Below are 232,492 nucleotides of genomic sequence, written 5' to 3'. Positions count from 1 at the left end.
GATTCCCTTTGTGAAAAATTCGGTCGGTTTTGCCGCAATCCACGAATCGATCCATTTTTTGACTTCATCGTAATTACGGAAGTGCTGGTCAGCCAGGCCATGTTGCATCGATCGGAAGAGATAGTAATCGGATGGCGCAAGGTCTGGACTATACGGCGGGTGGGGTAGGACATCCCATTTGAGCGTTTCTAAGTATGTTTTGACCACTTGTGCAACATGTGGCCGAGCATTGTCATGTTGCAAAATAACTTTGTCGTGTCTATCGGCGTATTGCGGCCGTTTCTCTCGCAGTGCTCGGCTCAAACGCATCAATTGTCGTCGGTAGACATCCCCCGTAATCGTTTCATTCGGTTTCAGTAGCTCATAATACACAACACCCAGCTGGTCCCACCAGATACACAGCATAACCTTCAGGCCATGAATATTCTGCGCCGACGTCGATGTTGAAGCATGGCCAGGGTATCCATACGTTGCCCGACGTTTTGGATTGTCGTAATGGACCCACTTTTCATCGCCAGTCACAATTCGATGCAAAAAACCCTTTCTTTTGTGCCGTTGAAGCAGTTGTTCGCATGCCATAAAACGGCGTTCAACGTCTCTTGGCTTCAATTCATACGGCACCCAATGGCCTACCTTTCGGATCATTCCCATGGCTTTTAAACGTTTGGAAATCGTTGATTGATCAACTCCCAAAGTTTTTGCAACCTCTTCTTGCGTTTGAGCCGGATCTTGATCGAGCAATTCCTCCAATTCGGTATCCATGAACTTTGGCGGCGCACCCTCGCGTTCTTCGTCTTCCAAGCCAAAATCACCACTTTTAAAGCGTGCAAACCACTTCTGGCACGTTCGCTCAGCTAGAGCATGCTCACCATAAACTTCCACCAAGATACGATGACTTTCGGCTGCTTTTTTCTTCATATTAAAGAATTCCCCGCAAAAACACATTATTTGGCACGAAATTCGACATTTTCAAGTGTGGTAAAAATATTGTTGTTTACGCTTCAAATAAAAAACTTATACTGACGTTTGTGCCTTACGACAGTAGCTCTCCAATGAATGTTTGGAAATGTGGATCGATGGAATAATAATCAAGTTACGCCATCTGTTGTAAAACCGCACGAACTTATTCATAGTCCTATTAATATTTTCAAGATAAACGCCTGCTCTACTTGTCATTTATAGTCCTAACAAATCCGGTTTATGCTTCTACTGTTAGCGTACACGCATAAATGTAACTTGATCAACTCCATTGCGATTCCATTTACCTCCTTCTCTATATCCATACAAAATATCTATCAAACAAATAAAATTAAAAGTTTGTTTTGAAAATTGCAACCAGTACATCAGTATTTTCTTATGACGTTGTCACGTTAAACTATCGTCAGTAAACCGACTTTACAGACAACCTCTTTTTTTTTTAAGTAACTTTTTTTACACGGGAGCTCTAAAATTTAGGGTATTTTCAGGAATTTTTTTCCAATAAAAAAAATGAAAAATGATATTTAAATTTTTTAAACTTTTTATTTAACTTCTTTTACATACATTTTTTTTTAATTTTAAAATTGGCGCTGAAGTTGACCCTCCCGTAAAATTAGACCTGGACGGTGTTGTCCATTTTCGTTCTTCTATTTATCTGAATTACCAAAAAAATTATTAATCAGTGGCTATGTCTCGTACTAGAATAAAAAAATATTGAAAAAATGGCGCTGGTTTCGATTTGACACTCTAAAAATCGTTCCTTTACAATTTTTCAATAATAAAAAACGAAATAATTGAAATAATAATACGATTCTAGTACGGGCGACACCCATTGATGTTGTGCACAACATATTAAAATTTCAGACGATTCGGTTGAATAGTTTTAGTTTGACAACACCAGGCCGAAAAAAGTAGTTTGGAGATAAATGAGTTGAAAGTTTGATGTACAGGAACGCGCGAACCGCTCTCTACCTAAGTAGTGGGCTGTAGAAACTATAATATTGAGAATTTCCGCATGAAAATTTCACATTATTCTTCAGATACTATATTTTCGAAATATCGAAAAAAACAAAAAATCGATTTTTTTTTTTTAATTTCTAGACCTCCGGGTCCCCTTAATAAAAAAAAATTATTCCGAGTGATGGAAATCTTTATTTTGATCTTTACGCGTTTCATTGCTTGCCGTCTAGCTGAGCTGTTTAGTTCACACGTGTCAAATGTGGTTGACGATAGGATGATTAATTTTGCGCCACCTTGTATTATGAAATTGAGTTCTTTTCCTTTTAGAAAACTTTTAAACAAAATATATTTGCCATTCACTTTCTGCAAATCCCTTTTTCAATACATTTTTAAAATGAAAGGCAGGACTGCAGAAAAAATGTTACGCATAAAAACCACTATGCACAATCACAACTAATTTGGAACTAAATACATACATACTTAGACAAAAATAGTATGACAAATAGACATAAATAAATTGTGTTTCGTTGACTTTTGAACAAATTGCATGTGAACGTTCATACGAAATGTACTTGAAAAATAATTGATCCCCATACACAAATTATGTGACAGAGCTATCTTTTAAGCAAACTTTATTTACATACATACATCCTTATATAATATAAACTAAACGCTCCTCTTTAGCTGGTTCCATAGTTCCAAAAAAATTCACCAGCAAATTGAGCCACAAGATAAATATAGTAAAATCCCCAAACCAAGGTATGTATATACATATATCAAAATGGTTTGAAATTTTTGGAAAACTTAAGTTTTATACAAAATACAACAACTCTAACCTATATTTGATGCAATTTATTCCTTTTTATTTACATTCCTATTTATGTATACACACTTATATTTATGAACATCCATGCATACATATTACAGAATTGTGCTGGTGCTAGCACACCGCCCATGTGCTCGACTCGTGCTTTCAACTGTCATGTAATTAAAAATTCAACATGACAGTGGGTGAACAAATAACGAGTACTTAATGAATTCCAAAACGAGCATTTATGTATGTATTTATGTGCTTGGATACTTTTCATTAGTGAAGTGTTAATATTGTTTATAAAATTGGTAGCAGATATGAAGTTTGTAATTGTGCACGTGTGTAATAGATGGGGATGTAGCTCAGTGGTAGAGCGTTCGCTTTGCATGTGAAAGGCCCCGGGTTCGATCCCCGGCATCTCCAAGTCGAATTTTTTGGATTTTTGAAAAAAAAAAATTATTTTTAAATCTTATTCCTTAAAATTGATGGTACTAACCAAAAAAATGTATATTATTTAAAATGTTCAACTAAGAACAAGGAAATGTTTACTAAAGAGTCCCTATTAGCAAGCGTGCCACGAAATTTTTTTCGGAAAGGGTTTTGTACAAAATCCTCTTAATGTAAAAAAAAAAATTAAATCCAAAACACAATGGCACAAATAAGTATTTGCACGCATGAAAAAAAACAATAACTCGATTTCACTTGTTTTCAGCAAATTTTTCGAAAATTCTTTTTCAATCTCTATAGATAGATATACATATGAGCTGACCCATTCTCAATTACTTTTGTGGCTCTGTACTTTTTCGATTAGGGCCAAATATTTTCCATTTGTTTTTATGTCAAATTTAAAATGTAATTTTTTTTTTACTAATAATTAAATTATGTTCTAAGAAAAGTGATTGCTAAAAAAATTATATTCTCTCAATGGTAGTTGGAAATTAAAATCTACTTTGCCTGGACAAATGTTAATTTTTAATTCCCCTGCTTAAGGCCGCAGAGGAAAATGTTAAGAAAACGGACGGCTTGTTCGTAAACTATTGTTTGTTTTATTTAATAATGTGTATAGTTGTTTAGAATTACATAAAAAGGCGATTTTGTATAGAGTTATTTAGTGATTTAAGGTAGTTTAAAGACATCGGGCTCCAGTCTTCTTGAATCGTATGAATATATCCTTACCTTCAAATTGTTTTCGACTCTGAATTTAAACCCCAATTCGCCACTAAGCCCTTGGTTGCACGCATATCCATTAGAATTATCTTCTCCCACTTTCATTAAAATTTAAAAGATTGAAAACCCCATAAAATTATAAATTTAAAAAAAAATATATATATATATATTTTTAATATTTTATGTTATATTTTTTTTATTAAATATTTTCATATGGAATCTAAATTCAAAGATTTTCAATTTCTTTTTAACACCTCATAATTGTCAAACAATTTTTTTTTCAGAAATTTGCTAAACATTTTTTCCTAAAATAAAATAAAAAAATAAAAAGTTTTCAGATAAAATCTAACATTTCTCTTTTTTTAATAATTAAAACAATACATAACTTTTTTTTTGTATTTTTTGCACTTTTTAACCCTTTCAATACTAACGGGACACATATAATATGTCACAATGAGTGTTTTCGTTTTACTAAATGCCAAATATTTCTTTGCATCGCTGTGTATTTTCTTCCCATCAGTTTTTTACGAGATATACCATCAATTATGCTCCGTATGACCCGTTATACTTTGTATTTTTCTCTACACATGTTTTGCAGTCGTAGTTAAATCGTAGCACGTGCTAGGTCAGTAAGTGGAAAAACGACAATTATAGATTTACTGAGTGTTCATTACGCGTGGGACAATGTTTTCCCAGGACATTTTCTCAATTCCTAGAAATAATTTCTTTATTTATACAAGAGGACATCCTATTTAGATCACTAGTAATAACTTTTCATGGTTAAATATTTTTTCCCCTTAAAAAAAATCAGTATTGAAAGGGTTAAACAGCGTTTTTTAAATTCTCGTATGCAAATTTGTTTCATTAAAACTTTCCACTTTATTCAAAGATTTTCTATTTTTTTTTACCACATAATTCTCAAACAATTTTTTTACGCTTTTTAGTTAATTTTTTTACAAAAGAAATTTTCTGAATTTTTTTACATGTTTATTAAAAAGTTTGCAGATAAAATGTAACAGTTCTCCTTTCTTTTAATAAATTTAAGTAATACATACGTTTTTTTTTGTCTTTTTTTGTTTTTAAAACAGTGTTTTTTAAATTCAGGTATAAAAATTTGTTTCATTAAAATTTTCAACAAACACTTTAACTCACACAATTTTTTCAAATTTCTTATAGAATTTTTCGCTTTACTATTGCCTCCTAAGTAGAAATAAATATTGTACGCATGCCCTAAGGCAGGTAGTAGCAGTAGAACAAAAACAACAAGATCAATGAATTTTGTTTTTAATTTGGTCCCTAGATGGTTAAAATCTATAAACAAATTTTGACAGTTTAGAGTATTTTAAACAAAATTTGATCATTTAGGGACCAAACAAATACAAAAAAACGAGTTAATTTTAATAGATACCGTTATGCATTTTTGACACAACTTCTACTTCAATTCCCAGACATTAACAAATCGAAAACCATTATTCTCAATGCAGCCACTTTCTGTTAATTCATATTTAGCTAAACGTCTCATAAGTCGTCGTCTGTCCGCAGTCAAGCCATGCCGCCCTGGATCCCCAACGAGTATTTGTTTTCCCGCATTGCGTAGACTTTTCAACCAAGGCTGCAAAACGGCGGCAAATTCTTCATCGTAGAAAACATCTCCCAATAAAATCAAGTCTTCTTTTATCAGATGCGGAGCAGTAGATGTCGACGTCGCTATTAAATTGTCCGTGCAAATGTGCAGAAGTGTGGAGTTTGCCTCATTCAATTGAGCGTTTAGTACAGCAGCATAACCAGCGACTAAAAAATTGAAATGTGTTAAAGAGAGAAAATATAAAGAAGAGAAATGCGCACTTGGACAAAGTATTAATATAGGGGATGTAGCTCAGTGGTAGAGCGTTCGCTTTGCATGTGAAAGGCCCCGGGTTCGATCCCCGGCATCTCCAAGTCGAATTTTTTGCATTCAAATTTATTTTTTATTAATAAAAAAATAATAAATAATTTTAGTTTACAACAATTACCTTCGTCAATGTCATTTGCTACAACATATTTTGCATTGTGCATCAACGCAGCCACGGCACTTGCGCCACAACCACTGCCCACGTCTAGCACCGATTTGCCAGTTACTAACGATGGATTGTCCAGAATGAAACTGTAAGTAAATACGAGAGTGTACGATACCATTGAAACGCTAAATATAAGAAGGGTAAACAAACCGACTAATTGCCTGACCACCGGGCCAATAAAACGCCCAAAAAGGATCACCTTTAAATAATTTCGCGCTGTCAACTGCGGGAACAGGTTCGTGAAAGAGACGACATTCGGGAGTTATGAGATGGAGTGCAATCTCCGGTGTTAAATGGTCACGTGAAATTTTAGTCTCTTTGATAATTATGCGCTCGATGTCGTTTCTATTTATTCTATAAAACGGACAGAGAAATTAAACGAATGCCTGTGTATATTTGCATATATGTGTACGTGGTTATGTATAACAATTTCGAAAATCTAAAATTTTTTTTTGTATTTTTATGTAGAATCATGAATCACCTGCGGTTATAAGGAAGTCACAAATACCAAATGCAATAAAAAGGGAAGCAAATCATCGCATAAAATGTTTAAGCTATTCGTTATATTTTCCGAAGGATACTTAACATTCTTTATGTACAGATATATAGAAATTATTTTTAAAATGAGTGCACAGTAGTGAAGAAATGACCAAAGAATTTCACGTTACTTGAATATACCATAAGAACACAAGAAATTAATTGCGCTGGTCTTATTTGGAGTAAAGACGCGGCAAACTAGTTCTACGGCACTCGTGTTCATCTTGCTTTTTCTGAATTTTACAAACTGGTACGGCACAAAAATATTAAATAAAAAAAAAAATTTAATTTTAATTTAATTTTATTTGAATCAAAAAACCCAAACTAAAAAAAACAATGAAAATGGGAGTGTGAAACGTAACTAAGACGCAACCGCCAAAAAAGCTAAAAGTACCTCTCAGCGGTAATTCCATACACTTATGTAGATATATATTTTTATCATGGTGCTATGCCAGCAAAAAATGCTAAGGGATTTTCGCAATTTTTCTTATTATTGAAATCCTTTTTAGTGCCATTGCCTTTTAGAAAATATTTTCGCTACAAGATATAATATAAATATCTTTGATTTCAGAAATATAAAGCGTTTCCACAGAAATAACTTGAAATACTGTTTTATGTTTATAGTTGAGCAGTGACCGTATACAATATTTTTGTAATTTCATTTATTGCTTTGAAATTTAAATTATAATATATTTTGGGTGTTTATTTATTTGTTAGATTCTAAAATAAAATGAAGTTCAGAGTTTTATTTTTTTGCTAGTTATTTTAATACTTTTTCTTTGCTTTTACAAAAAATTTATATATCAATATGAGCAACGATTAGTAATTCATTATTAAAGTAAAGAAAAATATTTTTATTTTCCTAACAAAACAGAAACCTAAAAAATTAACTTTTAATTTCCAAGTAAAAAATAAAACTTAAATATATATTTTTTTATAGTAGAGTTTTTTAACATAACTTAAATAAATTAAAATTATTAGCACCATTTTTCCTTCGGTATGATGTTTTTAGTTGAAATTTGAAAAATAATCAGATTGCGTGAGTGTTGGCCTCAGACCGCTGGTCAAAATTCATTGACAAATTTTGAGTTAATTCAATATGGTATAAGTCCACAGAAATCTGTCTTACAAAATTAGATTTTCATTTTGTACTTTTTTTCGCGCCTATTTCTGAAAAGCCTTTTTTAACTTTGTTGGAGTATACATTTTATAGAAAGAACACAAAATTGCGATATCTTTTGACAATTCTGCATTAACGAAAGTGTATTGGAATTGGTTTTATTTGACAATAATTATTATAACTTCTATATCAAGTGGATATTCTAATAGATTACACCGCTCTGTACATTTGATATTATTAACCTCAAATATCTCTCCTTACACATCCGAAGAGCTTCGACTTCGCACGAAGTGCATTTTAAGTAATGTAAAGGCACTTGCACACATAAAGTTTGCTGCTTAAGTCTTTGTTAAACGTGCACGCTAAAATAGTGTACATACACCTGTGATAATGGCATCAATTATTGTTAATAAATCTTATACTAATAGACGAGAATTGCAAATAAACTGAAAAAATATTTGGATAGATAGAACCCAAAATTATTTCCGAACCCTGAAAAGAACAAATCTTTGCGTTTGGCATTGTTTTTGACCTACAAAGTGCAGGGATTTATATTAGAATTGAATTTCCTATATGTTTTTAGATATGAAGTGCCAGATTCAATTTTTCTTTAGATCAAAATGCCTTATTGAAAATCCTTCTGTAAAATAAATTGCAAATGTATATATGTATGTCATGTACATTGGGGAAGCCGACACACTGAGCTGTTCATTAAGTGGAGAAACCTTAAAAATATCACTTTTAACTCTCTACCGCACCGGCAGTGCGCAATTGACTCACACCGATGAAGAGTTTTCTACTCATTTTAATTAGTTTTACAGTTTAAACATAAAAAATAGTTTTTTGTCCGGTTAACTTGTATGGGTAGCACCACCACTGTGCGCGGTTATCATAAACCATGTAATTGTTTTTCTTTTTTAGAATTTGTCATTTCCAGATAATTACTTGCAGAAATGATGTATTTTTGTTAAATTAAAGGAAAAAGTATTATAATTGTCTGCACTAAAATTGTACCATACAAAACTTGATTGCATAGTTACAGTTCAGTTGTGCCTAAAAGTAATTTACAAAAAAAATTTACATTTGTAAAACGGCTATCACTGCTAAATAACATTTTCTGCTGGGCTCGCAAAGATGAGTTAACTACTTCCTAAAAGTGAGTTAGAGCGCTTCGATGCAAAAACATTTTCAAAAGAACTTATTCGTTTAAAGAATTATAGTTAGTTTTACTCAGAAATTATAATTCTCCCCTGAAAAAAAAAAATACAAAAAAATTTACATATTTAAAATTTCATAAAAAATATCTTCACGCATATAAACTAAAACTAATGAACCTCAAACTACGCATTATGGCAATAATGATGATGTAAACTTGGGTTTAATGAAATTTTTCGAGTGACACATATTAATCAAAGATATTTTGTGGATGACTGCGTGCTTGACAAACGCAACTCTAATTTGTACCTTATTTATATTTAACTCCTAGTTTCTGTCAATAGAGTTTAGTGATAGCCGATAATCTTTACTTATTTGTTATAATATAATAGCTGTATGGTTTTACGCGCATCTGTATCTGCGCTTTCAGAGATCAGCAATACGTTTTCAAATATGCTTTTTTCCAATAATTATGACAAAAATGAAAAATGTGTATGTGAAATAGTTTTCAGCAAGGGTTGAATTCAATGTAAATTGAAAGAAATTCTGCTTCAAATATATTTGTCGAATTTGCTCAAACAGGTGGGCGTGGCAATTTGAAATTTTGTGCATACACTTCTGAAATAAATATAATACGATTAGAAGAGAGAAAAAAAATTGCGAATCAAAACAAAAGAAAAAAAATTGGAGCCAAAGGGATAAAATTTCTGCGTGGGCAGACGAACTTTTTTTAATATGGATATGTTTAAGTACATACACATGCTTTGCTTTTCGTAATTTTTCGCTAGATGGTTCCAGTACTAAGCACTAGACAAAGTTTTTTGCTAAAAATAGACAGATTTATAATACACCAATAATGGATTTTTGAGCATATACATAATATAACCACAGCGCTTCACTGGTGAATTGGGAATTCTTCATAAATTTTTTCTCGATAAAAAATATCAGGTTTTATGCTAAGTTCTCCTCATTTCTGGTAAGTTATGCTTTCATTCGAATATAATTGCGGCTAATACTCATCGAATGTTCTTAAAAGCTTACGGTGAGATTGTAATTAGTGAAAGAACGCGTCGAAAGTGAGATGAACGCGTTATTGTTGTTTTTTTTTTGTGCAGCAGTATAAACATTCCCCATACATATACGCTGTTAAAGTGACAGTCCTTGGCGGGCTATAAATCCGAGTCGTTCCGGATACGTAGAACTGACTGCTTTGGAAACGCATGGCCGGATGAATGCGTCAAGGGTAGTGATTTCATGACGCAGACCAGTATAAAGGTGGTGAAAATTAGTGGGAAACAATGCATGATAATTCGAAACCTGAATATGTCATTACATTTTCAAAATAACGATTTTCTTTCAAATAAATTTTGAAATGTTTTAATTTAAACAAAGTAAGTACGTAGTACATTGTTTGAAAAAATAAAGTCAATTAGAAAATATGTAAGTAATCTGTCCGCCGAGTTTGAAAATGGGACTTGAGAAAACACCTTTAAAGTTTCAAGTGCGGCTCCGAGACGTGGAGGCAAAATCGAGAATTGAAACTATTGAGGAACTTTTTCCACTATAGGATCACCATATAACTATGGGGCTTAAGCCCAAGTATTGTTTAAGCAAAAAAAAAATTACTTCTTCAAAATCCTTAAGGGGGTATTCTAGTCTAGAAATTTGAAAAAATTGAATATTTTTTTTTTCAAAATTCTATAGTTTAAGTATTCTTAAATGTCTCCCTAAAAGGATTTTTCAAAATTCGAATTATTTTCGAAGTTGCAACTATTTTAGTGACGCGACAGCTAGATTGGTTTGAGCGGACGGCGAACTTCAAACGTGTTTTTCTCGAAACTACTTCTTTCGATACGGTCGGCACGATATCTCAAGTTCTAATCAACCGATTTGCTTGAAGTTTATCATGAATATTCTTTAAATATATCTTTATCGCATGACGCCCGAAAAACTTGAAATTTCAATTTTTTAATATGTGTAAACAATTTGAGAAAGCTTAAAAATTAGGGATAAATCGACTTCAATTTTTGAGTAGCCGCCATTTTATGAAAAAAAATGTGTTCCCCTTTTTTTCTGCGTCATATGATAAAGACATTCATATTAATTAAGAATTTGTCATCTTTTTTTTCAATGACCACAAAGGCAGACTTTCGACCTTCGACTTCAAGTACGCATAATTCCATGAAAAATTATTTTTTTATTAATTCATTTTGTGTGCTCTTAATATATAAATAAATAAATGATAAAAAATGGATAGCAAAAATATCAATAGATTTTTTTTTTTTAAACACCGTCAAAAAATGCTCTAAGTTCGGTCCTCTAGACTAGAATACCCCCTTAATACATTTTGTAACTTTCAATGTTTCTTAATTATACACCCGTTATTAGTTATGTAGCAAAAATTAACTTTATTTCGGATTAAATATTTAGTAATATATTCTATTTTTTTCTATTTCCAATTTAGAGTCAGTAACAACTTTTACGCCCCTGCCCACTCACACCAGAGCACTCAGCTTTTAAATATGCCAATAAGTTCGCACTTTTCGGTCACTTCCAAAATCATTATTGAAAAAACACTCACGCACTGAAATTATGCTATTAATAAGTTTTATGATAGTTAAAAATACCATTTATAAAAATACACACACCTACATAAAAATAAAAACAAAGCTGAGTATAGTAATTGATATACCATATGACCGCCCACATACATCCATATGTATATATGTATAATCTACAAAACAAATATATTTAATAATTGTAAATTATATGCCATTTGTATTTATGTTTACAAATTTTAAGATTAAAATTTTTTACTGTGAAACTAGTATGCCAGACACGTGTCCAGCGGCCAGTTGCGATAATTTGGCTTTAACCGAATTGTTGTAGTTCGTTAGATTTATTGATGTTTTTCGATTATTAATAACAAAGCATCATACTATTGGATAACAATGAAATAATAATATATGTAAAAAATGGAAAAAACTGTTAATTTATTCAATTAAACTGTTAACAAAATATTTTCTTTATTTTCTCGCCGCAGAGTTTTTTCGTTGGAATATCCAACTGTTTAATATTTTGGAGGCAAATTATGTGCAAATATTTTTCAAAAGAATTTTATAGAAAATCAAAACAAAATTTACATGCATATATGCATATACTTATATAAAAAATATATTTAAAAAGTGAATTAAAATAAATACATAACAACTGACTGCTAATTTTTCGCTTCCACCAAAGTCGGCTTTATTATCCGTGACTTCCGCGTAAAGCCCAGCGAGTATGCTTCGATTGTTGTGAAGTGTTTGGCACTCGAAAATCGTGGTCATACTCGTAGCTAGTATTTATGCACCACAATAATATTTATGTAACCACAAACAAGTAACTAAAAAAAAAGGAAAAATTGTTTTGCATGCACATCTAAGTACGTAGACTCCTCAAGTGAATTAGCACAATTGACATACATATGTATCGGGTGTATGTATGTATGTATGTATGTATGTATAGACAACTTTAGTAGAGGTGTTTAGATGTTTTGATATCGCCTTCAAAATATTCGTAAACACATAAAAATGCACAAATTTAGCTGTCAGAAATTTTGTTTATTTGTTTGCTCATTATACGCACTTACGAGTAATTGGCTTTAATTTTTTATTTATTATAACTTTTGGCTTCCTCAAGTTCTGTGAATTTAATTGTGTGTGAAGGCATACCTGTAGTAATTACGTGCTTTGATTAACTTGTTCTCGAATTTAATGTAATTTGTGCGGGAGTATAGAATGTTTTTTTTATTATGTGTTGTTTTTACTGAGATGAAAAAAGCCGCATTGCAATTTTTTGCCGAAATACATGCAGTGGCGAGCATAGTTGAGTGCGTCATGATTTTTTTTTTAATATCTACAATATTGTTCGAGTTAGAATTTGTTTGTTATTTTATTTTAAAATACTGTAAATTTTTTAATCAATTATCAAATCATCATATAAATCAAATTTTCAAACTTTGTACAAAATTAAAAAAAAAAACATATCATTTTAAACTTTTTAATCAAAATTTTTATACAAATGTCTATTATGCAATTTTTTTAGCCCAATCAATTTTGGTAGTTACTTGGAGTCTGGTAGAGCTGCATTTTGTCCCCACTACTATTTAACATTGTTCTCGAGATGGTTTCTGACGAATGCAATGCGCGGAGAAAGAGGTGTAGCCTACACGGCAGTATTAGCGACCTTGATTATGCAGGCGCTATCTGTCTCCTTACACAAAGCTTTACTGAGATGGCCGCAAAAATTCAACATACTATGGGAAATAACGTAACAAGATATTATTAACTTTCAAGTTAGAAGAAGGAAATGGCGATGAATTGGATTGGCCACGTCCTGCGTCGATCAATGCGCCACGTTACGAAAATGGCCATCGAATGGAGTCAGCACGATAACCGTAGGCCAGGACACCCTGCACATACCTGGATAAGGCAGACCGAGCTCAAAATTGCAGCCCAAAATAAGAGTTGGAGAGATGAATCCCTAGCTTTAGATGGAGAATATTGGAATATTTTTATTAACAGCCTATGTTCCTTGTAGGAATAATGGGAATATATATAAATTATGCCAGTTTAAAGTGGTTACAATTTTGAACATTTTTTTGTGGCGGACTAGTGATTTTCTCCATATAAAAAATATTTGCGCAATTTTTATATGGAAGTAAATGCATGAAACCGACAAAAGAAAAAATTATCAAAAATTAATGCGAGTTTTGAGCCACCAATGAACTATAACAATATTTTAACAAAATTTAATGAGCTACAAAACTTTGTACCCAAAGAAAGTTTGAAGTTTTTATAGCATATTTTTTTAATTTTGAACAAAGTCTGAAGTTTTACGTTACATGGTTTTTGTTGTAGTATAAGCTATATTTAAAAAAAGAATATGTAATAGCGGCCGCCTTAGTCGAATGGTTGGTGCGTTACTACTAATCGGGAGTGCGTGGATTCGAATATTCGTGCACGAAACACCAAAAATGAAAAACTTTTTCTAATAGCGATCGCCCCTCGGGAGACATTGGCAAATCTCCAAGTGTATTTCTGCCAAAGCTCCGCATAAAAAAATATCTGCCATTCGGAGTCGGCTTAAAATTGTGTAGGTCCCTCTATTTGTTGAACAACATCAAGACGCATACCACATATACGATGAGGAAATCGACGAAACATCCAATAAAGGGTGTAAGCTAGACATACATGCATGTATATAAAAAAATATTTTATTTATGTATACAAAATAAAAATTAAATTCTTATAAATAAATAGTTAAAACTTTGCAATATGTCGAGCTGCTATTATTGCGAACACATGTTTAAATATGCATATACTAATGTACATGTTCATCACCCCTTTTCTGGCTATAAGCGATACGGTTGAGGCGGGGAAAAAGCATGATTTACTTTGTTGACTCGGCTATTTTAATCAATTCGTAGAACCGATTTTTGCTTAATCTATAAGCATATATTCATTGAATCCGATTTGTCTAAAATGTTACGAAGTTCGTTTGCCCCGCTTTTAATCCATTTGCGGTGTTTGCAGTCACAAATGCGCAAAGGTTTAAAATGTTTCGACAAAACCTTCACCTTGGACGCTGATTTTTAATTTTCGGCCGAACTTCCCCTACTTTGGTGTATGTCTGGATTTTTTTCCAAATACAGGGCTTTATATCATTGTTCTAAGTCTCATGCAAGATGTTAGGAATGCATTCGAAGGTTTGTCAAATCCTGCCGATTGGTCGTAGCCAATTATTATTTTTATTATTCTTTTATTTAGAAATTACTTGAATTTATACAAATGCCTACATGTAAATATATTTTCACAAAATAAAAAATAATATTTTCACAAATTAATAAAACAAAACGTCCGCAAAAATACCTTTGCCTGTGATGAATGAATGACCCGATTGTGTTAATAAATCCGTATGACCGATTGAAGCACATCCACTAAATAAAACACTTCAATTGAAAATTATTTTTAGCACAATAATCGACCTAAAATAATTCATGCAACTTCAATTAAGGTCTTTGGGGAAATCCGTCATCGCAGTATATGCATACAAACACATACGTATGTATGTATATATGTGCGTTCGCACGTCTGACCATACATTACAACTTCATTGTGCGAACTTTTGCGGTTAAGTGCATACAAAAAACGAATGACAAAGGAGTTGAAAAAAAAACTAGTTTCTTTGATTGATTGACGCAAGCGGAAAAGGGTAACAACAACTAAGGCTAATAAACGTGCAAAAATGTACAAAGGAACCATAAAAGAAGCCTAAAATAAGCGTAAAAATGGGATAAGAAATGTATAAGTAGATACATAATCGTACATACCTACATACGTACGTATATTTTATTTATTTACTTAAAGCCACCTAAAGGTAAACAATGTGTTCAAGGTCAAGTTGAATACCATAATAATAAACACTTTAGCAGCTTAAAAGCAACGAAAAGATTCTTGTGAATTATGACGAGCTTGGTGAAAACCGGCAATAATTGGCGGCTACATATGTATGTTAATTCTTCGTATATTCGTTTTATACTAGTCCCAATACTATTTTATGTCAGCATTGGTATTTTGAATTTGGCGCCCGCTAATGTTGGGGAATTCCATCAACGCTCAATTCTGCTGCTTACTAGATGCACAATTTCATTAAACATGCCGAACAGCTTTTCTTAACACTCTTTTAACATAACACATTAATAGCTTTGCAATTTGAACGAGTTTTCAAAGCGAAACCGAAATGGAAAATCGTAAAATTTGGAAGTTCCAAGCGAAACCAGCAAACCAAACTAGGCTAATGAGCTTATCACTTACCACTGCTTTTTCCACTTGATTATCTTTATGTGATTCTGGTAACTTAATTCATTTTAAGTTTTGTTTACTCGTACTCTGCACACTAGTGCACCTAGTTACTGCAACGTAGGAAACTCCGTAGGTGCGGACTGTTTTAAGGACAATTTGAATTTAAGCTCCTGGGAGTTTTAGCAGTAGTTCGCTAACGGAAATAATTTAAGGTGAGTTTATTTAGCATTAAAATAGCGATCTGTAACTCAAATATATTTCACGAATTCATCACTGCTCTAATACATATGCATATAACACGTTAAATAACTCTATCACTAATAGCCTAGACAGAGGGCGGCGTTAATCGGAATTACCGGCGCAATTAATTCTGATTAAAATTGTAGTGTGACAGACGATATGTTGTTTCGGCAATGTTGCTATCTAAAATTCCCCTAATACGCTAAAATTATGAGAATTAAGTCTAGTTGTCAATCCGCATTAGTTGCTCTTACATTAGTTGCTCTTACATTAAGACGTTAATCCAGATTAATGCCACCATCTGTCTAGGCTATATGACTTATTGGCAAGTTTGGGCAATTTATTTGATTTTCAATTAATTTTAATGATTGTTTCAATGAAAATATGGTTTAGTTTCTTAAAAAATCATGAAAATCGAATTTTCAGATTTTTGTGCAAATTAAAGAAAGTCAACAGCTTTCATCAAAATTTGAGAATTTTTCTTAAGAATTTTTAGAAAAATTTCAAGTATGTAGTTTTAACGCCCATTGTAAAATTTAATGTATACAGTGTGTTAAATAATTATAGCACTGGGACTTATTGACAAGTTTTGGCAATTCATTTCTTTTTTATTTAATTTTAATAATTTTTTCTTTAAATACAGTTCGTTCTCCTTGAAAAATCATATAAATATGAGTTTCACATTTTGTGCATATAAAAAAAATTTACAGATTTTTATCGAAATTTCAAAATGTTTATTCAGAATTTTCAGAGAAATTCCGAGTATGCAGTTTTATAGCCCATTGAATTTTGGTGTAATGAAGTGTAAGTTTTAAATGATTCAAAAATCGCGTTGATTTTTGAGAATTTTTTTGCGGTCTTGTTCATTTGTTCCATATACCTAACGAATGCTCAAATTTTTCTTATATGGAAGAAAACACCACTTAATTATTAAGAAACTAACTACTAAAAACCCAAAACGAGACTATTAGAAACTTTACATATACATGTACAATGTACATATGTATATCGTGCCCATTATGGTGCCCATCGAAAAAAAAAAGAATTAATGAGATTTCAAACCGTACCACCTATTTTTTCCTTCTTTAAGAGAAATAATGTTGCTTATTTTTATAAACCAAAGAAAGTATATAGTTAGCAGATGTGTAAATTTATTATTTTTTAGTTTATACAACAAAATACATTTTTTTTTTGAAAAATCGATTAACTCTCTTGATATGATACTATTTCCTAGTGCAAAAAAATGTTTGTCGACAGCATCGCTTCATTTGATGTGAATTTGTTATATTTTTCCAGCGACGTATGCATGTTAAAATAAAGCGTTAAACTAGCCCAAATTAATTCTTATGAAAAATTAGCAAAATAATCAATCTGGGATTTTAGCTTAAGGTCGCTGCTAACAATTTCGTCAGGATACTTAGATCCGCGGTTGGTCCCTTTGCGATACTGCATCAATACAAAACTACTTCTTTTAAAACCGGTTCGTAAAGTCAAGGAACCGCAGCACTTGCCGTATTTTTAACTTTGCTACTGTGCTCGTATCACTTAAGAACCCTACACCGAAAATATACAGGAATGCGCTTACAGAATATAGACTTGGTGGTTTTTTCGTCATGACCTCATCTATAAAAGTCATCGTTATTGATTTGCTCTCAGTTTAAGTGATCTGCGGTACTTTGCCCCAGTTTTCAAATTATACGTGACGGAATCAAGTGCCTTAAAAGTAGCTCAACTTCCTGAGCAGTTTTACTATACTTAAATGATTAGTTGTTCGTTATTCTCGGAATTTCTCCGGTCAGTGATTCTTTACACGTTAAATGTATTACATCTTGGCACTCAGTAAAAGGAAACTTCATGCTGCCTAACTTTGCTTTAAGTGGAATTTTCTTTCCAAAGTTTATCTAGAACAGTCTCGAATGCCAATATTTTTCTTGCAAGAGAATACATTAAATATTACGTATTTTAGCGCTTTCATCACCCTTCACCAAATCCACGAAATTTCTGTTTAGCAGAACGTGCCCCAATTGATTTTTTTACAGCTCCTTTTCATGTAGTTGTATAGGTGGAACATTAACAAAAGCAAACAAAAAAATTGATAGCCAAATCATCCTCAAGTATTATGTTTGCTGGGTTGTTTGCATACTCATAAAACTGTCTGGCCAATACAATTATGACGACGTCACTACTACCACATATGCAATACTTCGCTTAATTGGCTACTGGCTTTAGGGCAATTTAATGAAATACCAAAAAAACCCCAAAGACGCGCAGCTAATAAATGAATCAAAGTCAACACAAAACTCGTTCTCTACATAAGCGACTGTCAGAAGCGCAAATCATGAAAAATTAAATTAAATAACAATAAGGCAAATAAAATAAGTTGTGGAAAAAAGTTTGATTGAGAGACAAAACAATTTAAAGAGTTATGCAAAAATGAATGAAAAACAAATGTGTGTATGTATGTACTTACAGTCTAGAATGTAGTAGTGCGCAGCGGCATTCCAGAAGATTTCGCGATCTATCAAATATTTTAATAATTTAAATATTCTGTTGAATAGATAAAAAAATTGTTTACCTGCAACGGAAGATTCTCTGAGATTTCTGTTTTTATTTACAAACACTTTACATTTTTAATCTAAGTTCATTGACTGACCATCAGCATTGAAATAAAGTTTACACGCCGTCGTAAGCTTGGCGTTTGGCCCTTAATATCGTGGCATGCCGCTGCGTAAGTATAATTGGCTTTAGGGCTATCAAAGCTTTCAACTTTTTAACTAGAATGTTTAGAATTTTTCTATGTACAAAACTATAATCCATTGAAATTTAGTAGTGAAGTGTCATTACTGCCATAAAAAGTACAAGCTCGATTTTTTTATAGACGGAAAAGCCCAGTGCCGTCAGTAAAAACAATTGTCAAAAATTAACGCAATTTTTTATATAAAACTCCGGACAGAGTCAGCAAAAAGATTTGTTAAGCATAAATGTGATTTTTGAGTGAATTAAAATTTTCACTTTATTATACAAAATTCAATAGGCTATAAAATAACATAACTAAAATTTTACTAAAAATTCTGATTAAAAAATATAAATCTGTGAGAAAACTTTTTTTATTTTTTTCAATTTTGCGCAAAGTTTTACACTTGGACTTATATGGTTTTTGTAAGAGACTAAACTATATTTTCTTAAAAAGTTATTGAAGTTAAATAAGGAAGAAATAAATTGCCAAACGTTTCAATAAGTCACGTTCTACAGCGTAAGTTTATTCATAGTCACACCTCATATTTAGAATAAAGTATAAGGTGTATTTTGATCCAAAAATAAATAGAAAAACAAAAAGTCGAAGCTTTTGTTTAGAGGTCGTGCACTAAAATGTTGAACTTAGAAATAAAGTCTGCAACTTCATTTCATAGAATGCGAGCGCATACGAGTATTTTGGCAAACATACATACATAAACATGAACATATTTAAATATTTTGTTACCAAAAAACGTTTACGCCTGCCAAATCACGCAACTTGAACCAAGCGCTTGAAATTCAAAGCCAACACTCAAAATTTTGTAAACTATGTATGTATCTGTTGCTATGCTGTGTTAGACGCGCGCTAATTTGCTCTGACGCCCGTCGCTTGCAGCACGTGAGTTGTCCACCGTCAGCGCGTTCGCACAAACAGCAATACCAGCCATGTGAAGTACCGCAGCAAAACATTTGATTTTTTTTTCTGTTTCAAATTTTTCGCTTTATTTTTTTGTTTTTCGATTTCACATAATATGTACGTACATATGTACTTAGTTCCGGACGAATTTTCACTTTATTTGTTTGTGGCGCGTGTGAGTGTGTGCGCGTACGCCAAACAAACTCAAGTTCGTTCACGGTCTTTGCGGTCAAATGCTTCAAGCCGGTTATTATTGGCCGTCTTTAATGTGCAGAAACAAAAGCAAAAAAAAAAAAAAAACAATGTATTGTTTGACGCCAGTCTCAAAAATTTCAGCTATTCGACATGTGCATACGTATACATATATGCATGAATTTTCGCATAATTAATAAGTGTGATTCATTTCAGCGCAAGCACGAGCGCGTGCTCAAGTTTTCGGAACTCCAAATGACTTAAATTTTGTGGTGTGGGTTTCTTTTCGTAAAAAAGTAAAACCTAATGAGTATTCGAATTACTGTTTTTTCTGTGATAGATGATAGATACAAAGGTGCACATGCATGCAGATATTGCCGACTTAAAATTTGTATGATTTTCCCGCTAAATATCAAAGAGCTAAAGTTCATGATGACAATGCAAGTTTTGGGCAAATATTGAGGTAAAATCCCCATTAATACCTTGAGATGTCTACGGTTATTTGAACTTTCTATGATTCAACACATCAGCGTAGGTAAATATAAAAAATGCACTGGTAGGGCTAAAAGATACGAATAATAATTAATTAGTAGCAAATTTCACATGCCTGGGCTAAACTCAATTTATTTACAAGAACTTCTCTATGAAATCCCTCTGTTCGGATCTGAATGAAGAATTATATTATATTATATTTATTTATCTAAGTTTAAAGTGCTCAACTGTTAGAAAGGATGAAGGAGGGTCTTATCAGTAGACTCTTCCATAGATCCGCTTAGTAGTGAAAAAACCTTCTTTTATACCTCCAGAATGAGTGAAGAAGAGCGAGGAAAACTGGTGCCAAAACTTACTTAATAGAAATTCTCTAGTAGATGATAGTTTTTTCAACCTAATGGGTTTTTCAACTTATAGAAAGATTTCAGCCCTGAAGTGTCGAAAACATAAGATTCGTTTTTCGATGCTATCACCATCCTCGCTGAGGATGGGAATGTGGCGTAGGAGTGGTTTCTCTACTATATTCCGAAGACGGACTGACTAGTACATCTCCCGTACTTCCCATCAATACATCGGGCGTTTTTTTAGCAGCATGAGAACTATCGATATGGATAACTTAAGTAAAAATTGGCAAGTCATGATGAATCGTTTAACGACGGAACAACGCTTCCAAATTGTGGAAATTAAAAAAAAAAAAAAAAATCTGTTCGTGAAGTTCATAGAGCGAAGTGCTGAAGAAGACACCGAAATGTTGATACCTCGTCGTTAGAGCGAAGTGCTGAAGAAGACACCGAAATGTTGATACCTCGTCGTTCTTTTTCGTCAACGAAGACTACGAGGAAAATTTTACATAAGAATCTTGGCTTTATACAAAACAACGACTTTATACAAAAATAGAGGAATTCCACAAACTTTCCATTTCAATTCCACGGTTTTAAATTTCAATTTCTAGAATTAGTTTTAGTAACAATTTCTAGACAAATTTATGGTACGCAGTTTTATAGCTTATTAAATTTTACTATAATAAAGTGCAAATTTAAGTTGCTAAAAAATCACGATGAAATATTTTTAATGTTTTGGCATACTAAAAATCTTTCCATTGAGCAATGCTATTAAGAACTATTTGTAAGCAATTAAGGTCAAGATGATATAGGTATATCTAGAAATTTCTTTAAACTCATATTGAATAAGTATCTGCAAAAATTAGTAAGCTGGTTTTTCCAAACCAGCGACTGAAATATAGCGAATGGATGGGTTAGTGGACATTGATGAAGCGAAGTACCTCTTGTCATTGAACAAACAGCAGCGCACTTACGTTTTGGCTTTTGCCCGTATACGTCACAGTTGACCGTGGGTGCTAGTGATAGTGAACAGTGTAACGACGATGAGCTGTATGAACTTATTGATGACATAGACAACTTTATTTCTGAAGATTCAGTCATTCTGTAGTTCATGCAGTCTAAGCGAATGCAGATGTCAAAGTCATGGCAATTGAATATGGGTGATGGGTGGAAGAGGACAACACTTCTTTTTCAACAATATGACTGGCGTCGGAATAACGTGTTTTGAATATCACGCAGGAAACAAGTGGCAAGAGGAAGGCATCGTGCTAGGCAAGAAGACGAAGACCAGGGCGAATTCATACAAAGAAGTAGCAGTAGTATAGAAACACAATTTACATGTGAGTGTGTATAGGGTGGGCCATGTAAAATTTGCTTTTTGAATCGGCTATAAAAAAAACTAATCAATATTATTTCAAACGTTTTTTTTTATTTTGAAGATTGAACATTGTCATTTATGAATGAAAAATAATATCGTTCAAATGACTGCCACGACTGGCTTTACAGTAGGCCATTCGATCAACCCAATTTTTAAGCACATTTTCGATTGTTTGGGCTCCAATTTCATAAATGGCAACTTCGATTTCGTGTTTTAAAGCATCAATCGAGCAATCGTCTCTGGATGGTTCGCATAGCATTTGTCCTTAACGGCTCGCCACAAAAAATAGTCCAACGGGCTTAAATCACAGCTCCGAGGCGGCCAATTGATATCGGAATTTCGGTTTTCAAAAACGGTAGCCAAAAGTTCGAGTGTAACTTTGGCAATGTGACAAGTTGCACCGTCCTGTTGAAACCAAATGTCGTCCATGTCATCCTCTTCAATTATTGGAAACAACTCGTTGAGCATGTCACGGTAATGCTCGCCATTTACTGTAACCGCGGCTCCTCGTTCATTTTCGAAAAAAAATGGCCCGATGATGCCGCCAGACCAAAAACCGCACCAAACAGTGACTCGTTGTGGATGCATTTGCTTCTCTGTAGTAACGTGTGGATTTTCTGAGCCCCCACTTTGGAAATAGGTTTTCAATATTTCCCAATTTTGTTCAAGGGAAAGCGCCCTATTTCGTAAATGTCAAACCTTTAAGTAAATTATAAACACATTTGACATGTCATTTGTGTTACCATTCTCAAAAAAATAGGTGGTTCAAAAAGCAAACGCTATATGGCCCACCCTTTCCATATGTATGTATTTTATTTTTGCAAATATAATTCAATTTTGATTTATTCAGTTTATGATTTCACTCTTTCGGATTAGATTACAGAAGACCATCGATAATTAAAAAAAAAATAAATAATATATAGTATAAAATAAATGTAATAAATAAAAAAATCGAGTTATAAAAAGAGTGAATTAATAGACAAAGAAAAATAAATGTTTCAACACTTTGAGTTTTTGTTAGATTTTGTAAGTGCTCGAAAAATCGGGTGGAAATAGTAAAAGTTAGCTTTATAAGCATTCAAGCAAAATACCAAAGATGAACGTACAGACTTACGAGACAAATTAAAGGATATCTTCTCAAAAAGTTCTGAACAATTCAAAAAATCAGCTATGAGGTCAAAAACAAATGCAAGCAACTTAAAAGTTCTTCTATAGTTACGAGAGCTTGTAAGTAGATAAGCTTGCAACAGGATAAAATACATATAAGGGTATAAATAAGGGTCAGCAAAATTAAGGGAACTTAAAGCAAATCGAACAAATTTTCTTCCACTGTTTCGATTCTGGTAACATGAAAACAATGATATGGGATCCACATGATGGAAGTTCACTCAAGTTTTGAGTTAACTATAAATAAATATAATTGGCGCTTACACCTTTTATTTGGCCGTGCTTTCTTTCATTTTAGTGGTGTGCGTCTTGATATTCTTTTCACAATTTTTTTCTCCTATAGTTGTACGTCGCTTGCGGAGTTTTTTCTTGGCATAAATACACTCAGAGGTTTGCCATTGCTTGCGAACTAGATTGCAGATTACTATAGACTTTTGGAAGCATGTACAGATATGATTAACAAAGAAAAACTTCGAATCAAAAACTATACCTAAATTACTAGTCAGTAACAGAGGTTAATTATCGATTTGAAATTTTATAGTAGATAGAGATAAGAATATTAGAAGATTTGTAGAAGGAAGGAAGAATTTGGAAAAACTTATTGATATGACGCCAATTGACAAGGCTATTCAAGTCCTTCTGCGGAAAGATATCATCTTATAATCCATAATCGGTTTGTGGTCATCGACAAAAAGTAAAAAATTGGAAAATCAGAAGCAAAGGCAAACAATAAGTAAAAATAAAAGTGAATCAAGTATGCTGCTCTGGAGAACACTTGACATTGCCCCAAAGAAGTGGGATTTACATTTTTCGATTTCAAATCAAGTCCTATTAGACAGATGTGAGTTTAGCAAGATTAAAAAATAAATTTTCCATGATTTCTACTAATTTCAATCAGAAGGAAAAAAGGGCAAATCAGCTTTTCTAGTAATACCATCTTGTATGGATTTGCCTTGGTGAAGAATGCTCGATTTTTTTATATGGAAGAAAACATACAAGCGCCTCCAGCAAAAAAAAAAATGTCAAAAATCAAAGCAATTTTTGAGCGAATTCAAACTTGCACTATGCTGAAATTCGATGGACTATAACACTGCGGTCGAATGGGTTGTTGCGTAACTACCATTCGGGTGTGTGCAGGTTCGAGTCTCCGTGCATGAACATTAAATAATAGACAACGTTTTTTCTATTAGCGGTGGTCCTCGACAGACAATGGCAAACCTACGAGGAGGCAATGAAAAAGCTCATCATAAAAATCATTTGCTGTTCGGAGTCGGCTTAAAACTGTAGTTCTCTCCATTTGTGGAATAACATCGAAACGCACACCACAAATAGGAGGAGGAGCTCGGCTAAACACCTAATAGAAGTGTATTTATTTTTTCAATTATTTATTTATTCATTTTATAAAACTGCATACCCAAAATTTTTCTAAAAATTCTTATTAATAACTGTGAAATTTAACTGTGATCAAAATTTTTAATTTTTTTTTATTAGAAAGAAGTTCGAAACTTCGACTCATATGGTTTTTGTAGGAGAAAGAACAATATTTTCATAAAAAAATTTATTAAAACTAAATAGGAAGGAAATAACTTGCCTAAACTCGTCACTAAGTTCATGCACTGTAGTTTTTTATGGTAGTGCATATAAAATCCTGTCGTTCTGTATTTGTTGTATTTCTTCAAAGGCAAGTCTCACGTTTCATGACAATTTCGCCGGAAAATCAAACGTGATGTATAATGAATGCCACATTTGCTATTGTTGTGTGTCAAATCAAACAAATCCAATGTTGCTTTCGTGCGTGATCGCAAAAACGCATTCCAATAAATTTATCAAAACTTTAATACGTGCATTAACTCAACTATACCAGAAAACTGATTTATTCAAAAAATCAAGAAGCCCAGTAAAGTTAGTTAATTTGCATTTTTTATTTGATTTAAATCGCGTAACATGCTGAATGCTATACAAGTAAATATGAATATCGGCAGGTGAGGACGTTGATGGACTTTGCACCGTACTTGCGTTGGACATCTAACACTTGGTTCGGTTTAATGAATGAATGTTCGCACATTTGAAGAGAGCGGTGACTGATGAAGCAAATGAACGATGGCGACCGTGATAATTAAGTCAACGCTGGCATACTGGTATATTGTATCAGTTAACTTCACGCTTAGCAACTACGGTACAATGAGTATCGGTAGGGTATGCAAACGGCTTCGAGTGTGTGCAAAGTGTTCGTTCTCGCTCGCACCTTTGAAATATTTTTATAATTTTCTAAGGAATTCCGTGTATTAACACACAAAAATGTGAAATTATTTGTTAATCTTGTGAAATTGATTCATCAGGTCATTAAACTGGTTAGGGGCATGTCTCAATTTGAAGTATGAATGCCTTCAAAGTACATTTTGCTCAAAATGCAAATTCAGATTTGTTAGTCTTAGCGGAATAAATTTATTTCAGCTAAACCTTAGCAACTCTAAATAAATAAAATCATTGACGAAACTTTCCGTAAACTTTTCTTTGACGTAATTTTCAGCAGCGTGTGGCTTTTGGTAAAGAGAAATGCTCATATTTCGCAAACCAACGGCCTGCGTGTAGCGTTTGGCGACCGATTGGCGTCGAATTTAATTTAACATGCCTTAAATTTAATTCAATTTAAGTATTTCTTAACACCCAAACAACGAAACTACAGCCGTAACCGGTTTGCGCAAATCCTGTTTCGCCATCTCATCATTGCAACACATCAAAAGCTGCAACAAAGGTATGCAGGCAGCCAATTGGAGATGAAGTTGGAGACGAAGTAGAATGAAAACATGTAACCCTTTTAGGTATGATCAACAGCTCAACTCGTGTTCTTGGCATTTCCATGGCGCTGACGACGAGGAAAGTAGTGACTAAATTTGTTTGTTTGTATATATGTATTTATGCATATCCATATGTATGTACGTATACGTGTGGGCATTTAGATATCTCTGGCTGTATGTATTCGCACAAGGTTTGCAAGTCTCGATGTCACCAGAAATGGAATTTAAATTGCCGCCTTGCATTGGCCCGAGACTGCGGCCATTCTGAGCTTCTGGAAGGTCTTTAATGCAATTCGCATATACTTAATATCCTATGGAAAGACTCGTTATTGCCACATAGGCAAAGAATTAAAATAATTGTTGGCGTTGCGTTTAAAAAGCGTGGAATGCTCACGTAGGCAGAAAACGGAAGTTTATTGGTCGCATATCGATTTTGAACAATGCACACAGAAACAGAACTTCTTTAGTGAGTATTAAGATGAACTGAGAAATGTCATTCAATAAGAAATAAGCACAAAATAATAATTTGGAAAGGTGCAATAAAAACAAAAACCTCTCTATTTATGTAATGGATGACACAAAAGTCCATACTTAGGCGAGTGAGTTTTGTGTGTGAGTGATTAGCATTTAGTGGGCCCCGGGTTTGATGTGCCCATGTGGTGTATAAGTGTCAGTGCCAGTAAGTTTTTACTAGCTAAGGTCGCCTCTTATCCCGCAATGGCAAATCTCTGATTTAATTCCTGCTTCTCAAGAAAACCAGTAGTCTCTCAAATGCAACATAAATAGTAGAGTCCTTCAAGAAGTAGATGAGAAATGGAAGGTCCAACTTGGTCAAATGCCAAAAAAAAGGATATATAAATATCAGGGTTGGGCATAGTACAGGAAGTAATTAGTGCAATAAGCGGATTTAGTGTTTTGAAGATTTGGTGATAATGAAATCTTTATTTTAACTACTACTAAAAAAATAGTGGTAGTGCGATTTAGTGGAAGTGCAAAATGTTCAAACCTGATAAATATATTTACATACCATTTACAAATCGGCGCAAAATTAATCACCCTATCGAAAGATTTGTATAATAAATACTATTTGGTGTCCGCGGTTTCCCTTCGAAACTCGGCTTCTTATATGAGACTCATAAAATTTGTACATAAAATTGCGTAATACCCAAATCATCTGCCTTGTTATTTACCATTTTTGTCCTAAGAGTGAGGCGGTAACATCATAAACACATAATTTTAATTAAAACTTTGTTCATCCTTTTGAACACATTGAAACCCATATTTTAACATCAGCTCAAAATATAATTTTTTAAAGCTCTTCAAAAGGCTTTCATTTGGAAATCCGAATACGAATCACTTTACCATACTGTGGTTTCAAAGTTTCATTTCACATACAAGACACCGAGAACAGTTACGAGGTGATGTGGTGTTAATATAATAGCATCAGGACTGTGTCCTAATACGAACAGCGGAATCACAAATGGCGCTAGGCGAGCTGAACTCTTTGGTCACAGGCTGTGCCCTAAGTTCAAAGCCGCATAAAACAGAACTTATGATTTTCACCACCAGATACAAGTTACCAATTTTTATCCTACCAAACATTAATGGACAAACACTCTTACTCTCATTAAACGTCGAAGAACGGGTATGGAAAGCAGATATTGCGTTATATGCTGTGTAAACGAATGCTAGAAAGAAGATAGGGTCTTCAACCTAAGTACAGTTTAAGGTTGTATAAGGCGGTTATGCGACCAATAGTATCAAAGTCTACTCCTGGAAAGGTGGGTTTGGAGTCAAATTTGTAAGGTCGATAGATTCCTCTGGCCTCGTTCGGGTCGGAAGTGCTCGAGGGAGCTTCTAAGGTTAACAAAGCCTCAGCTAACGACTTTCGTGGGTGCCCTTACAGGATCGTCTGCATGTTGCGAGACTCTGTTATCTCGAGTATGAGTTGGAGTCTTCTCAGCACTTTCTCCTTAGCTGTACTGCTCTCGTCGGGCTTGGATTTAGGCATTTTGGGTCTCACTCTTAGATCTCTTTGCTAGACCTAGATATTAGCTACCTTATGAGTTTCAACATTTGCTTGAAGAGATTAAAAGCACTGTAATTCAGCTATCGCTCGATCTCAGGGTGGCATACCATAACCGCGTGGATTTGATGGTATTTGGTTCAGTGTTTCTATGGACAATATATGTCTATGTTTCGGTGGACAATACCAAACTTTTGAATGTATTTCTGTCATGAAGAGGTCGCTATCAAAAATCAGCTGCCATAACGGCGACCCCTTAACGTGTTGATTTAAATACATTCATCGTCCTGAGTATCCGAGTAAATATTCGATGGAAATTATTCCAGTTGACTTCTAGATCGATCCAATGGTTTTAGTTCCTGCGTCAGTTGATCAGTTGTAGTGAGCAGAAATAGTTGGTTAAATAAACACCCGTTATATGCGCGTTTGGGCACATAAATTAATATGCCTGGCATGAAGTAGAACGAAAAAGAAATTGTTTTAATTTTGATTAAGCTAGCAATAAATATAATATAAAACACTCAGACCTGTACAGAACTGTAAAAAGAGCGATTAATTTGAAGTGTCGAAACAACCTTGAAGCCATAAAAAATCAATAAATTACCAACTGTTTTTGGACACGATAAACACACTCCTCGCAATGTCTTCAGATGACAACAACGTTTATAAAAACAAAAAAGTGAAGGGATAAATAAAGGGAGAAAATAAAAGGATGACAATGATGCACGAGCACAGCATGCGGTGTAAAGGAATTGTGTTACCGGATATTTAGTGCTATTTACAGTTTAACTGCAATCAAGCCAATTAAGTGCAGCTGCCACAAAACAAAATCTACAATAGTAAAGAAAACAGTAGAATGCATCTTTAAGTAAAATGAGCCCCTAGCCGAGGGCATGGCACAAGTGTCAAGTGTAAACTTGATATCGATGACCTGGGGCAATGCAAAATTTATTACCAGCAACCGTTGCAAAGCGGCGCATCGTGTGAATTGAGTCCATCCTGATCATATGCTGAGCCAGCTTACAACTAACTAAAAATAGCACGATGATAAGCGCTGCAAAAAGAAATAAGAAGATGAAGCATGCAAAAAGCTGCTCAAGGACACGCTAGAGCTCGAACTGCATTACTGGTTTTTGAGCATAACCGCAATGTCAGCGGTCACCATAGGCGGTATCGTATTTTGGCGCTTCTGCCGGACTAAATTTTAGTTCGTTTTATTTTGTTGCTTTTAGAATCCATTAAGAATGTCCAAAGTACAGTTGTCGTCGCCGTTGAAAGGCTATGTGGACACTGTTCGCAATTTGTATAAATAGGCCGGACTCGCCACTGTGAGCCGTCAGTTTTGTTTCAAGCAAGTAACGTACTAGGCTAGTTCCAACAACTCCGAGTGGAATATTTTAGCGGACATAGCAGTTGTACGGTACAGAGTGAATACTAAGTACAAGGCAGTCAACAATAAACTTTCGGATTATATTTAGGAGTAGACAAGCTCACATCGAATAAAGAAAATCTTCAGCAATGCGGTTGCTCATAGTGTCAGTGGTTAGTTTGCTGGCGGCTAGGAGTTGTGCGTATCCGGCCGCTGCCTCCGGATACCCCTACCGTGCTGAGTTGCTTGCTTATAGTCCAGCGCGTGGAGAATTTCCTGTGGTGAATGCATTAGCGTCCGGTTATGTAAGCTATCTCAATCCACAGGGTGCAGAGCATTTGATTGGCTACAAATACACTGAGCCAGTGCAAAGCAGGAGAATCACTAACGAAGAGTATTTAAATCAGCTCATCAAGGGGTCACTTAATAAAGATGAAGCTGAGATCACCAAAGCACGAGAGGAACATTTTCGTTTATGGTCAATTCAGCAGTATGACCAATATAGGCAAGAAACTGAGCGCCTTAAAATGGCTGGTCAGGAGCCCTCAGCTGATTTACTTTCAAAAATTAGAACTCTAGAGACTATCATTATTGCTGCAAGACGCGGCGCTAATCTCGAAAATCCACTAACGAAGCAAGTACGCGAAGAGCATTTACAGTTATGGAATGGGGCACGTCTGGCAGGGCTGCAGCTGGAAGCTGAAAAAACGAAACAACAAACAGGTGTTGCCGAGTCATCAGTGAAACCAAAAATTTATTTACGTTTCCAAGGCGCAGAGTTGTCTAAAGAGGCACCATCCCAAATTGCAGTTGTGGGTGAAACGGCTGAGCAGAAGAAGGCGCGGGAGGAACACTTGCGCATCTATCAGGAGCAATTGGAACGGGTGCAACAGCTGCAGGCAGAAGCGGGAAAAGTTAGCGTCAGCAGCGTGCATTTGCCGAAGGAGGCGCGTTCTGAGTACGAGGCCAAACAAGGAGAGCAGCAACAGCAGCAGCAACAACAAGAACAAGAAGTGAAAATTGTGGAACATTTGAGTTACTTGAAGGAGACGCCCGAAGTACAGCGCGCCAAAGCGGAACATTTGCGTTTGTGGAATGAAGCTAAATTGCGTGCACAAAACGAAGACTACAAACCGGAGATTAAACAATTCCAGAGTGAGCAGTATGCGAATGATGGACAATATGACACAAAGAATGTCGCATACAAGTCGGAAAATTATAATAGCCAGGCCAAGCAGGCACTAAAAGCGTCAAAAACAGAAAATCTCGAGAAGCAGAACAATAAATACGAAGGCGAACTAAAGAGTACATCTGCGCAGCAGACCAACGAGAAGTATCAGGAATCCAAATTGTACATTAACTCACAAACGCCCACAGCCGTTCAGGACACACCAGAAGTGCAACGCGCTAAGGCAGAGCACTTGAAGATCGTGGAAGAGTTACAAAAGAAAGCACAATTTATTGCAGAAACCGAGACTGACACCATTAACGGGGCTGAGCCAGCACCCACGTCTGCACAACCACTTCAACTGTATACACCAATCGCCGCCAATATGCAGACAGCCACTACAAAATCCATCTCCGATGCTGGTATTTACCAAAGTCAGCAACAGGCGTACGCTGCAGTGCAAGAAACAGCTGAAGTGCAACGTGCACGAGAGGAGCACCTGAAGCTGGTGAAAGAGGCACACTTGAAAGCCAGTCAATATCAATCACAGAACTCCCAAATTGCCAACGAGCCAAAACCTACGCTATACGCAGCAGTAGCTGTATTAGCAGATAAATCAGCTGAACAATTCAAAAACGAAGAGGTGCGTTTACGTGTCGAGGAGGCAAAACAGCGTGAAGCTGAAATTCTGGCTGAAGCTGAACGTATTAAGGAAGAGGAACGTTTGCAAGGTGAAGAGCTGCTACGCTTGCAGCAAGAAGAGCGGCGCCGCCAAGAGCAGGAACGTTTAGATCAGTCTAATGAAAATAAGGAAGCTGTGCACTATGCCGAAAAGCCGCAACTACCGGCTGTGGAGCAATCGAAAGAAACCCTCGAACAATTAATCCAAACACAAATCAAAACAGGCGGAGATCCCAGTGTAACATATGACATCCGTGAAAAGGAAAAATATGCTGCCAATCCATATTTACTGCGTTTTGCAACTACAGCTGCAAGTCAGATCGGTACACCCGTTGCCACCACTGCCTATTACATTGGTGCACAGAAGCCTGGACTTCAGCAACAGAACTATGCCAATCCCGGTTATTACTACCTGCGCGATGCCAGCGATAGTTACATTAAATTGGATAATCCCTACTTCTTGCAATACTTTACGAACCAACAGGGTGGTAAGGCAACCCTGGCAACTGCTGATGCAGCATCGCTTTCATCCGCACTTGCAGCTTTAAACCAAGGGCAAAAGATCGAACAACCTCCTGTTACATCGTTCGCTGAGAAACCCATTGTGCCCATCATACCGATTGCATCCATCGCTCCAATCACCCCAGCAGGAACAATTGCACCGGTCACGCCATTAGTTCCAATCGCGCCGATTGCTTCTAGCGCAGCTGCCACCATGAAAATCGACTATGGCAATGATCCTGCTTTAGCTGCTTTGGAAAAGGCGACACGCGACCATTTCCGCGCGCATGAAATCGCTTTGGAGCAATTGCGTTTGGCCAACCAAAAGCAACCGGCGCAAAAGGATTGCTACTGAAAGTAGAGTTTTAAGGCAGTTTTGGCTCTTTACACAATTTTATTAATACGAATGTATGCACAAAAATACAGATGATACTTTTTATTGATTCCCGGATTCGTGAAGTTGGTATACTCATGACCTGGGTTGTTCTATTTAGTTACTATAAGCCATAATTTTTAGTGTTTATTTAATGAAGCAAGTATTGAAAAACAATAAAAAAAGAGTTTGATTGAAAAGAGGAATTGATGTTTCTACGAAAAACCGAGTTTTGAAAATGTCAGAAATATTGTATTAAACAAAATATAACATATATATATAGGGTTATTCAATAGGTGCGCTTCAACTTTTTTCCGATAGGGAGGGCGAACGACGCAATATTTTTTATTTTTCACTTGTCATTTGTAAACTTCATTAGTATACATTTCATCATGGAACGCTACACACTTGAGCAACAATATATATTTGTGGGGAGGCAAAAAAATCAAAATAAGAAACTTTGCCGAAGGAACCATACCTCTAAAACGAATGCTGATGTCCCCCAATTTGGGTCGAACTTTTTAGTTTCTTTTCTATAACTCGCTTAAATTAATTTTTTCATTTACATATGTTCTGACTAAATGAATTTCTTAAGAGAAAAAGTAGATATTATTATAAATAAATAAAAATAAAGAAAAAACATAGCCATTTAGCTGATTTTTTCATGTAAAGGCCAAAAATGGTGATATTTTTAAATTGGGGGACATCAGAATTCGTTTTAGAGGTATGGTTCCTTCGGCAAAGTTTCTTATTTTGATCCCTAGAATACGATTTTCACAGAGCAATGAGCGATTTTTAAACCGACCCGGCGCGTAATTGGCACGTACACCCTTTCTGGGTGTTTGGCCGGCCTCCTCCTGTTATTTGTGGCGTGTGTCTTGATGTTGTTCCACAAAATATAATAGCAAGTATAATAATACGTCGGAGGACCCATAAAGATCCGATTCATTGGAAACTCTAATCTGAGTGGCCAAACTCCACTACATTGCGCTAAATAACTATATCACTACGACTTATTGACAAGGTTTTACAATTTATTTGTTCCTTTTTTATGAAAAGGTAGTTCATTCTCTTTCAAAATGCAAATGACAAAAAAAACCAGAATAAAATAAATTTCATCAAAACTACAGAAGCTTTAGCAGAATTTTTATAAATATTTCGAGTATGCGGTTTTATAGTCCGTTAAATTTTGGCATAATAAAGGGTAAAGTGCACCTTTCAAGTTGCTCGACCTTGTTTTATATGAAAGAACACATCCAACATATAAGTTTTGCAGGTAGGTGGTATATAAAACTATTTTACCATCTTAGATATCTTACAGACGTTAATGCGAAAAGGGCGCTTATAAACAACATTCAAAACAGTAGTACAATAATTATGTACACACAAACCCTTGGGGATACGCAAATCTCTCAAAGAATTACTAAGATCAAAAAGTATCAGCAAATTTTTGGAGCCAGTTCACATAGTTAAAATAAGCCATTCGCTATTGGATTCATAATATTGTTATTCCTAAATATAGAAGAGGAAGTCCACTAAACCAAAATAAAAGGTGATCTATTTAGAGGTGTCGGAGTTTAAACTGAAATAAAAAAACGAAAATTCAAATTGATTGGGCATTTATTATTATTTCTGTGTGGGACAATTCATGACATTTATTTTTTAAAGATAATCCCTTTCAAATGTTGACCGCAACTGAGCCGTAATCCGACCATTCATAAAAATCAATTTTAAATGACTCGCTGGAGGAATTCTGTCGGTATCTCTTAAATAACTTTCGAAATGTTGGCTTTCAATGCCTCAATCCAAGCTGGTTTATCCACAAAGCATTTAGACTTTACATACTCCCACAAATAAAAGTCCAAAGGAGTAATAACACACGATCTTGGTGGCCAATCCACGGGCTGTATGGTAAGTAGCGCCGCTTTGCTGGAACCATCACGGACATGATTGTGGAGATCAAGGGCTTCAATTTCTGGCATCAAAAAGTCGTTGATCATGGTGCGATGGTATTCGCCATTCATTGTTACATTGGCGCCACCCTCGTCTTTGAAGAAATATGACACAATGACTGTTTTTATTTGCTTCAGTAATGCCGAGAACCATAAGATCGCGAAGGAGTTGGTTGTTTCTAGCAACATAAGGCAAATTTACAATAATTTTGAGAATTTGTGTTTGGTTTTTTTTTGGAGTTTTTTGAGTTTGCTGCAGTGTCCCAGTGTCCAGCTACTGTGGGCATACCAAAGACCTTGATATTAGGGATAGGCAACTCAGCATATATTCAGGAGTTGACTTATTGACTTCAACTCATTTTAAGGAGTCAGGTCATTCAACTAACTTATTTGTGCACTTTGAGTGTTACGATAACGTCCATTTGTATCCTCATAAACTCTGTAAGTGACTGTAAGACCTTGACTAATATTTTGAAGCTTGCAATTTTTATCGTAAATCGACGTAAATTTATAAACATTTTCAAGGACTCCTCCATATTGCGTGAACAAATAATTTTTGAATATTATTGATATATATTTACAATCTTTAATGTACAAATGTTCCTGATCTCACGATAGACTACATATGTGTGCTCAACACTGTGGCAAAGTAAGAAGAGTTGTAGAGAATGAATCACTAGGCAACAACCGAGTTACATTTGGGTTTGAGATGGAGTCTGAGGTATCGATTCACTGAATGGAGTCAACCCAATTACCCAACTCTGAGCTGAGTGAGGTGAAAAGAATTGAGAAGGTGTGACCAATAATAGACCGTTATCTGCCTTTCAGCGCATTCAACAGATTTAGCTGATAGGCTGACATAACGGTCTGTTTACAAAAAAATAAGATTGTGTTAGTGATATATTATACTTATATAAAAAATCAACACAATGTCGCGTCATTGGCATATGAAAAAATACTGATTGGACTGTGTGAATACATGTGAAATGATCGTGCCGAGTCCACCGTCACGTGGTAGCCGAAGGAGAACTTCACAATTTTCTTTTTCATTTTCATCATAGTTTTGGCCAAGCCTTGTAAATCTATCATCCTTGGCCTATATCGGTTTCCATTTCCCGTGTTTCACATACATAATTGCAAATTATTTGTGTCCTTTTAGCGATTGATTTTAATATATTTTTTTGGAAGTTTAAAATTATGACACGTGTATTGAAAAAGTGCTTGCATTCATTTTATGCATAAGAATCTCAAGGTTAATTATGGAAAGTGGACCGCTATTTCAAAAACTTATTATTTAAAAGAAATAATTCGAAACTTGCCCCAAATTCATATTTTTTCAAACCAATGCCAATGGGTGAAATGAAATAAAGCAAAAACAAAGCGATACAGCATTCTGCAGTAAAATATGCGCAAATAGCGGTAAATTTATTTTTCACAACAAATTCAAGTACAGGTGTCCCTGGCTCGTTTGCAAGTGAATGCGATTGTCGTATAATTTAAACTGCTCAAAGTTAGTTGCATGAAAAGTTGAAAGATTTAAATTTTTTCTAGAATATAAATGAGATGAATGTGAAATCAAATAAACAAAGCACAGGCCGATAAGATAATTGAAAAACACCTGAGCGGCGCCAATCCAACGCACTCTGAGGTAATTCGTTTGATTGATTGTGAAGCGTTTGGTTGACCGTTATTCATTAGCATAATCGCTCACCGCCAGCGCCTGCCTATACATGCGGCTGTGTAGCCTTTTTTCAGTCCCTACGTATGAGATGTTTGCGCAGCCATTGGAATGGAAATTTCGTAAGTACCGCAATAGAGGTATTTAGGCCATAACTGTAATGAAGTGTAGTAAATACATACAAATATATGGGTATATTTTTATGTAGGTATATGTAGGTATCTATGTATTATAAAAAAAATTATTTTTAGTTTTTAGCAACAGGTTGGCGGGTGATATCTACAACTAAATGCGATGCGTTGCTATGATGTGTTGTTGTGATGCCATGCGCCGTTTATGAACAGCGGAGTTATCTACATCTGAGTGCTGATTGTAGATATTCAAATGCTTGCAGACAAACACATTTTCAATGCCAAAAATGATTTCAATAAAAAAAAATTATACTGCTGTTGCCATGTTCATTTCACTTTTCGCATTGCGGTTTGCTGAAATTAGCATTTTTTCTAGACATTTAAAATTGTACGCACACGGTAAATAGCACAGTCAAGCATATCATTTGACTTGTTTCTAACTCAGATGTATTTGTATTTGGCACAACAACAACAGCCAAAACAAATTTATTTGATTTCTTAATTTTATTTATTTTTTAAGGCATTTCTTGACCTACCTCAATCGAATTTTGTTAACTACTTAGCAGTTATCAGTTTCTAAGCGCGCTAAATTTGCTGAAAGACAAATGCTCAGCTCTTATATCGATTTAATGTGTGAAATAGCGTAGAAATTGTCGAAATCGTTTGCGATAAGATAAGCGATAGAGCGCTTCATGTGGTTTGTGACGCAGATGTATGCGTAGTATATGAAGGCATTCAATCCCGGAAAAATGTTTAAATTCCGGGATTTCGGGATTTCGGGATTTCGAAATAGCAATTCGGGATGACATTTAAATTTAATCTTAACTAATTTGGCATGAAAAATTAAAGTAATTAGTAATGCCGGTAATTAAAAACACTAAAAATATATTCAGGACGTTAGCAAATTTTGCAACAGCACTGAAAATTTATCTTTAAAATGTTTACTTTCATTTTCTTAAAGCAAATTTAAAAAAATGCAACTTGTTTTCTCATGCTATTCTTTCTCAAAACACATTTAACACACAAATGTTTCTCATGATAATGCTATTTTTTTCAATAAAAATAATGAAATGATTTTTGCAATAACGTCTAACATAAGTCTTCTAATTAATCAGGCATTAAAATGGGATTTGTCAGTCTTAATAAGAGTTAACCAGTTTTACAATGAAAAAGCATAGAAAAGCAAAAGTTGTACGATATCGTCACCTTGTGAAAGTGTAAGGAAAAAATAAATATTCACAAAGAGTTCTACGATGCTAAAAATAATATGCAGGATACCAAAACTTTTGAAAAGGATAATATAAAAAAAAATTTTTTTGATCGAATTTTACTAAATTTTTTCTGTATGAACCGACAACTTTAAATATATATAAAGAAAAGCAGATCTACAGTCTAAAAGTTCTTTTTGGATTTTATTAGGTGAGATGTGAACTTTCATTTGCTTTTGATTTCATTAAATACGGAGACATAAACCTCCATTGCGTATCACTGTGTAATCGCATTCAAAATAATTGATTTTGTTCTCAAATAATTAAACACAGTAACTTATAGTCATGGTCCAACTTTAAAACATATCTTAGTTAAAACCCAATTCCAGCCAAAAATTAGTTTTTAAAATTTGGTCAATCATAGATATGTTAAAATTAGTTTCTAGCTGCAATGAGAGGGAACAGAGTTGTCCATATGAAAGGAAAAAATTAACTAGGCAAAATAAGGAAATATGAGTACTTTAATTAGTTCACCCTGTGTTAGCTGATTATTATTTATATTTAGAAATGGAGAAGTAAAAAGTAACAAAGAAGAAACTTAGAACCTAATTTTAACAAATAAAATCGTGTTCTCCTCATTTTAAAGTTAAAACTGTTTTTGTGATAAAACACATTTTTAGTTGACTGCGACAGAAATAAAATGATGTTTTTTATAAAGTATAATTTTAATAGGTAAAACTATTTTTTTGCAATTTTTTTATGACTACGGGCTAGATACTAAACTAATCATTTTAATACAAAATTATATGTAGTTCCATTTTAATAAGAACAATTTTATTTTCGTTTCAAAATAAATTTGATACAGTTGGCATAATCTCAGAGGTGTCAGAAAGTTCGAGGTGTAGATCGGATCGAGGAAATCTCGGGATCCGTGATGAAGTGAGGTTGTGTTACAGGTTTCATATACCCTTGCCTTCGTGTAGAATTATAATAATGGATTCATTTTTCATAGGCACTGATGTATTAGTAGACGAGAAATTTTAATCAGTTATTCAAAAGTAAAAGGGAACTTCGCTGTGAAATCTTTCGGTCACAAATTTCCCTGCCTTTAAATTTTTCTGCAAGGTTTCTTTGTGTTTGTCATGGGCCAGGATGATCTTCTCTTCGAAAAAAAATTTCTGCAAGTACGCTCTATATAAACTTCTAATATAATACCATGTCTTTCTATAGAAGTTTTCTTCATAAAAATATTTTAATACAACTGCAATTTACATACTTTTTCTTACAAAAAAAAAAAACTATGCTCTTGTGAAAACTCAATTCGTTGTCAATATTGCTAGAAAATATCAAAACTTTCGAATGAATAAAACTTTTGTACGAATTGAATTACTTAAGGGGGTCCTCTAGTTTCTCGTCTGTTTTTTTCGGGTTTTTCAATAATTTTTAACGGGCAAACGATCAAAATAATAAATCTCATTGTGTTCACATAATCTTTAGTAACATTTAAATGAGCTTTACAAATTTTTTGAAGACAAAATATATAATAGAATAAAAGTTATAGTGGCCGACAAGAAGACATAAAGGAAAAGAGGTGCTTGACGGTGACCAAGATTGCGGCTGTTTGGCTTATCTGAAATCGAAAAACCAAACGACATTTTAATCTTCATATTTAAGACTAGCGATTGAACTAGAATGAATTTTTAATTACAAAAATTAATTTTTGTATACACTTTTGAAAATTAAATTCTATTTTTTACTTATTTTTTCTTAATTTTTTCGCTCACAGGAAAAAAACTATCGAAGCAATCATGATAATCCTAGTTCAATCGCTGGCTTATAATATATTAAAGATGAGGTATATATTTGAACAAGATCGGTTCAGTAGTTTTTGAAATATCGTGGTCACTATTTTGAAAAATAGTGTTTCGAGAAAAACGCGTTTCAAAGTTCGCGCAGCGTTGAGCGCGCTAAGTATACCTGCTCCGTTCAAGGCCGTAACTTGTGAGCCACTTCGAATATCGAAAAATCCTTCAGCACATACTTTTAACACGTGTTGTAAATGTTATTTATGAAAAAAAAAAATTCGATATTTTCGACCCAAGAAACTAGAGGACCCCCTTAAGGTACAAGTATGAGCAACTGTGTGTCGTAATTGCTCCCCGGATGACTGTGCAGAGAATCGTAATGAAACGCCCTCTCAGTGATCTTGTTCTACCTCACTTGAGGCGGAAGGCTTGAATGCTTTTTTATTTCATTCCCGCAGCTTCTGATGTAATCATTGTAAGCGCCATTCATCCTTCAGAGGTAAAAGTCAATAGGTTATTGCTCGTAAGAACAGCCACAGACATCGAAAAGGCGGACCTTTACCTAAGATGTCTTAACAAAACTTGGGGCAGCCGCAAATGCTATTCACTCTGCGCTCTTTAACCAGACTCGATTTGATTGTGAAAGCTGCTAAGGTCAGAATAGGAGCCTGGCTATCTGAGAAAAAACGTCGTGCTCTCTTTTATGCCTCAAAAGGCTCCTTACGTCAGAAAGCACTTCAGCTTTGAAAGAATTTGGAAAAGTAAAAGGGGCTCACATAACCCTGGTACACTTAAATTGCTTTTAAAGTTAAAAATAGTTTAACGGCTAGGTTATTAAAACTCACTTCACTGGGTAGATAAAAAAAGGCCATAAAAGTAAACATAGTAATTAATATCTTAAATAATCTTAAATAATCTATTGCAAACTATGGAAATAATCAATTTATATTGAACATTCAATTACGATTCTGGCAATGATTCAACTACTATTTAAAGTGACGCCAGATATTGATTTTCAATGGATTTTTCATTCGTAACTAATAGTACGCTTCTTCATTCATATTTCCTAATAAAATTACCTAAAGCATTATTAATATATGTTGAAACCTTATCGGACAAATTTCTAATTTTGATAGAATAGCTTCCATTGCTTTTCCATTGTATTTGTGCATATATTATATTTAAATGAATCATTGTTGGCGCATTATTCATAACGAGGCAAATTATTAGAACTTTTGAACGTTACGAGTTTCTCAAGCGAGCATTATTCACTATATAAATAAAAAATGAAAGTTAGAAATAAAAATGTCTAAGATACCACACATGCCTCGCAAATGACTAAGATAATGTTCGAATAGACGTTGTACACAAAATTGCGTTATACCTGAAGTATTTACTATGTAGAACTCGTAAATTACCTCCCTTCCGCAGTGATGTGAAGATACATTTTTTCAAAATTGTAATAGAGAATTGTAAGTGAAAACCTGACATATTTACATATTGTGCATACATACATATTAATTTATTGCGCACTATTTTGCGATTCAGTATCGCTTGGAAGTTTTATCTGCAGGGCGTATGAGCAACAAATCAGCTGTTAGTACAAGCAACCAGAGAACATCGTGAATTTTGCTTATCAAAGTTTCTTACTTTCTCGTGCTAACCCGTGTCAGTTGGATACATCAAGTTGAGTCAAGTTCTACTCCATCAAATCTTTTCAACGCAAAGAGGCCTTCATCTTCCTCTGCTACCTCCAGGCATCGAATACTTTCAGAGTTGGCGCGTTTGTACCCATTCGGAAGACATGACTTAACTGGATCTTTATTTGCTGTACTATGTTATGTCGCCGTAAAGCTAATACAGCTCATTGTCGCATCGGCTTCGGTTAAAAATCTTTTGCAGAATCCCTCTTTCGTACACTCCAAGAACCGCCTCATCGGATGCTGTCATTGTCCGAACTTCTGCGGCGTACAAATGTGCGTCGATGTTCGTGGGACTTGGTTACTCAATTGCATATCAAAGTAGCACCTCTTGGCAAGAGCGATACTCCGTTACAACTCAAGGCTGACATTCTTATCGGTGTTAATGTTGGTTCCCAAATAAACGAAGTCTTCTACCACCTAACTTTTATCAAGATTTACTATCGGATAATTGCGTTGTGAGTTAAATTGCATGGCTTTGACATTGTATATCTATTTTTATATATAAATACTTTTGCTTATTTTATTCAAAACTCGTTATACATACACACACACTATCACACGCGCTATCAATGGCTGATGTAAATGTACATACTAATTTGTTCAGCCCCCAGTGGGCTTATCAAAATGGGTTAGTCGCTTGGGCACAATAACATACAAACATACAGAAATACTTGTGGAATCTGTAGTAATTGTTTGACATTAATATCATTTGTTCATTTATTAGCAACCTGACATGTATGCGCACTTGAGTGGTCTAGACCGGCACACAAAGTCGATGACATTAGAAAAATCCAAAATTTGGTATCTAGTATATATATAATACAGGGCCCGCCATCTATCGTTACGGATTTGAACTAGGTATTATTTGAAGAATTGTAACACTTAGCTGTCATCTGATTTGACAGAAAATTAGTTTTATTCTTCCGCTGAATGAAAATGGTTGAGTATACGCTCAAAGAACGCTGGGAAACATTGCGACATTACTTTGAAAATCATGGTAATGTTGCAGAATGTGTACGAAAATTACGTACGGCAATGGGAAGAAGAAAAGCACCGAATGAAGCGTATGTGCGTTACTTTGCCTCGGAGCTGCGATTTGACGCCGTTGGATTATTATCTTTGGGTTGACGTCAAAGACCAGTGTTATGCCAACAAACCAGCAACAATTGATGCACTGAAGACCAACATACGCGATGTCACAGCTGAAATACAGCCGCATACAATCGAAAATGTGTTGAAAAATTGGACCGATCGTATGGAATGGTGCATGGCTAACCGAGGCAGCCATATGAATGAAGTTGTGTTCCATCATTAACCGGAAGGATTGTACTTCAAAATAAAAAAAAACAGTTTGGAAAATTATTGAGTAGTTTCTTTTTTAAAGCATTTTCGTAAAGTTATATGGCGGACCCTTTATATGTTGTGCATACCTATATGTACATGGAATGTAGTAGATATCAAGAATGTCTGCAAGTTGGGTGTTTGGATGCATTGGAGGAAAAATACCGACTGGTTGCATGCGCAGAGCGTGTGATCTTAATGGACCAAAAGTATAAGCTCACACATTATTTTATTACATTACTTATGGTAGTATTCCATTACTGGTAGTTATTAATTAAATATGTGCAAACATATATGAGTCCATTAAAAGCTCATCGATACCAGCATTTGAGCTGGTGAAGTGCATGTCGTCGCCTCGCGCAGTTTCTGGTTGGGAGTAGGCGCAATTGAATTGTAGCTAAGCATGTTGAAGTGGCGAGATAAAAGGGGATATTCCAGCGGTTGTACGCTTTAGCATTAGCATGTAAAGGTTATTTAAAAAATAGTTATTTTCAATGCTTCTGTTTCATAAAATGTGAAGGCGCGAAAATACCAAAGTAAAAATTGTATAGAATGAAAATCTCAAGAAATGGAAAACGCGGAATTTCCCAATTCGCGAGTATGAAAATATATGAATGGTTTCTATTCATTTGCCAAAAATTATAAAATCTGCTGGGAAAATTTTGTCGGCAACTTAGACAGTGCATTGAACGCAAAACAATTACAAGCAGTAAATAAAATTTATTTAGAAAAATGTAAGCACTGACAAGAGCAAAAAGGCACAACTTTAGTGTTGATTGGCATAAATGTGAACCATTTTAATCAATGAACAAATGTGCATCGCGCTATAAAAGATTTGAGAGGTATGAATTAATTTTTTGCTAAATTATTATTTTAAATGTTGGGGAATTTTTAGGCTCACTATAGCTTAGGTTAGGTTCGGTTGTAGCTGTTGTCCATCCTGGGACAAACGCAGGTTCATAGCCCATTGCGATGTCGCATGTAGGACTTGTCCTTATCTCTGCTAAAATCAATGCGATTATTTCAGAACCTTTAGGTTCGAATTTTCAGCGAGCTGAGATCTTGCAATGCATTGAGAAATGACCTATCTAAAATAGTAAGCAGGACAATGGCACAGAAGATGCAAAATCGTCTCTTCGCTTTCCTCATCTAGACAGCTCCTGCAGAAGTCAAGTGTTTTCACGCCCCACTTATGTGTGTTCCCTTCCGTATTAACGGGAATCAGTGTGCTAAGACTATGCTTATTTTGGCTTTTGTTCGCTGTAATAATTTTTTTAAACATAGGGTAAGTAGCTTTCTTGACTGTAAGAGTATGCCTATTGTCGCTGTCTGTGTAGTCATCAGACAGTTTGGTGCAAAGTCATTGTAGTTCATCTGATCAGTATAAAGTTTAGTTTCAAAATCAGCTTAAATAATTTTTTTCAATAAAGAAGAGAATAAATAATATCGATCTGCCGATATTTCATGCCAAAAATTTACGGAAATTTGAATTTTCTCCTATGCGAATTCAGCGGTAACTATTAAAGCGTTGGCGGTTGGGTATATATTGATAAATAAAGAACAAAAAAATAAGTGTCTCATTTGTAGACCCTAGAACAAATCGAGAGGGTATCATGAAGACGGCGGCCGTCGTAGCCAAATGGGTTGCTGCGTGACTACCATTCGGAAGTGCACCGATTTGAATTTCCGTGCATAAAATACCAAAGGATAGGAAAAGGCTTTTTCTAATAGCGGGCACCCCTCGGTAGACAATGGCGAACCTCTGAGTGTATTTCTGCCATAAAAAAACTATTGCATCGTTTGGAGTCGGTTTAAAACTGTAGGTTCCTCCAGTTATGAAGCAACATCTAGACGCATGCCGAAAATAAGAAGAGGAGCTGGTGTAAGTGCATATTATATAAAGGGGTTTCCAAGAAGAGATCTTATTTTGATATTCAAACAAAAAAATGCTATTTTTTAATATAAATGATCGGATGTTTATTTCGGTATGGAAGGAAGGTATGCCGTTAATAGTGGAAAATAACATCAGGCAAATGACCACCACGACTACGCTTACAGGAATATTTGAAATTCATGAAATTTTCCTATGCCCAATGTCCTCGATAGCCTCACGAATTCCATCTTTGAGGTTTAGAATCGAGACAGGGCTGTTGGCGTAGACCTTCTCTTTGACATGGCTCCAAAGAAAAAAGTCAAAAAAGTCACAAGGTGTTAAATCACAAGATCTCGGTGGCCAATTGTGATCACCTCTTCGAGAGATAACATGGTCCGGAAACACCTGTTATTGGAAAACCCTTTATATATAAGACAAAAAATCCATCCTAATACCTACACTTATGGTCGAAATAACATAATTCCGATATTTTGATCAGTTTTTGCCACTTATCTTTTGTTTTTCAATTTTCATTAATTTTTGATTAAAATATAACTCATTCTTTATCCGGAAACTGGGGTTGTGTGTGGGGTTTTGCTTGGAAAGATAGTTTAAGCAGACTGGATTGGAAGGAGAACAGAGTTTGCATGGACATAGGTACCTCTGTTTTCACCGACGGATCTACAATGGAATCTGGAGTTGGAGCGGCATTTTTTCTAGGTCAGCCAATATGTATTTCAGTCTCCTTCAAACTGCCGAAAACTAGTAGTTTTTTTAAACAGAGGTCGTGCTGGGGATCTCACGCCACAAAATTTCCAGTCTCATAGCGGGGTCACCGGTCATTGGGTGGTCAGAATTCGTGCGAAGAAGCTTGAACTTCCGTACAGCCCCCATCGCAGAAGCTGTGGGGATTCGACAGAGAAAGAGACTGTTGAATTTTTTTGGCAATAGGTCCGCGTCTGGCGGCTAGGCGCTTGAGTTTCTTTAGCATACCTTTCGGGGATAGCCTGAGGCAGTTTTCCAACCTAGATCCCGTTTCACTCCTCCACTATATCAACAGCACAAATACAAATATCTTACAAATTAAACTTTAAAACTTTGTAAAAGATTTATAACAACTCCACTAATAATTAGAAATTGACCACTATATTTTGAACAGAATTAAGAAAAAAAATTGATAATTTATAATATACATTATAATTTTGATAATTTTTTCCCCACATGGTTTGGCGGATTTTCTCTATATAAAAAAAATGCCACGCATTCGTCACTGCAATATACGAGTATGTATGTATGTATGTATGTAGTTTGCTCTCAATTCGTGCTGCGAAATTACTTTGACCTATTTTCTCAAAACAAGAACCATTCCATATAAGAATTAGGCCGTTCAAATAAAAATTGACTATTTCACTGGAAGACTTTCTTTGATCGCACCTTCCAAGTGCATAGAAAGCTTTCGAACACTCATTTAAGCAGTATACATTTACACATTAGCACAATAAATAACGAGTTCGATGAAAGTGAAAGCGCTCTTCCTCATAATCTTATATGAATCAAAATTTTCAAGGTGATTAAAAATTAGCAGAGAATGTTCGAGTTTACTCACCCATTTGGCCGGCAGGGCGCGTGATCTCCAGCATGACGCTTTCCTTGCGTCACAGACTGAAAGCTTCGATGTACCACTGGCCGCTGGCACGGAAGTGTAGGGGGAATGCTGATACAGCGTCGAAACATACCTCAATATGGTTCAAAATATTTAGGCTGAAAAGAAATTTGTTCCACTAAGTACATATGTATGTATGTATGAACGTTAATCTACAAAGATAAATAAAATGTAAAAATAAAGAATCGAAAGCAAAATGCTAAAATGTTTCGAAAGAATCATGCCTCAGTTCATGAGAACTTGTATGTATATTAGGGTGACCCAACAAAAAAAAAACCTTTTTTTCTTAATGGTACTTTCTAATTTTTTCTATAGCCGAAGAATTAGGCACCTATTTTTTATTTTAATGTTTTTTATGACAGTTATTTCTTATAGTCGAATTTGTTGACAATTATTTTATTTATTTATTTATTTTAATAATCCACAGTACAAATTACCTTACAGACTAGACAAAAATATAAAGAAAAAGAAGCCTAACCAATACAAATACAATATTTAGCAACTAAATTTTTTTACAAAGTTAGATCTGGATAAAGTAAAATTAAGCAGGTTGGAATTGAATAATGAATTATAGTTTCGAAGTGCGCGGGCAATAGGTGCATTTTTTTCCTTGTTAATTCCTCGGGTACACTCAGTCTTGCGTTGGTTTCGTTAATCTATTTTGATTTCTGACAGGGTACGTGAAAAGCTTGCCGCTATCAGTCCTAAATAGTGGGAATGCCCACCTGTCGTTTCTTAGGTACTTCGCCTTCTTACTGCTTGGAGTGCAATCTGTGTTTCATATTTTTCTGCCAGAAGGATCGCACAGATGGTTGAGCACTTCGCTAAATTTGGTGTGTTTGCGCTATTACCTCGGTCGCCCGCTTCCTCTTGCTGGCGCCACTGATGCAATGTGTAGCAGCCACGAAGCAAATAATGGGCTGACTATTATGCGGGAGTAAGGATATATAGGATAAGTTTTTGGGGTTGAGGAATGAGACTTTTTGTTTTGTTTTTTTAGAAACAGGGAAAGTAGGTAGATGTGTAAAAGTGCGAGGACCGTGCATTACGTGGGATTCGAACCCACAACCTCTAGGATGGTAGTGCATTTACGCTAGAATACCGAGGCCGACGAATAGGTACGTTACTCGTAAATTTAACATTTAATGTTTAATTTAAAAAGGGTAAAAATTGCCAAGACTTCTTTGTGCAACATTTAAGCTTATCCGCTCAAGTAGAGCTGGACAGTCGACGATGCCATTCTCAACACTGAAAGTAAACGAAAGTGAAAGGACTGTCCGCCCTTTTTTCCTTTTTGACACGCTATGAAAATTACAAAATGTTTTTAAAATGTTTAATCAATATTATTGTTTTATCAATATTATTTAATTTCTCTTCACAAATGTCATAAAAATTATATTAAAACTAAAAAATTAGATAAATAATTCTGTTTTTTTAATTTAATTTTTTTTTTAATTGAGGGGTGTTTTAGGGTCCTTAGAATTTTTTTTTCTAATAAAGCTTAATAAGTATAGTTCTTTCGATAATTGTGAGGTGGGCTTCATTAGCGATAAGGAAATACATTTTCTGGGTCACCCTAATGTATAATGATAATGTACATGCCTTCTTCTACAGAAAAGCATAAGCAAATCAGTATTTAGGTGAACTATTTAAATTTGCAGAAACAGATGAAAATAGCTAAACTAAATATAAACGCCTTGCAGACTGTGACGTCTAGTGCGAGTATGAGGGTGTATGGGGATCTAAATTTCGTATATTTTTTTCTGAGTGAAATCATTGGTTTTTTTTATGAAGTAATCGATTTGTAGAAATTTCTTTCGGCAATTCTCTTGAACTTTGCTACACATCATTACTCGTGTTTTGGTCAATCTTAACTTTACCTATCAATTAATTGATTAATTTTGGAAAATGTTTATTAGCCATTCACAAAAAAACCGCACTCTGATTACGCTTCATATCGGCAAAGCACTGACTGTTTGCAGTTTCGCGTATTCTCGGTCGTGTTGTGAATTTCGATTTAAAATTTTGTTTAATTATCTTATAAATTTTCGTATTTATGTACTACCAGTCGTCGCTTGTAAATTTTTATTTTCGTGAAATTATTTTGGGTTGTTTTCATTTATTAACTCATTTAATGTGCAAATTTGTGATCGTTTGGCAGTGGAGGCGAAGTTGTTTCATAAAAGTCTATAAATATTCAGGAATGTATATCGGAACTTGCTAATGGCAGGCACGCTTCTATTTACACCGCTTATCGCAGCCAATTTCAACGCAATGTGAAATTCACGTGCACTGATACGAAACTTCACTCAATGTAGCTACGAACTAGGAAAATATTCAAATATTTGGCGACATTGTGCTCGGAATTTTTGTATTTTCTTGGAAGTGATAATTCTATTTATGAGTGCTGGTAAATAACGTCTCACGGTATATGATAATATTTGTTTTTCTTATTTTTAGACAAGAAATGTAATTTTCATAGACATTAAGGATATTAATAGAATGAAGATGGACATAAGTAAACTAGCGTAACTTTAAGAATAGCATTGGAAGATAAAATTTCATGTCTGCACATTTTAAAGTTTTCATAATTAGACAATGATTTTCAGGTTATTCAAAACTTGCGTAAATGTTTACTTAAGACAAAGGCTGCGAACAAATTTTTCCTTTACTAAAAAAGCCATTGAATTTACGGGTATAAGAACACAAAATTATTTCCTATTTGTGGTAATGCATTGGGGAAGTACTGGTATGCATATTAGGGCGGGTCAAATTTTGTTTTTTTAAGATCAAATTGACATGCCCTAATGTACCTACACACAGCCCACGAACAAATTATAACACCTAACCATTTTGATAAATGTTGACTATTTATTTACTTATTTGCTCATTTTAATAGTTTTTTAATAGAAATAGATGCAGTTCTATGCACAACAAATCGCTTCAGGTTTCACAATTTTTGAAAGATTTACAAAAATTCGAAAATTTTCATCAAAATTTAAAAAATGTAAATCAGAATCTTAACTAAGAAATTGACTACACAGTTTTAAGCACTTTAAATTTTAGTACAACAAGGTGCAAATTTGAAATTCGAAATTCGAATTAAAAACCGCGAAATTATGAGAAAAAGTTTGTGGAATATTTCTAAGTTTTTTCTATAAAGCAGATCGGATTTATTTATTTCCGGTTAGATGACGAGCTATGCTTTTATAAAAATTAACTTTAAACTAAAATGAAAATTAATTACAACGCGCAGTACAACGCGCTTAAACATGTTGTAGTAGCATAAACATTGCTCATACATGCACGGGAAATGCTGCTAGAGTACACATCCCTTGCCAGTGTGGTGTGGTCACCGATCGCTATCGCTTAATTCATCTAAAGGTAGGCCCACGAAAAGTGATGCTTTGACAGGTTGGCTCAAGAGAAGACGAGAAAGAGGGTTGGGAGTGTGGGTTTGAGAGGCCATGTGAATAGTGGGTTAGTATTGTGCAGTGCGCCTGTCTAGTGCTGTAGTGCTTACCAGTCTTGCTTACACATCGTTATTGGTGGTGTAAAACAAACAGGAAAATTGCAAAATTTAATTGTGGCAGGTACCATTTCATGTTGGTTGGAGTATAACTTTGACTAATGATTGTCAGCGCGCATGGTCGTATTGTTCATTTGAAATATAACTTGGGAGCCTTAGGCGAAGAGTAAGTAAAGCGCCTGAGGACGTAAAAACAATGGAAAATAAATACCAAACGATGTGGAACTGTTATTGCTGGGAACTTATGCCCAATTCTGAAAAGATAATTTCTTATGAAGCCAGCTAAAACTTAGCAGCTTTTTTATGTGAAATGGATTTTTACTTTCTTTTCCATATAAGAATTCATCTAAAAAAAAACATCGCATTTGCGTAAATATTAAAATGTACAAAAAAAGAATGAAAAATGTGGTTTTAAATAAATAAATTTGCATATCAAAAAAGGGGGAAAAGCCACAATTACAATTAAACAAAAAGAAATGCGAAAAAATAATTGAAAGCGTCTCGTTTTAAGTGATTTGTTGATTTTGTAAATATGCACTGTATATTTTTAAACATAAATTGCTTTGTAAAATTTTCAATTGGTTTGTTTTTTAATTTTTTTGCTTTTTTTCTTTTTTCTTTGCACAACATCGTGTGACAACAAACGTCACAGCACACGCCCCTTCTTCAATAGCACATGCGGCCAGATAGCGTGACGTTGTCGTTTGTCGTTGTTGGTGCTCCGTTTTTGCTGAAAGCTTGCCAATTAAATAAATAAACGTAAAATCATAACAATACTTGCATTTTTTCGTTTTATTAAGTCATGGGAATTTGTTTTATGTAAACAAAAAATATTTTTCAATTATTTGTTGACGTGCCTTTCTAAAATAAGAAAAAACCAACAAAAAAAGATAACATTAAATACATCACATATTTATTATAGCGCGATGCGCATTTGTTCATTGATTAAAATGGTTCACTTTTATGGCAATCAACTCTAAAGTTGTGCCTTTTTGCTCTTGTCAGTGCTTACCTTTTTCTAAATAAATTCTATTTAATGCTTGCAATTGTTTTGCGTTCAATGCACTTTCTAAGTTGCCGACAAAATTTTCCCAGCAGATTTTATAAGTTTTTGCAAATAAATAGAAACCATTCATATTTTTTCGTACTCACGAATTGGGAAATTCCGCGTTTCCCATTTCTTGAGATTTTCATTCTACACAGACAATTTTTACTTTGGTATTTTCCCGCATTCATCTTTAGTAATCAGAAGCATTGAAAACTTTGGCGTGAAAAAATTAACATAAGAAATAAAATAAATCGTTGCTTTGCAAACGAGAGCTTTTGAGAGCCTCACGTATTTGTTAATACTCACTCTCGTAAGTCTATCGAAAAAAAGAAAAGAAAAACAATTAAAAGAAAAAGAAAAACAATTAAAAGTAAAAGGCAATGTTTTGCTGTAATTTAGCAATACTGTGAAATATTAGGAAATCCCCTGCTTGCTCTCGAAGTGAGATTTTGTAAAGCGGGAGATCACCAAGTAATAAAATAAAGTGCCAACTGAGTGTATGTATGTGTGTATACATATTTGGATCCAATTCAATTTATAACATTATACTTTCAAAATTGCGTTTTCTTCACATGCTCGAAATTTTTTTATAAGCAAGAAAACATTCAGCGCCGTCAGAACAACAAAAAAAATTACAATTTAAAAAATCAGCGCGATTATGAGACCCTTGAAACGTGCACCTTATTATATTACAATATAATGGGCTATAACCCAGCATACCCGAAAATTTTCTAAGGACTCCGATTAAAAAATGTGGAGTTTGTACGACTTTTTTTTTTAATTTGGAAAAATTTGGAAACTTGGATTTTGCATTCGAATGTACTATATTTTCATAAAATAATGTATTAAATGAAATGAGAAGCAAATAAATGGTCAAAATAACTATAGTTTTTAATGCAGTCGGTCGCCGGGTCCGAATGGGTAGTGCATCCGGAAGTGCAGAGGCTCGAAACTCCGCCCACGAACCACCAAATGATAGAAACATTTTTTTCTAATGGTAAACCTCTGGTTGTATTTCTGCCATGAAAAAACTTCTCATAAGAACCATTTGCCAGGTCCCTCCATTTGTGGAACAATATCAAGACGCACACCACAAATAGGAGGAGAAGCTTGGCCAAACACCTAACAAATTTTTTTTTTAATTTTATTATATATAATTGATTTATATGATATTTTTACTAGAATGAGCTATAGTTTTCTGAAAAATTTATGAAAATTTGAAAACAAAAGAAGACTAATTAAAACTGGTTAAAATATTGCAACCCCAGTATTTTGTTCCTGAATAAATATGTAAAGTTATTTTCATAAAAATCGAAATTCAATAAGTTGTTTTTGAGTTTAAATGATGCAATCCACAGAAATCGTGGAAATCTTACTATAAATCGCACTAAGATCTCTCGGAGAGGGACTGCAATAGTTCAAAATAAAATAAAATATTTTACAACAAAACAAAAAATTTCAAAATAAAACTAAAAGCTACAAAAATATATAAATAATTTAATGTAGACATTGTCATTATAAGCAATTATACTAAATAACAACAAAATGACTCGGCAGATTGCTGGACTTTTTTAATGTTGCTTATACGCCACACGTACAAGAAATCATTAATAGATTTGAATGATTTTGAGACATCCGAAAAGTCACTTTACTTACACAATAACTGCACAATGAAATGCATACTATAAATAATAATTGATATTTCAATGATTTAAGAGTTGGAACTGATAGTAAAATAATATTTCATTAAAATTATTGTAATATAATAATAGTAAAATATGGTAATGTATTAATAAAAAAATGTAATAATGAACAAAAACATATCGCTTATACCCGGATAAGTATGTACATACATACATATTGTTTACGAAAATATGCCTTCCACATAAACAAGGCATCCCAATCAATGCAAACAAAAGTGAATACTCGTATGCCATTTTTGGGCATTGTCGTTACGGCAATTATTTACAAACTTTAAACTCTCCAACCGGCATTTTATTTACAATTTTCCACCACCGCCTCATCGTACCTTGCCCTTGTGCTTTCTTACATACATATATAAGTTTAAGTTTGTGTTATGAAATTATGAAATATTTAATGCAAATTAACTTCATTGTGCAAGGTTCGTTGCTCTGAAATGCTAAAAAGTAAAAGCGGGTGGGCGGTATAAGAATACTTTCCATTCACAAAATATAAATAATGTGTGAAAGTTGTTATTTATTTTAAAATTGATAAACTGTTTTTCACAAAACAACCACGCCCACTCTACCACTGTATCTTTAACCAACCACTTTCAACGACATAGGGGCTTATAGTTGTTGACGGTGGTTTACTACATATTTTTCATTTGTAAATAAACAAGAAGTATGTAGGTACATACATATGCATGTGGGTACAAGTGTATGTACGTACATATTTCTGTTAAAAACCAGAAAGTTTGAGGGTGTGTTAAAAATACGAATTCTTAACGCGATTTGGAGTGATAACCCCTCGAGGTAGTATACACTGACGTACACAACCGTTAATCAAAACACACAAAAAATATTTAAAAAAAAAACACAAAAAACGTGGGCAGTCGGGCAAGTCAGGCGTATAACGGTATTATAATGCATTGTTTGGCCGAATTTGCGTCAGGCTTGTGTTCACGTCTCATTAATATGGGGTCTCGTGAAACATTACAGGTATTTTATTGGAAATTTAGAGATATTTGCAAGTGATACAATTGTACGCAAAATGTGTGCATGCAAGTTCAATCGTGTCACGAGTTCATATAAATCAGTGAATTTGCGTATGTTGTAACTAACTACGCGTCATTCAAATAAACCTGACAAAAGCCAAAGAACGCAGATGTATCGCTTTGATGATCACTCCAACTGGGTGAGCTCTAAAATATAAGAAAACCAATATACTTAATGAGTATTTATGTTTGTATGCATGTACGTACGTATTACAATTATCTCTATTCCCCACTGGCTTTGTTATTGTTCTCAAAGCGTGCTATACGCACACGCCAAAAGGCTTATCGCTGACAGTGTGGCGTCGCCATTTAAACGCCATGATAAATCACTTCAGCATTGTTACGTTTTGTATAATTAAACAACCACAGTGACCTACCCTCTTCTCCGATTTAAACACTTTCAGCAATCAGTGCACGATCGTATCACTATCACAAAACAGAGCAGCCAGCATGATTTGCGAGATTCTTCTGAAATTATTATACTTTACTTATATTTATATACAAAATGCACCGAAATGTACTCGTATAAGTATGTATGCATATAAATACATATTTTATATAAGTAGTTGTGATATCAGGTAAATTTTGATATGATTAAATTTTCTAACTCGCAACTGGTGCATTTGTGCTTATTGCGAACTAGCCACGAAATGACTACAATTTTACTAGTTGAAAAAGGCCAAAATAGTATTTTATTTTACAAAGTTAAATAAAAAATTAAAATGAAATTTTTTATAACCGTATATTTTTGCGCAAGGGTATTCTAATCGAATCGGGAATCGAGATACATATTGACATTTATGCATATATATTACATATACACAAAAATGGTCAGAATGATGAGACGAGTCGAGTTAGCCATGTCCGTTTGTCCGTCTCTCCGTTCGTGCGCACGATAACTCAAGTAACAATTAACATGAATGAAACTTGGTACAAATAAAGCCCCTTCCCCAAGGCAGTTCGATATTGAGAATTGGCGAAATCGGCCAATAATTACGCCCACCTGCCATACAACGATAATTTTCAAAAAAGGAAAAATTGTGATATTTGTTGTACATGAAGCAAAATCACTCGAATTTGGTAGACAAGATACTTGTATTTCCTTAACTTAGTAACACACGTTCAAACCTGGTACACATTTTACTACCAATTCCATTTAGGTTCTACTTAAATAACATATCATCGAGATCGGATAAAATATATATATATATATACATTATATGTTAAGACGAAATTTGCGTGTGTCCATCTGATTTTACAAGCAATAACTTTCATTGTGTATGAATTGGTTTAATTCCATAAAATAACATTTTCTTAAATCCGCGTGGATATATAAAGTTTGGGCGGATCGAATTTAGGTTGTAAAGGACTTCGTATATTTAGGAACCAACATTAACACCGACATCAATGTCAGCCTTGAAATCCAACGTAGAATCTCTCTTGCCAACAAGTGCTACTTTGGACTAAGTAGGCAACTGAGCAGTAAAGTCCTCTATCGACGAACAAAATTAACGCTCTACAAGGCTCTTATCATGCCTGTCCTAACGTATGGCGCAGAAGCTTGGACGATGACAACATCCGATGAAGCGACGCTTGGAGTGTTTGAGAGAAAGATTCTGAATGGATACAAACGCTCCGGCTCTGAAAGTATTCGATGCGGCACCAGCTGGTGGTAGTAGAGGACGAGGAAGGCCTCCTCTGCGTTGGAAAGAACAGGTGGAGAAGGACTTGGCTTCACTTGGTGTGTCCAATTGGCGCCGGTTAGCTTTGTTAAATTCGCCGCTTTCTTAAACTCGGCCAAAATCGCGTAAGCGGTTATCGCGCCAATTAAAAAGAAGAAGGATCGAATTTGTTTTGCTTACATTATGTTTGATATTCAAGGAAAGTAATTAATAGATTTTAACATTCAAGCCACCAAATTGCAAAAACAAATTACATAAGTATGTGTGTGTACGCACATTTTCATTTTGTACTGCTACAACACCCTTAAATGAATTTGCCTTGAAAATAAATTTTGATCATTATAAAAATGGAAAAATAGCAATTTCTGTCAGTTATAAAAAATACTTTAATATAAAAGAGAAGAAACAGCAAAGAAATCAAAGAGGAATTAGACGAAGGTCATGGCGCATTAGCAACAGCTCAACTAACCATTTGATTTTGGGTTAAATGATTTTAAATGCAAGCAGATCTGCACGCAGAATGAAACACATGCTAGTTACGCAATAGATGGAGAGATAGAATATATTTTCAAAATATTTTCTGGTTATATAATTCTTATCAATTTTCGTTTGATAGATGATAGAACTATTAGTTCATTATAATATGTACATATGTACACTAAGTAGCGTGTATTAGGTATCAGTTAAGAAAATTTGCATGGCTTATCGCTACTACGAGTATAAGTGCATGCATTGATTACTCAATGGTAACGTGATAAAAAAGTGCAAACGAACCGGCACCAAGGAGGGGAATACAGAAGATTATGAAAACTAATAAAAACGTGTTCGTACATGCTTCTCCAAACCGCAGCTTTTTACGAGCAAAAGTGTCTCTCAACGTCGCTCTTTAGTTTCACCTGTTGCCTACGCTCTATACGCTCTTTTGAGGGCCAAACAAAAAAAAAATCAAATAAAATGTGTTTGCTTTCAATTTACTCACTTATATGCCCTACAAGTGTATCGTTGTCGTCTGTGCTGTTGGAGAACGTCAATTAGAAGTTTATCTATTGGGGGATTTTTTCATTCCAATTTTATTTTCAATGGAAAGCTTTAAACACAACATTGTGAAACTAACTAAATTTTACACACTTTTTGTTTGATTTTGTACCCAACTACCTGCATATATATGTATGTATGTATGCACTTACATATACCATATATTGGTTTTAGTGGAAAATATTACTTAGTGTTTGTCGTTGAACTTGCCTGAGATCGTTTGGTATTTCCAGCGGCATTTCAAGTATGAATGAATGCGGGCAAGTAATGAAGATGTTTTGTAGTATTGAAGATTTATTTTTAATTGAGGGCAAAGCTCAATTCCTAGCATTGAGTGTGGAGTAGAGTTCGAGGTTTACGAATCGGAAGTGGCAAACTAATATGTACGTATGTATGTACTATGTAGAATAAAATAAAATTTGTTGTAGCTAATGATACAGCATGAAAATTGTGTGATAGGGTTTTTTATATAACTTAAGAAAAAATAGGTTCTGCGTAAGATTTTTGGACCTTGCACGTTGGCACGGCGAATATCGCAGACGATGGAACGATGAGCTGTATGAGCTTTATGACGACATAGACATAGCGCCGCGAATAAAGATCCAGTGGCTACGTTGGCTTGGTCATGTCATCCGAATGGATACAAACGCTCCGGCTTTGAAAGTATTCGATGCGGTACCAGCTGGTGGTACAGAGGAAGAGCAAGGCCTCCTCTGCGTTAGAAAGATCAGGTGGAAAAGGGCTTGGCTTCACTTGGTGTGCCCAATTGGCGCCGGTTAGCACGAGAAAGAAACGACTGGCTCGCTTTGTTAAACTCGACCAAACTCGCTTAAGCGGTTATCGCGCCAATTACGAAGAAGAAGAAGAAAAAATAGGTTAATAAATAGAAACAGGCCTTAAGGCCAGTTACACATACAAATTTTATTGTTATGTTTAGATTTAGGAGAAAAAGTTATTGATTTATGAAGCAAGAATTTTCAGCTGTTTACTTAGCAATGGTACCTTGAAAATGAGATCATCTATCAAATTGCTATCAATATACATATGTACATACATACATATGTAAGTGATGTTCGACTAGTGGCACGTGTGAGCAAATTTCAAGCCAAATCTTGAACACGTAAGGCAAATATTTGTATTTCAGCCAAGTTACAAACAAAAAAACTGTTTTAAATTGCAGAAATTTAAATATTTTAATTTATATAGATTATTAAACACATATTATATTTTGTTTTAATTATAAAATTTGTGAAACAAATAGTTAAAATAACTTTCACGATGTCAATATAATAATAATTACTCAAGAATAAACAGTTAAAACGAACTGAAATCCCAGTTAGTTACCTAGTAGCCTCGAGTTTATTGTATATTCAAATACAATTCCAACAATCATACACATGTGCAAACATTACTACTCTCAAAGCTTTATTTAATAGAGGGGAAAACGTGTCTAAAACAAGCATTTACTTTTGTAATGCAATACCACAACGCAGGCTAACATTAACTCCACTAATTTAACTTGGACTTGTATACTTTGCGCTTACATTCAACGCCGTCGTAATTTGCATAGTGTTTAGCATATTAGTAAATTTGTGTAAAAAGGACATACAAACAGGGGCAATAAAATAAATGTACGAAAATTTGATCAGTGTTTGCTATTTTGCTTTTGTTTATTTACGGCGCCTATTAATTTTTTAGAAAATTTGAATGCATTATAGAACAAAAACCATATAAATCTTTTTTTCAAACTTTGCGCAAAAATTATACAACTTCTGCAAAATTTCACCAACATTTCAAACTTTGTAATCAAAATTTGTGGAATAATTTTTGGTATGCGGTTTTATAGCTCATTCATTTTTATTATTTAACTTTGTTTATTTATTATACAGGGTGGGCCATATAGCGTTTGCTTTCTGAACCACCTTCTTTTTTGAGAATGGTACGAGTAACACAAATGACATGTCAAATGTGTTCATAATTTACTTAAAGGTTTGACATTTACGAAATGGGACGCTATATGCTTAAACAAAATTGGGAAATATTGAAAATCTATTTCCAAAGTGGTGAGTCTTCTTCTTCCGCAGTTACAGTAAATGGCGAGCATTACCGTGACATGTTCAACGAGTTGTTTCCAAAAATTGAAGAGGATGACATGGACGACATTTGGTTTCAACAGGACGGTGCAACTTGTCACACTGCCAAAGTTACACTCGAACTTTTTGCTACCGTTTTTGAAAACCGAATAATCAGCCGAAATTCCGATATCAATTGGCCGCCTCGGAGCTGTGATTTAAGCCCGTTGGACTATTTTTTGTGGGGAGCCGTTAAGGACAAATGCTATGCGAACCATCCAGAGACGATTGATGCCTTAAAACACGAAATCGAAGTTGCCATTCATGAAATTGTAGCCCAAACAATCGAAAATGTGCTTAAAAATTGGGTTGATCGAATGGCCTACTGTAAAGCCAGTCGTGGCAGTCATTTGAACGATATTATTTTTCACTCATAAATGACAATGTTCAATCTTCAAAATAAAAAAAAAAATTGAAAAAATATTGATAAGTTTTTTTTTTGCCGATTCAAAAAGGAAATTTTACATGGCCCATCCTATATTATTTATAATCAGTGGTACAGAGTAAGACTTAGGTCTTTTAATAGTACTTCAACATTATTACAGGCAATTAGAATGATTTTAACATGAAAATTTCCAATGAAAAGAGTCACAAGGTGTAAAATCACAAGATCTCGGTGGCTAATTCTGCACATCTCTTCGAGAGATACCACGGTCCGAAAACTTTTCTCGTAAAAGATCAATGATTTCGTTGCTTGTGTGGCACGTGGCGCCGTCTTGTTGAAAATAAACTTTGTCCAGATCAATAATATCCAATTCTAGCCATAAAAAATCGTTAATCATCTCTCGATAGGTGAATGGATTACCTGTAACAACTGCTATTGGAGAGTCCTAAAGATAGGCAGGTAACTTGAATGTTGTAAGTTTGCACCTAAATATGCGGTTCTTAGCAGACAGATAATTTTCAAGACTGCTCCCAGTATCTTTGTGCGACAGGCAGAGGTATGCTCATATCTACGAATCTCATATATCTAACGCATAATTAAATGCCACATTAAGTTTGTGTTTGTGGCATTATTTTAGTGTGTAACAGCGGGTGTACAGAATTATATAGAATTCACACCTTTCATTTATCTTTTTTCTTATAAATAGTTAGTTTACTCAAACATTTAATTTTTATGATTCTAGTTAATAAAGATTAACTTATCATCAGGCTTGTTTGTTACGTTGTTATTTGTTATGTTATTTTCACTTTCTGTTCTTTTCTGAGAAAGTCGACTTGCCTATTAACATATGTACATACATATTTTTTACGGTTTAAATATATGTATATCTATCACATTATCATATATCTATAACGTTATGTAATTCCGCATGCGTACATATTTAATAAATGCAACTAGAAAACTGGAGGGCGTCTTTTTTTTATTTAAAAATAGTAACAGGATATTTCATCTTTTTAATATAATTTTAATATATGTATTTAATTATTTATATACAAAATTGGAGTGAATTTGCTGTATACGACATGGGAATATCAACGCCTGCCACTCTTTTGAAGGGGAAGTCGTAGTTACTGCCCGTTTGCGTTAGTTACCAAATACTGCTCGGGTGAGGCCGAGTGCAGTGATATCACTGGTTGGGCTTGATGTACAGACGTATCTACGGGCTTTCGACACAACTATATACTTGCCTCGACCTACCATTTTCTATATTTTCTTTTATAAAGTACTAAAGTGCTGAGTTCTAATGCAACATTTAAGCTATTAACCAGTCATTGCTGTAGCTTAAAAAGAGATCTGAATAGAAGTTTAATTAAAATATAAAACTTTTCTGTGAAAGACCCGAATTCACTTCTCTAAAATGTATAAAAGCCAAACCAGCTAACGATAAATTGGTTGGTTTCTCAAAATCTCACAGATATGTATAAAAATAGAACACTAGTTATTTAATAAGCGCATAAGTCGGTAGTTTACAATTCATTTGAAATTATTAAAGTAGCTACTTGTAGTGGCTTAACAAAGATAACGTGTCTCACTTGAGATAAACCAAAATATTCCATTCACAAAATATTCCATTCAAGCTATAAATAATTAGAATAATGGCCCAGGCTAGCAAACTGCAGGTCAAAGAGAGTGAGTGACCGATATAAAATTTGCAACGAAGCAAAAAATAAAATATAGCCGTTAAACAAAAAAAAAAAAACAATAAAAAAGGTGCGGAAAGAAGATACCAAAATGTCTGAGTAATCTGAGTAATAAAATACCAGATGGGTAATAAAGGGGAATATTTTCTTATATGGGTGAGAATAATAAATTCTGAAAAAAAACGCCAACTGAGTAAATTACACTGAAAAACGCAATTAAATAACAACAAAAAACACAAACAAAAATGCAATCAAAAGCACAACACTCGAAGCGAGAAGGGGTGTGGCAAAAAGTTGATAAGAAATCAAAAACAAACAGTCGCCAGTTGAGCTTCTGCGAAGCCATGCAAAAAAAAAAAGTCCTACAGATTAGTGATTATAAAGCGCGGATATTTAAACATTTCCATTATAATAAATTCACATACATACATACACATTCTTGCATAAATTGATTAACATCTGTAAGAGCAATGAACGCTGTAAAGTTCAGTGCGTAAAATTGCCTAAATTCGTTGATACGTAATACTATACATACCTTTTGCTCAAATATGAAGGAGACGGTATCAATAAAACGGTCCGCGGATGACATATGGCAAAAATAAATTTTTTGTTTTTTGGTAGGACTGTTATAAGCTTACATGGCGAATTTCAGCGTGGTATGTCACATAGTTTATTTTCTGTGCTGCTGTAAACAAGTCAAGCTCGAGTGTGTTCTTCGAATTCTCTTTTATGACTTCAATTGTCTCAAAATGTTTTCCACGGAGCAGCAACTTGAGCTTTTGAAACAGGAAAAAGTCACATGGAGCCATATCAGGCGAATACGGTGCTTGCGGAACGATATTAACATTATTTTTGTTCAAATAATCGCGAACAAGACGTGATGTGTGAGCTGGTGCATTATTGTGATGCAAGAATCATGACTTGTTGTCCCACAATTCCTTCCTTTTAAGACGAATGTTCTCGCGCAAACGCTTTAAAACGTCTAAATAATATTCAGCTTTAACAGATTTTGCGATTTGTGCGATTTTCAAGCACAATTTCCTTTACTTTTCCGATTTTTTCGTCGTTTACTGATGTTGCTGGACGACGTTCATGAGGCAAGTTTTCAACCGATGTACGGCCCTCTTTGAACGATTTGTACCACTGGAAAACACGTGCACGCGATAGAGCAGAGTCCCCATAGGTTGTCTGCAACATTTTTAAGGCGTCTGAAGCCGAAATTTTGTTGGAATAACAAAATTTCAAACAATCCGCGTCATCCGCGGACCGTTTTATTGATACCGTCTCCTTCATATTTGAGCAGAAGGTACATATTTACATACATACAACTCATAGGTATGTATAATAGTACTTAGTAGATCGCTCTCAGTCGCGCACTGGAATCAAACTGTGCATATGATGAGCTCCGCGACAAACAGTTTATTTTATCATTCCGTAGGGTTACATATAAGAATGTATGTAACTTTTAATTGACTTGAAATCGCCATTTCATTCACGCAATAAGGTCAAGTGCTCGGCACATGCGAGAAACGGACTATCGCTTGCTGGTCGCGTGTGATGATTTTACTCATAACTCAGTACAGATGAAAAATTTATTTATTTATTTAAATATTTTTCCACGACAAATTGGCACACCTATGGAAATTTTATGAAATGCGATTGAAATCTTCCACGACAGCATCCACTATAGCGAATTAAGAAGTGTTTTGTGCACGCACCGCTTACGAGTAAACAACCAATGCATATTTGGTATGTACAGTAGCTCACCACGCAAGTTGGGGAAACGTTTGGAGAAATTTCCAGGGAAATTTTGAGTACACAAACAATTTTTTTTTTTCAAAAGTGTTACTGTTCTTAATTTGCTAGTTAAAGCTTTGCCGATAACAAAACTAAACTGGTGGGTTTAAATATAACAATTAAAAAGATTTTATTGAAATTATTGCCACACTTAAGGTCCGATAAAGTTGTACGTTGTTTGTTAAAATTTGTTTAACACTTTGTTCCGTATTCCGTTTATTTTTCAATGTAATACCGCCTTTTTGGAAAGAGTGGCTCGAATTTCGATGCACAGTTGAAGAAAGTTTATCCTATTCCTCCTTTAGTGTGCTCGTGAGCTCCTCTGCACTTTCATTCACTAAGCCAATGCTGCTTCTATAAATACTAATTGGCAAGCTAAAAGCAATGATAATCAATATTTGTTTTTTCAAATTAAGTTTAGTTTCCTACATAATCGTTTAATATGTCGATACTTTTAAGCCATTTCTTCTTTTCTGTAAAGTTTTTGTACCTGCGGAAGAATTCTTTCGCTTGGTGCTCGAAAATCGCTTCTACTACAGTAACTATCATCTCGTTATCGTCATCAAATTTTCAACCTCGGAATGTTTCTCTGAGGCGAGTAAAGGATAGGAGTGACGTCGTTTCCACAACAGTCGGATGAGGAATGTTTGTGCTGCTACAATAACAACAACATAGGAGTTACGTGGAGCTATATGGAGAATAGAGAGGTTTTCGAACAGGGTGTATGTCACTCATTTTCAGCCTTGTGAGCGGATGCGTTGTATCGAATTTTCTTCCAATTTCTGCATTCTCTTTTTTTGACGACCTTCCTTCGCCTATTTATTTGATTTGCGTAGTATGGGCCTATAACTTTCGCTTCCTTTCTAATCATAATTCCCTTTGCAGCCGACATAACCTTCTCTCAGAGCTGGAAGCCTTGAACTTTTTATAAGTCGTTGATCTCTTTCGTGTCATTGTTGTTGCTATTGAAACTGCGCAAACATTCCCTACACATATTTGAAGAATGCGTCTGAGGTGACGTTTTTTGGCCGGATTTACATAAATCTGGGTTCTTCCGGTAACTTAGAACCGGCTGTCTCTTCTATGGCATGGAGTCTTGCTTCATCTGAGGGTCGGAGTTTTGTATCCAGGATCCATCCATGACCAAAAATCGAATACAAAAACCTTCTAGATTATCTTGCAAGCTTTACTCTTGTAATGTGAAGACTTTTGTCTTTGTATTCTTCAGTTAACTTTTTAATCAAATTTTACTTGGGTTTCCGGGATCCCGGGCGGATTCTTTGGTTTTTAGTTCAGAAAACTTCGGGACTAGTCGAATTTTTTCATTTGGTGTTTCATGTTAGGAAATTCGAACCCGGGCACGTGGTAGTCACGCACCAATCCATTCGGCTACGGCGCCCACCACTTAAGGTAGTTGGTTACTCTTAAAAACCCTCTTTTCAATTGCCTCTCATACTCTATTAAGTTTATGTTGGGACTTTGCATTGAGGTGTTCATCATGTTACCATAACCATTACGGGAGATTGAAAGAGTGATTATATTCTAAAATATGTATATCCAAGGATGATAGATAACGTTTGGCCATCTGAAGCAAAATTGTGGGAGTAAATTCAGCTGTGACCTCATAGGGGACTCGACAGCAGAATTTTGCCCGCTCAATTCACACGTATTCTTATGCTCTTCCAACCACGAAGTAACATAGGAGGCGTGCGCAAAAGGAGACCTTCTCGCTATTTCAGAAGCAGGCCTTTGATAGATAGACTAACACGGATACCTGAAAAAAAACTAAACAAATGTGACCCAATTTCAACAAATCCAGAAATGACGAGTTGTCAAGAAAGCCACGAGTAGACATTTTCAGAATTGCATACGTCAACAATAATCGGCCACTGACCTTTTGGAGATACCAAGAAGATGGGGTGGCCGTACAACAATAAATGTAGAAGTTGCAATCAAGAAGAATCAAGAGAAAGAGTTCTTCACTATCTGTGGGAGTGCACAAGTCTGGGTGCTCTACGACATAGCACGCTGGGGGACTCCCGATGGTTAACTTGAAAGAAATTGCAGAAAAGAAAATTGACGACATAGGCAGATTCACTGTCAAATCAAGATGGCTCGACTAATAAAAAGCAGTGGTGCATCACGATGTCATCTTTTGTGCTAATTGAGTCTGGGCTGTGTCGCTTAGACAACACCTACACCAACCAACCAACATGGGTGAAGGTTACGTTAAGTTTTTCTGATATAACCAACCAATCTTAGTTTTTTCGTAAACAAACCGCTATCACATCCCCTGTTAACACAGCAAATCAGCTGCTTTCTTCAAATTCGCTGAGAGCCTTAAGCAAAAGAATTTTCGCATTAACATTGCTCTAAATCAAAGCTGGTATAGAGTTTTTATAGGCACGCCACCCTAATTTTTCTCTCCTGCATTTACACAAAAAAAATTGCACTGCTTTCACTGCTTTTCTACATGAGTGAAATCTATGACACGAGTACAGTGATGCCGATGCTGTGCAGACGACAATGAATCGTTTTTTCTTATATCACTAACACAATCATTACTTTTTTTGTATACAAACGTTACGCCAGCCCCTCAGCTGATTCTGCTCGGATAACGTTCTGTTATTGGCCACACCTTCTCAATTCTTTTTACCATGTTTCTATCTGTCAAGTTTGACCCAAAAACAAATCACGTCGATGGTTTTTAATTTTTTTTATGTGATTTATGAGGAAATGAAGAAAAAAGAAAAAAAAAACAAATCAATAAGAAAAAGGCTACACAACTTTCATTGCATTACACAACATATGCATATGTATTTGCAAGTCGCTTATAGTTAGACTGTGCGTTCAACACTCTTTTATGACGAAACTGATAAGAATTTCCAAATTCGTAGAATTTTTAATGGGAACGTAATTAAGTAGGAATTACTGATATTGACATAAGAAAATTAAAAGATCTGCGCGGGAAATATTGAATCCAATATACAGGGTGGGCCGAATAAGACCTACTAATGTTAAGCACAAATAACTTTTTTATTTTTTGACATATTTATTTTTCTCTTTTTGTAGGTTATAATTGAATTGTTGGAAATTTATTATGGAACCCTATCGCAAGATCACCAACAACAACTACAATACGCTATTCGTTTTACATAATTAGCCACACAAATTGATTTTTTAAATAATGTTTTGATGTCGGATGAAGCGCATTTCCATTTAAATGGTTCTGTCAACAAACAAAACTGTAGATTGTGGGGCTCTGAAAATCCAAGGGCAACACACCAACATCAGTTGCACCCATCTAAATGTACCGTTTGGTGCGGTGTTATGGGCACTAGAGTTATCGGTCCATATTTCTTCGAAAATGAGGTTGAAACGCCGGAATCGGTTTCAGGAGCTTCTTATAGAACATTGATTGAAAACTTTTTGCGGCCAATGGCGGAGCAGTATCCTAATTTGTGGTTTCAACAAGATGGAGCAACTGCGCATACTGCTAGGCAAACTATGGACCTGCTGCGTGACATTAGTAGATCTTATTTGGCCCACCCTGTACAAGTATGTATGTACATATGTAAACATAAGATTTTGCTTATTTAACTAAAAACACACCCACACAAACATTTGTATAAGCTGCATAATTCTGAGAAATTTTTACTTTTCTTGTGGTGAATAACACGCATTTGTAAGGTGCTATGAATCTATTGAGTAACTGCAGAAAGTGTGTAAATCGGGGTATGTAGATGTAGTCGAAAAGTAACACGATAGATACGAGTAACACGGAGGTAACGCTTGCATTCTCTGTTTCAAAGAACATTTTTTGGCAAGCAAATTCATTGGACATAGTGTAAGTTTTGTATCACGTATTTGGTTAGACTTATTTCGGTAGATTATAAATTATTTGAATAAAAAATGCTATGCACATACCATATAAAAGTACAAGTAACTTAGATACGACAGCCTTGAGGTAAAGGGCAGCTTATTATGGTATCTCGTACGGCTTACTTTCTCCTCTAACTTATCTGGTACTTATCTATTAGTAAAATCTTTAATAATTTTTGGTGCTCTCAGTTCACACAAATTCTAATGAATTTTGTCAAATTTCACAGAAGTTGCATTCGGAAGCGTTTGACATTATTCGATTGCAAAGTAACTTACATTTAGGAAGTTTACCAACTGTTATCAAATGTTCGAATCCTTACTCTGGCGAAGAGAGCAGGGTTAACGGCAGTTGATATGGCAGACAGTTTTCGCGCAGTGCCAAATGACAGTGGCCTATATAATTAATTCGACCCCGTGAAAAAATATGTAATGCCAGCTAAGGCTTAATCTTGTAAGATAATTTCACACCAGTCGATAAACGTAAGGTAGAAATCTTCTTTTAATTTTCCAGCAATGCAATTTTTTTTATGCATTAGTCTCTCGGCAGTCAAAGTAGCTAGCTTTAAAGTGGAAGAGTTGCTTCTTGAACAATTCAAGCAGAAGAATAGACTAAGATTCACTTTTATCGAATTTGTATCGCACATAACTCATCTGTGAAGCAATCTCGCGTAATTAAAACAACAACATATCTCTTACGAGTTTTATTGCTTTTTACTCTATAAAAGTTCCACAGGCCATGCCATACAAAGTTGTTTAGTTGTAAATTTTTTCCATTGCAGATTTCGTAATATACTTTAAAATGATCTTCCTATAAATGGTTGTTTCTTGATTATATTACACATGCGTATGTATGTTTGTATGTCAACAAAGCATTGCCCGGTCACTCAGCATGACATAGGCATCATTGTCTCATGATCACTAGCGGCAGTGGCAATCAACAGGTAAGGTCTAAAGTTCATAACGCGTTCAATTGAGGCAGTCGGCGAATGAGACACACGTCACCTGTTAGTCGTATGTTCGATATTTAATTAGCCACACAGCCAGACAGTGGAATAGTAAAGGGAAGGTTGAGAGTGGTTTGGTGCATGATCTTTTGTATTGTATATGCGTATGTATGTATGTATTTGCATACGTGTATTTAAAAAAAAAAAATGTGTGCATATTCACATACGAATAGACCAGAGTTATGATGACTATGCGAAAAGTGCAAGAAATTGGCACATGTCACAAGAAGTTATTAAATATACATACGTACATACATACTTATAAATTTTGGCAAAATCGCGCGCGACTGGTTATCTGCATTTATAATGTGTATGCATATATGTAACTAGATATTCTAGATCATCAAGGCAAAGACTTTTTGTGCAGATACAAATGCACATACTCGTAGTATATACTCCAATTGAGGAATAGTCAGACGGCTGTCACACGCAAGTCATGTTGATACTATACATATATTTTTGTACGTCCAGTTAGTAACATAAATAAGTATATGCGCCTTTATTTAGCTCTAATTTTAGGTACCGTTATCCACGCTTTGCTTTGTCTTTGATGTCAGCGAAATTTATGTGACAAAAGTTAGTATACAGCAAACGATTGTTCAGTTAGCATAACATTTATTTTTACGTATTGATTAAAAAAGTTAAAGCTATTAAAGGAAATAATTAAAGTGAGTATAAAAATTTAGGGAAGTACGTTTTGTATTAAAATTTGCGACATTTTTAGTAATGGCACCAAGAGGGAAAGAGCTTTCTGATGATTTAAAAAAACTGATTATAAAATATCACAAGGAACATAAATCATTGCGAGAAATCGGTCGCTTGATAGATAGGACTTTTGCTACAGTTCAAAAGTTTGTGAATAAATATAAAAGTGCGGGAAGCACCACTAATAAATAGCGTTGTGAGCGTCCGCCGCTCTTAAGTCCCAGAGAAAAAAGCTTAGTCGTAGTCAGGACAAACCCTAAAATAAGTGCCCCCAATTTGAAATCTGAAGTTGAAAATGAGACTGGAAAACCATTTAGCACCCAAACTATTCGCCGGGTTTTGCATAGTGCTGGTTATCATGGGCGCAATGTTAGGAAAAAGCCCTTCGTGACTAGTGTCAATCGGAGTAAACGGATTTTATTCGCAAAAGATCATGAAAAATATGACCAAACGTTTTGGAACCAAGCCATATTTTCTGATGAGTGTAAGTTCAGTATCTGTGCATCTAATGGCCGAGAAAAAGTTTGGAGAAAAGCTAACGCGGAATTGGATTCAAACAATATGACCGGCACTGTGAAGCATGGAGAGGGCTCTGTGATGGTTTCGGGATGTATGGCTGCGAACAGGGTTGAAAACTTGGTATTTATCGAAAATATTATGGACCGATATGGTTATTTAAATATTTTGAAAAATAATTTAAAAGAAAGTGCTACGAAATTGGGCCTTGAAGGAGCGTTTATCTTCCAGCAGGATAATGACCCCAAGCACACATCCAATATTGTACGAGAGTTGCTGTTATAAAATGTGCGAAAACAGCTGAAAACACCGCTACAGTCCCCGGATACCAACCCAATCGAACATTTATGGGACCATTTAAAGCGGCAAATACGTAAACACCCGATTAGAAATAAGGAACAACTGAAAAACGCCTTTCAAGAGGAATGGAATAAAATACCAGCAGCTGTAACTGAAAACTTGGCGAAATCAATGCCATCACGACTTAAAGCGATTGTAAAGTCTAATGGTTATCCTACCAAATACTAGGATTTGATTTTAATTACATATGTTTTGGATTTGACAAATTATAATATGATAAACTGTATACTTACTTTTGAGACATGAATTTTTATAAAGTTTACTATAAAAAGCTATACTTATTTAATCCCTTTTTAATTCCTTCTTAAAATTTTGTCATTATTTGGATTAAATATGACTTTTGTGTTTCATTTATGTAAATAAAACACAATTTTGTTATAACTTAGGTTGTTTGAAGGAGTCGATTGGGGGAAAATTGAAAACTTGTCCGGTGTATACTTACTTCTGTTACTAACTGTATGTATTGTACGTATATTAGGGTAAGCGGGAGTAAGGGAAAAATGTGGAATTACATTGCCGTGCCTTTGAATTCGTAGTGTAGTGGTAGTAGTAGTGGCAGAAATGCCAAAATTGCCCCCGTAGAAATTTTCAGTGTGACGTGAATTAATTTTGTTCTAATTATTTACGTGCCATGCCCCTTGATTAAGATAGAGAATGTTTTTGATAAGAAAATAAAATAGCCATCGCTAGGCCTACGTCAATCCCAGTGTTTCTAATTGTGGTGCTTTTATCAGTGTAAACATGATGTTATAAATACATATGTATGTATGTATGTAGGTGCATTCAATAATTTAGTAACATCCAGCAGAAATGTCAAGAGGTTGTAAGATAAAATAAAGATAACATTCTCTTCCGGTTTTGATCGTCAACCAAATTGACTGTGCTTCACTACTGCAAATTATCTGAAATATTACAGTAATCTATTACCGGGATGACCCGGATTGATATTAAGCACTCCAGTAATTATAAATGGTTGTTTCTTGATTATATTACACATGCGTATGTATGTTTGTATGTCAACAAAGCATTGCCCGGTCACTCAGCATGACATAGGCATCATTGTCTCATGATCACTAGCGGCAGTGGCAATCAACAGGTAAGGTCTAAAGTTCATAACGCGTTCAATTGAGGCAGTCGGCGAATGAGACACACGTCACCTGTTAGTCGTATGTTCGATATTTAATTAGCCACACAGCCAGACAGTGGAATAGTAAAGGGAAGGTTGAGAGTGGTTTGGTGCATGATCTTTTGTATTGTATATGCGTATGTATGTATGTATTTGCATACGTGTATTTAAAAAAAAAAATGTGTGCATATTCACATACGAATAGACCAGAGTTATGATGACTATGCGAAAAGTGCAAGAAATTGGCACATGTCACAAGAAGTTATTAAATATACATACGTACATACATACTTATAAATTTTGGCAAAATCGCGCGCGACTGGTTATCTGCATTTATAATGTGTATGCATATATGTAACTAGATATTCTAGATCATCAAGGCAAAGACTTTTTGTGCAGATACAAATGCACATACTCGTAGTATATACTCCAATTGAGGAATAGTCAGACGGCTGTCACACGCAAGTCATGTTGATACTATACATATATTTTTGTACGTCCAGTTAGTAACATAAATAAGTATATGCGCCTTTATTTAGCTCTAATTTTAGGTACCGTTATCCACGCTTTGCTTTGTCTTTGATGTCAGCGAAATTTATGTGACAAAAGTTAGTATACAGCAAACGATTGTTCAGTTAGCATAACATTTATTTTTACGTATTGATTAAAAAAGTTAAAGCTATTAAAGGAAATAATTAAAGTGAGTATAAAAATTTAGGGAAGTACGTTTTGTATTAAAATTTGCGACATTTTTAGTAATGGCACCAAGAGGGAAAGAGCTTTCTGATGATTTAAAAAAACTGATTATAAAATATCACAAGGAACATAAATCATTGCGAGAAATCGGTCGCTTGATAGATAGGACTTTTGCTACAGTTCAAAAGTTTGTGAATAAATATAAAAGTGCGGGAAGCACCACTAATAAATAGCGTTGTGAGCGTCCGCCGCTCTTAAGTCCCAGAGAAAAAAGCTTAGTCGTAGTCAGGACAAACCCTAAAATAAGTGCCCCCAATTTGAAATCTGAAGTTGAAAATGAGACTGGAAAACCATTTAGCACCCAAACTATTCGCCGGGTTTTGCATAGTGCTGGTTATCATGGGCGCAATGTTAGGAAAAAGCCCTTCGTGACTAGTGTCAATCGGAGTAAACGGATTTTATTCGCAAAAGATCATGAAAAATATGACCAAACGTTTTGGAACCAAGCCATATTTTCTGATGAGTGTAAGTTCAGTATCTGTGCATCTAATGGCCGAGAAAAAGTTTGGAGAAAAGCTAACGCGGAATTGGATTCAAACAATATGACCGGCACTGTGAAGCATGGAGAGGGCTCTGTGATGGTTTCGGGATGTATGGCTGCGAACAGGGTTGAAAACTTGGTATTTATCGAAAATATTATGGACCGATATGGTTATTTAAATATTTTGAAAAATAATTTAAAAGAAAGTGCTACGAAATTGGGCCTTGAAGGAGCGTTTATCTTCCAGCAGGATAATGACCCCAAGCACACATCCAATATTGTACGAGAGTTGCTGTTATAAAATGTGCGAAAACAGCTGAAAACACCGCTACAGTCCCCGGATACCAACCCAATCGAACATTTATGGGACCATTTAAAGCGGCAAATACGTAAACACCCGATTAGAAATAAGGAACAACTGAAAAACGCCTTTCAAGAGGAATGGAATAAAATACCAGCAGCTGTAACTGAAAACTTGGCGAAATCAATGCCATCACGACTTAAAGCGATTGTAAAGTCTAATGGTTATCCTACCAAATACTAGGATTTGATTTTAATTACATATGTTTTGGATTTGACAAATTATAATATGATAAACTGTATACTTACTTTTGAGACATGAATTTTTATAAAGTTTACTATAAAAAGCTATACTTATTTAATCCCTTTTTAATTCCTTCTTAAAATTTTGTCATTATTTGGATTAAATATGACTTTTGTGTTTCATTTATGTAAATAAAACACAATTTTGTTATAACTTAGGTTGTTTGAAGGAGTCGATTGGGGGAAAATTGAAAACTTGTCCGGTGTATACTTACTTCTGTTACTAACTGTATGTATTGTACGTATATTAGGGTAAGCGGGAGTAAGGGAAAAATGTGGAATTACATTGCCGTGCCTTTGAATTCGTAGTGTAGTGGTAGTAGTAGTGGCAGAAATGCCAAAATTGCCCCCGTAGAAATTTTCAGTGTGACGTGAATTAATTTTGTTCTAATTATTTACGTGCCATGCCCCTTGATTAAGATAGAGAATGTTTTTGATAAGAAAATAAAATAGCCATCGCTAGGCCTACGTCAATCCCAGTGTTTCTAATTGTGGTGCTTTTATCAGTGTAAACATGATGTTATAAATACATATGTATGTATGTATGTAGGTGCATTCAATAATTTAGTAACATCCAGCAGAAATGTCAAGAGGTTGTAAGATAAAATAAAGATAACATTCTCTTCCGGTTTTGATCGTCAACCAAATTGACTGTGCTTCACTACTGCAAATTATCTGAAATATTACAGTAATCTATTACCGGGATGACCCGGATTGATATTAAGCACTCCAGTAATATTTTCCTAACATTTAGGGGAATATTTATGCTGTAACTACAACAGCAAAGTTTCAAAAATGACTATACCGGCCTCGTTTTCCCACTCATCTTTAGCAAAATTTTGTACTTTAACCTCTTACAAAATGATGACAAATGGCACACAAATACAATTAACTACTGTATTTGTATACCAGTACATTTCTATAAATATAAACAATATAAACACGTATACCTATATATGTATAGCAATGTAAAAAATGCCTATTTATAGCCCCTTCAACACCTTCGCAATAGTAAACTCTTCACGACTGTAGCAGCAGACACGATAGAGCACCAGACATGGCTAGTTCATGTTGTGACATGCCTACTACCCCGCTTGAGGTGGAGCCGAAGGGGCATATCTGCACACAGTATACACGTCAGTGCTGCATGGATGGGTATTTCGCAAAGTGTTTTGCCGGTCAGATGGGGGTATGAATCAGCGAAATTGTGTCGTAATATCAGAACTATTAGCTATAAGCTGGTATGTACTACAAGTTTATGTACATATATGCATATGAAAGTGTGTATGTGTATTTATGAGACGCGACGCGTTTATTTGTACAAATCGTTGTTTGTTTTTGTTTTGTATTTGCATGAGACTGCCAATTTCCAGTTTAATGCTTATTTTTATTTGTTCTTCTTTTTTGGTTTTAGCGAAATCGAACGAGAGCCATTTCGCTGATAAAAATCCAAAATGAAACCGGGTTTTTCAAAGCGATTATAATACAATACATGCTTACATATGTATATATGTATGTACATAAATGTTATTTGTTAGCATTTGCTTGTTTTGTATTTTTGAGAATAACAGCTTCAATTTGGTTTTGCTTTTTTGTTAAAAAATTGTTTTGTTTTCGCGGCAGTGGTCTGCTTTGGATAAGGGACTTAATTGGAAGTTTAGCGTAGTGACGCATTTTTACCCCCAAGATGAAATTTAGGCGCGTAATACAGGCAGCAAAAGATCTGCTGCGAAGTTTGCGAGTGAAAACCGGGATTGTAAGATAAGAAGCAAGTAATGGACTTTTGGACAATCAGAAACTAAAAAATCAAAAAGAAATAAAACAGAGTGAATACCGTAACCTACGGGGAAATACAACATTGACGTTTACTAAACTTTTTATCTTGAAAAAAAATCATTTTAACTTAATTATCTTAAAGCAATTTATTTGTTTTTATTTTGATTTTAGCTGACGTTGTTTGAAAAGCTTAAACCCCCAACATCGGCTTGTGGCATGAGTTTACTTTTTAAATTTAAGTAAAATCTTTGTATTGTTTTGTTGTTATCCACATTCTTTTTATTGCTGTTAGTTAAAGCAAAAAATTTAGTACGTGGCATTCTATGTAGAAACAATTAATTAAATACTCGTATAATATTGCAAGTCTCTGTCTAATGAAAAAGTAAAAGCTGATATTTATTTCGAGTTTTTTAAGATAACTGACGACATCCGAACTCGTGCTTTATATCACATGCAAAACGAAACGGTGGCGATTTTTGAACGGCTTCAAACCTCTACGCATTAAGCTAAATTAGAACTGCATGCTCAGACATTTTCTAGAAATTCTTATTAAAAAATTTTAAAATTTTGAAGATAATTTTTGCAATTTGTTAATTTTTTTTTTTGTACAAAATTTGGACCTTTGACTTATAAAGTATGAATTTTTATAAAAAGCTAATGAAAAAAAGTTTAGCATGCAAATTTTCATCTTCTAAATATTGATAGGAAATAAAAATAAGAATGCATCTTAAAAATGAAAAGAGAAGATTTTAGAAATTTATTATTTTGTGATGAAATGGTAAAAAAAAATCATTTTCCTTGTTTTATTTAAACTTTCGTATTTCATTTTATTAATTGTCACACACAAACTGATGGCCTCAAAAGAAAGTGTAAATGATATATTGACAAGTTTTGACAATTTATTTATTAATTTTGTTTTTATGAAAAATATAGTTCTTACCACAGGGTTGGCCATATAGAGTTTGCTTTTTGAACCACCTATTTTTTTGAGAATGGTAACACAAATGACATGTCAAATGTTACTTTTACTTAAAGCTTTGACATTTACGAAATGGGACGCTATACGCTTGAACAAAATTGGGAAATATTGAAAACCTATTTCAAAAGTGGTGAGTCTTCTTCTTCTTCCGCAGTTACAGCAAATGACGAGGGTTACCGTGACATGTTCAACGAGTTTTTGTTTCCAAAAATTGAAGAGGATGACATGGACGACATTTGGTTTCAACAGGACGGTGAAACTTGTCACACTGCCAAAGTTGCACTCGAACTTTTGGCTACCGTTTTTGAATTCCGATATTAATTGGCCGCCTCGGAGCTGTGATTTAAGCCCGTTGGACTATTTTTTGTGGGGAGCCGTTAAGGACAAATGCTATGCGAACCATCCAGAGACGATTGATCGATTGATGCTTTAAAACACGAAATCGAAGTTGCCATTTATGAAATTGGAGCCCAAACAATCGAAAATGTGCTTAAAAATTGGCTTGATCGAATGGCCTACTGTAAAGGCAGTCGTGACAGTCATTTTAACGATATTATTTTTCATTCATAAATGACAATGTTCAATCTTCAAAATAAAAAAAAAGTTTGAAAAAAATATTGATTAGTTTTCTTTTTATAGCCGATTGAAAAAGCAAATTTTACATGGCCCACCCTATACAACGGAAATCCCATAAGGCAAAGAAGCAACCTTTGTATAAAATTTATAAAAACTTGGCAAATTTTCATCAAAATTCCAAACTTTTTTTTCTAACATTTTTTGATTTACAGTTTTATGACCAATTCCATTTTAGTGTTTTTAAAAGTTCTTGGTATACAGTTTTATGGCTCATTCCATTTTAGTAGGAAAGTGCAAGTTTCAGTTGGCTAGAAATTCGCGTTGATTTTCGAAATTTTATTTTTTTCGCTGAGGTGGCATGCAACAAATGCACGATATTTTTTTTATATAGAGAAAAAGGCTAAGGCAGGGGGAAAAATAATTAAATATCAACGGGATTTTTCAATAACTTTAAACCTAAATATGTTTTTATTTGTTTATGCAACATTTTTCTTATACATTCTTTTTTGGAAATTCCTATTAAAAATTATAGAATTTGGTTTATCGAAATTTATAAAAAATGTATTATAGTAGGACTATGAACAAGTTCGTGCGGTTTTTTTCGAAATTTGAAACTTTATTGACGTAAAATGGTTACAAATTTAATATTCATAGTATTGTCCATCGCTTGCTACTACTTTTTCCCATCTTTCTGGCAATTCACGGATTTCCTTTGTGAAAAATTCGGTCGGTTTTGCCGCAATCCACGAATCGATCCATTTTTTGACTTCATCGTAATTACGGAAGTGCTGGTCAGCCAGGCCATGTTGCATCGATCGGAAGAGATAGTAATCGGATGGCGCAAGGTCTGGACTATACGGCGGGTGGGGTAGGACATCCCATTTGAGCGTTTCTAAGTATGTTTTGACCACTTGTGCAACATGTGGCCGAGCATTGTCATGTTGCAAAATAACTTTGTCGTGTCTATCGGCGTATTGCGGCCGTTTTTCTCGCAGTGCTCGGCTCAAACGCATCAATTGTCGTCGGTAGACATCCCCCGTAATCGTTTCATTCGGTTTCAGTAGCTCATAATACACAACACCCAGCTGGTCCCACCAGATACACAGCATAACCTTCAGGCCATGAATATTCTGCGCCGACGTCGATGTTGAAGCATGGCCAGGGTATCCATACGTTGCCCGACGTTTTGGATTGTCGTAATGGACCCACTTTTCATCGCCAGTCACAATTCGATGCAAAAAACCCTTTCTTTTGTGCCGTTGAAGCAGTTGTTCGCATGCCATAAAACGGCGTTCAACGTCTCTTGGCTGCAATTCATACGGCACCCAATGGCCTACCTTTCGGATCATTCCCATGGCTTTTAAACGTTTGGAAATGGTTGATTGATCAACTCCCAAAGTTTTTGCAACCTCTTCTTGCGTTTGAGCCGGATCTTGATCGAGCAATTCCTCCAATTCGGTATCCATGAACTTTGGCGGCGCACCCTCGCGTTCTTCGTCTTCCAAGCCAAAATCACCACTTTTAAAGCGTGCAAACCACTTCTGGCACTTTCGCTCAGCTAGAGCATGCTCACCATAAACTTCCACCAAGATACGATGACTTTCGGCTGCTTTTTTCTTCATATTAAAATAATGAAGAAGAATTCCTCGCAAAAACACATTATTTGGCACGAAACTCGACATTTTCAAGTGTGGTAAAAATATTGTTGTTTACGCTTCAAATAAAAAATTTATACTGACGTTTGTGCCTTACGACAGTAGCTCTCCAATGAATGTTTGGAAATGTGGATCGATGGAATAATAATCAAGTTACGCCATCTGTTGTAAAACCGCACGAACTTATTCATAGTCCTACATAGTCCTTATACATTTTTATTTAAGAAATGCTACTTAAAAATCGTAGAATTGCAATAAAATTTTGTATAAAGTTTCTAATTTAATAATTAGAAAATGAATTATAAAAAAAATAATAAACTAAAAAAAAAAAAACACAGAAAAGTAGTCTAACTGGTAAAAATATTAAGGCGCTATTGTTTTGTCAAGGGCTATATTATTGGCGGTATACCTGACACCATTTGTCAGATATTTGCTTAAGGGGGTCTTCTGGTCTCGAGGCCCTGAAATGAAGGGTTTTTTTGGGGATTGATTGTGACAAATCCTGTGAATATTTAAAAAAAATTTTTTTTTTTATTTTAAAGGTACATGTCTTGGCTTTTAAAAAATGGTTTTGACTTTGAAAAAAATTAACACCCGCGACCTTGAAATGGCGCTGAAGACGTCCACCTCCAAACGAAACAGGTCTCCATTTTGGTCACGGTTTTTCCACCTGGGTAATCAGAAAGCAAAAATTAGATATGCGTTGTCTTCAAAGTTGCCCTGGTTAAGTTTTCCCGTGACAGATTTTTTTTTTTAATTTTTTTCAAAAGTTATGCAACAATTTGCAAAAAAAATTTTTTTTTGCTCATTTTTTGAACTTTAAAAGGTTATAAAAATGGAATGAAAAAAAATTTCAAAAATCATACACGGGGAAACTTAGCGGTAAGTTTTCCGAACCTTTTAAGACTAAAACCATTGAAATCGGAGTATAACTACTATGAAAAGTGTGACCAAAATGCTTAAAAAACACGATTTTCGGGGAAACGCGTTTAAAGATAAAGTTTATGATAAAACGGCCGGAGGAGGGTACACTTCGGTGCCCAGAAAAATGTGAAAAAATGCGATTTTCAAAAAATCCTTTCTGTGGCGTATTCTCGCATACACATACTACAACAAAATTATGCAAAAAAAAAATCGTTTTTTTTTCGCTGGAGACCAGAAGACCCCCTTAAGCTGTACAAGTCGATTCTGGGGCTGCCAGATAAACCTTTTAAGAACAGCTTTTCTAACTTGGCATCTCCACTAGTTTTTTGTCGAGACGATGTTTCAATTTTAAGTATTTTTGACGTATTCGACTTTTTTCAATCTATCAATTAGATATAAGGTATTATGCCGTAAAAATCATATGGTGAATTTCTTCACACACTTTTGTTGCATAATAACTTAAAATGTCTCGTATGTGGCCTCATAATCAAACAGAATACGCTGCAATACGAGATAAGATAACGCCAATACGTGAGAGATTCTTTTTATGTAACACTGCAATGCAAATAAAATATGTACGAGACATACAACCAAATAAAGTAATCGAGCGCAATTTCAATGGAATAGAATAATTTAGCGTCAGAAATCACGCTACTCCAGTCAAACGAAGGCGAAAAGTGAAGTCGAAAATCCAACAACCCAAAACCAAACCAAGTTCCCCATATAATTTAAAAGAGTGAATGCATTTTTGTTTTCAATTTATAAATTGTTTTATTAACAATACTTTTTCTTGCAACATTTTTGCTATTCTTCATTTTTTAGTCATTGTATTTTGTGTTAGTTTTTTCTCATTTTTTCTTTAACTTAGAATTAATTACATTTGATGATGCTATGGGTTCATTTATACATTTATTTAATATACATAATGCGTATTTTTCCCAAATTTTATAAAGCATGCAACAAAAAGCTAACATAACAAATAATTAACCAACATCTAAATATATGAATTTTTTTACAATTTTTTCCATATAAAAAATAAATTTCTAGCGCAACTGCTATTGAACAAATATTAGAAACAACTTCTTTGTTTTTGCTTGTTTTTTGCTCTTCTGATTGAAATAATTTAAAACAATTACTCAATTTAAGCTTTTAAGTTAAGGTCAACATCTTTCATTTTATGAAACTTTTTACGTAATATTCACTTTCTTCCCCTGTCTAAATTATGAGTTTGCATACATTTTTTCACTCATATTTTCTATTTTAATTAATGACCTATAAAGCGTTATTTCAGATACTTTTTTTCTGATCATACATACTAGAGGTATACATTTTTTTTAGTCTATAAAGTAGAATTAACAGTAAAGCCGTTCAGTTGCTGGTGTTGTCGCTTTCGTCATTGTTGTTGCTGATCTTAATCTGACTTCCTCGTCGCACGCGCTCAACACGCACGAACGCACTCGCACTACTGGTTGAATACTGACTAAGCTGTGCTGGTTGGTTGTGTACTGCAATTGTAAATCCGGCGCTCTTCCGTTGCATTATTTGTGACGACGGCGACAAGGTCGTTGCTGCTGGCGGGGGAGCTGACGACGGCTTGCATTGATTGAGGTTTTTGTTGTTGCTTCAGCTTTACTGTTTGCCCGCTTGGCTGCTGTTATGCGAGTACAGTTTGCTTGATTGCTGGGGGCGTACAGTGTGTGTGTCGTTGACTATTTGATTTCAAAATTAATTAACATTAATTTCTAATACTTATTAATTTGTTAAATTGACTGGAATGTCACAGGCGGATGGCCTCGAATCCATTGCTAGTATCGCTAGTATACAAAATTTGCATTCGAGGCAACAGCTCCGCATTCTTCAACTTCTTCTTCTTCTTTAATATTTTCATCTGCATTCACACCTTCTTCTTGTTCGTCTTCTTTTTTCGACTTGTGCTTCATAACAATCCAGTTTTAAGATTTTCGATTTTCGATTTGTTTTTTGGTTTTTCCCTTTTCGAACGTACCAATGTCGGCGTTATGTTCCAGACATCGTTCACGCTCTTTTTTGTAAGCCAAAAATGTTTTATTTTTCATAATTTCACCATCAGAGAAGTTATACCATAAACCGCTTCCATAGGTATGCATGTGCGTTATGTGTGCTTCTCGTTCAAAATTTTTTTTAAACTGTACATCCATGCACTCACACGACCGGCAAATCGACAATTGGATGTTGTGGTGCATCCCAAAATGCCTCGCAGTAGTCGACCAACATTGCTTCTTGCTTATTCAGCTGTTCCTCGTTGTCCTCATCGGCGGCACCGGTCCATGTCTTCTGTACCAGACAGCAAGATTCTACCTCGGTTTTGCCCAGAATGCGGCTCAGCTTGGTGGGGCAATCAACTTTGATGACATAGATGTCATTCTCGTAGCAGAAGGCTTCTAGCAGCACCTCATGCATGTGCGTGGCAGAGTCGCCAATTTGTGGCACGGCCATCAGGCAGAAGAGTGAACCCTCTGGTGACTTGGAAAGCACTTGAATGGCGGCACTGAGTCCTACAATGACACGGGACTCAGCTTGTGCCTTCAGCAGTGCTGTCTTAACGGTACGCCCAATTTTTGAATAATCCATTTGCTTGGTGGCTTTATCATTGATGGCCTCGAGATGTTGGCCCAGATTGATGTCGCTCATGACTTTGGTGTTTTGATAATGCTGAATGCGTGCTTCGTCTACAACCATTTTGTATGTGTGTGTTTGATAGATGGGTTGTTGCGCGTATGGCGGAATTTTCACGCTGTTGTTGGTACTAACGGTTGAAGTAGTGATTGTCGCTGGCGACGTTAATTGCTGCTTATGACCGCTTGGTAACAGTTCCGATTTCCACTCGAACACGATTGTCTTTGACTTTGGCAATGTTTTCACTTTTATCGGCACTTGTTGCTTGAGTTCTTTTTGTTGTTGTTGTTGTTTGTTAGTGTTCTTAAGCACTTTTTTGCTTTTAGTTTGATTTGAAAATGTGTACTTTTGACACTCTTTTAATGTTTGCCTTTTTGTGGGGTGTGTTTTTCTTTGCTGTTTTTTTCTATCACTGCAATTTTCTTTATAAAAATGTCTGTTTTGTTTTTGCTTTTGCTTTATCACAATTTGTTATGAAATTCTTTTCGCTATGCTTTCACTTGGCTAGTGTAGTAACGCGTATGCAATTTATTCCGTTCAAGCGCTCTTTTGACTTGCTTCAATTTTGATTTTTAATTTCACAATGAATGTTCCGTAGCTGTTGTGCAGCCGCTTTTATACCAGTGCTCTCGCCGTCGATTGCGCTTCCATTGAATTTCATCAGAAACCAAACAAAAAGCTTCACACTACGCTCAACAGCATGCCAGAGTAGGCTCTCTCGTCTTCGCAAAAGCAATTGATAAGCACCGTTGGGGAGCCACATTCGGCTCCAAGCTGACGGTGCTTTTTTGTGCTCACTCTCACATATCGAACATAGCACCAGTTGTTGGGGTTTTACGTATGCTCCCAATTCATTTTTTTTTTTAATTTTTTCTTCTTTTCTTTTTCCTCCACCTCTCTTGCCACAAGCAAATTCACATGAGATTTCCCAGAATTAGTGAACCAAATTTTATACGCTTCGCTCAAGCTGTTAAATGTGGGCAAAATTTTGTTGGTCACGCGTAAAAACCTACTTTAATTCTGAGTTGTTTTTTACTTTTTGATTTCTTACGGTTTACACCCCTACAGCGCAGGTAAGCCGTTCATTTCTGTTTGCTGCATCAAAACGCCGCTTGGATTCACATCTGTATGTGAAAGAAGATACTAACTACTATCGTGTGACTTAACAGTTTGCGTTAAACGATTCCAGAGCACATACTCACGCGCTTTAGTGTGAAATGCTGACTTATTCATTCATAGTTTTTGGGGTTTTTAGCATCTCGTTTGATTGGAGTTTACGTTGTAACTGAAAAGCACCTTTCCCAGACGACTTTTTTAATGAAATTTTTTTTTTCATAAAAAGCAGTTAGCAGCTGCGCGCGCAATTGCCGCCTTGATAAGGTTTTAACTCTTCTTTTTCCTTAACCTAATACCTCTCTTGACTCTCTGGATAGTGTTAAATAGCGAAATTACCTACGATTATTGAAAAGTAAAAATGTTAAATAAAGTTGAGTATAAGCAAGTGGATTTATCTATTATTTAAGAGAATGCCCTCTTATCGCTTTTAACTGGGAGATCCATTAGAAAGTGACGCCGTAATTTTTTATTAAAAGGGGAGTATTGTGTGCGTACCAAAAAAAGCGATATCGATGTACTTATGTATATAGCAAAGAAAAGAGAGTAATACGGGTCTCGAACAAAAACACAACATCTTTGACTTTGAAATTCAATTATCATCAGATAGATGATAGATAGATAGACTAAATGTGTTATTACACTCATTTGTAGATAGGGGTTTCTTCTTAAAACTTAATATTCAATATTTCTAACAATGTAATATTCTATGATATTATGTCGACCCAGAAAGTTTATTATGGAAAGCATTTTTGAGGAATGCTGAGGGCTTACCGCTATTAGAAAAAAAATCTCAAAATAAAAAACAAAAAATGGCAAGTGGTATTCCAAAAAGAACCTTATTTTTGTAAACAGTTTTTAAATTCTTACAACTTTTTGCGGAACAAGTAAAGAATACTGACCGTTTTGACAAAAATTTGAGTGCGGATACTAAAGATGGAGGAGATTTCAAAGGTCAAAGGTCAATTATTATTCAAATATTCGAATGAAAGGCAACATTCGAAATACCATAAGTGCACTTCACTTTGCTTTTACTTATACAAACAAGAAAATAACCTTCATTGAACCAACTCCCGCTCCGCTTTCTACAGCATTTCTTGCTTTTACTTTCTTATTTCCACTCCGTATTAAAAATTCAGGTAAGATTTAGTTAGAATAGATTTTGTTTTAGAATAGAAACATATTTTGAATTTTAAACCCATTTTTAAGCCGTTGGGATTTGCTACTTAAATTTATCTATGCAAAATAAAACAAAATAAAATAAATTAAGAATATTATGGACAGATATTTGTATCATATCAAAGTTTCAAATCAATATTCTGGATTTTTACATGTATGGGTTTGTCAAAAACATTTACAGTGCCCGCATATATTACAAACAAAATATAATTATAAAATTGCAATAATTTTTTTCTAGTTAAAAAGTTTTAAATTTATGGGTTTAATACTCAGAATGTTCCGTTTTTCTAGTGTCCGAAAGAGTAATTTATAATTCTAAAAAATTGGGTTAGTACATAAAAATAAAATTTACCTTCTTAGAAACAATATTCAGTACACGTAAAAGATAAAAATTTCAGAAGAACTGATTTTTCATTCATTCCGAAGAAGTCGAATATTTAAATCTGCTTCTTGAATGATCCACAGGTTACTTGGAAAAGCAACAAAGAGCGAGAACGAACTTAAGTATATACGCATGTATGTACATATTTAAGCATATGAATGTATTATCTTTGTTAATTTGTGGAAAATTTAAACCGAAAATGTGACATAAATTGTCGGTCATGTTAAAAATTTTGCATTTTCAGCAGTTGATATAGGCTAAAAAATAAACTAAGGTGAATAATTTGTTTCGTGTTTTTTTATTTACTCGCACCATCTCAAATAAAAACATATGTACATGTGCACATATTCATGCTATACAGTCTCGATTTTCCGAACCATCAAATTGTGTGAGCAATAGCACGCCGCCGTGGCTGTCTTATTGGCGCAATGCCAGCAGAACGACCGTGGTGGTGATGCTGCTGATGGTAATGGCACCAAAGAGGGCCAATTGTTTATGGGTTGTAAAACTGATTTTTTATACTTTGTGTGCCATTATCGCGCTACGTTTATATTACTTAATTTTATCATTCAAAGTAATGGATGCTATATTCGTAGACACACATATTGTTTTTTCTTAGAGGCCGATGTGCACCAGGAAAGAGACAGTCGTGTGACGTTGGAAAAAAAGAAAGCAAAAAAGTTTATTCATTTTTACTTTCAGCTGAGTTGTTTCGTTTTTAATTTGATTTTATTTTCGTTTCTTGAAAAGTGTCGGCTCAACAAATGTGTTGAAATTTCGTTGAAAAAGTTTGAATTGATTTTCTAGAGATTTGATGATCTGCACGCTGGGGGGTGAATCAGTTCTTGTTTTGGAAGAAAAAGCTGATATTAGCATTTTAAATTGGAATAGGGCCAACAAAGAGCGATTGATCACTTAAGTAAAATTTAGTTAAATAAATATAAGAACATAATCATACACACTCGTATATTTATAAAAGATGAAGATGAAGGAAAAAGATGAAATAAAAGAAAAAAATTAATAAAGTAAAAAAAATTTCTTAAAAAAAAATAAAACAACTAAAAATAAACAAATTGAAATGAAACTCAATTAGAATAAAAATGAATAAAAACGATGCAAAAAATTTTAAAAGTTAGGTAAAATAACAAAAATTAATTTATACAAAAAAATATAATAAAATAAAAAGGAAACCAAAAATAAGAGAAATAAAAAAAGTAAACAAATATAAAGTGTTAAAAATATTACAGAAATAAAATAAAAGAAAAACAAATTAATAAATCAATATTAACAAATTAAAATAAAATAAATTAAATCAAGTAAAATTAAATACAAGGAGATAAAATAAAAAAAAAAATGAAATACAAAAAAAAATTAAAAAGTTAAATAAAGTAACAAAAATTAAGTTGGCATAAAAAAATATTATAAAATAAACAGAGAAAAATGCAATGAAATAAAATTTTGTTTTCTTTTTCCAATAAAATAACTTAAGTTAAATTAATATATTATAAAAAAAGTAAATAAAAAGATTTAAAATAAATACAAATAAAGTAAAATAACATAAAATTAAATAAAAATAAAAAAGTTCAAAAAATTTAAAAAGTTAATAAATGAATAATAAAAATTAAATAAAACAAAAACAAATTTAAGAAAGATAAACAAATTAAAATTAAATTAATTTAAATCAAGTAAAATAAATAAGATTAACAAAAGACAAATTGAAGTAAAATTAAATTAATTCAAGTAAAATAAAAGGAGATGCAATAAAAAATAAAAAAAAATTTAAAAAGTTAAAAAGTTAAAAAAAATAACAAACATTAAATTAATATAAAAAATTGGAAAATAACAAATATAAAAAAGAGAGCAAAATCAAATAAATTGAAATGGAATAGAACAAAACGTAATAAAATAAAATGAAAAAATAAGAAGTAAACAAAAAAAAATTAAAAATTTAAAAAGTTAAATAAAAAAATTAAATAAAACAAAAGCAAATTAACACATTAAAATTATTATAAATTAAAATGTAGAGAAAAAAAATGAGATGAAATTTTGGTTAAATAAAATAACTAAAATCAAATTAATATAAAAAATGAAATAAAACAAAATACAGACAGAAGAAAACAAATACAAATAAATCAAAATAAAATAAAAGGAAGTTAATTGAAATGAAATAAAATAAAAGTAAAAGAAATGAAGTACATAAAGTAAAAGAAGTGAAGTATAAAATAAAATTAAATTAATTAAAATAAAATTAATCAAAATAAAGTAAAATGAGATAAAATAAAAAAATTCAAAAAATTTAAAATGTCAAAAAAAAAAGATTATTTAATCCATATAAAAACAAATTTGTAAATAAAATAAAGTAAAAGGAGATAAAATAAAAAAATCCCAAAAATTTAAAGTCAAATAAAAAAAAATTAATTCATATAAAACTAAATTTGTTTAAATAAAGTAAACAGAAAAGAAAATTAAATGAAATAGAATAGAATGAATAATATTCAAACGCTTTAATATAAAATTAAATAAACGCATTAAAATAAGATAAAATAATAAAATAACATAAAGGAAAATAAATTAAATTTTAAAATTTTAAAAAGTAAAATAATATCTAAACAAAAATATTTTAATAATATAATAATAAATTTAAGAAATAAGATAAAATAAAATAAACTGGTCCATAAATATAAATTAAGTAAAAATAAATGTATAGGTGTGCAACCAAGTTCTTGCTGTTTTTTTTTATGAGAATTCAACTTTATTTTGAAAAAAATGTTACAAGTGAATCATTGAAAGTATTGCCCAGCGCTGGCTACTACTTTTTTCCATCTTTCTGGTAGATCTCGTATACGGTCGCGGTAAAACTGTTCATCTTTTGAGGCTATCCACGGATCAAGCCATTTTTTGATGTCTTCATATGCATGGAACTGCTGTTCAGCTAGACCATGTGCCATCGATCGGAACAGGTGATAATCGGACGGCGGAGTATCTGGAGAATATGGCGGGTGGGGTAGGATTTCCCATTTCAGTGTTTCCAGGTAGGTTTTAACGGGTTTGGCAACGTGAGGCCGAGCGCTGTCATGCTGTAGAATCATTTTTTCATGCCTCTCCGCGTATTCCGGCCGCTTCGCGCGATCGATTGAAGTCGATACCGATCCCCAGTGATGGTTTCGCTTGGTCTTAACAGTTCATAATAAATAACACCAACTTCGCAGCGTGAATATTCGGGCGATGCGACGACGTAGAAGCATGACCGGGCAGTCCCCATGACTTTCTTTTCTTTGGATTGCTGTAATGAATCCATTTTTCAGCACCTGTCACGATGAGATGAAGAAAACCCTTCCTTTTTTCCGCTGGAGCAGTTGTTCACATGCGAAAAAACGACGTTCAACATCTCTTGGTTTTAACTCATAAGGAATCCGAACCCCTTGTTTCTGTATCATTCCCAAAGCATGCAATCGCTTGGAAATGGATTGGCGGGTAACTCCTAATACTGAAGCAAACTCTTCATGCGTTTGACATGAATCCTCATTGAGCAATGTCTCCAATTCAGTGTCTTCGAAGGCTTTTGGCATTCCTTCACGCGGACGGTCGTCAACATTAAAATCACCATCTTTGAAGCAACGGAACCAATCTCGGCACGTTGTTTCACTTAAAGCAGAAACTCCATAAATGAAAGAGGAAAATCAACACTTCTCGCAAATGACGATTATTCGGCACAAAATCAGACAAAATCAGAGCTTGGTTTATGACGTTTAGGTTATGTTAGAATCGACTAGCACTGATGGCGGCATCTATTGACAAAGAGCGGGAACTTAGTTGCACACCTAATAATTCACAAAGTTAATAAGCAACAAAATTAAATAAAAAAGAAATAAATAAAAAAAATTAAAAGATAAACTCAAACTAAATTAAATTAAATTTGCTATGGGCTGACTTCTATGAACAGAGGAAGAAAATATTAAGAAAATCTACGTGATGTTTGCTTCAGATAACCTCTGGTCACTCGATACTTTTGGCGATTGGATGTTTTATAGAATTGCCTTTACTTTATAAGTGGTATAATCATTTAAAATTATTACTCTGTTCAATAAATAAATATAAAGAAAAAATAGAAATCAGTTATTCTTTTCTTCTCCCTTCCCATCCCTATTCAGTTACACCTGCTTCAACATTTTCAAAGTTAAGCTGGTAACTCTTTTCGAAATTCAATGCAGTCTGCTTTAAATTCATAGAAAATTAATTTAGGAGATGTATTTTAGAAACCTATTTATACGTCTCTATAGGGGACAAACAGAGCCACACAAGTCAAGCGCTTTTAAAAGAAAGCTGAACGAAAATAGCAATTAGAGATGTGTCATATTTCATAGAGGCTGATTGCATAGTGAAACTATTAATTATGACAGGTGATCATGTCGATCTTATGATCATCGTAATTCAATGAAAAATATAAAAAAAATATTGTTTATCAAAATATGTAAATTTACGTGCAATGACTTGAAGCTAATTTCAAAATTCGCAAAATAATTTTTTAGACCAAAACATAACCATTTCACACTCTTACAATGTTTAAAATTTATTCACACAGCCATATAAAATAACACATTATCTAGATCGATCAACAAGCCACGCGCACATACCACAACAACAAATGCTATCGCGAAGAGTTCATTACCAGAAGTTATTGCCGAATATCTGTGTATTTTATTTGGAAGAGGTTATCGCTGATTTGTGTGAAACCTGCATATTTTCAAATACACGCCTTCCTTCCCACATTTCAAATATGTAAACACAATTTGCATATTATCACTCACTCACCTTTGCGCATTTAAAATTACATTTTTTTCTAACTTCGCTTATTTCTTGTTTGCTGATATTGTTGAATTGCATGAAATCGCACCTCAAGTTGCCGGCAGTTTGGGATATCGTAGCCTTGAGTTTACAAAATTGATATACAACCGCAACGAGATCGTCGGCCTCTTTTCGCTCCAAGGCAAAAGACAATTTTCAAAAGTGAATATGCATGTGAAAGCAAGAAGAAGAAGAACTTACAAGCACAATTTTACTATCTGTGCTGCATATCAACGCGCGATATATTGATGAATCGTAATGTCTAAACACATACAACTGTGTTCAAAATAATAGAAGCGCGATAAATTAACAAGTTTTAACTATTTTTTGTAGTTTTTATAACAGTATAGCGCAGCCCTATGTAACTCAAAGCAGCTAACTTTGTACAGAATACATAACAATTTAAAAATTTCGTTAAAAAAGTACAAATTAGCAACTTCTTATTCTGAATTAAAAAAAAATTCAGCGCACGCAGTTTCAAAGCCCATTCAATATTCGTAGTGGAAGTTTCAAGTCGCTCCGAATACTCGTTGATTTTAGACTTTTTTAGATTTTTTTTCGCTGAGGCGTTGAACATTTCTTCCATATACAAAAATATTCTTCCATATAAAATACTTCCGAATGTGAAAAATCCTATACAAAAACAAAAAAAAAAAATAGAAAATCAACGCGATTTTGAGCGACCTCAAACTAACGCTGGGCTATAAAACTGCATAGCTTGGAATTTTCTAAAAATACTGATTAAAAAGTTGAAAATTTTTACACTTTTTTAATTTCTAAAATTCTTGCGAAATGTTTACCAAGTTGGGAGCTTTGTTCGTTTTTGGTTGTACAATGCACTATACTTTTATAAAAACATAAATAATTGATATAATAAGAAAATAAATATATATAAAAATAGTTAAAACATGGTAATTCGTCGCGCTCCTATTATTTTGAACAAAGGTGTATGCGTGTGCGCGTAAAAAAAGCAATAGAAAGTAAGCGGAGTAGGAAGAGCAAAAGTTTGATATACTATAAATATAAAAACTATACACGAAGCCGAGCCGGAAATGCGGCGCGGTCAAAGTTCTAGCGTCGGTAATTTCGCACTTTGGCAGGAAAATCAGTGCATGAATAAATTTCAAAATGCTACAAACAATTGTGACTGCTAAATGGGCATTGCATGCACAAGTGAATCGAATGTGGGAGCATCGCATTGCAGGTAATTCACCTGCCAGACTGCAATTCGATGCCGAAGCCAAACACAACAAAAAACATAAATACCATCCAACCAACTTGAAGTCTATTCGGAAAACAAACGAAAAATGCTGCTTTACATTTTGCATTTATGTTAATTGTAATTTATAAATTTCAGCATATGTTGGTCATAATTTTTTTCCATAACTCGTTCTTAGTTTATATTTCGCCAGTTCAACTGGGTTCATTTCATTTAAACTCAATTCGCTTGAAGTAGCTCATTATTTGCCCGCATGTCGCTACACAGTCATGTGTGTATTTTTTGTGGGTCGTTCAACTGCTAAACAATTCCTTGCTTAAACAGTTGCAGTTTAATTCTATTTACATACACATACACATTCGTAATATTTAATAAAAATGACTATTAAAAAGAGAAGAGTTGAATCCCCTCAAATTATCAACTCTCCCGAGCTCATACATTTTCATGCATATTAGTGAAGCGCATGCAATGATGTGAAGATCTGAAGCAATAAGTGAGTTTTATCAGTAATTTTTAGGAATGTGGCGTTAGTTCACACATTGCTGCCATATGCGCAGATGAGTTGAGATGTGAAGAAATTAATTTGACAGTGTGATTGCACGAGCACTTGCTGAGATGCAATGAATTATTTTTTTAACCGATTAGCTAAACGTTTTGACATTCGCAGCAAGGTCACACCACTGGAATAGGTTTGAACTTTTAACTGACAGAATGCAGTTTTCGCTTAGCACTCAGCTGTTTCAAAATTATATGGGAATTATACTTCAAAAAAGGGAAGAAACATTCCTAAAATAATATCTTCTCTTTCTATTCTAACTTGTTAGCTGCATAATGAAGCGGGCGTGTTGTTTCTCTCGTGTAAAGTTACAGAAGACACAAATAAATGGAATATTACTCATACGACCTGTAGAACTGCTGCCGAAACGCACCGAATACATCTTATACTTCAATAATGCAACAATACAAAACAGAAAAAAAACAACATTGTTAGATTAGTATGTGCAAATGACCACCATATCTTATTTTAAGCTAAGCTAGAATTGCATGGCGACATATAATAAATTATGAAGAATATATTTACATATTTAATTTTACTTAGCAAGGCAGGGTAAATTGAAAACTTTGAAGCCGTTTTTCTCTACATTTTGATTTTTTGGTGGTTCGATTGTTTATTACATACGCAATTTATGAATGGCAAAACGCCACTATATCTTTGTATTTGGCTTATGACTGTCGCGTGGAACGGGGGGTGGGTCGATGTTTGCTCCGGGATGTGGATAATCCTTTCCATTTGCTTGCAGGATTATTACGGATAACTAACAGAGATTTCGACTGAAAAATAAGTAAATCTTATAATCTTCAAGCATATGTTTATTTTTATTTATTTACGTCCTACGAGGACGGTTCAATAAGTACCCGTGTTTGATGACAGAGGGCGTTCCTGAGGAAAGTTGGTGTTAGAATCGTGTCCTGCCATCTATCAAACGACGACAAAGCAATTTTTGGACTGATCGATAGGTTAGTTTGGATTTGGCAGCTATTCGAGTAAGACGTGTTTCGAGATTTTCGCTAAGATGGAAAAAGAACAGTATCGTTCGGTGGATGGGAAAAAATGTGAGGAGATAAAATCGAAGTTGGATACTGTCTATGTGGGCGCTTCGTCATCTATGACCATGGTTCAACGGATTTAAACGTGGACAAGCATCCGTTTTTGATGAGGAGCAACCAGGACGTCCAGAAGACGTGGTTACCGAGGAAATCATTCAAAAAGTCCACGACATGATTCTCGCTGATCGACGAACGAAAGTACGCGAAGTAACGGAGGCCATAGGTGTGGCGACCGGAACGGCAATTAATATTTTACATGATAATTTGGCGATGAGTGCCGCGATTGCTCACCTGTTAACTGCGTAGCAGTGTTTGGATTCATCATTACACACCAGAAACTAAGCAAAATCAAAACAATAGATTTCTGCTGGTGAATCTGTTCCAAAGAAAGCGAAGGCAGTCCCACCGGCCAGAAAGGTCATGCGACGATTTTTTGGGATGCGAACGACGTCATTTTCATGGATTTTTTAGAAAGAAGAAGAAAGAACAACCCCTAGACAAAAATACAGTGAGTTATTGGACCGCTTTCACAAAAAATTGAAGGAGACACGATCGCATGTGGCGAAAAAGAAGGTGCTGTTTCACCACGATAACGCACCAGAACGTTCATCCTGAGATGTCGCCGCCGAACTGCAAGAATTGCGTTATGAATTACTACAGTGCCCCCCGAATTCACCCGATCTGGCTCCATGCGACTTTTTCTTGTTCCCTAACAGGAAGAAACGGCTCGCGGGAAAAAAATTAGTTCAAACGAGAATGTCATCGCCGAGACAGAGACGTATTTTGGAGAGTTCGACAAACCCTTTTTTTTAAAGGAGTGTATCTTTCTAAAAGGGGCCTATGTTGAAAAAAAATGGTGTCTTTATTTTTAACACGGGTACTTATTGAACCCCTTCGTACATTCAGGAAATTCAAATTTTGGTATTTTTTCGGTATAATTATATTTATTTATATTATATTACACATTTTTATAACCTATTTATGTTATATATTACATAAACTGATGGATAACATTAAAAACCAAAAAAACAAAAAAAAAACAACACCAAGAGAAATTAAAAAAAATCGTAGAGATATGAGCCTGCGCAATGTTAATTGGGAGCAAATAACAAGACTAGGTAATAATAATAAAAAAGTGAGCTATGCACCAAAACTAAACTTATAAGTGAAGTTTTGAAAGTTACAAACCAAGAAAAGAGCAAGGGAGCGCATTATGCTGAAAGGTCTATCGCCCATTATTGTTAAGCCAAAAATAGAAAAAAAATTAAAATAAAATAAAAATAAAAAACAAAAAAAAAATAAAATAAAAAAATAAACAAGAAATAAAATCTGTTAGAAAGACTAGGCTTTATCTTCAAGAAACTACATATTAGTTGGGATTTCGCAGTGGTGGTATAGCCTACTTTTAAATTCTTTTTATCACTTTTAAATTCTTCTTATCACTTTTAAATTTTTTATTCATTTCTAAATTCTGCTTTTACAATACTAGGCTCTAGCTGCATTGCAATTTTTCGCAACTTGATTTTATCCCTCAGGTTGGCAATGAGGAATATCCAGCAGCCAGTCGTATGTTATTATGTAACAGACGCAACCACCTCTCCATGCTTTGAACCAAAGTGAAGTTTGCTATGACTCAGGTGGCGCGTCAAGTTTGCAAAAGAAATTTTCGATTGAGTTGCTTGGCTGTGGCGTGGCTTGTTTTAAGAACTGTCGATGCCATTCTAAAGCAATATATGTACGAAAAGTATTAAATAAACATTAATTTGAAACAAATAGTTATTTCATTTAACTTATTTTGCGTAAATATAATCAATTAAAGTACTCAAAGTTGACCTTAACAGCATGCGATAGCCGTTTGTCGCTCGTTTTGATATTTAATTTGGCGGAGATGCAACTTTTTATCAGTTTGAACAAATATAAGAAGACAGCTGTTTAGTGTTAGTTAACATAAGTGTGTGAATAGCGCAATCGTGTCGAATAGTTTGAAGTTAGTGAATTGCACTAGTGGATTATCACAGAGTGGATAATCACAACACAAAAAAACATCGATAAATAATAAGAAATCATATGCGCAATTCTTTGAAATGGAATTGGGAATTTCTCAGATAACCAAGTGTCGCATTCTAACTAAGTCTATAGGTCCTTGTACGCTCAATTCGCGATTTGTGCTACACAATCTGACAGACAACGACCACAAAAAATCGAGCTCATAAGAGTTCTGAGTGAATTTTTAAAAGAGGCAAATTATTATTTCACTACCTGATTTACCACCCTGCGACTATTACACAGGTCTACAAAATTCACTTTTTATTTTTATTTTTTGCTTATATGAGACTGGTTTGCGATGTTTTTTTGTGCGCTGAACACGGCGGTGAGAAAAGTGTATTTTTGAGTATTTTTAACTCTCCCTTTCTCAATACCTGATGTGGTAGAGACTTCAACTTATACATAAACTAATGCTTGACTATAATTATAGTAATTTTATGATTAATAATAATTTATAATGTAAAATAATATTTACACTTTAATAACCACATAAGCAAGTTAAAAAAATAAAGAGCTTTGAAAGAAAGAGAACGAGGTTAACCTTTTAAGGTTCAATGACAACGTTTGAATTGCAAATTATCTGGGCTAAGCTCAAAAAAATTACTACTCAAAGGCTATTGGATAGCCGAATACAAATCCGACGTCAGTTTTTCAAAATTCAAAATTTACACTGGTTTTTTCTATTTGAGAAAACTTCGGTTTGCTTGTAATAGCGGGTGTAAGCAATGAAAAAAATGACTTTTATAAAATCCTGGCCAGAATTTGTTTAAATCGCAGTACCGTTATCTTCGTGTTTTCATAGCGACACGAGGTTGGGCTTGAGAATTAGAACAAATGATGGCGTTATTCACATCGATTAGCTACGTTCGGGATACTACAGATATAGCAGGTTAAACTCCTACACATGTCTAGCATGTGAAGGCACTGCGCACGACACTAACCACCTATTCACATGCCCAATTAAACTAACCCTTTTCTCTCTAGATCGAACCTGTCGGAACAACAACAACAACCTTAGCTAAATGGGGATAAAGCAGAGCTGTAAGTAAAAATGGTATGGGTATGCAATTTTGTAGACCATTCAATATGTATTGCGTCAATTTACGGTGACTGAAAATACGCGTTGATTTTTGATAGTTGTTTTCTTCCTATAAGGCTTGCTTGAAATTTTTTATATGAAGAAAATGCACAAGACCGCCGCGAAATAAAATTTTCAAAAAAAAAACGCAATTTTGGGGCCATCTCAAGCTTGCACTTTTCGAGGGCTGGAAATTCTGATTAAAATGTTTAAAATTTTTATGAAAATATGTTGACTTTTTTTAACTTGTATACAAAGTTTGCAGCTTTAAGTTACATGGTTTTCGTGGTAATAGAAATTATATTTTTATAAAAACAAAATTTACAAAAAAAAAAAGAATAAAAAAAAATTTTAAAATTTTTAATAATAAAAATAAATAAAATACATAAAAAAGAAATGAAATCAAAACTTGCAATATGTCGCGTTGCTTTTATTGCGAACACTTAAGGCGAAGCACTTAAGTCATTCACTTCTTTCTATTCAAACTGCAATCAGTACGTATTTTGTTGTACTAAACATAAGAGAAGTCTCAAAAGCAAAAATAAAAAAATATCCTCCTATGGATAATATGTAAAATAAATCAGTGTTCATGCAGCAATAAACGGTTTTCTGAACAGTTTTGCTTACCCAGTTCAACGCCCGCTTTTCTAAATTGTAAACAGCTTCAATCCATAAGAATGACCCCAATTGAACTTACTCAATACATATATGATTGCATTTAAAGAAAAAAACATCCTTAGAATAACGATATTGCACAAACAAAAAACAAAACACACCAAAACAGTTCATTGGTCGCCTCAGACTTTTCGAAAAAAATGAGGTAGTACCTGCTAAAATTCTCACGTCTGCACATCTGCATATTTATAAACAACATTCGTAGTAAAATGAGTTGTTAATAACTGCAAGTCGACATTTTATGGCTTTCCCGCCAATCACTGACCTAAGTGAATGAATTTTTGTTGACATCGAATATTCGCTTCCTGCTTATGTGGGAAAGTATGAGAAATACGAATCCAATTATTTCTTACAAAATAATATAAACAATATTCGTAAATATGACTGTTTATACAAATATATACATACATATATATGTATGTAGTAGCGTAGTAAATATGAACATCAGTATAGGAACTAATTTGCGCGCCAATTTATTTCAAAATATTTTGATTAAAAAGTTGAATGAACTATATACTGCGGCTCACGGGATTGACTTATGCTAGTGTTATGTCAAGAAATGGTCTACGTGCTAAAAGTCATTATAGAATATATGAATGCTTATATGCAAATATGTATGTAGTTTATCAGAACTTGAAGGAAGTTAAGTGGATTAAGCAGTGAGGGGAAGAACTTCCCCACGGGGAAAACTTGAGCTGGGGAAAGCAATTTCTCGCTCAGAACAATTACCATTCTACCAACTGTAAACTATTTTGCTTGCTATTCATATTGCGAGTAGTCACATACACACGTACGCAGAATTGAACAGTGTCCAAGCAGAAATGTAAAAGATCATCCTTTTCTAACATGACGAGCTAGTCCAGTCAAAAGAGACGAAAAAAATAGCCAACTTCGTAATTTTAGGAGTATGCGAGTTTATGGTTTTATTATGTAAAACCCATCACTGTGAACTTAAATTTGAGTTTTCGGGGTCGGGGGTTGTGTCCCGCGGCCGCCATCTTGGAAATAAGGGTGCAACTGGTTTTTTGCGATTATCTCGTGAATTTCGAAAGTTACGAAAATTTTGTAAAATACTTTTTTGTAGATAATAATATTATCTATAACTTTCATTCAAAACGTTTTATTGTAATATATATTAAAATTAATAATAAAAAAGTTATAAACAAAATTACGCGAAAAATTAAGGGATGCATTGTTTTAAAGCGTAATAACTTTTTTTTTATTGATTTTATGGAAAATATACATCAGAGCTTTTTTATAGAGCATTCTTTTGTGAACATTTTTGTCTAAAAGTTTTTTCCGCTATCTTTATTTAGTCGTATGATTTTGAGCTGCTAAGCGGAGCAACCAATACATTAGCGAAGCGCGTGTAATATATAGTCTGGTTTCTGGGTCTGAATGTTGGTTAAATTTTGTCGGCCTGTGTAATCATGTACGCGACAAAAATGTTCACAAAAGAATGATCTATAAAAAAGCTCTGATGTATATTTTCCATAAAATCAATAAAAAAAAAGTTATTACGCTTTAAAACAATGCATCCCTTAATTTTTCGCGTAATTTTGTTTATAACTTTTTTATTATTAATTTTACAATAAAACGTTTTGAATGAAAGTTGTAGATAATATTATTATCTACAAAAAAGTACTTTACAAAATTTTCGTAACTTTCGAAATTCACGAGATAATCGCAAAAAACCAGTTGCACCCTTATTTCCAAGATGGCGGCCGCGGGACACAACCCCTGACCCCGAAAACTCAAACTTAAGTTCACAGTGATGGGCTTTACATAATAAAACCATAAACTCGCATACTCCTAAAATTACGAAGTTAAATCCTCTTTTGACTGGACTAAGCGTGCGACGACTATGTTTTCTGATGCAGCAACTTATTGGTTCGCGTCGAACTGGAGGATAATTTTCATATACAAAGAAAGTAAGCTATTGTGTCACAATCGAATTTTTAATAAAATGTTAATTATAATGTTATTAGTTCTCGTATTTCTCTTTTGTGAACTCAAGGTTGGGTTAACGGCTTTACAATAAAAGAACAAGTATGTAAAATTATTGCTTTTATTTAACTGTTGATATTTCGGCTTCAATTAGAAATCTTCTTCAGGAACTGTTGGGTTTGAATGGCTTAGTGTGACCATCATTCGCTTGGAGCCGGGTTCCAAACCTGCTTTATGACCTCCGAGGGTTTACTGTTATGAAAAATGCTGCTCACATCCCTACATTTATGTAACAACATCGAGATGTACATCAAAATTGGCCAACTCCCCCTTGGCCATACAACCAACAGAGAGAAAATTGCCGAACACTCAAAATACTTGCCTTATTTATGCCTCTCACTAACGAAACTAAACACGCTATATTGCTAAAACCGTGAACATATCATCGAGATGAGTGTATCAACATAAAAAAAATAATAATAATCGAAAGTCAAATGTACGTAGCCCGCGAAATTTGAAAATTCACCTTAGTTTTGGAACTTCGTATATCACGTTGAAAATTTATAAACACACCACTAATTTTTTATTTATTTTTAAATTTTTAACGAGAATTGTTGTGGGTATGCAGTTTTATAGCTCATTGAATTTTAGCATAACAAAGTGGAATTTCCAAGTGATGACAAAATACTGTTGATTGTATTGACTGTATTGAACATTTTTGGTCTTTCCTTTAGGGCAATGAATGAACGTCAAATCTGTCCCTTATTTCATATGGCGTGAGCAGCGGCAAGAGGAGTTAGTTATAATTCTCATGGATGTAATTCGTTGAATTTAAGAAAGCTTCGGAACTATCGAAAAATGGTTGCAAAGTATTCTACATCTCATCAGTAGAATTTAGCACTATTTTCGAATCGTCGATAAAGAGATGCAGTAGGGGCAATTGACACTTCCAACCGAAAACTAGCCGTGCAAAATTCACCAGCTGTTTATATGGGGAAAAGAAGGAAAACGAAACATATCTGTATTACAAGGTCCGGCTTCACTTTGTAAAATTATGAGGTTGGTTAGTCCCATACAACTATTTCGTACAGGGTCCGGCACTCCAACTTCATAATTTTTCTTCTAAAATAGCTGCATAATATTTTCTTGAGTTGCCTTATAATGAGTGCACAAACTATCGGGGGTTTCAAATTATTATATCTTTTGCTTCAAGGCCTGTTACGTTTGAGCGTTGCTTGAAATTTGAGTTTCTTGAAAGAAATAAATACTTATAATATAGTTTTTGTTGTGGCAATTGCGTGATACTTTTATACACATTTTAATATTAAAAAGATTCCCTAAGTTGTGTAGTTTCCATTAGCAAATAAATAATTTTAATGCGGGGAAAAAACTTTTTAGAACACTATGCCAAGAGTAACGCAACTATTTAACGAGGAGCTTGCTAGTATTCGAGCTTCGTGAGTTTCAGTTGGCAAGTAAATCGAAATAGATATACAATTCACAACTTTTTGTAAAATCCTAATGGATATGGAAAAAATTAAAGAAATGGTCCAAAGTCTACGATTGACGACAAGTGTATGAGCCGACAAAGTGTAATGAGATAAGACGCTAAAAACATAGGCCCTAATCAAATTAGGTGTGAATTTTTTCTCAATGTTGCGAAGAGAAGAATACAGCAAATGTTGAGTAGAGATTCGAATTTAAAATATCAAAATGGAGCTTCGATGTAGCCAAAAGCTTACACCACGCCACAAAGCAGCTATACTCAAATTCGCCAATAATCATAAGTTCTGGGATGATGAATGGCAATCTATTATTTTTAGCGATGAAAAAAAAAAATGTTATTTTCATAGGCTTGATGGTTATATTGGCACGATGGCTTTTTTATGACCTGGGGTGCTTTTAGCTGCCGTGGCAAGACCACAATTTGTTTTATTTCGCATAAGATGAACGCAGAAAATTACGCAGAGACCTTAGATAATGTTTTATGGAATTTCGCCGAAGTATTTCATGTTGAGTCTTGGACATATCCGTAACAGTGCTCCAATGTTCCAGCGTGAAGTGTACAAAGACATTTTTCGCGTCGAAAAATATTCCTGTGCTGAAGTGGCACGCCGTTAGTCCAGATTTAAATCTAATGGAGAGACTTTGGAGCATTGTTAGCAAGTAAGTTTATAAAGGCGGGCGCTAATTTAAGAGTCTATTGCACCTTAAAAAAACCTATTCGAGAAGAATTGGCAAAAATCGAACTTAGTGGCCTTCAGACACCCAAAAATACAATGCTACGATGACTAGTATCAGTTACAATAAATAACGGTATGCCCGCCGTGTTATTAAATATTATTTTATATAGTTTTCTTAAGATTTAATTTAATATTAGTTTGGTCCCATACATCTATTTCCTTTTACGCCCTTGAAAATTGTTTAATTTTTACAACAAGCTGAAATTAAGTTTTCAACATGTTTTATTCTTACGTTTGTTTTTCCCCTTAAGGCAAAAAGGTAAAAAGATTTTGATCTTTGGGTATTTTATTAGAAAAAAATGTCCCCTATAGCCATCTCGCTCAGTGCAAGTAGTAGTGGATTTCCCTGCAGGGGCGCAACACGCCGAGCTCACATGCAATTTACAATCAAGCGTATCGGTTGTAAGCTTGTAAGTGAGTAGGCGAGTAAGCCCAGTTCCGGGAAATGCATTGCCCTCTTGCATGAAAGGGTTTCAAAGGTGATCGTGCCTATGCTTGCATGATTTTATTTCGATTTTTCATTTGGTTGAATTAGCATTTTTCAGTTGTTTACAAAACAAAGTGTTTAAGTAAATACAATGAAATACTATTCATATATTACGTAAAAAGGCGACTGCCACTTCTCCATTGTTGAAAAATTTTAATGTCTCATCCAAAATTTTAGAAGTTTGTGATACAAGCACTTAAAAAACTCGCACGTTAGTGTGTTTCAAATAAGTCATTCCTCGTCAAAGTTATGAAATCAAAAAAATAGAAATTATTTCGATGTTGGTGGCTTGCGACTGAAGCCAATTCTAATTGCTTTTAAATCTAACTAATCGAAAAGCTCCAAATGCGCGGAAATAGCCAGAATTATAAAAAATTAACATAACGTAGAGCGTTCGCTTACAATTTTTTTTTTTTTAACTCGTGGTTGTGTTGACACTTACAGCTCTTTTCGCGGTTTCTGTATTTTTTGTTTGTTTTGCCAGTTAACCTCAGGCAAAAAGTCATTGGTGCATTGATCGAATTGAGAATGCGAATTTCGAATACTGAGTGATGAACTTTTCCTCCAAACAAACCACATCACAGCCAAGTCAAAATTTGTCTACGGATATGTACATATCTTTTTAATTCAGTGGACTTTGAGCACCGAAATTTTGTGAATGTTGCCGCTTAAAAGTTTATTCCACCTCTTAGCCAAATCGTCTCTTTAGAGCTATCAATATTGATAATTTCAAAAATGTATGAGCAGCATCTCAAAAATGGTAATTTATATACTAGAAAAAAGTTTTCTTGTAATAACTCAGTATGTCAAATCCCTTCCACTTTATTTGATTGTACGATATTGTACTGAATAACTATGGAAAATATTACAATATATTAATTTCTTTCCACATCGACTTAAACTTCTTCGTTAGAGCATCGACAATTGAATATAAAAACCGAAAATTCGATCAGGACGACACTGGCTTACAAATGATTTTAAAGCTTTTTTTTATTCTAGAACCAGATCATCTAACTCGTTTGTAAAATCAGTCGCCTGGTCCTAAAATTCACATAATTTCTTTCTCGGTCTTGCAGTTCTCGAGATATCGCCACGGATAACGGATTTTTAAAGGTAAAAAGGTAGATAAAAAAATGTGTGATATCTGGAGAGTCCGTCAAACGATCAAATCAAGTATCATAATACATCAAATTAAAGGATATTAATTAATTGCAAATGTTATTTAAAGGTGTACATTTTTTTTTTTTTTTAAGTATATCAAGAAACATCTAAGAAATCGAATGTCGATTTGAATTTTGATTTTTTGTCCCCATTTCCTTACGCGTAAATGTCAGATAAACAAGTTTTTCGCATAAGAATAAAAATACTCATTTTTGCATTGTACCATATTTCAATAATGTTTGACAAGCGGCTAACACAGAATTGAGTTTTGAGAGGGCGTTAGTTGCTTTTCCTGGTAACAAAACACTGAAGGTAGGTGAAATGGTTGAAGTACCACTCTGACACTTCCCAAGCAGCATTTTGTGACCTCCACCAAGGAGAGGTGATGTAATGGAGAACTTTGATGGGATTTAGGTTGCCACACTGCCCCAGGAGCATTCAGTGGCCTTAATTGTGCTCACCAGTCTCCTTCTTTGAAAAGTCTCTACAGCTTTTGCAATGGGGGTTAAATGGTAAACCCAGCTTTTCCGCGTGTATGCTGATCGTTCAATGACCGGTAATAAACACACCTACGAGTTCGGAAATTGAATGGCGTGGAGTCTCCAGGACTTTCAGAGTCTTGCGCCTATTGTTCTGGGGCCAATGGGTTTTCGGAATAGCACATGAAGGAATGGAGCTCCATCTATTCCGCGTTTTCTCGAGAAATAAGTTGTGCAATTTCCCTTTAAAAACAGTCAGGGGGATGTCGATGTCCGTGTAAGAGGTCCAAACACTTGAAGCGTTTCTTCCATTTATCACAACATGATTGATTTGGTTTCGCATTTTTCGATCAGGAGACAGCCAGGTAGCACGGTGTATCTTCTTATGCTGGAATCTGGTGCTGCGCCTAGCATGTTTCGGCCCCCGGCGAAATCGATCAGCTTCTGTCCGTTACCGGATGTTTCGTTTCGCAGACTGAATTTTCCGATTGTGGGACCAAAAATTCCCTCCTTGCCCACCCTGACGTTGAAATCGCCAAGCACGATTTTTATGTCGTAGAGGGGTCAGCGGAACGTTCCTATATCAGGTGCTCATAGAAGGATTCTTTGGTCGCATCGTCCTTCACTTCCGTCGGGGCGTGGGCGCAAATGAGCGAGATGTTGAAAACTTCCGCTTTGATGCGGATTATTGCGAGAGACGCTCATCCACCGGAGTGAACGACAGTACTTGGCGACGAAGTCTCTCTCCCACAACAAATCCAACAGCGAATTTGCGCTCCTTTACATGGCAGCTGTAGTAGACGTCGCAAAGTCCTAAGTGTTTCCTGCTTTGCCCCGTTCATCGTATCTCTTGAATAGCAGTGATGCCAGCCTTTACTCTCACGACGACATCAACCAGCCGGGCAGAGGTACCTTCCCCATTCCAGGTGCATACCCTCAAATCGTCATCCTTAGTTCGTTTGCAAAGGTCGTCATCAGTACAGGAAGTTCTCATCCGAGGCTTTGTTGCTGTTTCCATTGGGGGGGATTTTTACGTGGCGGGTTCCAAACCCAGCGCATAACCAGCTGCTTGCACCATATGTATGTAGAAGAATCGTCCTGGCCCCTCCCAAGTAAATGGCGATCAGTAACTTTCCCCACTTGCGTGAACTTCAACATATGGAACCATCCTCATATTTACACTACCTTTTAATTTTACGCAATCTTACAAATTTCATGTAATCTTTTTTTTTTTACTAGTAGTTACAGTTTACTAAACCATTATCACTGCTTTGCATTTTTTCAAATCAAGTCAAGTATAAATAATCGTCTCTGACGCACTTTTAACCTTAATCAATAGAACTAATATACTGACATGCAAACTCAACTGATTCACACGTTCCAGAGCTTCCCTTTATTTGAAATTTAATTAACATTTTTTTTTTAATTTTCTCTACTTTTCACTTCACGAGACGCCCACATATCGGTCAGCGCCATTAAGAAATTAATGAATGTAGGAAATGCGCAGTATGGAAATTTAGGAAGGGAGACAATGCCAATACTAATATTCATCCTATCAATTTACAGCAATTGTCAAAAGAAAGAAGGATCAAATTGAATACTAATTTTTTACATTTTTTATCAATTATCACTACATTTCCCAGTAACTATCGTCTATCGCCTTTTGATTATTTATAAGACTACAATGAACACTAAACGTTTCGCGAGTGAAAACCGCATTTATTTGCAAACAGTAGCAGTTGTCCTCCGATGTCTTAGCAAATTTTAAATGTACAAAAAAGCACGAAAAACGTGTGCATTAGTATTACGAGTGTACTGGGTTGTACTAAGCATTTATTTCAATAAAACGTATGCAAATATAGATCGAAAAGAGTGTAAAGTGAGAAGCGGCATACATTAGTAGAAGAGTCGGCGCTATGATCAAGTGGCTTCATTTCAGGAGTTAAATTGAAATTCTAAGGGAGTAGGGTGTATATTTAGGGTGAAATCTTTAAACAAAATTCGCCACTAAGTGGACACAGAGATTCGAAATTCCTTTGAACGGCATGAAATCGACTGATTTCGCTCATTTTGAATGGAATCACTTAAATTAAAGCTCCATATCAAGCATTCCAGGCGTTATGACTTTCGGCTGATAAATTCTATGTATAGTATGTGCATATATTAGAATGAAGCGCCGAAAGCGACGGGGTCTGGAATGCTTGAGGTGTGGCTTTACAGGGATGCAATATTATATTTTCGGTGATTGACTGATGGGACGGTTTTTATTTGATGGCGCAAAATTTAATTTCATATGAACATCAAAATGTTAAAAATGTTAACCTCACATGACTTGTTGAATTTGACAGACCATGAAAAAAAATTCACAGTGCTTGTGTATTTAAATACAAAATTGTTATAGCCCTATTTAAAAACCCTACACAAGCGCTGTAGTATAGAATTAGTTTAGGTTATACGTATTAAATCAAATTTAATAATGCTTATGAATAAAATTAGTTTGTAAGAAAATGTTTGCACTAAAAATTTGTAGGTAGCACCAGCACCTCGTGAATTTTTTGCACGTAAGCAATTTTTTCATTATACGCTATTCGCAGTGACGTGCTTTTAAAGTGTTTGGCGATTGAGAAACTCATGAGCTTCACACAATTATTTGCATACTATTTATAAACTGAAATAAAGAAATTAATAAATAAAAAATCTTTTTGTTTAAGTAAATATAGAGAGGAAGTAGCCACTCGTAGAAAAGAGGGTGGAAATTGAATTTTTGTTTCCGAGTGTGCACATTTTTGTTTTTTGTATTGAAACGTTAAGTAAATTAAAAAAAACTTATTTACATAAAAAAAAAATTTAAATAGAAAAAATTAAAAACTTATTTAATTATTTAAAAAAAAATCAAGTATATAATATAAATAATATTGTATAATATATATATAAGTAATATAATATATATAAAGAATAAAAAAGTATACCATAAGTGCATTAAATAATTTGTGATTAGTCAAAGTTTCATAAAAAACGTTTTATTTTTAAGGGGAAAAAATAATTTAAAAGTTCTTACCCTGTCAACTTACGAGGTCTATTAGAAAAGTATCCGACTTTGTTTTTTATTTCTAACACCTGACAGATTTGAATTACGCGCGCTGGCATTAGCAGACCTGTAACCTTCCTGCACATGTGTGAATTTTTTCCCGCCTGTCGCTAGCGTCAGTTGCTGTGAAGCAGTGTGAACGTAACATGGTATTTAGTGCTCTCGTCGGTTTTTGAATACAAACAAAATGACGAAACGATTGTAGCAGCGTTCACTGCATCAAATTTTGCCAGAAACTGGGCGATAGCCAGATGGAAACCATTCGAAAGATTTGGACGGACCAAAATGCAGTCGTCACAGTGGAAGTATTCCGCGTCATCAAGACCAAAGAAGGCTCGCTAAGTGCGCAGCTACGTCAAAGAGACTGCTTTCTTCGACTCCCGCGGAGTAGTGCACCACGAGTACGCACCGAAGGATCAAACAATCACTAAAGCGTATTACAGGGATGTCCTACGTCGCCTACGTGATGCTGTGCGACGCAAAAGACCGGACTTGTGGTCATTAGGAAATTGGCGACTCCATCACCACAATGCTCCAGCACATTCTTCGCACATGATTCAGCATGTTTTGGCGAAAAACCAGGCTCCTCTTGTTCAGCAAGCTCCTTACTCTCCTGACATGGCCCCCTGCGACTTTTGGCAGTTCCCCAAAGTCAAAAGGCCATTGAAAGGAACGCAATTTCAGACAAGAGAGGACATTTATGACTGCAACGACAGCCGAGCTTAACTCCATTCCGAAAGAGGCTTTTTCGGAATGCTTTCAACAGTGGCGGCACCGCTGGGAGAAGTGCATGGAGTCCCAATGAGATCACTTTGAGGGTGATTATGTTTCCAACGCTCCAGGTATGCCAACTTTTATTTATCCGGTTAAGGTCGGATACTTTTCTAACAGACCTGGTATTTGCTGTTTTTTTGACAATCTTACGTTTTCTGAATAATAAATCAGTCTTCTTTATAATTTCAGAGATTTGTTTATGTTTACATTAAATTCCCTGTTATCAGTAAGGAGTTACTACTACATTTGTGGGTGTGTATGCATGTGTAAATAAATATTATTGAATGGTTGTAAGAATAAAAAATGTGAATTAAAATGTTATGAAAATAAATCGAAAAAGTCCCGCTCTTTATGATGATAATGAAAATGTGTAATTGTGAAAATATAAACAACTAATAACTATGTACCTAAAAAATCTAAGAAAAAAACCAAAACAAATGCATTCATTAGAATACGTGCGGGATGTCTCAAATTCACCGTTTCGCTCTTGAATTCGATAGTGTATTGGCTACATAAACAGCACACAGTTTTTCGACCGCCGTATAATGGAAAAACATTGCAAAAAGTGTCAAAAGTCAATGCAAATTTTGAGTGTCTATTAGTAAAATAAAATGGGCTATACAACTCCAGGAATAGCCTGGGGTCTGAACGGACCTCTAGAAGTCCTAGATGACGCGGATGATACCTATATGCCTGTTGGCGCACAAACACTCGCATATATCTTCAAAATTGCCTGCGGTCAACGTTTTTGTTAAAATTCAGAAAAATTCATGAAATTTGTATTTAAATCGATAGTACAGTCCATATAATTTAATGTTTGAAGATTATTTCATGCAAATGTTGACCGCGACTGCGCTTCAAAGTCAAGCTCTTGCATTTTGGGCAAAAAAAAGTTGGATATCATTTCACGTTAGCGCTCACCATTTACAGTTACGTTACGATTCGCAGCATCTTTGAAGAAGTCCAATGATACCTCCAGTCCATAAACCGCACCAAACTGTGACCTTTTCTGGATACATTGGTAGCTCTTGCAATTCTTCTGGCTGATCTTCACTCCAAAATCGACAATTCTGCTTATTTACGTACCCATTGATCCACAACTGAGCTTCGTCGCTGAACACAATTTTTCGACTTTAAACTTTCTTAACAGAACACGCATTTTTATAATATAATAAAATTCAATGATTTGTAAGCGTTGTTCGTTTGTAAGACGATTCATGGTTAAATTATAGACCATACGGAAGATGTTTGACAGTGAAACGAAACACGAAACGTGCGTCAGCTGTTTAAACCAACTGTTTAAAAAGATAATAGCTAAAAAATCACCCTTTACATGCTTGGGGGACGTGGCACCTGAACACGTGCGACTTGCTAACGTTGCAAACCTTTTTTTAATCGCTGACTTAAAACCAAAAGTATTGCCGACTTATGGGCTAGAAATACCCATTCTCCTCGAAACACGACGTTGGAAATGGAAGTGGATCGGCCATACACTGCGTAAACCCCTGGACGATATCACAATACTGCGTTGGATTGGAACCTCCAAGAGAGTCGCCGACGCGGGAAACCAGCCAACACCTTAGAGCGACAGGTGGATGCAGAAGAGCCGAAAGCAGGCTATTTGTGGAGACAAATAAAATTTCTAGCTTCAAATAAATCAAATTATAATATCTTTGTTGAGGTACCACCTCAATTATAATATCTTTGTTGTTCCACCTAGGAATCGCGGGAAAATATACATATGTATGTATAAAACTTCATACCCAGAAATTTTCTAAATATTCGAAATAAGAAGTTGAAAATTTCGACAGCAGTTCTTTGAAATTGGTTAATTTTCGTGATTTATATTATATATGGAAGTGTTTCTTGTACAATAAACTATATTTTCATAAAAACTTAACGAAAAAAAACTAGCGTGGGAATATTATGAAAATATAAGGTGACTTCATTTTGCCAACACAAGTGTACATACCTATATATGTATATATATCGTAGGTTATGGCTTACTAACTACATTTAACGGAAAACATTCACAACATTTTACTTCACCTAATATTTAGTGGACGTACTTTTACTTGTGAATTTTTCGCCACTTTCTGACAGCTACATTTTTAGTTTTATTTTGTGATAATTTAAAAAATGAAAAGACGAGTTATGAGTGCCTCATGATAAATCTATATATATACATACCTGTGCTTCCAGCTAAAATTTTATTTATAATTTTCACAACTCGTCAATCTCAGCTGTCAAATTTCGGTAATTTTTCCTTTGAATACCTACAAAGTATGAAAATAGAATTTGTTTGCTGCCTGCTTTCAAGAAATTTTTATAGAGAATACTTTTTATTTTCCTCTTGGTAATTCACACAAACTCAGAAACATTTAACGCAAACTTATTAGCTCCTGAAATTGAGGTAATTTACATAGATATATACGCACATACAAACATACATAAATAAAGAATTTATCCAACAGAAAAAAAAACATTCCATATTAAGATTGTGTTGGGTATTTACGCAGAAATCCCCCTAATCAAATGAGTTAATTCACAAAAGAGTGAAAAAGAAGAATTGAGATGATATTAAAAGAGAGTGCATCCAAGGCAATTCCGCAAGCAAGACATCATTGCGAAAGTGTATTTTTGCAATGCGCTTGTTTTTTCTTCTTCTTTCATTGACTTTGGCCAATCCCATTCCAAAAAATTACATGAAAGCGACTTGACGCTTGTCAAAGAACTGGGAGTCCCCATCGCGGTGCGCATTTGTAACGGCAGACTGGGTTTGTTGGCTTTCGTTTGTTTAGTTTGCTTGTGGGTAGGTATGCATGATTTTGTATGCAGTTTGTAGTTATGTGCATACGTATGTGTGCAGCTTGTATTAACATTTGATAATAAAATAAGATGGTAGGTGCGGCAGTTTGAAGGCTCCTGACGAGCACAAGTTAATATGCAAAAGTCGAAAAAGAATTCCGCGGAACTCCTTATCATATGTATGAACATTAAGGTTTCAATATATAATTTTCATATTATTTAATTTAATTGCATTCTAATTTTGTTTAATTTAATTTAGTTTAATTTGTTTCATTTTTAATTTAACATAATTTATTTTTTATTTAATAGTATTTTATTGTATTTTATTTTGTTCTAGTTTCTTTTTAGTTACCTTACTTTATATTTTATATGTATTAAATGTTAGTTAAGTTTAGAATAGGTGTCTTCACACCGAGCTTATTGCCTCCTTTCATGCCAGTTTAAAGTACATTTTCTTATTGTAAACCCAACGAAAGAGCCAAAAAGTACGTTCACATATGCAGTAATTAGCAATAAATAAATTACATGAAAAAATCAGCTAAATGGCTATGTTTTTTCTTTTTTTTTTTATTTATTTATAATAATATTTATTATTTATTTATAATAATATGTATTTTTTCTCTTAAGAAATTTATTTAGTCAGAACACATGTAAATGAAAAAATTAATTTAAGTGAGTTATAGAAAAGAAACTAAAAAGTTCGACCCAAATTGGGGGACATCAGAATTCGTTTTAGAGGTGTGGTTCCTTCGGCAAAGTTTCTTATTTTAATCCCTAGAATATGATTTTAATCCCTAGAATATGATTTTCACAGAGCAATGGGCGATTTTTTTGCCTCCCCACAAATCGACGCGGCCTAATATATATACCTATAATAAGCAGGAACAGGCAAAAGCGTCTATGGACGCACGAAATGTTTGGGTGCTGTCGGTAAGTGTACATATTTGTTTACTAATGTTCAAAGATCTCAAATAAGTTGAATTGAATTCAGATCGATGCCATAAGATAAGACCCTCAGCCTGTGATACTGTAGACTATTATAACTAACTATGTATAAGGGTTGGTACTCAATGCTTTTACCAGCCCTCGCTGTCCGCAGGTGTTTATATTGTATGTACCTATATACGTTCGATGAAAATACTGACCTTAATTTCTCATAGGTATACATAGGTTTATGTATTTAAAAAATGTTCGAGCAGTTGCTCTTAAAGAAAATCCCTCAACGCCCTCTTCTCAATTAAAGTACTAACATCAAATACATGGGAATTTTTTTTTAGAATAGTTTTACATTAAAAGTTTTAATTAAATTTATCTGCAAATTTTAGTGGACAGATATCTACCTGTAAAATTTTGAAAAAAAAAAATTCATAAAATGTTAATATAATCCTTTAAGAATATATCCAAAAATCATCCGTGACGGCTCTATTCTTTGCGTTCGAGCGCTGGGAGAGGTATAGTTACGTTCCGACTTTAGACGCGTTTTTGTTAAAATTATATTTTTCGAATTGGCATACACGATAACTCGAAAAGTTATTGACCGATCTCCCTGAAATTTTTATGATATTACTTTCTATGAGAATTTACAAGTTTTCGAAAATTTTTAGAAAAAATCATTTTTTCGAAGCAAAAATAGTAGGAAAATTCATATTGTTTTTCAAGCATTTTATTCCACGAATTTTTTTTTTCATTTTTTTTTAATTCATATTATGACATTAATAAAGAAAAAAAATTTTGGTGGTTTGTATTCAGGTCACTGACGCCGAAGCTACAATGCCCGCCGATTGAGAAGACCCGGGGAGACCTTTCTGGAAAAATTGAGTGTACATTCAACATTTCAAATGATTAAAATAAAAATCACAAATTTTGAATGTATAAATAAACTGTATGCCAATTTTGAAAAAAATATATTGACTTCTTCATTTTAAATTATTTTAATGAAAATCAGGGAAAATATGGCCGTTTACAGGTATCTGTCCCCTTAAAATAAAAATAATTCATTTATCATATCGCACCCTAAATACAAAAGGGTGACAACTCAAAATTTTCCAAAACTGAGCTTTTGCATAAATTAATTCAGAGTACACATTTCTAACTGCTGCAAATATTTCGTTCACATAACTATCTTCTTTAACAGGAAAAATACAGATATGTCTATTTTTATGTCAAGTATGTTGCTTTTGCACGATCAACTAAAGATAATTATTTTTAGTTGCGTTAATGGGCTCAAGAACAGCTGATTACTTTTATTACACATAAAGAGTTTTATTTTGAGTTCTGCCTCTATAACTGTAAAAAGTGATACATTTCGTGGTATATTATTTTGCATTGTGCCTCTTTAGTTGTGAAAAGTGAGTTCAATTAGGTTAGGAAACTTATAAAATTAAAACATTTTATCAGTTAAAAAGGCACAACTTAAGATAATATCACTAGTTAATCGAAAAAATTTCAGTTAAAGAGTCATAAATCAAAATTTTGTTTTATTTTCGCAAACATACAATAACATACAATTGAAAAAAATATAGTAGAACCTTCTTCAATGTTGTATATTTTCATGATGGAACAATATTTGCTTTAAATATTACAATAATTTTTACATAAAACGTTTTTCGTCTCTCCTGAAAATCTTAGTATTTTGAGTTGGGACCCTTTTGTATTTAGGGTGCGATATGTACACATTTTTTTTTAATTTTGCAGCCTCGTAGTTGCGGTAGCTTCTCCTGCTACAACTCTAAAAGAAATTCGACTGCTTCTCTGTACCAGTACGAGCGCTTTTTTCTGGAAAATGAATGCATACAGGTAATTAACAACATTTAACAAAAAATGTGTTCAAATTATGTCTATAAACCTATATTCTTCGCCGGCTTCTATTTTATTTAGTTTTTACTCAGACGTTTCTTCTTACATTCGTAGTAAAAGTAATTATCGAAAACACAGGGTTGTATGTAAAAAAATATGGTAATAATCTAAGATTATTTTACCTATAATCGAATATTTCAGGGGAGAAAAGGTAACCCGTTGCTCTTTTCTCATTAAAATTAAAATGAACCTTGTCAGTCAAACGATGTAATTACAAAAGGAATCTTATTTTTTATTCAAAAGAATTAATAAAGAATAGTACGCCGCGAAAAAGTGAGAAACCTAAAATCTCTGAATAGTTGATTACCAATGCGGCTGAGGGAATTGCAATTATTTAGGGGAACTCCATAGTCTCATAAAGTTATGAGTCAGAAGCAAAGTCGTAATGTATTATCACAGTTGTGAATAATCCTTCAAGATTTTTGTGACAAATCAGCTTCTAAAATTACAGGATTTTCCAAACAGAGGTGTTATTTTGATATTCAAAGAAAAATGCTATTTTTTAATATAAATGATCGGATGCTTATTTCATTATAAAGAGGAAGGTATGCCGTTAATAGTGGAAAACAACATCAGACAAATGACCACCACGGCCACGCTTACAGGACAATTTGAAATTCATTAAATTTTCCATAGCCGAATTGCAAAGTGGCTGCCCTATGTCCTCGATAGCCTCACGAATTACATCATTGAGGTCCGTATACCTAAATAAGAAATGTCTGCATTACGCAGCACAGAAGTACAAATGAAGTAAACAGAAATTGGCGCAGCAGTTGCATACGAAACTGTTAATACGGTTTTAGTTTGTTTTCAATTCTTTTTCTGTGCACATCAACAACACAAGTTTTAAACTATTATAAAATATTATGATTTTACAGCGTTACGAACACTTGTGAATCTCCTAATTGAAAGTGATTTGTTAACCTTAGAATAAGATATGCTAATTTTACGTACGGCGAATCTATCAATGTGGTATAAATTGACATGTGACTTTTTATTGTATTTATTTTGGAAGGCTCGCCTTGCTTTTACGTACACCATAAACAAAAATTACCGTTATGTTTTGTTTGGTTTACGTACCACAGAAATTAAACAAAAATATTAAAAATGAAAATTTCTGTCCGAAAAAATATTGCTGTGCACGATTACTACCGTTTTTTAGTGTCAAAAATACTTTATATGTGGGGTTATTATTTTAAGACGATAGAATTCATTATAACGAAGCGATAATGCACTTGAATTAATGTTTCTTTATGTGAAATGTTTATTAATGAATATGTTTGAAAACTTATAACTATGAAAATACAAATGATTAACTCAATATAATTGGATTCAATTTTAGCGACAACCAAACGTTTACCAAACTCAAAGAGGAAGATCAAACTCGTGTTAGTTCTTTCTTTTTCATCGATATATTACTATTGACAACAGAGTTGCATTGTCGATAAATGTTTATTAGTAAACTTGACCACTTCTAGTCTTTTTACCGATTCCTACATTCGGCCATCCTGACGCTTCGTTCGACTCGAATGAACCATTTTCCAAATCAACCCACTTCTTCATAAATTCCGCCACAGTTGTGGTTTTACCTGGGCCTTCATGTTCTCCAACTTTTCCCACATCGTATCTACCGTGTGCCCTAATCTTTGTAATTTTATAAGGACCAAAATATTTAGGTTTTATCTTTAGTCCGGTACCATATTGAGTACGTTTAATAGCTACTAGCTCATTTAAAATGTACTTTAATTCTTTCTTGCGATTTTTATTAAATGTCCTACGATTTTCCTGTTGTATCTTTGCAATATTTTCCAGTGCTTCTTTTCGAACTTCTTCCCTCTCTTGATTTATTTCACTAATTATTTGTTCATCTAAAAATTCTTGTAAGTCCGGTATTTTGTTTAATCTCATTTCAAAACCTGTAAGCAATCTAAACGGAGATATTTTAGTACTTCTAGGCGACGTGTTGTTTATTGTCTGTTGTACGGAATCAACGTGCTTATACCAATTACAAGGATTTTCGTGACATAATTTGGTCAACATTGGTATAACGATTTTATGGATGCGTTCTACTTGTCCGTTACCGCGAGGAACTCCAGTAGCTATCATCAAGTGTTGTATACCCTGCCCTTGACAATATTCCTTAAATTGGTTCGAAACGAATGCTGCTCCTCTATCTGAGATTATGCGCTTTGGATTACCAAACACTCCTGCCTGCCTCTTAAGACGATCTACAACTGCATCTGCCGCTGTATTCTTGGTTGGATAAAGCCAAACGAATTTCGAGAAAGCATCCACTACTACTAAAATATAGTTGTAATTTTTGCTAGTTTGCTCTATTGGGCCAACATGATCTATATGATAAGTACCTAACGGCTTATCTTCTTTGTTGATCGGTGTTAGAAATCCCTCCTTCTTTCCTGCTTTACTATCCGAGACAATGCATTCAACGCAACTCTTGACAATTTTAGGCACTTTCGTTGATAGTTGTGGAATAAAGAATGTTTTTTCTACTGCTTCTTGAGTCCGTTTTGCTGAGAAATGCCCTTGCTTATGAGCTAATCGAATAATTTCCTCTTCCATAAGCGATGGTACAACTATAAGTTCCTTAATGGGATCTTTATATAAAACACCATGCTTAATATAGAAATCTTCGTACGTGCTGCTATCTAAGACTGTCATCACTGCTCGGACCCAATCATCCATTGTTTGTGCCTGCTTAAGTCTATGATGCATTGAATCTTCTAGCATAAGACAAGATACACGACTCAGAGCATCAACATGTCTCATTTTGCTTCCACTTCTATGTTCGATTTCAAAATTAAAATCTTGTAAAAATAGTGCCCAACGCGAAACTCTTAGAGGAATATCACCTCGCTTTTTCATTGTCATTGCGAAAGCATTACAATCTGTGATTATTTTGAATTTAATACCAAGAAGATAGACTCGCCATTTCTTCAACGCCTCGACAATTGCCAACACCTCAAGCTCATAAGAATGGTATTTTTCTTCTGCTGGTTTGGTTTTGCGACTAAGGTATTGAATTGGATGATAAAGTTGATCGTCAGCATTCTTTTGCAGAAGTACACCACCATAGCCATGCATAGAAGCATCTGTGTGTACCTCGGTTTCTGCTTTTGGATTGTATAAGCTCAGTACTGGAGCGCTTACTAATGCTGACTTTAACTGACTAAACGCAACCAGTTGGTGTTCGACAAATTGAAATTTTGCATCTTTACGAAGTAGATCTGTCAAGGGTTTAGCTACTAAAGCATACGATTCTATAAACCTTCTAAAATATGAAGTCAAGCCAAGGAATCGCTGTAAGCTTTTTCTATCGTTTGGTATGGGAAAATTTTGAACGGCTAATGTTTTTGCCTTGGATGGTTTTATTGTGCCATTTTCAATTATATATCCCAAAAAATCAACTTTTTCCATTAGAAACTGACACTTGCTCCACTTAATTTGCAAACCAACTCTGCGCCTCTAGCTAAAACACGTCTCAATTTTTGAATGCCTTCATCCGTATCCTTAGAGGGAATAATGAGGTCATCCATATAAGTAACTACTGTTCCATCTTGTACCAAGTCTATTAGAACTGCGTGAACATAGCGTGAAAACACAGCTGGTGAATTCGATATGCCGAAAGGAACGAAAAGAAACTCAAATTGACCACTATGAGTCACAAAAGCTGTATATTTCCTTGAACTCGGCTCGACTGGAACATGAAAGAATCCATTCGCAAGATCAAGCGTTGTGAATACCCTATGACCCTGCAATCTTTCAACTACATCATCTAGCAATGGCATTGGAAAGTTATCCCTTACAATTTTAGCATTCAAGCGTCTGTAGTCACAACATAGTCTTTTATTACCATCCTTTTTGGGAACGAGAACAATGGGAGAAGCATACTCCGATGAGCTGGGTTGAATTATTTTATCGTCTAGCCATTTTTGAACTTGAGTGTCAACGATACACTTGTCAGAGTATGACATACGTCTTGGACGTTCAAACACGGGAAACTCATCACTGAGCAATATTTTCATTTCAACAGGGCTTTTCTTTTTGTTTTCTGGTAAATATGTACTAATGAGGGTTTTGATTGTCTCGACTAAAGGTTTATCAAGATGAGATAAATCAATCTCAGCATCTTGCGTTGCAGCAAATAAGCATAAGTCTTTATACTCTTGAAATAGTTCGAAGTCTTGTTCTGCAACTTTATCTGACAACTCTAGTGTACCTATTTTCTCTAACTCGTCGGTTCCTTTGTGGCGAAATTGTACTGAATTTTTGGAAACAACTAAGTCTACAACGTCCAACACACTATTTCCGATGACTGCTGAGTATTTAATATCATTCTTGCTTGTGACATGAAAGGTAATTTCCAAAAGCTTACCATCAACCTCAACTTCTGTAACAAAGCTTCCTAGTGTTTTTAATTGACTGTTGCAAATACCTATTAGACAATGCTGTTCATTTTGTAATTCGACATTTCCCAATTTTTCAACAATATCATCTCGAATCAAACAAAGGTCACATCCTGTATCTATCAACGCTGAGAAAAGTACATTCTTGCAGGTAATATCTTTGGAAATACATTTTCCACTACTATTGTTTGAAAGAGTGCTTGCATTGTTGATTTCTTGCTTGACTACAACTCGTGGTCCTGAACAATCTGCTGCTTTGTGCCCTGGCTGATCACACTTGAAGCATTTTGCAGGTTTTTTACAAGCGTTTGCCAAATGGGACTGATCACCGCACTTAAAACACTTTTTAGGCTGTCCCTTGTTGTTGTCTATTTTTCCCTTATTTTCACCTTGAGACTTTTCTGAAGAAGATGCTTGAGGGCGACTATTTCGGATTTTCTCATACACTTTAATCTGTTCTTTTAACTGCTGAACTGTCTTGGCCTGATACAAATTACTCTTGTTGCTTCTCGAATCTGGTATGCCTTCTATGAAATATTCAATCAAACTTGTCTCATCCAATCTAACGGGCTTTCCAATTTCCATTAAGCTATACAGATACTCGCGATAGTCCTCATTCTGTCGTTTACGCCTATTTCTCAACATACGATGTACTTCTATTGCAGAAACTTCTGTACCAAACTCTGAAAGTAACGCTGACTTTAATGACATCCAATCGCAAATGCCACTTTGACTACGGACATATATTTTTGCTGCACCCTTCAACAGTTGTTTTGAATATATGAATTTTTGAAGACCACTCCACTGCACAGCGGAAGCGCTGTCTTCAAGTTCCTTAATCCATTGTTCAACAGAGGGCTGACCTGATCCATTAAACTGTGAAAGCGAATCCTCAATATCACGTAAAGTAAAAGTTGATCGTACTGCTCCTACAGCCTCTACTGAGCTATCAAGGATTTCATCATCGACTTGCAACTCATAATGCTCTAATAATCGGTCTTGCAATGATTGTTTTCTACCGGTTGTTGATAAATTTAATGCCGACAACTTCTCTTTTAACTCGTTAACTGTACACGCCAATATTTCGTCTCTGTTCATTTTGTGCTCGTTTGTGCTTGTGCTTTACATGTACTGAAATATTAAATTATTTTTATAAACAGTTTTATAAATGCTTAACTTAAAGGTTTTTGCTATGATAGTTTTGTTAAATGTTTAGTTGGAATTTTTTATAAAATGTATGTACTTCAAATAGGAATTCAAATTCAATTCCACAACTGTTAAGGTTATGTTAACTTTTTCCAACTAGACTCTCAATTTATATGTAATGTTAACATTTGCCGATGCTAATTCGAAACCATCAAGTTGATATTTACGTTACGTTAATTTTCAAGTATTTCATTTAGTTTTAACAGTATTATCAAATCAATATTTAAACTTTAAAATATCTTCGGATAGAATTTCAATACGATTTTTTTTCTACACCTTACACGTGTTTTGGTGTTACCACTCCAATTTCTTCCTCTTATTTTTCTTCTCTTTGCACACGCTCTGCATTCGCTGCTGACGTCACCGATCTGCTTTCCTCTAAGTGTCGCACCAAGTTGAGACGTCCTCCGATGATTTTGCTTACAAATTTTCGTTTCCAGCCTCTGCCACGTAAAATTTGCAAATTTGTAAGATACTGCGATATCAGCCTTTGCCACGCAAAATTTGCAGTTTCTCCTTTTGTTCGTGCTTCCCAGCCAAATGCCAACACGACTAGTTGTCTCTCTCTCTCTCCCAGTTTGCTTCGTTGCCACTGCCACAATTGCATAAAATTTCGCAATTTCTTAAAAGTTTAACGATTTATAAGAAATGCTTCACAAATATATCTTGCAATATCCTCGGCAATTTTTGTTCGACGGTCTTGTATGTTTTAGTTTTCAATATTCATCTTTTTTTAAGTTTTTCACGATTTCATCGTCAATCCCACTTCTGACACCAAATTTGTGGGGTTATTATTTTAAGACGATAGAATTCATTATAACGAAGCGATAATGCACTTGAATTAATGTTTCTTTATGTGAAATGTTTATTAATGAATATGTTTGAAAACTTATAACTATGAAAATACAAATGATTAACTCAATATAATTGGATTCAATTTTAGCGACAACCAAACGTTTACCAAACTCAAAGAGGAAGATCAAACTCGTGTTAGTTCTTTCTTTTTCATCGATATATTACTATTGACAACAGAGTTGCATTGTCGATAAATGTTTATTAGTAAACTTGACCACTTCTAGTCTTTTTACCGATTCCTACATATATTCAAAATAAATCCATCTACTAAGCAAACTTATTCGGAATTTTTCATATATGAATGTATTATTTATATATTAGGTTGGGGGAAAAGAATCCAACAGTTTTAAACCATTTGCGCAAAAACTTTACGCAAAAATATTGGATATCTATTTTCTAAACTAATATTTATTTATTTCTATTTATTAATAAGCTTAAACATCTATGTATGAAAATAATAAAAATAAGCAATACCGAAACAAAAAAAAAAATAAAATGCCAAAACTTTACAAGAAGTAAGTTGTCACGGGTTGCGTCTTTCAAATTGTTCCTTCTTCCACTTAAAACAAAATTTAAGGAAGAAAATGCTTTTTCCGCAGATACCTGTATAGTGGGTCTATCGAGTATAACTAAACAATTCTGCTGATTTAAATCTGACGTTTTTGTAAAATAAAAAATAAAAAAATAAAATAAAATTTCTGCATTTAATGCTAAACGCTTGTAAAGGCGTTTTCACAAAAAATTTGCACAAATCTTGCTTCTTCACTGTTTCATATCGAAATATACTGAGCAACGAATTTTCATAATCGATAGTAGACTCATGACATAAATTATTCTGCCTGGCTTCCTCAGAAACCAAGCGAGTTGTGAATATTAATTTAAGCTAAGAGCATAATAAATGTACTTCAAAAAATTTCCAGCTCCAATAAAGGCTTCATAGCTGGTCATTTACATAATTCTTATTTTTGCTCATGTTGAAAAGTTAAAATAAATTTGTCTGGTTGAACTTTTTTTATTAAAAATATATCCTCAGTTGAACAAATTTTGGTTTCTTTGACTAGGTAAATTTTTTCTGTTGAAAATAAATCCCAGTAAAAAAGTGGAAATCACAAAAAAAAGATTTTTCTTAGACAACAAATTAAAATTATTTTGATTTGGTTTTTTCAATGAGCGTTTGATTTTTGTTTTTAAATATTTTTCTGTTTAAAAACCTTTGAAAATTTTGAGAATTATTTTCGAACTCTGATTTTTACTCAATAAATTCAATAAAGGAAAAAACGAGTTAAGTTCAAAGTGTGATTAAATTTTACAGTGCTTTCATAAGAAATATACTATAATAATAAATTGAAAATATTTTTATCCATTTTAATTCGTTTGTTTTTGACTTTATAATCCCTTAAAAGAGAAAACTAAATGTTGGTTTTTAGCCATAATCTTTTTTTGTATTAGATTTTTAAAAAATATTAAAAAATTTACATGCGTCACAACCACTTGAGCTTCATCAAATAAAATTTTACAAATAATGCTCAATATGTTTTGGCATATCTGTTTATTTGCTTTAAATTTTAAGAAAAAAAGTTTGTATAATTTTTTATTGTATTTGCTAATGTCTTTAACTTATATGGTAATAAGTTTTCACTAATACTTAGTGAATACTGAATATGTTTTGTCTGTCTGACATCGTATTTTTCATAAAATTTACCACCCAATATTTCATCTTCCTTATAATTTTGCAACAGAGCATACTGTTGTCGTACGGGTGCGCATTTATGTATGTACCTCGTCCACTGACTCTTCAACTTCTCAATGCGCCAATGTTTTTAATGCCACATGGTTTATAAATGCCAGCGGCCTCCAAACTATACATAAGCAAAGCACAAAAGTAAACAAACAGTCTGGAAAGTATTACAAATGTGTGCCACATCTCACTAATCGTCGTACAAATACGAGTAAATTTATAATTACAATAGACTTATAAATACATTTAAATATTCCCTTATTTACATTATGCATTTAAACACGATAAAATGCTTTTATGATCCCTGCAAGTGTTTATCACCCTTAATGTATTGAAAAATATATTCGATAAATATTTCTGTCAATACATCCACTTTTCGATAGCTCAAACGTACACCTTTGCTTGCTTAAGTTTCAAGCAAAAGTTGACGTGCAAATGTAATCGCTAGACTTTGACATTTTGCATAAGTAAATTCTTAAGTGCACCGTTTAAAATGGCCCATAAAATCGAAAACGAATTTTATTTCAAATTAATAAGTGCAGTACGCGAACATCCGTGCCTGTATGAGAAAAATCATCCCCATTATTACAACAGAAATAAACGTAATGCAGCCTGGCAAGAAGTATCTGCAGCCAGCGATCGGTCAGGTAAAAAAAATGCTAATCATTATGATAATAGTAACAGCGTGCACAAATAATTATATTCAAAATATATGCTAATCTATTTATAGGAAGTGACTGCAAAGCCCGTTGGAAGTTATTACGTGAAAGGTTCTGTAAGCAAATGAAGAGAACTGGTGGTTACTTCTCAATGAGTACTGATCCTACTGATACACATGAATGGGAATACTATAACGAAATGCTGTTTCTAAAGGAATCAATAATACCGCGACGGTTTGCGTTTGCTACTTCTTTATGTACTTTATACGTAATACTCATTTTTCTTGCAGTTCATACAAAGACAAGGATATTATATCCAGTTTAGATGAGCCAACAATTAATGAAGTCTTTATTAATGCCAATACCATAACTGAAGATGAAACCTGCTCGTCAAATTCAAATTTATCAAAGTGCACTAAGCCTTCTGTTGAAAGCCACAAGACGACGACGTTCGATTTAGCGCCACTAAAAATCGAACGTATAACGGACGTGAATTTACGGCATTATCATAATTCAGAGAAACCGGAAAGCAAAACTGCTACAGTTAAATGTAATACACCAGTGGGCGGGGAGACCGACATTTCGATTGAAGAATTGTTTGTAAAGAATATAGCGAATTTAATACGCGATCTGCCAATAGAAGTGAAGGACCGCTTCCAGGCAGACATGTATACCGAGGTGTTTCGTTTGCGTGCGCAGTACCGCAACTTTTAGAATAAGATATTTTAATGCTGAATTTTAAGTCGCGATCTCTTATTTACGATTCATGCGTATGTACATAAGAGATTTTGTCTAATAGCCCCTGGTGACGCTCCAGCATGCTTGTCCAGCAGGCTTATATGTGTGCGTGTCGGATGCTTGACGCTAATATCTAAAATTTTTGATTTTCATCATGCAAAAGCCGACAACAAGTATGTGTGACACGAAGCAAGTACGAGTGTCACCCGACACGCACACATATAAGCCTGCTGGACAAGCATGCTGGAGCGTCACCAGAGGCTATAATACAGACATTGTACATACACATTATTACTTAGGCTATTTAGGTTAGCAAGTTGTTGCAAATGTACCGTTGTAACAGCAAACAAAAAAACAAAACTCCCTCGTAGGTTGGTATTATACCAAAATAAGACATTCTCAGTATATTTATGGGGAATTCTGCTGAAATGACAGCGAGTCGTTCCGGTAACGTAAGCATTTTCAACAGCCACCTTGCGAAGGAATCGCATCATGCAATATTTTGTTTTACATTTAAATTTACTTATGTATGTATGTAGCCTTCAGTAGCAATTGCTCCACAAATTATAAGTTTTTGCACTCACGCGCACTTACCGTATATTCAGTCCTTGGAGTTCAGTTAAGCAGTTCGTGTTAATGCTACCGATTCACTATTCATTACTTCGTCGAGTTTATTGTTTATATCTCTTTATTTATTTTAGTGCTAATAATAATTGTTAATTTTGTAGTTTAATAAAGGAATTTTGGTTTCTATTCTGTGCTCGTATAAAACAGTTTTGAGGCAGATGTAAACAAAACCCTAAATAAAAGTCAGCTGTAAACAAAACGGTGTTGTAAGGTTAATAAAATAAGCCCAATATTATTAACATTACATCGGGTAAATGCTCTATATATTTGCTGCGTTCGGCAATAAGAATTTTTAATATAATTTTTAAGAATTTTTACAGGTTTTACTAATTTTTGCAAGTAGGCGTTCGGTAATGCCAAAAAAATATCCAGCACATACAAATTTATAGAGCAAAGTGACAATTCGATGCAAGGGAGGCGTTCATTTTGTGCTGAAGAAATTTAAGCCAGGAAAAATTATCCATCACAAAAACGTATGATCTTAAGACATCTGACTGGACTTTTTGTAAACAAACCAATTTATTCCTTGGTGAATCTGGTCCTTTGTACGCTTCTCCCTTGTGCTGGCCTGAAATTTGCAGTTTATAGTCAGAAACGATAAAATTTGAAATTTAACAACAAAAAATGTGAGTACATAAATAAATATTAAATATTAAATATTAAATATTATAATTTAAACTTTAACTCTCATTATTCAAAAGTAGTCTCTTTGCGCAAATATATACAATAAAACATGGCACCAATTGTGGCCTAACTTATTAAGTTGACAACATTGTAATATTTATGCAATAACAACAAAAAATACGAACAGCTCGAGAAAATCGTGCAAAAAACCCATTCTCCTACTAAAATGTGATAAAAAAAAGAAGTTGTGAGTAATAACGCTGATTTTAGAGCACCAATTTCACACTTTTACAAATTATGGTCAGAGCAAGTTGTGGAGTAGAAAACAAAAAGCATCGAAATGGTACAAAAGCGAACGAAAATAATACGTCTCACAACATGTTATGTAGCTTCATAGCCATGTTCACCTTTGCGGCGGCGCGGGCCGACCGAGCCAACCTTCAATTTGGTGGTAGCTACAGATTCAGTCGAAAGCCTACTGTTGATGCGTTTGCTGGTGCACTTGAGGAGTAGTAGCCTATAACCTTCATTTGAGACAAAAGTCAAGTTGCTTTTATTGATTTAACAGTATATTGCGTTTGTGTCGTGCGGGTGATTGCTGATCTAATGATTTTCTTTAATCGCACAATGGAATACTTGCAAGAGCTCTATTCGAAACTTTTTGGCTATGGAAATGATGATAATAGCTTTGATAATACGTAAATATCAATATTTTCTGACAATAATGTTTCGTAATTCATTTGATATGACGCTGTTTCTTTTTTTTTCGTGCTACTTTCTAACCTTTTCGCGCGTAGGCCACGCAAAGTTGTTGCTTTCGGCAACGTGCTGCTCGATCATACCGCACAGCTTCCGGATGGCGACACAGATCTGTTGGAAAGATTTCAAATGCCGGCAGAGTCGAAGGGAGAATTAGATGCGGAGACTTTGGCCAAGTTAGCAGCTGAGGCAGCCGAACGGTAAGTGCGAAATATCAATATAATCAGCTGGTCAAACAGTTGTTTATATTGACACTAAAAATGTCAATGTGTTATAAAAATAGCGATTTTTATTATTTTTGTCATTGTTTATATATTTGCATGTATTGGTGCTCAGCGTTCAATTTGAAGTAAATCCCGGTGGTTCAGCTTTGAATACGGTGCGTATACTCAAGCAACTCGGTACGGACGCGCTCTTCTTTGGTGCTGTTGGAGAAGATAAAGCGGCAGAAAAGTTGAAAGATATTTTGCAGGAACGTGAAGTTGAAACGAGGTGAGTCTGTGGGGATTACCTGTTGGCATGTAAAAAGCGTGCATGACTAAAAGTCGTAAAAAATTTCATTATTACTATTTATATTATTACATTATGCTTATACATATATGTCGGATGTTTTTTAAGTGTTTGAGAACTTAAAACGATAATACAAAACAGAAATATAGTTCGAATGATTTTTTTACTATAGTCTGGTAGATAATTTTATGCCATTTATTTTTTGAATACGACATCCGGCCATTCGATCAGTCCAATGTATCGATTGTTAAGCGCGCTGTATAGTAAGTTGCGTCGTATTGTTGGAATCAAATGTCATTGATATTTAGATGATTATTATTAGGAAACAAAAATTCAGTCAGCATGGCTCAATAGTGCTAGCCGTGCTAGTTATCGATATCGATAATTCTCATGCAGCTAAAAAAACACCCGATACATATGTATATGTGTACATGTATTTTAAAAAGGTACACCTTCAACTAATTTCATTGGACGTGAGCAGCATAAGTTGTAAAATTTCCGACAAAAATAGTTGAAAAATATTTTTAATGAATTTCGAAAAAATTCTGTACCCACGCATAGCTCAACAGATATCCCCCATTTGAATTGTCACGCTCTGCTGCAAGGCGTGTGGTAATTTAAGTCACGCTTCGAAAGGTACATATACATAACTGAAACTGCAAAGGGCTCGTAACATGTCTTACATTTCCGCTCTTTGTTGTTGAAATGGTTGCTGCAGTTCGGACTAAAATTTCATTTGCATGCATACCAATGCATGGAATTAGTCAAGAGTGGTCTTTATTTACAGGCCTTAATTTTGAATACATGAGGGTATTTTTTATTACACATGACCGCACGCTAATTTGAGCCCTTTTGAACCACTGCACGTTTGATAGTGTCATTATCACTTCTTTTTTGTGTTGTGCGTTGGCAATGGTTTCAAATTCTTTTGTACTTCTCAAATTAAAATATGTGTCATTGACTCATGACTGTTTAATCCCTGGCGGATTCTTAATTCTGTTTTTGTATTAAAGCTCATATAAATAAATTCTTTATTCATGCATAGGTACGTTTGCTCTTTTATGTCTATGAATTGGCGAATGTTATCTTTATCTCAGTTGTTTGCCATTCCTATCTTATTAATTTCATTTTGAGGAAATCGTATCAAAAGCAATTTTACACGGAAAAAGTGCAATATCATTTTATAGTTGTTTTCTTTGAAAAATTAAGCTACTATGCTACTCTTAATTGTAAATTAATTATGATAAAGAATTCTGTTTATTATAAAGTTAGATTCGTCACACATTTCTTTAGGAATATATACACAGACACATACATATGTAGCTACACAATTACTAATTCTCAGTCTTGGGGTATTCCGAACCAAGTGAGAAAATGCACATTATTGTTGTTGTTGTAGCAGCTAAATCCAATTGTTTGAGACTATTAAGAAGCGAACGGTGTCTACAGACGGCGCCCAACGCGAGACTGAGGTCAAGTAATTTAGATTGTGTTCGCATATAAAATAAGATGGTAGGCCAACTAAGAAGTGGGGCGAGAATTATTGCTGGAATTGCATTTCTTTCAAGTGGGTTGCGCTTTTGTTCCATTTAACTATTATGAACCTATAAATGTGCACCTGGATTTTAAGCAATGTGTGCGAATGAAAATAAAGTTTTGGTAACTAAATTTTGGACGATATACTCTGTAAAACCGGCTCGCTACCCAAGCAGGAGGTTGTGATTCTTGCCTAACTTTGTGTGCTTAGGAACCTTCCTTCGGATTAGGAAATATTGGGTTGGCGACACATTTTGCTCGACCGCTAATAACTATACCCGAGCACAACTTCGTAGTTGACGTCTAGAGAACTGAGGGCAGTGAGACATTTATCGAGGAGTTTTGAATTGTTACCGTCTGCCGAACATATTTTAGATTAGCTATGCATTAGACGGATTCTTTATCTCGAATTTCTGTTGTATCGCGCTTAAAAAATTACAGAAAAATTGCCCGATATGCAATCTGATTAATTTCATGAAATTCGGTTCAAAATGTACATCAGCGCTTGAATATGGGAACATTTTGTAGCTCTGGTCAATCTTGTTTAGACATTCTTTGAGTAAGCTAGGCCGTCAACTCAAAATTGTTTTAAGTCTTTGTTGTTGTTGTTGCAGCTTGACTTACCATGTCTCAATTACTTTTCAAAAAGTAAATGCCCGATATGAAAGAAATGCCTAGCACCGTCCAAAAAAAGGAAAAAAATGCATTTCGTTGTCACATTTCTTTATACCAAAATGGGCTGTAAAACTGCATAACCAGAAAATTTTTTAAAATGTTTGTTATAAAGTTGAAAGTTCTGAATTAATTTTGAAATTTATTTAAAAATTGTGTATGAAGATTGCAACTTGTAGTCTATTCAGAGCGGCGTTTCTTTGTCTTTGCTCCAAAAGCTACCGATTGCTAGCGATTTGTGGGCTTCCTTATGATTCTGTACTGTGATAGGGACGGCAAGCTATTGAAGATTCCAATAACTTAGGCGATTTGTAGTCGGAATTGGTGTACCCACTCCAAGGTCTCTTATTAAATCTATTATTTGCTTTCTATTAGTTTTTAATGAACTCAATATATTTTAAACGGTTTTCTGTCTTATTTGGTATGGTACAGCCTACTGTCAGAAGTGCAGTAAAATAATTTAATTGAAAAATTTAATTAATTAATTAATTAATTTAATTATAACCATTCCACTTTATGTTTTTTTAAGTAATATCAACGAAAAATTCCCCTCAAAACATTAATCATTTACAATATTGCAGCCTTACTAAATGTCTTGCTCTTTTTTTTTTGTTTTTGTAAATATTTATGTGATCCTCTCCTGCATTTACATGCACGCTATATGCAATAGTCATACATGATTGCCACTTAAGTTCCCATAGAAACGTCGATTTTCGTACTTATTTGACTTGACAATTATCGGAAACGTGAGAATTCTCAAACAATAGAATTCTTTATGCTTTTTATTAGGAAATTCTATTTAACTATATATTTAAACTTAAATATTTTCTTAACATATTAACAACCACTAAACAATCTTTTTTTTCAAATTTACATTTCACAGACTCGCAGCAGTCAATGACGTGCCCACCGGCCAGTGTATTTGCATCGTGAATAAAAATACAAAAACAAAGGCGTTGTACGCCAACATTGGCGCATCTGCCAAACTATCCGTCGATCATCTAAAAAAGGCCGAACGTGATGAGACACAAGCCTTTCTCCGTCCCATTGAACGCAAACAAATTATCTACGTCGAAGGTTTCTTTGTGCCGCAACGGCAAGAAGTCTGTGACTTTATTGTAAGGAATTATATCAGAGAACGTCGCCGATTGGCAATCAATTTGAATGCGGAGTATATTATAAAACAAAACATTGAACATCTGCATAAGCTGGCACGTGCAGCTTTTTTCATATTCGGTAATCGCAAGGAACATATGGCTTTTGCCGAGCAGCTGGGTTTTGAAACGATTGACGATTCAGCCAAACATTTGTTGGAGGAATGTATCACCCCCAAAGTCATTGTGGTGACAAATGGGCGCGAATGTGTACAGTTAATTACTAATTACGAAGATGAATATTCACCACCAGGTGCAATTATGTTTCAAAGTTTTCATGTGCCACGTGTCGACACGGTAGTCGATTCAACAGGTGCAGGTGATGCATTTGTTGCGGCATTCTTGCATGCCTGGCTACAGAAGCGTTCATTAAGTGAGTGTGTGCGTGTAGCAAGTGAAGTGGCAGCCAAAGTGGTTACAGTAGTGGGTTGTAATCTACCATGAACATTGGAATATGAACAATGTTCTACGTAACGCCTAAGCTACAAGGATAACTCAGTCGCACTCAATTGAATGGAATTAAAATCTACTCAACTTTTAAGCTAAGCAAACAAACTCGTGAAAATATTTTTATATTATAAAATATTAATAATGCAGCCGTTGCGCCGATGCACCTGTACTCGTTAGCTGCTTCATTAGCACTTCATTGTCCATAGTAAAAAAATATTAAGGTATATATAAGAAGGCTTTGCAAAGTGGTCTCAATTCACGCCATCACTCATATAGTTGCAAACGCCTTCACATTGACTCATCTCCCATTTCTCATCAGTGCACAAAGCAATATGTAATGCGAATTTTGATAAACACAAAATCAACAACAATCAACCATAACAAGTACTTAAACTTTATGTATTCAAGTGTGCTTTTTAAGCGCGTCGAAGTCTTCTTGCCTTCCACTGATTTCAATGTGCCTACGTGCATGATTCTATAGGCGTACATATACATATCCACATACATAGATATGTAAGTATGAATGTCGAGTTGCTAGGAAGCAGTGTGGGCAATAATTAAATAATGCGACAATCGCGCGCTACTCTCATTTAAATCTCCATAATTTGCAATAATTGCAATCATACCTGCTTTTGTTTTAGTTATAAAATATATTATTTATAGAATCTTTCAAAAATGACTAATGGTTAGAAATAATGGAATCGCCACAAATAGAACTACTCATATTTCTATTGTGGATATACTTCCATATTAAAAGTATACCCACGCAAGGTGCAATGCATATTTAATTAAAGCGACTATTATTTAAAAAACTTTCAAATATTGATGCTAGTATTTACATAGATCACACCTTTCGTATGGTGAATTATTATTAGTTTTTTCAACGACTTGTGGTGGAAATATTTGCGTAAACGTAATTGGCTAAATATAAAAAGTTTAGTTCAATGAACTTACTGATTGACAAAAATTAACGGCTATGCCATCAGGTGGCTAGATTTGCCCTCTACTCTACAAGCGCGGCCTGGATTTGTATCAGACCACGCATTCCTCTCACAAGAACTATAGTAAAAGTAGCTGTTATGACTAAAATTGATCTTCATCTTCTCTCTCTCTCTTTCAAAATTGATTTAATTCATTAAATAAATTGAATTCACTACAAGGACTACCACTCCAGTAGCATTCCCCAACAACTTTCTAGAGTATTTTATGTTGCTACAAGAATAATAGTAAAAATAACAGCTGCCAAAAAATGTAATTTATTACAAAAAACCTGCCCATAAATTTCTATGACGCACCATATTTTTATCAGCCTTAAAATATTTGCTCCCATGTCTATTAAAATTAAAAAAAAAATCAGTTTGAAATTGTTGTAAGCGAGGTATATTAACTAAGGTGTGATTGACAACTCACTGCGGCTTTCTTTAAACAGATAATGCCAAAAAATATAAACAAGCGAGATAAAATGCGTAAATTTTTTTTCAATTTGACGTTACAGTATTTTTCTAATGAAAGCACTGGCAAATCCAATCACACTTTGTTAAATACATTTTGATTTTAAGTGCCTTACAAAAATGTATAAATACGTAATTAAAATTTTGTCGCCAAGCAATATGTAAAATTTATATGAAAAATATGTATTACAGAACTGTAGACTTGCAAAAAGCATCATAAAATAAAGCAAACATTTCTATTTATTAGAATTATCACGTCTTATAATTTTCAAACAAGATTTTTGTATCAAAATCGTGAAGAAAGAGTTTCGGTTGATTAAGATGTCGCTGACAAAAATGAACTTCGCACTATAACAGTTTATAGAATTTGAGGATCGCGTTATTAAAATGGTCACAAAACCAAAAAAAAGGAAAAAAGCCAAGATACATTAAACAGGCAGTAGCAGTAGAGGAAAAGCAACAATGTTAAAGTATTTTGTTTTTGCTTTTGGGTTCTAGAATGTAAAAACCTGTTAACACAATTTCCCAGTTTAGGGTAATTTATACAAATTTTGACGATTTAGAGACCAAATAAATAGAAACATATCAAATCAACTGCTCTACTGATACTACTTGTTCAATGTTTCTTTAGAAAACTGCTTGAAAAACATAAAAATAACTATGATAAGATTCTAAATTTCAGGCTGGTTCATGCAAGGTGAAGTCACTAGAGCAAAAACAACATTTACATGTGATTTGTTTTTGTAACCTGATTTTTGAATGCCAAAATTTCAATTAGAATATAATGAAACAAATAAAACAACAATAAATACCTAAATCTCTATTTCCGAATCATTAAATTCGGATTCATTAAAGATGGTGGCACTAGGCCAACAACAACGTTTTGTACATTAAAATGTTACGATCAAAAAGTTAGAGTAGTGGCAAAATAGAACGGCTTTTCGTCATTTTATTTTGAGCTGACATTCTAATGTTTAAAGCGAAAGACAAAACAAAAAAAAAAATCTGTTGGTATGCCACCTTGATTCGTCCGTGAGTTGGCCAAAATACCTGCAACTCACATTCGGGTAGTTTGCGATTCATTTCTGGACCGTCTTAAGGCCATAGTCAAGGCAAAAGATGGTCATATCGAGCAAAAGTAAATTGATTCTTAATTTTGTATTATTTTCACACATTTTTTACTTTGAATTCAATAAAAGTAACTTTCCAAATTAAATGTATGGCCTTTTTAATTGGTTATACTTCAAATACCGGACCCTGTAATAGGGTTCCTTGGTCAATGCGCTTGCTGGTGTACTCTCCGAAAAGTTATTGGAATCCTAAATAGATTTCGTTTGATGGAACTACACATGGCGAGGCCCAGTGTGCCTTTCCAAAGTTGTTTTTCATATGGTGATGCATCTTTCAGGTGTAGTAGGGCGGCAGCAAGACTTGGTAAGGCACATGTAACAGCGGATAAGCACCATTTTCTGTGATGAGTTAATCACATTTACGGCATGAATAGAATTGAAATGAATGTCCTGTATAAAAATTCCAGACTCTTATTAAACAATAAAAAATTTACTAATATAGTATTTGTCAAAGAGGATAGATTTACCAGGTTTGCTCTTTAACTATGGTGGAAAATAAAATTGTGAGGGTAACTTTGGCTGCCACGTCGTTTGAGGGTTCGGCAGCCGAATTTCGCACGATCATTTCACATTTATTCAGACACTCGACGGCAACGAAATGTCATTGGTCGATTTTTTTTTTCTTACATCACCAACACAATCTCAACACCCCCCAAGTGACGTCAGCCCATCAGCTGATTCTGTCAAATTCGCTGAGCCCCGAATGACGGTCTATGTGTTAACCTTTAAGCGTTAACCTCTTCAAATATGTAAAAAAAACACAAATATCGGAAAACAAAAATTAACCAAATTAGCCTAAAGCCCCCTAGCAGCTAGTTGCCCTGGCAAAATGCTCTCAGTCAAGGTTGTATAACTTCCCCAGTTTCCGTCTTATTTGCTCGAAATTTTCACAAAAAACTAGGGAATAAAAGGTTAATTTTATTAATAAATAATAAATAATAATAAAAATATTTAAAAAACACAACAATCGGGTTGAAAACAAAAAAGACACTCCTATAAAAATCTGTTCACCATGGTTGAAGAGTCAAAATGCAAGGAAAGCCACAAATTATGCTTCTTAACAGCAAAGCAGTAACAGTGGTCGAGGTTGCGTTGATCATAAAATTGCCCCGCCGGATGGTCAATTGCGAAACCTCGGTGGGTGATCGAATTACCTTGACGGTATTGTCCGTGATACGCAGTACTGCGAACTCTCACCACCTGTAGGCTAATCAAAAAAAAAAAAAAAAATTGTTAAAAATCAACGCGATGTCTGAACTACTTCAAATTCGCACCTTATTATACCAACATTTAATGGCCTACAAAATTGCAAATTCAAAATTTAACTAAAAATGAAAATTAAAAATTCTTTACGTATTTGCCTATTTCTCTGTTGTTGCATATTCTTGCTAATGCTTCTAGTTCTTTCTACTAACACCCAAAATGCTCCAAATTCGAGATAAGTCGCTTACGATTCTTACTTTGCTAGAGTTCCATACACCCAGAACTGTTATATTTCCTCTCATTTCATTTCATTTATTGCCCAAAATTTTATTTCCTCTCTTGAACCCCCTCTCTGGAGCAATTCGACTTCCTACTTACATCACCTTTAATTATTGCTTCATGCATAATTTCAGTTTATTTTTTGACGACCCTTTTCATGTTTTTAAATTCACTTTGACATAAAAGTAAATTAATAAAAAATAGAAAAAAAGTAAATTTAAAAATAGATTTTTGGCCAATCATTAATCGAGGAGCTTGTAATTACAATACACAAATGGTATGAGCAGTGAAATTGCACGAGTCAGGAAGAGTTGAGTATGACCGGTGCTTTTAGATTTATAAATACCGCATCGAAACAATTGAGGTTGCAAAATAAGTTTCCTGCTTGTAAGCAAGGCAGAAGCTGGCTTGCTCAAACCTATCAAAGGGCATTGAGCTCCGAAGATTGTAAACGAGTAAGGAATTACAACGAGATAATTTGATAGAAAAGGTATTTGAAAATTAATTATCTATCACAATCTTTCAGGTGAATGGTCAAGAGGGAGATGCTAAGATCAGCAAATTGCGTCCAAAGTAAGTTAAATTTACAAAAAGCTGTTGCTAAAACTATTTATGCGCCTAAATATAGGCAATAAATATAGCGTGCTGCAAATTTGCTTATTACAAATGTATATTCAATGAATTTTGACAAAAGCGATTTCGCTCGAGCTAAGTTTTCATTTTTGAGATTTGCTGCTTTTTTAAACGCATTTTCATTTCAATTTTCAGACAATACAAATTTTTTTCTATAGGGCATGTGCTCCTAGATCACACGGCTCAACTGCATGCCAACGAAATGGATTTGCTGCGTACATTTCATATACCACCGAATACCAAAGGTGAATTAGATTTCCAAACCTTGCGAAAGTTGAAGCAGGAAGTTTGCAAAAGGTAAGCTCCTATCGAATATAAATACGAGTTTTTGTATTTATACCAATTAATAATTAAAATGAAAATAACCATATGTACGTATAGAGAGCTTTTCACTAAGTGTTTGTATGTTTAAACTAAAGCGAATTATTGCGAAAGTTGTGACAGGATGTTAATTTTTATTTGATTGAAAACTTTATCTAAAACAATATCGAAAAGTATTGATTTTTTGCTCACATATACCACGAACTTTTCTCAAACGGCGCATCTTTTCAGGTAACTATGATCGATTTCGTTGATATTGCATCCTCTTCTACTTCATTTATCAAAATAGATGAAGCAGTGATTCATAAAATAATAATCATTTTCAGCGCCAAAGTGTTTGAATATATTCGTCTGCCATAACCTAGATAGTGGCGCCGTTATTGTAGCAGCTTACTAAACCCTAGCAGTACGGTGTAGTCACCGGTCGGTTAGGTCATGTAACGGAACGCCCACGAAACGTGCTGTTTCGACACGATGGGTCCAGAGGGAGAGGGGTGTTATGTGAGTAGGTAGGGTTAGTTTACTGGGGCGACAGTTCTTGGCCACGAAAAAACCTGAGTCATTTCGGTAACGTAGAACCGGTTGCCATGGGTTAATTCGGTCTATCCTGGCTGTGTAGCTGCAGCTCATCATTCCATAGCATTCACCATTATACAAGTAAGTGGACGCATAAAGGTCCACATATCACTATCTCTCGATCGTCTCATGCCTTGCGGTCGGTGACCAAGCTTGTGCGCTTTACAAAAGATGGGCAACACATTTGCCTACATTTCAAGAAGGAATATCTTTAGACTAGCAGTCACGATTACGCATCGTACATTACTTGGTGTCAAGAATACGAAGACATAAGGTTGATAGATTTTAAGGTTTGACCATCCGAAGCAATATTGTGCAAGTAACTTCCGTTGCCACGTCTTACGGGACTCGGCAGCAGTTGTGCCTGTCCATTTCACATATATTCGTACGCTGTTCCAATTAGTCCTTGTTCAGACGGCAACGAAGTAACATCAGCGTTGGTTTCGTTGATTTTTTTTTCTCATATCACCAACAGAATCTCAGTTTTGTCTCAAAAATACCGCTATCACATCCCCTGTTACGTCAGCAAATCAGCTGATTTCTTCACAATTGCTGAGAACCCAAGGTGAATTTAGGCACTTAAAGAATACGTAGCACTAGACCAATGACGAAAACACGCGTGATTGTCAAAGTGAAGTATTGGCAAAGTAGAAAATAAAGAATTACTTCATTCTGGGCTGACTGCCACATGGACATGGCGAAAGAAAAAAAAATCAGCTGATTTACTAATACGAGTTTTAATTAATTCGCCTTGCCACTGCCACAATTGAAAAAAATATATAAAAAGTTTTGGTGTCTGGCAGTTTCTATTGCTTTCCCCTACTCTTCCTCTTCACAAACAAGTAACATAATTCCCCTTCTTGATTCATAAGCTCTGACGACACAGCGCAATCGGAAGGCGCTACCTGGTATTCTGCCATCCTTGTTGAGAACCGGTTATCGCTCTAAAATCGGTGGGGGGTCAAAGTTCGTCTTTTAGTAAGAAGAAATGGCATGGACATCAGACACTTATTTTTTGTTTTTTTTTGAAAGAAAGGGTAAACTTTGCTGACTTGGGTAACGATCCGTGTTAATTAGTCAAGGTTTTCTGAGAACGTAGAAAAATTTTGTTGAACGGCATAATAAAAATAGCCAAAATGATAGCTCATTGAAAACTCTGAAATTGAAATTTTATTTATTTTCATTTGGTCAGAGTGAAATGTGTGGAAAGCCCTGGCGGTTCGGCTCTTAATACGGTACGCATACTGACACATTTAGGCGAAAATGCACTTTTCATTGGTTCGATTGGTGACGACGAGGCAGGACAAAAGCTGCAAAAATGTTTAAAAGAACAGAACATTGACGTTCGGTAAACTTAATTTGAATTTATTTCGCAAATAAAATTTCATATTTTTTATTTACGCACTTAATTTACTCTGCAGTCTGTTTACATACAAGGATATTCCTACCGGCGAATGCGTGTCAATCATAAATATGGACACGCACGATGAAGTGCTCTACGCGAATATTGGCGCCTCTGACCAAATCAATATAGACCAAATGATTCAAGTCGAACAAGAACTACATTTTCTGCGACCTCCTGAGCGCAAGCAAATCATTTATATCGAAGGCTTTATGCTACCTCAGTGTGAAGAGATCTGCACTCATTTGGTGAAGAATTATGTGCGCGGGCGGCGTTGGCTGGCGATTAACTTGAGCGCCGAATATGTTGTACGCAAACATTTTGATATAATCATAGAATTGGTATGTGCAGCTTATTTTATTTTCGGCAATTTCAAGGAATTTTCCGCATTGGCGGATAAAATGGGCTTCGGTGCTGACTTAGACCAAGCGCTCAAAACGATATTCGAAATGAGTTGCAGTCCACGTATAATTATTATTACCATGGATAGAGATGGCATTGTGCTTGTTGCTAATGTTGAGTATGAATCTGACAAAGTGGGTGAAGTATTCTACCGAAGGTGTAGTGCAGTTCCTGTGGAAAATGTGGTCGACTCAACTGGCGCGGGAGATTCATTCGTTGCGGGATTCTTGCATGCCTTCCTCAATAAATACAAACTGTTGGATTGTGTTATTGTAGGCTCTGCAGTGGCTGCTAAGGTGGTCACCACAATCGGCTGCAATCTGCCAAAAGATTTCAATGTGAGCACAATAACAAATAAAATGACAAAAATTAAATAAAGAAAAATTATATTTTTTTAAATGTGTCGAAATCTGTGTTTGAGAGAAAAGTATAAACTATGAGATAACTTAAATTATAGTGTGAGTCATGAGTTAAATACATAGAAGAAAAAATGTAGATATTGGGCCTCTTCAAAAAATACATACGAGGTGTGTTCAAAAAATAAGGTGAATTTTAATTTTTCTCAAAAAATATTTATTTATTCATCGATTTCTATTTTATCTTCTTCAAAGTAGTCCTTGTTAGATATAAATCACTTGTGCTAGCGTTTTTTTCCAATCTTCGAAGCAGTTCTGATATGCACTCTTTGGTATGTCCTTGAGCTCTCTCAGCCATTTGGTTCGTATCTCCTCAATCGTCGCAAAACGTCGTCCTTTCATGGGTCCCTTCAATCTTGGGAACAGGAAAAAGTCGCAGGGGGTCAAATCTGGTGAATACGGTAGCTGAGGCATGATGATGGTGCTGGTTTTGGCCAAATGATCTTTCACAAGTAAAGATGAGTGAGCAGAGTTGATGCATTATCATGATGCAAAAACCGTGAATTTTTTTTCATAATTCCGGGCGTTTTTTTCATATTGCTTCACGCAAATGCCGCATAACTCGAGGTAATACTGCTTATTTACCGTATGACCTTGTGGTAAGAACTCCTGATGCACTACGCCATGGTAATAGAAGAAAACAGTAAGCAAAACCTTGACACTTGATCGAATCTTGGCTCTCCTGGACTCTTCCATTGGGACGATCGGGCGATGTCATAACCATATGTCCATGATTTGTCACCAATTATGACTTCTTTAAGCAAATCTGGATCATCCTTGCCGCCATTCAACAATTCCCGAGCGATGATCATGCGACGTTGTTTTTGGTCAAAATTCAGCAATTTTGGAATGAATTTCGCTGCCTCACGCTGGATCCAACCGATGTGCCTGAGCAACTTCTCGACCTTCTAGAAAAGCCTGTACGACTTGAAAACACTTTCTTCACTCAGAGTACTCTCACCGTATGTCGTTCTCAGCATTTCAAGTGTTTTTTAGGACTTAATTCTATTTTTTACACAAAATTTGATGCAACTTCTTTGTTCCATTTTTTTCGATAGCAGAAAATCGTCGAACACGCAAAACTCTTGTCTTATTTATGGCTCTCACAAACAAACCAACATAAAAAAAAACAATAATCGAAAGTCGAAATTTGAAAGATTCACCTTATTTTTTGAACACACCTCGTATTTACGTAGGCATACACATTTTTACTCATTTCGAAAAAGGGCATTTGATATTTTGTGCGGAATGTAACCACATTTAAATGTTCGTTATTAATTTATCAAACAAAATCAGCAATGTTGACGAAATTGCCGACGAAACAGCTAAGCTGATAATACAGATTCTACAGGTTGCAAGGTTTAGAACTCCATTGACTGAGTGAAAAATGTATCAACTCAGATATCCATTAGGGCTAAACTTTCCATTACTACCATGATATGTTTGGTTGGAGGGCTGAGGGGGAGGGTGCGTGGCACCGCACACCACGCCTAATAGAAAGAGCAAGTCACACCATTATAACGATGAAAGTCCCAACCTCCTAGGGTCCCTATAGAAGCCCCAGGAAAAGCTTAAAAATTAAGGTTTTTACGACCGTGTTTGAAACTTGTACTGAAATACCGTTGAAGAGAAATGTATAAAGCAATTGTTAACCCAACAAGCATTTAACTTAGGTTTTATAATTCATACTATATTATTTATGAAAATTTTTTATTATCGTAAAATTGATAAGTGACCCTGACGAAAAATTTATGATTTTTATAAACATTTTATTTTATAAAATACATTTTTTTTTGTAACATGAATATATGTATGTACATTTCCAAACAAAAAAGCGCTGCAGGCTGAAATTCAGGCGATTTTTTAGTCCAAATTATCACTACTTTTGGAAATAATGATTTATCGATTCATCGCGCGATTTTTTTAGTCCAAATTTTTACAATTTTTTTAAATAACGATTTATCAAATGCCAAAGGTTAATTTAACTCTTTTAAAAACTACAAAAGTTCTGTCGAACTTCATTGTTGGTTGATCGGGGTTTTTCGGCTTCGCTGTATTCTTTTCTCACTATCGTTCCTTTGACAGTTCGTCCCGCACATTTATTTTGCACGTTTAGAAGAACATTTGTAATAATAGAATTTTAATAAAACTCGTAGTATTATTGAGTAAAAATAGTTTTAAATCATATCTTGAAATAATAAAGAGTGTTTATGAGTGAATATTGATACTTTCCTGTGTTTGTATTTATGTAAGTAAAATAAGTGTCTGTAATAGGGAATTTTTTCAAGGTCATGCAAAATGAAGCCTTTTTAACGTCAAATATTGCTATTAGTTTTTAATGGTAATTTATAAAAAGTACTATACATCAAAAGACTGATATATATATATATATATAATTGGCGCGTACACCCTTTTTGGGTGTTTGGCCGAGCTCCTTCTTCTATTTATGGTGTGCGTCTTGGTGTTGTTCCACAAATGGAGGGACCTACAGTTTTAAGCCGACTCCGAACGGCAGATATTTTTATGAGGAGATTACACAGGTTGACCAAAGTGGTGAAATGCAAGATAAAAGAGCACCAAAATAAAACATTAAATATAAGACCGAAAAACCTAAATGCGTAGAAAAATTCCGATTATTCACTCTGGAGAACTATGGCTTGCATGAAACGATCAGTCTTGCACAATTTCCGAATCAAACATCCTAATGGTAATCAAGCATGAGCAAAAAGTGATCTGAATAAGGCTGAGTTATTCGCACAACTCCTTTAAAACATCTTTGAATCATATTAAAAGGAAAACAGTTTGATACCTACTCCCACTGTCCAAGAATCTACTTAATCACAGCCGATGTGCTAAAAAATATATCACCTAAGGCAGTAATAAAATTTACATCAGTAATGAATGCATGCTTGAAATTCGTGAAATTCGAATATATGCCAATGCACTGGAAGATTTCTGAAATTAAAATGATTCCAAGGCCGGGGAAACCCCCAATGAGGACACATCCCAGCCCAATAGCATTACTTCCAGTAATCGAAAGGCAATTTGAAAAATTATTTTCAAAACGCCTAAAGCAAATAATATCTATGTAGAACACAAACACAGGTATTACTCCTCCCCAATTTGAGAAAAACATTCCACGCATGAGGGCCTAATCTGTAAACGATGCTGTCATACCAATACACCGCACAACTCCAATCATATATTGACCATTGCTGTTTACAACCTTTTCCCACCACTCGACCAATTTGTTGATGCCGGTCTGGTGTCAAAGAAGTTGTTGATCCAGTTTTTAAGGGCCTGTTTGTTATCGAAGATAACGCTCTTCATACGGCGGATGCTTAAGGACCTCCCATTCAAGCTCCGGCTTTGACTAGTTGCGCAACATGCGGCCTGTAGAGCTCCTTCTTGACCGTGGATTTCTTTCGATCATTTCTCAGTGCACCCTGCCCTCCCAGTCCCACCAAACACTTTGGATGAAGATCCAGCTTGATTCTTGGCTTTAGCGTATCTCCGGGAGCCACCCACTCCTTTCTTGGCTTCATATTGTTGTATAGGTACCATTTCTCATTTCTCGTAACAATTCGGTACAAAAAGTGCTGTTTATGACCGCGTGTTGCCCAATGACGGGCGAGATGCTGAGAAACAATTTGAAGGCGACTTTCTTTGGTTTTTCGTTGAGTTCGTGAAGCATCCAGGTTCACAATTTTTCGGCAAATCCCATTGAGTGAAGGTGATTGAGAATCGTTTTATGATTGCAGCTAATTTTTTCTGGCAGTTAAAGACGGGTTTGGCGACCGTTCTCCTTCAAAAGTGTTCTTCATCGAATTCAGAAGGTATTCCGCTGCGGGACGTGGCATCGACGTTAAAGTCGCCGTTTTTGAACTTTGCCTTTGAACCTTCTTAACCTTAATAAAAAATTAAATAACTCAAAAACACAATTAACATATTGTAGTTTTGTACAGCAGGTACGAGTTCTATCGAATGAATACTTACCCTTTGCCAAGCAGGAAACAAATAGTTGTAAAATAAAAGAAAATATAAAAACCCCCACTATGAACTTATTCCCCAACCCAACAAATACTTATGCCTTTTAAATGAATCTTTAACCACTCTATAATGGTTAATGGTTAATGGTAGTAAAGGGTTAAGGTATGGGCCTTTTGCACTGCGACCATATTGATCTATTGTGCACCCTATGCTGTCTATTGACTGTTAAGTATGCTTATAAATTGTACCAGCTCCTTCTGAGGGAGTGATTGAAGGTCTTCATCTATAAGCATGAACTTGTTTAAAAACTTTTTCCTTCTTTGCACTCCTGTGAGAGTGCGAATGCTCTTTTTATTTAACGTGAGGGCCATGTTAGCTCTTTTAGCATTGAAACTTAGGAACTTTTTGGAGTGTCTACCTTCTACGTTGTTCCAATGCTGATTTATTAGAGTTTTGGCCCAGTATTTAACTTTTTGTTTTAGGCTGTTTTTGTTAAATCCAAAACATGGGACTAGGTCCGATGAAATTTAGATCTGCCCCTTTTTTGGCTAGAAAGTCTGCCTTTTCGTCATATCCCTCATGTCCTGGTACCCAAATTAATGAGACATTGTTTTTGGATGCCCGGTTATTGAGTGCCTTGTGGCATTTTAAGAGAGTTTTTGAGTTGCAGGTATAGCTATCTAAAGCTTTTAGAACTGATTGGCTGTCCGAGAGTATTCTAATCTTTACTCTCTTGTGGTTTCTACGTTGCATGATGTTTTCTGCTTCCATTATGGCGTATAATTCAGCTTGGAAGATGGTGGTGCCCCTGGTGAGAGTGAATGATTTGTGGATTCTGGGCCCCACTACTCCACTCTGTAAATGAAACCAAAAAGTTTTTTTTAGAGTAATGCAAGCACGAAGGGACTGTGCTTATTTAATAGGTGCGCTTTGCCGGGTCGCAAATTCAACTCGATAACTTTTTTCACACAACATCCTAATGGTATAAAACTGAACCAGGATAAAAAAATAATCCTCTAATAAATAGGTCTTGTAAAAATCCGCAATCTATGCCAATTCCTACATTATATCAGTTCTGATAACTGACTTTGTTGTATTCTTTATTAAATCTACCAAAAGTTTGCAAATGAATGCTTACAATTAAACGGAATGTCATGCGTACGCGCATAAATCACAGACAAATAAATTACAACAGGTCTTCATTCAACGGGCAGCTTACGCCATTCACTGCAGAATTCGGCTGCTATTTGGTCACATGTGTGTTTTAATGGTATGTATGTGTATTTAATAGAGTGATGCACTCGAAACTATAACAAAATACGCATACCTGTGCAATTTGTATATTTATACACGCACACCCCCACTCACACAAATGCTTCTGCTGCATGACTTATCAAACTGTATAATCGTAAATTTATTACCATATCGATAAGCAAATAGAATTTAGTTATTCATTAAATAAATTATAATATATATTTACATACAAAAAGCATACGGATTTCAGATTTGCGGAAAATTGTTGGAAATCTGGAAATATAATACTCAGTTCATTGAGAATTGTTGACTGAACAACATTTGCGTAGAAATCGTTACCATCAACGAACACAACCCCTGTAACTGCGCATATCTATATACACATGTGTGTGTGTATGTGTGTATACAGGGATTAGTGTTTTGCAAAAATGTTTAATTCAAAATCATTTCGCTTAAATCACGAACTAGACACAAATGCCCGGAAAAAGGAACGTGAGCGTAAACGTTTACGTGAGCCCAAAAGAACTTGGTGAGATTTGAAAATTCTGAATTTGATATTCTCGTTTCCTGATATTAATTAATAATTCGTAATCCGTTTGATTGCTCTAAAAATACACAGCTGGATAAAATTCATCGTCATAACGCTGCTTGGGGGCTTTGCATTACTGCTGGTTCTGAGCAATGTGGACTTTTCAGGTGAATCAACTGAGCTGACGGCTGTTAACACTACTTACCTGTTGCGCCTGACGGAGGTGTCAACCGAACTTTCAGCAACAAAAGTGGCAAAAATGGAAGAAGTATTGGACGGAAGTGCTGATGACGATATAAATGCTAGAGTGGCCGATATTGCATTGCAGGACACGGAGGTAGCTAGAGCAAAAGCAGCAGCCTAGTAAGTATTGCAGTCGTCTATTAATGTCGATATGTATTAGCAATGCGCACAAAACTTTTACTCACTAAGGGCTTTTTCTATGAGGGCCTTTTAATCAGAGAAATCTGAAAAACAAAAGGTAGCGAAAACAACAATCCATGATGCAATATGCGCTTCTTGTTTAAGGTACAGAGAGATTTTCAATGCCTAATGCTATTCGTCTGATGTACGGCATTCGTCATTGATGTAACTCTAATGCGCCGCCGTAGCCGAATGGATTGGTGTGTGACTACCATTCGGAATTCGGAGTACGTAGGTTCGAATCTCCGTGAAACACAAAAATGAAAAAAAGTTTTTTATAATAGCGGTCGCCCCTCGGCAGGCAATGACAAACCTCCAAGTGTATTTCTGCCATGAAAAAGTCCCTCAAATTATCTGCCGCTCGGAGTCGTTTTAAAATTGTAGGCCCCTCCATTTGGGAAACAACATCAAGAAGGCGCACACACAAATAGGAGGAGGAGCTCGGCCAAACATCCAAAAAGGGTGTAAGCGCCAATTATATATATACAGTGACAAATTTTACAATGCGTACGGCGAGAAAAAATTTGCAGAAAAAGTTCCCTTAGTTTTGCTTTTGTTCGTATGCGTTATCTAATCATAAATTATACTCAATTTCCTGGCAAATTTCACTTGTTAACAATGGAGTGGGGAGCTTAGGAAAATCGCATTGCAGTGATTGCATTACAAAAGTGTGGTAAAAGCGCAAGTGAGATTTACGAACTTCTGAAAAAACTTTATATTTCGAGAATGTTTGTTTACCGCACGATCAATCGTTTTGCCCAAACGTCTAAAGTGGCAGACAGAAAAGGAAGTGGTCGTCCTCGCGTGGTTCGAACCAGTGCAGCCATAAAAGCCGTTCGAGAAAGAATTTGCAGAAATCCCTTTAGAAAGCAAAAAATCATGTCCAGGGAAATGAATGTATCGACCAGATCCATATCAATACTAATTAGAGATTATTTCTACATAAAAGCCTTCCGTCGCTCAACGGGTCATCTTTTGAAAACGCGCTTGAAGAAAATTAGACGATAGATGCAAGTAACTTATTCGGTGGCATGCGGTCAACGGCCATGAAAATATTTTTTTCACAGATAAGCAAATTTTCATTATTGAAGTAGTTTTTAATAAGCAAAACGACAAAATCTAAGCTAAAACTTCTAAAGACGCAAAAAATGTTGTTCGAAGGTTTCAGCATGGCCACCGTCCAGCCTCCGTGATAATTTGGTGGGGAATGTCTTGTAAAGACGTTACATCTCTTCATTTCGGCGAAAAAGAGGTTAAGACCGGGACACAAGTGTACTAGGAGGATGTCTTAGAAGGCGTGGGGGAGCTGTTGAGCAATTCTCTCTTCAATTGAGAGCGTTGGATCTTCCAGCAAGATCCCGCTCCAGCCCATAAGACAAAATCCACCCAGCAGTGGCTAAAAAACAATATTCCTGGGTTCATAGCCGCAGAAGATTGGTCGTCGGGAAGTCCAGATTTGAGTCCATTGGACTACAGTTTCTGGTAAGAAAAGGAGAACATGGCCTGTCAAAGACCTACAAAAATTTGGAGAGCCTCAAACAATCTTTGGTACGAGTAGCGACGTCAATATTCATGGAAACTGCTGCAATAGCTGAATGGCCTAATCGTTTGAAGGCTTGTGGAAAAGCAAATAGTGACCATTTCGAATGAAAATTAAAAAATTTTTTTTTCCAATATTTGCATGATTAAATAAAACTAGCTTCATTAAAAAGGTATTATACTGTAATTTCATATCTGTTATGAACTTAACTTGTAACAGAACTTAAACTTATGGCTCGACTAAGCACGTACGATTTGTAAACGTGGTTGAGGCGTAAGTTTTTCTGTGATGAAATGTTAATGAATACTGCTAATGAATATTATGTATTTAGTTTTACAGTTGTCCCACTTGATCTGCCAAAAACCCCTATTGGAGAAAGTACCTGCAATCTGATCACCCTTTATAAAATTTAGAAGTAGTGCAAGCGCATACTTGTATACTCGTATGTGCTCACTTGCCATATTCATATCCAACATTAGGGTATAAGTAGGCGAGCATTCCGAAAGTTTCATGATTTTTTTAACAAAGTAAAGTTGGAGCTTGTCTACGTCTTCAAATAGAGTGTATCCCCATACTTGAATGACATGGCATATGGCTTGAAACATTTGCCATTTTGAGCTGAGTGTAATATCTTTTTTAGAAAAGAGGCTTGTCCAAGTTGAATTTATACTAATTTTTGCTGAAGTGTTACGCTTTATAAGGTGCTTTGAAAGCACATTTTAGGGGTCGGTACTACTTCCGCAGTGCAATACTCATTAGTAATTGTTATATTAACTACTTTGAGATCTATTTTTCCCGACGCTATAATTTTCCGCCCTGTTTAAACACTATTATTTCTGATTTCTTTAAATTCATCTCCATATTCCAATTATTGCAGTAAATCTCTAATAAATATCTCCCATCATTATGTCATCTGCATATAACAGCATTCTAAAATTCATATCGTCAATATATGGACCACCTCGCAACTCTTCATGCATGCCATTTAAATAAAGGGGTTTCCGATAAGAGGTGTTATTTTGATATTCGTTGCTTGTGTGGCACGTAGCGCCGTCTTGTTGAAATAAACGTTGTCCAGATCAATACCATCCAATTCCGGCCATAAAAAATTGTTAATCATCTCTCGATAGCGCAATCCATTTCATAATTTTCGAAAAAGTAAGGTCCAATGACTCCGCCGGACCATAAACCGCACTAAAGAGACACACGTTGAGGGTAGAGAGGCTTTTCAACAATAACTAGGATTTTCTGAGCCCCAGATCCGACAATTTTATTTGTTGACGAAGTCACCGAGGTGGAAATGTATTCCCATTTTAAAACTGAAAACCGCACCCTCTGGAGACTTATAGTTTTAAGTAATTTAATGTTAAATTTGTGAAAGTTAGCGAAAGTTGGTGTTGCCATACACCTGAAATATAAACGAAGTTCGTATGGAGAGATGTTCAGTGGAGGGTTTATTGTAAATCTGCAGTATTGTTTGCTGTAATTTAAAATTGAGAAAATTTTTTGAAAATATAAACATACAAAAAACCGTTGCAGGAGGAAATTTAAAATAAAAACAGTGCGATTGTCTGGATCATGTTATGCACATAGTTAACTCATCGAAGCTTAAAAATAATTATATTAAAGGTATCGCAAAAGATAATAAAGTAATTAAAAACCAAAAATTACCGTTTATAAGTATATTGTATTGCTTCGATCAGTTTTACAAACGGGTCTTTATGCTTTTATAAACAGATTTTATCCACAAAAATTCGATTATCTTTTAATACAGGGTGGCTAATGAAAGCCGCTACCAAAAAAAAATTGAATAACTTTTTTAGTTATCTGTTCCATTTTTGTTTTAATTTGCAGATTGATCTTTAAAATTTATTAAAATGGCGCTATCACGCACTGGAGTCCGTAGTTTTGGTACAGAGAGAGTACAGGCGGATGTTTGGCGGCGATCCCCCGAGCAGATGGACCATAATGAGACTGGTGAATAATTTTGCTGAGCAAGGAACAGTCGCAAGAAGGCCTTATCATCGAAACCCACCAGTTCGGACGGAGGAAACGATCGCTGCTGTAGCTGCAGCTATACAAAGCAATCCAAGGGTTTCAACAAGAAGCTTATCTGCTCAACTTGGTGTCAGCCGACAGTCTTTGCAAACAATAATGCACAAAGATTTAGACTTATTTCCCTACAAAATTCAAATGGTTAACAAACTGAATGCAGCAGACTTGCCGATTCGCTTGGAATTTTGCCAGAAAATCCTGCAAATGGTGGAAGAAGACCAAAACATGTTAAACTGCCTTTTCATGTCTGATGAGGCCCATTTCGATTTAAACGGCAATGTGAACAAACAAAATTGTCGAATATGGAGTACTTCTAACCCACAGATACTCCACGAGACGGAATTGCATCCTCTTCGCGTGACAGTGTGGTGTGCGGTTTCTTCAGGCTGTATTGTCGGGCCTTATTTTTTTGAAGAAAATGGTCACACCGTTACGGTTACTGGAGACCGTTATTTGAAAATGCTGAAAGAATTTTTCTATCCAGAACTACGCCGAAAGAGAATTCCTTTAAACTCTGTGTGGTTTCAACAAGATGGGGCAACGTCTCACATAGCCCAGACTGTTATGACAGAGTTGCGATGAAAATTTCCCAATAAACTGATTTCAAGAAACTCCGAATTTCGTTGGCCCCCCAGGTCGCCTGACCTTACTGCACCTGACTTTTTCTTGTGGGGTTTATGTAAACAAGAAGTTTATAAAACAAAGCCAACAAATTTGGATGAACTAAAACAATCCATTCGGGCAACAATTGCGGCTATTCCTGTCGCAACTCTCAAAGCAGCAATGAACAACTTTTTACTAAGATGCCGTACTTGTGTCAACGAGCATGGGGGGATTTAAATTCAATTATTTTTAAAACTAGTTAAGCTACATTTAATAAAATTTAATGACCTTCAACTTGAAAAAAAAAAATGAATTCCTTACACTAAAAAAAAAGTTATTTGAGTTTCTTAATGTAGCAAAATTCATCAGCCACCCTGTATTTTTCCAATTTCTTCTCTTGTCTCTCAATTTTATTTGAGGCATAGAGCACATCTCTCGGGTATTACTTCATTGCCCGCCTGAGCGGTGCTGAGATGAGCTACGCATATGAAAAAATAAGCAAATAGTTAAATTTGTATTAAAAACGGAAAATTTACAGCAATAAACATGCATGGCTCGTCTAAACCGATCGGATGTATAGTCTATGGATTCTTTTATGATAAATTCGACAGCATTTCCAGTTTGCCAAAAGGGTTCCAGTTTTTGATAATGCAAATTTGCAGAAAATGGTCAGAAATTTTTGCTTCATCTTATATACATTTCTTTTTATACATTTTTTTATTCCTTTATTATTCTACTTGGGAACATGGGGCTTCAACAATACATTTATTCTATTCTATCAACTGCTGCTGTATTTGCGACTTTTGGGTAACTGCATCTGAATCACGAAGGTTAGAATGCCTCCAGATATTTCGTGGACCGGGTCGTCTGTGTCCTTGAGGGTTCCATTTCAAATCTATTCTGACTATACTTGCCCTGTTCTTTCTGAGAGTGTGCCCGATTCATCATCATTTCCGACATGTTATCACCTCTTCAATTGGTTCTTGCTCGGTGGTCTGCCACAAGTCCGCATTTCGGATAGTGTTAATCCAAAAAACTTTACATAGAAACCAAAGTCATTTGTTAGTAAAGCTTTGCAATGCTTCTCGACACCAGCTACGTTTCACTGCCATATAAGAATGTGAATTTTGCACATGCAATTTATTTGAGTTTTCTGTGAAATTTGCTTACTTTTCCAAATTGGCTGTAACTGTCCAAAAGCTGTCCTAGCTTTACGCAGACGGTTTTCTGCGTCTTCGTCAGCTCCTCCGTTAGCCGATACTATACTACCAAGAGAGCAGAAACATCCAATATAGCAGTAGCACCGCTTCTCCCTCGATTACAATATTGTTGGGATTTGAAATAGTGAGTCGCACTGCAACCGTTTTCTTCCTGTTTATTTCCAGGCCATACATCGTACAGGTCAAAGGAGAAAGAAGAAGGGGCCTTGGGAGTAGGGGATGATGACTACGCACTTACGGCGACGCCGATGGTGGCTAATTTACGTTCATAATTAGCCGCATCCCGCTACTGATGAACTTCACCAGATGTATGGTATTTAAAACCGCTATATCCGCAGATGTAGCGAAAAAGTGAGAGCCAAGATGTCTAAATCTTTGCCAAACGGGAGCAAGTCAACTGAGAATAAGGTGTTGAGATGATTCCACCTCGTCCTCAAGACAGCTTCTGCAGAACGGACTTGAGGTAATCCCAAGTCTCACCGCATGGTCGCGTAACGGACCATGTCCGGTAAGGATACCACCAAAATCGAGAGCTGGGGATTTGTTAGTCTTAGAAGTTCCCTCGAGCGTCCGCGATCTACCCATGGGAAGGATCTCGCGACCTTGCACGTTTGCGCACTAGCCCAGCGCTCGCTGAGTTGACTCGAGGCCCATCTTTCCAGGAGCAGACCACTGGTTCTCAAAGGAACCCCAATCCTCTCATTTTGCGACGAAAACATCTCCAAAGTTCCCTGCTTAGTCCGCTCATCAGCCCAGCACTTTCCCTCTATGCCGCTGTGACCGGGAACCCAAATGAGTCTGATATCGAAGTATTCGAATGTAATCGAGAGAGAAGCCAGACATTCCCCCACCAATCTCGAACGCACAAACAACGATCCCAAGGCCCTTATTGCCGCTAGGCTGTCAGAGTAAATATTTACGGTGGCTCACAGCTTATTTCGTGTGGCTGTATGTTAAACTAAAGAATTGTAAAATTATTTTTATTTGATTTACTTTAAAAAAAAATTTAAATGCACAATCAAAGATAAATTATTTCTAATTACAAACATGTGTAAATGCATTCAAATTTTTTCTGCTTTAGTAGAATATTTACAACAAAAACAGAATACTAGGTAAATTGACGTCACAGCTTATTTCGTGTGTTCACTTTTACCGTTATCGGCGCCAGTAAACCGGTTAGCAATTACACAGTGCGACATCAAAAATCTAACCTACAGAGTTTTTAGATATTTAAAAAAAAATTTAAAGCAGAGTATAAAAAAATTATTTTTATGAAGAAAAATCTTGTTAAAATTTATTTTTTTTTAGAAAATAACAAACTTAAAGTTCAGTTTTATGTTTTTATCTTATAAATGACTTTTTTTAGTACATTTTGCAACATTTTTGCTAGAAGAAATAGTGAGAAATTTTAATTATTTTCATAATTACAGTAAAAAATGGTAAAAACATACAATTTTTCGAAATTTTGGTATTCAAAATTGCGTATTGAGATATAGGTTCTTCTCAAAATAAGTTTATTTGTACATGTACGAAATTTCTGCATCAAGCTATGACAAAATAAATCGATTAAATCAAACAAAGGTCGATTTATAAGTCAAATTTAGCGTACAGGTAAAACTCCAAAATCTCATGAAAATAGAAAACTTCAAAACGCAATAAAAAAAAATTCGAGCTAACTTTTAAAAACCCAGCGAGGGTTTTGCTATTGAATAGGTATATTTTCAGAAAAAAAGGTCCGGTGTGGTTTGATTTTGATGACCCCAAAATTGTCGCACAGTGTTATAGGAAATTTGCTTTGCATAGTATATTAGATTATATCCTTATTTAGTTTACACATTGAAAGTAGTCGGTTGTCCAGCTTAATTTAAAAATACCGTGATGGGTCGTCGTACGTCGATTGAAAGGCGCGAATTAGTGATAACGCATTACAAAAATGGAAAGTCGCAGAAAAAAATTGCTGAAATTGTAAATTTAAGTACTTCCACAGTACAGTACATTATTCAACGCTTTTCTCGTGAAAAAAGAGTGGTTGACAAAGGCCGCCAAGCTCCAAACAAAATTTTTACAGAAGCTGATGAAAGGTGGATATTAAGAAAAATTAAAAAAGACCCCCGAATTAGTGCGCCAGCTTTGACAAAAGAGGTTGGAAAAGTACTTGGTAAGTCATGTAATCCTGAAACAATAAGAAGAATTCTGCGCAAAGCTGATTTCAATGGTCGTACAGCTCGAAACAAACCGTTTGTTAATGAGCGTAACAGAAGATTAAGGGTGGAGTTTGCCGAAAACCATGTTAATAAAGATCAAACATTTTGGAATGACGTTATTTTCGCCGACGAAAGCAAATTCAACCTCTTTGGTTCCGATGGAAAGTCTTTCGTTTGGCGTAAGCCCAACGCGGAGCCGGACCCGAAGAATCTGCGTGGTACAGTAAAACACGGTGGGGGCCATGTAATGGTTTGGGGCTGGTTTTTATCGACGAAATTATGGATAAAACAGTATATTTGAATTTATTAAAAAATAATTTACTACAAAGTGCTGAAAAATTAGGCATTCGGGACAGGTTCAGGTTCTATCAGGACAATGATCCGAAGCATAAGTCGGAATTAGTGCAACGGTGGCTTATATGGAATTGCCCTCATGTGGTAAAAACGCCAGCACAATCACCTGATCTCAATGTAATTGAGAATTTATGGAATATTCTGGATCAAAAAATTAGAAAACATAACATAAGCAACAAACAAGATCTAAAAACAGCATTGCAAGTGGAGTGGGAGAAAATATCTCCTGAATACACTGGAAAACTTGTTAGCTCCATGCAATCCCGGTTAAAAACTGTATCAAAACAAAAAGGCTACCCTACAAAATATAATATTAGATTAGTAAAAACTTAATAAATTAAAAAAAATCATGTTTTTTCTAGTTTGGTTAAGCACACGAAATAACGTGTGACATGGATTTACTTATAATTTTGATTTTGCTGTAAATATATTACTTAAGAAGAAATAATTTAAGTTTATTTATGTATGTTTGTAACAAGAAATAATTTATCTTTGAATGTACATACGTTTAAGTTTTTTTCTAAATAAAGTTTATACAAAAATATTAAACTTTTTTATTTTGATAAACGGGCACACGAAATAAGCTGTGAGCCACTGTACTTCCGTGATGGTAATTATCGAAGTGAGATTTCTGCAGCAGAGCAGGTATAATGCCATCGGGTCCAGGTGACTTGAAAAGCTTGAACGAGTCAATCGTCCAAGCCAGGCGTCGCTTATTCAGCCAGCGGCTGTGGGTGTGTGGAGTGCTATTCACCCTATCCCAGCCCATATTGCCCAAGTCCGGGTTTTTCCAAGTCCTTTCATGCTTTCACATAATCTGCTCCATGAGTCGCGCTTCGCTTTCTTAGCCCTACTTTGTACAGTTCCCATCCTGGGGGAGACTTAATTCTTCTGGTTCTATAGAGCCTACATGGAGCCCTGATTTCCGTTAGTTCGGTTACCCACCAATGCGGCTTTTCCTTTTTGGGAGGCGGTCTTATTGGACAAGCGCTCCCGAGAGCTCTGTTACACGCAGAAGCGAATGCCTCCATCAGTTCATCTATCGCTTCTTCTGAAAGATCTGCATTTCCTTTCGGTGCTTCCGGAAGAGAAACCTGCAGGTTTCTGCAGTTTATTTTGCGAATATATCAACTTTATATACATTTTTTATATTTATGTCTATTGTAAATCTTTATCGAGCTCCCGCATAAATTTATATATTATTTTACAAATGAGGTATTTGACCGTTAAATTACACTTCTAAATCACACATATATTTTTATGACCTTATATATATAAATATATAGTACTATAGGTATATGTAGACATGGCTCGAGCTTGAGACAAATTGAAATAAAAACCAAAAAATTGTTTTACATTTATTTAGCCCTTCCTTCACCTGTACCGACAACCGTTCATGTAAAACTGTAGTTTGCTCTGGCGGTCCGATCTACACTCTCCTAATTGAACTTGAATACTTAATTTACTGGTGCGGCAATGAATATTTCGATGTCACCATTGAGAATTGTATATTCGATGGAAAATCTATAGACAAATATACGATGTCCGGCAGCTTTAATCTGAACAGTTTGACAATTCGTAATTGTAGTCTTGAAAAGATCGTGGATAACGCTTTCAAATATAGCAGCGTGCAAAAATTAGTCAATCTAACTCTACAAGGTGTCCAGCTCCAATCACTGAATGCAAACTCCTTCGCAGGTTTAGGAACAGTTACGCATTTCAAATTACTCAATACACAACAAAAAACATCTACGCCACTAATAGCCGAAAATTTCCTTCAGCCGATGGCTGAAAACCTTAGCAGTATTGTTTTACAACAATCACAGGAAAATTGCGATTCCGTCACCATTTACGATCCCACAGGGTGGCTGGGCGGCAGCGTTGTGTACGGTAATTTAACATTTGTTGATTTGAGTGGTACGCACTTCAATCATACACTCAATCGTGATACATTCATCAAGTTGTCGGCTCTCCACGAGCTTTCGTTGGCCAATTGTAGTCTGCGCACAATTGCTGAATCCACTTTTGATGGAATTTTGGAAACCCTCAAGTTACTAGATTTGCGAAATAATCAGTTGGAAACATTGGATGGTGAATTTCTAGCGATTGCAACATTAAATGACATCGGCATACAAATGGCGGGAAATGAGTGGCGATGCGACTGTGATAATATAGTGAATATCGAATACGTGAAACAAAGACAAGACCAATCCGGTGCAGCAATAGAATGTGCGTCACCAGTGGAATTAAAAGGAGTGCAAATGTGTGATGTTCAACTGCAATGTGAGGGTAAGTAGGGACATTAAAATGAAAACTCGAAAAGTATTTTGTATAAAGGATGGGCTATTGACAGATTTAATTTTAAATTATACAGGGTCCGGCACTCGAAGTGTAACCAATTAAAAATGCCATAAATTTAGTTTAGAAAATAACTTTTATTCAATTCAAAGCAAAAAATACATATGTGAAAATAATACAAAATTAAGAATCAATTTACTTTTGCTCGATTTGATCACCTTTTGCCTTGACTATGGCCTTGAGACGCTTCAGAAACGAATCGCAAGCTGCCCGAATGTGACTAACACGTATTTTGGCCCACTCGCGGACAATGGCTTTTTTAGCGCTTTGAGATTGGTGAATCTTTTAGTTCGGACCTTGCTCTTCAAAATGGCCCAAAGAGAATAATCCATCGGATTCGCGTGTAGTGAATTTGGGTGCCATTGGGTGGACGTTATGAGGTTCGGAGCGTTGTTTTTTAGCCATTCTTGGTTCACTCGAGCTTTGTCAGACGGTACCGAGTCCTGTTGAAAGGTCCATGGTCTGCTACCGAAATGTTTGTCTGCCCATGGCCTCAAAACAACCTCCAGAATACTTTTCCGATAATATTTCGCATTTACCTTGACTCCAGGCTCGATGAAAACGATTGGAGAGCGCCCATCTGCGGTTGCAGCGGCCCAAAACATTACCTGTGGCGGGTGCTGCCTCCTGCTGGCCAATCGATGACTCAAATTCTCGTATGAACGGTCGGTCAAATAAATCCTATCAGTATCATTGTAGCGAGTAATGATGCGATAATCAAAAACTTTATTTACTTTAAGATGCTCGAGCTCATGAACAATCGCTGGTTGTGATTTTCCAGCCAAATATAATGCCATCACACTATTACGTTTGAAATCCATTACTGATTTTCATTTTTCGCCAACTAACAGACATCTGATGCACGAGCATAAGCTGCGGGAGTGGTCTGAAGTTGGTTACACTTCGAGTGCCGGACCCTGTAAGTTAAAATGAAGCGTCTATTGTTTTTGCTAACTGGGCGATGAAACACTAGAGCACATCCTCTGCCAATGTGCAGGTCTCGCAAGACGAATACTTAATCGCCTAAATGGTGTGCTTCTAAACCATTGTTAAAATTGAACAAAAAGCCCGAGGAAGTACGCCAATTCAGTAGATAGTAAAATGGCGTAATACTGATAAATTACCGGCCATTGTTGCCCCTCCCTTACTAAGCAAGTAATCAATTAATAAAACTCCCTCGCTATCCCAAAAAAAAGTAGCCATAACCTACGGCGCCAACTTTTACATTTTGAATTCCTGTGGCATCCCTATTCCTTTTACCCACTCCATCGACTCTTGCTTGGTCTCCAGATTAAACTGACAAATACTAGTTTTATTAACGGGTACAAAGTGGTTGTAAATTTTATAAAAACACTTTAACATATCTCCAAAAAGATTTTACACGCGCCATCTTGAGCGATTCTTAACAATATACTTTAATTCGCTTTCAATGTTACTAACTTCTCTTTCGACTGCTCGCCTACAAGTCTCCCTTGGTCTACCAGGCTTGCGACTAGTATTCACAAGAGGATTCCACTTCAGTGCCTTTCGGGAATTGTATTTTTCCCCTTCGCGTAGCGTATAACCAATCCATCTCGACTGACTCCATTTGCGCTTTCTTAAGCAAATCAGAATTTGCTATCGTGTTAGGCCGAAAAATATGGAAAATATTCCTCAGGCAGCGAATTAGGAAAACCTGGAGAGCGTTGTGATGGGTTAGGTCACTTTCCATTTGCAGCAACCGTGAGTCAAAACCGATACCACGGTGGATTTGAAAAACCTCAAAAGTGATGATCCGATATCCTTCCTTTGTGTAGATGTTTGAGCAATTAGAAAATTAGAGCGGTTTTCCTCGCAAAAAAAAAAATTTTTTTTCCATGCACAGTAGCAGACTGTTTTCGTTTTGAGCATTACTGGCCAACCGATAGCAGTAGACATTTCAACTAAAGGGTGATTTTTTAGCTATTATCTTTTTAAACAGTTGGTTTAAACAGCTGACGCACATTTCGTGTTTTGTTTCACTGTCAAACATCTTCAGTTTGGTCTATAATTTAACCATGAATCGTCTTACAAACGAACAACGCTTGCAAATCATTGAATTTTGTTATAAAAATACGTGTTCTGTTAAGAAAATTTAAGATCCACCTTTTTATCGAAAAATTGTGTTCAACGACGAAGCTTATTTTTGGATCAATGTGTATGTAAATAAGCAGAATTGTCGATTTTAAGGTGAAGATCAGCCAGAAGAATTGCAAGAGCTACCAATGTATCCAGAAAAGGTCACAGTTTGGTGCGGTTTATGGGCTTGAGCTATCATTGGACTTCTTCAAAGATGCTGCGAATCGTAACGTAACTCTAAATAGTGAGCGCTACCGTGAAATGATATCTAACTTTTTTTTCCCGAAATGCAAGAGTTTGATTTGCATATCATGTGGTTTCAGCAAGACGGTACCACATGCCACACAGCACGCGTAACAATGGACTTGTTGTCTGGTAGAGCTTATAGCGCTTTTGCCACATAGCTGATGTCGTCGGTTTATTTATAGTTGTTGGTGTGCTGTGGCCTACAGCTTTGCCTTGAACTGTTTCCTGGCTAAAGACCAAGAGATCACCCTTTGAGGAAGATCCTATCCCCAATTTGTCATGAATGTTTGTTTGCTTCTCTTGTCGTCGGTCTGTTTTGCGCTGTAAATGCGTCCATCCTCTCTTCCCGTCAGTTTGTCCGTCTATTTTATGCCGCTATTCGAGTTTTGGTTTTTATTTGTGCTCATCATCTTAGTCCCCCGGCTGCCAAACCCACCCAATAGGCACGGTCGCATCACATTTTGGGTTGAGGGAGTTTTTTTAACGAAGTTTACGCCTTCGACCTGTGGGTTTCGCGGGTGATATTTCACCTTTCTCTTACCTCCCATATCTGGGAGCTGTTTCCCTATCCACTCCCTGAGTACGCACCCTCTAGGGATGACAGGCTCCCCCGACGGTTTTTATTTGCTAAAAAAGTTATTCAAAAACAAATCGATACATTTTGCGCCAATTTGAATACAAAATGGGCTTGTAGAAAATTTTCCGAAAAACCACGCTGCCATTAATTATTTCAACTGTTCCTATAACTCTAGCCACCACAGCAAGTACGCCACTTACTACAGCAACAACTGCCCTACCTACATTAAATTCAACTATGTCGACGACAATAACTACCACGAATACAACTCCTCTACTGTCATCAACGCCAATATCTACTAGTCCAACTAATGCAACTGAGAATACATCCATATCTAGGAGCACTGGAACATCACTTACTACAACAACACTCAAAAATTCAACATTGTCGACTCATATGACTGCATCGGAGGTAATAACAACAACTCCGCTCACAACAGATAATGTAACATCCACAGTTCTGTGGCCAACAACAACAAGTGAAACTATAGTAGAAGACACTACTGGTAGGTAATCGAAAGTTAAATCGATTATATTTTTTTTTTATTTTTTTTATTTGTTTTTGTTTTTGGTTTTCTATATATGTACTATCTATAACCATCAAGTATCAAGGATCATGTTCTCTCCCGATCATTTTGAACTAGCCCTTATTGTCTCCATCTTCACTACTAGTTTTCGAACATTCCCGAAATTTTCGAGTTACATATATTCAAGCACGTTCAGCAAGTCAGTGCAAAATACTGCTCTAGCGACTATACTTACGTACTATATCAAGATACAGCACTAAATAAATACCAAGATTATACATTTTTTGTCACAACTATTTCAGTTGGCTTTTTTATACTAAAGCCTACAAATATGTATGTAGTCAATTTGACGAAGAATTACGGACAATGTTCAAAATACTTCGCTTCCTTGTACTTCGCTTTACTATAGTAGTTTTATTAAGAATATAGAGATGTAGCATGAAATGTGAGCTAAATAATATTTAGAGCTATTCATATTTATATGTATATGTTTCTTAACGCATAGATACGACCCTAGAACCAACAACTACAATGCCGGAAACTACCATTACCAAAACTAGTTTTTATACTACCACTACACGTCGGTATACATCCACTACACCTCCGACTACAAGTGATAGCGAATGCTATAGCGACCTCTCTCCAAAGTTTATAGTTTGCAAGTATACAAAGCGCCAAGCGATGTGTGACTACGATGGCAGTTTCAATGTGTATACGACTTCATCAACAAGCGTACAACTTCGAATTGGCAACATTGCAGATGGATTACAAGTAACATATTTTCAGGCGCTCAGTTACAATGCTAGCACTACACATCTGATCAACAGCAACAGTAGCATGGACATCAACCATCTCGCACCAAATCAGAGTTACGTCTTTTGTCTGATACCAGAAGATAGCGTTGAGACCTCGCCATTTAACTGTCGCTCGGCACATTTACCTTTAGAAGCAGCTCAACCTTGGCTAGAGAACAGCGATAGAGCACTTTTCTATACAATTGCCACACTTATAACCGTCATCTGTAGTCTTATAGGTGTAGCAGCAGTCTATTTCTTACTACGCTGGCGCCCAACCTTGATATATGGCAACAAGCGTATACGACGTATCGATTATACATCGCATAAAATATGGCTTCTAGCCAAAACTGATCGTTCGTCTATCGATTCGAAACAGTTAGCATTGAATGAATTATCAAAAATGCCCTCATCGATTAGTGATACCCTATCAGTGGAAAACTATTTAAATGTGAAATCATATGACTATATGCAATATTTCAAAGGTTTAGAATTCAACAAGCAACGAAATGTGCCACACATTTCCGATAATCGACCACCATTGACCCAGGCGCCTACACTTCCGCCTGTAGCCGATCGTACATTTCGCAGTGGTGAGCGTGATTGTCATAGCGCTGGTGTACCCGCTTGCAATAGTAATGCGGTAAGCCATCACAGTTCTCAGCAGTCTACAGTTCGCATGGAAGGCATACGTGGGATGGGTGCGCGATTTCAAATGCGGCCACAAAACGTCACAATAAATGAATTTGAAAACGAATATGAAAGCATAGATTATTATCAAGAGCTTTATTAATTTTACCTACATTTCCTGCTAAAGAAAAATATGATAACATATAACTAAATATTAATAAAATGGAATTACAAGAAGTTAAAGGGTTTCACAGAATACATACCTACATATATTATTCGCACCTTTTTGTTCTTATTACTTGTAAAAGTATTATTTCTGTGGTCAACTCCCGTTTAATTTTGTCTTTAACCGGTGGCAACTTAACCGAATGATGGATTCTAAAGCGGCGAATTTTCTGTATGTATAAAATCTTAAGAAAGAATTGCAATATCACATAAATCTGCTATACATACGAGGGGGGTTCAATAAGTACGCGTTTAGAAATGAAGGCAGCATTTTTCCAAAAATTTTTTTTTTATTTTTCGACATAGTCCCCTGTTAGAAAGATACACTTCTCCCAACGCTCCGGACATTTTTCTAACCTCTTCAAAAAATAGGATTTGTCAAACTCTCCAAAATACGCCTCTGTCTCGGCAATAACTTCCTCGTTTGAACTACATTTTTTTTCCCGCCCGCCATTTCTTTATGTTAGGGAACAAGAAAAAATCGTATGGAGCTAGATCGGGTGAATACAGGGGGTGCGGCGGCAATTCATACAGTTTGGCGGCGACAACTCCGGATGAATGTGCTAGTGCGTTATCGTGATGAAACAGCACCTTCTTTTTCGCCAAATGCGGTCGTGTCTCTTTCAATTTTTTGTGAAAGCGGTCCAATGACTCACTGTAGTACTGTCCAGTGATCTTCGCATCCCAAAAAATCGTCGCCATGACCTTTTCGACCGATAGGACTGTCATCGTCCTCTTTGGAGCAGATTCACAAGGAGAAATCCATTGTTTTAATTGTTGCTTAGTTTCTGGTGTGTAATGATGAATCCAAGTTTCAACGGTGACAACTCGACGCAAAAATATCTTCGGATTTCGCTTAAACTGCTCCAAATATTGTGAGCAATCGCGACACCCATCGAGCCGACAATTTTTTTATCGCCAACTTATCATGTAAAATATTAATTGGCATTCCGGTCGACACACCTACGGCCTATGCTACTTTACGCACTTTCGTTCGTCGATCAGCGAGACTGATGTCGTGAGCTTTTTGAATGATTTCTTCGGTAACCATGTCTGCCGGGCGTCTTGGTCGCTTCTCATCAAAAACGGATATTCACCCACGTTTAAGTTCGTTGAACCAATATGAACTGTGGTTATTGGCGAAGCGTCCAAATAGACAGCATCCAACTTTGCTTTTATCTCCTCGCATTTTTTCCCATCCAAAAACAAAAAGCGAATTACCGAACGATACTGCTCTTTTTCCACTTTAGCGAAAATCACGAAACACTTCTTACTCGAATAGCTGCCAAATCCAAATTAACCTACCCTCAATTATGCAGTCTGAAATTTGTTTTGCCGTCTTTTGATAGCACACGATGCTAACACCAACTCCCTCAGGAACGCCCTCTGTCATCAATCACGGGTACTTATTGAACCGTCCTCGTATACCTACAAGTGACAAAAAATTGGTCACCCTATCGTAGGATTTATAAATTTTGAAAATGGCATCAATCATCTTTCATTCAATTCAATTACAAACATTTGACGTTTGTGAACTAGACAGCATAAGTCAAAATTATTTTTTTGTTTGTAATTATAAAAAAGTTATTCAAAATCAAAATTAGATGCATAATTTTTGAATTGGATTTAATTTTATATATGTAGAAAACCACGCACGCGATATAGCAAATATGATAGAGGAAAAACTGTAGAATATGGGACCACCTACCATTTTGTCCAATTTTCTTACACTGTATTGAATATTTCCTAATTTGGCCTCAAGTTGAACTAAATTATTTGAAAAAGCTTATATAGAAATACTTTAATCAATAATATTGTCTTTAATTGTATGTAATAAAATTTAATGGTGCATGATTTCGTAAAATATTTTAATATTTCTTATTAGCGAGGGCACTAAATCTGCATATAGTGCTTATCGCCCAAATCATTTTAATACGGGTAATATAGTATACTTTCGAATAGAAACTTGGATGTAAAACTATGCCTGAGGTTACGTTTTGGCTTTAAATGTTACGTTTGGTCTGTCTTGTTGGACGGCATGGACACAAAGTTAACGGGTATGAACAAATTAGAGGCGTTTGAGATGTGGATAGTAACAAAGAAGTATTTATCAAACTTCGAAAGGATAGAGAGGTGTTACTAACGATAGAGCGCCGCAAACCGCATATTTCGGTTTATTTATGCCTGTTCCTAAATATGAGTTATTGCAGCTTATTGTGAAAGGTAAAATCGATCGCAATCGAGGGATTGGAAGAAAGCAAATGTTTCGGCTGCGTAACATCAGGAAAAAGGAATTCATTATTTTTGCGTAAAATGTAACGCAAATGGTTTAAAACTGTTGTATTTGTGTGAACTGTTATATACATACTTATACATATATATATATATTCGTATACCGAAATGCTGACAATAATGAGTGGAGTTGATTTAGCCAAGTCTGTCTCTCCATTTGTTGAGTAAAAATTCTTCTTCTTAATTGGCGTGATAACCGCTTACGCGATTTTGGCCGAGCTTAACAAAGCGCGCCAGTCATTTCTTTCTCGTGCTAACCGGCGCCAGTTGGACACACCAAGTGAAGCCAAGTCCTTCTCCACCTGATCTTTCCAACGCAGAGGAGGCCTTCCTCTTCCTCTGCTACCACCAGCTGGTACCGCATCGAATACTTTGAAAGCCGGAGCGTTTGTGTCCATTCGGACGACATGACCCAGCCAACGTAGCCGCTGGATCTTTATTCGCTGCGCTATGTCTATGTCGCCGTAAAGCTCATACAGCTCATCGTTCCATCGTCTGCGATATTCGCCGTTGCCAACGTGCAAAGGTCCAAAAATCTTGCGCAGAATCTTTCTCTCGAACACTCCAAGCGTCGCTTCATCGGATGTTGTCATCGTCCAAGCTTCTGCGCCATAAAGTAAAAATTACAAAAATATAATATAATACAATAGGTTGCGGAATAAGTTCGTAGCGTTTTTTCCGAATACTTTTATTTAAACAAAAAACAATAATTATATCAATGAGTTAATCAATTATATTATATATTCGCCGTTGCTATTTACAACCTCTTCCAACCAAGTTGTTGATGCCAGTCTGGTGTCAAAGGAGTTGCTGAACCAGTTTGTAAGGACCTTTTTGTTATCGAAGGTAACGCTCTTCATATGGTTTGATGGGGAGCGTAAAAGATGGTAACCGATAGGTGCAAGGACCTGCCATTCTATCTTTTGGAGTGCGGCTTTGACGACTGTTGAAATATGGGGCCTGGCGTTGTCGTGAAGCAGTTTGGTTTGACCAAGTCGATCAGGTATCAGGTATTTGGGGTAAGAAGGGGGATTCGATTTTTATCTGACCCTTCTTGTTAGTGGCTAAGTGAGAAGATACTCATAACCTGAATGTCGATTTTGCTGCTAGTTGTTTGCTGTAGGCCTCAATCGGTAGTAGATGCAGCATGACATTCATCGCAGCTGTGAGCGTAGTCTTTACTGCCCCGCTTATGCAGATACTAGCAGCTCTTGAACATCTTTTAAACGTTTTACCATTGTTTTTTTCCCAAGTGTTGACCACCAAACCAAGACTCCGTATGCCATGATAGGTCTTACCACTGCTGTATACTCGTACTCGTAGTGTAATATTTTCTGCGTTAAGTCACATTTTGATACCACAATTCTTTTGCATAGAGTGCTGTGGTTACTTTTCTCATTCTACCAATTATCGTTTGTTTCCACGAAAGCTTCCTTTCTAATATTAATTCTAGGTAGCTTGCTTTTTCATCGACAGGCAGTGTGATACCACTAAGGGTGGGGGGCTTAGAACAGGTATGCTGTGTTTTCTGTTGAACAAGTTTAGTTGAGTTTTGTTGAAATTTACCCCCAAAGCATATTGCAGAGGGCATCTGGGAATTTTCCTCTTATTAGTATTGCAACATCAGCTGCGCAGGCCACCACATGTGCCCTGCCGTAAGGGATAAACGCTAAAAAAAAACACTTTTTTCATGAATTTATTGTAGCGAAACGGTTCAAGTCAGTTTATTAAAAGTTGTTGCATATTATAAAGTAACATTTCAAGAATATTTGATACAATTTTCATGTAAAAATATTGCAAAATGAGCGAATGAGAGAACATTTACGTAGACGTCTTTTCAAAAATACATTTTGCAGTAGTCAGCATATCTCAGCGTAGAATCATCTGAAATCAAAAAAATTGAATAATTTAGTTAAAGTATGAGTTAAACTTCCCCCCAACGTTTATTTTGACGATTTATTTTCATTTTCAGCCATTTGGTAGTCGTTTGAAGTAAAAAGTGCTTTTTGACGAAAAAATGCCGCCATTTTGTAGGTGTAAAACCACCTTAATATAAAAAAAAATGGCGAAAAAAAACGTTGCGGGGAGGTTTTTTATATGTAAAATATGTGTGCAAAATTTCAAAAGGATCGGTTGAGTAGTTTTCAAATGCCAATGACTACGCACTTTAAAAAAAAAGGTTTTAAGTTATCTCGGCAGATGTTTGAGGCGGCTCGGCTTTATGCTCTATAACTTAAAAAGTTTTGCTCGAATTGACTTAAAATTTTAACACGGTATTTTTGAAATGTTTTACTACAATAACATGCAAAAAACAAAAAATCGATTTTTATCCCTTACCCCCCCCCTTAAATTCTGTACAAAATAAGAGCTAATTAATATAGTTTTACTATTAATACAATATCGAATACAATTCGCACTCTACATGTTTATAATTTTTAATCTTTTTTTAATGAAATATTGAAATCATAGCTGTAAATTTATTGTTTTCATTTATTTTTGAATAAAATTATGATGTGTACGTTCACGTTTTCTGTACTTTTCTGCACTTGTTCAAAGGCCCGGTCAAAATGGGCATGTCACTAATGGACGCCATATATGGTTAGCTAGGAAAAATCGTACAGTTCAGTGGAAGGTAATATCTGTAGATTAGATGTAATGACTGAGCTTTAGGGAGATTATTCAATAAGCAAATCAATTTGCAAACAGTTGAAGTTAAAATAGAAGTACCTACTAAAAAGAACAAAAAAAAAAAAAACGATTCAGTAGGGGAATATAGAGCTCAATCACAGTCGGAAAATGTTTCGTTAAAGTGTTATTAGTTATTATACCGCGAAACTAACTTTTAATTGCAAAGTAATAATAAAGTTTTTTTACTGTTTTCATCCTCCGCCATTTTGCTGTCAAACATGTCACATGCACCTCTTGGCTCAGTTTCATAGAAGAGGAGTCGTACATTCCACGTAACATTAGAAGCATTATTCGTATTATTTAACTGACCTTTCATTAGTAAATACGTAGTTGCAGGATGAAATTTCCCACAGTCTCTACGTAAACAATAACTGTTGCTGGAAAAAATTGATAAAGTGCCAATTCAAATACCTAAATGTGTAATGATAAAACGATAACTCTGAACTGATAAAAAACACTAATAAATTATTACTATGAATGATTGAGGTAAAATAAATAAATATATATTTACATATCAGCTCCTGCGATATAATAAAATAAATGTCAGCACAAGGTAGTCCAAATGCAGGTAACACCATGAATCATATTTTATTTTGGTACTGCTCACTAAAAATTTTGACCGCCAGTCGATAGTATACCTCTGCATAAAAGAAGCTAGTTTTCAAAGTAATCTGAAGCTTTGCAGCACTCACCGAAAGTGCTGTGCACTTGCATGCATGTGAAAAACGTTTGTACGACCGACTTACTAGCGAATGCCCATGACTTTCATCTTCATAGCGTGCATGCCGAGGAGAATGTGGTAGCCGTGTTCGGAGGTATTCAGCTCAATCTAAGCACATCGACTCGTAATCGAACTCAAGGCTCTGCTTCAACACTCCCAGCAGCAGCTTCATGAACATTTTTCACAAACTTCTCGAGTTATTCGCTTAAAATAGTTCAATTAACTTATTGGTGACCGCCTTAGCCGAATGGGTTGGTGCGTCACTACCGTTCGGAATTCACAGAGGGAACGTAGGTTCAAATCTCGGTGAAACACCAAAATTAAAAAAAACATTTGTCTAATAGCGGCCACCCCTCAGCAGGCAATGGCAAACCTCCGAGTGTATTTCTGCCATGAAATAGCTCCTCATAAAAATATTTGCTTGAAACTGTAGGTCCCTCCATTTGTGGAACAACATCAAGACGCACACCACAAATAGGAGGAGGAGCTCGGCCAAACACCCAAAAAAAAGGGTGTACGCGCCAATTATATATATATATATAACTTAAATACAATTGACATCAATTACTTGGATTGGCAAACGATCACCTTCTTTGCTATCACTTTTCAGTTGGGAGCCTTACAGCAGCTCAAGTGTGGCCCCTATGCTAAAACACAAAATTGCCGCAACTGTGGATCGAAAATCCTGCAGGTAATTGTTAACGAGCCAATGCATTCGCAATCCGGATAGTATGTCAGTTTAATGCTGATTCGAGGTAGTGACTTTATTGGTCCTTTTTTCGATAATGCTTTTGAAAATGCAATTTCAGTTACAGTGCTTTGATTTCACAGATTTTTTTTGGTTAAAATTGAATTATTGAATGATTAATGATTTGCCATTTCAGCTGTACGATATTTTGCATATTAAGCTCGATAATGTTGTTGTTGTTGTTGTTTCAACAGCGTAAACACTCTCCATAAATGTTTGGGGAATGCTGCTGCAGGGAGAATTTTTGGGCGGATATCAATCCGGGTCGTTCCGGTAATGTAGAGTCGAGCTCGATAATCTTCTTTTCTGTCATCTTACCATTACAAACGCTGAAGATCCAGACTCTAAGGCTGAGCATAGTACGTGCCATAAGTGAAATGACGACAGTAACCGTCAACAAAGTGCTGAGAAATTGGGTTAATGGGATACGCTGCTGTGAATTCAGGCGGGTCAGCCACATGAATGAAATCGTACTCTATATAAGCGGGTTTCCAATTACGAGTTGAAATGGAATAAAAAGCTGCACACATATGTGAGGTGTTAATTAGGTCTATATATGCCATTATGTATGGAATGTGGCCCCGGCTTTGCACGGTGTCACATACTCTCAACCTCGACCCATCATTATGGAAAAACTCTTTATAATGACGATATTTGTTTCTTCCCACAAAGGCCTTATTATACCAAAAAATTGAGTTTTGTTAATTTTATTGATTTTTTTTAAATACACTTGTGAATGGATTACCCTGTATGAACATAATATTTAACATCGCCTCATTTGAATATTAAGTTCAGTCTCATATGGATTTTGGACTACACAATGTCACAAGTAGAATTGAAGGCTGCACCTGTCAAACCAAAAAGGAAGTTCGCAAAGGATTTGAAAAAGAAGGAAAAGGAAGAGAGACACTCTAAAAGGTAAGCTGAGGCTGCGTATACATATATTAATTTATTCACATACGCAGTAACTATTATCGATTTTGCCAATAAGCGACTGGAAATCACATTTGTTCACCGATACTTGCGTCCAAGTGACCGCCTGGTTATTGCTCACCGTGGGTTTGTGCATAATTGCGAGCACTATTTATGTGGGAGTTCTAATACAAGCAAAAAATAATGTAGTCTATCACAATGACATTAGTACAACTGAATATGAGTACTTAACTGAGAGCAGTACTGCGAATAACGAGGCAGTAAAAACGACAATCATGCTAAATCAGAGCGTCAGGTATGTGGCTGAAACATATGGATAGCTCTAGAATTGTTGCAAATATTATATAAGAAAATGTGCTTTGTAGATCTGTCTGTGCAGAAACTGCGGACGAAGAATTAAATGAGGGATGCAATGAATATAAATGCAAAGTCACTTGTATGCAGGCAAATCAGGTGTATGAAACACTCTACAAAGCCTGTGTGGTAAGAAATTTTATTAATAGACTAATAAGAGATACGAGGTGTGTTCAGAAAATAATATGAATTTTCAAATTTCGCGGGCTACGTACATTCGACTTTCAATTATTTTTTTTTTATGTTGGTACATTCGTCTCGTCTAATTTGTTTGTGAGAGATATAAATAAAACAAGTGTTTTGCGTGTATCAAAAAAAAAAAAATTGTCAAAAAAGTTGCATTACATTTTGTATAAGAAATTAAATTAAATACTCAAAAACACTTGAAATGTTGACAGTGACATACGGTGAGAGTATTTTGAGGCAAAAAAATGTTTACAAGTCGTACAAGCTTTTCACAGAAGATCGAGAAGATGTGAATGACGATGCTTGCCCTGGACGCCCCAGCACATCAACAACCGATGCAAATGTTGAGAAAGTGAAGAAAATTGTTATGGATAATTGTCGAATCACAATTAGAGAAGTTGCTGAGGGTGTCGGTATATCGATTGGCTCATGCCAAGCAATCCTTTCGGAAATTTTGAGCTTGAAGCGTGTGGCAGCGAAGTTCGTTTCAAAATTGCTGAATTCTGACCAAAAACAACGTCGCATGAGCATCGTTCAGAAATTGTTGAATGACGTCAAGAATGATCCAGATTTGCTTAAGGGTCATAACATGAATCATGGGTATATGGTTATGACATCGAAGCCAAAGCCAAATCGTCCCAATGGAAAAGTCCAGGAGAGCCAAGACCAAAAAAAGCACACCAAGTTCGATCAAATGTCAAGGTGTCAATGTTTTGTTCACTGTTTTCTTCATTGGATCATTCATCAGGAGTTCTTACCATAAAGCCATACGGTAAATAAGCAGTATTACCTCGAGTTATGCGCTGTTTGCGTGTAGCAATACGAAAAAAACGCCCGGAATTGTGGAACAAAATTCATGGTTTTTGCATCATGATAATGCACCTGCTCACTCATCTTTGCTTGTGGGCGATTATTTGGGGGGAAAACACCGTTAGCATGTCTCAGACACCGTATTCCCCAGATTTGACCACCTGCGACTTTTTCCTGTTCCCTCCATGAAACGATGGCGTTTTGCGACGATTGACGAGATAAAAACCTGAGGAGATAAAAATGCTGAGAGCTCAAGGACATACAAAAAAGTACATATCAGAACTGTTTCGAGGATTAAAAAAAACGCTGGTACACGTGTGTTATATCTGAAGGGGACTAGTTTGAAGGAGATAAAATAGAAATTGAGGAATAAATAAATATTATTTGAGAAAAATTAAAATTCCCTTATTTTTTGAACACACCTCGTATGTTGGCGTCATGTGGAGCGAAAGTTAAATAACCTGAAGGTAGTTAAGGGGTTTAAGCTTAGTGAGGCAATTGGTAGATAACAGATACATTCATATTTAATAGCTGGGAAAAAGAAAAGTTAGGTGGTGGTTTCAGGTTGTGCTCACATAATAAAGTCACGTTAATTTTATGCATCCTACTGTCCTCCTTCTCCTCAGCCATAGCTGAAATTTTTGAGGGAGCATTGGCTGTAGTTAGTTGATAGGCTGCTAGTTGCGGTCTTAAAGCCAACTCTGACAAAACGAAGTTGGTGCTATTCACCAGAATATACAAACATCAACCTTTTAGACTTCAAGATTAAACATCCAATTTCTTACGCTTTCGTCGGAAGTCGAGTATCTCGGTGTAATACTTGACGCCAGGCTTCAATGGAAGCTACACATCGAAAATCGAGATAAAAAAGCCAGTATACCTTCTACTCCTATAAAACTATTTTCGGCAAAAAATGTGCTCTCAAGCCACGTGTCGTACTCTGGATGTACAACTTTGCCAATTTTAACATATGGCTCCTTAATTTGGTGGGCAGCTCTTCCAAAAGGCTATAACACCACTAAATTGGAGAGAAAGCAGAGAACTGCATGAATTGGCATAACTGAGGCGTGTAGAACATGCCCCACTGTCGCCTTTAACGTCATTCTACACCTAGTTCCCGTTGATCTCCATGTTCAATCCATTGCCACTTAGAGCGCTATTAGGTTGAAGGAGGTTGGCCTCTGAAGGCAATGTTTTGATGGCATGGTAGCATTTTATGGCAGATTTCTCCCTCCTTCTCTGTACTTCGAAAGATCTCTTCATACCGCAAACTGGGTTTTGAGGGTTGCGCTAGGGCTACCTTTCCAAGCAGGCAGGATTGGAAGGAGGGGAGAGTCTGCACGGACATGGTACCTCTGTTTTCACCGACGGATCCAAGATGGAATTTGGAGCGGTGGTTTTCTATTGATCAGCCAATTTTTCAGTCTCCTTTAAACTTTCGAAAACTAGTATTGTTTTTCAAGCAGGGGTCTTCGCGTTACTGTAGCCATGAAAATGCTTAGAGATCGCTGTTAGGTGAGAGACATAAATATATTTTCCGATATTAAAGCTGCGTTCAAGGCACTGTCATCGCCATATTGCAGCTCTCTTCTGGTCAACTCCTATAAAGAGGAGATCAAACGTCTCGAATATGCAGGAAACATTTCTCTTATCTAGATTCCAGGGCATGGGAACATAGAGGGAAATGAAATTGCTAATGAGCTTGCCAGGAAAGAGTCGACAGAACTGGTCTCAGTTGTCCCCCGTAAGCAGCTGTGAAATACTTTACATTTCTTTTGATATTTGCGAAAAAGAATTTGAATACATATTAAAAAAACAAGGAAAAATTAATTGGCTTAGTGATAAATTGTCCGTGTTTTTAAGACAAAATACAAATGTTGCCATTAATTCCACTTCAATATTAGCTGTTTATGGTTACGGCATGACTAATCAACAAATACTGTTAAGTTACGGCTATGGTTGTGGTTACGGCCACGGGGTTATGGCTATGGTATCACTAATTGCAGCTTTTAAGAAGTTTTTCGAAGCTAATTTTTACACATTTGGCATAGACACATTGCGAACACGTACACTTATGAGCATTAGGGTGGGTTTATTTGTTTTTAACGCAATATTTAGACCCTTGGGACGAATTAAAAAGGAATTCGAAGTAAATTCACTAAATAAATAAATTTAGGAGGTAGGTGGCAGGTAGGCGGCTTGCCCAGCATTTAAATTTTGTATTCTTATTATGGCACAATTTTTCATCTCACAACCTTTCTTCCCTAGGCTACCCTCTGCCCTGCGATCGATGTATTGTTGATCAAAGAGCAAACATTTCCAAGTGGTTTGTTGCGCAATGACTGGATCGACTTCCAACGGCCCGTTTCTGAGTTGGTGATTAGTAACAGTAGTATTACACTCATCAAAAGCGGTGCCTTCAATACGCCGCTATTTACATATACAAATATGTTGTCTCTGAGTGATTTACAATTGAAAAGAGTCGGCAGTGGAGCGCTACTTGGGTTGCTATCACTGCGTTATTTAATAATTGACACACCAATTAAAGAACTAAATCGCGCCTTCTTCCAGCCAGTTCAATCGACTCTACTACATCTACGCATGAACTGCGGCTTGCATGTCTTACCAGGACAACCGATATTCGGTGGGAGTACTTTGGCCAAACTGGAATATGCCGATCTGAGCAATAACGTATTTACTGGTCCCTTGACCCGGCAAATGTTTCGGGCCACTCCCAATTTGCGTTATCTGCATTTGTCCAATTCACAAATCAGTGCCATTAACAGTGATGCATTTGAAGATCTTAAAGACGTTCTGAAAGTGCTCGATTTGTCTGAAAACTTACTTACCACTATATCGATCAATACGATAGGACCACTTCTGGTGGGACCAGGACGCACGCTCGTTAGCTTAGCGTTCAACAGATGGAATTGTGTGTGCCAATTGCAGGAGTTCGCTGAGGCTTATCGGATGTTTCGTAAGCAGTTTTTAGGCACCATATATTGCCATTCACCATTTCACCGCAATGGTGAGACCTTGAATAAACTTAATTTTGAAGATGATGTTTGTACTACAACAGCGACAAACAATGGGAGAGAAACAACAGCGCTTGCACTTACCACAACCACATACGCTACATCTGCACCACCAAGCAATAGCAGCCGAGTGCCGTCGTTACAAGTTGGCTCTAGTACTGAATCCAATTCTAATTCTATTTCTGGCTCCACTAGTCGTTCGAGTGTTGAGGACTCAGCAAGTGTCATTCAAATGCATTGCTTGCATATATCGACCACGAATGCAGCGGGCGAACATGGATCAACTAGAAGAATTAAACGTTCAATTGAAATAGAAGTTCTTTCGACGGAATCTACTGTCTCCCTAGAGAAAACAACAAAATCGGGAGAGGAAAGTGTAGAAAGTGAAGAAAGTAATACAATCAAAACCAATCCGTATACTTGGCCAACAGCGGGGCCTGTTACTAGAAAGTCTGACAATACTACTTCGAGTGATGGCTTCACCACTATCGAGACGAAGTCCACGACTCATCCGGGTCAAATCATCCCTTCCATATCCATGACTTACTATAAATTTGAGATACCATCATATACGTTCGAGTTGACTTTGATGGCTAATAAATCTGTGAAAGTGTTGATAAACAATTACAACAGCGAAAAAACTGTAAATATTTTATGGTTTAGTCGACAGAATGAGACAAATTTGGAAAAGAAGGAAGGTCCTGCTCAAAATATCGATTATCATTGTGAAGTGTATGCACAGCCATATTTGATTGCAAATGATCTCGATGAAAATTGCACTTACACGTTTTGTATGCTGCCAGTACCAGCAACACTACAATACACCATCTCACCATTTAATTGTCTTCCTATGTATGTGCCACCATCTAAAGATGCCAACGAAAGCATATGGATTTCCGAGGATGAGAAGCAATTCACGATCAGCATGTTGTGTTTGATTTTCACTCTGTCGATTGTCGTTGGTGGAATTATTGCTTACTTTGGTATCAGAACATACCCAGAATTGTTGGAAGGTTCGAAAAATGTGTTGGTGGTGAAGCGTTCCGAGTCAGAATCAGGTTACTTGAAAAGTATGGGTTCTATTAAAAAGAAACCACTCAGCAGGAGATCTACAAAGAAGTAAGTGTGCGCTGATTTGTTATAAAATAATACAGTATATTCATGCGTACATACATACTTATATCTATTTGGCTTTCGGTTTTTTGTTTTTTGCCGGGACAAACTAGCAAGTACAGCACTCAGACTACATTAGGCCTATTGCACTGCACTCGGGTTCCCTTTTTGATATTCTTTAAATCTACCCGACTGCAAAAGAAATCTGAGTAGATATTGTGGTACCAAGGAGTCAAGGTGGTGACTTCTTAACACATCAGTGCAAATGACCTCAAGACTGATTCGAATGAAGGCCGGGTAGACGCACAGAAAGTGGTCCGCTGTCTCATCTTCCTCTCCATATGCAGAGCAGAGTGCACTGTCTCAGATACCTACTTTTTCCATGTGCTTCGCCCATTGAAAGTGGCCCGTCATCAGTCCTACCAACTGCCTACAGTCCCTTCTGTTTAATGACAGGAGGATCTGCGACAGTCGGTCGGACATGACAAGTAATATCAGTTTTGTCCATCTGCAGTCTCTCTCAGCTGGCCAAGCTCACTTGTTGTAGTAACCCGTTTGCTAACCGTGGCTTTAATGGCTGCGGAAGGGGGTGGCAAAAGGGCTCAGAAGTTGGCCTCAGAGCCCATCCTAGCTAAAGAATCGGAGATCTCGTTACCCGCGATACCCACGTGTCCCGGGACCAATGTTAGGACCATGATATTATGTTTACCGATATAGTTTAGCCTGGATTTACAGGACTCAACTACCCTTGAAGGGGTTGGAGGGCTGTCTAAGGCCATGAACGCAGATTTGCTGTCGCTGCAGACACAGATCTGTCTCTTTTTCTGTTTTCCACAACAAAGTTCATTGCTTCTTGAATAGTCTTTCGGTTAATGCTCGTAAGTGGTTCACCATCGTTCGCGAGCGAATACTGACGATTGCCCATTTCGCGGAACGCTACTCGACTCTCAGTAAATTTGACTGAATCAGTTTATTGAGCTGAAGTGATTTTTGATTTCGGTTTGTAATTGCTTTTGCAAACCACTTTTTTCTATCTATCTCTTTTCTCTTCTATTTTCTTTTTTATTTTCATTGACCTAACTTAGCTCTCACACACCACATCTGAAATTTCGTACCACATAGTTACGCACTTTCTTCACTTCAATCTGGGTAATTTTATATTGTATCATTCTTGGTTCTAGGCCTGTCACTATGGGTTCGTTGCGGCAACGCAATTGACTGCTACTCCGTGTACGGTACGTATGTGGCGCCTTCGACTCAAATACTCGTATTCTATTTTGCCTATTATGCCACATTTAACGTGCATTAGTCATTTTGACAAATACCACTTGCTAAGGATTTGGGGCCTTCAATTCGATTAATGAAAATAAATCTTGCCTTTACCCTGACCGCTACTAAGTAGACCCGTTCAGACATTATTTAATACAAATATTATAATTATAAAAACTCATTTAAAATCGTTTTCCCAACATTGTTTCTACAGGCTTACAGCTTCTCTACCGGAGACTCCACCTACATCTCTGCCACCACCGCCACCCTTCAGTGTATCCACATATAATTTGGAGCGTTTTTCAAGCATCAAGTCATCATCTACATATTTTGAAAACTCCTTTGCCCCACCACCATTTTCCGTTATCGACGACCAATATGAATTGCCTAAGCCATATCATTACACTTGCGATGAGGAACGTTGCGTACCCAACACCTATGCAATGAGTCCCTGTTCGCCACCGCCGCTGCCCAAACGAAATCCTAGCGTTACGTCGTCGATGGTCGCAAGCCGTACCTCAAAAATCGATTAAGATTCGGTTGTTGGGTAGTTTGGTAATTTTAAAAGCAACTGAAGTGTCAGAAGCAGCAGCGTCTTGTTTTGAATGTTTTTTATGAAATTGCCTTTTATCTTTGGAACTACTTAGTTTACTATTATAATGCATTTTGGTGTTTTATTTTATTGGATATATTTACTATACTTGAGCAAATAGTGTGTGTATATCCGTGTATTTTTGATAAAACAACCTAAGTCGGCTTAGCATTATTTTCTGTCAGGCACTAAATGGATTGCCTTTTGCAAATTATTGGATCAATTAATCATTTATAGCCGTAGCTGAAGTACATATCTTAAAAAAGTTCAGTAAAATAAAACAAAATTTTATGATAAATCAGAATTTGTTGATCTTAAAGCAAAACCGCTTAAAGCCATTTAAGTGGTTTTGTCAAAAGTCCACAGATATGTACGTATATACATTTTATATATATGACTTATGAATTATTAAATACTGAAGCATTTAAAAATATGTGTAAAGAATGTTTATGACAGTCAGCATTTAATTGAAATATAAAAAGTAAAAAAAAAAAAACGATTTCTTGCCCAAATTTTTGTAATTTTCATGATAGGCAGTGGTGTATTAAGTTCTCCACGAAAGATGCAGCATGCAGACATAATTGACAGAATTTCAGATTCAATCAGGTAACCTCTAAACTGGAGATGGTATGCCTTGGTAAGCCAAATACACCTACCGAGTCACATTAGCATTGATGAAAATGTGGTTGTTGACAAATTTGCAACAAAGTGAATTCCAGAGTCCACAAGGAACTACACAGTGACAACCTACCAGATTTGAAGCACCATGAGTTCTTACAACAACAAAACGTTTTAAACGATTGCAGGAGCTTATTTAGCAACTACCTAAGAATTATCATGGCACATTGCAAGTTAAGCTATCACTTGACTAATCTGAGAATTTCTCCGTGTGAAATGTGCAGATTCTGTAGAGCAGGAAACAAAACTACATACAAGACGTCTACTAAATTAATACATGATAATACATACATTGATATGCAACGCAAATAAATCTTGACTAACCGTCTAATAATGAACCCCAAGAAGGATTTTAAATAAATGTAGGGAACACAATAAATCTTAAGGCGTAGTGCTTCATTTTCGTAGCCGAGATGAACAGATTTTCCGAAAACGGCCGACAGGCGGCCATTTGCTTTGAGGTGCTTCTTCCCCGAACAACTTTTATTGGATTAAGCTCGTCTTGAAACACCCGATAGCTGTTTTATTTTCGTCTCATTTACATAGATCGTCACCTGTTACGATGTCATATACGGGCTTTAAACTACCGCGGCTGAGTTTCTTCAAAATTTCTTTACACCATTCCACAGCAAACTGTCACTTTGGCATTTTAAAGTAGCTGTTGATGTTTTATGTTAATAGTGGGTTCTGTCCTTTAGGTGCCCAATAACGGCAATTTTGCTTATCTACTTGTCCAATTAAATGAAAATGGGCTTCATCACTCCAAAAGATAGTGTCTACCGCACGAAATCATTCCAGCGCTGTTTCGCAGAATTTTTTAGGCAAATTGTAATCGTTGGGCTTAAGCGATTGCATGAGTGGAATTTTGAAGGTGTGAAATCTAAGATCCTTCCTCAATATTTCATGCACAAGAGATTTTAGAAGTCCCAGGGCAGCCGCTCCTTGAGCATAGATCATCGCGGCTTATCGTGCAAACCTTTAGCAAAGAGTTCAATATTTTCATTTGCTCTCGATGTCAGGTTGAGCACAAGCGGACTATTTGCCACCGAACTTACACCCGGAACCTTCGCATCCATAAACGAATCAAATCTTCACTAGGGTCATCACGTAAATGCCAAATAGTGTAACGTGAACAGAAGCCACGACGAGCAGTTGCACACGAATCATTGGCATTAAAATACGTGCCGTTGCGACATCTTGACTAAATAACTCGCACAAACATACGCTCAAATCTAATACTGGTTTGTAGTTTTCCATTATATGGGATGTGGTCGTAGTTTTGCAATTTTTTCGCAGTTGTTATATTGTAAATTACTGCCGTAATGATTTACGTTTTTCAACTTCCTCAACTTACTTACTTACTTACTTAGGTGGCCATAACAACCCGTTACCGAGTTACGGCCGACCTCACTAGCTCTCTCCAGGCGTCTCTGCTCCGCGCGCGCCTTCTCCAATTCTGTATACCAAGCGAGCATAGGGTTTCCTCCACTTGGTCTTTCCACCGGAGCAATGGTCTTCCTCTTCGTCGGCTCCCTTGGACTTCGCCCTCAAACACCTTCCTTGCTGGAGCTTCTTCATCCATACGCACGACATGCCCTAGCCAACGCAGGCGTTGGATGGCGATGCGTTGAACTACGTCAATGTCGGTGTAGAGCTCATACAGCTCGTGGTTCATTCTTGAACGGTAGTATTCGCCAACGCGCACAGGACCGAAGATCTTACGAAGAACTTTTCTCTCGAACACCCCAAGAGCGGCTGCATCGCTTTGTGACACTACCCATGCCTCTGCGCCATAAAGCAACACGGGAATGATGAGCGTCTTGTAAAGTGTCAGTTTGGTCATGCGAGAGAGGGCTCGACTACTCAATTGCTTACTTAGCCCATAGTAACACCTATTAGCAAGAGTGATTCTCCTCTTTTGATCTCCAGGCTGATATCGTTGTTGCTGTTAATGGCGGTGCCAAGATAAACAAACTCTGGCACAACTTCGAAAGTATAGTTGTCCGCAATGACGTGCGTTCCTACACGCCGTGTGTTCCGCGTTGTAGACAACATATGCTTCGTTTTACCCTCGTTCACTGCCAGACCCACTTTCAACTTCCTCAACCTCATAAAAATTCAACACTTTTAACGAAAAACACTGGCAAAGGAGAAATTTTTCTTAATGCCATGAAAATATTGCTTACAGAACAGAAATATGTAATTCTTACTTCCAAATATTTTAGAATATTTCGTAATTCTTTTTGATACGATTTACATATTTTTGTAACTATTTTCTTTAAGAGATCCACATACATATTTATATAACTTGGGAAAGAAATGGTGCGTTCATCATTCCAGGTAATTTGTATGCCAGAAAATGCGTATCAACTAAAACTAATTCTCTCCATCCACCATTCATAACCAGAATCGAGTCGACACATTCGTTGAAAATTGGCCTGAAATTGGTGCACTGATGCCTACGTCACCGCGTGACACGCCCATAGTTCGCCATAGACATATCTCCGTGAGAGCTTTCAAACGACGTCCGGTACCATCAAGCACTATGGTGACGTCAGCAATTAAAACGCTAATGCGCAATCCGCGAGCTGGTGTCTCCTTTACTGCAATCAAGAAATATATTGTCCAAAACTATTGTGACACCATTTTAAATGTAAATAGTCGTTTTCGCTTTGTTAAGCGATATATTAAAAGCTCGCTGGAGAAAGGCGAACTCATACGTACCAAGGGTGTTGGAGTTGCAGGTTCATTTCGTTTACCGTACAAGCAACACAAGCAGCATAAGAAGCAGAAAAAGATCATGAAGAAGAAGAAGAAGCAATCTAAGACAAAGAAGGTTAAAGCTTTACGAAAGAAAGTACAGCAAAAATTGAAAGAGATGAGCTTAAATGGTCAGAGGTCCCATCCTAAGATAAAGAGTAATGTTGGTGATGGTGAGGACGGTGAGAATGGTGATGGCAAAAACGATGCCGATCATGGTTTGATAACCATTATCAAGGCCGCGAAAAAATCGAGTGAACTGTTCTCATAAAGTGGCACGTAACCGCGGTTTGGTGTCTATGGTGAAGTTCATATTGTGGCAGACTTTGAATATTGAAATACTTTACACTGATTTGTGGTAATCGAATTTCTTTGATTCAAAAATTAATTCAATTTTTAATGGAAAATACAAATTTATTTCAATTCATTTTTTCAATTTATTTATTCTAAATTATGATACAACACTCTTTAAACAATTACAAGTGTTAGGTTTCAGTGCTGGAGTTAGCGGTACTGTATTAGTGTTTTTCCTATCAAATCGGTCGTATCTTGAATCGACCTAAATTTCTAGCAAAGTCTGCGGTTTTTGTGACAGCTCACAATGCTCTAAAAGAAATTTCAAACTTTTACTCTGAGTTGTTTTCAAATTACACATTGCAGGGAGGGGTGGACATATTTGTAAGTCCATGTACTCATGAACTATGTCAGATGCTTGATTCTTAGAATATTAAAGGACATTCTAGTTTTTAAATAATTTGCAGAACAGTTTCCATACAAATTTTCCTTTTTTTCTTAAATGATGTAAAGTAGGAAACACTTCACACACACAAATCAGAAAATCAAAATTTATTTAGGAGTCATTTTTAACTCTCAAAACGTGGCTCAAATTTTATTGATGGTAACTGACGATTTAATTAACTAAACTAGAAAAAAACCGACCTGTAAGCAAAAAAATATTTTGTTTTTTAAATAATCTTCAAAGTCGAATATCTTGAAAACAGTTAAGTTTCAGTGTCTATGGCGAGACGACTTTCCTGGTAAACAAGTATATTATTTAATGACACTTTTGAACAACATTTTTGGAACAAGCAAAGCAACAACTTAATCCTGAAAGTACATCATGGGTACTGTACATAGTATTTCAAACAATCAGAAGTTAAAATCTTATATTGACAACTTGTGTGTCTACGGTAGCCAAAACTCTAATTTTCTAAAAAATACTTTTGTAAAACCTTTTAGCACTCAAACATCCCATTTAAATGATGCTTTGAACTTTTTTTTTGGAAATGGGTCATAAAAATGAAAGCTGGTGCTTAATATGTTCCACAAAAATTATTCCCGTAAAAGTCTATTACAGAAAATTGCCATTAATATTTCCATCAGTAATCGATAAATACTCATAAATATTTATATGACCATATTTGCTCCGAGTCTCTAGAAGATCTCGTTAGCACCCACTTTAGAGGCTGTAAGTGACGTAAGCAATACCGATTCAGCTAGGGTGTAGGGTGACAGCAGGATTCACTACCGGCAATTTGGAGAGTTGCGAGGATTGTCTTTATATCCAAAGCAGGTATTATAGGCCTATTAGTCTTGCTTCATTAATTCTCAAAATCTTTGAAAAACTTTTGGCAAACCATATAGGGGACTGGTTAGGTCCTGAAGGGCTGTCAAAATCACAACACGCCTACATTAAAAGCAGATCCGCGGAGACTGCACTACATATTCTGGTATTTAATGTTGAAAAGGCTTTGGAATGTAAGGGATATGCCTTAGGAGTATTTCTGGATATTTCCGGGGCAATGTATGATCTAACATTATCTTAGAAAGCCTTAGTAGTGTAGAAATGGATCTTACCATATATCATTGTACCGCAAGACTCTTGAACTGCAGAAGGATTATGGCGGAATGGAATGCCCGTATTTTAACAAGACAAGCACGTAGAGAGACTCCTAAAGGTGTTGTATTATCGCCACTTCTCGGGTTGTTAGTCGTAAGCCAAATACTCAGTTGATTTGAAGGTGGAGCTCCAAGACTGATTGCATATGCAGATAACATTGTTCCTGGACGGTGCCTATCTACGCTAAGTGCTTTAATGAGTGACGCTCTTAAAATAATACGCAACCGGACTGTCAACCAGTGTCAATGCTAAAAAACCGACTTACTACTCTTTAAAAAGAACATTTTTCAACGCCTGAAGAAGTTGCTGAAGCCTTTAAACAGTTTGGTTTGGAGGTATGTAATTCTAATGGCAAAGATGCCTTTGAAAATTGGTTCAAGTGAATGCTGAAGTGCATTGACTTCCATGGAGAAAATTTGGAGCACATTATAGCCATTTTTTTGTATTATTTTACTGTATTTTTATTATTAGGCGCAAACTATGTAATGCAACCCTCGTAATACGATGTGCCGAACACCAAAATACGAATTTATTTGTTGTCCTCAGAATTTCCCTTCAAGCGCTTTTTTGACGAATGATTGGCTTTTGGTGATAAATCTGTTGAATATGTTTGGGCGCGTAGTTATGCGAAACTCAATTCATTGCTTCTTGACTCGGTTTTTTTGGTATAATTTTTGATCGAGCGTTAGTAAAAACGGCACCCAGTGTGCACAGAGCTTCAACATGTAAAACTCTTTAAGAAAAATATCTTGTACATACCCTATTCAGTGCATATCGCTGTAGTATATTTCAATGCTGAATCTATTTGTGATTTCATTTGATATGAAATGGCTTTAGGCTTTTCAAATTAAATAATGTAACAAGCTTCCAATTTCATTTCATTTTATTCTTCTATCCATACGAAAGCCTTTCGTCGCTCAACTGGTCATCTTTTGACAACGCGCTTGAAGAAAATTAGACTCGACAGATGCAAGCAAGTTCGTCGGTGACACGCAGTTAATGACCATGAAAATATTCCTTTTACACATGAAAAATATTTCACTGTTGAAGAAGTTTTTAATAAGCAAATTACAAAATCAATGCAAAAACTTCTAAAGACGTTGTTGTTCCAAGGTTTTAGCATAGCCACCGGAGAACGTTGGATCTTCCAGCAAGATCTCGCTCCAGCCCATAAGACAAAAACCACTCAGCAGTGGCTAAAAAACCATATTCCTGGGTTCAGAGCCGCAGAAGATTGGTCGTCGGGAAGCCCAGATTTGAATCCATTGGACTACAGTTTGTGGTCAGAAAAGGAGAACATGGCCTGTCAAAGACCTACAGAAATTTGGAGAGTCTCAAACAATCTTTGGTTCGAGTAGCGACGTCAATATTCATGGAAACTACTGCAATAGCTGAATGGCCAATCGTTTGAAGGCTTGTGGAAAAGCAAATAGTAACCATTTCGAATGAAAATATAAAATACATATGTTTTTCTAATATTTTCATGATTGAATAAAACTAATTTCATTAAAAAGAAGTATTACTATTTCAAATCTTCAACGGACTTCCCTTGTAACAGGACTTATGGCATGACTAAGTAATGTTGCAGAATAGCAGTAAAAAATCAAATCTGCTGTAGCTACTTGAGAATTACTCTGGCAGTTTTGTACTTGCACCCTCAAGTGAGCATTCAATAGAGGCTTATAAAATGAGTTTGATTCAGATGTTTGCTCTCTCTGCAAATGACAAAGTCATCGATCCGATTTTTGGATATTTTGAAGTGTTACATGCTTGTATGTCCCTAAATCTATTTTCAACAGATTTTGTCCATTTTAGCGCAGAGTTCAACATTTTGTGCTTGACAAAATTTTTGTTTGCTGGGCAATAGGAGGTACGAACAAGTGTATCATTATGTAAAGTTGTGTGTATATTTGTACAGTGTCTATAGCCTAAGCTATTTGTGCCCACAGCCCGAAAATAATCTATGAGATACAAGTAGATATTCTATTTTTGTTGTGCTCACACATAAATTGCCTCGAAATCGACTATATTATCGCTTCAAGTACTCAGTAAACTAAAAGCACAAAAAAAAACAGAAAAACTAATGTGCAAACATATACCCGAACATATACATATGTCTGTATGTCAATATACAATATTTGTAAGCAAACACACTTTTTGCTCTTAGCTATGAATGCGTTATTGAGTGGGTTCTTGCCGGTCGCGTGAATATCATCGCGTGCCAATGGATTTTTCTTTTTGTGGTTCATGCGAGGCGTTCTTTTTATGCGCCATATGAGTGCATGCAGATATATATATGTAGGTACATATAGGTATTTGAGTATGTGTATCAAATGCATATTATCTGCCTACTTGCGATAAAATAACTTTCTGAAATATTTAAATTATCAATCATACACAAATTATGCTTTGGAAAGCATCTTAGATTAGGTCAGGTCCGGTTGTAGTTGTTGTTCACTGAGGCTTATAGCCTATTGTGGGGAATTTGTCCGTATCTCTTCTAAAAGCTGTGTGAACTTTTCAAAAATTTCCTACATTTGGATAGACCAGGCCCATGGCACAGAAGGTGCGAGATCGTCTCCTCTTCTTCCTCAATCAGACAGCTTCTGCAGAAGTCGTGTGTTTGCATGCCCATATTCTGGGTGTGTCTGCCTATTAGGCAGTATCCGGTTTTAACAGAAATCAGTGTACTAAGACTATGCCTATTTTTGCTTAGTAGAGTTTCTGTGCGTTTAGTATTGAGAGTCGGCTACAATTGTCGACGCGGTTTTGCAGATGGGTTCATTACAACATCTTGCCTTCGCTGCTCTTACAATTTTCTCAAAAATATGTAGCTTACAATATTCTTACAATGCTTATGCCATTATCTGTGCACTCATCAGTCAACTTGGCGTCAGGCCTCGCTGGCTCATCGGCTGTGCACATTCCCTCAATGTCACAATAGCAAGGTACCCATTTCACCTTTGAATGAAATGACTCACCCATTTCGTTAGGAGATGTATGGTATTTCATGTTTACCTTGGAGGTTGTTTATTGTTTTGAGAGTGGTAAGGCTATCAGTGAAGATCTCATTTCCAGATAAATATAATATCACACTGTACCAGTGTCACGGCTTTTATTATTGTCTTCAGTTCGGCCTGAAAGACATCGCAGTAGTCGGGAAGCCGAAAACTAAAGGTGACCTCCACATGTTCGGAGTACAGGTATACCTCCCGCCCACCCTGCGTTCGAGCTTATAAATGGATGGACTCACCTGTCTTATATCGATCCCATTCCCACTATTTCCTTGACGGTAGGAGGGAAAGTTGTATTGAGAATTATAAGCGGAGCACATAGTCTACCTGTATGGAAATCTCTGAATCTGAATCTCTGAAATGCCAGTTTGAATTTACAGTGGCCGTATCCTATGTTTGACTATTTAGTTAAGGTGTTCAACCTTATTGCAGCATTGCTAGCGACATATCTTGCCTGCAGATCTAAAGCATCTTAAGAAAGTACTGGATTAAATGGATTTTATTTTTTTCTGTAGCTTAGAAAGAAAAAGTAGGCAAATAAATTATTTTGTCAAATATCGGTGAGCGATATAATACATAAAATGAACGATCGATTATGTACAGATTAAAGCTCAACATGTATGTAATGATGCCATAACAAGGATACAAAAGTGGTTGTATTACGTCAGCTTGGAACTAGCTGCCCAAAAAACAAAACTGGTGCTGATCAGTAGGAGCTAGCAGAAAGTAAAGCTGTCAATATTAGTTGGATTGATTTCAGACTAACATTCAGGAGAAAAATTCTTTCCACAGTGACGCACTCTATATGCTACACGCACCTCCAGTCTGGGCTGGAGCAAAGTGTCATTTTAAAGAAGGAAAGGCCAGTAAAACAAGTGCGTTGAAGACCGCATGGGCCTATAGGATGGGGTAAAAGACTGAACTGCTCGCAATGTCCCAAGTCGACAGAGGAACTCAAACAAGCAGATCGGGGGGCGCATAGGCTGATTCCACGGATTAACGAGTGGATCTGTTAAAAGTACGAACAGATATTTTCTATCCTGACATATCTTTTAATCGGACATGGATGCTTCGAAAAATGTCTGCATTGAGTAGACTTGGGTGGTAGTCCTTATTGCCCAGAATGCTTGGAGGAAGAGGAGACGGCCGAATATGTGGCCTTTTTTTGCAGCAGGTTCGTTAAGGAACACGACGACCTAGCAAACAAAACTGGTGTTTTCCTAACGCCCAATAATATAGTATTACAAATGCTTGAGTCGGATGAAAAGTGGAGAGCGATGCAAGTTTTTTCAACACGAATTTTGTGGAACTTCGCACTATCGATTTTAGGCGAAAGAATGAAGCTAGATGAACGCAGCAGCAAGAACCACTTCCGCAATGATAAAATGCAGCAAGACGAACAGCAGCCGAATGTAACTGATGGTTAAGCTTATTTCTCACAACTGCCTCTGAACGTAATTACCAAATCGGTATTGCTGTATAAAGAACCGTCGGACTTGAGGTCTTTTTAGTGGCGTTAAAGTCGCACACTGACTGAGGCTTTCAATTGCTTTTACACCTCGTAAAAAAATTATGAATATTAAGTAAACAACTCTAAGGGTTCAGATGTAAATATTTAGGTATTAAAAGGGGCGTATTGGTTTAATTACTTCAAATTCGATTCAATACAATCTTTCACACAATCTTCTTTAAAATTATATGAATGCCCGCCTTTAACGCCGCAGCCGTCCTCCGTCCATTGCTCGCACTCATTTCGTTCAGCATTGTAGTAGAAGCCATTGATGATCATATCACATGGACCGTATCCTTGCGGATGTGGCTGTGAGCAATGAGCTAAAAGTGGTATAAAATAGAAAAACAACTATAATTAATATGTTTTAAACATAACGGAAAATAATACCTGGTCGTTCAGCATAGATACAGCAATAAATTGAACAAACACTGAGCGCAAATAGTAAAGTGCCTTTCGTATTCATATTGGCTTTTGTTTAGTAATGTAATATCCACTTTGTACACTTCGAAAGTTTCTGGTCAACTGATGAACGATTTTCTAACTACTAACTTGTTGCGGAAGTAAATAGAAGAGCTTAAGTTCGGGCAACTTTTTAAAACCAACGCATGTTTCAATGCACGAAATATTAAAAGAGCAGTGCTGTGTTCCCACTTTCTTGGATAATTTGATACATAAATTTTATTATTTCTTTAGTCTTAGATAAATCGCATGTTTCATGCCTTCAAGTTTTCTATTACATAGTCCATATGGTTCTTATAGGGTTGATAATTTAATTCTCGGTTTTTCGAATAATAAACCGATACTGTGAAGTCATTTGGCCGTCTAGAGACTGCGATTGTATTACATTAGAATAACATCAGTCCTGTGATATAAATGCTATGCGTGCCATTCAGAGCCGTTTCAGGAGTTGCAACTTGAAATCGGAGTTGCCATTGATGAAATAATTGCTGAGACTCACAAAAATGTACTGAAAACTTAGATTGATAGAATTGGCTACTGTAATTTAAATGAAACTCTGTTCTACGTGTAATGTCATGACTGACTCTTTCCACTAAAAAAAATATTAAGGAATATTCATAAACTAAACTTCTGACAGCTCACAGATGTTATGATGGATGCTAAAGCAAAAACAAGTGATAGTTCCAATTCCTAACGCTCGATGAGCCACTCTTTATAATCGTATTTATTTTTGTAAAAGCAATTTCGGACACAAAATTTCTTTAATTAGTTTTTGAAATAATATAGCATTTTCAATATTTTTAAGCTAAATTTTGAAAAAGTTATAAAACCCTGCGTAGGGTATGAAACGTGGGATAAAAAACAAGTAAAAATGAATTAGCGCTCATATTTACTGTTTTTTATTTGTTCAAAAATTCATATGTGTATGCATTTATCAGTTGACTGAGAGCTAGCTGAAATATTTTAATTATTCAAGTACTCGTATATTTGAATGTAGCTAACCACATTAGTGCGGCAGTCGCTAGCACAGAGAGTAAATTAATTTCAAAAGTAAAGGGTTTGTCTCTAAGAGCCGCTCATTTTGGGATTTGAGTAACTCAGCAATCATATGAGAAAGCGAAAAAAGGCTCAGATCTTCCTTTGAACCTCAACCATAATACCAGTAGGAATTCGGCTTAGACTATTTTGGAGATGAAAATTGAAAGTTCGGCATGAAAATTCATAATGCCTTCTGTTATTTGAAGGTTTCAGGTAATAATTATTATGTGTGCATAACTGCGCCATAGTTGGAGCTTTTTAGCGTGATACGTTTTAATGGCACTTTTTCTTAAATGAATACAATTTAATGAAGAACAAGAATCAGATTTTACTTAAGGCGACAGTAGTCTTGAAATTTTCTTCATGGAAAAGAAATTTCATGTAGTTCCAAGCTTCTCATTTAATAAATACATTATTTTTCATACAGGCAAGTGAAGCCATCCTGTATAACTCACATGCTTGTACAGAAATCTATACTATTCATACTACGCCACACAAAGTTTTTTTTTATTATCGTCCGATTATTATCGGTCGCTATTGACTATGAGCGCAGCTCCTTGCGCACCGCCGTATGAAAATCCATACTAAACATTGAGTTTTTCGGATGTATGTAGAAGTACTTCATAAATTTTCCGTGGATTTTCTTCGCTCCAAATTTTTTTTACTTAACTTACTTTACTGGGCCTAGCCAGAAATGAGTCTAATCATTGAAGGTGGTTTTCTTCTGAAACGTTTGGCGGCCATTGTTTTTAATAAAAAATTCTAACAACTTCTCCATCAGAGTTCATACGCAACTATAGCAAAGCCCTTTAAAACAGCAACATTATCACTGAGTTATACCACCTTGATCAAAAAGTTCCCAGAACTACCGTTCCCGGTGATGCTTTAAATCAACTGATTTGAATTCTGTTTGTTTTTTGTTAGGTCGCCACATTTGCGATTAATATTCATATCATTGACATTGCTTGGCATTTTTAAAAGTTACCGTGCTTTGGGTAAAACTACCTCTGCACGTGTTTTCGACTCTTTACAGTTTTAAAAATGGATTTGAGTTTGCCACTATTTGCAACGAGCTTGTATACAATTTTGTGTTAAAAACGGATTAAATGCTTTGAAAATCTTAGAAATGTTGGGAAACTCTTTCGGTAATGACACCCTAAAGAAACAGTCCTTTACTAGTGATGCCTGAGTGAACGTTTCAGAAGTGGTCGAGAGTCCATCGAGGATGAGGAACGTCGACATTGTAGTTAATGTAGTTATCTTGGGTTTGCGCCGTGTTGCTGCAATGTTGCTCCCAAAGGACCTGAAATTCATAAAAAAAGGTGCTGCGTTGATGTCGCATATTAAAAATAAAAGCGAGTCTTAATTAGAATTTTCTCCCAATCACTGCTCTCAATTCAAATATTATATATTAATACTTATTTAGATTGCATGCAGTGGTTTTTTTTTTTTTAATTTGAAAGTGTTAGCACTACAGAGGGGAAGTCTGGCGAAAGTAGAATTTTGTGACACTTCACAGAAAACAGAAAATAGGAGATTTGAATACTTACTTGAAAACTATTCTTTGCTTTATTTATTTAATTTCAGAAATAAAAAACAATTGTTCTTACTGACTACTACGAAAGTAAATTTAACAAAAAAAAAAAAAACAGTTAAATTAAAATTTTTGTTATACATTAAATACTACATAAATATCGTTATTGAAAAGTTAAATACAATAGACAGTTTAGTTGAGCCGAAAAACATAGTTTAGATAATGTAATAACGAGTTCAATAGAATTTGAGATCTCATTGAGTTCTTGATGTGAGCGAGCAATAGGAGCAATAATTTTTTCTACACCTATTCAAATGGACCGGATATTTATTACGTAAAGACCTGGTAGGGACCGAATAGTTAATCAGACAGCCATAAAATCGATTATAAGTATGAATAAATTATATTGGAAACGGGATGTACATATGTATATAATGGGACAGAATCAGAGAAATTCAGGGAAGAGAGAGCATCCTTAAGAAAAACTTTTTGAACTCGTTGATTTCTGTCAATAAAGAATTGGTGACAAGGTCTCCAAATCAAGGGGGCATATTCTAATGTAGATCGAGCAAATGCAGTAAATAACAACTTAAGGGGACCCGGTGGTCTAGAAATTTCAAAAAATCGTTTTTTTGTTTTTTCGATATTTCTAAAGCACATTAAATGGGTAGAGAGCGGTCCGCGCGCTTCTGTACCTCAAACTTTGAACTCATTTATAGTGAAAATACTTTTTCGGCCTGGTGTTGTAAAAAAAACAATACTATTCAACCGAATCGTCTGAAATTTTAATATGTTATTCACAACATCAATGGCTATCGCCCATACTAGAATAATATTATTATTATTTCAATTATTTTGTATTTTTTTGATAAAAAAAAAACTGAAAAAACCGATTTTTAGTGTCTCAAATTCAAATTTTAATTTTTTTTATTCTAGTACGGAATAGCTACGGTCACACTGATTAATATTTTTTTTGGTTTTTGTGTTTCTGATAAATAGAAGAGCCAATATGGACAACACTGTCCAGGTCCAATTTTACGGGAGGGTCAACTTCAGCGCGATTTTTAAAGTTATTACAATTTTTTTTTTTTCGTATGTAAAAGAAGTTAAATAAAAAGTTCAAAAAATGTAAATATCGTTTTTCATTTTTTTATTGTAAAAAAATGACCCTAAATTTTCTAGGTCTAGATCTCCGAGACCCCTTAGGAGTACAGATATGCGTCTGTAAATTTCGAATTATTCCTTCTTATAAAACTAAAAGTATTGTACGCTTTAGATAGAATAAAATTTATAAGATTACGAAATGTAAAGCGTCCATCAAAAACAACCAATAAATCTTTGATTTCTGCAGCAGATTGGAGTATATCATCACCGAACTTATAACAAGTAGTAAGGATGTTGATTATTTTTGAATACGTGAGTTTAAAGCATTAACTAAAATATCTATTAGCATCAGCTCGCAGCTTATGTAAATCCGCCGAGTTTGAAACAATAGAAAACAATTTTAAAACTTCCGCATACAGGAGGAAGTTGGCAAAAGAAAAACAACTACGTAAATCGTTGATAAAAAAAGCAATACATCCTTGAGGTACACCAGAGGACGCTGAAAAAGAAGCATATGAGACACCATTGATGTTCTGTTTAAGAATGCAACTACATCGCATGGAAGATTTACGAAAATTCATTACCAGAGGCTATTTGTCAGAGGAAGCTCTGGAAGTTACTCACAAACTGATGAGAAATGCGCTTGTATCATAAGCGAAAAGCTACGCAGGAATAATATAATAAAATATATTATTTTATTAAATAATATTTAATAAAATTATTAGATCCACAGTTCGCATCCATAAGAAGTAAGATTCAAAAAACTCATATTATAACGGAAACGAAAAAAAGAAGTACAATTTAAGATATTTTGCAGACATTTTTAACTGATTGCGAAGAAAGTTCAGTATGAATTGAATGCTAATAGCATTTAATTAACTTCCGCTGGAATACTTTAGAAAAAACCATTTTTAATCTTCATTTAAGTCTTATTTTCATCGAAAATATAGAAACTATGAAAAAAGGCAAATTTTACTTTCGAGTTCAATGTACTGTAATCCAATAAGGAATCAATTTTAAGCAAAATCCATTCATATTGATATTTTTGCTTACCTTTTACTATATATGAAGCCGTAGCACTGTGCGCCCTACAGATAAAATAACTAGAGCACTTTGTAACTTAGTCGATTAAGCAAAAGCAGCTAAGCCCCTCCCTTTATCAAAGTTATTCGAAAATAAGAAACTATTTTTCACCTTGCTGCCGTTTACTTTGTATTTAGGTTTATGGAAATTTCTCGGTTTATCTTCTTTGAGATTAATAGCCCCGAATATAAAAATTAATAGCCTTTAATAATTATGTAAATGTGGTTTTCAAAAACTTGTCCACAATTTTTGATTAATTATCAAAGTGTGCTTGTCAACTGAAATGCTTTAAAGAAAAGCATAAATAACTCAAATTAGTGAAAATGTCATGACTACTTTCGTTAAACCACTTTGTGATAGCTTAAGTGCAACAACAAAAGTAACAATATTAAAAAAAAAATAATAAATTAAAAAAAAAGCCACGCAAAACTAACACAGAAAATACTAGCGTTCAGAATTATTTAAATGTTTTGAATAATAAATTGGCATGCCAACAGAATACCACACGCGTACTAGTGCGCCTAGTGCGCTACTTTTGTGAGCAACCTGCACTTGTAAGTAGTTTATGAACCAGTTACTCATTTAATCAGAAGTTGCGTGGACCATTCGGATGGCACTAAACTCGAGACTATTCTTTTGCGTAATGGGCGTGTAGATATTATTTTATTACTACTACTCTTAGCCAAACGAGCTTCTGGAATGCTCATCACACATTGTGTTGCATTCTAAGTATAATATGACCTGCAAGTATTGGCAATGGAGAGGGCCTCAAACAAACATTATTTAGTAATAATCTATTCGTTGGGACTTAGTATCATTGGAAGCGAAGTTAAACTGACTAAAGGGTTAATGAGTTACTAAAGAAATTTGAAGGTACGGCATCTAAACTAGTAGCATATGCAAATGGCATACATACTTAGGTAGTGACAGCCAAATACATCGTGAGTGACATAATGAATAATACATACACTCGGAGCAGAGAACGAATGGGCAACACAGACAGTCCTAGTGATAAATGCCGATAAAACGGATATGGTACTTTTTACTAGAAGGTGCAAGATCTCCTATTGGCAACCCCCGCAGCTAAACGGGTCACAAAATCGAAATTTTTTTTCTTCACTCATCTTATAGTAAATCATTTCAAGAATGTTGTGTCAAAATTTTAAGTGGATCGGAGCAGAACTCTCAAAGTTATAGCCTTTGTAGGCACTCTACCTCGAATGCGGAGCATCGATAATTTTTCAGAGTCATTTTTTCAAACGCGTTTTTCCCGAAACGACTTCTTAAAAGTCGGTGCCAATCACAACTCCGAAACTACTAGCATTACATCATACTTTAACTGAAAAATTCGACTTTTTTAGTTTCAGATGATTCTACGACGAATGCCGATTGTAACCGCAGAGCACCCCTCGAAAAACATATCTCCAAAAAAACTCTGTCATGGGCTTATTTGTCAATATTTTATTATTAATATTTTTTAAAAACTTATTGAAAAGATGTACAATAACATGCAACTGATTTTATTAAAGTATCTTAAGCCATATTTCTGTAAAAAATTAAAAAAAAAGTGTTTTTTTTTTAGCGCTAAACCCTACCACCCCCTTAAGCTCCCCGATCACTGCAATATCTTTTCAGCAGAAGTCTTTGCTGTAGGTAAAGCTGCAGAAATTGCATTAGCAAAGACATCAAGCAACGCCAAAATAAATATATACGTTGACAGCCAAGCGGCGATAAAAGCAATAAACTCATATGAAATTCCATCTAAAAATGTTCTAAAAAGCAGGGAAGGCATAGAGAGACTAGCCGTAGACAGACGGTTGCATATCTATTGGGTACCCGAACATAAGTGTATTGCAAGAAAACGAAATTGTAGATGAGATTGCCAATTCGAACAAGAAAACGACATACTGAAACCTTTAAATACGGTATACAATGACATCGCTGCGGACATGAAAACACGGATAGACGGAGGTGGATAAACCTAGCCACTTGTAAAACCGCCAACATCATGTGTACACAGAATGCAGATAAATATGTATGTCCGATTTGTACTAGCTCTGTCCAGAAAAGAACTATCGTAGGTGTGCTGTCAGGCCACAATTTGCTAGCTGTGCACGCATACAAAATAGGAATTACAAACAACAATAGCTACAGATTTTGCAATGAATTGAATGAAGAGAGGGAAACGCTAGAACACCTTCTACGTTCTTGCCCTGCGTTAGCTAAAACCAGATTAAAATGCTCCTAAGCATACAATATGAGAAGTTAGAATGCCTCTCGGGGTTAGAGCTTCAGTGTTTACTTAGATTCGCAAAAGACGCAGACGTATTACAAGATGTTTACTGCAAGGAAACGTAAAAGTCTAGCTCCATCTGGTAACACTAAGGACCTTTCATCCAGGCAGGTCCACCTAACCTAAACTAGCATTATTGGAAACTCTTATTGTTGTTGGTTTTGATGTTGAAGCAGCATGAACATTCTCCATACATGGCGAATACTACTGGAGTGACAATCCTTCACCGGATAGAAATACTAAATCCGACTTGTTCCGGTAATGTTGAACTGACTGTCGTGGGAACATGCAAGATCTTATCTTGATAGCCGCTTGAAATTGGAAATAGTGTAATTAGCACAAAAGCTTGTAGTGAGCCAAATGATAAAACTTTGATAATTATGCACCTATCACTGTAGCATGGCAAGGGACTAGCAAAGTGTAGAGTTTGAAGAGCTAAACGTACAAACTTGCAGTTCTCGCAATAAAACTAATATGAAACTGGGTTGTGCTGAGTATACATACATACGTCCGTTTCTTTTCGCCGTACCAGGCCAAGATGTCTACTTCTTCTCATCGCTATGCCATCGCTTTCGACAAGGAGATGTATTGGAGTTTCCGCAAGGTGACAATGTTCTTTGGTATAGTCAGTTTAGGCAGGCTAAAAAGAGAAAAATCTATACATCAAGAAGATGTCTGGATCATTATAGACATTAGGCGTATAATGACCAGAACTTTTTAGTTCATATTATACATACGGCTTCAGAATTTTCAAAAAATCGTTTTTTTACAGATCATTGTTCTTTATAGTTTTAGGCGTATTTCTGTGGAAGGCGATTGTAAAAATAGATACAAAGATATTAGTACTTGCTTTAAATGCGCGCGACCTCGAGCGAAATGCACTTGAAAGTTTAAACTCGTTTTTCTCGAAACTACTTTTTCCGACACGGTCTGCATTATAACTCATACAGTTTTTTAAATTTTTTGATGCGGTTTTTTAAATATTCGAAAGTGTTTTCTCTATAGATTTGATTTTTGATATTTTTACTAAAAAAATTTATAAACATAATTAAAGTATGACATTTATGACGTAAAACGCATACTTTTTTGAAATGCCGTAAATTGTAAAATTCAATTAAAAAAAAAATTCTAAATTCAAAAATCCGGCTGGACAAACTGTAACTACAACTTTATTGGATAACAATAAAAATAAATGTAAAAAATTGTATACCATACATTGTTTATTGGTACTTGAACTTTATAAAAAAATATATTTTAATTTTTCTTTCCAAAAATTAGTATATAAAAAATCACGTGACCCAAAGTACAATGAAAAAAAGTTGGTCCACGATCTGCATCATTTCTCTTTGAAATGTTGATGGATCTGTACATTTGTTTAAGTACTAATAAACAATTTTTTATACAATATTTATTTCTATTGTTATCCCTTCTAAAACAGTTTTTTAGCGCATTTTTGGCGCTGCTGGACGTATGTAACCCCTTAAGTGAATGCTTTACACTGGCCAACACTTCGTCTTACTGCGGGGTTTTGCGTCTCAATATTAATGTATGTGGTTAAGTAAAATTTTAGTGGCATAAATTAATATTTAAGAAAATTGTTTAAATATTTTGAATTTGATTTCAATGTCGGCACTTGATGAATTTGCCAAAGAGTAAAATTGTCTTTATGTATGAATGTATGTGGTTTTTTTCGCAAATATAGTCGTTTGCCTATACGAATTTCTAGTAGTTTTCTGCCCCGTTCTTTAAGCAGTCAAACAAAGGAACTCATACACACACTCACACTAGCTAAAATTCATGCTTGTACTATATAAATTACTAAGCAATAGTAGATATCCTCAAAGCTGCATACGTAAAAGTTGTTTTGATATTATGAAATTTTCTTAGAAGTTCCTTTTTGCTGTATGAAATTTGCAAAAATTACTACGTATGCATGTACTAGGTATGTATGTATGCATGTATGTAAGTTGAAAATTCAAATTTCAATTTGCACTTGACCGATGGTTGAACACAAAAACAAAACAAAAAAAGCACCACTTGAAGATAAATGCCCAGTAACCCAGAGACCCAGAAATGCATATTTGCTACACACACTGTCATTTACATACATAAACTCCGCTGCTTATAATTGCTTATTTCAGTTCATTGGTTTGTCTATTTTTACATTTGAAAGTGTGTTTGTATGTAAACATGTCCATATGTATTACACATACTTACATATGCGTTTGCGTGGCACATTGCACCATTGGCAACATAAACTCTGTTAAGTGCATCCTATTCTTATCTGATCTGGTCTATAGCAATCTAGTGGTTTTACTAATAAGGTAGGTATACATACACACACACACGCGCGTATATACATATGTATATTTAGTCTGTGCAAGCAAGTATTTTCTTATTTTCTAGCTGTTGTTCAGAGTTTGCAGTCTTTTGCAAAATACCTTCACTTTGTAGTGGACCAGTTGTTTTTTTTTTCTTATTTGCTTGTGCGCGTTCTTGGCAAAGCTTCCGATTAAGAACTAAAAAAGAAGAACAATAAATAAACAGTACATTTACTCATAGGTACTAAGTTATTTTTTTTCCTTTGTTCATAAACTGATGAGCTCACAAAAATTGATTTCAATTCTGAAACCTAATCCTCTCCACGTGTTCCGAAGCGTCCTTGCTCGCTAATAAGCATTTTGCCTCTTACGAATTCACAATTTTTTGCTGCTCGTTTTTTAAATATCACTTCATTCACGCGATTTTGGGCAATTACAAAATTACCAGACAATTGCTTTTTACCCCACTCACTACCGTGCCAACATTTATTGAAAGCCCCAAGGTATACAAAATCCATTAAAATATAAAAATAATATATTATAATAGAATATTTTTTTGACACACCACCAATTTGTTAACAGCTGGACTAGACCTTAAAATATAAGTTATTTATTTATTTGTTTTTTCTAATGTAGATATCGTGCTCTCTCTAAAACCCATGATACTTGCAATTTATCAATTCATTTCACGCGGAAAACATTTATTGTTCCCAAAGTTACGTTAAATAATAGGGATTTACTCATACGTTTTGAAAATTTATTTATTTCTTATTTAATTTCAATAACTTTTATATGAAAATATAGTCTCTGCTACAAAAATCATATAAATCCAAGTTCCAACCTTTGTGCAAATTAAAAAAAAGTAAGAGCTTCATACTTTTTAAACTTGAAATTGTAACGAGCAAGTTTCAATTAAGCCACTTTTTTTGCTGCAGTTTTTTGATTATTTCTTCCATATAAAAAATGTCGAATATGCGTTATATGGAGAAAATGCACAAGACCAACAGAAAAAAAATTGTCAAAAATCAGCGTGATTTTTGAGCTACTGCAGATTTGCAATTTATTATATCGAAATTCAAATGAAACTTGGTTTAATATGAGTTTTATATGTGAATCAACTATATATTTAAAGGGAAATTATTCAAATGAAATAAAAAATACATAAAATGTCAAAAATCTCCAGCAGTTCTTTCGCTATAATTATTTAATGCAATGCAAGGTCATCCTAAGGATGATCGATTTACATATTTACAAGGATTGCTCTTCAACTGTAGGGAAAATGAAAATTGTGAGGGTAACTTCGGCTGTCATGTCATTTGGGAAATTCGGCAGCCGATTTCTGCACAATCATTTTACATGTATGTACTCCTCTAATCAGTCGTTGTTCAGACAGCAACGAAGCAACATGATTGGGGATTAGGATTGATTTTTTTTCGTATATCACGAACACAGTCTTATCGCCAGCCGAAGGTTGCACAATCATTTCACACATATTTACATACTCGCCAACACTTATTTACATTCTCATCAAATCAGACGATCTTCAGACCCAATGTTCTGAACGAAATGTTATTGGTTAATTTTTTTCCGTATATCACCAACAGAGTCTCAGTTTTTTTGTAAACACATCCCAAGTGACGTCAGCTTATCAACTTATTCTATCAAAGTCGCTCATAGTCGAATAATGAATACGCATTCACTTAAGTCTATGAAAGAGCACACCTCCGAAACTCTTTTTACCATGGGTCATCCGCTATGGTGAAAAACAAAATTGTGAGAGTAACTGCTGCTGCCACGGCATGGGGTACTCAGCAACAGAATTATGCCCCCTTATTTCACAAGTATCTCCACACTTGTCCAATTAGTTGTTGTTCAGACGGCAACGAAGCAATATGAGACGAGGCTGTGTTGAGTTTTCTCATATATCATCAGCATAATCTCAGTTTTGTCGTAACCAATTCGCTGGCATGTCCCATCTGGCGTCAATAAATCAGCTGCTTATTTAAAATTCGCTGAGAGTCGGCTAATGGTCTGATCTTAGCCACACCTCTAAAGCTGTTCCCCATAATACAAGGCTGCTGAAGCTCTTCGTCTAATATGAGTGGTTAATAAACTCTGATAATGACGTTCGTCAAAATGGGAATGGTATTCTTCAAGGTGATAATGGACTCTCGGCGTTCGTCGTTTAACGCCTGTGTATATTTCAGCGGACATTCCTATGAGATGGTTTCAGTCGTGCCTGGTGGCTCTGCTTCCAACAGAGGACTTTTTTGGTGGTTTCGGTAGAAACATCCTAACTGCTTACTGAAAAATCCCTTGGTAATCTGTTTTAGATTGGATATGCATACGAGTATTTATTAGCATTCTTTTGTATATATGACCGCCACCCTAAAAAAGGCTTAAATAACAGGCTTTGTTGCAGAAGACCAGCTGCTGTTACGATGCCAAATATCTTCATTGAAATATCTATATTATTGTTCAGCAGACCGCATTTTTGCCAAATTTACAGATCTTCAGAGCAGAGCCTGCCGCTATTCTAACACTAACTGTAGGAGACTCTGCTCTAACTTATTTCAAATCAGTTACTAAATAATATGGCTACTGTAGGAAACACAAGCTTCAAGTAGATCAGCTTTTCGTAAGTACAAGTATGTGTTCTATTACCAACTTTCAATATTTGTGTATGTATGTATGTATATTCATCTATCGCACGCTGATGTGCCTCAAATAACAAAGATAAACCAACTTCAACAGCAATACAAATTCTCTCTCTTTAATCTTATCTGCTATACAAGTAAGATTACTATTGACTTAAGTGGTTTTTAAGCTATTTTTTATTTTGAAAAAAAGAACACATTCACTTAAATATTTCTTTAAATTCTTCATGGCTTTTAGCTGTGGGAAAGAAGACGTTTAAACAAAAGCATTGTATAGTTTTTTGACAGTCGCTTTATTTATTACCCATTTCTGCCATTAGAGAATGAGGAACATTTATATTATGTATACTATATGTACATATATCCATAATTATGTGGGTGCTGTTTGTTGGCAAAATATGCAGCCAAGTGATGAGGCATGCCAAATGTGAAGTGAAAATATTATTCTAAACAGTGCGATGCTGACTCTTGATGCTGGTGTACAACTCATTTATCTAGGCGTGATTCAATTTGAACAATTAACATTGAAAGCCAATTAATTGACAATTGTAAATTAATTTTTTTTCTTCTTTGTTTCACTTCTCTTGGGAGCATTGTGAGCTACGCTCTTTACGACAGGATAGGCTAGATTGAATGGGTGTCATCCGGCATATTTAGGCCTGAATAATCCCTTTGTGATACCACTGCAGCTCATCCTTTACACTCCTGAGTATTTTCTGAATCAACCCTATTTTCAGCAACACCATCTGTGAGATCTCTTCAATGCTGTTGAGAACGGCGAATCCGAGCGTGGAAAGCCTTTTTCTGTATAGGGCTATGCATGTCCATAAGAGGTGTTCTACGGTTTCCTCTTCTTCAATATGTTGACAGCTTCGACAAAAGCCATTATGTGGTACCCCAAGTTATGCAAATGTGCCTTCCAATTAGACAATGCTCTGTTAGTACCCCTATCTTGTTTCTCATATCCTGTCTTCTAAGATTCAGTAGCGAATTTGTGCGGCCGTGTTTCTATTCTGGTTTGCCTGCTTATTTGTCAAAGAAGAGATTGCCTCCAACGGGCATTAGCAGCATTGATTGAGCATCTCTTTGTTTATAATTTGCACGTAGCTAAGGTAATCGGTGTAAATACATTCTCAGGGTTTAGTGGCTTAGTGTTGTATCTTCCATGCAAGCTCACCTCCTTTGCAATTACCTTCTATATATCTCTATGGCCTAGACCAGATTTATTTTTAGATATTGCGTAACTTCGCATAATAATTTGTTGCATTCAACTACCGTTTTTGACGAGTGTTTTACTGGCTCTAATGATGCCAGAGCTACCTGACTATCGGAGTGGATATAGGTATACATTCCTTATCAGTAAATATCTGTATATATATATCAGACTCTATTTTCATTATATACCGTACAACTGTATATATTTTGTATATAATTTATTGGTCTTTGTTGGTGAATATTTGCAATTTTTTACTAATCTTATGCGATATTAGCTATACATTAAGATGGATTTAACATAAGCGCTGAATATGCGTAGCTTAGTTTTTCTGAAGATTTGTGAGCTTGACCATACAGGATTAAGTCGTCCGAAGGCTGCTCAACCTATTATTGGCATCTTCCTCGGCTGTGCCATCTGTTGTGTATCCGAGAAGCATATGCCATCGCAATAGTCCAGGTCTTCAAATTGTCTGCAGAAGTTCCAAATGATGCGCCTTTTTGCAAGATGAATTTGGTCACTCCATCGTTCAGGACAGTTGCGAAGAAAAGTGGTGAGAGTGGGTACCCTTGTCTTATTTCAGCGTCTGTGATGAAAGATGTTAAGTACTGCCAGTTCTAAGTTGTCGTACATTGCTCTTATTAGAGTAATCAGTTTCTGGGGGACTTCTCTGTTGTAGAGCACTGCCCTTATTGTGCTTCGTTCTATTGTATTGAAGGCTTTCTTAAAGTCGAAGAAGAGCATGTAGAGTGGCGAGCACCATTCACTTCATTGCTCGGTGATGGTGCGGAGTGTGTTTGCTTGTTTTGCTCCGATGGGGCGAAAAATCGCCTGTTCATCCCGTAGTAAGTTCTCAATTCGCTTCTTTTATTATTGACATCCATTTGGGTTTAGAGTTGCATGCTCCAGTCGCGACTGACTCATCGAAGTTGGTATCGTTATCGATTTATTCGAAAAGTTCCTTCCATTAGTGGATTTGTTCAATGTTGTTCGTTACCAAATTGCCCGTTTTGTGTCTGATTGGTTGGTTCTTTCTACTACTTTCTTGTCTTGTCAAGTGACCAACAATTTGGGATAGTCTTCGCATGTTATTTTTAAATTAATTATAGTAAATACGTTTTTTATTAGGGTTTTCGAAAATTCTCTAAGATGTTCTATACATTTTGAACACTTTCATAATTAATTGGCTTAACATAACCTCACGAGCCAGCACTAAGTACCTGAGGCTACGTAATGGAGGTAAGTGGATTTCAGAAAATTGAAATTTCTTCTTAAAGGGTATAATCGATTTTGTTAAACTTTTAGTTAAATTTAGATAATTCGTATTACTTTGACTTGAGTGGTGGCCCTCGTTGGCGCGAGAATTTATGCATATACACTATTTGGATGGCACCGGATTCCATGCTCACTTCGGGCTGAAGCGTTAATGAAAGATAAAGTTTTTCCTAGCAATGAAAGGCATTCGGAAGACCAAACAAAAAAAAAATCTTTGAGAACGCTTGTACCACTCTGTTCATATGACCTTAATTCTTGCACCAGCACAACGTTATATAGTTCCAGATCCAAATACAATCTTAAAGTATGCTCTGACGATGCCCAATGCAACGGATATGTGCCGAATCTAGTGTGATAACATTGTTTTGGTTTTCGTTTGTTTAATGGAAGGGGGAAGGTTGCCCGCAACTTCTTAAAGAATTTTGGTTATATGAGCTCATCTAATACAGAAGTATTGCAATAAGAAAATAGAAGAAACAGGTAAGTTTTTCGACTTTGGGAGGATCTGGTTGGCGAAGGTATGAATCCACCTTAAAAAGTAGTATACCTATTGAAATCTACATAAAGTGAAGGAGGCCTTTCCGACAAAATCGGTGTCATGACTGAATAATTGAATGACTGAGAAGCAGGTTTGCTCTCATCCCAGTACCTCATACAAGCCCAGTTCTCTCAATAACACTAAGACGGAGCTGGGTTGAGCTGAGTATGCGTTTATTTTAGCCGTACCAGACCACGATGTCTACTTCTTCTTATCGCTTCGCCATCGCTTTGAAAGGCTGGTGTGTTTGAATTTACGGGGATTGATCGCAGTAACAACAGGTCGTCAAAGGGTTATAAAAGGGAAATAGGAAAAATATCAAAATTGTGTTTTTGAATTCAAGAGACAGAAATGAACAATTTCGACACCTGATTTTCGTTGCTTTTAATTGAGGTAAAAAAGCTGCCGAAGTAGCTCAGGATAGTTGTGACGAGAGTAGAGAAAGTATCATAGGTGATACTTCAGCACGGAAATGGTTTGCAAAGCTCAAAATGGCGACGTTGGTGTCAATGACACGACCATAGCGCCTTCTGGCCTTCTGAATTCGATGAAGAGCATCTCAAAGTACTCATAAAGGAGAACGGTTGCAAAACCCGTTGTGAATTAGCGACAAAATTAGCGATTTTCAATCACCTTCATTCAATGGGATTTACCGAAAAAAATTGGGAGCCTGGGTGCCTCACGAGTTCAACGAAAAAAAAACAAGGAAAGTCACCTTCAAATTGCTCCTCAGCATCTCGCCCGTCATGCTGATCAATAGCGCCTTTTTTTACCGAATCGTCATGGGAGATGAGATATGGTGCTTTTACATCAATATGATGCAAAGAAATAAAAATACTTGATCGACAAAGTCAAGCCATACTCTTCTTCGACAACGCCAAGTCCCATGTTGGACAAGTCGTCAAAGTCGCACTCCAATTTTTGGACTATTCTTTGGGAAATTTTGAAAATAAATAATGTTTTAAATAACTTTTTTTTTAACCGCACAGCTTTTGCAACATACGATGAAACAAAAAAGCTACGTATTATAGCTATTTGCAAATAGAATCGAAAAAAAAAACTTGTATTCACCAAGAATTGCACGTGCAGTTGCTGTTGCCGTGCACCATTTGAAAATTTTTTTATATTACTATGAGGCGAAAAAGATGTTTCTCTTATACAGTTTTTGGTAAGTTCAATAAAAGGACAAATGCTTATCTTTGGCGCCGAAGCGAGTGCCTCTGGCAGTTGAAAATTTGGAGGTAGTGAGTGATCGATTTATTGATGTGTGAAAATAATTATACCTGTATATCCGAAAGTATGTATGCTTATATTTGTGTGCGTACAAATGTGTGTAAGTAAGTAATATTTTTAATAATATTTGGTTCAACTCCTCCAGAGCTCTCATCACTTTCTCACAGAGGCATATTATTGAGTGATGTTGCTGCCCAAAATGAATTTATAAAAAACTTATGAGCGCATTTATAGTTTAAAAAAAATTTTCTTTGCATACAATTCACTATGAAAAGCATATGCACAGGGTGTCCGGTACTTAGACTTAGACTTAGGTTTTAAATTTAAAGTTTCTACCAACCGCTGATCCTATGAATGGGGAGTCGAACGCATTATCTCCGTTGATCGTGCGGTTATTTTAGTCACGATGTCACGGTGGACGGGTGAACTATGTGTCTTCGCGATTGAAGCCGATCTCAAGGCCAAGATAGATTTTGTCATGTTACAATACTAAACGTTTACGTGATGTCTCAACAATATTTGATTCGTTTAGGGGTGCGAAGGTTCCCAGCAACAAGTTTGATTGCAACCAGCCCACGGACTTGTAGAAGAAATGAAAATATTGAGCTCCTGGGTACAAGAACAAGTTGCACGATAATCCGCGTCAGTCCGAGCGCAAGAGAGTGGTTGTCTTGGAATTTTCAAAACTTAGTGTGCATGAAATATTGAGGAAGGATCTTAAACTTTATCACTATAAAACTCAAGACGTGCAAAAACATAAGCCCAATAATTTCAATTTACGTAAAAATGTATGCGAGACAATGATGGAGCGATTTCGTACGCTAAACCTTATCTTTTGGAAGCCCATTTTCGTTTAAATGGAAGAGTAGATAAGCAAAATTGCCGTTATTGGGCACCACTATTAAAACATTAAGAGCCACTTCACAGTCCCAAAGTGACGGTTTGGTGTGCACTGTCAAGCAGTGGAAGAATTAAACCATATTTTTTTTAATTAGCGAAGGCAAATATTTTCTGCTGACGATGTCTCTTATCGGCTATTATTTTTTTTATTACCAATAATGTGAGATCATTCATCCTTCAGTACACACATATGGTTTCAGCAAGATGACACCACTCCACACACAGCCAGAGGGACTACGGCGATTCTGCGTGTTTCTTCCCAAACAAACTGACAATATCCTGGCTACCCAGATCGTCCGATCTTATCCCTATGGACTTTTTTCTATGGAGGTACCTCAAGAGTAAATTTTATGAAGTAAATCCAGGGACCATCTCCGCACTAAAAGAAAAATATTGTTCGCGAGGTTGATGGCATGGCCACATCACTTCTCCAGGGGGATACGGAGGCCAGATTCCAACGGTCACCATTTAGAGGAGATAATTTTTTCAAAATATTTCTTTATAAAGTTATCGAAATAAACTTATGTCAATAGCATTTTTTTAATTTAGCTTTTAATTTCTAATGCCACCACCGAACACCCTGTAGATGCATGAGCAAAAATGAGTTTGCGCACCTTAATAAGTAAATCTTCGTGTACCGTTGACTGCTAAGCAATTGGAATTTTAGAAAGATTTTCGAAAATATTTATTTGAAAGTGTATAATTATATTTAATAAGCATTTGTACGTATGTCCATACCAGAGAACTGCAAGCGGTGGTATTTTTCTGACTTGCGATACACTCGCAAAAAAAGCGGTATCAATATGTACGACCACCGCAAACTAAGCGGTGTTTGCGCTGAGCAGAACCGCAACAGAGCAGTAAATGTTCTATGTATATCGTTTGTACATCCGAGTACTTCTTTGTTCAGTCTTTGCTTCGTTTATAACTACCGCTTGTGCGATCACTTCGGCTATGCGGTGCTGCATATGACCGCTACCGAATGACAAAAATACTGAAAACACCGCCTGCACAAATAGATCATAACACACAAGCAAAAGAGTACCGCAAAAAAATATCTATGCCATCGCGCGTTCACTCAATACATAAATGATTAGCACGAGTTAACGACGTTGCCACATACACTACACTACATACATACACTGCAAACATACATTATTATTGTATATGTATATTGAAATACATTATAACCGAAAAGCGAAATAGAATTGGGCCCAAAACAGTTGACAATTTGTTATTTTTGCATTCAATGCATAAAAACTTCAATAAGTTGCAAATGTAAATATTATATTTTCTTTATATCTTAATACATAAGTATCTTTCTTAAAGTTAAAAGAAAAATTATTATTTGTTTTTGTACGATAAGTAATTTGTAAAAGAATGAATTTGGTTCTCAATTTTTATTTTAAAGTTCATTTTATTTTCTGTCATAATTAATAGTAATATACAATAATATAATATCACTGCTTCAATAAAGAATAAAACTTTTCATTTAAAAATACTGCTACATATGTATGTATAAAAATCCTTTTTTTCCGTGCGCTGCTATGAATTATACTGCAGACAATCTCACTATTTGCAAGGGATGACGATGCGGTGTTTGCGGTGTTTTCCTAATTTGACAGAGTTCACACGTCACACCGCTTAGCCGAAGTTGAATATACGATTGCTTTCAAATCTAACACCCGAGTATACGAGATATTCATACACTCAGCAATCGCGGTAATAGCGGTATTGATCAGCACACACACCGCTCTTTTGTTTTCCGCTCAAATGCGTGAAGCAGAGTATTGAAGCGGTGTGCAAGCAGTAGCAGTACACCGCTGCAGTTCTCTGGTCCATACATACATATATTCATACACAAGTACATACCACTACAATATCCGCTGTACTTTTCTCCAAGCTCACTACACATGAAGTGGCATACGTACATGCATACATACATACATTCACACATACAAATGCAAATTCGCTGATGTCTCTTGCGGTTTGATGTTTCCGTTGTGCGGCGTTATTGTTATTGTACACGCTTTGAGTTATTTAGTTTTTTTCCCCTTATTTGATTGCCTGCTTGTGTTGTTAGTCTTTTAGTTATATGTAGTCGGAGCTTAGCCAAAATGAATGATATTTTAATGAGATTTATAGTAGATTTCCAAAAGAAAACATTTGAAATGACAGACACCACAAGCCGATCAGCAGCCGCCATTGCCACCAGGCACCTACCATCAGTCAGCAGCCACCAGCCGGCACCCAGCTGGCAGTCCGACTGGTGATGCATCCATATACACGGAGAGGGGCAGGGTATGACTATCTGTCTCCCACTATGAATTTGTGGGTGAATCTGTATTTGTGTGTAGCATACACGTTTGTGTGTGAGTGTAAGTGTACCTTGACGTAGACAATTGACTCGCTGTCTCCATCGTCCAGTTTAGTCTTGATACTGATTCAAAACGGGAAGAATTCAAATTCATTCACGCCAAACGACAAGCGTCCGTCATACGCGCCATTGCTCCTGCCGCAAGCGAGGAAGAAAAAAGAAGAAAATCCGCAAAATATTGGAAATAAAACGAACGAGTTTTAGAAGATAAATTGCAGTCTATAAATATTTTGTATAGTATAACTATAGGCGTTTTCGCATTTCATTCCTTGCAAGCGTGTGTGCGTGTGTGTTGATGCCTTTGTTGCATTTGAAGTGTAATTAGTGCTTGACAAGTGCATTTGAAGTGTTCCGTTTGTTTTCGTGCAAGAGTGTAGAATAAAGAAAAACACACACACAATGGGCAATTCTACAATGGTAATTATTGCTACAATATTCGCATACATACATACTCGTACATATCAACATTTTATCTATCTATAAAATTAATTTATCTATAAAATTAATTAATAATAGGTGATTTTCTGCTAGATGTATTTGGTTGGTCATGTCTCGTGATGCGTACATCACATCGGATCACACTATATGGCAATTTAAAGGTGACATTATGCTTCAAAACAACTTCTTAGACATTTTTATGCTTAGGAATTAAGTTGTGTGCTAAAGAGTACCGAAATAAAAGTACCACTACAACCAAAAAGCGAAGTCCAAGTAGGTGGCTTAAAAATATTTGGTGCTTTATAAACTCAATATCACATCGAATAAAGCAATAAAATGGCTATTCTAACGATTGTACCAGAATTAATATGGGCATCGGACTTATGCTGGGAGGCCCTTTATAACAGTAGGGTCGTGCCTTGATAGACCATTCGTTGAAAATGTACATGCCCATATAATCATGGAAATCGTGTTGTCACTTTGATCTGTGAGCACTTATAACATTGCCTGAAACTGAAGACTAAGCAGAACATCATTTACAGGAAGCTGGTTACAAAAACATATTCGGCGTAGCATTCGTATTGCCAGAGATTAATCATTGCATCGCATTGATCTCGTAATTCTGCGCTAAAACATAGAGAAGTCGTCCAATTCTCGATTTCTGAAGCAGATCAAAGATGGGTCACATACGAGAACTATAAAAGATAGCAGTTAAGTCACGTGGAGCCTGCCAAAACGATCGCTAAACCCCGATGAATAGGAAGGGAATAATTCACGATTAGTTGTTTGAATAAATATATCCAAACACATAACTTGTACCGCATCTGTCAATAATTGAACAAATTGAAACAGTCGATCGCGTAAATGGGGTCAGAAATGGCGTATAGGAAGGGCGTTGTGTCAAGACAAGTCCACACATCTTTGACAATGCACCGGTGGATCTGAGAGCTCTGGTGAGAAGTTCCCTTACATCAACCATAAACTCCGCATTTGACACCAAACGATTATACGTTTTCAAGTATTTATAAAATTATTTTTCTGATAGCACAAAAACTGGTCTCAAGAGAGACTTGTGGAATTGGGATGATATATATCTTTTTTTGTTTTTTATCAATTGGGATGTGGACTTTTTCACTTGCGGAATAATGAAACACTGTGTAGTTGATCTAAATCTAATAAATTGTTTTTAATAATTGTTTTTTCAAGCGACTTGCATAACTTGCAAAATTATTAAACTCGCAGTCGCGATAAATAGATTTAAAACGAATATTATACAAAAAGAAAATACATCTAACTACTACAGTACTTGAATAACCAGTGAGTTCTAACTTCTTTTGTATTTCAAGTATATTTAAATTCGAAGTTATAGTTTGGATACAGTTACTAAACTTTCCAGCCTCGAGTGGCGCAGACAAACTTAATTAAGAGTAAACATTTGGTGGTACAAAATCTTTGATTAGTTTTTAGTGGGCAATAAAAATAAATTTCTTGAAAATGAATACCAACAAATTGCGATCTATAAAAACTTAAAATATTAACAGCAGGGTCCAAACACTAACTATGTTACTTTCATATTTGAAATAACATCCTTAGAAATTTTTGCTTGTCCGCATAAAGTGAATGGATATTTTATTTTTATAAATTCTTTTTACCTACAGAAACTCGTCATATATTTTTTAGCTCGTAATAAGTAATACAAATAGCTTCCAATTTGTAAAGAAAACGATGCAGGTCGATTGTAGGTAAAAAGATTATAAGCTGGCGCAAAATTAATCATACAATTTTGTTTTTGAGGGAAAAATATTTTGAATGATGAACATCTTTATTTGGACCTTTGCAATTTTTTCTGTTAAGTTTAAAAGATATAATCTGTCAAGTGGTTGCTGTCATTTTCTATGACTTTCCGCAAGATCTCCTATGATAACTGTTAGCATTCCGGTCCAATTTTCTCCTTAAGGGGTTACGGTGGTCTAGAGCTCGAAAATTTAGGGTATTTTCAGGATTTGTTTTAAAAGGATATTTAAATTTTTTAGACTTTTTATTTAACTTCTTTTACATACAAAAATGAAAAAAAAAGTTTAATTTTAATAATTTTATAAATGGCGCTGGAGTTGACCCTCCTGAAGTTGGACCTGGACGGTGTTGTCCCCTTTGGCTCTTCTATTTATCTGAAACACAAAACCTAAGAAAATAATTATTCAGAATGACTGTAGCTATGTCCCGCCATAGAATAAAAAAAACATAAAAATTGAGAAAATGGTGCGGCTTTGAATTTGACACTCTAAAAATCGTTGTTTTCTTTCAGTTTTTTAATAAAAAAAAAAAAATACGAAACATTTGAAATAATAATATAATTTTAGACGTTTCAACCGAATCGTTTTTTGGTTTTGACAACACCAGGCCGAGAAAAGTCGTTTCGAGAAAAACTAGTTTGAGGTACAGGAGCGCGCGGACCGCTCTCTACCCAGTTACACATTATACATATTTTGAAGATACTATACCTTCACAATATCCACTATGGCTAGTGCCGTATGTACGGTTGTTTGTTGAGGCCACATGCTCACTAGACCCCGCCCATACAATTCCGGCAGTAAAAAGTCGTTTATTATGGTGGTGTGGATTGCTTACTGACGTATCCGCTTAAACGGAAAAGTGTCTCGTCGCTCATGATGATTTGCGACACAAAATCTTCCTCTTTGTTGCTGAAATTGAGTATAACTTGAAAGTAATTCACACGCAAGTGTCGGTTAGCAGGCATTAAACGATGTACAGTTTGCTTTTTGCATTTTTTGTATGGGCACATCTGTAAGTCTTTCGTTAAAATTCGTTGTAGGGACGGTCAAGTGAAACGAAATTGCGTGGCTCGTCGTCTGGTTGATGTTTCTTCCTTCCCAGCGATATTTGCAGCTACAGCCGTGATATTCTCGGCCAAACGACCAGGAGGTTGGCATAAACACTATGCAAAGTCTCGAGTGGTTTCAGTCTGTTCGAGGCGAGCAGTTAAGCGTCGGAATATATGATCAGTTGGCGCTCTACAAGTAGGGAATCGATGTCGATATTCACGCTGCGCCAACAGTACCCACCGATTATTGGTATAAGAAAAATGGACACAATTATACGACTTTTCCTAGTTATCCCCAGACCTAGTATTTATGGTACAAAGGATGTTTTGTAGTAGAACCTGGAGATGCTTGCCCGTTACTATAAGTGCAATGTGTAGGTTCATACAAAATACTAAAACTGAATGAGTAAGAGGTTGCCTCCAATATCATTCAACTGTTAATTGGCCATAATAGAATAAACTAGCAGTGCTTAGTCTAGAAAATGCCAGTCATTGCAAGTTTTGCAGCTACAACTTCCCCGTCGACGTAGTGGATTTTGGTTGCCAACGGTGGTTAGGCGTTCGATGAGTTATCCTTGTATAAAAATAAAACTATGACTTGGCAGCCAGTTCTCTGCAAGCCTAAAAGCAGAACAAACAATTAGAGTGCCCACATAGTAGACCCTGAAAGCCGAGCTAAGGATAAAGATGGTGAACGCGAGCAATACACTTCAAAGCTGGTTGTAAGTCTACTTTGATACCAAATCGCGTAGACATAGCAGAGTGAAAGCTGCGAGAGACAGGAGGAGAACTGAGCAATGCGAAAAATTCCGACAATTTTCTTAAAAGGTGGTTATCATAAGTAGGTTATTTTAAGCCGAATAATGGGTACCGATGCTTTGATTGGTGATCTTTTTCCTGCCCTTCTCTTTGGGACAAAAAATGTGAATGCTATTACAATCGGGATTTAGTTGAAAAAATATTTAAAATTCAGTTACAAGTGAAATTATTGAATACTTCTCAACTCCTTCTTCATCAAAAAATAAAAGTATTTAATACAGATCTCGATGCAAGATATTCTTTATCTGACGAAACCATTTCTTTAACTTTCACTAATAAGAACATAAATAAAATTACAAAGTTAAGTACGCACCAGATTCAGCGCTGATAGTTGCATCTACATATGTTACACTGAGGCAGCTAATCTTTATCAGCGTAGGCTTTCCAGCTTTACTTTCGGCTCGGCTTTTAACGTTAACTCCGCGGGTGTATAATAAAAAAAGAATATATGTACCTACTTCTTAGGATAAAGATCGGATAAACATTGATATAGGCTGCTTCTATATCAAGAAAAGCGTCCGAAGCATTTTTTTTAAATTTCTTTGATATTGAAATTTTGCTTGTATTTTAGTAGATAAATTCGCGAAGCTTCTTTATCACACCCCGTGTAATTATAACTTATATTCTCAATGCCACAGAATTTATGCAAAGTGGGAAAGGATGGAAAGATGGTACTGTCACGTCCCCTAATAATTACGTCATAAAAAAATATTTGGTAAGGAATTAAAAGAAGGTTTAATGAGTAGTATTTTGAGTCCAATTATCAATTGAAAGTTACAGAAATATTTGTTGTCAATCTTATTTTATATGTAGAAATATTTATTTTAAATTTATGAAAAATTTCATATTTATATTCTCCTTTGTGAGTCTATCACACAAAATTGAAAGATCAAACAATGATCCTAGGCGTAACGGGGCGGATGTAAACACAAAAATTGTAAAGCAAATGGCATGTAAGTGAATTGCGAATTCTAAATAGTATCGATTCGTGACGAGGACCAATTTTGGCATAGCGTATTTCGTGGCCTTCTATGAATAGATCTCGATATGACTTGTGGGTGCATAAATGTCCCAATCCATTTGAGTGGGTCAGATATACATACATAAGCACAAGTACGTACATGCATGTGAGTGTACTAACATAGAATTATAGTATATTTTCCAATGAATCTTCAACACAACCTAAGACCAAATATACTTCAGGGTAATCAGGCGGCCGCCGTAGCCGAATGGGTTGGTGCGTGATTACCATTCGGAATTCACAGAGAGAACGTTGGTTCGAATCTCGGTGAAACCAAAATTAATAAAAACATTTTTTCTAATAGCGGTCGCCCCTCGGCAGGCAATGACAAACCTTCGAGTGTATTTATGCCATGAAAAAATGCTCCTCATAAAAATATCTGCTTGAAACAAATGGAGGGACCTACATTTGTGGAACAACATCAAGAGGCACACCACAAATAGGAGGAGGAGCTCGGCCAAACACCCAAAAAAAGGGCGTACGCGCCAATTGTATATACACATATATATATAATCAGTATATGTGCATCAACTTAATTTAAAGTAAAACTAGTAGAAATTTTCTTAAAATTTTCTTGCTAAGTTAGTGTAATCTAATTATGATAAGTAACAAAAAAATTAAACAACTCAATTTCATTTCAATGAAATTTTTCATTTAAATAAAAATAAAAATAAAAGTAAAAAATTGCTATTAAATGGAAAATTAAAATTTGGTTTTTACCGATAAATTTGTTTTCCATTTTTAAAACCACTTGATTTATTTTATTTGGCATTCTATTTATTTTATTTTATTCCACCCAACCAACAAAGCCTCTTTGAACTGCCAACCAAACATTCAGCAATGAAACTTCGTGTATGGCGAATTTCGGAGCCTTGCCATATATCGCGCCAGTAAAGATAGCAATTCTACAGATTGCCAGCAATCAAGACGATCGAAATAAGTTTTTTCCCCTCAAGAATTGGGTGTTTCAATAAATTGCTCTCGCAACTAATTTCTAATCAATTTATTTTAATGGACTCTTTTTATGGATATTTTGTCATCTAAATAAATGTATGCGGATCTCCAGGCAAAGCTACGTGTGTAGCATACGTAGCAAGATCCTGTTACGGGCTTTTTCGAGGATGAGTGCAGTGGAAAAGTCCATATTGACTATATTGCTCCGGTTTTAAAGGGAAAACGGTTCAATATTACTATCGATCACGTAAGGGCTTAAGCTCCAAATGCAATATACTTAACTTTTATATAGACGGTTCTAAAATGACTAGTGGAGTGTGCGCTGGGATATACTGCCAAGAGCTAGACTCTATGAAGTCGTATAAGCTGCCATATTCTAGGTAGAGGTTTTCGCAGCTGGGAAGGCAGCAAACATAACTTGTGTTACTACTGGCACCAACTCCAAAGTAAACTATTACATAGATATTCAGTTAGAAATTAAAGGAATTACATTTAGTAGAACCTCCAAGATCATTCTTCAGAGCAAGGAGGCAGTGGAAAGGTTACAAGCGAATTTTAAGCTACATATTTATTGGGTTCTAGGTCATAAAGACATTGAAGACAACGAGATAGTAGACGATATAGCCCAAGACAGGGTCTCTCTATCTTCGGATTTTGTCAACGATATACCAAAGTCAATTCGAATATTATACAACGAACTAGACGTAAAAATGATCAGAACATCGAGGGCAAGATGGGAGAGCCTGTCTATTTGCAAGAATGCAAAGATCATATGGAAACAAGGCGATTACAGTCGACCCAATTTATACAAGCACTAACACAAAGAGCTTGTGGAACTATCTGTAGGCGTATAGCCTAGTGGCAGCGTATGATTATAATATGGGAATCTCAGACAGTGAGGAATGTAGCACGAGAAGAAGATCATAATATATGTTTGGTGAGACTGGGTGGGCATGGTGCACTGGGAAATGCTCGGAAAGAGTGCCTCGGTCAACAAGGAGCTCTACATTGCCCAATTACACCGCGTGAATGAGGCTATTCATCTGAAAAGACCTGATCGACATGGTCAAACCATACTCCTTCACGTCAACGCCAGTCCCCATGTTGCACAAGTCGTCAAAGCCGAATGGGAGGTCCTTCAGTATCCGCCATATTCTCCGGATCTTGTAAACAGCAACGGCGTATACATAATTGATTAATTTATTGATATAATTATTGTTTGTTGTTTAAATAAAAACGGTAAAAAACGCTGTGAACTTATTCCCCATCCTAATAGCTGCTAGCACTTCCTCGTTCACAAACTACATTTTTCAACAGCAACACAGTTGGAAACAATTAAATAAAATGTAAAAATTTCACTACAGCAAGCGATTCGTCTTTGGAAACAGTACAACACAACTTCAAGCTGACCTCTTGCGCAATGTCTTCATCTTCGTCTTCGCTTGCAGTTTGTCTGGAACTTGAGCAACACACACCGATAATGAAGAGCATGATTTGTGAAAAACATTATAATTCTATCAATGCCTGCTGTTTAATTGAAATGGAATGAAAATAACTAATTAAAATGGGATGGATAATTAGATGACTTTTCGATAACGACTGCTACTAGAATTGATATACATACATACATATACATATATATATATATATATATATAATCTATCGCTCAACGCACAAACTAAGCTAGGCATATACATACGTACGTATATATGCTTATTATTATTGATTTATATTTGAAGGTCTGCCATTAACAAAAACCTTTTGGTTTCCAAACACATTTGAGTTTTCAGTTTCATATCTGAATTAGGCATTCAATATTACACACGAATCACCATACAAAATATGTGATATATGCATTTATACATACTTTCATAGGCACGCCAGGTATACTAGCGTGTACCATCAACCGCTCGACGACGGGCAGCAAAGGGATCGCCGTACTTTTTATAAATGTTTTTAACAGAAAACAGCAATAATTCAATTCGTAATGCATTTTTGTTGACGACAAGAACAAATGTTCGCAAAACATTTCATTAAACATAACAGCTATGTATGTATGTGTAGGTATGCATACAAATTAAATGACCGCTAAAGACAGGCTACACCTCAATCGAGGAGCCATTAAAAGCAGCTACAATGTGCGTTTATACACACACACGTGCTTACATACATATGTAGATGTCAATATGTGAATTCACGATTGCACAGGTGATTGCTCTGACGCTCTTATAGGCAAACTATAGCAAAAAATAAGAAACAACTATAAATTATAGTTAGACTTATAAATATCAAATAATATAGGTATGTATGCGTATGTGTACATGTATGAAATATGTTCAAAAATAAATGCATTTAGAAAATAAATTAATTTTAAATATTTTCAGTGCAATTTAAATACTCTTTCAACATTCTAACGACAAATTCTATTGTCTAGAAAATTTAGGCTTTATTGCTAGCGCAGCGTAAAATCAAACGCAGTGTGCAGTAGAGGCATAAACATATGTTGCAAATTTACATACATACATTACATATGGAAGTGTGCTTATAGTCATATATGTTTGTATATACATACATATGTACTTCTGTCCATTATGCACATACAAATTTAAGAAAGAAATGCAAATATGCCGAAAATGATGGGGTAAAAAGTTGTTGTTTTAAAAATAAATTTTCAAATAGAGGCCAATTTTGCATTTGTGAATTGTTGCTGCAGTCATTGCACATTACCTACACTGATCGACGTTAAGGTAGCCGCTAAAATGCAGCAACAACTTTTGCTATACAATGCATTCGACGGAGAACTCATACAAATATACACTAGGACACGCACACACATGTATATAGTATGTACGAGCACATCGCCCGCAAGGGTATGCCTGCATCGGATGTTTTTTTAAGAGATTGAGAACTTCAAATAATTAATGCAAAACAGAAATATTGTTGGAATGCATTTTTTTCATTATAATCTGGTAGATAATTTCATGGCATTTATTTTTTGACTATGATAACCGGCATATATCCACCGCGGCTATGAGTTACTTGGTTCATTCGGTCAGTCGAATTTTGCCCGTATGGCGTCTATAGTCGCTTGCAATGAAACTATTGCTAAGCGCGCTTTATGACAAGTTGCGCTGCCTTGTCGGAACCAAAAGTTGTCATGCTTAGCCGTTTAATTTTTGGAAATAAAAATTCAGTCAGCATGGCTCGATAGAGCTCGCCATTCACCGTAACAACAGCTCCTTTCTCATTTGGAAGGGAATAAGAACTTATGTTGCCACCAGTGCTTTATGAATTTTGTGAATAGATTTATTTTTTTCGAAGAAAATTTCCATAATTTGGAAGCATTGTTCTGGCGTTAAACGATTCATGAAGACTTGCCAAACCTTACTGAATAGAAATGTTAACGCAGTTTCCTATTCTCAGCTGTCAAACCATAGAATCGATATCGATAGTTCTCGTACAGCTAAAAAAACACCCGATGGTCATTATGTTTGCTGCTTTGGTTGCTGCTGCGGCTCACTAATGCGGCAATAAATTTCAAAATATTCACGTTTACATATTTAAAACGTTGCTTCCTTGGCTGCTGCTGCAGTTGTCACCGTTATGTGTATGCAATGATCAACGGCCAGGGAAGGGTATTGCAATTTTCTTTGACATTTACATAGAACGAAAAGTTAAATGCGGATTATGGTGAGGTCCACGCCGCAAGTGATGCGAAGAGTTGGTGAATTTTGGCAGCTAAGCGAATAGTGAAAGCGAATAAGTAATAAAAGTCTATGTTTTGGGCGAAGTCGGATTGTTGTACCCAATGTATCACATTCTTGAGCCTAAAAGTTCGCTATTAGTTGGCACATTCCTACGACAATCGGAGTAGTTTAACGGAACGACGCAGTTTTTTGTATGCCCAAATCAATCGGACCATTGTGATTGCATCTGAGCGGACTTTATTTCCCTATGAATGTCTTAAAGCTACATAAGAGATGCCGAATCTTTAGTGAGATGCTAAGATAGAGTTGTCTCTTTTTTGCTAAGATAGAGTTGTCTCTTTTTTCCAGGAGCGGCACAAGGCTCGACACAAAGGCAGAGATAAAGCTGGGTGCTTTGTAGCTCTTCGTCATCTCTGCCGCTGCGACAAAAGTAACTTGTGAGGAAACCTTTTCGCTTGCTGTGCGATCCCCAAAACCATATTCATCGATGGTACCCTTCAGCCATACGAATAGATTGACATTTATGAGAGATTAAAGATTTAGATCGTTTTTCATCGAGCTTAGTCCAGGGCGGGTTTTGTCGCCCAGCACGTGAATTCGCTCGCTTATCTGCTAGGCCTTTGTTCCGTGAAAGCCGATTTTTGTCGGAGTTTACACATAGGAGTACCTGCAGCATGGTCCTCTTCCTTACCAGCTTGTCCGCAATACACTTTCCAGTGCAGGGTTGTCGGGTGGTCTATACTACATTCGTACCGATTTCGTACTTTCATCAGTAGAATTCCTTAAAATTTATGAGAAATATTCCATATTGCTACAACAACATTAGCTTTAAAAACAACTTGCACCAATGAGCATTGAACAATGACTTACAATATTGGATACTTACCAAGTATTTGTAGTGGTTCCCCTCGACCGACTGCTATCCTTCGTATCGCATACAATCGCAATCGTTATCGAAATACCCAGTAGTAACAAATTCCTCAAATCGCCAAGCGACAATACTTGGTGCTTGGAGATAGAAACTATATTGGCAACTATTATTTGAGATCATAAGGTGGTCGTTTTTAACTATCTGGTATTAACAGGTTTCATTATATGAAGCAACAAACTTGTTAAAAGGCGACGCTGAGACCATAACGGAGTGTCCTTTGATGTCTCCTAAGCATCACTTCTACATTGTTTCGGTATCTACCTCAACAAGCCGGTGTTCCCCACCCGTAAGGTATTGAGGAAAGTGAATCATACCTCAATGAGTTTAGATGCTATTATGTGAGACTGCCTGTCTGGCACAATGCAGATGCACTTCTAAGTTGTACCTCTTGGCAGGCAGTCTCTGGTATGGTGTTTCCAACATTAACCTGAAACTAAGCGTCAAAGTGCCGAATGGAAGGCTCCAGACTAGCCACCACCCAATAAATCGCGTTTGGAGAAGTCAAAAATCAAGAATTGTCAAGAAAGAGTTCTTGCCAATGGGCCAAACCCTCAATGCAATTTTCTCTCTTGGCATTTTGAACGTTTCTTGCATCGCATTCGTCGAATTCGCCCTGAATACCGCGAAGGAGGAAGCTGGCGCTGATTTTTTGACTAGAAATTGCATTTTAACCATCAATGACTCACCGTATTTGCCAGATATGGTTTCTTGTGACTTCTACCTTTTCGGGAAATTGCATTTGGCCATGAAAGGAAAACGTTTTGCGTCCGTAGAAGCCATCCAAAAGGCTTGTACCGACATTCTGAACGACATTCCGGTCAATGGCCTGAAACACTCTTTCGAAAAGGTTTTAGATCGCGCAAAATAGTGTAGCCAGAGGGGACTATTTTGAATAAATAAACTCGAAGTTATCAGAACACAGCTCCTGTCATTTCTATTTTAGCTTAGTCTTGTTTCTTTTGGACTTCACCTTATATACATATATCTCCCTCTCCTGGCTCGATATCTGGTGTTTAGGGGCAAAGTGGTACTCATTATAAATATATTAGCTATGTAGATTCTCTCAACTTTTACGATTTTAAGCTTTTCGTTATTAGTCCCGGTATTTAGATATTTATTATTTTGCAACAACTTAAGTAGAAAAAAATTGTATTAATATTTTTGAGAAGCCTCCTCTTATATAATGAATAATAAATAAATGACCTTGAAATATATTATTTCATTTAATGCAAAACTTATTTTGGTACTAAAAAACAAAAAAGATAATAATTAAATTTACACGATGACTTTTCACCCTGTGTTTTTTGCAAATTCTTTTTTAAAGAAATCTTCGAAAATCTTCGCGCATTTACACGATTTTAAGTACACAATTTTCTTTGTTTACTTATTCGTTGAAAAAGTATAGCCGTTAATAAGAAAGCGAGGACAAGGGCACTTGAATAAAAGCACGAAAACGTGATTACGATGATAGCGAAATCTCAAAAAAACCAAGCTTGACACGTACGAATTTCTGCCTAGGGTGAAAAGTTATCGTGTAAATTCGCACAAAGTAAGTCAGTGAAACATTTTAGAACAGAGGTATTCTCAGAAAACAGAAAAAACTTTTCAAAAATATCCAGATTTGCTGGAAGGTTAAAGTCAATTGTGTTTTTAAGGGATTTTCTATCTCCATTTCATATGCTTAGTGAAAAATTACAAATCCCGGGACTGTCGACAAAAATCCCGACCCATTCGAGACTGAAAAATAGCGAAATTTTGGGGCCCCGGTATCCCGAAATCGACACTACTAACACATTTACTCTCTTTAGATAGTTATAACGATTTCTGACCTGCTTTCACTTAAGTGCCCATTACCTGCACAAAGTTTTAAATAGTCCTTAACCATTTGTATATTGGGTATAAAATTTTTGATGACAGCATTTTTGACTGCATTAGAATTGGTTTGCATATGCCTCTCATATTAGACACATCTCCATCCACCCTCTGCCTTGAGAAGCTAGCATTGATCATTTTTACATACACCAGCCAGCGCCTACTCATCGCATGAAGCACGCGCAGGCCAATAGTCAATATTCGCAGCAGCTGTTGCTGTTGCCCTGTTGCGTCTGCTAATGTAGCATTTGCCAAGGCTTGCCCAGCTCAGTTATAGTCATTGTCGTCGTCGTCGTGGTCGTGGTGTCGTCTTCACACATTTCGCGCCCAGCCGCCAACCATCAGCCTTTAGCCTGGCCTGCGCTGGGCTAGGCTGTGTTGTGTTGTGCTGGGGCAAACGGTCATTAGTCGCAAATTATTATTATTATTTTTATTACATCTTCAATCGAAACAGCAGGAGGCGGCGCAGTGTAAGCGCGTTGGCGGCAGCAGTTGCAATTGCTACTACTTCTTCTTCTACATACAACCAACACCATTGCATACTAATTTTGAAATAGCAAATACAACTACCACTGCATACTTCATAATCGTTTGCTTGGTGTCTTTTATCTACAACAGCACCAAATCGAATTGCTGCAGCGCCTTAGTTGGCGGCTCCAAAGAAAGTGTTGCGAGTAACACCTAGTTGCAAACGCCCAACGATAAACGCGTCGCATTGCCAAACGTACGCGCATCCAACGCGAACACGCTCCGCAGCGCAATCGAAATTTGCAAAAGCATTGCATTCAAAATTTATTGCTTCGTCCTTAACGTATTGTTGCTGTCGCAGTCGTTGTTGTGTGTCTTGTCGTGTTGTGCCTTGCCGTATCGTGCCGTGTCGTGCCATTTTTCAAACCGTCTGGTGTCGTCCTTATTGTAACTTTCCCAGCGCAAAGGAGTGCAAGTCCTGCGCTGCATTAAACTTGTTTGTGGATAATTTTTAAGAAAGCACACTCACAGCCATGGTGAGTATCCTGACAGGATAGTGTGAAGAAATGAAGATAGAAAAAAATTCGATAAAGGATGCGTACGAATTTAAGGAACTTTTGTAAATCTTAAATAAATAAGTGAATAAAGTAAAGTACACGCAAAATAGCAAGCTTGAAGCGAAACTAAATATTTCGCCGTCTAACTCACTATTTTTTATTGCTCTGACTAGTCTAACTGACAATTACCCATTAAGAAGAATAATTAAGTCGTTAAACGGCGAAAAATCAAAGCAACGTTTTATTTATTTTTGAGGTTTTTTTTTACAGTCGAATTTCCCATTAAACTGAATGTAATGCCCCACTAATTTTATATGATGAAACATTTTAAAAGCGTATAAAAAATTACGAATGAATTTCGTATACTTGTACAAGTTTATTTACATATGTATACAAATGCCTTCTGCGGCCGCCGTAGACGAATGGATTTGTTTCGTGCCTAGCATTCTGTAAAGCCCAAGTCCGAAACCCACAGTAGAAACATCGAAACATCAAATGATATAAAAGAGTAACAAACCTAAAAGTATATTTCTGCCATGAAAAACAGCTCCTCATAAGAAACCAACCACCGTTCGGAAGCCGCATAAAACTGTAGGTTCCCCATTTGTCGAACAATAAGAAGACGCGCGCTCGGTGCTTCACCAATTTCTAAGACTTCTGAATATGTGATTCATATGGGAGAAAACTGCGCATCGTATACAAAAAAAAAAGACTAATTTCCAATAACTAACGCGGTTTTGAGCGAATTCAAACTTTCACTGCATTGCACTAAAATTGAATGGACTATAAAACTTCATACCAAGACTTTTTGAAAGAGTCTGATTAAAAAATTTAAGATTGTGATGTTAATTTTTTGAAATTCGTTACATTTTTGGGAATTTTGTACAAAATTTGACATTTATATTTGCTTAATATTTGTTCTAGAATGGGTTATACTTTTGCAAAAAAGTAATGTAAATAAAAAAAGGAAAGTAGTCAAAACTGGTCGAAATTTCGCGAATTTAATTTTCGTCCGTAAGTTTAATATATTATATATAAGTATATTCTTTTCTGTGCAACAGAAAAAGGGTAATAATTACATAATTTGCTTTTGCAAAAATTGCTTTGTTTGGGTTTGTAGTTGACTTCCAGCTTTTATGGTTTTTTCTTAATTGAACAATGCACAGAATAGAGCCTTAAAATCGTCGCGCTCATCAACAAAACTCTCGTGCACAACTGTATTAGGGTGCACCACTCTACACCATTCTCCATACGAAAAAAGAACTAGATTCTGTTTTTTCCATCGGAAATATTAAATCTGTTGCATTCTAAAACCTCTGCCAAAATATTCAGGAAAACTACTAAGATTTTCCGGAGCTGCATCGCATTTAAACATTTAAATGCAGAGTTTTTAAGCAATAATATTTTCCATTTGAAAAACTAATTTCATGTATAAAAAAACTCGATTTGATGGTATTTTCAAATCGGTACAGCTCAAGTAAATGTTAATACTTTGATACGTTTTTTTTGGATGAAACCACGTTATAAAGGGCCTTTCAGGTATGATTGGACATAGTGCACTACAAAATATTATAAATGCAATAAGAGTTTCACTCCACTACTTCATCAGTGGTAGTTAAAACACGAATTTCATTATCATAGAATATTTAGTGCTAATGGAAAAAAATTAAATATCACTAAACTTTTAGGAATAGAAAATTGCACTACCGCTAAATATTTAGTGACAGTTAAAATCTTTAGTCATAATTAACATTTTTCATTGGCATAACACTGCTTCTTGCAGAATAAAAGTAAGACTATATGAGCTGATTTCGGTAAAGAGATCCGGGAATATGATATCGCACCCTGCACGAGTTTAGACCAGTTTCAAAGCTGTCCACTACTTCCAAATTATTCGAAGTTATTATTAAAGAAAAATTATACTTTGCTACAAAAAACCTAATTTCTTCCAACAAGGCATAGTTGTAATATCTCTAATAATGGTCTCCAATTTGTGAATGAGACCTTCAAGAAATTTTTGAATCAAATTTTTATTTTCCAAGTAGTAGCATTTGTATTACCTCGAAGTCATACTTGATATTGGGCTTTGTTAGACGTAATAGTGCGAACTTGTCAGACTCTTTCACAGTGAAATTACTGTTTACCGCATTTGTTCAGTGTAGGCGGGAATATGCTTCGTTTATTTGGATAGCTTATTACTAATTTGCTATCACAGGAATATAACGGGTACAAAAAATGTTTCCTAAATTTTCCCTAAGATCTTTAGGATTTCTCTTCCATTTTCGTCTTATAACTCCCGCTTGTTGTTAATTGTATTAGAGTCGCTTGAGTACAGAAGGTCGATTCTATCGTCTTCCTTTGTGTTTAATTTAATTAAAAGTGAACTTGATTGTGCGTTTGTTTTCCAACGCATTTACTTTCTTATTTTGGCGAGAACTTTACGAAGCTCTTACCCTTTTCATCTTAAGGTATTTAAAATGAATTTCAATTCCAATTCACCTTATGTTCGGATTTTTCGTGAATTTAATGAGATCTCGAATTTCATTACAAAAATTAAATTACTAAAAGGTAGTTTTCTTCTTTGTTGACTGCCTCATTTAATTCACTAATCTCTCTTCTGAGCTTCACAGTCTGTGGTGGACCATAGCTTCGACAACAGTTTTTCCCCGTTTAATACTATCCATGGCTTCATCTCTCCAGTTGTGTAAGTTCATTGCCTTAAGATTTGATTCGGCGTCATCTCACCATCCCTTTCGTGGGCGCCCTCTTTTTCTTTCTCTAAGGAGTGTTAAAATAAAAGCTTTCCTGGTATGTATTTCGCTTTTTCGGCATACGCAGTACTGGCCTAATCCGTTGGGCTTTGATAAAACGTTTTACAGATTGTCTTTGAAGAATTTCTTCGATTTCATTGTTGTAGTGAATGCGGTAGGTGTCATCTGTTGTTTTAACCGGGCCATATATCGAATTTTCCTTATGACGCATCTTTTGAAGCACAGCAACTGATGAATATCATTTGTTTTCAGCGCCATGTATACGGGTCGTGTCAGTATTTTGTGCATTCTTATTTTCTGTGCTCTGGACAAATCTTTTGATTTAAGTAGTTTTATGTTAGAATTCGTTAGTTTTTAATTCGCTAATATAATTCTTATTCATTTTATTTGTTATTTTATTAATAAATGGTTTATATAATATTAGCTTAAGTCAATAGCCAGTAAGAACTTTTGTGTTTTTTGACTAAAATTAAATAAATAAATAAATGATAGAAGAAAAAGATGTGAGGTAATTCGAAGTCCAAGGTATACGCTAAAAAAGTCAAGAACTCTATCTAAATTGATGTTTACATAAAATTGGAGTCATATCGGCCGAAATCTGGACCCATGTTAGGGAAATTGCCGACAAAATCGCTCATGTGGCCATTTGTGTGATATATCCAAAATGGGTTATAGCTCAATTGTTTTCTTAAAGCCCAACTCTGTTAATAGAGTTCTGCTTAATAAGTATGAACACAGAAGAATAAAAGTTAGTTTAAAAGATGTCTTTGTTAGAGCATAGGTTCAGCAGTGAGGAGATAATTAGAAATTACTTCTTAAAAATATTATTCTATTTTAAAAATCCATTCTAATGAAATAATATTTATTTTTATTTATTCATTGCAGGATGAACTATCCAAAGACCAAATCGCATGTAAGTGATTTATACGGAAAAAGATAATTATAAAAACATTTGCATAGCTATACATTCCTGCTTACTTGCATATTACTTCAAATCACTAATAAAGTACCAAATTTACGACCCGGTATTATTTTAGTGCAGCAACACTTGACGCAGTGGGTTTTTGAAAGCCATACCGCTAGAGTTCAATCAAAGCAAAAATTAAAAAAATCCCATTATGCAGCCCAGCTGTTAGAGTTATCGAGCTTTTTATTGTGACCGCACAAAGCTGTTGTTAAATCCAGATAATGAGAAACAAGTAGCTCATACTCTTAAAGTGACTGACAGAGCTGCCAACACACGCGATTATTGTAACGCTTAATATTTCCGCCTGAATTGCACAATAAGGTAGCTGCATACGGCACACCGCATGGAACATGCCGCATGCCACGAAATGTGTCAGTTAAACGCCTACGTTGTGATTAGAAAATTTTATGATGAAAGCTAAACCGAAAGTGTTTCTTATTTTATTTATCTTTTCATAAAAGAGAGACTAATACTAAAAGGGAAACATTTTTATGCCAATGAGGAAATCTACATAGGTGTACTGCACCAAATGCTGTGAGTGGGCAGACAAATTTTGGTTGTTACAGCAGACACTTACAGTGGCAGGTAAAACTTAAGCAACCACTTAGTTCACTTTTTATATAGCAATTTTTGTATGAATCAGGTATTATTGAACTAAATTGTGTGGTAAATTTATTTATCCATTAGCTGATGACAAAAAAATCCATTTGGGTGCTAAAAAATATTAATAATACGTTTTATTGACAGTTGGAAGAGGAGACAAATTTTAAATTAAAAATAGGGTGCGCCATACGACTAGCGTTGCATATTCTTCGAATAAGACATTTCTGCTAAATTAATATAGGTATATATATATATAATTGGCGCGTACACCCTTTTTGAGTGTTTGGCCGAGCTCCTCCTCCTATTTGTGGTGTGCGTCTTGATATTGTTCCACAAACGGAGGGACCTACAGTTTCAAGCCGACTCCGAACGGCAGATATTTTTATGAGGAGCTTTTTCATGGCCGAAATACAATCGGAGGTTTGCCATTGCCTGCCGAGGACATAATAGAATACGAATTTTAGCAGTGTATCCACTACCCCAGCAGCTTACACCATATTTTTTTAGATTGTATACGCCCATAGAAATCCATTGTATACGTCCATGAAATCCAACGTAGAATCTCTCTTGCCAACAAGTGCTACTTCGGACTAAGTAGGCAACTGAGCAGTAAAGTCCTCTCTCGACGAACAAAACTAACACTCTACAAGACTCTCATCATGCCCGTCCTGACGTATGGCGCAGAAGCTTGGACGATGACAACATCCGATGAAGCGACGCTTGGAGTGTTCGAGAGAAAGATTCTGCGTAAGATTTTTGGACCTTTGCACGTTGGCAACGGCGAATATCGCAGACGATGGAACGATGAGCTGTATGAGCTTTACGACGACATAGACATAGCGCAGCGAATAAAGATCCAGCGGCTACGTTGGCTGGGTCATGTCGTCCGAATGGATACAAACGCTCCGGCTTTGAAAGTATTCGATGCGGTACCAGCTGGTGGTAGTAGAGGAAGAGGAAGGCCTCCTCTGCGTTGGAAAGATCAGGTGGAGAAGGACTTGGCTTCACTTGGTGTGTCCAATTGGCGCCGGTTAGCACGAGAAAGAAACGACTGGCGCGCTTTGTTAAACTCGGCCAAAATCGCGTAAGCGGTTATCGCGCCAATTAAGAAGAAGAAGAGATACGCCCATAGTACACCATTTTCAGTACACTGCTTGGACACACCTACAGAGGATTACAAATATTGATTCAAGAAGAAGAAGATTTTATTAAAACGAGGAGGTGATTACAGAAACGAATGGCAACAAGATAGAGCGGCATTGGACCAAGTGAGACTAGGAGACTATATCAAAAAATAAAAAGGGGTTTACCCTAAACAATTAAGCCGTTTTTATTTTTGCACGGACTTTTCAAAAACGACCACTATAGTTGTATACGAGTACGTACGCTAGCGCTTCGCTAGAGCAATATTTTGCACCGATCTTTCAATGGTTAACTACACGTATTTCAATATAACTGTAAACTAAGAAAATGATGTTTAAAAATGACAAAAAACAGTTTTCCTCAAAAGTTTTGAACAAGGAAATACAATTTTTTCCAAAAAAATTAACAAGTATATTGTATCCTACAACATTAAAAAACAAATTTATTTTATAAAAATGCGAAATAGAACCGAAAATAATTCACTCTTGAAACCTCCACAAGAAAAATTGCAGAATAAACCAATTTCCAGAAAAGTTTACAACAATGTCCAAAATACTTCCATCACTGATTGTAATTAATTGAATGAAGTGAATTGACTGAATTTAGTAAGAAGACATTTTGGTTAGTTAATGATTAAAGCTATTATTTTAACAGAAGAATAATAAAAAACTAAATGCAAAATTAAATTTTAAAATGTCACTTTAATTTAGAATACGAAAAAAAATTATATAAAACGGTGCTTAAATTTTTACCAATACTGTATATAGCTGCAGCTTGAAAATGTATCGACTTTTGCTGCATTTAACTTGTTATACATTCGATTTGTGTGCTGTTTATACATTGCGTGTTTGATCGTTTCGTGTGGAGCTAGCAAATGTTAGCTTTCAAATTTGTGTCATAGCTCACGATTTACAGTTCTCGCTCAGAAAGTAGAAAGACAAAATGAGCACAAAAATCAGACTGGATGTAAACTAACTGGCGGGATACATTAATGTATGTATGTAGCTAATTCCACTTGGGAAACATTAACTAACGAATATTCTTTCTTTTCATTAAAAATATTTTGTGTTTATGATGATAGACGCTAAATTCAACAATTCAACAAAGCAATTTCATGTCAAGTAGTACAAGTATTTTGGGCATTATCGTGCAATTCAAATTGAATGCAATCTTTATTATTTTTGTGTAGAAACATTAATGAAATTTATTTTTAAAGATAATCCGTTTCAAATGTTGGCCGCAACTGCGCCCTAAACACCAATTTCGAATGACTTTCTAGAGGACTAACTTTAGTAATGTTGGGTTCCAATGCCTCAATCGAAGCTGGTTTAGCCACAAAACATTTAGGCTTTACATACCTCCTTAAATAAAAGTACAAAGGTGTGATATCACACGATCTTGGTGGCCAAGTCACTGGTCCGGGTCGAGAAATAAATTGCTCACTGAAACGACGACGCAGTAAATCCATTGTTTCACGGGCTGTATGGCAAGTAGCGTTGTCTTGTTGGAACCAAATATTGTGAAGATTACGGGCTTCAATTTGCGTCATTCGGCATCGAAAAGTCGTTTATCATGGCGCGTTAGCGTCCGCCAATCATTGTTACATTGGCGCCAGTCTCGTCATTGAAGGAACATGCGCCGTTGATTCCTCCAGACCATAGGCCGTACCAAACTGGTGTAATGGCTGTTCCTGCCCAAATACGGCAATTTTGCTTATTGACGTAGCCATTAAGCCAAAAATGGTCCTCATCGCTGAACACCATAAATTCGCCTGAGCGCGCGATGAACACTTTTCACACAGCGTCGATTTTTGTAAGCACAATTCTACGATTTGTAAACGTTGTTTATACAAGCAAAATTACGGAACGATTGGAGCAGCGTTACTGCATTAAATTCCATAATATCCATAAACAGTGATCCTGACTTCATGAACACCATTATTACTGGTGATGGGTGTACGGGCACAACCCGGAAACCAAAATGCAGTCGTCATAGTGGAAGCATTTCACGTCACCAAGACGTATTCAAAAACCGACGAGAGCACTAAATACCATGTTACGTTCACACTGCTTGACAGCAACTGACGCTAGCGACAGGCGGGAAAAGGTTCACACATGTGCAGGAAGGTTACAGGTCTTGCAAGCGCGCGTAATTCAAATTTGTCAGGTGTTAGAAATAAAAAACCAGGTCGGATACTTTTCTAACAGACCTCGTACTTAATTTGGCAAAAATCACGGGTGATCTGCCCAAAAAACCCTCTAGGACAAATTACCTTTAATATGACCACCCATTATTATTATTTATAAAAACTACGGTTCCAAATCAATTTGAATTAGAAGGCATATTGGAGTATTTCTATCTGTAAGAGGCTCTTCCAGGCGAGTACGTGACATTGGCACACAAACGCCTCGCTGAAGCCAGAAAACATGGGTGCCAAGATCTTCGACGCCATAACAAAAAAGTTTGTGCAGCTGTGTAATTCTCCACTCATATGTCTCATAAACCCAAATCCTACACTTCTTTTATTTCTAGATTTTTTCTATGTAAAATTATTGTATTGTGTTTCTATATTTTCTCCTATTTTTTTACAGTATTGCGTAACGCCTTCAATGCATTCGATGCCGAGAAGAATGGCTACATTAATACCACCATGGTTGGTACCATTCTGAGCATGTTGGGTCATCAGCTGGATGATTCTATGTTGGCTGAAATTATCGCCGAAGTCGATGAGGATGGTTCGGGACAAATTGAGTTCGAAGAATTCACCACATTGGCCGCGCGTTTCCTCGTAGAGGAGGATGCTGAAGCGATGCAGGCCGAACTGAAGGAGGCATTCCGTTTGTACGATAAGGAGGGCAATGGTTATATCACCACCGGAGTGTTGCGTGAAATTCTACGTGAATTGGATGACAAATTGACCAATGACGATTTGGACATGATGATTGAGGAAATCGATTCTGATGGTTCAGGAACGGTTGACTTCGATGGTGAGCTGACGTATGGAATGTAGAATTTCTTAAATAACAATTGTCTGTTTTTATACTCTCTACAGAATTCATGGAGGTCATGACGGGCGAGTAAAGTGTGAATAGGTGCATATAGGCGCATATAGGCGCAGCAACACAATACAATTGCGTACATTTTTTCTATGTAGTTGTTATTGTGAGATGCGCTCCACAAGAGCGAAATAGCACAAATACGCACACACACACACTCACAAATACTAGTCTGATCATACAGATGCGTGACGTAAAATATGTCTTTTCAACTTTTTAATTTATTGTGCACTTGCAATTTTGTATTTTCAGTTTATTGTAGTTATTTGTTTTTATTTTCGAAGAAATATTTTTACAACTCAAGTTAGTTGCCGTTTTTATTGTAATTTTTATTCATTTATGTTTTTGAAGCATAAAAATTAAACCAACAAAATATAGCAACTGCAATATATTAAAGTGCTTTATGTTATCTGAAAAAATATAGAAAATTTCAATATACTTACATACATATAACGAAAATGAGTTACTCATTTTAAAGTTTTTTGTCTCTATTTTACAATAACCAAACCAAAATGCTTAATATACTCGATCACTGGCTAGTGACTGTTTAACAACCTTTAGTCACAATTGTCAAAAATTACTAAAAAAGTCAATACTCATACGTAATAAAGAATACAACTCATAAAAGTTTCTTTATTTATAAATTTATTCTTTGAAAAGTTAATTAAAAATTATGCACAGAAAAAAAATATTAAAAAAAAAGTTTTTTTTTTTTTTTATTTCATAGCTAAATGAAAAACTTAATCAATATTTTATTCAATTACTAACCATTATTTATATGTATATATACAACTTTTACTATTTAATTGAACCAAACAAGAGAAAAAATTAAGAAATAAATGCACAAGTTTTAAATTTAAGTTTAATCAGACAATGCCTATACATATATGTTTATTTATGTATACACACCTACAATTAAGTAAAAAAAAAAAAAAATATAAATACATTTATTATTAAAATTGCGTTATTGAAAAAGTTTTATGTTTAAATGTTATCGTTGTTATATAAAAATTTATCTATTGTTCAAATGTTTGTCATTATCTATTAATATCATCATATGCAATATGTATGTACATATATGCGAATACACATAAAAGAATACATGTAAATGACGTATGCAAATACTCACAAGTGTTGAGTATAGATGCACAGCGCAAGGATATGCCGTTATTGATACAAAGGTTTTCTATTATTTAGAAATTTAAGTTACAAACTGCACGTCACTAAAACAACTTAAATCCAACAAAAACCAAAATTAATTCTAAAACTAAAAAAATAAAAAAAAAAACAGTTTCAATTTCAAATACCTTGAATAACAACAACAAGCACGAATTGTGCTACAAATGCTTCAAAAAATGTAATCAAGAAAAACAAATGCATAGAAATTAAAAACAAAAAGAAAAAGAAAAAAAAGAACACCAATGAACCATGAATGTCAACAGCAACAATGAATATTAGATTAAAAAAAGAACCACACAACAATAAAACTAAACATAAATCAGTACAACTAAATAACAGAAATAGTAAACAAAAATATCAAAAAACAAAGGTAAAGCCAATAACAACAGAAAAATATATATATTGTAAAACATGTATTCAATTGATGTTTTGGGATTTCAGTAATTTTTATTTAACTTTTTAATACATCGAATGAATCGGTAAATTAAAATCTAGTAAATAAATACGATTCTAAATAAGACCTAGAAACAAGAGAATATTGCAAGTGTGTGAGCACTTTGTTGTTTTATTTTGACTACTCCGCGCCCAGTGGTTATCTTTATCTGTGCCTATAACTATACCTTTGTCTCTAGGTGGGGCTAGGTACTGCTGGATGAAATGTAAAGAGATCTCACTTAGACCTCCAGGGTCTACTGTGTTACCAGTGCTATGTATTTGGAGTCGAATTATTATTTTATGTAAATTTTTGCTAGTTTTAAAGTTTTTCAATGGGGGCTCGCTACTTGATCTTCCTCCCCACAATAGCCGTCTTCAGCTCATTGCTTTTGCTAGTCGCGGAAAAGTATAAGGAATAATAGGTATATTAGTTAAAAATTACCATGGTTAATTTCTAGAACGTTTGCTGCGGCGGAAGTTTACGATTGGCCACTTTTCTTTTTATGCCATTTGGTTGGTTATGCCAAAAACTCTACGCTCCAGCAGTTGTGGCATAAGGGATTCGCTTTCGTCAGGAAAACGATGATTTTCTCTTTTATTAAATGATTGGCTGCCATTACTGACTTGACGTCAATAACAACAAAAAAATTATCCGCATGCGATCCTCATGTCGGTTGGATGGTAGAGGGGACAAAGTGGTTGATAAGTATTGAAAACAAAAATAAGAAAATGTGAATTTTTGAATAAAAATACTTAGTTTTTTTCTAATTATAATCTCTCTTACCTTCAATACAAATACTTACTCTCATAATTCTGCATAAAATTTGTGTAATGTCTGCAATGATATTCCAGAAATTCTGTAAAATATTGAAATAGTTAATTCACGGAATGAACAATTCTTTCTACGAAGCAATCGTTTCAAGTTTCTGAAGAGATAGTAGTCATTGGGAACCTAATCTGACGAGCAATTAGCATTTTAGTTTGTTCAATGTAGCCATCGTTAAAACACTTGTATGCACAGGTACATTACCTTGATTAAACAATTTTTTCCTCTGCAAACCAAGACCTTTCTCCCTTTCTTTAATTGTCTTACAGTTGACGATAATGAAATAATCAACAAAATCTCTTCAGGATCCCGTAAACCTGATGTCGCAAGCTTTTTGCAGATCATTCTGACTTTGCCTGCTTACAAGATGACTAACCTGCTTCGGCCCATTGTAAGCCTTTTTGATAGTGTTTAGGTTCACGATGGCAGATCTAAGTTGTATCTATTTGTATGGTAGTAACACACCAACGCAGGTACTGTCGTAATTTTCGGATTTCCATTACGTGGTTCATTGTATGAAACCCATTAAACTCTAGAATCAATCGGTGGACAGTTGAAAATCAAGAATGTCTATGGCTGATAAACCTTTTACAATAAATTATTTTATCGCAACAGGGTTTTCGGTTATTTCATTTCTAAAAAAATATATTGATATTTCAAAATCAGTTTTCAAAATGGATTTGAAATTGCAACAAGTTACAACGAGTTTGTATTGAATTTGCTTTAAAAATGAATTCGATGGTGCTAAAGCCGTAGAAATTATTAAATTAGAAAAAAAGTTGGAAACTGTTTCGGTAATGATACTCTAAAGAAAACAACCGCTTATGAGTGGCATAAACACTTCAGAAGAGATCATGAGTCCGTCGAGGATGACGAACGTTGTGTCAGGCTGTGGACATCGAAAACTGATGAAAACATCAATAAAGTGAAAGAAAAGTTGATCAATAACCGCAAATTAACCATCAGAGAGCTGGTAGAGGTTTTGAGCATATATTTTTGTTTGCGCCGGTTTGGTCCCAAAAGACCTGAATTCCATGCAAAAAAGAGGCCCCGTTAATATTGTCAACGACATGATTTCAAAAACTGTATCCGACCCAACATTCATTAAATGCTTCATTATTGAAGACGAAGCATAGGTATGAATACGATGCATAATCCAGATATCAGATGAGTGAGTGGAGAACTTCGAATGAACTAAAGAACTAAGACCAAAAAAACCATGTCCTTTTCAAATAAAAAATGAAAGGATCACAGTTTTTATAGAATACAACGATATTGTACACGACCCATTTTTCCCAATGGGCAGACAGTTAATAAGGACTATTATTTGGACGCTATGAGACGTTTACGTGAATAAATTCATCAAAAAAGAAAGGATTTCTGGGAAATGTACTCTTGGATTTTGCACTGTGATAACGCACGGCGCACCTTGCCATCGATATCCGTGAATTTTTGAGTGAAAACGAAACGAATACCATCTACAATAATAGCCATTGAATGCATCTGATATGGCTCCCTGTGATTTTTTTCTGTTTGATCGAGTTAAAAAATCACTACAGGGAATGCGTTTCAGTATGCCTCTTAACGAAAAGATAAAGATAAAGATACAGATAAGAACGGGACAGAAATAGGGGAAAGGATGCTACATCACTCTCTAGAAAAGATTGCAAAATATTGATTGGTGGGATGGGACACTGTCTCTCTAGGTGTACTTTGGAACACCCATTTTTCCACTGCCCTACCCTCTGTAGAACTCGGCAAATGTGCCTGAACGGCTTATTAAGTCAAAAAATAACAACAGTTTTTGTATAGGTTCAAACTTAACTACAGAATACCTAGGCCTGAACAATTATACATCTACAGTCTCTCTCTTTAGCACCCAAGACAGTGGACAGCTAGGCAAATGGAAAATTTGTCCATTTAGGGCAGGTATCCGATTATGGGAAAAGTATAAAAAGGTTAATGATTTGTGACAGATATTTAACCTTTCATCAATTTTAATTCCAAAACCAAAAAATACGTACACATATACACATATGTATTTGACAAAATGAACAGAATTTTTATTAATAAGAGAAATGTTAAAAAAAAATGCAATACAACGTAGGTAGGTAGACGTTGTCTGAGGGACACCTTCCAGACTCAATTAGCACAAAAGGTTCCATTTTGGTACACCACTAGTAGAACCACTGCCGTTTCTTAGTCAAACCATCTTGAACTGACTGTAAATCTGCCTATGCCATTTATTTTCTTTCCTGCAATTTCTAGAACACCTCAGACTTGGACGCTCACACAAATACTCGAAGATTGTCTCTCTAGAATCTTCTCGATTGCAGCTTCTACATCTATCGTTATACGATGACACCCCATCTTCCTAGCATGGCCTCCGATAGGCCAATGGCCGGGTTATTGCTGACGTAATTCTGAAGATGTCTTGGCTTTCTGAACAGCTGTTCAGCTCATATTGTAATGTGGCCACGTTTCCTTCGCTATTTTGCAAATATCGGTGTTGGTCCATCTGTCAACAGCCTGATTCTGGAATTGTAAAAAAATGTCCCTTTTGTAGACACTTCGGGCGTGCCCCCTGCTACCACTTCGGATACTTTAAAGGAAGCCCTCTGTCTTGTCAGCTCACCAGCTTTCTCATTTCTTCTATGTTCCTATGGTCAGGTACCCAGATAAGAGTGATGTCTGTTGCGCTTTCTGAGGCATTTAATTCTTCTTTGTCTGATCAATTCAAAAGTTGTTGGTGACTTTATAGCTAAGATGGCTGCTTGACTATCTGAAAAAAAAGTGCTTCTGATAGTTATTGTGAATGATTTCTGATTATCCTGCACGGTTCCCTTATCCCAACAATCTCTGCTTGAAAGATACTATAACAATTCTCCAGGCGAAAGTACTTGGAAGTTTCGAGCTCTTTCGAATATACACCCGCGCTGATGCAACTTATTCAAATATATTTTAAAAAGTCACACATTTTAGCTTGGTCCATTTTTCCTAACCTTCGGTAGACACACTGTGTTTGATGAGTTGGGGTTTGTTTATTTGTAATATCTGGAAATATGCCGTTAGCTCTATTTTAGCAACGCTTGTATGACACTCCGAATTCATGCAATAAGTCCTCAATAATTAGTGGGCATCGAAGTTATGCAGAGCTTAAAACGTACTTTTTTTTGCATATACAGTCAACGTCAAAAGAAAGTATACACCATATATGGTCAAGTCTAGGACACTACAATTGTTATAAAAATCAATTATTTCTTCATTGAAATCAGTTAAATATTTTCCACCTCGCTTTATTTTAGAGGCCAACTTCTATATAACATTACCATTATTTCTCTAAAAGAAAATCACTTCTTATAGAAATGAAATTAAAAAAGATAAAAGTTCACCTTTGGCAAAATTAAGCTAAATATACAAGTATGTAGGTCTACTGAGTGGGGTTGTAATTTTAGCGGCTTTCTCTGCTGCGTGCTTTATTTTGGCCCGGAAGGTTAGTCTTGAGCCCAGTCTTATGCCTAAGCACTTTAGAACCTTTTTTGTGATAAGCGTATTTGAGCAAGTTTGCATGCTAACTTTGAACGGGATATGCTTCTTGGTTAGAAGTATGAGCTCCGATTTCTCTGTGGCTAATTTGAGTCCACGTGTGTCTAGCCACGGTTGTGTCCCTATCATAACTTGGTTAAGTTTTGGTCTTTGCGCATCGCAATACCAATATAATGTGTTTTCTCTAAGGGACGTGCTGATGTTGACAGGCAATGGCGGCTACGCTCTTTAGGTGATGCCTTTCAAATTACTAAGCGCAAGTTATTCGTTTTAGCAGTACATGAAAATTGTGAATGTGGCTAAAAACCACACCGTAATCATGCCATAGTCACCGTTTTCGCTGGACTTGACCTCTTGCGACCTCTTCCTGTTTCCAAATGAAGATGAAGACTGCATTGCTGGAAGAACTGGAAGATCTCACCAAAAAGCTCAAATCAGCAGTGATTCTAGTATTGTATCTGAGGAGGATTACGTACTTTGCAGAAGACAAAAGTAATGTTAATGAACCCATACATTTTTTTTTGAAAAAAAAAATAGTAACTTTGCTTGTGCCAACTTTCTACATGTAATTGTTAATAGCATTCGAGCTTTACATACCTTCTACTCAAATATGAACGAGACGTTATCAATAAAACGGTCCGCGGATGACATATGGCAAAAATAAATTTTTTGTTTTTTGGTAGGACTGTTATAAGCTTACATGGCAAATTTCAGCGTGATATGTCTCATAGTTTGTTTTCTGTGCTACTGTAAACAAGTCAAGCTCGAGTGTGTTCTTCGAATTCTCTTTTATGACTTCAATTGTCTCAAAATGTTTTCCACGGAGCGGCAACTTGAGCTTGGGAAACAGGAAAAAGTCACATGGAGCCATATCAGGTGAATACGGTACTTGTGGAACGATATTAACATTATTTTTGTTCAAATAATCGCGAACAAGACGTGATGTGTGAGCTGGTGCATTATCGTGATGCAAGAACCATGACTTGTTGTCCCACAATTCCTTCCTTTTAAGACGAATGCTCTCGCGCAAATGCTTTAAAACGTCTAAATAATATCACTGGTTTACAGCCAAAATGCACCAGAGACGCCGTTATGAAATTCCTATGTAAAATCACCGTCTGATTCCGAAAATCAAGGTTATTTTTTATTCTATGGTAACGTTTTTGAGATATTTACGAATTACCGTTATTTCAAAAAAACAAAAAATTGGGCCCACTTAATCATATATATCTCAAAAACGAATTGAGCGATTCCAAAACCGTTTAAAGCTTTTAAAAGGTAATAAAATTTCCTATAAACTGTGTGTAAAACACTTTTTGCTAGGCCCTGCAGATTCAAAGATAACGAACTATCATAACGGATTTTTTAAATTTTTTTAGTAAAAATATAAAAAAATTTGTACTTTGAGAGAAAGGATCTCGAAAACTTTTTACTTTTTCGTGTATTTTTTGTTTTCACTCTAAGCTCTGTTTTATTACAAAAAAAATAAACTTTGATTAAACAAAATCGATGAACTAATACAAAAGTTACAAGCATTCAAGTAAATATATCCATATAGTAAAACTTAAGTATCCTACAAATAATAGCATATGTACTGTATGTATTCTGTCTTAACTCTATGATCTTATTTTATAATTGAAAAAGTTATGTGTCTTGTTTAGACGCTTATTTATATAAGGATCGGTTTCTCTTATGAGAAACCAACAGTAGTCACCCATCATAGCGACATCCCAGAATCCTTGTTACCGACTTTCAATCATTTTCATTTGCTGGTGAAACCTTTCGCCATGCTCGTCACTTTCGTCGCCAAGATTTTGCGGGAAAAAATTTAAATGGGAGTGCATAAAATGAATTTTTAAAGACATATTTACTCCTGAAAGAAAATTAAAAAAGGAATTAGATAAATACGTAAGTGACACATTAGCATATAATTTTCTTAGGCTGGGTTAATCTTCCAATTCAGAACAAATTTTGGTCGTTCTTGTTTGTTCGGAGCAGGGCAATAAATTTAGATTAAGAGCTATATATTCTCATGTAAATTTAAAAATTTGCTTTAAAATTTTTTGTTTAGTTTTAAAGTTAACTGAGAAAACGGTCTTATATACATATATATATATATTGTATATATAACGGTCTTATATGTGTTTTTTATTTACCCATTTCCGCATTGTTTTTGATTAAATCGTTCTCTATCAGCTCGAAGGACTTTTGTGTTTGCCTAAAAAAGAAGTAACGACCTTTTCAAAGGAGTCCCACGCCGCTGCCTCCACTGGTGACAATAGTTCTTTGAAATGGGTATTGACCATTATTTTCCTTATTTGCGGCCCCACAAAAATCCCTTCCTTTATTTTTGCTTCTGAAATCTGTGGAAAGATTGTTTTCAAATAATGAAAAGCTTCGCCTTCTTTGTCCAAAGCCTTGACAAAGTTTTTGATAAGGCCGATCTTGATGTGGAGCGGAGTATGAGTATTTTATGTTATCCACCCCAACTTGAAACGCGATTCGTTCTGGCCAATCCTTTATGATGTAGTGGTCTTGACGTGCTCGGCTATCTCATTTGCATAGAAAGCAACAGTATTTTGTGTATCCAGGTTGTAGACCACATAGCTTTCCAACGACTTTTAGATCGGTACATATTTTTCAATCATGTTCTTCGTATTTAATTAATTCAAGCAATTTTTGCATTGTCTCATATGTTTCCTTCGCATTTACTGCATGCGCGATCGGGATAGATGGCTTTTGGTTGCCAATATGCAATAATACGGCCTTTAAACTTAATTAATTGCCGTCTATGAACAATCGCCACTCTTTTGAATCATATGGTTCACCAAACTGTTTAAATAGACCAGCAATGTTTTTGCAATAACAAACACTGTCCTTCTTCGTATAGTACTGGGAGAATTGTTCGTGACGAGTCATATAATATGTTACCTTAACACCGGATGAAACAAATTTAAATTGTTGCATACGAGAGGCGTGTAGTTTGGCCTTTTCTTTTGACAATTCCAAATCCCTTATCCAATCATTGAGTTGTGCTTGTGACAAAGGGTTTCTTTCGTTTTCCGTTTGCAATTCAGTACAACATGATGCCGCGTAATCAGATACTGCTGTTGACAATGAAACTGGAGCCGAAACTAAAGTTAAATTTGATTCTGGCAATGTAGCTTCCGTTGAATTTAGTTCTGGTAATGACACTGTAGATACGCTCGCATAGGTTACTTTTCTTGACTTTCCAACCCCAAATACTTTTGTAGTACAAATATAGCAGTCCGTTGAATGGCAAGTTGGTTCCCTCCTCTTCATTGGTGTAATAAATTTCATATGTCGCCTAAATAGATAGTTTAAGAATCATATGTACATATGACAGAATCATATGTACATATGCTACTATTTGTAGGGTACTTAAGTTTTACTATATGGATATATTTACTTGAATGCTTGTAACTTTTGTATTAGTTCATCGAATTTGTTTAATCAAAGTTTATTTTGTTTGTAATAAAACAGAGCTTAGAGTGAAAACAAAAAATACACGAAAAAGTAAAAAGTTTTCGAGATCCTTTCTCTCAAAGTACAAATTTTTTTATATTTTTACTAAAAAAATTTAAAAAATCCGTTATGATAGTTCGTTATCTTTGAATCTGCAGGGCCTAGCAAAAAGTGTTTTACACACAGTTTATAGGAAATTTTATTACCTTTTAAAAGCTTTAAACGGTTTTGGAATCGCTCAATTCGTTTTCGAGATATATATGATTAAGTGGGCCCAATTTTTTGTTTTTTTGAAATAACGGTAATTCGTAAATATCTCAAAAACGTTACCATAGAATAAAAAATAACCTTGATTTTCGGAATCAGACGGTGATTTTACATAGGAATTTCATAACGGCGTCTCTGGTGCAGAAAAAAAGTTGAAATTTGTGATCCAGTGTATTCAGCGTTAACCGATTTTGCGATTTGTGTGATTTTCAAGCACAATTTCCTTTACTTTTCCGATGTTTTCGTCGTTTACTGATGTTGCTGGACGACGTTCATGAGGCAAGTTTTCAAGCGATGTACGGCCTTCTTTGAACGATTTGTACCACTGGAAAACAAGTGCACGCGATAGAGCAGAGTCTCCATAGGTTGTCTGCAACATTTTTAAGGCGTCTGAAGCCGAAATTTTGTTAGAATAACAAAATTTCAAACAAATTCTTTGAATTTCCATCGTTAAATTCGAAGAACACACTCGAGCTTGACTTGTTTACAGTAGCACAGAAAACAAACTATGTGACATATCACGCTGAAATTTGCCATGTAAGCTTATAACAGTCCTACCAAAAAACAAAAAATTTATTTTTGCCATATGTCATCCGCGGACCGTTTTATTGATACCGTCTCGTTCATATTTGAGCAGAAGGTATTTTGGTTTTTGCTGGTGCTCGTAATGAATTGAAAGTAGCAGTTGCTTCTGATACGCATTTCGTCAAATTTCGCTAATTTCTGCCCATTTTTTGAAGCAGATAGATGTTGTGAAAAATAGTTTTCTTTCAAATAATTTTATGGTTTTTCATTACGTCCGCTTTCACAAATTTGATTCAGTTGATAGCAAATCAAAGAGATTGTCTCAATGTTAATATGAAGGCTATAGTTGCTCTGCGACTGCACTTGGGAATTCACTAGGAGATATTCGCTTCGAATATTGGTCAAAATCTTGGATATATAACTAAAAACAAAACTCCTACTGAATTTATTATATAAATTTGGATGTGACTTCCCAAATGATACGGGCTGCTTGTAGTAAGATATGATTTAATGCATCCAGTTGGTATTCGACAAATTAAGGAAAAAAAAATTAACGAGTCTTTGTGTGCCTGTGCGTAGACACCTTTTTTCAGAATGGTTGCATAGATTTGTAACTCGTAACGCAAGTTGCACTGCCTGCAGCAATAATTTGGCATTACATGAAA

General features: G+C 35.6%; 11 protein-coding genes, 1 long non-coding RNA gene and 2 other non-coding genes across 17 annotated transcripts; 10 read left to right on the top strand and 4 right to left on the bottom strand.

Annotated features, from left to right (window-relative positions):
• Positions 1 to 3,100: 3,100 nt before the first annotated feature.
• Positions 3,101 to 3,172, top strand: Trnaa-ugc (transfer RNA alanine (anticodon UGC)). The gene has a single exon. It is a non-coding gene; the product is annotated as a tRNA-Ala (tRNA).
• A 1,818-nt stretch (positions 3,173 to 4,990) lies between these two features.
• On the bottom strand, positions 4,991 to 119,829 carry LOC129244029 (electron transfer flavoprotein beta subunit lysine methyltransferase-like). Its single transcript, XM_054881611.1, has 5 exons — positions 119,608 to 119,829; positions 45,306 to 45,460; positions 6,124 to 6,327; positions 5,929 to 6,059; positions 4,991 to 5,707 (listed from the first exon to the last, which is right to left on the bottom strand). The coding sequence occupies exons 2-5, from the start codon at positions 45,431 to 45,433 to the stop codon at positions 5,349 to 5,351; spliced, it is 822 nt and encodes a 273-aa protein (XP_054737586.1). The 5' UTR covers positions 45,434 to 45,460; positions 119,608 to 119,829; the 3' UTR covers positions 4,991 to 5,348.
• On the top strand, positions 5,782 to 5,853 carry Trnaa-ugc (transfer RNA alanine (anticodon UGC)). The gene has a single exon. It is a non-coding gene; the product is annotated as a tRNA-Ala (tRNA).
• On the top strand, positions 29,435 to 32,200 carry LOC129244028 (trichohyalin). The gene is made up of 2 exons (XM_054881610.1): positions 29,435 to 30,169; positions 30,704 to 32,200. Exons 1-2 carry the CDS (start codon positions 29,435 to 29,437, stop codon positions 31,988 to 31,990), a joined length of 2,022 nt encoding a protein of 673 aa, XP_054737585.1. The 3' UTR covers positions 31,991 to 32,200.
• On the bottom strand, positions 77,496 to 80,524 carry LOC129244031 (growth arrest and DNA damage-inducible protein GADD45 alpha). The gene has a single exon (XM_054881613.1). The coding sequence runs from the start codon at positions 79,466 to 79,468 to the stop codon at positions 78,932 to 78,934; it is 537 nt and encodes a 178-aa protein (XP_054737588.1). The 5' UTR covers positions 79,469 to 80,524; the 3' UTR covers positions 77,496 to 78,931.
• On the top strand, positions 118,005 to 119,067 carry LOC129244030 (uncharacterized). The gene is made up of 3 exons (XM_054881612.1): positions 118,005 to 118,263; positions 118,347 to 118,509; positions 118,566 to 119,067. The coding sequence occupies exons 1-3, from the start codon at positions 118,110 to 118,112 to the stop codon at positions 118,987 to 118,989; spliced, it is 741 nt and encodes a 246-aa protein (XP_054737587.1). The 5' UTR covers positions 118,005 to 118,109; the 3' UTR covers positions 118,990 to 119,067.
• A 623-nt stretch (positions 119,830 to 120,452) lies between the features above and the next one.
• LOC129245309 (adenosine kinase) lies at positions 120,453 to 126,647 on the top strand. The gene is made up of 4 exons (XM_054883394.1): positions 120,453 to 120,962; positions 121,062 to 121,223; positions 121,360 to 121,515; positions 124,625 to 126,647. Exons 1-4 carry the CDS (start codon positions 120,871 to 120,873, stop codon positions 125,337 to 125,339), a joined length of 1,125 nt encoding a protein of 374 aa, XP_054739369.1. The 5' UTR covers positions 120,453 to 120,870; the 3' UTR covers positions 125,340 to 126,647.
• A 2,916-nt stretch (positions 126,648 to 129,563) lies between these two features.
• On the top strand, positions 129,564 to 133,151 carry LOC129244973 (adenosine kinase-like). Of its 2 annotated transcripts, none has more exons than XM_054882904.1 (5): positions 129,564 to 129,863; positions 129,935 to 129,981; positions 130,177 to 130,338; positions 132,131 to 132,286; positions 132,360 to 133,151. In XM_054882904.1, exons 1-5 carry the CDS (start codon positions 129,726 to 129,728, stop codon positions 133,117 to 133,119), a joined length of 1,263 nt encoding a protein of 420 aa, XP_054738879.1. In that variant the 5' UTR covers positions 129,564 to 129,725; the 3' UTR covers positions 133,120 to 133,151. The 2 variants fall into 2 exon arrangements, with proteins under 2 accessions (XP_054738879.1, XP_054738880.1); XM_054882905.1 differs by having other exon boundaries at positions 129,849 to 129,863; positions 130,200 to 130,338.
• Positions 133,152 to 138,830: 5,679 nt separating this feature from the next.
• On the top strand, positions 138,831 to 154,721 carry LOC129244148 (uncharacterized). The gene is made up of 5 exons (XM_054881764.1): positions 138,831 to 138,931; positions 139,022 to 139,294; positions 148,697 to 149,619; positions 152,784 to 153,113; positions 153,640 to 154,721. The coding sequence occupies exons 1-5, from the start codon at positions 138,831 to 138,833 to the stop codon at positions 154,719 to 154,721; spliced, it is 2,709 nt and encodes a 902-aa protein (XP_054737739.1).
• A 7,331-nt stretch (positions 154,722 to 162,052) lies between these two features.
• On the top strand, positions 162,053 to 169,516 carry LOC129244147 (uncharacterized). The gene is made up of 5 exons (XM_054881763.1): positions 162,053 to 162,150; positions 162,224 to 162,460; positions 162,531 to 162,648; positions 165,784 to 167,669; positions 169,147 to 169,516. Exons 1-5 carry the CDS (start codon positions 162,053 to 162,055, stop codon positions 169,463 to 169,465), a joined length of 2,658 nt encoding a protein of 885 aa, XP_054737738.1. The 3' UTR covers positions 169,466 to 169,516.
• A 2,867-nt stretch (positions 169,517 to 172,383) lies between these two features.
• On the top strand, positions 172,384 to 173,389 carry LOC129244979 (histone H1-like). Of its 2 annotated transcripts, none has more exons than XM_054882911.1 (2): positions 172,384 to 172,524; positions 172,610 to 173,389. In XM_054882911.1, the coding sequence occupies exons 1-2, from the start codon at positions 172,522 to 172,524 to the stop codon at positions 173,231 to 173,233; spliced, it is 627 nt and encodes a 208-aa protein (XP_054738886.1). In that variant the 5' UTR covers positions 172,384 to 172,521; the 3' UTR covers positions 173,234 to 173,389. The 2 variants fall into 2 exon arrangements, with proteins under 2 accessions (XP_054738886.1, XP_054738885.1); XM_054882910.1 differs by having other exon boundaries at positions 172,385 to 172,542.
• A 6,087-nt stretch (positions 173,390 to 179,476) lies between these two features.
• On the bottom strand, positions 179,477 to 179,935 carry LOC129245820 (PI-actitoxin-Afv2b-like). The gene is made up of 2 exons (XM_054884220.1): positions 179,777 to 179,935; positions 179,477 to 179,709 (listed from the first exon to the last, which is right to left on the bottom strand). Exons 1-2 carry the CDS (start codon positions 179,850 to 179,852, stop codon positions 179,522 to 179,524), a joined length of 264 nt encoding a protein of 87 aa, XP_054740195.1. The 5' UTR covers positions 179,853 to 179,935; the 3' UTR covers positions 179,477 to 179,521.
• A 2,189-nt stretch (positions 179,936 to 182,124) lies between these two features.
• LOC129243637 (uncharacterized) lies at positions 182,125 to 187,816 on the bottom strand. The gene is made up of 3 exons (XR_008582331.1): positions 187,638 to 187,816; positions 187,405 to 187,540; positions 182,125 to 182,189 (listed from the first exon to the last, which is right to left on the bottom strand). It is a non-coding gene; the product is annotated as an uncharacterized LOC129243637 (long non-coding RNA).
• Positions 187,817 to 199,464: 11,648 nt separating this feature from the next.
• Positions 199,465 to 221,618, top strand: LOC129244994 (troponin C). Of its 2 annotated transcripts, none has more exons than XM_054882932.1 (4): positions 199,465 to 199,831; positions 216,680 to 216,707; positions 221,099 to 221,494; positions 221,560 to 221,618. In XM_054882932.1, exons 1-4 carry the CDS (start codon positions 199,814 to 199,816, stop codon positions 221,586 to 221,588), a joined length of 471 nt encoding a protein of 156 aa, XP_054738907.1. In that variant the 5' UTR covers positions 199,465 to 199,813; the 3' UTR covers positions 221,589 to 221,618. The 2 variants fall into 2 exon arrangements, with proteins under 2 accessions (XP_054738907.1, XP_054738908.1); XM_054882933.1 differs by lacking the exon at positions 199,465 to 199,831 and adding an exon at positions 212,472 to 213,002.
• Positions 221,619 to 232,492: the final 10,874 nt, after the last annotated feature.

This window comes from Anastrepha obliqua, chromosome 4 (assembly GCF_027943255.1).
Source record: "Anastrepha obliqua isolate idAnaObli1 chromosome 4, idAnaObli1_1.0, whole genome shotgun sequence".
Lineage (NCBI taxonomy): Eukaryota > Metazoa > Arthropoda > Insecta > Diptera > Tephritidae > Anastrepha > Anastrepha obliqua.
The sequence above is the reverse complement of the archived record's forward strand: the minus strand, read 5'-3'. Positions and strand labels throughout refer to the sequence as shown.

What these genes read in the sequence shown, in the direction of transcription:
- LOC129244028 (XM_054881610.1), top strand. Translation starts at nt 29,435, where the DNA reads ATGCGGTTGCTCATAGTGTCAGTGGTTAGTTTGCTGGCGGCTAGGAGT. An exon ending in ATCAGGAGCAATTGGAACGG is followed by an intron (nt 30,170 to 30,703) that starts GTGCAACAGCTG and finishes GCTAAGGCAGAG; the next exon opens with CACTTGAAGATCGTGGAAGA.
- LOC129244029 (XM_054881611.1), bottom strand. Translation starts at nt 45,433, where the DNA reads ATGTTTCGACGCTGTATCAGCATTCCCCCTACACTTCCGTGCCAGCGG. An exon ending in GGTGGTCAGGCAATTAGTCG is followed by an intron (nt 6,060 to 6,123) that starts GTTTGTTTACCC and finishes ATTTACTTACAG; the next exon opens with TTTCATTCTGGACAATCCAT. An exon ending in AGCAAATGACATTGACGAAG is followed by an intron (nt 5,708 to 5,928) that starts GTAATTGTTGTA and finishes TCAATTTTTTAG; the next exon opens with TCGCTGGTTATGCTGCTGTA.
- LOC129244031 (XM_054881613.1), bottom strand. Translation starts at nt 79,468, where the DNA reads ATGGTTGTAGACGAAGCACGCATTCAGCATTATCAAAACACCAAAGTC.
- LOC129244030 (XM_054881612.1), top strand. Translation starts at nt 118,110, where the DNA reads ATGGCCCATAAAATCGAAAACGAATTTTATTTCAAATTAATAAGTGCA. An exon ending in TGCAGCCAGCGATCGGTCAG is followed by an intron (nt 118,264 to 118,346) that starts GTAAAAAAAATG and finishes ATCTATTTATAG; the next exon opens with GAAGTGACTGCAAAGCCCGT. An exon ending in GAATCAATAATACCGCGACG is followed by an intron (nt 118,510 to 118,565) that starts GTTTGCGTTTGC and finishes TTTTTCTTGCAG; the next exon opens with TTCATACAAAGACAAGGATA.
- LOC129245309 (XM_054883394.1), top strand. Translation starts at nt 120,871, where the DNA reads ATGATTTTCTTTAATCGCACAATGGAATACTTGCAAGAGCTCTATTCG. An exon ending in GATAATAGCTTTGATAATAC is followed by an intron (nt 120,963 to 121,061) that starts GTAAATATCAAT and finishes TTTCGCGCGTAG; the next exon opens with GCCACGCAAAGTTGTTGCTT. An exon ending in GAACGTGAAGTTGAAACGAG is followed by an intron (nt 121,516 to 124,624) that starts GTGAGTCTGTGG and finishes TACATTTCACAG; the next exon opens with ACTCGCAGCAGTCAATGACG.
- LOC129244973 (XM_054882904.1), top strand. Translation starts at nt 129,726, where the DNA reads ATGACCGGTGCTTTTAGATTTATAAATACCGCATCGAAACAATTGAGG. An exon ending in GCTCCGAAGATTGTAAACGA is followed by an intron (nt 129,864 to 129,934) that starts GTAAGGAATTAC and finishes ACAATCTTTCAG; the next exon opens with GTGAATGGTCAAGAGGGAGA. An exon ending in ATCAGCAAATTGCGTCCAAA is followed by an intron (nt 129,982 to 130,176) that starts GTAAGTTAAATT and finishes TTCAATTTTCAG; the next exon opens with ACAATACAAATTTTTTTCTA.
- LOC129244148 (XM_054881764.1), top strand. Translation starts at nt 138,831, where the DNA reads ATGTTTAATTCAAAATCATTTCGCTTAAATCACGAACTAGACACAAAT. An exon ending in CGTGAGCCCAAAAGAACTTG is followed by an intron (nt 138,932 to 139,021) that starts GTGAGATTTGAA and finishes AAAAATACACAG; the next exon opens with CTGGATAAAATTCATCGTCA. An exon ending in AGAGCAAAAGCAGCAGCCTA is followed by an intron (nt 139,295 to 148,696) that starts GTAAGTATTGCA and finishes ACATTTATTTAG; the next exon opens with CCCTTCCTTCACCTGTACCG.
- LOC129244147 (XM_054881763.1), top strand. Translation starts at nt 162,053, where the DNA reads ATGTCACAAGTAGAATTGAAGGCTGCACCTGTCAAACCAAAAAGGAAG. An exon ending in GAAGAGAGACACTCTAAAAG is followed by an intron (nt 162,151 to 162,223) that starts GTAAGCTGAGGC and finishes TTTGCCAATAAG; the next exon opens with CGACTGGAAATCACATTTGT. An exon ending in AGCAGGAGATCTACAAAGAA is followed by an intron (nt 167,670 to 169,146) that starts GTAAGTGTGCGC and finishes TTGTTTCTACAG; the next exon opens with GCTTACAGCTTCTCTACCGG.
- LOC129244979 (XM_054882910.1), top strand. Translation starts at nt 172,522, where the DNA reads ATGGTGCGTTCATCATTCCAG. An exon ending in TGGTGCGTTCATCATTCCAG is followed by an intron (nt 172,543 to 172,609) that starts GTAATTTGTATG and finishes ATTCATAACCAG; the next exon opens with AATCGAGTCGACACATTCGT.
- LOC129245820 (XM_054884220.1), bottom strand. Translation starts at nt 179,852, where the DNA reads ATGAATACGAAAGGCACTTTACTATTTGCGCTCAGTGTTTGTTCAATT. An exon ending in TATCTATGCTGAACGACCAG is followed by an intron (nt 179,710 to 179,776) that starts GTATTATTTTCC and finishes TACCACTTTTAG; the next exon opens with CTCATTGCTCACAGCCACAT.
- LOC129244994 (XM_054882932.1), top strand. An exon ending in ATCCAAAGACCAAATCGCAT is followed by an intron (nt 216,708 to 221,098) that starts GTAAGTGATTTA and finishes ATTTTTTTACAG; the next exon opens with TATTGCGTAACGCCTTCAAT. An exon ending in AGGAACGGTTGACTTCGATG is followed by an intron (nt 221,495 to 221,559) that starts GTGAGCTGACGT and finishes TACTCTCTACAG; the next exon opens with AATTCATGGAGGTCATGACG.